Source organism: Falco biarmicus, chromosome 11, assembly GCF_023638135.1.
Source record: "Falco biarmicus isolate bFalBia1 chromosome 11, bFalBia1.pri, whole genome shotgun sequence".
NCBI classification, from domain to species: Eukaryota; Metazoa; Chordata; class Aves; order Falconiformes; family Falconidae; genus Falco; species Falco biarmicus.
In genome coordinates this window covers 8482048-8745713 of record NC_079298.1, presented here as the reverse complement: position 1 = coordinate 8745713, position 263666 = coordinate 8482048, and the positions used below count along the sequence as shown (strand labels likewise).

The 263666-nt window shown below is 49.9% G+C and overlaps 18 protein-coding genes and 3 long non-coding RNA genes across 35 annotated transcripts; 8 read left to right on the top strand and 13 right to left on the bottom strand.

Moving 5' to 3' along the window:
* Positions 1 to 4898: 4898 nt before the first annotated feature.
* On the bottom strand, positions 4899 to 22529 carry NDC1 (NDC1 transmembrane nucleoporin). The gene is made up of 18 exons (XM_056356086.1): positions 22377 to 22529; positions 22188 to 22308; positions 20918 to 21019; positions 20391 to 20565; positions 19756 to 19894; positions 18271 to 18379; positions 16757 to 16808; positions 16006 to 16138; positions 13693 to 13785; positions 12328 to 12409; positions 11294 to 11449; positions 10002 to 10256; positions 9773 to 9891; positions 9480 to 9530; positions 8393 to 8456; positions 7133 to 7233; positions 6026 to 6186; positions 4899 to 5154 (listed from the first exon to the last, which is right to left on the bottom strand). The coding sequence occupies exons 1-18, from the start codon at positions 22416 to 22418 to the stop codon at positions 5091 to 5093; spliced, it is 2019 nt and encodes a 672-aa protein (XP_056212061.1). The 5' UTR covers positions 22419 to 22529; the 3' UTR covers positions 4899 to 5090.
* A 1054-nt stretch (positions 22530 to 23583) lies between these two features.
* On the bottom strand, positions 23584 to 30082 carry YIPF1 (Yip1 domain family member 1). 2 transcript variants are annotated; one of them, XM_056356089.1, is made up of 9 exons: positions 29875 to 30082; positions 29057 to 29190; positions 28342 to 28422; positions 28143 to 28230; positions 27898 to 28014; positions 26680 to 26846; positions 25986 to 26168; positions 24872 to 24966; positions 23584 to 23866 (listed from the first exon to the last, which is right to left on the bottom strand). In XM_056356089.1, exons 1-8 carry the CDS (start codon positions 29903 to 29905, stop codon positions 24877 to 24879), a joined length of 891 nt encoding a protein of 296 aa, XP_056212064.1. In that variant the 5' UTR covers positions 29906 to 30082; the 3' UTR covers positions 23584 to 23866; positions 24872 to 24876. The 2 variants fall into 2 exon arrangements, with proteins under 2 accessions (XP_056212064.1, XP_056212063.1); XM_056356088.1 differs by having other exon boundaries at positions 29057 to 29220; positions 29875 to 30081.
* A 1016-nt stretch (positions 30083 to 31098) lies between these two features.
* Positions 31099 to 35209, top strand: DIO1 (iodothyronine deiodinase 1). Its single transcript, XM_056356058.1, has 4 exons — positions 31099 to 31484; positions 33118 to 33261; positions 34436 to 34635; positions 35107 to 35209. The coding sequence occupies exons 1-4, from the start codon at positions 31154 to 31156 to the stop codon at positions 35170 to 35172; spliced, it is 741 nt and encodes a 246-aa protein (XP_056212033.1). The 5' UTR covers positions 31099 to 31153; the 3' UTR covers positions 35173 to 35209.
* Positions 35210 to 36263: 1054 nt separating this feature from the next.
* Positions 36264 to 39028, bottom strand: IFT25 (intraflagellar transport 25). Its single transcript, XM_056356059.1, has 5 exons — positions 38804 to 39028; positions 38316 to 38422; positions 37616 to 37684; positions 36975 to 37018; positions 36264 to 36485 (listed from the first exon to the last, which is right to left on the bottom strand). Exons 1-5 carry the CDS (start codon positions 38899 to 38901, stop codon positions 36378 to 36380), a joined length of 426 nt encoding a protein of 141 aa, XP_056212034.1. The 5' UTR covers positions 38902 to 39028; the 3' UTR covers positions 36264 to 36377.
* Positions 39029 to 39189: 161 nt separating this feature from the next.
* Positions 39190 to 45946, top strand: LRRC42 (leucine rich repeat containing 42). 2 transcript variants are annotated; one of them, XM_056356056.1, is made up of 8 exons: positions 39190 to 39334; positions 40195 to 40682; positions 42808 to 42939; positions 44016 to 44134; positions 44554 to 44642; positions 44726 to 44839; positions 44993 to 45077; positions 45464 to 45946. In XM_056356056.1, exons 2-8 carry the CDS (start codon positions 40210 to 40212, stop codon positions 45718 to 45720), a joined length of 1269 nt encoding a protein of 422 aa, XP_056212031.1. In that variant the 5' UTR covers positions 39190 to 39334; positions 40195 to 40209; the 3' UTR covers positions 45721 to 45946. The 2 variants fall into 2 exon arrangements, with proteins under 2 accessions (XP_056212031.1, XP_056212032.1); XM_056356057.1 differs by lacking the exon at positions 42808 to 42939 and having other exon boundaries at positions 39215 to 39334.
* A 4683-nt stretch (positions 45947 to 50629) lies between these two features.
* LDLRAD1 (low density lipoprotein receptor class A domain containing 1) lies at positions 50630 to 57305 on the bottom strand. The gene is made up of 6 exons (XM_056356117.1): positions 55105 to 57305; positions 54640 to 54700; positions 52910 to 53041; positions 52353 to 52490; positions 51662 to 51790; positions 50630 to 50846 (listed from the first exon to the last, which is right to left on the bottom strand). Exons 1-6 carry the CDS (start codon positions 55297 to 55299, stop codon positions 50701 to 50703), a joined length of 801 nt encoding a protein of 266 aa, XP_056212092.1. The 5' UTR covers positions 55300 to 57305; the 3' UTR covers positions 50630 to 50700.
* Positions 57306 to 58964: 1659 nt separating this feature from the next.
* Positions 58965 to 67830, bottom strand: TMEM59 (transmembrane protein 59). 2 transcript variants are annotated; one of them, XM_056356215.1, is made up of 8 exons: positions 67606 to 67830; positions 64924 to 65029; positions 62674 to 62768; positions 62321 to 62473; positions 61956 to 62040; positions 61558 to 61642; positions 60677 to 60785; positions 58965 to 59932 (listed from the first exon to the last, which is right to left on the bottom strand). In XM_056356215.1, exons 1-8 carry the CDS (start codon positions 67795 to 67797, stop codon positions 59777 to 59779), a joined length of 981 nt encoding a protein of 326 aa, XP_056212190.1. In that variant the 5' UTR covers positions 67798 to 67830; the 3' UTR covers positions 58965 to 59776. The 2 variants fall into 2 exon arrangements, with proteins under 2 accessions (XP_056212190.1, XP_056212191.1); XM_056356216.1 differs by having other exon boundaries at positions 61558 to 61639.
* Positions 67831 to 67984: 154 nt separating this feature from the next.
* Positions 67985 to 74105, top strand: TCEANC2 (transcription elongation factor A N-terminal and central domain containing 2). 2 transcript variants are annotated; one of them, XM_056355599.1, is made up of 4 exons: positions 67985 to 68119; positions 69470 to 69611; positions 70936 to 71129; positions 72991 to 74105. In XM_056355599.1, exons 1-4 carry the CDS (start codon positions 68018 to 68020, stop codon positions 73177 to 73179), a joined length of 627 nt encoding a protein of 208 aa, XP_056211574.1. In that variant the 5' UTR covers positions 67985 to 68017; the 3' UTR covers positions 73180 to 74105. The 2 variants fall into 2 exon arrangements, with proteins under 2 accessions (XP_056211574.1, XP_056211575.1); XM_056355600.1 differs by having other exon boundaries at positions 67985 to 68123; positions 69474 to 69611.
* Positions 74106 to 83228: 9123 nt separating this feature from the next.
* On the bottom strand, positions 83229 to 99666 carry CDCP2 (CUB domain containing protein 2). 2 transcript variants are annotated; one of them, XM_056355592.1, is made up of 7 exons: positions 99557 to 99666; positions 94766 to 94899; positions 92663 to 93010; positions 92237 to 92581; positions 91388 to 91741; positions 88411 to 88589; positions 83229 to 88208 (listed from the first exon to the last, which is right to left on the bottom strand). In XM_056355592.1, the coding sequence occupies exons 2-7, from the start codon at positions 94839 to 94841 to the stop codon at positions 87894 to 87896; spliced, it is 1617 nt and encodes a 538-aa protein (XP_056211567.1). In that variant the 5' UTR covers positions 94842 to 94899; positions 99557 to 99666; the 3' UTR covers positions 83229 to 87893. The 2 variants fall into 2 exon arrangements, with proteins under 2 accessions (XP_056211567.1, XP_056211566.1); XM_056355591.1 differs by lacking the exon at positions 99557 to 99666 and adding an exon at positions 95247 to 98841.
* On the bottom strand, positions 98987 to 110684 carry LOC130156795 (NADH-cytochrome b5 reductase-like). 5 transcript variants are annotated; one of them, XM_056355597.1, is made up of 7 exons: positions 110597 to 110619; positions 109231 to 109410; positions 108150 to 108298; positions 106865 to 106946; positions 103612 to 103716; positions 101708 to 101911; positions 98987 to 100068 (listed from the first exon to the last, which is right to left on the bottom strand). In XM_056355597.1, the coding sequence occupies exons 1-7, from the start codon at positions 110600 to 110602 to the stop codon at positions 99865 to 99867; spliced, it is 930 nt and encodes a 309-aa protein (XP_056211572.1). In that variant the 5' UTR covers positions 110603 to 110619; the 3' UTR covers positions 98987 to 99864. The 5 variants fall into 5 exon arrangements, with proteins under 5 accessions (XP_056211572.1, XP_056211573.1, XP_056211568.1 ...); XM_056355598.1 differs by lacking the exon at positions 98987 to 100068 and having other exon boundaries at positions 101769 to 102008; positions 110597 to 110620; XM_056355593.1 differs by lacking the exons at positions 98987 to 100068; positions 101708 to 101911 and adding an exon at positions 102970 to 103504 and having other exon boundaries at positions 110597 to 110684.
* A 122-nt stretch (positions 110685 to 110806) lies between these two features.
* MRPL37 (mitochondrial ribosomal protein L37) lies at positions 110807 to 114977 on the top strand. Its single transcript, XM_056355419.1, has 7 exons — positions 110807 to 111219; positions 111424 to 111607; positions 112159 to 112274; positions 112802 to 112987; positions 113301 to 113458; positions 113985 to 114188; positions 114776 to 114977. The coding sequence occupies exons 1-7, from the start codon at positions 110826 to 110828 to the stop codon at positions 114851 to 114853; spliced, it is 1320 nt and encodes a 439-aa protein (XP_056211394.1). The 5' UTR covers positions 110807 to 110825; the 3' UTR covers positions 114854 to 114977.
* Positions 114978 to 119892: 4915 nt separating this feature from the next.
* Positions 119893 to 175930, bottom strand: SSBP3 (single stranded DNA binding protein 3). 2 transcript variants are annotated; one of them, XM_056355417.1, is made up of 18 exons: positions 175559 to 175928; positions 175353 to 175425; positions 175111 to 175172; positions 174463 to 174547; positions 138847 to 138936; positions 130680 to 130760; positions 129817 to 129876; positions 127608 to 127674; positions 127424 to 127500; positions 124413 to 124477; positions 124254 to 124302; positions 123897 to 123932; positions 123635 to 123689; positions 123088 to 123158; positions 122470 to 122548; positions 122206 to 122234; positions 121921 to 122022; positions 119893 to 121358 (listed from the first exon to the last, which is right to left on the bottom strand). In XM_056355417.1, the coding sequence occupies exons 1-18, from the start codon at positions 175612 to 175614 to the stop codon at positions 121329 to 121331; spliced, it is 1167 nt and encodes a 388-aa protein (XP_056211392.1). In that variant the 5' UTR covers positions 175615 to 175928; the 3' UTR covers positions 119893 to 121328. The 2 variants fall into 2 exon arrangements, with proteins under 2 accessions (XP_056211392.1, XP_056211393.1); XM_056355418.1 differs by lacking the exon at positions 130680 to 130760 and having other exon boundaries at positions 175559 to 175930.
* Positions 142340 to 145863, top strand: LOC130156718 (uncharacterized). Its single transcript, XR_008824574.1, has 3 exons — positions 142340 to 144023; positions 144104 to 144172; positions 144286 to 145863. It is a non-coding gene; the product is annotated as an uncharacterized LOC130156718 (long non-coding RNA).
* Positions 175931 to 184293: 8363 nt separating the features above from the next.
* Positions 184294 to 185386, bottom strand: LOC130156717 (uncharacterized). The gene is made up of 2 exons (XR_008824573.1): positions 185241 to 185386; positions 184294 to 184613 (listed from the first exon to the last, which is right to left on the bottom strand). It is a non-coding gene; the product is annotated as an uncharacterized LOC130156717 (long non-coding RNA).
* Positions 185387 to 191191: 5805 nt separating this feature from the next.
* Positions 191192 to 208576, top strand: ACOT11 (acyl-CoA thioesterase 11). Of its 5 annotated transcripts, XM_056356449.1 has the most exons (18): positions 191192 to 191317; positions 195724 to 195799; positions 197311 to 197509; positions 198441 to 198510; positions 200567 to 200617; positions 201848 to 201908; positions 202156 to 202257; positions 202681 to 202816; positions 203123 to 203279; positions 203645 to 203764; positions 203852 to 203996; positions 204941 to 204996; positions 205125 to 205191; positions 205266 to 205349; positions 205461 to 205594; positions 205896 to 206027; positions 206104 to 206230; positions 206334 to 208576. In XM_056356449.1, the coding sequence occupies exons 1-18, from the start codon at positions 191295 to 191297 to the stop codon at positions 206487 to 206489; spliced, it is 1896 nt and encodes a 631-aa protein (XP_056212424.1). In that variant the 5' UTR covers positions 191192 to 191294; the 3' UTR covers positions 206490 to 208576. The 5 variants fall into 5 exon arrangements, with proteins under 5 accessions (XP_056212424.1, XP_056212425.1, XP_056212428.1 ...); XM_056356450.1 differs by lacking the exon at positions 200567 to 200617; XM_056356453.1 differs by lacking the exons at positions 195724 to 195799; positions 200567 to 200617 and having other exon boundaries at positions 191203 to 191317.
* A 945-nt stretch (positions 208577 to 209521) lies between these two features.
* TMEM205 (transmembrane protein 205) lies at positions 209522 to 211310 on the top strand. Its single transcript, XM_056356247.1, has 3 exons — positions 209522 to 210404; positions 210506 to 210669; positions 210889 to 211310. Exons 1-3 carry the CDS (start codon positions 210305 to 210307, stop codon positions 211186 to 211188), a joined length of 564 nt encoding a protein of 187 aa, XP_056212222.1. The 5' UTR covers positions 209522 to 210304; the 3' UTR covers positions 211189 to 211310.
* Positions 211311 to 211710: 400 nt separating this feature from the next.
* Positions 211711 to 221854, bottom strand: TTC4 (tetratricopeptide repeat domain 4). Its single transcript, XM_056356246.1, has 10 exons — positions 221720 to 221854; positions 221531 to 221648; positions 221215 to 221376; positions 218211 to 218288; positions 217258 to 217382; positions 216879 to 216965; positions 215764 to 215978; positions 214507 to 214588; positions 213347 to 213429; positions 211711 to 212395 (listed from the first exon to the last, which is right to left on the bottom strand). The coding sequence occupies exons 1-10, from the start codon at positions 221789 to 221791 to the stop codon at positions 212296 to 212298; spliced, it is 1122 nt and encodes a 373-aa protein (XP_056212221.1). The 5' UTR covers positions 221792 to 221854; the 3' UTR covers positions 211711 to 212295.
* Positions 221855 to 223362: 1508 nt separating this feature from the next.
* On the bottom strand, positions 223363 to 225002 carry PARS2 (prolyl-tRNA synthetase 2, mitochondrial). The gene has a single exon (XM_056356511.1). The coding sequence runs from the start codon at positions 224776 to 224778 to the stop codon at positions 223369 to 223371; it is 1410 nt and encodes a 469-aa protein (XP_056212486.1). The 5' UTR covers positions 224779 to 225002; the 3' UTR covers positions 223363 to 223368.
* Positions 225003 to 226274: 1272 nt separating this feature from the next.
* On the bottom strand, positions 226275 to 229222 carry TTC22 (tetratricopeptide repeat domain 22). Its single transcript, XM_056356191.1, is given in 4 exon segments — positions 226275 to 226637; positions 226990 to 227253; positions 228360 to 228513; positions 229065 to 229222. Coding segments are annotated over 4 exon segments (939 nt in total).
* Positions 229223 to 232855: 3633 nt separating this feature from the next.
* Positions 232856 to 243457, bottom strand: DHCR24 (24-dehydrocholesterol reductase). The gene is made up of 9 exons (XM_056356255.1): positions 243137 to 243457; positions 241740 to 241895; positions 241186 to 241291; positions 240784 to 240902; positions 240430 to 240693; positions 239493 to 239636; positions 238348 to 238545; positions 237418 to 237596; positions 232856 to 235113 (listed from the first exon to the last, which is right to left on the bottom strand). The coding sequence occupies exons 1-9, from the start codon at positions 243365 to 243367 to the stop codon at positions 234960 to 234962; spliced, it is 1551 nt and encodes a 516-aa protein (XP_056212230.1). The 5' UTR covers positions 243368 to 243457; the 3' UTR covers positions 232856 to 234959.
* Positions 243458 to 243601: 144 nt separating this feature from the next.
* LOC130157108 (uncharacterized) lies at positions 243602 to 244548 on the top strand. The gene is made up of 2 exons (XR_008824699.1): positions 243602 to 243755; positions 244231 to 244548. It is a non-coding gene; the product is annotated as an uncharacterized LOC130157108 (long non-coding RNA).
* Positions 244549 to 263666: the final 19118 nt, after the last annotated feature.

Below are 263666 nucleotides of genomic sequence, written 5' to 3'. Positions count from 1 at the left end.
TCTGTTCTCTCTTTATTGGTGTCTGGACCACATATTGAATTATATTTACTGCACATCAACGAAACCCTGTGCAAAATACAGAACTGTTAGTTTACTCCAGGGCATTTCTTTGGTGTCCATCACTGCAGAGGCCTACCAATTTGCAAACAAATACTGTGTTACCCTCATCGGAGGTGAGGGAGGGTGGAGTTAGACTAAGCCCCTTTTTACAACGGACACCCACAAGCCAAAAGCTTCAGTCTGAGTGCTAAACTTGTGACAAAGACTGACTGCTTCCCTCACTCCAGGTTATTTAGCACTTCTCTTCATTGTATGTGGTAGAACACATTTCCAGTCCCACCAGTTAAACTCAACTCTTGGTCTCCCAAACAGCGCATGCAGAAACCAGGAGACTTGCAAAGAGTGGCCACCCGTGAAGAGCTGCACAGGATCTCTGTGATAGAGGCAAGGACAAACCCATTTCTCCCTGGCAGGGTTCAACTTGCACTATGAGACTGGGCTTTCTCTCCCTACAGCACTCGTTGTGGTTGCTGATGAAGCCTTCCCCAGACCTGACTGCCAGGGTCTGCAAAGGCAGCAGCTCCCTCCTGTATCTAACGGTGAGCTGCAGCCCTGTGCTCAAACTTTGTACCACCACTGACAACAAGATCCGCAGCCCAGCGCTTCCCCAAACCTGCTTTGAGCAGTGATCTCTGCTGGTAAACTGACAGGGAACCCAGTGGTTTACAGAGCTGTTACCCCATCTACCTGGTCCTCAAAGCTTGCCCTGGAGTAGGCACCCTGCCGGCCTCTTGATCCAAAACATCCAACATTTGCTCAGCAAGCTCCTGCTGTGGGCTTAGTAGAGTGGCGAATGATGCTTACACACAACCTGTAACAATCTTTGACTCACAGGCGGCTATATAGTCCCACTCCCCATTCCTTAAAAATTCACTCCAGGGCTCTTCACCATGCCTTTCCAGACAAGATGCAGTTAAATACAACAGCTTGCCCCATCACTGTGTTTTAATAGTCGGAATTAAAAGTTATTTAAGAAGCAAAGGGCAAAGCCTGTATTTTCTGTGTGTTTGGGGCAGGGGAGGGAGGCAAACTCACTATACGCTCAGCACTTGGTTCCCTTGATGAGTACACGTTTTAGGCCACAGTTTTCTCTGAAATTCTTCCTACATCAGGAGCTGAATCTTTAGGGGGATTAAAAAAAAAAACACAGAAAAAAGAGAGAGAACTCCTATGCCATCATCACCTATTAGAGGAATCAGCTAGCATATCCAGCAGGCCACCCAAGAAACTGCTCCCCCTCGAATTTGTGTTTTGATCTCATGGCAGGCTCCAGAGACACTATGTTCATTTTTCTACTGACTAACTAGCTCTTCTGTAGTCCCAAGATTTTAACAAGGGCAGAAAGGTGAGGTCTTCTCTAATTTATTTTTTTGTCTCCTGAAAACAGAGTATGGTGTAGGTTTTGCTCTCAGGCTGTTCTCTTGGACACAAGGGAGCTGCACGGTTTGTTTGTACTACAGGTTTGTCCAAAGCAGATATGCCAGATGCAATTCTCTACCATGAGTCTGCAGCAAGGGAAAGCAACAGTTCTGATGTGAGAACATCCTGTTAAAACACAAGAGCTTGGCAAACAACATTTCAGGTACATCCACAGCACCCAGATGCATTTGATCCACATAGCAAATAACATTAACACAGTACTGGTGATGGAAAATACCAAGACCATAGGGGAAAATGGGAGTATGGGTTGTGGGAGAGGGTCCTGGGCTTGCAGCATCTGTGATGATTCCACCCAGACCTTCACCTTTTTATTGCATCTTTGTAGAAAGGTGGTGTTGGGAGTGGTAGGAGCAAGGCTGCCATCAGCGTGCCAAGCCCTGCAGCTATGAAATGCTTGCCTGAACATGCAAGCACTGCAAGCTGCCACCACTTATCCCCTGGGGAATGCGCATAGCAAGAAGAGCCTCCGCAGCCAAGGGTGCTCCTAGGGCCACCTCACATGGACTCACATATACCCAACCCCCCACCCCCGCCCCCGGGCAGAGCATCAGGTCTCACACACAGCCAGTTCCAGCAGCTGGGGGGGGAGGTCTGGTGAGCCCATAGCCCACTGATTACACAACTTGCCTGTGACCGAACAGGTACCAGCAAATTCATCAGCAAGAGATTGATACTTCCATAGTTGCAGCTGGATGCATCTGCAGGGGTGCGTGCCTTGTCCTCAGAGCCGTACGTGTATCTCAGTAGGTGGGAAGATGGCTGCTGGAGGCCCGAAGACACCAAGTGCAATACACACAATACAGCCTCTGTTCAAAGTAAGCAGCAACAGAATCGAAACCACTTCATTTCAAGGGTGTATTCAAGCCCTGAGCTGTATTTGGCATCAAGACAATTCTCCAAAGTGGCAAAGTGCTCCTGCCCAGCTCCCTCGGGTACAGCAGTGTGCAGTAATTCCAAGGACCGGGGCCACTGCATTTGTCCACGCACAGCCCAAATTTTAAAAGTTACATCTCAGTATTAAGCAGGACAGGGTATTTTTTCTGTATTTACATATTTAAGAGTTAAAGCTTCTATTTCATTACTCCATTGCAACAGGAAAACAGACCTGAACCATCAACTGCACACCCTTCTGCAGCTGCAGTGGAAATCATTTCAGATAAGTCTTGACTACAGCTGACCTGTTGGGAGAGGCAGGTAGTTCACAAGGTTACCAGCACACTGTCAGCTTCACTTGTACATGTGATAGGCAATCCAGCAAGAAGATGCAGCTCAGCTTTGAGATGATTAAACAGATAAGAAATATTAATCAGGCTTGAGGGCTCAAATTTAACTGCAGTTACATAAAAACCAACTGTAAAAAGGCTTTATTTTTTCCCTCGCCCAGAATGCAGAAATGAACTTGACTCTTCCCATACCTCACTGAAGCTTCACAGACTGATTATTTTTATGTTAAGACAGAAGTACATAAGAGGACTTGAAACACCAGCAGTTTGCCAGAGGAATATAATTATTCCCAAAGCCAAAACTAGAATAAGATGGTATCCCTGTTTGAGTTGTGCACCGAGTTACCACATCTTCAGAGGGCACCCAACATACGCTTCATATTCTTGTAAACTTATATTCACCAGCACAAGACACACTTAAAGATGCACTTTTAAGTAAATGCTTAAAGTTTACAGCTCTTTAAGAATTGGAGCTTTTAAAGAAACCACAAAGCAATCAGCTTTGAAAGCTCTTCTGTCATGCACAGAGAATGCCATGAATCACACACACATTAGCAGATGTCATGTGCAAATCTCTACTGCAACACAAGGAGGACAGACCTCAAGCACTTAGGCATCAAAAAGAAGTCTACATTTTAAGCCTGCTGCTGACAGCCATAACACTGTTAATTACAACTTACAGCTTATAGTTGTGGCAGTGTTGCAGAAAATACCAGAGCAATAAAAAAAAATAACTGCACCTGTTTAAATGCATGAAAAATTTATTGGAAACTTTTGGCTGAATTACTTGGGTCAACAGTTACACCTGAGGTATTAGCTAAAGCACCATTTTAACTCCAGGTGGATATTGCAACACCAGAAAATCAGCAAATTAAATTATTTAATAAGGCAGGCAAGCAAGAGACTGACATAATAGTCAAACCTGTGGTAGAAGTTAAGCCTGGGGAAGCTTTAAAAGTCTTTGTGCTTAACCTTTAAACAGAATGAAAGGCTGTCCATCACCTTACACTGTTTGCTGTGAGCCATCTCAATGCAAAAGGAACAATATAGTTCAAATTTTCACTATAAAATCTAACACATGCAGTGTCTGCATTACAAGAAAATTACGTGGCTCTGGTACTGAGGAAAGCAAGATACAGGCCTCTGTAGATTTGGGGTTTTCTCTTTTACCCAAACCTCACAGGCCCCCTAGAGAATTATTACTATACAACCACTCACTGTCAGCTGATCATTTCATCACACCAACATAACTGGCACGCTGGTCATCTTCAGATCTTAGGTACTCTATCAAAAACAACCCAAAACCATAGGACTAACAACACTGAAGAGAATGGAAAGAAAATTATCCCAATTTTCTTTCCCCTTATGACAGTAAATTAATTTGCAAGACTACTTAGCATACTGTTCTTTCAAGGATATTACAGTAACATACTGCAGCTACATCTAAGCTCTTCATACTCCAATACATGTTTTCTAGTGTAGATACCACAATAACTGGAGTCAGTTTAAAAACAGAGTAGTTAATTTTCAAACAATTTAGACAGGTTTACTTCCAGATAAAGAGCTTTAAAAAAAATGCTTTAAAAAGTGTCATTTTTCACCAGAAGCTACAAATAATGTATATTATTTTAAATATGCTGCAAATATCCTTCCTATCCCCCTCAACAGAAAACTGTCGACCTAAACTTTTAATTAACGTCATTACTTGGGAGTTTTACTAAATGCAGTAATGTTTCCTATATGTTTCAGCACAGATTAGAACTTAGTTCCCTAGGTCACCTTAAAGATAAAATCCAAGCTGCTAGCTTTTCAAGCAGTATTTGTGTCTTAACAATGTCTTTCTGCACACCCATTCGACTCTGAAGGAGTACTTCCACCTTACAAGAAGAGTAGCATGTTTTATTCCTGGGCACATCTGTTTCTTACTCTTAAAGTACACACTTCATCTGCACTAAAAGTGTTATCAACTAAATTTATGAAACACTTAGGCACACTAAGTATCTATGTAAATCTCTCCTCACAGCCCTTTAACAGAAAGGGGTAGGGAAAGAATATGTGAAAAGCAGTGAAGGATCCGAATGGCAAAGTAACTCTGATAATCTCAAATGTCAGAGTCTTACGTAAAATAAGAACTGACACTTTCTCATTTGTAAGTGATATTAAAAGAAGGCAAGATGAATTTTTGAAAAAAGTTTTATTATACAAAAGATGATTCAAACCTGAAAGAGCTCTTCTACAGTTATAAGAGTTTTGTTCTGTAACTTGTACTTCCATATGCTTTTCCAAAAAAACAAGACAAAAAGGCTCATTAGTCCCACCTTCTTCTTACCAAGTGCTGGGAGAAAAAAAAGTAGTTGCATCAAAATCTTATTCTTTGTATTCCAAGAATTGCTGAAGTCTTTTCTTATGTTCTGTAGACACTTGCACTGCACTAAAAACAAATGCAGAACATAAGATTTTTACATGAAATGTAATATACCACAAAATAAAGCCTCATGCCAAAATTAAGTATACACTGAAATCAACAATTACCCTGAAGCTAAATTTTAGGGTTTTCATACAGCTGGGTTTTCTATGTTCCAAGACAAAAACGTATATTAACCCTTAAAACTGTCCATTCTTAAACTCAACAGCTTCCACTACTAAAAGGTACTTGTCCCATGAAACTGAGCCTATTTCCTTACCATCAAAACACATACAAACAACTGTTTAACTTGCAAGAATGATTTAGGTAAGAAAGAATCTCTTAAAATGATCTCTCCTATATATCGAGCACTTCTAAACTAAGTGACATTTCATCCCCACAGGGAGAGATGAGCAGATACCGCAGGAAGTTTCAGCCCCACATATTCAGTGGCCAAGTATGGAAGTCTGCCTGCTGTGACAGTAGCTGAGAAAGAGCCATCAGACAATCAAGAAGCAAGGGAATTTGAATATTTGGACTCTTCATAGGATTCTCAGGATTGTCTCCCCACAGGACAGACAAATTGTCTCTAGTCAATTTACTTTTTTTTCCAACAGCTAAGATTCACTAAACAAGTGGTATTCATGGACTGCTCCTAAAGAGTTCATGAAAAGTCACCAAGAAAAATTGCCCAGAAATCTATGAATAGTAAGTTTCCAAGGCGGACCATATATCCACACAAGAATTTTTTAAGGTTCCACAAATCAAAAAATACTAAAATACATGTTACAATAACAGCCTGAAGGGATTTTCGCCCAAACTTCCCTTTTCATAGGTCCTACAATAGTATTGATTAAAACTAAGTTTAGCAAGCAAGCAAGCATGAAAAAGTTCTTACTTTAAGTGTTCTCCAAAGACAGCAGTTATCCGGTATAGTGCCGTTTTCAGAGATGCCCTAAGTGCAAATCGTAGTGTTTTGTAGGATGTGTCTACCAGACTTCCTGAAATCCTGGGGGGCTTGCTAGAAACATGAGGCAGTTTGAAATGTCTGTCTACAACCTGATGGAGAAAAATGTAAGTCAACTTTTTTCATCTTTTAATTAGTTCATAGTGTAATTAACAACATCTTTATGTCAAATAACACCAAAAAAAAGTGAAAGTTCAGAAACTCCACTAAGACACACAAATGTAGTGGAGAATGAACTTGACCTTGCATTTCCTCACTTATCAATGTGAACAAAGAACCAAGTTCTGTCAAGTAAGATTCTCTGTTAATGAGTCTTAAATGCTAAGCACAGCACGATGGAGTAGAAAGACAATTCTGTCCTCTGTATTGTGACTTCTTTCTTTGAGAAACAAGAGTACTGGCTTCACACCCCCCACACCCCGCCCTGCCTGTTCTTGGATAAATTACTTGCACAGAAAAACTTTAACTCTAAATTCTTTTCAAGAATCTCCATCAAGGCAGTGTAAAATTATTGTGTCAATAGGACACACATAGCCTTGGAAACAAATCTTGATTTTTTTAAAAATACACATTACACAAACATCAGTAATTTGAGAGTAATGTGTTAGTATTAGTAGAGATATGTCACACAGATCTTATCTCCTGTGATTTGCAGTGTCTCAAAGTGCTCCACATTCCATGAGGAATTGTGTACAGCCAAATAAAGATTTAAGTCCTAACTATGCATAAAATATAATAACTGTTGCATCCCTGAAATAAGGTCTTTAACTAAGCACACAGTACCTTTTTTTAATTAAACGTTCCATTAAACAGATGCTTTCTACTTCTACATTTTAAAAACTGAACAGGTTTTTATTCAGCTGTTTCATAATGCACACAGTGGCAACTAGCTGTTTTGTTTAGATTAACTGCAGAAGAGCTGTTGCAATGGTAACAACCTGAATGTTATGAATGGTCAGCAAGGTCAAAATATAAAATTAGCAAAACTACTTCTCTTCTGCAGAACAAACTGAGTAAGAAAAAATTAACATTTTTTACCTCCTGAAGAGTCAGTAAAGTATTCAGAATAGCTGGCAGTGTAGTTTGGACAACTCCAAATTGGTCTTCAGTAAAAGAGGCTGCTACCAAATGAGACAAACCTTTTCAAAAAAAAAGTTTGCTATAAATTACTGAATTCTCAACATTAACAAAAATTTAAAAAAAATTCTCTGCATTAACAAAGATCATGGGTTTGTCTGAAGATTCTACTAGCGTGGAGGAATCCTTTACAACTTACAGCAGCCGGATGACTCTGAAGCAGCTTTGGCTTGCTTCAGAACTGGTCACCGATTTGGTGGGTATACAATAGTTTGTGGTTGATAAGCAAGAGAGATTATACACAAAAATTTTAAAAAAGCATTGGTCCTCCTTTCACTGCTCTGACCAGAGCCGCACCTGACATCAACCAAGAGTCAGGACCTATTTCACAATTCTAGCCATAAACAAACATTTCCAGATGACTTAACTTTCTTTGTTCAGCTTGTATGAGAACTCTCTACTACTCTGAGGGAAACTTTGATTTAGCTTTAAATCCCTTCTCAGTTTCAGCCTAGCCCTCTGCCCTTAGTTAAAACACAAATGGTGTCTCCTGCTTTTCTGCAAACTGCTGTGATTCCTGTCTCCTGACTCTATACATCTCAACTTATCACCCTCTCTAACACAGCATGGTGTACTTGCCCATAAAACATACAACCTAGGAAAAAGATCAACTTTTGCAGTCGAATCTAATAAAAGATTCTATCAATACTGGTATTTGCAAACAAAATCCCATAGTGCAACCACATACTGCCTTTGTTCTTTCAATTCTCTGCAGATCATCTTTTTCTATTTTACTACCCAAGTGCCTCCTTCCCTCAACTCTCCACAACTAACAAGAGCCTTTGGTCAGAAAAGCTGTTGTAAAAAGACATCATAGATCTGTTACAGGAAAGAACATAGAAGGGATACATGGGTTCACATGGGAGACAAGCAACAGACATCAAGTTTAGGAATGTCTTAACAAACCTCTACAGAATCTCTACCAAATCTCTCCAGAGCATAAACTAAGAGATCTCACATGGGATCTCAAAACTAACAAGTGAATTAGACCTTTATTCATGTTGGTATCTGAAGTGCAGTCAGGTTTTTGTCAAAAATTCAAAGATTTTTCTTCTATTACTTTTATAAGGCACAAGCCCCAGAAACCTGGAACCAGATCCTTTCAGTTGTTGTAGTTCATGAGCCAACAGAGCGGATCACCTGGGAACAGAAACCACTTACCTTCCAAAGCCCAGATGTGCATTTGGGCATCAGAGAAGACAGCTTGGATGGAGGTTTCTGGGTGCTGAGAAGAGATCAAAGCATTCTGAGTGCATTTTATAAATAATATCACCCAACAGTGCAGGTTTCAATTAAGGCATTATACATTTGATAAGGTCAGGTCCCTCCCCTCAGCCTGCAAGGCTGACAGATCTCAGGGAATACCCAGAAAAATCTGATCTTTTAAGAAACTAAAACTCTTTTTGGACAGGAACTGCCCACAAAACTATAATTGGCAGTTAAAAGAATATTAGCTAGCTAGTTTTCAAGGGCTAAATGGGCAATAAAATTCCCCCATGCCTATTTTCATGATCTTGCTTCCCTCCATCTCCACTCCGGCCTATAACTGACCAGAAAACACTGTGCATGTAAGCACATGCCATTATCACATACGCAGAAAAAACCTGCATATAAAAATATTATCTCTACTTGCAGGAAACATTTAAATCCTTAAAAAACAAAGATCTAAATTAGAGGAGGATGCTGACTTATTGTTCAATTAGGCTAAGAGAAATACCCAATTGTTTTGCTGTGTAAACACTATGCAAGTTTAGTTTAAATGTTCAAATTCACCTGAAAAGTAGTAGTAATATTAGTACCAGTATTTCATAAGCAGAAACTCCCAACAATCTAGATACTTCTTCCACAAAGGAACACTATCAAGAATTCATTTGGTATGTTGACCTAACAAAAAGCAGTTAACTGATTTTTTAAATTAACTAGAAGCTGTGTCATCTTAACAATTAGTATACAGAGACAATTGCATTTAAGTTCTCAGTTGTGTTTTACTGGAACATGATGCTTTAAGCAAAATGCAGTTTATAATCATATGAGTTTAAACAAGTGTTATTATTCTTTTTTATGCAGGTATGAGATAATGCTGCTATGAAACTCACAGTAAGTGGAAAGTTGTACTCAATGGAAAACCTTAGGTTAAAAGGTTTTAGAAGCGTTACTACATTGAAAAGGTACATAGTGCCACAGCAGAACCCATATGTGCACACATTTCTAGTCCATGCCACTCAGTCACAAAACATAAGATGATTACCTTGCTGAAGAAATACATTATCAGCACTCGTTTTGACAAGAAGGTTTTTATCTGAAAAGAAACAACGGATTACAAATATCATTTGTGTTTATCTAAGTTATGCACAGTTGGCCCTCGTCAACTCTGTCATTTTCTCACAGTATAAAGGGATTGGGGGTGGGGGGAAGGATTTTTACTACGTAAGCTAACTGGAGAGGGAAGTATTCATTCAAAAAATTGGAAAGTTATTGCAGAAGGGAGAACACCTAAGCTGCACTGGCTGTAACCTATTGGTACTGCAACTTCTACTCTACCTGTTCTTGCTTGTTCTGAAGCCATGTGTAAATAAATCTTGGCTGTACTGCCTCACTGCCAACTCTTGCAGCAGAGAGCACTGGGAAGGATTCTTGGTGGGAGCCGTTCATCTGCAGATCTACAAGAGAAATACAGTATCTTCAGAAAAAGCAGTTGGCTGTCACTTTAATCCTTAAGGTACAGATCTCTATCGACAGGTTAAAAACAGTGCTGTGGAAAAATCTCTACCTGAAACTGATGTCCACAGCTTTGGTCCCCTTCTCATAACATTAGGACTTTGAACTGATCCGTGCCAAGGGGAGTTTACATCCAGAATTCCTGTCTTGCAATTTAAAGCAGGTGAGCTGAAAGGCGAGCCAACATTAGACCCAGGTGATGTCTTTAAAGGCATTAGGGACGATTTAGCCAGCGAAGACATGGAGGGTCTGGGCACAATATTAGACCTCTCTGACTGGAAAGACATGTCTTCTGTACCAACAGCTCCTAACGACAAAGAATACACTGCATGAAGAGAAGCAGGCTGGTGCTTACAAAATACAAGATGGGTTTGTTATTCGACTGCTATTTCAACAACTTCTGTATTGTCAAAGCTTTTATTAAAGGACACTGTTTCCACTGCAGTTCTGCAAAAAGTACACGTCGAGTATGGAGTAATGAGAAAGAGTCTTGTGGATCTATTTATTTTTTTCCTTTTACTAGCCATCATTACTATGCCCTGGTATATATCTGCATAAAGTGTGCTTGTAGGCTTAAGTACCAGAAAAAAGGCTACGTAAAGAAGAATGGCAATTTTTTCTGATTCTGCTTGGCATGCAAGAAAAGACATGTCAGTCCCAAAATCCAACGAAAAGCAGCACCAGAAGAAATTAAACTCTGACATACAGTTCCCCGCTGTTCCCAGGACACTGGTATCCTAGGCACTGACTGCCAAGGGATTCAATTCCCTGGCACCCCTTGCGCTAACACAACTCTGCTGCCAGGAATGATGCCTAAGTCTGGCATGTAAAACACCAGAAATGCTTGCAGGCTGCACACAGCTCAGGAGTCAAGACTGGCTTTTCTTATTCTACAGTGGTATTAGTGAATCACACAAACATATTCAAAGTCCCCACAACAACAAAACAAAAAATAATTCTACCACCTTAAACTAATCATAAGAGCAGCTATGCAAATTACAAAGCATCTCTTGGCAAGACTTAAGTTCTCCCTCTACTAAGTTGAACCGTTTACTAGTAGACTTTCTTTATTCATACAAGTGTGGAAAAAATACTGTATTGAACATAACATCATGCAAAGTAAACAAACTGAGCAAACATGATCTTTCCAAGTTTTCTAGTTATTTTGGGATTACTTCAACAAGAATACCCAAAATGAAATTGGGAGGGAGACTATTTTAGTTTGGATTTATTTACAGAAACTCCTGTGACTCATTTTCCCCATACAACTTGAGACTAACGTACCTATGTAATCTACTGGTACTTTCATGCTTTACAAGCTATTACGAGCGTTTCCTCACATACCTGGAGTCTGTGGAGATACTTTCATCTCTCCTGCTGGCTGCTTTGCTCTCCCATTTGCTGCTGCAGCTTCCTGCTGTGTGATCAGCCTCTGGGTCAGATCACTCAGAAGACTCAAACACTCCCTTGATATTGCTGTCCAGTTGTGCGGGTGTCCACCTAGCAGCACGCACACAAAAAGAAAGTGCAGTAGGTGTGTTTAACCCAGATTCTCACCCTTCTGTCTATTTTGACAGTGCCCATATTATGCTCTCAGCATAAGCTTCAAAGTTATACTTCCACTCCATTTCTAACACGACAGCGTATTTTCACTGCGACAGTTTATTTGTACTGAAAAGAAGATAAAAACATGGACAGATTCTGCCCTTCTGTCAATGCATAACTCTAAAAAGACTTGGGTGAAACCTGCTAAGCAAGCAGGAAACAAGCAGTTCGGCCCATCAGATCTGAAATCACTAAACAATGAAAATGAACAAATACCAATGGTGACGGTAAACAGTTTTGAAGTAGTACAAACACTAGAATTCCTGATAAGGTGTAACAAAAAGTTCCTGAAGGCTTCTAAGCAGTTTTACTTGACCTTCTCTGCCATATCTTTGTATATAGCAAGAGTCCTGCGTACTAACTGAAATTATAGCCATTGTTTGCTTTCACAGCTCTAGCTCTCCTTTGTGCTTGATTTCACCTCACTCACACCTCAACCGTAGGTTTTCATACGCATCTCTTAGATTATTCAGTTTGGACTGTTTGACTGGTGGTGTCAAAAGGACCCTGCTTTCAATGTCCTAAGACCCGTGTTTCCTCACGGCTGTCATTTAAATCAAACAGGCACCAGAATTTTTTTTGAGTTTAGTAGATGAAACTGTATGAATATAGATAACTAAGCATCCTTTTGGAAAAGGCACCATAGGGATGAGGCCTCCTGGCTTATGTAGCATGACTCACAGCAATAAATCACTTCTAAAAGCATTTGACTAACACTTAAAAAAAAAAAAGAAAGAATTAACATGAAATAATTTTTTAATTTTTATAATTACCTGGCTGACTAAGGCTAAAGACTTCCTGTCGTCGAACAGGAGAATACTGGGAAAGTAACGTCAAGTCTTGTAAGGCTAAAAACTACAAAGAAAGGAAAATGTTTTAGAGCACGCAAAATCCAATGTACTTCCTTCAAAAATGTAGTTAATCATACAAAAGCAATCCCTAACAGAATGAGTTCATGCAGACTAAACCCAGCCATGTAACAGAAAAAGAAAAGAGGCAAATGACTGCACACATCCCTAGAACCACTCTGGATGGGGCTGCCAAAGTAAGCTCTTAGTAAGAGCTTCAGAGGACTTCACTGATAGTGTTAAGATAAAAAATTACATCTTCTTTAACAGCTAACAGCTCAGACTGAAAGAGCCTAAGAGGCAAAAAAGTTTAAGGCAAGAACTGTTTTTGCAAGCCAGAGCTCGACTACAGTGTGCCATACCATAAAGGACCTAATTCTGCTTTTTCATGTGATTAAGTAATTAAAGTAGCAAACCAAAAATAACCAGATTTCTCACACTATGCAAGACCCAATTATAAATTAGACACTCTAGTAACAGCTGAGATTATAAATTAGACTTCCTCTCCCTTTAACTGTGCTATGCTCGATCCTTCCCCATTCATCCTTCAATAATGCAGCAAAGCTTAAAAAATCCATTTAAATGGATTGCAGTCTATAATATCGCCAGTTTTATGAGATATCTGTAAAATCAGTAAATGTGGATTTTGCAAGTGCAGGAGAATAGCATTACCTTTATTTAGATAATACTTCTCATAGAATGTCTCAAAATTCTCAGTATTATAATCAGTAAATCCCATTAACGATTACCATAGCCAGACCAAAATTACTCTCCTTCACTTACAGATTTGAGGTAGCTTATCAGTCTTGTCTTTTTTTTAAAAAAAAAAAAAAAACACAACATAAATATGGACATAATTTTTTAATTTAAAGGAGGACCCACACGTAAGACCTCAAATATAAGTAGCAGAGGTAAAGTGGTAAGAGGGTACAAAGGTTTGACAAAACCCCTGTTCATCTGACAAGACTCAAAGTTGAAAGAGTTAAAGAAAACTGTTCTTTTTGCATAAGTACACACTAATATACTTATGCTGCAGACAAACAGATCTTAGTTCTAAATAAATGAGCCTGTCTTCAGCTTAAAGTAACACTGTTGTGAGCACCAGTAGATGTCACTACTAAACTAATTTTCACCTTTAGGTGTAACTGCCTCCTTGAGCATTCTGAGGCAGCCTTCTAAAGAACTAGCACCTCAATTCAAACACCTGGTACCTAGAAGGTCCGATTGCATGCTTTGAGAAACACCTCCTCAGCACCCGTCTAGCTGGGAACATGGTGGGAATTCAGTTACCTTTATAATGAGGGGAGGATTGCTATTTAAGATTTTAGGCAGGCACTGGTCTGTCTCCTCAGCAAAAGTTGGCTGGACAGGAAAATGATGCGTCTAAATAAAAACATCAGAGGTTGTGTTATACAGAGCAAGACACAAGAAAACCTTGTGAAAGACCACAGCTGAGTTGTTACTTGTCAGATGAACGACGAACTACAAAAGCACACACCCCATTGCTTCAACTTACTGTAAACTAGCCTGAAATGCCCAAGACAAACAAGACTACTTTACTCCTTATGCTTAAAATAGAGAAGTCTTAGAAAATCCATTTATCTTTATCTTCAAATGCCTTCCATGTACCCATATAATTCATAGCTGGGGCATTATACCATTCCGAAAATAAATGCCTCTAACCATATACCTGGGAAGAAACTAGTGACACCATATTCAGAAACAAGACTGAAATCTTCACTGTAATGTCCATCTTTAACAGTGTAACCACTCTGGTTAAGAACCAAGAGTTCTTCTACCAAATAGTAAAAGATGGTTTTATTCTTCTTTTGCACTATTTCACTGATGAACTAACAAATTGCTTTTTTTATCATCATGATATTCACCTTTGTGTTTTAATAGAATTTCTGTTCTTGCGGCTACAACATTTAAGATTTAAACAGCAGTGCTTAAATCATATCAAACATTGCATCTTTTTAACTCTAACGTGGATGACTTTGGGCACAAAGCTGACATAATTGTGTTACTGTACTCATTTTACACATCATAGTTTTAGCCTCCTCTGTTTCCAACTGCAAAACTGAGATCTGAGGTAGCAACTACTTTCAAAACATTAATAAAGTGACTTCACGTGGACTACATTTACAATTTCTTTCCTGACTTTTCAGTTAACACTGCAAATATTTACCAACCGTTTTGGAAGTTTTTTAGCTCATTAAAAAAAATAAACAATGTGGAAAAACAGATCTTTTGTTCAACAGTCAAAAGGGCAAGGTCCATTTTATACCTTCACAGCTGGACGTTTCTTTTGTCTTCCATAGTTTTAAGCAATACAATAATTACAGACACCACAGCATCCACTGGCACTTCAACTATTATCCTTTGGAATAGGTTGTTTACACCTCAGAGCTGTTGGAGCCGATTCTGGCACATCATTACATCAGTTCAGATTAACTCATTGTTAATCTTTTTTCCATGCAGTCACAACAACTAGATCTTTTTAAATCCATGTTAACACTCCAACAAGCACTGTATGCCATTTCATTCCATAGGAGTGCTTTGCACCAAGTCATTGATCCAGGGTTTAAACCTTGCGGTTTTTTCCTCCTAAAGATCTGCAGACTAGTAATGTTTTTTTAAAAAAAATTAAGTCAGATGAATAATTTTTTTCCTCTATTCTTACAAAGAAATATCTGGATTTGTCAACAAAGATCAAGCCTTCTCCAATTCTTTGTTGGCATGACTTTTTTTCCTCTCTTCAATCATAGTCTCACATTTATTCTAATACGATTCATTACATATTTAAACGATCTTTTTTTAGCCACATTAATTTGTAACTTTATGATTGAATGAAAAAGCACAAGTGTCTTAATTCCCAAGACTGCTTGAACTCTACTTTAATACTGCAGCCTGAATTAGATTAACATGTCTCTGCTCTGGAAAACAGTATACTTTGATGGTTTGCCTGAATTTGAGATTTCTAGAGCCTAGCTCACAGAAATTTGGCAGCATTTTGTTCTCTCTTCTGTTGTAAAATTTGAGACCTATAGTTTCTGGCTATTATCCTCCCTTGTAACCTGTAGCTGTTTGTCGCAAGTCTTCAGCTAGTCTCATACTCAAATACAAAATCATTGCATGGAAACACATGCAGAGATCAAGCTAGTGAAGTACACTCTGCCAGACACCTATCGGCCATGCACTGGCTCATCTGCCTTCACACCTAAAAAGCGCGGTGCAGACTCTACGAAGCACAAAGTGGTTCTTTGTTAGGGTGGCCCCAATAGCATCTGCACAGATTTAACATCAGTTCCGAACAGGAGAAGGGGGACATGGAAACAGAAGTAGATGAGCAAGAAGATGTGGCAGCAATAACAATGCATTAATTTTGTAAACAGCGCAGACTTCTCTTGCTATAAAGAGAGAAAGGGAAAGTCAGTTAATGCCCGGGCCTCTCTCAACTGCTCAGTTATCAGATACTACCTGTAGTGCTGCCTTGAAAATGCAAGAATTCAAAACAAGTTACTTCCTAGTGAAGCTGCTTTTGAAAAGCATTATCTGTTAAACACCAATGTTACACCTTTAGCACCACCACTAAGTACTAACCTCTGTAGCGTAGATTTTGAAGAGTAACCATGCAGTGTACCAGGTAATCAGAAGAAATACACCACATAGCCAGCCATGGTAAAACAAGGAGAGATCCAATAAGCCAGTCAGAGTGTCAAGAGGATGCAGTTTGCTGCAGATAAAACAACCAAGAAGATACAAGTATTTTTATTATGGAAGATGTCTACAGTAAGCTGTTAACAGTAGCAACAATTGCAAGAATAAAGTTGTTTTTTTGTTTTTTTTTTTTGCAAAAAAACCCCGGTTTCTTAAAGATGCTTGAGATACCAGTTACTGAATTTTTCAATAACTGTGATGAAACTAAGAAAAAGAAATATGAAATAATAATGATTACTGGTTTAGTCAATTAAGGTATCAAGACTTCAGCTTCCCTATTTTAAAACAAATGGCAGCCATTTAAAGATGCACCACCCCCAAAAAAACCCCCGACAGAAAAGCAGATAAAACACATATGCAATTTGGAGTATTATTTTTAATACTTTAAACACTTACAGAGATGAAGGAAATAGAGAAGATTCCTTAACGACTATCTACAAGATGGTTCCTACATGGGGATGTTGGTTCCTTTTGGATCCATTTCAGAAGTACCCAATGCTCCCCACATTCTGTGTGGGAAGGGAAGGAACCAAGTCTGACTACACACAGAGCCAGTTGCTATGCTGGATTTCTTCAGCAAAGGGAGCTGTCAGCAATATTCTCCAGCAAGTTTTCAGCACAACATACTACTGACCTGTCTATATGAAGATCCATTGTTGTACTTATCCACATCTTTGGGATGTAACCTAGGGGGTCAAAAAAGAAACAGTGAAACAAATACGACACTGCAAAGCATATACACAATGGGCCAAAAAGATGACAGAAGTAGAACGCACATACAAGACCAGTCTCTTGTCTCTATAACATGCCTGCACCAGGAAACAGTCTGCCTTTGGGGTTTGGGGATTGTTTGGGTTTGTTTGTTTTGCAAAGAAATAGAAGAGAAAAGGCTTCAGGCCAGCAACTATACATTAAGAGATGCAGACCTTAGCTTTTATTGCTAGCTTCTCAGCATTGAATTGTGTTTCCTCACTAACAAAAGCAGGTTAACAGTAATTTAATATTAATTTTCACTACAGCACAGGCAGCAGCAAAGTGCTTTTAAAGACTTAATGGAAACTGATATAGGACCACCATACCTCTAATTTATCCCCTAATGTAAAAGTTTAAATAATTCTAGCATATTTTGACATCACTTAGGAGGATAATTACAACCATAATATAAAAAAATCCTGGGTTTTAGAAAGTTCAGTGCAACCACCTTCATCAGCACAGATTTTTTTTACCATAGTTTTAAAGACCAAACTTAATTTTCATATAGGAGGGAGCCATACTGCCTTTGTCTCCCCAGCTTCCCCCAAATAATATAAAGTACACTTGAAAATAAAGCCAAAGTGCTAGTTTTTACTTTAAAAATAGTGACAATATAGCAACAAGTCATGCCCACTGCTGGTATATCAGGTTCAGCTCTGTGATGCTACATTTCCAATACCAGGCAATGGAAGGAGCAGTCCAAGGCATGGAGATGTTTATCCATGTTAAAAAATAATTGGGAATATTTGAAGAAAAAAGGGAATATAAATTACAGACTAAAACAATTATTATTTTTTTTAAAAGCGCACTGATTTTAGATTTAGAATCTTTTTGCCACAAATCAGGACAGGTATGTAAACAGTGGCCCAATACATCAGGTTTTAAAATACACACTTGTGAACCACCAGCCAATTAGAGTTTGGTAGTTGCTTTTACATGCAAGTTATTTCACAGCTGCCTGCAACAAGATCTCCTGCACAGAAAAGATCACCAGAGGCAGTAGCCTGTGTTTTAGTATAGTGACCAAACACATACCTCAGGTTAGAAAACTATTGTTCTCCACTCCTTTCTCATTAAAATACTGTCATGTTCTTTTTATTGTCTTGCTGATAACACCTTATGGAAGGTATTACTCTCTTTGGAGAAGAACCACTTCTCTTATGCTAAACAACCTTCTGTGAGACTGTAAGAATTGCTATCATACAGATACTGCTGTAAAAACCCTCTGCCTTTTTTTACTGTTTTAATGAGGTATTAGATTCTCTTTATTTGTTTAAACAAGTCTATGTGCCTTCACCAAGTTACCTGGGAAGGCTGAAAAATAATATAACAGGCCTGACTGATTAAAAATACCATTAAAAAAAAAAAAAAAGAAAGAATATCAGGAATCCTTACCAAAAAAGTAATATGCGACAGAGAAGTTTCTAACAAAATATAGCGATTGCACACAACTGTGTTTAACAAGGAGAGGCAAAGATCTTCTGAAACGTAAATACTTGTATTGCTAAAAACAAACAAAAAAATAGTTTAGTATTCTGCATTCAGAACAAATCAATGAAACTGTTTAAAAAAAAAAAGGCAGTTGAAAACCTGAAGACTAGATGAATTAAAAAAATTAGTTTAACACAATTCCAGGTGTTACACATACTATTTACTCTCTTGATGTCTTTCTGCCATTTTATAACCACCTCTAGTTCTCCTCCCTCTTCCTACCTGTAGCAGTATGAAAATGGAGGATGGGGTAAATTGACTATACACAGGGGAGCAAACTAGAAAAACGCCAACACAAAATAAACAAAAACCCAAAGAAGACATATTTAACATACTAGATTTCATTTAGATTAGAAGTGTGCCATTCAAATACAGGGCAAATTCGGACTAGAAAGTGTTAGAGAGTCAGTAATCCTCCAAGCAGTGAGAGCAATGTAATACTGACACCTTTCTCCATACAAATGATATGTCTTATCTTAACAACTAAAGCAACCCGTCTGACATTATATGCAAATGAAATCCAAGTAATTTAATTTTTTACTTGGCTAAGATGCATTAAAAAAGACAGAATTAATATTCAAATAATGTAATTTTTAGAAATACTGAACTACAGCATTGCCACAACAATGCTTGGTTTGGCGATAAACTGAATGGTCATGACTTAAATGTTTTCCACTAACACAACCAACCTCCTTTAAAGATACCTTTTACCAAATTGGTTGGACTTTGTAAATCCGGGAATCGTGCAAAGTTAATGGATGCTATGAGGCTACAGTAACAGAAGAAATATTTTTATAAGGTGTTGTTTCACAAGCCGATTCTCACACTCGCACGGATTTCTGTAGAACTGCTAGAGCCCCCTCCAGAGGAATTAATGGGATTCAGTTTCCATAGCACTACACAGACGAACACGCTCTGCACGTTTGAGCTTTAAGCAAGATCTAATGTGCTATTAAGGTTTTAAGTGACCTGGTACCCAGTTACAACTGATAATACGGGGGGGTTTCTCACTCGCAAAATTTTCAGCTTTTAGGTGACCCCTGCTGTCAGTTCCAGGCGTTAATAGTCAGTTTGTGTGTATCACCTCTTTTCTGTAGTTCACTTTCTGCAATGGTCCACCTCAGCCAGCTTTTAATGTGCATCACAGGAGTGTAAATTTTATAGTCACAGCATCCCAGATTTCTACGTTCACTCAAAAGGATTTGAGCAGGAAGGAGGAAGATTGACTCTACGAGCGTTTAAAGCTAATTGAGCATACACTTCACCTATTAGTGAAAGCATACCAAGAGACAGCTGCTACTGCCGTATTCAAAACTATAAACAATCAAAGTTTTTTTATCACTGTTTTACTTAGACATGTCTTTTGGTAAAGGTGTTTAAACATCTTACCTGTATGATTGGAAATGGCAAATAATTCATATTGTTAATAAGATAAAAAAGACTGTAACTGTATCCCATGAAAGCTCCAGAAAGTAGAAAAAAAAGGTGATACTCATTTAGGCACATCTCAGGAACAGCATCATCTAAGCTAAAACAGAAAACCTAGAATTAATTCTCAGTTCAATTAAAAAATACTCATTCTAGCCTTAGCAAGTTAAAATGAAAAGTTTGATTTTACTTTCCTGATCTGTACATATGATGATCTCAGTTAAGTTTTTTCTAAAGCAGGAATGCCACCACCTGCTTTTGTAGTTTACACACAGGGATTCTTCTGGTATTTAAGAAGTATGTCACATTAACCAACAGACCAAGACTTATTAGTTCAAGTAACAACCACTTTGTCATCATTCAATTTTCCATTAAGAATCCTGGCAACGCACATTTTCTGGCCCAATTATTCTTCTGTCCATTGTAACATTTGCAAATTAGGGTATTTTCTATCCTCTAATAAAGGATATCAACATATAATTGCTTATTTTTCATACTACTAAAATTTTAGTGTTTTGTTTGAAAGACTACATCAGTAAATACATTTTAAAATAAAAGTTCTTTGCATAACTTAACACACACACACAAATAATTACCTTTCTGAAGGCATGCAGGGCACAGCAAGGAACTGGAACTTCCCTTTTGTCATAACTGCAGCACACCAAGCAACCACCATTCCCATTATGGCATGAACAACCGAATGGATAACTTGCTGAGGGTGAATAATTTTTCCTATCAGTGCTAATCGAGAGCATGGTATTGATGGCACAACTGTAAATAAAAGTCAAAAGTGACTTCTCATTTCTTACTAATAAAACCCTTCCTTAAAAAAACAAACACACACACAAAAAACCCAAAACCAACCCATTGCCACCAAAGAACTTTTCACAGCTGGAAATGGCCACTAAATGATAAAGAAATCAATGAAGTGGCTCAGCTAAGAGTGTCTCAGCCATGAGGTAAGCAGGAATCTGGGATGATTTACTTAAAATAAAAGCTTTGCATATTGTCTGTATTAAAAGGAATCTACAAAAGTTAAGTACATCAAATTTAAATACATATCTCTTGAAAAGGTCACTCTAAGTCAGGTATCACAGACAGTTCAACAATTTACATAACCCACCTGCATAAAATTCAACGTTGAAGATGCTTATGACTAGTACCACCACAGACATAAGGAGGATACAAAAGATGACATACGAAGTATATAAATCATTGAAAGAATCTAAAATTTAAAAAAAGATCATTGCTCAGAAGATTGCAGTAACACAACAGCGACACACACTTCAGCAGTTGGCAATAATCCACTAAGCGCATAAAGGGGAATAATGTTCAACGGACTCTCCAACCTCACATGTGATCTGTCCAGCTGTACATTTCTGCATAAAAGCATATTTAAATTTAACAGAAATTATTTTATACCCTTATAATTGGTTTTCTCCTAAGTGAGCACTCAGAATGTTGTTTAAAAAAAAAAACAAGCCATCAAAAACTTTCAAAATTAATTAAACAATGGGTCAACTAACACAGCTTCTCTCCTCTTAATAAAAGCTGCAACCATACAGCTACACTTACAAGGTAAGAAATTCCTTACAGAGCTAATTACTTTTGATTAGTTATTTTAGGCTTTTGTGTTTTCAAAGAGGGAAAGAAATCAAATCTTTCAGCCTGGAGCAGATAAATGACTACAGGTATCAAGCTTCCATCTAAACATCTCTCATTTTCCTGTGTGCACTCTGGGGAAAGTTATTCTCACCGTGCAGAGTGACTACTTCAGGATATTTCAACCTGTGATTCAACACACTTTAGTTAGAGGAACCTGAAGCTCTTTATGCAAGCACCAGCTGCACAGGGCAGAAAGGGGAAGTGTGTCCAAGTACTTAGAACAGATAATTAAGTCACTTCACTTAATTTTTTTTTTACATGACCTTGCAACAGTTATTTTTATCTAGGGAGGATTATGGCTGTTGTGGCTGTTAAGTATCACCGAAACTTACATTTCGGAGCCTAAAGACCATTCAGAAACCAAGCAGCCACGTCACACAAAGCCACCGCCAGTTCCCACCATCTGAGGCAACAGGTGGGGGGCAGGGGAAACCCGCATACACAAACACTTGACTGTAAAAATACAAAAGCGTCAAAGGGCAACTTGTCCAGTATGGCAGATTTTATTTTATAAACGGGGTTAAAATATTAATATCGAGTTACTTTAAGTAACGAAGCACTCCAGCAGCCACTGCTACGGTGACAAGTGGATCCGAAAGGCAGACGAAGGCCCGTGCCCAGGCCCTCTAGGCTCTGCAGACACACAGACACACGCCCCTCCCTTACGAGAGCCCCCAGCCCTCCCCCCGAGCGGCTCCCGCCCCACAGCAGGAGGGCAAAGCACCTACTGGAGATCCAGCACACCGGGTGGAAGGGGTCCAGGCCACTGAGGACGATGAAGGCCGCGGTGCAGACGGGCAGCAGCAGCACGGACCAGGCGACGGCGGCCGCCACCCTCCAGCCCAGCACCTGAGGGAAGCACAGCGTGAGGGGCCGCGGGGTACAAGGGCCGCCCACATCCCAGGCCCCGCACTCACCTGGCGGAGCAGCGCTCGCTGCCGGCCCGCCCCCGCCTCCATGGCTGCGGCCCGGCCGCCCGCTCCGCCGTTCAAAGTCTCCGCCGTTCCACGGCCACCCCCGCACGCCACTTCCGCCGCACGCCGGGAGGGCGGCCGGCCGGCGGCCAATGGGAGGCGCGAAGAGCTACGTTCCCCGCCCCCTGAGCGGAGGTGACGTCCCGGGTAGCGCCAGGGGACTGCAAGTCCCGGCGTGCCCCGCGCGGGGCCGGCAGGCCCAGGCCTGGGGGAGGCGCGTGGGTCCCGCGGCCGGCCCCACCCGGGCACAGCGCCGCTCCCTGGGCCCTGAGCGGCGGCGGCGGCCCGGCGGGGAAAGCCGCACGGCCCCTCGGCGGGGCAGGGCGTGGCTGAGGGGGCAGGCGGCCAGCGGCAGCCTGGCCTGTGTTCGAAACGGTGCAGGCCGCAGGCCCGGGGGTGAGGCTGCGCTTCGAATCCTGTGTTCAGGGTTGGGCCCCTCACTTCGAGAGGGATGTTGAGGGGCTGGAGCGTGTCCAGGGAAGGGCAACAAGGCTGGCGTAGGGGCTGGAGCACGAAGCTGATGAGGAGCGGCTGAGGGAACTCAGGGTGTTTAGCCTGGAGAAAAAGGAGGCTCCAGGGGAGACCACCTCGCTCTCTACAGCTCCCTGAAAGGAGGGCTGTAGGCAGGTGGGTCTCTTTTCCCCAGATAACTAGCAACAGGGCAAGAGGAAACAGCCTCAAAATACACCAGGGGAGGTTTAGGCAGGATATTAGCAAATATTTCTTTACTGAAAGTACAGCAATGCATTGGAACAGGCTGCCCAGGGAGGCTGTGGAGTCAGTGTCCCTGAAGGTGTGTAAAAAAAAAAAAAATGCATCCAGGCAGCACCTAGCAACATGGTTTAGTGATGGACTAGATAATCCTGGGTTTGCAGTTGGACTTGCTCTCAAAAGCCTTTTCCCAACCTAAATGATGCTATGAAAGAATGCAGCTAGGCCCAGGAGAGCAGGGACAGTGTAAACCATGTTCAGGTGGCGTTTGCTGCTAAAAGGACTCAGTGGCTGCATAGGGGTACCTCAAGGTGGTTCCACAGCAACACAGCAAAACCCTGTCTCACTGCCACCCCACCTTCACATTTATTACCAAATCCTCACAATGGCTTTTGAGGGGGCATACTGGGCAATTCATCCACAAAATAAGAATCTCCAATCACCTTCAGAACACTTTATTCAGAGGCAAAATAGTGCGGTGAGTGTAGATAGCATTAAAAAAAAAAAAAAAAGAAACTACTGTAAAGGATTAGGATCAAGCACTCTCCTCATGGAACCAGTCAGTCTCCAGTAAGCATGGAGATGTCCATAAGTCCATGGGACATCACTGTCCTTTCTTCTACTAAAAACACACCCCCTGTTCTTGCACTTTCCATGGTCTCCAGTGAAAAAAATAATCTAAAATAAAATTACTGTACAGATGGAGAAACAGGCATTGTAATCTGAAAGAGACAAATAACTCCTGTGAATATTACAGCTCCTCACAGGCACCAGAGGATGCAGTAAGGCACATATTGATATCCAAATACTAAAATTCATTACTATCATACTGAACCTTAATAGGCACCCGGAATGAGAAACTGATTTTGCAGAAGGAGAGCTTCTGAAATTGGTCTGCATGATTAGATTGTGTCACAGCTGGTCATTTTTTATGAACATTTTTGCTAGGCGTATTTGGCCATTTAGTAATATATTTTTTTTAATCTAAGACAGCTTCTAGTCAGTAAATGCTCCGATTTCTACATACACACTTGTGGCTGGTGTACTTGCAGAGGCCTGGCCTCTGCATGTCTATCAGCCTTTTCCTGGACCTGCTCCATGTCTCATGTCTCCAACAGAACTCAAAATGTCATCTGCCGCTGGCAGTACTCCCAGCTACCAGGAAGCAAAACCCTAACCCATCCCACACCAGGAATGCAGTCCGTAGGGATGGAGTCAGCCCTGCTCAGAGGCTACACGGATGTCCCCATATACAGAGCTGTTCTGAAACATGTCACAAACACTGACGGGATAAAAATTCAGTTTACTTTTTAATGTTAAAAGGAGAAGAAAATAGGAGTACAGTAGTTTATTGCTTAGGTTTTACCTGTGCAGTGAAAATTCTAACACACACTTTTGGGCTTGTTTAGGGGACTGAGGGGGAAAAAAACCCAACACCCATCTTTTATGTGACCTATGGGACTGGAGCAGGTTATTTAAATATGCGTTTCTTTGCCAAGAGTAAACTTCAAAGAAAAGAAAGATAACACGTCTCTGTTCCTCAAGAGTCTTAAGTATAGCCATAAAAATGTAAAAAAACTGGAAAAAAGTTAATAAATGGTATTTATATACAGGCACCATTTGGCAAAATTGGTCCGTTAAACCCTTTTCCACTCAACTGTAGTAATGGGGAAAAGTTTTAAGATGTCTGTGGTGATTACAGAAGAAAGTTTAGAATGGATTCTTACCTTATTTATTGACTTTTTGTTACGACTGTTGTTCCATTGTGAACAGGGATAATAGGTGCAGGAAAATCCAGTTCAGGGGCATCAAAGAAGTATGCCTACATTATTACAGAGGAGAAAAAGACTGTTTAGAGAGAAACAAACAGTTCTGCTTCATCCCAGCTCTTTCTTTCCACACCCATTGTTCACAACATACAAACACAGCACTGAAATAAAAACAGAAAAGATCCACATTTGCTATCAGATTAGCAACTAAAATGGTGCTCTAAACTATACTTTTACACATAACAGCAGCTAAGGCCTTTGAAGAAGGCCTGTGAAGGAAAGGATTGAATCACAGTATTTATTTGACTGTTTGCTGTTTTAACTGATGATGCTCCAGGCAGGCTCCAGTGACAGGAACCCCACCGAAGTTAGCTGCAAGTCTCCTGGTAATGCAAGAGTTGTATTATTTTTTTTTTGCCTCCCTGCATGCTGAGCTGCGAGGGAACCAAATCTGGAAGCTGGGGGAACAGAACTGAAGCCTGGATGATAATATTCTGCCTGCTGCAACAAAGAAACAACAAATAATTTAAGCACTATTCATTATGTATTTCAGTAGCATAGGGTCTTCCATTTTCATAACACCAATACTTTACTAAGTTCTAGCAGGTTTATGTTTTCATACATAAAACTCCCAAGTACACACTTAATATTGAACATTTACTCATTTTAAAGGACTAAGCATAGTACTCACTGGAATAAACTGCAACTGGATACTATAAAGATTAATGCTTTGCTGATATTATGATGAATTCCAGATAAATTTAAGACTGTTCTGTGAGTGATTTTGTGGGAGTTGGACTTGATGACCCTTATGAGCCCCTTCCAACTTGAAATATTCTATGATTCTGTAATTTGTTATTGAGTTTGTTACTAGCACTGTCAAAATCAGATTGGCATTAATTTTTGCTACATTTAAAATAATTGGAAATTTTACTTTAGAAGATTTTCAGAAGTACTGTTTCTTTTTTCATTAAAAAATATTTTCCAGCAATGAGCCAACCCCTTCTTCCCTGCACCACAACGTGTCACCAGTCACAGGAATTAAGAGATTAAAGGAAAGGCAGTGTCATACCAAACAGCCAACAGCCAGTAGGGCATGAAGCAAAACAATGGCTCCCACAGTTGCCAGTGCAATCCTCCGGTTGTCATCTCGCACAGCGGGCCAAAAGGTCATCACCAAAACAGACCCCGAAAGGCACAGGGAGAACATCATCAGGACCCAGCGCACCACTTTTTGTGGAATGATCCACAAAATCTGCAAAAGGGAGGAAAATTATTGTTAAAGAGACTCTGTGAAACAGGGATTCATTTATTTAATGCATTGTTCTATGCCATTTCATCGCTTCCAGCCAATTTGTGCACAAATTAACTTCTGCCGTATCTGATAGTCTCTGTTATTTGAGGAAAGAGTAACAACAGCTTTGCTCCTGGATAAGACAAGCATATGTCCCCTGAGTTCGGGGACCCCCTCCAAGGTCTGCTCCTTGCCAGAGTGGCCCAGAATGGTTCCTGAAGTTGCCTCAGGCTGCCTGCCAGGCTCACCAGCAGCACCCTTGCTTGGCTTTTCCCTGACCCACGACAATTCTTTACACTACACAACTTTCAACAAAAAGCTTTATTCTAGGCCAAGCAAAAGGAGCCAATTATTTGCCCAGTCCCCAAGATTTTGACCAATACAAACAATATTACAAGAAATAGCGAATTTTCTAAAGCAGGACCTTTTTGCAGGGCATCTAATAGAGGTGCACTCTTAAGGCTGTACGTACCGCTGTGGGAATGTAAACGAAGAGGGAGTAGCCATATACACACACTATCTCCAGGAACGAGTAGGAGACAATGTTCATAACTTTACTGTTCCTCCACATCAGGAATCCCCACAGAGCAAGGGGAACAAGCCAAGCGTATGCATAAATCGTTGTTGCTGCTATGGATACTGGAAATACGACAAAAGGTTAAATGTTCTACTTAGAATACTAGCCAAAAATCCAACATGTAGAAGCTTTTAGCCTTAAAACTACAAAGCTACCTTTGTAGTTACTTTCAAAATATAAAGTTTTAATTATTAATAAACTGAGAACTTTGCATTTACATCCATTTTACACCCACTACTTTGCCAGCACTTCAAGTTAGTTTAAAAGTAAAGACTCCAGAAAGTATTCTCTTGATATCTGCAATTTCTTTATTACAGTTGTGTACAAAGTGCCATTGGTTTCAGTGTAAAAGGAAGAGCATGGAGGAAAGAAAAACTTAGTTAAAAATAGAAATTCTGCTACTAGCAGCTACTGAAAAATGAGAATAGAATGCAGACATGCTTAAAAAATTGAAAGAGAACATAGACATGAGCGTTAAATCTGATATCAAAGTGACTGGATTCCCAAGTGGCAGCATTCTTCTGAGTATGCTGTGGATTTTGGAAACAAACAAAACCATGTTCCTCTGCAGGGACAGCAGCCTCCTTCATACTACAAAGACAGGTATAGACAACTGGCTCCACTCGCGAGTTCTCTGGAGCATGTTATCGGTTGAGCATCTTTTGCTTATTTTTGAGTTTGCTGGAAGGCAACGACTTCCAACCCTCAGTAGGTGATACACGTAATTTAGTAATTTTCTGTCCGAGGCCTGCAGGTTCCTAGGAGGCCACAGATCCAGAAAGGCACCTCCAAAAGCACCACAGTGACCATTGCTGGGCTTTCACTCTCTGTACAAGGGGGCATTCACTAAGGCTAGAAAATAGCGCTAATTATTCCTGCTTGCTCTACTAAAACCCTGTAATCACTTTATGCTCTGGAGGAGTAGGGCTCTGCCAGTTATAACCCACCTTAAGGACTCACTTCACATCCCTCTAAATTTAAAGAGAGCAACCAATCAGAAGACTGCTAAATCAGAGCTGTGACCCCTTTTTGTATTACTTCATTAGTGCCTTGGAAAAAAACAAATTAAAGAAAGAAACCCACAAACTCAGGACTTATCGACTACTTACAAACCTTTTCTGAACTCGGGCACATAGTGGTACGTTGGTTTGCCCAGATGGATGAAGAAATTGGAGAGATTGCCACTGACAGCAATGGTAAAGACAAGTGTGGCACATATCCAAAATGGACCTTAAAAGGAAACAAAAAAGTTCAATAACAATTCCTCTGTCCTCTTGTTTTTTAAGTTTAGCGAGTAAAAATAAAGACAAACTCAAAACATTTAGCACAGAAGAGAACCTCTCACACCTCATACTTACCATAAAGGTCAGGATTGCTGCGGATATACAGCCTTACAAAATTCTTCCCTGGTACTGGGAAAACCGAACCTTTGATTCTGTCCAAGACCTATGAAAACATACAGATTTTTCTGTGTGAAAATCCAAGAAGGAAAAAAACCTCAATGCCTGGATAAGACAGAGGTCTGACAATAGTTCTCATCTGGAGTGGAGTATTAACCTGGTATGTGTCCACATCGAAGAATGTCTGGTAGTACTCAAATGTCCAGAAAGGGGCACTTTTCTTCTGTCCTGCAAGCAGCTGTATGGTGGGAAAGGCAACATGGAAAATGTTACAAATATTACACTATTACTTCATTTACACAATAGTTAAGTGATTTCTGTACCCGGACATAAAACAAACTTAACAGGGTGCTGCTAATTATGAATTATTTAACAGTTTCCCTTTCCCCCCCCCTTAATATTTATTAGCAGCAGCTGCCACTGCCTTCTGCCACATCATTTATAATACACGCCATCATTGGCATCACAGGTTCCTCTGGCATTGTTGATGGCTGCATTACCTCAACCCTTCAGACAAGACCTGGCTGTTTCAAAGTCTCCTGCTCTCCTGCCAGTCGCCAAGCCCACAGCAGAACCAACAGAAACAAACAGTGCTAGGTTTTCATCTGCTGCTGCATTCATCTGGCTTATTTGCTTAGTTACATCACCACCATTTCAGTACAATTTCCTAGGCCGTAAACCACAACAGCTGAAGAGCCAACGCGCATTTGCTTCTGCCAGCTCCACTATTGAGAAAGTAACTCGTGACAGAGAAGAAGCAAGAGTTTTAAGTCACCCAGCATGAATCCCTGATGTCCTCTAGAAATCTCTCAGTGTTGCTGGCACCACCTATATGTGTGCCAGTGGAGACACTGCAGATGTAAGAGCATTACCTCTGTTTTATCGGTGTCATCGGTCCCCAGTAATTCATCATCCTCTTCTCTCCCTGGCTCCTGCACACGGCCGTGCTGATTCTTGGGGATCTCAACTGGCTCATCAATGCTTATTGTGGTAGCATCAGGATTTGCTGCAAGCAAATTAGCTGCATCGTCAAATTCTGTAAATAAGTACATTACAAGACAGGTGATGATGATCAAGCTACCAAAATTTTTGTTCTTGTGGCTCAAAAAACTACATTAAGACCCATATGCAGCCCAAGAAAAGAGACAACACCAGCTTCAGCATGTCAGGTGCAACCTGTTTTGTACAGCCCAAGCTGGCTTGGGTCAAGCTGAACGTTTACTTAGTTAATGAAGCTTGAGGCTGTCTTTTCTGCTAATTTGCCTGCATGGTGACGAACCAGCAGCACCAAAGCCCACCTCTCCTTCCCACCATCAGCCCCAGCCCAAGCACCAGCACGTCCCTGCAAGGACAGGGGGAGACTGCCTCTCTGGAGAGGCTTTAGAAATGGGGAAATTTAATATATTCTCCAAAAACTAGTCTTTCCAGACCCGAATTTATTTTCCGAAAATTCAGTCAGCCTGAAACCACACACCATTCCGCATCGCCCGCTGCCCGCCTTCAGCTGCCACCACAGCGGGTGTCACCCACAGCACAATTCCCCCTCGGGAACCGGGAGGCAGCCCTGGCGCTCCGGGCAGCGCTCCAGGGAAGCCGTTACCCAGGGACGGCCCAGAAGGCTCCCGAGGCTCGGCACGTCCCACCGCTCCCTCAGCCGGGCCGCGCTCACACCTGCCATATCCGCCTTTACCTTGGAACTTGAGGTCATCCGCCGCCGCCATTCACCCGCCTGGCCGAGGAGCAGCTCCCCACGGCCTCGGCCTTCCCGGAAGGCAGCGCCGACCCAACCCAACCCAACCGCCCCCCACCAGGGCAGGCCGCGGCCCCGCTGTAACACCGGGGCAACTGCCTCAGCTCCACGACCCCACCGCTCCCAGCAGCAGCCGCTCCGCTCCCTTAAAGGGGCAGCGGACGCTGCGCCGCGGCAGCCAATCGGACGCTCCGCTGCTCCCCGCTCCCCCCCGCCTCTCGGCCTCGGCACACACGCACCGCGCACGCTCGCCGCGCCGGCCAATCGGAGCCGCTTCCGCTTTCCCCCCCGCCCGTCCCCTTAAAGGGCCCGCGGTACGCAGGGCAGGCCCGGGCCGCGCCGCCTCTCTGGGCAGCGGCTGCTGTAATTGCCAATGCTATATACAGACATAGGTTACATAGTTACATGTTTATATATTCTCTTATAAATGTATCTTACATCTTCTGATAATTTGTATTTTTATATATTATCCCTATCTTTTGGGGGTATACCCTATTTTTTACATGGATCTACCCCTATATAATACCCTATATAGCTACATGTTTATATGTTCTATTATATATGTATCTTACATCTTCTGGTAATTTATAATTTTTATATATTATTCCTATATTTTTGGGGTATACCCTACTTTTATATATATATATATATATACCCCCCTATATAATACCCTGTATTTTTGGGGCATCCTTCCAACCCCAAGCGATGAGTACCATCGGCATGCAGCAGAGCACCAGAGGCGGCAGAGCAGTAGGAACAGGGCACCGTTGGCACAGCACATGCAGAATGCAAGTTGGCTGTATCAACCCGGGACTCCCAGCGCCAGCATCGATGGCACCGAGCGTGCAAGCACCGAGTCCCACACATGGGGGGTCAGACCCTCAGGTACTGCTGATGTAACTCTCAGTCTGTGGTTCTGGGAAAATCCTGGTTCAGCTCCTCCAATTAGTAAAAAACATATTTGTGAATAAGCCTTGTAACGAAGCGGTTAGCACTAAAACTCTGCCGCCGCTGTAATTAACATCTTTGGTGTAGATGGAGATAGCGTGGCTGGCAGGCACCTCACGCAGATGCTGAAGTCCACGAAGAGGTGACAGCCTGCAGGGCAAGGCAGAAATGTGGCCAAACACGTGAACATTTTTCCTTCCCCTCACCCTCTACCTTTGCCCCGCTGTCACGGTGTGTTCCCATCAGAAGCAGTCAGACCTTGCCCACCACAATGTTTGGCATCAGGGCATTCCTACAAAAAATCCTGATTCTTCTGCATGTTACTATGTGTGTTGTTGTTGGCAAAACACTGATGATACTGTTCCCCAATGCCATGAAAAGATACATCCTAAAACTGGGTGAAAAAAGCAGAATGAATGAGAACCCGAAGTTCAGCTACGAAAACTGGGGTCCGACTTTTTTCAGCTTCAAGTATTTGCTCTTTGTGCTGAAGGTAAAGTGGAAGAGGCTGGAGGATGAAGCCCTTGAGGGACATCCTGCTCCCAACACACCGGTGGTGACTTTAAGCGGGGAAGTTTGTCGCCTCTTCGACTTCATGCAAGGTCAGTAAATCAGCTGTGTAGACGGGTTTGGTTTGCTAAGACAATAACTGAGAAGAGGGACAGGCAGCTGGCATGAGAGTGCACAACACGGCAAACCAGACTCAGCATTCCCTTGATGGAAAAGATGCAGCACAGTCACTCCAGCTGTCTGCCTCTTGATTTTCAAAAATAACCCACATTTATCACCCCGGCTACAATATCCCTTCATGCCAGTACGTTTAGGAACCTCTCGCAAATGCTGGCTCTGTCTGGAAATACCATGTCACTGAAAACCAAGATAATTATTTGTTTTAGGGAGAGAAGACCTGGAACCAGAACCATGTGCAGGGATTCAAGAATATTGGCTGTCATTCCCTGTACATAAAGTCCACACCAGCTCCCTTAGCCAGCTTAAAGCCTGGAAAGCACACAGTGGGTTTTTTTCCAGATTCAAAGTGGCTAGAAATAATGCAGGAGAAAAAGTAGCTGCTGTGTACTTTGTCCACTGCCTCCCACTGAGATCTCTGTAGAACATGGAATTAATCATTAAGCTGCAGTCTTGATCCCCACGGGAGGAATGGCATCCTTCTCTAACTCTGCTTTCCTAATTATATATAGATACAGATACATATATTTATGTAGAAAATAGGATGCAAATTTGGAAAAGAGATACACAACATCTACAGGGAGATACCCTCTTTATTAGCTTCTTCAGGATATGGATCTATGTTAGCAGCAGTTTTTGAAGTTAAACCTGGCCAGAAGGAAAATCTGAACAAATTTCAGATAATTTAGCATAACCATAGACTAAAAGAGGTGCTTTAAGATCCTGCAAATTCTTTCACATTGAGGCCTTGCAAACAGATGCTAACACCTGTGGGCATACGCTGTGTTAATTTGTAAGCAACTGCACAGACACTCTTGCCAGTGGCTTGTGTAACATTAGTTTAATAAATAATATATAACCAGAGTTCTGTTTGGACAGGAAATTGCAGAAATACATTGAAAGCATGAAAGCCTGTGATGCATGACTGAAAAGTCTGCAGCTTTCACTCAGCTCAGCTAGAACCGATGCCTCTGAAAAAAATCAAGACATGTCCTGTCAGCTCATTAAAAGGCGTCAGGACTGTGTACTTGTATCTCGATCCCTGAGCTGCTGTCCTTTGAAAAACCTTGCAGATGATGATGATGTTTAGTGTTTTTTCATTTCCTTTGTACTAAGGATCTCGGGGAGGCTGTGATGTGCTGCATGCTGTATATCCATTTCAGATCAGTTCCCTATCCCAAAATGTGGCTAATTTGCGAATCGGCTCTCCTGATGAGGACACGAGAGAAGCCACATGACTGCACCAGCCCTCCTGTATTCACTGGGCTTTACCAAGGAAAGGGTCCCCCTCCATTAAGCTCATTGCTGGATCTGGCACAGGTCAGAGCCGCACCAGGGAAAAGCAAGCGCCTTTATGCCTGTTCTGTTTAGATGCAGATGTTCTGCTGCCAATTTTAATGTCCTAAGGAGAAAGTTATGGGATAGCTGACTTAGCCTACCATTGCCCTGGAAACTCTGTGGCAGAGGCTGAATTCAGTACACATACTCAGTTCTGTCCTTCCTCCCTCCACTATTTTAACCACCAGCTGTCCTGGTTTTTTTTTCCAGATAATAGACCTTTAATCTTGAATTTTGGAAGCTGCACCTGACCTTCATTTATGTTAAAATTTGATGAGTTCAACAAGCTCATCAAAGATTTCAGCTCAATAGCAGATTTCCTTATCATCTACATCGAAGAAGCTCACGCAGTAGGTACAGTACAAACATCACAGTAATGCCTACCAAAACTTCAGACACCTATCATTCCCTTTAGGAAGTCTGTTAGCAAAGGAGGTAACTGCAAATGGAGAAGAAACCTTCCTCACATCAAAAGTTGCAACACCAAATCTAGGCACCAGTTTGTATCCCTAATTCTCCAAAGATACTAGTCACACATCTGACTTTACACCAAGGTACTCCTGCTGAAGACACTCATCTCTGTGAAGGTGGAACACATAGTTCTATCTTTACAAACTTCCTCTCAGTGTTGGTACAGCTCCTTTTGGAAGGATAAAAAAAAAAGTAATAAAAAAGCAGTTCATAGAACAAAGGTTAAGTGTACAATGTCATCATGTGTTTTTAAAAAAATAATCCATTTTTAACATGTTTCAGGAACAGGATGCAGACTCTAATTTGAAAAATTTAGGAAACAGACTATACATGCTCCTTTATCTACACTGGACTCTAAGTAACACATTGGCACTGATTTTATCCCAGGGTTAAGGCAGTTGTCTAAAATGTAACATTTACAGTTTTCAAGTTTTCTAACAGTACATCACTCCCAGTAGCTGAGAAGCAGGTAATAGTCATCAAAACCTTTTACTAGTTTCTGCTTTACTAGGAAGAGTTGTATGCGAATGTGCGTTTGCATACTCCTGCAAAAGGAAGGGGCGCTTTGGCTCAAATGTTTCACTTCTCACAGATCTGGAAGTATGTTTTATTGGCTTAACTAGCAGGGTCAAGCAGAACGAACAGACACCAGCTCATAGCACTACTTACCATTATAAAATCCTCCCTGTGCCAATAATTTTAACAAACTGTACCCAAATAGGATGTATGTCCCCCCCCGATACCTTTCTAGGGTTGATTTATGTGGGAAAATTTCAGCTAAAATACATCAAATATTTCCAAATCCAGGGCAGGGGAAAAATACAGTTTACTGAAATTAAAGAAAAATAAAATAAATCTTGAGACCATTTATTTCAAAAGCGGTAGAGCTCTCATACTCTGAGGGGGGGCGGGGCTTTCATTTCACAGCAAGTTTTGGCATTAGGAGTAAACTGCAGTATTCTTGTAACACAGTTTTTTGGGATATGACAGAGTACATTCCCACCCTCAACAGATATTCAAAGTGTTCCTTGCTAAATCCCTTTCTCATTTGTTTTAGATGGATGGGCTTTTAAAAACAATGTTGTTATTAAAAATCACAGAAGCCTCGAAGATCGAAAAATTGCAGCACAATTTCTTCAGAAAAATAATCCTTTATGTCCAGTGGTTTTAGACACTATGGAAAACCTGAGCAGTTCAAAATATGCTGCATTGCCAGAACGACTGTATCTACTTCAAGGAGGGAAAGTCATCTACAAGGTAAAAAATAATAACAAGCACAATATATTGAGATTTTTTTAATTCAAAATAATTTGAGGATGGTTTACATTTAACAGCATTTCGTTCTTTTCAGGAGCTAAAAATTTCACAATTCACTGTAACAGTGGAGAGAAAAGGACTTGCAGCAAAACCAGTCCGGGCCTTTATAATGTACATATTTTATGTACACTTCAGTCTTGCTCAAATATTTATCTTTTTGCTCATTAGGAAACCTAAGTACATCTAAGCTGTGAGATCCAAGAATGCTTTCCAACTCCAGGATCCAGTTACACTGCCCTGTCCCAGTTACACAGCAGGGTATATAACCCGTGCATACACCATCTCCCATTCAATGGCTGCCATGCAAAGGAAGCCCATGCACACCCGCACACAGTTCTGTGCAACAGCCAAGCTCTAAGGGACTTCTGCTTTGACTGCTTGAGCATCACTATGATTTTATTGCCTTTGCAGGGAGGAGTGGGGCCTTGGAATTATCACCCCCAGGAAATACGTGCCATCCTGGAAAAAATGAAATAGAAAAAGAAAAGGACTTCAGAGTAAAGATGGTCTGGATAAAAAAACCTCAATTAATAAGTTTTCATAGACATGAGTGTAAGGAAGAATTTAAAAATAATATATTGAGACAACAAGAAAAAGAATACTATGTGTACATCTAAAGAACACCTATAATGTGGTTCATCATCTCTTTACCTAGGTTTTCAAGTCTCACCACAACCCCAGCTACTGCACTGTAGTATCTTACTATGCTTACACAACATGCAGTGATGAATAGTAGTTGGGTCCATTGAGCTGTCAGGACTGGATACCAACGCTTACATTTGTAAGGAATATTGTGCAGGATGAACTTCAGCGTGGTAGCATTTGCAAAAGTCGACTGGCATGCAAAACAACTGATTTCACGTTATTAAGGTTCTCTTTCTCTTGTATACGTACAATTTTCCTAAATAGTCACTTCCACTGACTTCAGAAGGCTTCTGAATAAGACAATCTCTATTTACATTTGTTTCTATTGATATTTGTTATGACAGTCATAGCATAAAGCACAGGCGGCTGTGACCCGATTGTAGAAAATATTTGTAGAAACAAGAAAAATAATCTGCAATTATTAAAAATCTATCAGAGCATTTCATACAGCTTTCGATTATTTACCCCCACCCCTCTCCTTCCTTGGGTTATTTCTAAGCGTTAGTAGATGTTTATATTCATCCTATTAATCTCCTAAGTTTGCGTTGATGAGAAAGTTGCCAATTTAAGAACTTTTGAAGGATTTGTTTGACAGTAGGAAGTAATACCCCCCACCCTTTAAGTATTTCACACTTTTTTTTTCTTTCTATTTAACTCAGAGTGCAAGGGAAATTTTTACAGAACATCAAGTTTTAATTCATACATTTTGAAAGCCTGATATAAACATACTAATTTAAACAGACTCAGTTATGCTGAAGTGTTCTAGGGTAATGGTCTAGATTATAAAACTAGAAAGCTGTCACTACAATTAACAATAGTACTACACTTAGGTCAGACTCTATGATCTTTAAAGTGTTTTCCAACCTATGTGATTGCATTCTGTTACATACATTAAAGTAGTGGGGGAATACATACTACATCCATACCTTCAAAAAACACTTTAATACAAGGTTTTAATAATAAATATTCTCTGCACTACAGATAAAAAAATGTAACTTCTTTATAAAAAAAACCTGATGTACAAATTTAAGTGGAACTTAAGTGTTTTCTGCTGTGCCCTCTGCCATCACCCGGTGCACTGACACAAAATGATCAAAGGCTGATTTGATAATGAAACGCAAGTAAGTGGCTTGGCAATCAGGAAGCTGTAGAAGGAAAAAAAATGTTATTGCATTCTCTGCAGTAACACAACAATCAAACAACTTCTGCAGAAGTTTTTTAGACAGAAGGATCTAGATATTTCTGCATCTGTTTTCAAATTACACATAAATCAAGCCCTTTCAATACCACTAGCCAGCTTTGGAGTTTATTTAGATGACAGCAATTCAAAAAATTCCCTTCCCTCCTGAATACTGCAGCCTTAAAGGCAACAATTGAAGGAGGAAAGATTGCCACACTTCTGAAAAGAGCTCTCTCACATAGTTAGGAGCACTAGGCAGGTGCAATTTCATACCCTAATCTACAAAGGAGCAGTCAGGAAGTGCAATTTCATATCATGACCTACAAATTCCTGTATCTAACATCAACCTAGCAATAATAACTGCCAATAAAAACATGTTTTGGTTTTTCACGATTTCTCCCCAGTTAGTCTAGACATCCCATTTCATGAACCGCTACTGACTGTAAATACTCACTGGAAATTCTTCCATTTGAAGCTGTCCTTCTGTGTGTTGCAAATCTGGAAAATGTATTTTAAAGCAAATAATGAAGAACAACGTGCAATGCTGTGAGAAGTTTCCACTGGACTTCAGAGTCTGAGAGAGTTTAAGAACCATGAACTTACACTGCATACAAAAATTCTTCTTTTTTTAAACAAGGTGATTTAAGAGAACAAAAGAACAAATACTTTTTGTAATATCCCAGTGTGTATATATCCCACTCATTACACTGTTTTATAAAATGTCACCCAAGAGGCATTAAAAAAACCCAAAACAAACAAACCAAACAATGCAGGAAACGGCTATTATATAAAAATGGCTATATACAGGAAACTCTATTAGACTATGTAAGTCTGTTTTTAATTTTTGGAACATAAAAGCAAATGCACAAGTAGTGCTTTTAGCCCTTATACAGCATTTTACATCTCCAAACTGCTACAGAGACCAGCAGTGTTCACAAACTTCATTTAAATGTGCCTATTAAGTTAATATCTAACAAAATAATCATCAAGCCACACCTGACTACTCAGCAAGTAGACAGGGGGTTAAAATGACTCACTGGAAAAGATCAACATTATTCCCACAAATTCCCTGCTGCTTCAGATTCACAATCTTACCTTTTTCAATGCACTGTTCAAAATCTACTGGGTCTTCAGATATGCTTCTTTCAATCCTTAAGGTCCGCACTAAAATACATATGAAGCATCAATACAAATTCTGATTCTCTTATTGACAATTATATTTAATCCATCACTTTTCATCTACAAAGCACTTTAAAAGCACTAATTAATCCATTCTTCCTCTAATTTCTGGGTCAGGTAATACAACCACCACCCTCGTGTTCCAGGTTGGACAAACAGTAAATTTTCAGGACTTTTATGTAGCCTTTGCTCATGCTCTGACCTTGTAACAGTCCTTTCTGTTTTTGAGCTCACGTTTTCCAAAAAAGACTAAGAGAGATCTGTCATACGAAATTATAAAAATCAATATTAAAAAAAAATCATTAAAAGAGTAAGTATTGTAGTCCTGTCCATTAAATTAGAACTGCCATCACTGTGCAATAAAGCAGTTAACTATAAGCTCAATACAAGGTGTTAGAAGAACAACTAAGTGCTGGTGGGGTAGATTTTGTATTTTTTTATTTATTTATGAACAACTTTGGACATGAAGGACAATTACTTTTGTCAAGTTTCACCTTTATGAACCTGGTAAAAGCAGCTCCTTACAGATTATGACATTACTGTGAGAATGTACATGTAGGCACAGACACCCACCTTAACAAGTACATATTACCTACTGCGGCACATGAAATCTTACCCAAGTAACACTGGATCGTGACTTTGCTGATTTTTACACATTTAGGAAAACCAACAATGAATTCCTGTGGGAACATGCCTGTCGTCGTCCAAAACGTTTCTGAACTTCTGTGGAGAGACAGGACAAAACCCCTGCATCATTTCCATCTACAACCATCCTGATGAAACATTGTCCTCAAACAAACAAAAAATAAAGCTGCAGAGCCGTTTTTACTGGGGGTACTTTAAGCAAAGCCCGGTAAGCACGGGGGAAGCTCTCCGCAGGTATCAATGCTTTGACGTTCAGGCTCCGTTCCCGAGCAGCACCTCAGGAGGACTCGGAACCTGCGGGGGTCCCACAGGTTTAAAATAAATACGTAAAAGTTCAACCGTGCTGCAGCAGCAGCGGGCAGGCACAGGCCAGGGCGCGGCGGGGAGGGCGGCACCGTGAGGGACCCCGGGGGCAGCGGCCGCCTCCCGCCGGGCCCGCGCCCCCTCCGGGCCCCTCACCCGTCCAGGACGCTGCCGGCGGGGTGCTGCTCGTCGCTGGAGGTGGCCAGGACCAGGGCAGCCCCCGCCGAGCTCAGGCACCAGTCGGCGGCCCTCATCCCCGGGCGGCGCGGAGGGGAAGGCCGGGCCGGGCGCTGCCAGGCAACGGCGGCGGAGCCGCCCCGCCGGCGGGAGTGCGCGGTGCCTGCCGCGGGGTCCCGCCGCCTCACAGGCGCGGGGCAGCCAGAGCCCCGCCCGGCGCCCCCGGGAGCCGCCCGGCCCGTGCCCCGCGCGGAGGGCTGCGGTGCGGCGGGGGCGGGAGGCCGGGCAGCTAGCAGCTCGCCCCGCCAAAGGCCGGCGGCGGGCGGACAGGACCCCGGCGCACCCCGCGCCCCTCCGCCGCCGCTCCCGGCATGCCCCGCGCCGCCCCGGCCCCGCTCCCCGCCCCCGGCGCGGCTCCGCCCGCCGCCCGCGGGCGCTGCGGGATGGGCGGCGGGAGCGCCGAGCCGTGGCCCGGCTGACGGCGAGTCGGGGCGGCCTCTCACGGGGCAGGTAGGTGGGGGCCGTGGGCTGCGGGCAGCGGGGCCGCTCGGTTACCTGCCCCACGGCGGGCGGGCGGGCTGGGGCGGGGACCCTTCCCCTTGCGCCCCTCGGGGCTGCGCCCGGGCAGGGCCGATCCACTCACAGACCCCCCGCGCAGGGCCCGGCCCCTCCGGGCTGGGCCCGATCCCCTCGGTTCCCTTCCCCCCGCGCAGGGCCCGAGACCCTCAGCACCCCCAGCCCTCCCTCAGGCAGGGCCCGACCTCCTCCCGCCCGGCAGGACCGAGCCCCGGCCCCTCATGGCAGGCGCCGGCAGGACCCCGTCACTCCCCTGCCCCCTGCCATGGCCCTCCGCCAGGACCCCTGCGCATGAGCCAGACCCCCCCGGCACCGGCTAGGCTGGCCTGGGGAAGGGGCGACAGGGAGCTCCCCGCCCTCCCAGGGAGGGCCATTCACCAGCAGGCTCCGTTGCCCTGCTGCAGTCAGCCATTTGCCCTCCTCCATCCCTGGCCTGCAGCAGAGCTGTGGGGGTCGCTTCCCACACAGCCCCAGACCCCCTCCCGCTGCCCGTGCAGGGCCTGGGCCCAGCCCTGGGCCTCTGACGGGCACCAAGCACAGAGAGGCAGGGCCCTGCCAGAGCAGAGGCCCTTCACCTCGCTGCCAGCCCTGGGTTCAGTTCCACTCGTCTGGTGTTTGCGGTTTGATGGCAGACGGCACGCAGCCCTCTTCCACACTGCCTGCCCTTCCGTGTGCTGCAGGGTTACGTGACCCTGCTTGGGGCACTGGGGAGAGCAGCCAGGGTTTGGGGGTCTTTCCTGATGAGTGTTTTCTTCTGTGGCTGTTCTTTACCTGTCTGCCGTTTGTTTTTGCAGAACTGGTCCAGGGGAATGTCTTACTGTCTCCACTCAGAAAGCCACTTGGATACTGGGCCAATATACGTGCGCGAAAATGGGAAGCTGCACATGGTAAATCAGGATGCAGGTGGCATACAGAATGTCACTCCCAAACCGAGACCTTTTAGGCTATTTTCCAGAGGATTTTCGGTGGAGCTTTGTATGAACAGGGAGGATGATAGGGCGAGGAGACAGAGGACTGATCATTTCATCTTCACGTACACTAAGGAGGGGAACCTCCGGTACTCGGCCAAGTCTCTCTTCAGCCTAGTGCTGGGTTACATTTCTGACAACGTTGATCACATTGACTCGTTGATTGGTTTCCCAGAGCAGATTGCTGAAAAGCTCTTTTCAGCTGCAGAAGCAAGACAAAAGTTCACAGAACCGGTAACGGGACTGAGAGCTCTACAGAAGTTTACTGAAGCATATGGCAATTTGGTGCTATGTTCATTATGCTTACGGAATAGGTAAGTGTGTTCAGTAACAAGTATTGTCATCTGCTACAGCTTTTGCTAGCATGCTTAAAGCTTCCCTTAAATTATTCTCTCTCAAAATAATAATTAAAAAAAATAATAATCTCTCAGGCTTGTGACACCACCACCACTTAATGAAATAACCGGAGCCTTATCTGACTGTTCTGCTCACTTCCTTTTGTCCCATTCCTTTCCTACAAGCGTAGGTGTTGGTTTCATTCTAAGTTACAAATCATAATACAGGTAACAGATTACATCAACTAACAGGGGATTTTATGTGAAGGATTAAACCTGCAACTGTTTTTTTAACAATAATAATCGGCACTTCCTTAGCAGTCTCTGTTTAATGCCTTCTCATGTATTTCATGGGATGACTTTGTAATTGCTGTTTATAAGCATTTCAACATACTTAGCTGACAGTACAGATAAAATACACCCTTGCAAATTGGATTTCTTTACTATAAGCTTGCCACCCTGATTAATTTTGGGGGCTTGGAAGATACACACTCGTAGGGAAGTTACATACTTTGAAGTCAGGCAGGTTTTACCTTAGTTTATTGCGGTTCCCATCCCCATATTGAATATGCTTCAACAAGGTTCTGATTAGAGTCTAGCACCAGTTTTTCCATCTTCTCAATGTTGTCCATGCTGTCTTTCACTAAAAGAGACTCCTATCAAGTTTAAAACTGGAATATGTTTTTGCTCCTGCTGAAGTCTTTCCCAGTAATATAACCAGTCTATCTTCCATCTGTACACTTGAAAAAGGGACGGTTTATCCAGTTTAATATCAAAGTACAGGCGTATTCATCTCAAGTGCCAAGGGTGTTCTGAGCACAGTAGGAATGTTTGAGCAGAGGTCAATTATCCTTTGTTTTATCCTTTAAACCTACTCCCTTTTTATCTCTACTACAGATACTTTTTATGGGCTTAAATCAGAAATGAAGTTACTTCTGGCATCTTTTGCCATTACAGAAAGCTGAGTTAAGTGTCGAGTCTTTGAAATCCAGGAAGTAAGGTATTAAGGCATTTTCTGATGAATCTTATTTCTAAAAGAGCCCGCTCTTCTCTTCACAGCTCTGCTAGTGGTATCTCTCAAGAATTGGCTTGTGCTCTGACTATATGTACTGCCTTCCACATAGCTGAATTGCATGGCAAAGGGATTTGGTGGGGTAGTTTGATAGGTGTACTTGTAGTGGGAGGATATTAAGGTCCACTTATCTGCATGGCCAAAGAGATGTTCCTTGAGGGATCACGTTAGTAAGTGCCCCTCATTTCAGCAGCAAAGATGCTGACCTGAGGGTTTGTCTTGCCATGGGGAATAAAAGGTAAATTCAGAAGAGATTAGTGAATTTGGGGCTTGTCTTGCCGTGGGGACAGTAAGAGGTAAATGCAGAGGAGGTTGGTGAGGTAGTGACTGCTACGTGCTGATTACTGCATACTCATGCATGCCATTCTTTAGTGGTTTGTTCCAATCTCTAAACCTCCTACTGAATAGTTCCAGCACAGATGTTTGCATGGCTGTGGAGTGAATCAGATCAGGGAACCAACACAGCTAAAAAAATAACCCACTGAGTAACCTGCCTGGGGTGTAGTCACAGCTCTAGCTGGAATCCTGCAGGTGTCCAGTAGGACTTTAATCTCTAGTGAAGTATTTTATTTATGTATATAAAAAGTAAAATTTTGCGATTTGACAAACTATCCTGATAGATTTGAAGTAGATTTTAAACCTGGATGAACATGGGTTTGTCCGCACACTTCTTAGATACTGAGGAAAAACAGTCTGTGAAGTTGGTTTATGGTAAATCAGAATATATATTTTGCATTATTCAGAAATAATACAATAATAATCTGTAAAGAGGTCCCTAATTGAGATGCTTGCAGGTTGAAGTCTTAATTGATTGTCCAGTATTTTGAATCAAAGCAAAACCTTGACATTCGTTCAAGGAAAAGCCTGGGAATTCAGGTATGTTGTGTGCAGACCGCACATGAAAAGGTAGTTAGGACAGCTGGCTAATTTCTGTCAATTTTCACATAGGTTCACATAAGAAACAACTGTATTATAGGTATCATCTTAAGTGCCTGAACACTGATAGTTTGGGTTTTTTTCCCCTCTTTGCAGATACCTGGTTATCTCTGAAAAGCTAGAAGAAATTAAGTCTTTCCGGGAGCTGACATGTTTAGATCTCTCCTGTTGTAAACTGGGAGATGAACATGAACTGCTGGAGCACCTCACCAAAGAGGCTCTGTCTAGGTATTGATTTCTTGACACATAGCTAAAAATGACACCTTCTTTTCCTATTACTAAGGAGTTCAAAGAATCAGACTGTGACTTTAAAGGCAAGTAGCAATGTATATAGGTTTGAAGGTTTTTGTTGTTCATAAAACCAGTTCTTGAGGTAAACAAAATACAGAATTTATTGTACACAAAGCACGTGATCCATCCGGAGCACATACTGAATCATAAAAGGTCCTACAAATGTCCAAGATAATTAACTGTCTCATGTTTTTAAATGAACTTTTTTATAATTTCCATTGGCCAGGTAAAAACTGCATCTTAAGCATTTGGAACAGTTTTACATTTTTATTTTCTTTTTTAAGAAGGAACTTTATCGGCCACATTTTTAACCAAACCAGTGTTCCAGATACAGATTTCTGCGAGGAGGAGGTTGAATATTTAGTTAAACATTTCAAAATAATAAATTTTGTAATTCTGTTTGACACTAAAGATTGAAAACCAGAAAAATTTGGAAATCCATAGGCAGGTTGACTGCTAATTAGGGGACTGCTAATTTTGGTGCGTTTTGCATCAAGGTTTTGTCTTGAAGCGCTCTGGAGAATATTTTAGTGTTATGTTTTCCCCTTGAGATTTGTTCATCTGTGTTACAATACCTTACTGCTTACTTAAAATCATTACCATATCTCTTACCAAATTTGTCCTTTCCCATTTGCCAAGCAAAAATGCAAAAAAACCCCTCTTTTTAGTTTAGTGTGGATTGAAATTGGCAGCCTTGGTTTAAAGAATTTCAGTGTATAAAGAGCCTTATTGTCTCTGTTAGCAAATGCTTGTGCTCTAGGATTGGTTTGTGACTGGAGCTCTGGGAATAGCTGGTCAAGTAAGTGCTTCTGTTGAGCTAGCAGAGGCAATAGAAAAATATTTTTTAGTCCTACTAACCCAGGCTTCTTGCTTACTGCTTTTTAGTAACGTTAACAAAGTAGGCTGAAGGGTTGGCACTGGAAGACCCTAGCCTTCTGACACAGGTTTAGGACATTTTGCAAAACTGTCTAAAATAGTGACTATAAGCTATGTGCTTGTGTCTCTCCTCCCAGCGTAAAACGGCTTCTCCTGAAAGACAACTCTTTATCAGATGCAGGCCTTCGCAGAATGACGGCACCAGTACGAGTACTGAAAAAGGGACTTGAGAATCTTTTGGTATTAGACTTGTCCTGTAAGTTCTTCATGGTTTAACATTAGAACCAACCTGTATCCTTTCTGGTAAAGAATTTAGCCTCCTTAATACTGAAGGAATGCAATTAAACTGATGATTCCTATGAGCCAAGTACTCAACCCCAAATGTCACCAACAACTTTCCAGAAGGCACAGGTCATACCTGTAGTCTCAGTCACTTGCTACTAACATAAATATTTTTAATAGTTTGTGAGCTGTTATTGTAAATATTTGTATTCTGATCATTAGAGGGGGAAAAAAATCAGTTTTGACTCACTTTCAAAACACGAAGCATACTACAAAAAAAAAAAGGCCAAACCCCCTTGTTCCAATATCAGCTTTTGGAACGAATACATTCTTGGTATTCTGATCATCTTTCTCTGCATCTTGCAAGTTAGTTAATTATACTTGGTCTTACAGGTAACCCTAAAATCACAGATGTGGGAATTGGATACCTTCTTTCCTTCAAGAAATTGAATTGTTTGGACATTTCTGGGACAAGTCTCAAGGTAAAAAAGCATCTGCCTAAACATACTGGACAAGTGTAATCAAACGTTCTTCCCCTCTGACTGCTTTTTTCCCTTTTCACTAGGACGTTAATGCCGTCATCAAGCGGATCCAAATACAGATTGGCCTCGTTCACTCAAAAGTGCCCCTGAAAGAATTTGATCATAGTAACTGCAAAACAGAGGGCTGGGCAGAACAGGTATGGGGTTTTAAGTCTGTTCTGCTCTCTAGAAATTGTCCTTATGGAGTACTAAAGCACTGAATAGGAAAGAATAAGGGCTAAGAGTTGTTTCAGGTGATATTTCTGTAAATATTACAAGAAACGTTCTAATCCCTTCAAATGTTATTTCAGACAGTTTTGCAGTGGGAGCAGGCAGTTATGGAGGCCATCAAGCCACAAGACAACTTGAGATCCAGGACAGCAGCTCTGCACTTCTGTACGTAACTGCATAGAGACCACGTAGTTTATTTGTTTTCTTTTCTACAAGGAATATTTTCATACTTTTGGGTTTGTTTTTTTTTAGTACAAATAGCATCTCAGGTGTGTAATTTCAACCATTTGTGTAACTGCATTACAATGTGTTTGAATCTTTTCATTTGTTAGACTGCTGGATAACTTTTGAAGTATAGCATGGCAGCATGCTTAGGGCAACATAAAACGACTGGGTTTTCTCCTTAACATAAACGTTATTTTTCTCTCTGTACATTTTGGCAAAGCAGTCAGTATGCCAGGCTTGGTCAAAACACTTGCAACACAAATATGCATTTTACAGCGTAATTCTGGTTTTCCCAAAATCTAAACTTGATTTTTCTTTCCCTGTAGATGGCAAGACACACAGAATAGAGGAAGTAGTCAAATGCAAGCTGGCAGAGGCAGAAACAAAAGCATCTGGAAATTTGCAGTTTTATAAGGAAAAAGTTCAAAATTGCCATTTACCTTTGAAAAAGGAGGTTGCAGGCAGCCATGAATTAAAGAAAAATAAAAAAAGAGTTTTGGCTGAACAAGAGAGAGAAAGGACTTCCAAACAGAAGCATCTGTGCCTCACTGTGGAGGACTGGGATTTGTTAAATACCTACTGAGTCACAAAGAAGTGGGTCTTTTGTTTGTTGTTTTCTTGCTGATGACAGGATTTAGACATACTGAGAGGGAGTAACAAAGGAGACCAGTATTGTTAAATCTGGTTGCTGTGATATGCTTGTGGGTTAACATATGCTTGGGGAGGGACAGGGTCGAGAAGGCTGACTGTACTACTGTATATTTTCAATACACAATTTTTTCAAATAAAGTTTTTGTTGTCATCCTTAACTAATTCTTCTGACGCAGGTATTATTCACAGAAATAGCTGGTCCTATCCCTCCTCCTCTCTTGCCTCCTGAGGGGCAGGAGGCTAATCCCTGCAGCTCATCTGAAATGAAGCAGCATTGTGCTTGTCAGGTGCCCTGGGACATCAATAGTGCTGGTAGAACATAAACCTCAGCCTGTAAGCACCAGGCTGTGCTGACAGAGCTCTGACAAAGAGGAAGCAAAGAGGGTAAGCACAGGCCCCAGGGGAGGCAGAGAGACAGTAACCCCTCGGTAACAGTTACTGCAGAAACCCAAGTTAGAACTCCTCTATCTCTCTCATTTTAGCCCAGGAAATGAAAGCTGAAACCAGGTTACTGTAGAGATCAGACTCTCCAGTTGTAATATATTCTCCTTTATAAGCAAATTCAGTGCATTTGGGAGCATTCTGTGGTTTAAAACCCACCCTCAGTTTGTGTGCATGCCTGCAACATATTAAGTACTATCCCGTTTAAAACCATCCAGAGAAGTTTATAATTCAAATATGAATTGCACATACTTGCTGTAAAAAACCTAGATACTCATTCTGTATTTGTCTGAAGCCAGGAGTACAGCTGTAATGCTGCAGGTGCGTTCGTCACTGAATTCCTGCCCTGAGAGTTTCCATCAAAATTGGCTGAGGTGCACAGTGCCTGTGGGCTGGGCACTGCAACTATCACTGTGCCCGTACGCCTATAAGACCAAGAATTTACTACAGGTTTCCTCTACTAGTACTTATTTAGAGGATATCTCCCTTTTACGCTGTCGTTTGCCGTAATTCAGCAACAAGAAAAGCAACACGTCCTCGGAAATCATAAAGAGGCCCAAGAAAACGAACTTCACCTCAAAAATGCATAAAAAGCGGAACCCCTTTCTCTCTTTGTTCACTTATTGCTGAGTTTTCCTCGGAAAAGGACTACACACAAACAGAACAAGCATACTTGCATTCAAGCCCTACGGTTTTTTCCCCAGAAACTCAAGGCTATTAATAGCTTCCACTGACGAAGCTTCAGCGCTCTGCTGAGACAAATAACGGCACAAATAGTGACTTAGCAAAACAGCGTCTCAACAGGGAGGGAGGTGACTGTAGTGCTCACGTATAACCCCCCCCCCCTCCTGCAGCTGGCTTCTGGTTCAGCAGCCACCACGGATTTCTTTTGCCAGCTCTGCCACCGCTGTGGAGATCTGCTCGTCTGACCGCGGAGAGATGCGTGTCTCGGAGAATTGCATACTCCGTTTCACATCAGCAAAGCAGCTGGGAGCTGACGCCTTGAGCCGGAAAATAGGCACATTGTGATTTGACATGAACGGTCTGCCCAGGTCACAGGCTTGTCAGTAAAATAGCACAGTACATCTTTCCTTTTCGGAAGAGGTGTTTTAGAGCACTGTTTCTTATGTTCTTCGTTCCTGGTACAATTACTCCTTTTCTGAGGTTTCTTGCTAACCAGCAGTCTTCCTCTTTTAAACACACCACTGTGTAAATTTTGTCCTAGGAAGACTTGGACACACTTACCGCTATGTCCTCAACCCACTAATCTCTCTTTATTGCTCTCTGTGAGGCGCACAGCCTCCGATGACCAGGAACAAGGCAGTAAAAAAAAATTACAGGAGGCGGCTCGTTCTGAAATCGATAGGCTCAGCCAGGTGCCTGCTTAAACTGCCTGCTGCGTCCCTGGCTGTTTCCAGGCTGGCTTCTGAGTCTTGCTGCCCACGGACCGCTGTGTTTCGTGTCTTCTCTTGGCTAGTTCTCTTCACAGGTGTAAATCCAGGGCAGGATGAGTCCCCTGTTCCTCTCTCCTAACCTGAGGCCGTTAATTGCAGCTTTGGCCTCCCAGGAGCACTCACCGTGAAGTGATACAGGGACACCAGCCAGACAGCAACCCTGGGGCTCTACCCTGCAGGCACCAGGTGGGTCAGCTTCCCTGACACCAGTAAACCTTTACGGGCTAGCTTAGGTGCAGAGATCACATTCCTGACCCCATTTCTTTGTGGTTCAGCTCAATTACAAAGCTGAGAGATGGCAGAGAGGAAGACTGCATTTGGTTTCCTCTTTGCAGCCAGGGATACCTTTCACGTCCCCTAAGCCTGTCTGTTCCCTCAGCCTCCTGCTGAAGGAGAAAGAAGGTGGCACAGTAATCTTTCCTGCCTTAAGCCAGGCATTTACCTTCTTTATCATGTCTCACAGTAAAGTTAAGAATTCCCAGATCTCAACACTGTCCCCATCTAGCCAAGGCAAGCCACCATTTGAACTCTGCTGCAGTGGAGAAGCATCCCTCCACACAGCAAGCACAAACATCCAACTCCCCACGCTCACACGTTGCGTGCCCCGACTCTTTCCTCTTCACCCTTGGGAGCATCTTAAAACTTGGCAGAGGTAAGCTGTGGCAATGATCAACAAATATTGGACTGGGAGAATACAGCAGCTGCCACATGGGTCAGTCTAATCGGCATCCTCTTCCCAACCACAGCAAACATCAGAGGCTCCAGAAAGTCATGGCTGTCCCAGTATCCTTGATATAGAGCAAAGTGGGTTTTTACCAACCACATCAGCCGGACCCTATGCTGAGCGTCTCCATATTTTTTTAACAGCTGATTAGTTCAGTCGTTACCAGCTACAGTTATTCTGTTATCCACACACAGTTCCCATCACAAGGGATAAGATTCTTCTTCCTCTCCTCTCCCACCTTCCTTTGACCACTGCCCCGCAGAAGCACACAGCAGTTATAGCCCACCTGCCTGCTCCCAATGCAGTGAGTTTTCCGTGCATCTTCCCACTTCAAAGCCAAAGAACAGGCAAGGAGCCCATGGCTGAACCCCACCAGAATCAGAAGAAAGCTCTTCTTCCCCAGGAAGGAGAGGCTGACCCAGTACCGCTGCCTCCGAGTCCCTCCTCCTTCAGCTCCTCTTAAGAAATGCTGCAAGACTTCCTCACTGGTCATCCCAGAACATACTTTGGGGTAACATGAGGAACAACAGCAACTACAATTAGCCAGGCTTTGTTTGCCAACGCAGCCTTGTTGAGGCGTTAGATGTCTGTGATTCTCCTGCAAAAGCGTGCATCTCTGTTTCAGGCTTTGACTGAAGCTAGAAGCTTGCAAATGAGAAACGTTTACCTAGAAAACTCCTAACACCTCTCTTTGGAGCTGCAGCGCTGAATGCACCACGCTAACATTTTACAGGCACAGAGAAAGCAAGCTATCCATCCTAGCCAGGCATGGAGAAGGACAGGTTATTAAATGCAGCTTTAGAAGTTTCCCGTAGTACCTGTTCCGTTACACAGAGTTTTGCCATCTCATTCCAAGTGAAGTATGAGTCAGTGTACTGTAAAGCTGTTTTAAAAAGATTTCTCAGATCTACAGCTGTATCCCAGCCACAAGTTAGAAAAAACATTCTTTGCTGATACAAGTCATGGTGACATGCAGAGTTGCAGATCACAGGGCAGAGACAAAATGAGTGAATGGGGTTTTATTTTTAAAGATTTGTGACCTGGGATGGTGGTGGGAAAAAGACCACCTGACATTTATTCTGGGACTAGAACCATAAGCGCACTCACTGTAAATGCAGGTTTTTCTTAGAGATGGTGCTTTAGACACAGGTGAGATTTTTCAAGGAGTGGAGACAGAGCGCATCTTCCTTAAATTTCAGGGGCATGTCCATATCTACATCCTGAGGACGGCTTTGAAGGTTTGGCTGTCTGATCCTGCTTTGCTGGCAGAGGAAACGAGCCATGAACAGATCCCCTGTCATCCCACGCTGCCCCAGGAGCAGCACTCTGTTTTCTGCTGCTCTCTGCTCTGAGGCTGCGACTTTTTTTCCCCTCCTTTCTTTGCCAACTTCAGTGAAAACACATCCCAGCCCCACGGCTGTTCTCAGCCTGCTAAGCTGCTGCTCCAAAACTGCACATCCCCAAGAGAAGTACATTTTATACACATGCTGGTTCCCTGCCCTGAATTGCAAGGACAGCTACACAGTCACAGGAACACGGTGATTTATCTCCACAAATGCTGAAACCTCTCCAGTTTTTCCTTGCCATTACGCTCTCTGTGTTGGCCTCCATGGTTTGAGAGCACAGAGGTGGCCTGTGCAGCAGCTCCCCAAGGTGCCATCCTCAGCACAGCATTCCCAAGGAAGCATCCTGGCAGCATCAATGCAACGGCCTTCAAAGCCGCTGCTGAAGCCATCTGTGGACGTGCTTTGAACACAAACACTCCACCTGCCCGTGAGGCTCAGGAGTGTGAGGAGGTGTGTCGGAGGGAAATGCTAACCCAAGGACTAGGAAGGCTCACCTCACTCAGCTCCTGCTCTTCAGGGCAGGACTCAATGTACCTTCACCTGGCTGCCGGCAAGGCACCAGTATGTCCATACAGGAGATAGCCCTCACCGCAGCTGGCCAGGCACAGTACCTGTGTGGGCAGCAGCCGGTGAACGGGCTCCAGCAGCCATTGCACAGCCCGTCACACCAGTGCTGCGAGGCAGCGCTCTGCCCGCCTGAAAGCGCCTCAGCCTCACGAGACAGGAGAGAGAACCCCCGAAGGTGTCCCACTGCCAGGGTCTGACCTGCCGCGTGGGCTGCCCCGTGGGTTTCGTCCCCATCTCTGTGCCGGCCAGTGCGCTGCTGCTGAGGATGTACTTGGGTTGGAGCTCCCCAAGGAGGCTGGCAGAGCGGGAAGATGCCAAGGCTTAAAGGTGACAATGCAGCAAGCACCTTGTTGCCATCAGCGCTGCTGGGTGCCAAGACTTCACGGCCTGCAGATATACTCGTCGGACCAGCTGAGGCAGTGCTGGATGCTGTCCCGGCACAGCCTCCTGGGGATGCAGGAGCAGTACTCGTAGAGCACAGGGCTGCAGTTCCACCACTCTGACCCACACGGGGGGCAGGCGGCCACTGGGAGGGATGGAAAACAGAGAACAGAAATGCTTCTGCTCCACTGACCTCTTACATCCTTTCTTATGTGGGTAGAGACCCTTCCACCCCCCGGCACCTACGGGAAAGCCACTGGTGATGGTCCTGCGTCTGTGAACCCACTGAGGAGGACGCTCGCTTGGTGCTACTTGTGGGAGACAACCACAGAATGTGACGTTGTGATGACCTTCATAGCAGATGTGCCATCTCAGGAGGAACAGCTAGCCATAAGTTATTTGTTTGGGGGATGGGTTTTTTTTCTTTTAAACAAGCTACTCTAGAGAAAGCTGCTGATACAGGCAGGTCCTGCCCCAGGTTCAAAACCAGGGGGGTGACAGGAACGAACCTGCTGCTCATTTTGCAAGAGATTTAACAAGATGGCTTTGAAGCTGCTGAGGCATGCTTATTCCCCCCAGCCCTGAGACGTACTCGCCTCCTGGCCAACAACCAAAGGCCAGCCTGAATGATCGTTGCTGCCTACAGCTACGCATCATGATGAAACCGCTCCACACTCAGCCAGCCACAGAGGAAAAGCGACTTTTGGGGCTGGAAGCAAAGCACAGAGCCTTTCCCCTCACAGTTGCCACCAGTCTTTGACACAGAGCCCTTGGCAGCTGACGGGATGGACCTTGCATGGTTCATACTCATGTCCTATCCCAGCTATTTTGTGTTTTAGTGACGGATGCCAGCCTCCAGGCATTGCCAGGAGCATTGATGAGCACCATACCTGTACAACCTAGCTCAGTCCATCAGCAGAAAAGATCTTTTGCCCAGCAGTAGCCAGAAGAGAGACTTACAGCTCCCTAGCTCGTCAGAGCAGTCTCCACAGTCGTTCATCCCGTTACACCTCTGATCGGCATAGACCCAGTACGCAGGGTTACTGCAGCGGAAAACCAGGAATCCTGGAAGGCTGTGGGGCAAGTCACCTGCAAGGGTGGACACACGGCACATGAGCTCCATGCACCAAGCACAGATGCACTGGCTGAAACGGGGGTGGCAGCTACCAAAGGCTGCTGTCATGGAGGGGTCGGTCGGTCCTTCCCCATGTGGTGTCAGGGTGTGAAGGATGCAATGGATGGGGAAGCTGCGGTTGGGGAGGGAAAGGGATGCTCGTGGCTGAGCCAGCAGCAGCAGTTTGGGTGCCCCAGGAGGCCTCTGCTTTAATGAGTTTTTTCCCCAGGGTAACGGGACAATAAATTAAATACATAAGGATACAGGTTGACTAACGGAGGAAAACTGCATCGTGGTTTTAAAAAACCCCCAACACATCCAAATAACAAACTGTAGGAAGGTCAGAGGAGCTTGGAGTCTTTGATTCCTGGTTCTGGGCAGTGCCATCTCTAAGTATGTACCCTACAAAGGATCTGCTGGGCTCATCTCCTCATGTACACAGCCAGAAGCACAGAGCGGGATTAGAGGGACACGGGCTGCTCTATCTCACAGCAGGAAGATGAACCCAGGGAGGACGGTCACAACAAAATCACTCACTGCACAGTTTCTCCTGCTCATCCTCTCCATTCCTGCAGTTGCTGACTCTATCACAGACCTGGCTGGCCAGGATGCAGGTCACCTTGTCATCACACAAGAAGCCTGTCTGGTTATTGGAGGCTGCACAGAAGCGGTTCACTGAAGGCAAAGCAAGAAACACTTCATTTTCCAACATTTTCATGGTAAGAAGAACAGATCAAAGGAAAGAAAGGAGGATTTCTGAAATTCATTTGTTGTTCTGGAAATAACCAAGGGCCAGGATTAACCTCTGGTAGGTTCATGGCACAGTCTGAAAACTATACCAGTACTCTGAAGCACGATGGTGCTACCCAGAGCAACCACAGACCTACGGAGCAGGACACCGGAGCCAAGGAACAGCCAGTGGTGACTCTGGCTGTGCAAGGCTGGCATAGCCCCACACTGCCCTGCTGGTCCCGCTCCTTCCTCCCGGCCTCCGCCAGGAACAACCACCCCACGCACGGTGATCGACACCAAGGCTCTTCTCATTTGTTTTCTGCCTCCCTTACCGAAACAGTAACGACTCTTGAGATAACAACCTGGTGCCTGCGGCAGGAGTCCCAGTGCCAGTGCCAAGCCCACAGCACCGGCGAGGGCAAGCAGTACCACAGCAGGGATGCAGACGTGCCTCTGTGTGCAGCCCCAGCAGGCACGGCGTGGCTGGCGGCGCGCTGATGGGAGGCAAGAGCGAGAGGTGAGGGGCTGGGGAAGGGTCTGGCAGGGCTGAGTGGTGTCGGGGTGTTTCGGAGGGGAACGGCACAGAGCCACCGGGGTGATGTTTTGGGGGCTCTGCATATGGGACTGGCAGGGGGCTGCTGCTGGGGTGTAGGTCTTGGTAGTTGAGATTTAATATCTAACTACAAGATTAAACACTGCCTCATAGGGAATTTCACTGCTTGCAATGTGGAAGAGCCTGTACCGCTGTTATGGAGCGCTGGGACCAAAAAGCACAGGCAGCACATCTCCATCTGAGCTCACCCAGAGCAACCGGATGCAGAAGGATGGGGGAGGCCAAGCCCCTGCCTGACCGGTGGGACAGCCATGCCCTTTTCACAGCAAAAGCAGCCAAAACACAGGGCAGGTCGGTGTAAGGCTGGGACAGGTGCCCCCCCAGAGTTCACGGCAAAACTCCTCAAGGGGTAAAATTTCATTTTACAGCGCTTTGGTCTTTCTGCCCCAACCAGGACTTCAACGCTCCCACAGAACAATGCTGAATTATTAGCTCAAAACTGTGAGAACAGGCTGAAGAGCAGCCCGTTCCCTCCCCAAAGACATCTCCAGGGTACAAAGGGCAGCGACCTTCCAGAGACTCCAACTTTCTGAAAGTCACGTACATCAGAGACCAAATCTGGAAGCTAAAGGCCAAACCCACAGTCATTGCAACACAGCAGCAGCGCACGCAGGAGTGACGCTGATCCACCGCCCTCATCTCAGCAATCTGCAGCACCACTGCTTTGCCTCTAAACCAACACTGTGTTTTCTTGCATTCCTTCCTATTTCCAGACTGACAGGAAAAAAAATAAAATTAGTGTGGTCATCTGAGAAACACATTAACTGGTCACTGAAGACAACTGCGTGTGTAATTGGATTTTGGTGTTTCTGAACTTAAAGAGCTTTGATTGAAAAGTCAGGATTTGCCTTAGCTGTGCTTCGTATTTACTCAGTTGTTGTGTTACACAAAGGCAAGTGAAGGCATGGCCGTTGCTCGATAACAAAGAGATCCCGGCTGCAGCCAGCAGCCACCCTCTCCGTCACGCCTGAGGAAGGATCAAACACACAACATTTCAGCTTAACAGCAGAGCGGGGAGTCACAGCACGCCTGTGTCTGCAAGACATCACCTTTCACCAGAAAGCACCACAGTTGCAAACAGACAGCGTATAAAGTAATGGCAGCGATGAACTGTTGTTGCAACCCCATCTACAGGTTTGCTATTGATTCTGTTAGACCTCACCTTCTCCTCCAATGGACAACATTTGCTCAAGTGAGTTTGGCTATTAAAACATATAGAAAGCCTATAGCAAACTCAATATGAGCCTGTGACAGACAAGGATTACCTATCGTGCTACTATACCATACGACTGCCAACTCCAGGCCAACAAAGACCAGCTTAAGTTCATTAATTTTATAGTCTGCGTGGTTTACTACACAGAAAGGGAAAAAAAAATTGAATCAGTCTCAACAGACCACAAATACTGGTTGTATTTTACATGACACAGTTTCAATTGATTTATACTTTAATAATAAAAATCTTAAGCTCTGCAATTTAACCATTACCTCTTTCTTCAGAGAAGGACTTTGTTGAATCAAAAGTAGCTACATCACCGTTTCGCTAGAAGGAAAAGGATGAAAGACTGTTTACCCAAGCAGCACACAGGAACCACGCAAGGTATGTGCCTTTCTAGTTCTCATACCCTCTTACCCAGGAACACAGAATGTATTCCTTTACTTTTACACTCAAGCAAAAGCTGCCTCTGTGGAAACGTGGCCCAGATATAATTCACAAAGCCATCAATCAGATCACCTTTTAAATTTTAGTTACCTATTTGTAAAACAAACATGAATGTAAGTCTAGCACTCGATATCAATACTTCCCTTTTGTATTCAATTAGGTTAAGTAGAAATTACTCGAAATCTCCAGTGGGAAAAAAGGTCAGACAAACACCACTCCCAAGAACACATGTACTTTAGGTGACAGCTACATGTGAGATTCTTCCCTGAAGAGAAGGGCCATACCTGGGGGTGAGTTTTGTTCATGCCTCCTGGAGCTAAAGCCCTCGCAGCAGCTCGAAGGACTGCAGGGAGCTTTCTGCACCTTAACACGAGTGATGTTACCAGGATACAAACCCCAACAGAGGTAGGAAAGCAAGGAGCGTGCTGCTGCCCGGGCACGCAGGTGGGAGAGGATGGGGAGGGCAGTGCCAAGCCCATGATCCAGCTCCAGTTGGAAGCAGGTTCCTGGTTTGCTTCTCATTCCTCCTGGCTCTATCCTGGTTTCACAACAGGGCAGATTTTGGATGCTCAGAACCCCATCGCTACGCCTGATGCCAGTTGGGAAGATGAATGCTTACTTCTAGCTGATGCTGACTGCATTTACCCCGTGCTGGTCAGGGAGAACCCCCCCTTTGTGATAAAGGAGAAGAGAGTCTGATCATCTCCGTGTGAGCCTCCTTTCTCCCCACCTCCTCCCCAAGGCAGAGCCGACGTGCCGACCTTGTAGCAGCATCAGCCCAGACTCCTGCAAGACGATCAGACCTCAGCAGAGCTGTGCAGGATACAACCACCTGGAATAGCTTCCCTGCTTGGGCAAGGAGCACAGCCATTAGCAAATCCTCCAGGGTCCTCTCTTTTACTTGCAGACTTGAATTTCCAGGCCTGCAGTAAGTCTTAGCAGCTCAGCCTGTAGCAAACATGAACTTACAAATAGATTGCAGCCTTCTAAATGGGCTGCAGGTCTCAGCACCGCACATGCGGAGCGGAGTTTTGCAGCTTCAAGGATAAAACATGACGAGCAGGCAGCTTTGCCACAGGGGTAGGGGGGAGGAAAAAGCACCGACATGAAGCATTCCAGGAGTTCATGTTGTTCTTGGTTGCAGGAGGGTTCAGAAGCACTTGAGTCCTGTGGATTGTTGCCACCTCACAGACCAGGATTCCTCCCCAAGCACCAGCAAAACTTGCTTACTGGGGCTGCGGGGGAGAAGCTGGCAGCTACATTGCCTACAAGCTGGCCCTGAGACAGTTTCCTCAAATTGATTCAAAGCGCCAAATAACACCCGACATGGAAGAACATTTACAGCAGCTTCCTTCTCCATCCCCACACACCCCTCGCTCTCCATTACGTTAACACCGAGCCGATATACGCTGCCGGCAAGGGCATCCACCAGCCCTGCACTCCTCTGCTCACAGACCAGCCAGGATTAAACACAGCCTTTCAGGAGTGCCTCCTTCCGCACGACCACAGCAATTTGTCCAAAGCAGAAGCTTCCCGCAGGAATACCTCACTGTTCAACTTGGTGCTAAGTAGTTCTCTTCCAAGGAGGATTTGGGGTGCAAACACCAAATGCCAAGTAGTGAACAGCCTGCAGGGTCTGGGCACCTGCCACACAATGGAAGAATGACAGATTAAGGGTTAAAACCTCGTGTATCTCAAATTGCAGATGTTTCACTTTAAAGAGCAATTTTTCATTTCTAACCAGACCTGATACAGGACTATTTTGAGCCTTCAGAAAGCTTATCAGGTGACCATGGAGCCTGCCAAGAGCCCCACATAAGAGCCAGGTCAAGCAGGCTAGCTATGCACACCCCACAAAACTACCTATGATGGAAATGTTTAAAATGTGGAGTAAACCCACTCTTAAGAGGCAAATGTCTGCAAGACCTGAAACCTACCACCACCTATTTCCTACGCCAAGATCATAAAGCTCAGCTGTAGCCAGCCCAGCAGTTGGATTTCAGACCCATTACCCCACAACAAGGACTGCTCATAGTTCAGAACACTGAGTTCATCGGAACAAGGTAAAAAAACCCACCCGAACACAACAAACCCCGAAATCTTTGCTAAAGATAGAGAAGCTGAAGAGCGAACACAGATCAAGATAACCGGTATGATAGGAGGCCACTGTTAATTCCAGCAGCTGGAAAAAAAGCCCATGAAAGCAATGAACCGCAGACACTTGAGAAGATTGCCTTATTTGTGTCAAGATGATTCCATTTAGAATCTGATACAAGTTCAGTTGAACACATGCCTGAGGAGTATATAAAATGCTTTCCTCCTGCAATTTCAATAATTTAAGCTCCTTCATTTCAGTGGTCTCAAGCAGAGATCAAACCCAAATTGCTGCCTCTGAAACCAAAGATGTCAGTAAGTCAAATGTTTAACAAAAAACCGAGTAGGACAAGAAAAGTCAAATGCCAAGATAGCTTAAACGGTCCATTTAGATTAGAAATCTTGAAAAATAGTTCAATCACTGCAGCCTAGCTAGTATCTGATTTTACTGGGGGAAGATCCTTTGACAAGAGCTTACAAGTACAACACTTAAATTCTTCAGAGTCTGGCTCCTCTGGAAACAGTAGTGCTAAGTGACAGACTGCCACAGGCACAGAGTTTCCTGACCTAACAGCACTTCACTGAATCACGGGCTTCAGTACACAGATCACTTAGCTGAAGTGTCATTAAAACAGCAAACAAAAGACAAAAGCCGTAAAATTTGGGCGGAGATTTCTCCCTTTGTTGCAGGCCAATACAACGCCAAATGAAATCAGAAGTTGTTTGTTTAACTCAGACCGAGGAACCTAAGCAATATTTTGGAAGAGAAAGTTTTGGGTAATCAAGTCATCAACATAACAGAGGTTGTACAGTACACATTTGAAACAGGCAAATAGCCAAGTTTTCATTGAAGCTGTAACACTCCCTCTGCAGCTACACGTAATAGTAAAGGAAAACATTTTAACAGACTCAAAAACATTTCCATGATAGTTATTCAGTTAGAAAAACCTGGGATTGCTGAAGTCTGTTCTGGAAAGGCAATCCCAAACACAGTGATAAACCACCAGGCAATAATGGCTGAATTAAAGCCCATATTTACAAAGTCATTTCTGACCACCCGTTGCACGCATCACGTTTGATACTGCTCCAAGCGGAACGCTGGCATCCTGCACCAAACCAGCGCTGTATACTGAGGTCTGCACCGCGCGAGCGAACATTTCGGCTGAATCACTACTGCAGAGGGATTTCCCACCCCTGCTATCATGCAAGTGGACAGAGTTCCAAAAACATCACACCATCGATTTTCACAAGTCATGCCCAAGGCCTCTGCAGTAATGCCACCCACACACAAAGGCGCCTGGCGATGGCTGCTGGCACCCAAATTTCTGGGCTACCATGTTGTCCCACTGAAGAATTTAGCATGAAGAGGCACCACTAATTTAAGACTTCAAACTGCAATTTCTGCCCGCTGCTAAAACGCTGCTTAACGCTCTTAAACCTCCCTGACAGAAAAACTGCTTAGAGTGCTTCTAGGCTAGATTTTTGGCAGCACTGTATAGGCCACTTAATGCACATTCCTGCTTAACGATTGCCCTTGCAAGGTTCCATCAGCTGTAGTTACACAACCACCAGCGTTATAGCCCAATTAGGAGCGACTATTGAACCAGTTTCACCAGCAGCAGCGAGGGAACACATCACTGTATCCTCCAGAATCTCCACAGTTCTCACCAGAACGCAGAACCTGAAGAAGTGTTTGTTTGGGTTTTTTAAACCCTCAAGGGAGTTTTGTATAAGCAACAAAACATGACCTTGAGTTGGAGACCATGCATTCTAGCCAGCTTTCGAACACTTACAGAAACCTTAAAATAAATCCCATATACCCCCCCAACTTGCCAACGCTACAGGAACCAGCATATAGAGATCTCCTCAAAGAAAAAAACCACAAAGAATATATTAGAAATATGAGAGACATTGTTAGTTGCTGTTGTGTTAATGAATCATACATCAAAATCAGGTCATATTGCCCACGAGAGGAATGCTACAGACAGGCTTTCATACTGAGTATGTTGTGGTCAATAATCAGCCACAGCAAAAAGCTATATAGTCAACATTTTCTACACAGTCAATTTTATTTGTCTGTTCTCATTTCTCAGGAATCAACTTGTTTCTGTAAATGAAGTTACAAGACTAGAATAGTTAATCAAGAACAGAAAGTAGAATTTCTCCAGAACACACAGGTGCTAACTTTACAAGCATTTAGGACTTAAAGGGTAAAGTTTGACAAAATAATTGACCATGTTATGTCCTGCGTGTGAAGGGATATGTCCGTACGTTTTAACAAAGTTTCCATCTTCCACAACCCAAGTTCTGGCCTACAGTACCTCCCAAATGCTTTCCATCTTGGGTATTGCCATGCTGTAGAAAAAATATATTTCTATTAGTGGAGACAGGGTTTGTTTGTGCATGAACATTAACAAGTACAAAAATTCAGCAGATAATTTTATAGTATTTTCTCTTAACTACAACAGAAAGTGCAACACTAAAAAGGCATCTCCTGCCTACTTAAAACTTCTTATACCTTTACAAAGCTAACTCTGAATGTACACATTACATCCTAGAACACACAAATAAGTTTGAAAGTGTCGTGGCAGAAGTATGGAAAGCATGCTTACAGCTTTTGTAAGCAAAAAGACACATAGCAAACACCAGTGAAAAGTGATTATGTCTGGAACAAACATAAATTCAAGATGTCTGAATCTTCACTACTTGGTTGAAAACAAAATCCCATGACATTTGTTGATTCTGTAACTTTATTTGCATTTAAAGACTGGCTGCTAAGCTTCTTATCTGAAGAACCACCACAAACAATCAGGAGTTGCTAGCTCTGTTAGAATGAGTCTATTGGATCCAATGGAGACTTGTTTAAATTGCTGACTGAGCCAGATTGACTTTTGTAGGAAGTGGTCCTGCTTCTTCATGTTCCTCAGTCTTGCATCTAACCACAACAAGTGCAGAGGATGGATATCTGTTCAGGTTTTGTTCATTCATGTATTCCAAATCTCCATAGATGCTCAGCTTCTGAAATATTTAAACAATTTACTTTAAGACAAAGACTCTCCATAGTGTGAATAAAATGCATTTCATTATGCAGCTACATTCCTGGCTCTGATGGCTGCAGCCCTTCAACCCAAGTTAACCCAGGCTTTCTGTAACGTCCCAAGTTCATGGCTAGGACTAGACCGGAGTGCAAAAGAGATGCACTAAATCTGCCAGAACAACAGTAGATGCAGTGCTTGCGTAACAGCCCCTTCGGTTTGAAAATACTGTAAGCCTTGCTTATCTCAGAAGTGCAGGACTCTCCAGGCACTAAGAGAGCGCCAGTTCCCCTCCGCTCAGACCCTCTGTGCTCACCAATATATTGTCACTTATGTTCTCACTACAGATCATCTGGGATTAAATCCATATTGGGTGCCATACATACCATCCAACACTCAGCATAGCTTCATTCCCAGAGAAATTACAAGCAGCCTCCGTTTGGTTCAGAGTAATCTGAAGGCTGTTGAGAGGAGACTGCTACAAACCAAAAGACACCGTACCTGGGCTGCACGAGTAAGATTCAGAGCACCTACCAGCCACAGGAATGGTCGAGAATTGCTCAGCTGTAAAATCATCATTTAAATAACGAAACTGGTTTGCTAACCACATCCACAAAATAAAAAACTCTTTCTAGTTGAACCTCCCCAAATGTTTCTTAGTCTCTAGACTGCTGTAAGATAAATAATATGAATACATTAAAAATATTATGTTATAAAATAGCAGTACCTCAGATGGAACATACTGCTCTACAGCTGTAGCTACAGTTGCGCAACAAATCCAGAGCAGCACCAACACTGACAGTACAAGTGTAGTGGTTAAAATCCAACTGGAATTTCTGAAATGAAAAGAACATTACTAGATTTCTTATACTGAATACAAGACAATGGTCCCTCTAGAAAGTTTGGCTCAATTTTGACTGCATTTCCTGCTGTTTCATTAGTCTCTAGTTCTTCCAGTTACATAGCCCACCTCAGACTCCTGGGTACTGTAATGCCTGTTTAGCATCTGACTTGAAAGCTGGATTCTGTTCATTGGACCCTAGCATCCTCCCATTTACAGTTCTAAAAACAGATTTTTCTGTTACATATTTGGGGTGCAATTCACTGGCCCCTCATGCGTAAACTTTTAAGGAGAAAGTAATCAGAGCAAAGGAAAGCAGAACCAATACACTGATCTCTAGCAAAGCTTTAATAAAGATATACCAGATATTTTCAGCCTGGAAATGAGACATAACAGTGTCTTTCATATCAAGACAATCCCAAAACAAAATACAAAACAAATGCTTTTCCCCCAAAGGTATCCAGAGCTAAAGAAGAGGCAAAGCATAGTATTGATTAAACAGTTCACAGAACACAGTCACACAAAAGGTAGGAATTTATCAATACGATGTTCACTTGAAACGGAAAGAAGAATCAAAGTTGGCAGAACAGCCTGGAAGTAACCTGGGGCTAGCACACAAAAGCAGCAAAATCGTCAGATACACAATTCTAACTGCTACACACCCTGAACCTAACAGCCTTTTGGGATGTTGCAACAGCGGCCCCATACACACAGAGGAAAGGCCATTCTCCTCCCTACTAGGTACAGACATTCTAGAATATACATACATGGAAAGACACTTGAAAAAGCTGTCATTAGCTCGTTCTTCAAAAAGTCCTCGGTATGCCTGCGAACTTCCTGGACGTAGGTCTGCTGAAATACAACAGCAGATACAGTGGTCAGGGAAGCCATAAAAAAGAGGACCCAAACGCCACACAGTTTGTCTATACAGCGAGCATAAAAGGAAGCTTTTAAATGGCCCTAGCTTGCACGTTTCTATTTCCAGCAGAGCTTGGTTTCTACCACAGACTTTGCTAAGTGTACATAGTGCAGTCTACACAGCAAACAATTATATTTCAGCTTTCTAAAAATTTTCTTTCATGTGCCACCTGCAACCTCTCCCCCCGCTCCCCTCGTGACAGGGAACATTTGCATTTGCTCTTCCAAAGCACAAAGAACAACTTACAGGCTGTTTTACTCAGCGACAAGGATCCTCTTGTATCTCCAGTTTCCTGATCAAGCTGTGGAACATACTGTACTTCTGGCTTTGACTAAAACAAAATAAGGAGTTATGAGATCCTGCTAGCAAGCTTCCACTGATCTTGATAATTTACAATTTCAGAACTAAGGTGGAAATTAACCTTAAGATGTGCACCATTCACCTAAGTTTTGTTTTCCCACCCCCACCTCCCCACTGGCCCTACAAGCAGTGAAATACTAGCAAAAACTAAACACTCTGATAGTGCTTTATAGTCTTTTCTGTGACTGGAAGGAGCAGAGTTAAACATTTAGCAGCCAGGACACATTAATCTCAATGAAAAAGGCAAGCACCTGGAATATGACAATTTTGCCATCATCTGCTTGAAGGTAGAAAGTCCATGAGGATGTTATGAAGCTCTGAGCTGAATCCATCATGTCACTCCAGAATGACCTCACCAGTGTCAGAGGAAAGAGGAGATGAATTCTTGGCATCAGGGACATTAACTGCAAGCACAACATTAACTGGTTTTCCATTTGCTTTTATATGAAAAAGCCAGAAGTCATGTTCTCGCTCACTCCTCACCTCACGTCTAGATTTCAGTCCTGAGGAAGATTTATTTTGCATTTGAAGAGATTTAAAGAAGAGAAGACACACTGAACAGAAAACAAGTAGGTGGTATTTGAAAAACATGTCATCTACTTACTTGCTCTTGCCTTAACTCAGCAAATGGCAACTGGTTCTGGCATCCAAGATGGCAAGCATATTGTTCATCAGATTGGGAGTATGCTTCAGTACAGGCTGCAAGGAAGAAGTTCCCCAAATGAGAAGATAAATTCTGCATTTTAGTTAAGAAAACATTTTCAGTATAAGTTGGATCAGAAACAAAAGCAGCAGCTCAAGACTGAAAATCCCATTTGCAGGGAAAGACATGGCAATCACTCCAAGGGTAGCATTTGCTCTCAAGTCTAATGAAGGTTAGGGAATCAGAACTTAGCCAAACAAGGTAGTTAAAATTTGAACACAATCACAGCAACTGATCGGAAATGTTACCCTGGCCACACTCAGGGATGCAAGTTTTCATTGATCCTCCCGCTGCTACTATGTTTTTTCCTCTATATGTCATGTAAAACATTAGGGTTTACCTCAGAGAACAGAGATGGAATCCTAAAAAGAACTGAGGGACCATCAGTCCACTAAATCCCTTTGAGGTAACAACAGAAGTCAGGGTATCACAGGAAAATCGAAGGTGCATTTTCCTGCTAGTGCAATGAGTACAGAAACTGCATTGAAAGTAGCATAGAATAATTTTTAATGAAAACTGAAGCCAACTGTTTTAAAGATAGCTTCTACTAATAGTTGACTAGAGATCATAAAGACCAAGAAATCTAAATGATTCAGAGAGAATAATTGTGATTATTCTGCCAACTGGAGAAATCAGGCAGACAATGCATGGGCATAGCTTTTCCCCAAAACTCTAAAGCTTAGGTGGACAACGTTGCAGTTCTACCTGAACTAAAGAATCAAACCAAGCAACAACACAGAGGAGCAGCTCTCCCAGTCTTCTGCAGGAAGAAATGGACCATCATATAGACTAGGAAGCTGGCAGAAAGCATGGCAACAGCAGCTAAACATTTCAGCGTTCAGCTCATAGCACCTGAGCAGCAATTCCACAGTAAAACTGCCACTAAACTAGTATTTGTAGGCATAAAGAAGCGTCAGAAGACAGAATTGAGCAGATCAGCCAAGACATATCTTGCCAAGCACAGAATACTTAGTCATGGCACCAACCAACAGATTATACGACATAAGCCAGCAAAAGACAACAGCCTCAGGAGGGAGAGTTAAACCAGAAAGTAAGCAACTGTTCAGTTACCTCTACATGTGGTCTATTCCTACATTACCCTTTTTTATGGCACTCTTTCATGTGTGGTTTGACAACTAGACTGACATGCTGTATCACAGCTATACACAGTGTATGACAGACTAGAGCATTAGCCCATTCCTGGAGTATTTGATGCAGTTTTGTGTCACATTAGCATCTTTGCATGTCAGGCTTTCTACTTCCCTATCTTCCATCAGCTCCCTGAGCTGGCCGCTACCCCTCTTGGTTTTATGGGCTACTGAGAGGATAAAAGCCTCCTTTGAGTGCTGGCTTGGTGTTTTATTGTATTGGAAATGCAGACTGAGAACTCCTACCTTTCCTGCTTTGGGTGGCTGTGTCCCACCTTATCTCTGAATATAAAACTGCGACTCAGCTGCCTCAATATTACTGGATGAAAGTGTGTCCAATTCCAAACACAGTATTAACTGGCTTACAGCACACCTATTTCATCTTCACTGTGAAATTTTTGTTCTAACACAGATATCTGAGAGAATTAGTCTCCCTCATCCAGTATTTAATGGCCTATTTCAAACAAAACACATACCTCATTCCCAAGAGTTTAGCTGTAGGTAAACCTCACGATGTAGCCTAGACCAAAAGTTACGAGGCAGACAGCACATTAAGATCTATGTTCTTATTGCACCTGAACAATTCACTTTGACACACAAGTTTGTCAGGAATGGTAAATGAGACTGATTGTTCCATGGAATTACTAAAGAAAGTGTTAATTTGGCTGGATTTTTCCCCCCCAGCCATTCTGTGTTTTCTATGACAAACTGTTTATAGTAAAATGAGGTATTCCTAATTTATTTAGAGATTAATGATACTGAAGAAATTCAGGAAAATAGCAACACTAAGGATCAGGTAAGGAGAAACTTACAAAGAACAGACAACCTTTTTCCAAGATTATTTTTTTTTAATATCCTGAACATAAACTTTAAAAAGTTGTTGAACAAAACCAGAAAGCAACTGAAGTAATCCTACCAATGTAACAACACCCTTTTAGACATTCCTGCTCTTCCCTGTCATGCCTCAACATTTCAGGATGTTGAAGGAGTACTGAAGTCTTACCAGAGTCGCATTCCTGTTTGGTTCGATTCAAATCAATGCCATCGTCCACAAACTGACAAATGGAAAACAGTCTGCAGCCTCGCTGGCACGCATACAGCTCCTCTTCCTGGGAAGGCAAAAGAAAAGGCTTGCATCCCTCCATTCAAGAACAAATTGTCAGAAAACAATTTTTTTTTTTTTTGGAAGTGCTATAAAAAGCCACCCACCACAGCACCATCCTCCTTCCCTCCACTAGACCTAGAAGCCAGCTAAACACGACACTCTGGATGATCTGAAATAAAACCAAGCCACAGCTCTTTAACACTAACATACCTATCGATTCATTTCAAACACAGCTCTTCATTCTGTGGTGGGCCAAACCTGGAACTGCAAATTCCATTTTGTGATTCCAGTCCTACAATTCACAAGCAAAGCTGCGCTGCATTTTTTTAAAAAAGAAGTGTTTGGTTTAAAAACAAGAGATACTGCTTTAAGAGATTTACTGATGTTTAATCTTAGAAAGAGTAGATAGTCTTATCTCAGAACTTAAAACAGTAGAGCTCAACAGAAGAGGAAAAAAAAAGACTAATTTTGACAGTGTATTACAATGTATCTACCAGACTCTAGTCAGAACTAGAACAGAATAGAACGTCAAAATAAGAGATTATCTTCTGCTGTACTATACCAGTACTCTCTTAACTGCCTACTTGCCGAACAAGTTCCACAAACACACATTTATTGTATTGAACTGAAGGGGAAAAGTTCTTCCTCACTGCAGCTATTAAAAATATGCAAATATAGAAACCCTACACCCAGTATTTCTTCTGCCCACAATACCGAAGGGATGGATGTACACTCTCTGCATATAGTGCTCTCCGCATTGCAAAACTAAAGACAGCCTCTATTACATGGGCGCTCACACCCTACCGTGAGTCAGGCCCATCAAAGCCACTAACCACGGAACTACTCAAATGACTGCAGTCAGCTGCTGTACAGGTGGAAAACAGACCCTTAATTAATTTAACAAAAAGCAAACATACCACACCTTACTGTATGACCCATTGTAAATTAACCGGCCATTGTTTGACTCCTCAGAGCACAAGTTCACATGCTTTAAAGGCACAAAAGCAGAAAACTGTGAATGTAAATTAAAACTTAACTCTTAACAACACTGACAAGGTGGCTAAGATAGTTATGCTGTTGCAGAAAACACGTTTTGTAATTTAATATCCAGACAGAATTAGCTTCAGCAGACAGATTACTACGACAGTCTTCCATGGAAGTCTCAATGAAGTTTATCTTACTTTCCAATGACAACTAAAACAAGTTCCTTCAATTCAACTGGTAGTTTTGTGACAAACAGAACAAAGACTAAACATGAAGGGAGAGAGGAGTGTATTATCTGACTCCAACAACATGCAACAAAGAATTCAAAAGTACAGTAAAAGTCACAGAAATAGCAGCCTTCCTTAAACTTGAAAGAGTCCGATAAGAGAAAGAAGAGCATTGCGTCAAAACAGCATGGAAATATATTAGGATAACATTTAGTCCTAATTTTTAAGGTTTAGTTCTTTCTCCTCACTATCATCACATGCAGGCACCAAAACACGCCGCAAGTACAGATGGAAGTTTACTTGTATGCCACACAACTCCCTGTTACTTGCCTCTGTGGGGATACCAGCAGCAGCTAGAGAGTCACAAAATCCGATTTAAGTTCCACGTGAAAGCAGGCAGAGCCCTATTACCTACACTGTCACTGCTGCCACCTGCATGCTGCCCTCACGTGAAATCTCAAAGATTAGGTAAGAGCTCCCACCATTTAGTTCATCCTGTTACACAGCTGCAGCTAGCGAAGTACAGTGCCAGGAACGAACCAGGGCAGATGAGATTTTTGGTGCTAGATTTTCCAAATTCAAGCCAGTAACTCAAAGCCGTACAAAGCTTGAACCCACAGCAAACTCCAGAATAAGCAATTAGATTCCCATTAGACACCATTTTGGTATTTTGTCATGAAAAATCCATGCAAATGAATCAATACAGAGGTTGAAGGTTCTGGCAAGCTACTCATTCATCACCATTTACATTTCATCCTTCAACATCTAAGTGCACATTGTCACCCTGACACAGGATTTCTGGCCTGTTGTGGACACGGCGCTGTTTTAATGCCCCAAAATATGGAACAGCCTAAGTCAAATTACAGCTGCCTCTTTAGAAGCAGGAGGAAAAAAAGCAGCAAATCCCCCCAAATCCACAAAAGTACCCAGCGAGAACAAGGCTATACTTTGAAAGTGGCATTTCTATGGCAAGCCGCAGCCCAACCATCTATTTTTGAAACGAAGTATCTATCTTTAGAGAAGCCACTGCATTCCCTGCTTGGAGGGGCCAAAAAACTAAGCCAGACGAGACAGACCACGGAAAAACCGACCTGCCCGCACCTCAGCACTGCCAGCATCAGCTTCCTTCGTGTTTAGATCTACGTAAGGACAGGCCCAACACTGCCTGAGAAAACCTGCCCGGGGCCGTGCCTCGCAAAGGGCTGCTGCCCGAGGACACCCGGGCACGTCCTGCCACCCCTGGAGCGCAACGGGACGGAGCTGCGGCGGGAGAGCGGCAAGCGGCGGGCCGGGGAGGCGAAGGGGCGCGGGGCTGAGGCCGGCAGGGCCCGCCCGCCGCGGGGAGCCGTGAGGCAGGGCCCGCCCGTACCTTGGGGTAGGTGTGCAGGGAGTAGGTCAGCCGGCAGGCCCGGTGACACGACGCCGTGTTGCCCAGCACGGAGTCAAAAGCCTCGGACGAGGCGGCAGGCAAGGGCCCGGCCGCCCGAGCGCCGCTGCCGCCGCCCGCCAGGAGCGCCAGGGCCAGAGGCAGGCAGAAGACGCCGCCCTGCCGCGCCGCCATCTTCCCCCTCCGGCAGGCTGGCGCCGCGCCGCTCTCGCGAGATTAACACCCGCTGCCCCGCCGCGCGGGGCCTGCTGGGAGCTGTAGTCCGTGCGGCGGGGAGGCCCCTGCCGTGCCGTAGGGCCTTCCCTGCGGCGGGAACTACCGGGCGGAAGGGGCGGGGCAGCGGCTTCCGGGAGGGCGGGCAGCGGGCACCGCCCCCGGGTGGCGGGGTAGGAGGATGGACCGATTCCTGGTGCGCAGGGCTCGCTGCCCGGAGAGCCCCCGCCGGGCCCGGCCGGCCCCCCGCGCCTACCGGCAGGCCACCCTCGAGTCCCTTAAGGCAGGTCACCGGCACTGGGGGTGGACAGGAGGGGTCGCCCGGCTCCCCCCGGCTTCCCGGGCCTGAGGAGAGGCCCTCACCTCGTGGGCGCCTGCCGCGGGGCCGCTGCCTTCGAGGGCAGAGGCGAGGCCTGCCCCCGCGCCAGGGCCGGGCCGCTGCCCCGCGGCTGCCTGCAGGGGTGGTGGAGCAGCCCGCGGGGGCCAGGCCGGCCTTGAGGCGCCGCGGACGGGAGAAGGGGTGTCGGGAGGGGCGTCAGGCCTTCGCCGGGCTGCCCTCCGCCTCACGGGGAGCTGGGCAGCGGGGGGTGGCGGCAGGAGGAACGTTTTCTAAACCGCCTTGTGATTTACCAGTTCTTCACCGAAATCTCTGCAGTGGTGAGGTGGCACCGTCCCAGAGAGCGGCGGAGCGCAGTTAGAAAGGTGCAGAGGGATCTGTTGCATTGAAAGGCGTTTCTGAAACCAACATGGGTTATAGTTCAGCTCTTTCCAGCCCGTTTGGTGTGGTGCGGGGTCAGGCTGGGCACACAGCGTTAGCACGGCCAGGTGACACCACCAGCTTCAGTGTTGCCCACTGGCTCACTTTTCTCCCCAGCAAGGAGAGCCCTTCAGTTGGTTGCATGGTGGTGTCCTGCGCGAGACCTGCATAAGAGCCAAGCCCCTTTTCACCACCTGTTTGTAGAAACACAACAGGAAAATGTTTGCTGCACCAAAGAGCTTATTAATGTAAGGCAGAAAGCAAAAGAATGGTGCGTAAAGCACCCCAGCTGTCTCACCGCTGTTGAATCTTTGTAAGATGCCTCACATCTGAAATATGAGATTTGCACTGTTCGCAGTCTGTTCTGTCTAAGGTCTGTGGCAAAAATGGTGAAAAACACCACAGATGTCTAGTGTACTTGGAGTTTGCATTCATGTCCCCTAATGCTTTGTTTCTTTCCCTGCTGGCATTATTTTAAATTTAAAGCCAACCTGAGAAGGATTCAAATTCTGCCAGGCTGCTAAAGATCATTAGCTGCTTCCCTCTTAATCCTTTATTAAGAGACATTTATAAAATGGACTCCTTAAAATGAAAACACTTGTGCTCTAACAGACATTTGCTGTTATGTGCCCTAAGTTTGGCAGACCAAGGTGAAGCATCTCACTTTGCTTTCTGGTTACTTCAGTCTTGACTTGCAGTAGGCTGCTAATCACAAGTAATTACCCATCATCCCAGGCTGTCATGTATTCTGTGCTCTGGTTCATGCCATGATCAATAATTCATGTGTTGATAACAGCCCCATTAGCTGAGATGAAGCCAGTGTCCTTATCTATAATAAGAATATTCTGCTTTCCTAATGGCTTTTCTCTTTTCCAGAGAGTTGTGGTTGTGGAAGACATAAAACGATGGAAGTCTATGCTTGAGCTTCCTGGGCAACCAAAAGAGAATCTGATTGAAGCTTTGGAGGAGCTGAAGAAGAAAATACCTTCCAAGGAAGTGTTACTTTCAACGAAAATAGGTACATCTTGTCTGATCTAGACTCTGGATATTAGGCTGTCTTGTGTCTACTTGGCTTGTCAGTACAAAACAGACTAGCTTGCAAGCTTGTTAAGGAAGGAGTGTAGCTGCCAATAAAAAGCTGTTGGTGTCCAGCCTGTAGTTTTCAGAGCTTGTACTGAAAAAGTCAGCTATCCTCTTAATTCCTCCCAGACTGTCTGCTTATTACCAAATACTGCATCACTTCTGTGGTCAAATTTTTGAAGAGCTTTTCTTGGGCACCTGTGTGTCTTATTCCTTCTGCTGTTAGGGGCGTGGCAGAAGCGCTCTCTTGCCATCCGAGACATGGCTCATCTGTTTGACCTGGTTGAATTCTCTGGATATGCGAGAAATTCTCCTTAGGCTGGCCCAGAACTGCCAGCAGGCGGTTACACTGCATCCTTACACTGAGAAATCCATAGCAGATGGGCAGCTCCATGCAAATGACACAGCCTGATGCCTGGCGCTTTTCCATGGGTCTTGGGGGAGGGATAACGTGAGACCACATGGTCCCTGCCTTTCCTGTCTATGGAGAGCATCCTGGCATGAGAGACAGTCGTGCTGGCCTTTGTTTGCCATTTTAGAGAAGCTGGATCTCTATTCAAAGAGCCACCCTCTGCCATAGAAAAGGAGGTGCGATCAGCCCCTTTCCCCATACTTCTGAATTCAGGCTTTTCCCGAGATTTTTCCCAGTGCCTGCCTGAATGGGGCTGGGCTGCAAGAACCACCGAAGCCTAACAGTGACATCTCCTGGCCAACAGCGCTAGTGGTCAGAGAGAAATACCCCGCTGGAAGAAGGTCTCTTTTGTCTCCTGTCAGAGGAAAGCCTGTTTTGCACTGGCAGGCCCTGTCGGTTTGAAAGATTCTGCCTGGAGTCACCGTGGTGTTTGTGTGTTAAAGTGCTGTAGCCATCACTAGCAACATCTGTGTCCTTAAAGGGGTTTCCAGTTTGAAAACAGCATTCTGTGTAGGGCAGCCATGCAAGCTTTCAGCAGATCTGGCACCTGCGTATAAAATTAACGTAGCCCTGTATTACGTAAGCGTTGCTCCACACTTTGTGACTTGGGAATGTAATTCTCACATGTATAGGTCAACTCCTTGCTAATTGCTCCGGCAAAAATCACTGCAGAAGTGAAGGAGTGAGAACTTCAGGCTTAAATTTTATATTTGTGTCAATGCTCTGGTTGTTTTGCTGATGCTGCTTGAATTAAAAATGTGTGTGGCTGCCTTAGCACTGATATGATTTGACTGGTGTCCATTATATTTTGTCCACCTACCAAAATGAAGGAGCTGTTACTATTTTCCAGGTCACACAGTGAATAAGATGCGCAAACATTCAGATCACGATGTGGCCAGCCTCGCCAAAGATATTTACACGGAGTGGCGAACTTTCATCAAAGACCATTCAAACAAGCCCTCAATAGAGGTCAGGAGTGATCCCAAGACCGAGGCTTTCAGAAAGAACGCACGGAAGCTGCTTTGTGAAGCCCTGGATCTAGAGGTAGTGTTCAGATCCATTTGTCTTTGGCTCAAAGAGTTACTTCTCATAGGAACAAGTTAAACAAACCTTTCTCAGCTATAGCTACTGCAAAGCTGGTCCTTCCTGCAGAGTGGGGGTAAGACCAGATGATCTGTTTCTTTTTTTATAGTGATTCACTGCACATCCCTATTTATAAATAGCTTTGTTTTCAAGGTAGATAATTTTTGTTGTTGTTGTTAACCAAGTAAACATGCTAATTGTAAATGAGATGTATTTACTCTCATTTACATAACCGGGAAACAGAGCAGTTGTGTATCTGCTGCGGTTGGGCTGTACAAGAGAAGGAGGAAGTTCATAGAATATAAGTTTTTCCTACTGCTTAACAATTGTGAAGGCAACACTGGGACCTTTTGGTTGTTTCATGTTTAAGTAATTAAACATTTGTAAATTTAAATCTATTGCAAAAACAGAGAGGCAAGGTTGACAGTATGTAAAGTGGTGATAAATACCAGATCCCTCAGGTATCTTTAAGTAAATGAACAGAGCTTTGCTGTAAGGCTTAATGACTAGTTTGCTTGGTCTACGAAATGCCATAATAATTATCCTTTTTAATTTAATCATTAATTATCCTTTAAATGGCAAGTCAAGTAAGCACTCAAGAGTTTCAAAGCTATGGGTTTGCTAGCTATGAGAACAGCCTCTCCAACTTCCAGTCCATCTGGACTGAGGCAGCACAAGAGGATGGTTTGCTGTAGGAATGCCTCAGAAAGGTGGGAGCTCGCCTTTGCTGGGCTGCTGGGTCAAGCCTAGTTCTTGGAAAGCACATCTATGCGTGGTGGTAAGGCTGGTAGTAAGCCTGAACCTATGGGACACAAAGTCAGTGGTACCACCCTAGAAAGAGTGGTATCGGGTAAAGCAGAATTGCCTCTGAACAGGATTCACCTAAAAGCACAGCAAGGAAAAATACCCTTCTAGCTTGCAGCTACCACCATATGTGCAAGTAGAGCTTACGGCAGCAGATGAACAGCAGATATAGGCAGGGGAGCCACAGGGGTCCAGCAAATGGGGAGCAGGGACACCTGGGAGGCTGGCAAAAAGGAGGAGGGAAGGTGAGGTTGAATGGATCCAAGGGGGTTTCCAGTGCTGCCCAGCAGAGCAGTAATTTAGTGATGGGTACCCAAAACAGAGTGGGCAAAGGACTTGAAGGAATACTACCCGCATGCTGGAATCTCCTGCATGCAAAGCATGGGAGATTCCCCACCACAGAAGGCAGAAGTGAAACGAAAACCATTTTTTGATGGGTGGGGGATTTTTTCCTAAGTTATGCTAAATTACAGGTTTTGGCACATGTTGAAGCAATAACTACATAATTAACATTTAGCAAATCCCTTTCTGCATTCTTAATTACACCTTCTTCTACACACAGAGAGCCTACATTTCCCTTTATAGCACCAGGCAGAGTTGCCAAGTGTTTGGCACGTCTTAGAGTTGCTGTTGGAATCAAGGTTAAAATAGTATCCAAGGTACCTTATATCAGCAAGATCAAAAGTGAAGCTTTATGGAGACAGTACAATGTACCTTGTAATTGCAGTTGAGCTTGATACCCAAAGGTAGTTGCAGATTAGTTTCCTGTTGTGATGGCAAAGTACTGCCACCCAGCTGGAGATGTGGATATGTTCCCTGCTACTGACTACGTTGCCTTGTTCCTTAATTGCTAGGGTGGAATTAAATTGCTCTTCCTGTTACACTTGTGATGGGAAGTAGATTTCCTTGAATCTAAGCTGATTAATGAAGAAACACTGAAAAGTGCCAAACTCCAATTTCAATCAGTTGGTCTCCTTATTAAATGTAAAGATCTAATTTTATACTTCGCTGTTTTCAGATTGATCACCCACTGGCTGAAAATATTGAGCGAGAAGCTTTTCATCTCTCTTCCCGTCTCATTAGCGCACCATATCGCAGAATGGTGCGAGCTCTTGTCTTCTCATTAAAGCACAAACCTGAAATCCGAGCAGAAGTCAAGGCTGGCACGCTCACTGTCCCTGCGTTTGTACAGAGCCATAAAAAGTGAAGTGTTGTGCTTGATCCTGAGTGAGAACTTCCTGTGCCTACATCTCTGTGGAACTGGGAGCCCTTTCTGTCGTGAGGGGAGTGCAGAAGTGCTGACAATGTGACTCACTTGGCACCACTCTATGAACCGGGCTGCTGAAGACAAGAGGTACTAACGATGAAAGTGGTGCTGTAAATCTGACTTGGTAGAAATCTATGTGGGCTTGTTGCAAGAAAAGTTTCTTCTACTCTGCTGTATATTTTCCTGCTACAAAACCATCCGTGCTGATTCACCTGTTTTTCACTTCTGCCCGTTTGTCATACCTCAGTTTAGCTCCATCCCTGATGTGGATCTTCAGGTGTAATCAGCTGAAAAACATAAAGGAACAGCTCTGTGCTGTGCTGGTAGGAAATACTGGGAATTCAGGGTAATTGGTCCATGGGAGGACATTCCTAGTGGGTAACTGCAAACTCTAGCTAACCCTGAATCAGCCACGTCTGCTGCAGGTGGGCCCTGCCTGTGGCAAGAGCTAGCTGGTTTTGCCAAGCCGGTGATTTCCCTTTGCTGCATTCCAGAGCTGGCTGCAAAATGGGTTCCAGTAACTTGCAATCTGTTATTCCATAGGCTCGGTCATCCTGGAGTTGTGGGCATTTTCTAAGTCCCTGGGGTGGGCATCAAAATGCCCTGGAGTATAGGTGCTATTTAATGCTTCTGCTGGTTAATGGGCTCAGACTTTCATACCTCCCTCATGATTTAAACATGGTGCTTCTTCTTACTGTAACGTGAAAAAAAACTTGAAATGAATTTTCTAAATCAGGTCATAAGGAAAATACTCCTTTTAAAGGCTTTTTTCCTCCAAAAGGAGCATGATTCAGAATGACTGTGTGAACAAATTTAAGCAACAAATTGTTTAAATTCCTTCTAGTTATTAAAACCTGGAAATCTCACCTCTCATATTTGCTCTGATTTCTTTAGTGCCACAAGTCATCTTGTTCTCCATAAGCCATTATTAAGGCTGTGACAGGCACAGTGTTTCTCTACTGTTAGGTAATAAAGCGCTCTCCGTTCTCTGCGTGTGTGTGCATGCACAAGGGACCGGTCACAAACCTTTTTTCGGTGTTCTCAGGGTAGGCAGAACCAAATACGGACATGAGTGGTCTTCACAGTCACGGGAATTGAAGTCTTGATATGCCACAAGGAAGTGCCTTCTGATCAGTTGTGGTCAGCACTCCTATTTCAGAAGAGTCACTTAAGGACAAATAATGCAATGGGAAGACTATGAATTATTTTTTATTCATATCTTCACCCTAAAACGTGACTGACTGTCACTGTGTGGGCAGTACAAGCTGAAGAAACACCCAAGACTTACCCGAGATGTTGAACTCCATAAATTTAATTAGATAATTACAGGTTCTCTTAAAAACATCTTAACCCCGTCTTGTTTGTTTGAGCCGGTGCAAGACCATTTTTTTCTGTACCCGTTGTGAAGGTACCTTCAAACAGCTGGCTTTTCTGAAAACAGCGATGCTCTGGCATACAGACGTTTCATTTGTAGAAAGTTAGAGTTAGTGTGTTGGAGACAATGTGAGACAGGAACTGGCAGATGTGGCGGCTATACAGGTGATATGCCAGTGAAGACTTAACACTTGTTGACCAGGCTGTAGCAAGAGATGTAAAGACCCTCAACTTATTTCTTACACTTAATCAGCTCTGTTTCCCACTAAATAATTTCAGACTGCACAGCTGTAATGGAATTCATGTATCCTGGACCATCACGGAAAGGGTTCAGGAAAACGAAGGACCTAGCTTTTACTTCCAGAGCTGCAGTATTTATTTTCAGCTTTCTGTTCCTGGTGCTGGGCTGTGTTTTCTCAATTTAGGTTAACATGCGAGAAGCAGAAATCCTGAAAATGAGGAACTTCTGTTCTAATGGAAGCCAGGCTAGAGAAGTTTCCCACACAGGTCAGATACAGTTGGAGAACTTTGGCTTGTCTGAACACACAGCCAATCTACTGTGTCCTGTGTGTTAGTTTGCGAGACAGGTCTAGAAATCACCCAAATGTGACGTACAGTGTGGGTAAAAACTGAGGACAATTGCTGCCTGCAAGTAAACTGCTCTATAGCAATGGCAGTTCTACTGTGAGAACAGCAACTTGGCAAGATTCACTTCTGGTTTTACTGTTTGGCCCTGGGAACAAACTAATGATGTGGATGATTCTTTCCCCTCTTACTGGTAAACAGTCCTGGGGAAGGGATGCCAATCATGACACAGCACTGTAAAATTTAAAAGCAAGAGCAGCACAGATACAAACAAAGACCTGCCATGGTCCTGGTCCAGAGGACCCCTGTGTTGTTTGTAATGTGTGGAGGAATGGGAAGATGGTGGGGAATGCCTGCCTTGTCCTCAAGGTTTATTTAGAAAAAAAGCAAAACTACAACCTGACTGCACGTCCTCCTTTGTGCATCCCTTCCGAAGTGGTGCCAGCCAGGAGAGAGAGCAGCCGCTGTCAGCAGGGCTGTCCGAGACCTCTTTGCTGTACTCTGCAGGCTGTCCAGCCATCACTGGGGTTAGCAAGGGACAGCCGCTGCCTCCCCAAGTCCGCAGGCAGCGTGGAGCAACTCAGAGGTGCACGTCAGCTCTTCTGCTCTGCGAACTACAGCTCAGTCTATCTTACGCCATCAGACTCCGTTTTGGGACATAAGCAAAGCTCTGCCAGGCCCATCTCTTTCAGGTGACTTTTTCCATGGCCTCTCCTGTCCCTGACACCTTCCTTTTCTAAGCAGCCTTCAGGGAAGAGAAATTTTTCTTTTCTTTTTTGTTTTTGATCTATTTTGGGTACCTTCAGCTCCTCAGGGCTTGCATTGCAGAATTTTTATTTTTTTTTTTTACTTCATTCTCAATATGTGCCAAATATTTTTCATTTGGGAGTTAACTTCAGGGATGCGGTTACTGCACACAAGGACAAAATTCTCCTATAAATTTCCTCTATTTAATGGCTACTATATTTGCCCAACTTGTTTTTGAAGGGACCTAAGTGTATAGCTCTGGGTCCAGCTCTTCTATCCTGATGTTAAAGCTGGCAGTAACGTTTGGCCTGGAGGTTCACAGGCTCAGCTTTGCATAAAACTGACTGTCTGGAGGAACTAGAAAAGATTCCCAAGGGTTGGACTCCAGACCCATAGGACAGGATGTATGGAGAGAACAAGGGAACGCTCTAAGGGCAAAACCAGAAAGGAAGGTGGGGAAGGAACAAAAACAGAGATAAAAAAAACAATAGGCCAGAAAGGGCTTAATTTTCCCACAGGGTGATGCTGAATGTGACAACAGGATACTTGATACCTGACAGTAATCAAGTTTTTAATTACTCTATAATGACCAGGTTCCCCCCTTGGAGCAATTTCACCTGCACAACTGCATTTATTTATGCCTTAGGTTACCTATTGCATCAGTTTGCTACTCCTCAGCTCCTTCCCACAGTGGGGGATGCAGCCAGCGGGGAGACTGGAGCCGTGCGGCTCGCAGATAAAGTGGGAGGCCGGGGACAGATGGTTCCCAGCGCTGTGATCCGTTTGCTGGCTGTAGTTCATGTGACCTCTGGAAATCCCTGGAAATAGAAGGTCTGGAAGGGCACAGGCACCTGAACGCTGCAGAGCGCGGCGCTCCCGAGGCCGGCCTGGCTCTGCAACGTCTGAGCTGCTGTGGTTTGCATGTGGCAAACCCACTCCCTGGGGGTCCTGCAGGACCCTCAGTAGATAGGGTTCCCATGCCACACGGGTTACACATCAGGCTGGAGGAAGAAGGAGCCCCTTACGCATGCTAAAATTTGGCCTCGCTGGCCCAGGCATACATTTCTCCTAAATTCTGCTCTTTCTCCAGTTTCCCTTGGCAGCTGCTGTGCGGTGTGGACCAGCCCCAGGGTACTAGTAAGACACAAAGTCAGGGCCTCTCCACAAGCTCTTGTTTTCATGCTGGGGAAGCCCTTTTAGATTGAAAGGGAGGATGAAAGGGCTGAGTGGTGGCTCCCTTGTGCTAGGTTTCTCCAGCATGGTGCCTTTGAAATAGCTGGTTCCCTTTTCACAGGGGAAACATTAGATGAAGGAGGCACCCAATCTGGAGACTTCTTCTTTTTTCCTTTTTTTTTTTTTTTTTTTTTTACCAGATTAAGCCCAGCCCAAAAATTCCTTTCAGCAAAAGAACACATAAAGCTGACAGACCTATGAGATGTGCTGCACCTAGCAAAGAGAGGAGGGAAGCACCTTTTGGAAGTATCACCTCCTGCTGGGGAATGCAGGGTGGGCTCAGGGCAGCACCGGGGTGGATGGAAGGGGAATTCACCCTGCCAGAGCTGACTTCTGACAAGCAAATTTGGGAAGGCACCAGGCAACAGCTTGCTCTGTTCCCCATCAGCGGGCACAGTTCAGGAGAGCTTTGTCCTGCTGCAAATTACTTGGGCGAAAGAAGACAAGACCTGTCCTTCAGAAAAGAAAGCGCGCAGCGGCTCACCATTTTTCATCTTTTAAGTGACTCTTCAAAGGTTTCTCCACAAAGAACCCAAACTTTTAGATCTCATTTGCTTCCCTGGCAGCTCTGTAATACGAAGGGTTTGCTAGGCTGGCTCTGGATGAAGAGATGTTAAGGCAAGGAGCTGCCACAGATACCTTTTGGAGCCCTGAACATTTTGAAGGAGGCTCCAGGAACTTCCCTCCCAGGTTACATTAGCACACTGCGGGAGCAGGAGCATAGGACAGAACAGAAATTGTGGGCTGGGGCAGAGGAGGGACGCAGGGAAGCGCATCAGGGAGTTCCCCTGCCTGGCTGGCTGCAGCCAGCAAACTCCTGCTCCTCCACGCAGGCACAGCACCAGCAGCACTGAGCATCCCTTGCTGCTTTAAATGGCTGCAGCACTTTTGACGCATTTTAATGCTAGTGAGTGAGCCCTCCCATAGCAGAGATTATGCTGGGGAGGATAGCACAAGGCCTGGAGAGCCCTTCTGCATTTGTTTAAACACCCGTCTGCACAGGTGTAGATATTGCAGGATAAATTGCCCCATTCAGGTAGATGAACTGGCACCTCACAGGAGGGGAAACTGAGGCGCAAAGGGACTTTGACATGCCACAGGATGCAAAAAAAGGGGAAGCCAGTGCCAGGGTTACACTGCAATTAACGATGCTCTAATTCTTCTGCTGGCAGTCCACTGAACAACACCCATGGTGTCTGTCAATTAGACTAGATTATGGGATGATCCTTGCTAATTATATATTATTATCTAGCAAGCAGTTATCTCCCTATAAAGGGTGCTCCTATAACGGACAAACGCTGTTCCTCTAGCACAGCCATCCCTGATGGCAATAACAAAGCCAAAACCATTTCTGCTGTAGCCAATATTTTGCCTAAGCTGAAATTTTCACATTGCAAACACTGCACTGCTGTCCCAGATGGAGGGAGGAGGAGGAGAAGGAGGAGAAGGAGGAGGGCTGCGACTTGCAAACCCAGCCAGAGAGGGGAGGTGGGGTCAAATCTGCACCCCTAAACCTGCTGCAGAGGCACGACCGTAAGCACAACATCCAGCAGTAAACTCTCCCATCCATCATGGAGCAAATGCCCCATTCAGCTTCCACATCCCAAAACCCCTGCAAGCAGGGGAGAAGGACCTCGTGGTCCCTGGGGCTGCGACAATCGGAAAGCAGGGTTTAAAATAAGCTGGGAAAACAACTCCTGGTAAACGCTGTCATTGCATTTTTAATTATCCATATGCTTGATCCATTATGTTTCCCCAGATGGCAGGGCTGCTTGACTACTGCCTCCTCATCTGTGCTGCCACGGCTGGGGTCTCCGGCAGGTACCTGGATCCCCAAGGCAGAGACACCCCTGCAGCAGGCTGGCATCACCCACCCGAGCAGGCAGGGTTGGCTGCTTCCCTGCAGAGAGGGGCTTTGCTCTGCCAGGGAGGGGGGCTCTGCCTGCGGCCGAGGCCAAAGGGGTTGGAGGGTCCTGTCTCCCTTATTGCTGGTCTGCATTGCCCGGCTTCAGTCCGTGCAGGGACGCTGTTGAGAGACTGGATGGCAGCCACTGATGGGGAAGGGAAGAATCCCAGGAGCAAGGTCTGAAAGCCACATGGCTCAAGAAAATAACATTTAAATAAATTAAATATAAATTTAGGGCTTTCTACTACTCCCTAGTCCCAGCTCTCCAAAACTCCTTTGCCATTTTACATACTTAGGTGCACGCAAAAGCACCCTGTGCAAACCATGGGCTCGGCCAGAACAGAGAAGTACCTGGAGTCCTACTTGTGCTTTGGCTTTTATATGCTCCCATGTGGGAAAAAAAAAAATAAAATCAATACTTCCTCCAGATCTAGGAACAGATAACCCCTTTTTGGGGAGCCAAAAAAAGTCCTGGTTTTTGCACCCCCTGCAAGCAGGGCTGGAGGCACTCATACCCAGCCGGCAGGCTTTGCTGGGACAGCTGCCACAGTTTCTGTCCCACTCTGACCCTTTTGCAGATGTTAACATCCCCATCCTGGGGACAGGGGGAAGACAGGGACCTGCTCCTGGTGGCCATGCCACTGCTCACACCGCTACCCCAGCCAGCGAAATCTGCTGGCTCCAAACTGGTTACGCCTCCTTTCTCCCACTGGGTGCAGAGGATAGCCAGGCAGCCTGGGCAACTGGGACCAGTAAGCATCTTGCTGCATCCCAGTCTGCAGGTGCTCCCTGCCCTGACTGGCACAGGACAGTGAAAGCCATGGAGAGATGAGGGAGTGAGCTCCATCTGAGACCCATCTCTCTTTAGGTAGGGTCCTGCCTTGTCTTTGGGGCACAGGGCTGGGAGCTGCTGGGGGCTGTCACCCACCCTGCGCTCAGCACCGTAACACAATGCTACAGAGGGGGCCGACAGTCCTCCCTTCCCTGTCCCCTGCATCCCCACAGGGCTGCCCAGCCACATCCTGCTCTACCCCAAGCACATGTGGTGCCGCTGGTCCCTGCAGGACAGAGCCCTGGCCAACACCTCCCTCCAACTCCAGTACAGGTGAGGGAAATCCTGGAAACCTTATCCTGGCTGTGAAACACCAGCCGCCATGAGCGGGAGCAGCCGAGGGGAGGGATGGTGTGGCTCAACCCATGGTGTGGTGTGTTTTCCCTTCTCCCCTGGGAATCGGGGGGTACCACAATGCTTTTCCACCCACAAATAGAACAGGCTGCAGGGGTGGCTTCGTGCTGGGGAGCAGCTCCGGGGTACGGAGCAGCACCACCTCCATGGGGCTGCTCACCTCATACTCGCTGTGTTTTTGGGGCGCTGGGGGCACTGGCTGGCCCCAGGGCATGCTAAGGGAGGGGGCTGCTGGCATCCTCACCACCTCCTCAGGGTACAGGGGAGCCCCAGGAGTGGAGGAGTGCAAAGACTAGATCGGTGCTGGCCCCAACTCCTGCAGCTTCAGCTGGGAAAACTTCTGCATCTACCTGACACAGGAGATTGGGTGGAAGCAGGGGGCTGGACATCTGCAAGGCTGGTGGAGAACACGGGGGACACTGGCAAGTCCATCACTGCGCTGCGAGGGAAGAGGAGGAGCAGGCGCGTGAAGCCAGCGGGACCTAATGGTGTGGGCTAGGTAAGGGGTCTCCCTCCCCCACACAAAGCCCCGTCCTCAGTCCATCACCAACAGCTCAGAGAAGCTGCCAAGGAGCCCCTTGCTGCCCACAGCTCATACCAACCCTGTGGTTTTGTTCCCCCAAACAGAGCAGTCGAGATGGACCCCCCCCCCAGCTGTGACAGTGGCCAGGGCACCCACCCGTCAGTGGACTGACAGCACCCACTGGGCATCACCCCCTCCTACTCCCCACTGCTGTTCCAGCTGCGGTACTGGGAGCTGGGCAGCAACGCGTGGGTGGTGGGTCCTCCATCCTTCCCAGCAGAGACCCCCTCTTGGTGCAACACCTGCTAACCCGTCTGTGCCAAGGTCCTGGGGAGCCGTGACTGTTGCAAACCCACAAACCACCCCGGCCATCGCCCCAGGGCCAGTCGCTGTTAGATTAACTGTAAAGGCCCATTTGAGGAGGGGACACAGGTCTGAACTAGGAGAATGGATTACAGGAGCTCAGCCAGCCTCATTCCCAGGGAAAGGGAAAAATAAGGTAAAGAGCCAAAGCAGGACTGAAGCGGCACTTCCTGGCTAGGTGGCCATCAGCCGTGCCCCAGCATGGGATGCAGGCTGACCAGGCAGCGCTGCTGAGGGGCATGCTCGTGCCAGGGATGCCAGTGGTGCCAACCCGGGTGTCCAGAGCCATCCAGCACGTGTCCTGCACGGGGAGCCAGGAGCTCGCAAGCAGCTCTCCGCTGGCTGGTGACCAGCCACTCCCCAGGTCTTCACACCACCACTTTAGGAGCTGGGGGATTTTGGGGAGGATGGAGGACGCAGGGCATGCTCCCAGACACAGGGTACATTTGGGAAGAGGGAAAAAACAATCCCAAACTATTCACTGAAGCAGCAGGGTTCATGGCCACGGAGGGAGTGCAATGCTGCATGGCTCAGAGACATGGGGTTCAGCTCCAGCACTGGCTCCTGGGGTGTCACAAGCGTGCCAGTTCTTGGCACCCCAGTCCAAGACAGTGAGACTTGAGTATAAAACCTGAAAATAAACAGAAAAACCCTCTGACCAGAGGAATACGGGGAAAGGGAAGAAATTACTGGAGGAGAGCTGTGAGAGTCATTTAAATACACTTCCCCTCCTCTTTGCCAGCACAAGCCTGGCATGGGAGAGCAGCCCAGCTACCACATCTACAACATGAGGCCGGACACCACCTATGTCCTGACGGTTTGCTGCAAGAGTGTGGAAGGGAACAGCTTCACCACAGAAAACTCCTGAGTATTCCACAGAACAAACCACCCAAGGGTAGTTGCCTGGTAAGGGGTGAGCACCCAGCTGGTGCTCGGGAAGCTTCTCTCTTTCTTACTACAGCCACCAAGGTAACGCACTGGCCATTTTATTTCCATTTTAAGAGAAAGAGCGTAAGAGTCAGCAGAACCTCACTGTGCCCCTCAGGCCACATAAATCTCAAGCCAGCAGAGTGTGTGACACTTCTGCTTAAGAAAGCATCGGAACATCCTTTGTTTTTTCCAAGTGTGGACTGGGGTCTATAAAGCATTCCTGGAAGGAGAGGGACCCAAGCTACCCATCACAGTTAAAGTGTCGCTTTAGAAGGGAGAAGCCCCCCTGACAGCCAGCTCCCACAGGGCCACCCCCAGGGCTGAGTTTGCAGCCCCTGAGCTGCAGCATCCACCTGCCTGCGGGAGCAGGGCCAGACCTGAGCGCTGAGCCCGATGGGGCGTGCAGCCAGGCAGCTGCGCACCAGCAACCCGAGAGCCCCAAGCTCTGCCCTGCACCACAAGGGGTGGACCCAGATCCTGGGGGGCTCCAGCACAGCCACCAAGGGGTCACCCAGCCCTCAGCGATCCGCAGAACTCACCCTGCTGCAGTGCCACTTGCCTCCCTCCTGCCGGGTGGCTCCAGGGGACTGGAAAGTGATGATGCCAGCTCAGACAAAGCTGGCACCCTGCCCGCACCGCGCTCCTTCCCAGCCCCACGGTGCCCTGCCTGCCTGCCTGCCTGCTCTGGGGGCACCGGAGGGACTCTGAGCAAGACCAGGTTCAGCTGCAGGGATTTTGCACCCTGGGCAGAGCCCTCCCACCCTGAGGCTCCTCCAGGCTGCTCATGGCCATCATGGCATGACCGGCTGCACCTGAATGGGGCTGCTCCGGGTGTGGTGGGATTTTCTGAGGCTGCCAGACCCTTGCGTTATGGATTGTAACACCACGCGCTTGCTGGGAGCCCCAGTGGGACACCCCATCCTGCCCAGTGCCCCAGGGCTGGCCCTGTGCCTCTGGGCAAGGGGAACAGGGTCTTGTGCCAGTAGCAGTGCCCATTTGGGGGCACTTCCACCATCCCAGCACTTGTCCAGTGCAGCAGCACAAAAGCACAGTGCCCATCAGCACACCCCCACCAGCACATCCCCCCAGTGCGACACATTAGGAGAACCTTCCTGGTAAATAAAGAAAATGCAGAGAGCATGACTTGGATTTTCAGGATATTTTAGCCCAGCTTCAATCCGGTAGGAGCAATTCCCCTAGGGAGGGAGAGGAATAAACCAGCCTATCTCCTGGGGGCTCTTCCAGTCCTGTTTTCTATGATCTATGATTTTCACCAGCCGTTCTTCACCAGAGCCGCATCCAGACGTTTACAGAGAGATAGCGGAGGCTCTCCCTCCCGCACTACAGCAAAGCCTTTGTCTGCTCCAGAGACACACGACTCCACATCCATAAGCAGCCAGGAAATGGGGTGGCTGCATTCAGCCCGGCGCAATCAAATCATCAGTCTTTAAATAAATCATCAGATGAGTAATGGGAGCGCTGCCTATGCCCGCTGCTCTCCCTGCCTGCTCGGGAAGCACCAGGCAAATGCTAAGGAGGGAAACTGAGGTCTGATGCGTGAGGACCGCAGGCGTGGTGGAGGGAAGGAGCGCTGGTGATGGATTCCTGGTATCTGTTGGCAACTCATCTGAGCAGCTTTTCCATGAGCGAAAGGGTTTGTTTCACAAACTGACCCAAGCAGTCCTGCTGTCCGGGCTGTGTGCTTGCACTGCCCCCCTCCCCTGATGGGGTCCATCCCCAGCACGGGGCAGTGCCCAGCCAAGGGACTTTGCACCTGCTCACCATGATCTTCTCCCCTCCTGGCTGTCTCCATGTGACTCCCTGTGCTGCTAGGGTCTTCACCCACAGGGACAAGGACGGACATGCTTGCTGAAGGAGAAATGCTACGGGTGCCACTTTGGTCCATGCCACAGCCATGCTCAGCAGCAGCACAAGTGGCGGCAGGGAAATCCTCCAGGCCACAGAGGTGTCCTTTGATCCACTTTTGGGGAGCTTTGGTTGCATGGAGGTGGAGGAAATCAGATGAACACAGATTTCTCACTGGAATGAATTTGCAAGGCCAGAATAGCTCCAGCCCCTGGTTATGCCTCTCTTCTCCTGGTCCCTTTCTGTTAGCTCTCGCTGCAGCTCCTACTCATATTGCACTGCATCACTTATCATGGTGACAAATGAGCCGGCACCTTCCCAACCCCTGCTCCATGCCAGGTGTCCCTGTCACACCTGGCTGCAGGCAGGGGCCAGCCAGGCCATGGGAAAGGCAAGGTAAAGCTCCAGGAGAGCCCAGGGAGCCCTGGCCCTGGAGGGGAAAGTACAACCACTCCCCATCACGCTCCTTCAGGAGCTGGGCGAGCAGGAATCGCCCTGTGCACAGAGCCCCATTGATGGGGAAAGGCTGCCCGAGGCTGGTGGCTACAAGGGGCTTTTGTCCTGGGTGTGATGGGGACAAGGATGGGGATGTGCCATTGGTGCTGCCAGGTCTTTCTGTGTGCTGGTGTGGGACGCTGGGGCCATCGCGCTCTGGGACCATGTCTCAGCCAGCAGCATCACGCTCCTGGGCTGCCTGCACCCCCTGGGAAAGGGGTGCTGGGGAGGGGGCTCCCTGACATAGTGCAGGGAAGGAGTTGGGGAAGCTGTCGGGTGATCTGGGGAGCAGGGGGGCAGAAGCAAGTGGGATAAATCGGCTGGGAGCATGTTTGAGCTGGAAACCCGGTGGGGGTTATCACCAGCGGTGCAGGGGTCTGGGGGGCCTCTGCAAAGCCACAGGCTTCGTGGCCCATTTGGCTGTTGCTGGTTTGGACGGAAAACAATCCTGCATTCACTGGGGAGAGGCTGGTGCTCCCATGTCCTGTCCACCAAGCTGGGAGTACAGCCAGAGCCTCAAGCGTCACCTCTGTCCTCATGATGTCCCCTTTGCCCCATGCTGCTGGCATGACACTTACTGGGCTCCTCAAGCTCGTTGTTATCGAGTATCTGAAAGCACAGAGGACTCTGGGCAGCACTGGTGGTGACACCTCCAGGTTTTTTGAAGCAGCAGCTTCCCAGGATGTCAAATTTGGAACAGAAAGGGAGGGCCCTGCATATCAGGGAAAAGCCGGGTTAACAGGGGACATCAGTGAGCAAAATCCTGCAGGGCAAGGAGAGACTGGATGCCAAAACTTAATGGAGGAAATGAGAGGCTGAGACACACTGGAGCATGACTGAAGGCTGAGGAGGGCTGATGCTCGGGGAGCACGGCAGGCCTTCCTCACTCCGAGGGGGATGACTGGCTTGAGTGGCCCACTGCCAGCGGCAGCCACAGATGCAGCTGTGAACACATCCAAGAACAAGCCAGGAAAGGGCTTTTGTAAGCCTTCAGGTTGCATTAATTGCCTTGGCTGTGAGCCCCTGGGTAACGCCCTGTGGGGCCAGGGGTGCTGGGGAGCCCCTTGGTTCAGGGGAGTGGAGCTGCTCCCACAGCACCAGTCCTGCATCCATTGGGATGCATGAAGGCGAGTGCCGCACCCGGGGATGTTTGGGTGGCTTTGAACCACAGCCAGAGCTGGAAGCCCTCTCCAGGGCGACCACGACAGCAGTCCATTTTGCTGTTGGACTCTGGGGCCAGATCCAGCTCCTTATTTCAGTGCAACACCAACAGCTACCTTACCCAGAGAAGCCTTTTTCTCTGCAAATCACAGGGTGCCGCAGGCTCCAGCCGGGTGAGGAGGTACCTGTCCTGCGGCCGAGGGGCCAGATGCTGCTGGGTGCTGCGAGCTCCTCGCCAGGCACAAGCAGCTGCAGTGTTCACCTGTCTCAGCAAAATCTGGGCCACCAAGAAGGTTAATTATATCTTTAAATTTCTTCAGTTGTCAAATCTCATAACTATCGTCTCAAGCTGACAGTTATATACCTAGCAATTAACTGGCAGCAAGGCTTTGCAGGCAGCAGGGGGGTCTGGCCTTGTTTCCCGTCTATGTACACAACACGCTCTCAAAACGTTGCCTTAATGGAGCTTAACAGTGCTGGCAAATATTTCACTCAGCAATCTCGCATTTGCCGACATGTTGCACCAACAAACGCCAAATCAATCCGGGCTCCGATAACGAAGGCTCCTCATTAGGAGGCATGCGTGGATTTGTGCCTTCTTCCCTCCCCAGACACCCTCTTAGGCATCCGTGGGCTCGGAGGAAAAGCTGCTTGATCATCATCCTTTTCCTTTACTGCTGCTTCCCCCGATTCCTGATGTACAGACCCGTCCCAGTGGGCGCGGGAAGCAGGACAACCATCAGAAAAGCCTTTCACCTACGGGACACTGGTCAGGGAAGCCTTTCACCTATGGGACTGTCCTGTTGGCCCCTGCTAATAATCCCACCGGTGGATTCAGCAGCAAGAGGGGCTTGCTGTGCTGTGCCGTGCTTTACAGGAATAGCCGGTACGCTCCTTAGGATGGATTCACATTTAGTGCTATCAAAAAAATGGCTCCTGGATTACTCGCTGCCCTCAAGCTCAATTTTTTGCCTTTGCATGATGACGTTTGGACATTTTAAGATCTCTCCCAGCACCACAGTGTGTTTTATACAGGCTGGGGGGAGGTGGTCCCTACGCCAGGCTCCCAGGGCTGCACTCACCCTGCTTCTGCAGCGAGATTTCACACTGGCTTCCCTGCTGCCTGGCTCTGACTCGTGCCAGGACAACCACAGGCTGCTCCGTGACAGCCGCCCCTGTGCAACGCTGAAAGGGAATGTCCTTTGCAGGGGTTATTTGGTGAGTAGCATGAGGGTTCTCATCAGTGAGTAGCATGAGGGTTCTCAGGGAGCAACCCAAGTTTTCTGGAGGTGCTGGTGACCACGGGACTCCTATTTTTGTGCTCTCAGCTGCTGAGCTCACCTTCTTCAGGGACCAAGGGTGGAGGTCCGGTGTCAGTGAGGTCTCAGGAGCAGCCCCTCCCGCCAAGGCTTCCTTTACATGGTTACCAAAATGCCCACACTCCAACATCTCCCCAGGCTCCATGGCACCACAGGCTGCCAAGCCCACGCAGTATTTGCCCACGGTCTTGGACTCCAAGAGCAATGCTGGTACAGAGTTCACAGCGGTGGACACCTGAAAGTGCTGGAAAGGAGGAAAACACAGAGAAGAGATCATTCTCCTTCCCTCCAGCTGCTGGTGGCTGAAGTACTCGGGTGAGTCCTGCGAGAAAAGGGTGCGTTAGATGACATTCGAAGATCAAACGAGGAGCTCCAGGGCACGGCGAATGTGTCTCATCACATTGCCCACAGACATCCAGAAGCACCGCCTGGGAGCATCTACATGAGCTGCATCTGTATGTGCCAAGTGGAGATACCTATAACACAGCTCCATGGTACCCCACCCTGAGCATGGGCAGGAGCATGGAAAATATTTGTTGGGAATATCACTATATTTGAAAATGGTTTGTACTTTCAAGAATTCAGCTAGAAATAATTGACGGGATGATTTGCAGCCATCGGCAAACAACGTTAACTCTCCTCAAAGTAGCAGCACCAGAGGGAAAACAAATTGAAGCAGGTGTGGGAAGAGTTAGGAAGCACAAGAATTGCATTCCCGAGCCAAATGGACAGATTGAGACAGAGGAAAACAAATTGGGAAGGAAAACGGCTGCCTATTGCCCAGATTTTTCAGGCGCTGGGAAGAGGTGGAGGTTGGGCTCAGGCTCTGTTTCAGGGCCTGGGAGCTGCGTCTCTGTTTGAGGAGCTACGTTAGTGCTCAGCCTGGGGCAAGGGTGGATTTTGGGGTGCTTTTCCACCCTGGCCAGTGCTGGGATTGCAAGACCTAGAGATCTGGGGAGCAGCATCCTACAGAAGCACCAGTCCCACCACTGCAATGACCATGAGGAGCCCAGCCAGGATGCAGATGCTGATGAAGACGATGTCGCTGGTGTCCTGGCTCTTGATTTCACGGGTGTCCGTTGCTCCCCCTTCCCGCTGCTGGGCATCCACCAGGTTTTCTGCCTGGCTGAGCCTGGATGGGTCGGGGCCAGCGATGAGTGTCACCGAGGCTTCCTTCCTCTTTGGTTCACATTGCACCTCATACTGGTGGATGTCCTCCTGCTTGCCTGCTGAAAAATCGATGTACAGGGTGCTGACAATGACGGATGTGTTGTTGCGTTTCTGCAAGACAAGGGTTGTGGTTCGTCAGGGCTTTGTGCAGCTTATTTTCACAGGGGTTTGGAGGGCTTGGCCATGAAGCAGACCAGTATCTTATTGGGAAGATGGAAGAGGGACTGGGAATGCCTCTCTGCAGCTGGTATGACCAGCACAAGGCTAACCATCTACTCAGCTGGCTTTAAAGGAAGGTTTGCCGACTACTTGCCTGGGATTCGGTGCCGCAGGTGTCGAACCTGGTGTGTATTTTAAAGTTCCTGCCGACCACCTGGGCTGCACAGGAGGGGGTCCCCAGGTAAATCCTATTCCTCTCCAGCTGGGCCAGGGACTGCACTGGGATCTGTATGTGGAAGTCCGTCCGGGTGCAGCTGACATTTATGGGCACAACTGTCGGGTCAGAAAACAAGGTACAGGCGAAGGTCTGTCAGGAGAGGATTGCCCCAGGCTGCAGCGACTGCAGTAGCTCCGTGCAGAGCCACAGCCATTTTCAAAGGTCGCCGTCCCCATCACACATGAAGCAGGCAACCGATGGTGCCAGAAGCAGCAGGGACAGCGGCCTCGTAAGTTTGCCATGCATCTCACAGTAGCTGGTGGTGCTGCTGTAGGACACATGTGATGAGTTTTCAGGAAAACAGGAGCTACACCCAAAATGCAGACAGCGATGTAAGTATCTTAGCCCTGTCCTGTGCCAAGGTCAGACACAGCTGGCTTCCAGGCACTGCCTGGCCTTCTGCCCCAGGGAGAGGCCCTGCCACCAACCCTCTTGAACCTCATCCTCCTTCCCAGCTCCCTGAGTGACACCTCAATGCCATCACAGGCAACACCATCATCCTGTCACTGCCATAAGCAAGGAAAGATTTACCCTGTGAAAGCAGCTGCTCTCCATCATTGCAAAGCCAGTGAAACGTTGGAGTTGTTGCCCAGGATTAGATGACGAGAGCTTTGCTGATGGCTTGCCATGGGCACAGAACACCCCTGCACACTACAACACCCCTGCAAGAGACACTCTCACAGATGAAATGGAGGAGATGAATCTTGGGGGGACTGCACGCCTGCCTACCCTGGAGCAATGCAGCTGTGTGGCTGCCACATGGCCCACGGGGAAGGGTGAGCCAGGTCCTTGGCCCCAGGCCATCCTCCCCGGGGGACAGCACAGCCCAGGTCCTGTCCCTCATCAGCCCTCCACCACCTCCAGAATGTTATTTTTGAGAGGGAGCTGCTGAACAGTGCGTAGAGGGAGCTGCTGTTGAGCTGTCTATGAATGCTGAGACGAAGAGCCAGCTGATGGGAAACCCAGCCCCTCTCCATCACTCTCCCTCTGGCACTCTGTTTGGCCCCTCTGGATGCAGAAAGCATCCATGCAGGGAAAGAAGCAGGGAGGAAAAATGTCCCCCTTTTGTAAGTTAATCTTTGCTCAGCCTGAACCAGCCACATGGGCAGTATGAATTATTGAATTATTCCAGCTCCCTCTGAATCCTGGCCTTATGAAACTGGCAAGATGCAATAAAATCAATATGAAAAAATAGTGTCACTTTGCTTCACTTAGTGCATTATAAAACCATTAGAAGATTTACCAAATAACTAAAGTGCATTAGATCAGGAGGGGGAGAAAATGGATCCTCTCTCCTGGTGTGAAGGCTTTCATTCAAATGGCCACAAATCATACACGCCCGGCCCAAGTCATGCTCTTTCCTGGGCCCAAAAGGAAAGTATCTGCGTGACTGAAGAGCTGTGGATGTGGACGTGGAGGCTGAGGTGCCCCTCTGCCACCGTGGGCTCCTGAGGAAGCCGGTGGCGGGGAGAGGCCGGCATCTCCCGCTGGGAGCAGCCGCTCTCCTGGCAGGGGGCTGGCGGTTGGATGTGCCACGCAGGCTGCTAATTGCAAGCAGATGCCCAAATCGCTGGGCAGACACAACAGGCAGCTTAGCTTTATGGAGGGAGGCTCGGATTCGTGTCCAAGCTTTTGTCTTCCCCCAACATGCATCCCGCAGCATGTACCAGGGGATGCAGGAGGCCTGGGCAGTTGGGAGAAGTCACGTTGCTCTCCGTGACAGGGCTTCCCCCTGCTCTTTAGCTACCATCCCATCTATCTGTCTGCAAGCTCCTCCAGCGGGAATGGGGTTTCTCCATGACCAGAGGCCAAGATTTCTCTCCCTGCACACTGCTGTAAAACAGTAACAAATAAGCAGGACAAGGACAGGGTCAGACCTGCTGTGCACGCTAAAGCCCTACTGGATGTCTGGTACAACCGCTCTCCAGAGGCTGCAGAGGCTCAGGACAAAACTCCATCCCATCTCTTACTCCTGGAGCCACATGCCCCCAGATTCCTACTGCTACGCTGGAAATGAAGAATGATTTTGCTGCTGACGGATGAAAACTTGTAAACCCAGGGCCAGCCATCTCCAGCTCCTGCGCCGCCGGTCCAGCAGCCCAGCTCTGGCTCCAGCCTGCCAGCGAGGCTGCCCCTGTCTGAATCATCCCTGACACACAGGTCAGCTCAGATGTAATTATCTTGAAATACAACGAACACCATCAATTTGCTGGCTTTTGAGGTGCAAAGGTTGGCAAAGACATGAGGAAGGTTACACACTGCTCCTCCCACCAGCTGCGGATGCAGGGTCTGGGACATTGGCACGCCGGCAGTGGGGAGCAGGGACGTGCCGGCAGGGCTGACTGGGCAGATTTGGGAATGCCATACCCCGGGGGTCCTGTCCCCCCACCCCCCCACCCCCAGTGCTGCTACCGGTGGAGGAGAGCACATGCTTTACGTCTGCCTACTCAGCCATGTGCTGGCAGGGCTGGAGCATCCTGGGAAGCAGGGAACAGGGTTGTGATGTTTGAGCTGGTCACCTCCCCTGGGGCTTTGGTCCCCTAAAAACCCCTTGGGTTTTTCTCTCCTTCACATCCTAAGGGAGGAGCAGGAACATGGCAGAAGCAGAGATGTGGGGAGAAGCTGGAAAGCATCTCCTGAATACTAAACATGACATGGAGCAAGTGCATCTCGCACTCTGCAAGAACTGGAACTCACCCACCGCATCTCCTCCACCCCATCCCTAAAAAGCCACATGCTCTGCCCCTGCAGACAGGTATCTTCACAGCACGGTCCTTCTGGCAATTACATGGTCTCAGGCATGTCCCAACAGAAATAACGCACTGAGGAGCACCCAAGTGAGATGAGACTTTACCTCCCACGTAGGCGATGGAGAAGCCCCTCTTGGCTGTGTTGCGGTCAGTGTGGAGGACCAGCAGCAGCTGGTTGCTGCGGGAGGTGACGGGTGCCAGGCTCTCCCGCCCGCACCACCGCCCCAACAGGGACCCGTTCTCGGCACCACCATCGAAGGCAGCCAGGTGGTCATAGTCACAGCTGCCCGTCAGGCTGCTCCGGCCCTCCAGCTCCATGTCCAAGAAGAAGACCTTGACACGGTAGCCTGGGGGCAGCTGGATGCTCCACTGGCACTTGAGATTGTTGGGGTAGGAGTTTGGGTACCGAGGGCTGGAGAAATTCCCTTTGACAGTGGTGAACACCTCCTGGCACTCGCCTGCTCAGGGAAAAAGGGGAAAGGAATAAAATGAAAGCAAACCTGAAGCCCCCGGGTCTGGATGAGCTGGCAGATGAGTGATCACTTGTTTTAGCCCTAAAGGATGCTCTTCCCTTCGCCTCAGTGCTCCCCAGCCTTCCGTGTGGCTGATGGACACCCATCAGTTTTGCAGGACGGCAATGCCCAAGGGGGCCAAAGTCCTACAAAAGCAGATGGGGAAACCCCATATTCACAGGGAATGGCATGAGCAAGGGAGAAGGGCAGCTCTTGCTCAGGAGAAAGGCAATCCAGGGCCTGGTGCAGCCACGGCAAGGCCATTTGCATTGCGTGGTGGTTTTTAACTTCCACTATCATCCCACGAGCTCAGCCCAAAGGGCTCCCCTCCACTATCATCTCCTATTGCTGCCACGGGAGGGAGAGCATCACCACCGCCACCACCATGGGGACCTGTCCCCACATCCTTCCCACTGCCCCACCACCCTGAGACCCCCGCACCTGAGTAGAAATGGGCCTTGAAGCCCCTGCCGCCGATGTTGAAGTCTGACTTGAAGAGGATGAAGAGGTGCGGGGCAGAGGAGATGGTGCGGGGCGGGCGGGCGCTGCCGCAGTAGCGTCCCAGATGGGGAGCGGTGGCAGTGGGGCCGTCAAAAAGGGCCACATAGTCAAAGCCACAGCCGTGCCCCCCCTCCAGCTGGAAGTCGGCAAACACCAGGGTGAGGGGGCCACTGCCACCAGCCCCCCCGATGCTCCAGCGGCACTCAGCGTTGTTGGGGTAACTCTCGGGGTAGCGAGGGCTGGTGATCTCTCCCGACAGTCCCGTCAGCTGCCCGCCACAGGCATCTGCAAGGGGGTACGGATGATGAGGACGGTGGGGGAGGACGGATGGACGGACGCCCCACCACTGCCATCCCTCCCCACTACCTTTCCGGTAGGCAGCAGCGAAGCCGCGCTTGGCCACGTGGCGGTCAGAGCGGAAGACGACGGCCATGACGTGCCAGGCAGAGGAGAAGGGTGGCGGGGGACTGCGGCCACAGAAGGTGCCCAGGAGGTTGCCCCGGTCCCGGGCAGCCCCATTGTAGACTTGGAGGTAGTCGTAGGCGCAGGCGGCGTGGTACTCCAGCTCAAAGTGGCTGAAGGAGAGCAGGACGGAGGAGCCCTCGGCCACTACGATCAGCCACGTGCACTCCGTCTCATAGGGGTATGGCCCTGGGAAGTTGGGGCTGGAGAAATTGCCAGAGGGTGCTGAAAGCACACCCCCGCATTTGATGCCTGGGGGACACAGAGGTGAATGTGATGTCCCCTTTCCAGGGGAAGCCTAAAAGAATGGAGATGGGGCGCACAGCACCTGCTCCATCCCGCCACTGGTACTACTGAACCATCAGCGCCCTGCAGACCTCTGCTGGGCTTGGCCACCCCTTCGCCCTGGAGGACACACGTTGCTCCCATCACCTTTCATCCCTCCACATAACCCCCTTCTCCCCGCACTGCTCCCATGCTGGCCCATGGCGTGGCTGCAGCAGGGCTCGGCCATGCCCTTGAGCTTGTCCTGCCAGCGACAGCATGGCATCCCCTTCTATTTACTGCTGGGAAAAAGAAAATAGGGAGTGAGTTTTAAAGGCTCAGAGGTTCCAGGCTCACCAGTGCCCCCGCTGCCCAGCCCATCAGCTTTGTGCCTCCCACCAACGATGCTCCCTCCATATAATGCCGGTATCAGTGAATTCAAGCTGGGAGAAATAGGGGTGAAGGGCTCATGTGCTCAACAATGAGTTATGCATGTTGAGATCGATTTTCTAATTAAATCTTTATACTGAGACATGGTTATTATAAAATAAGACCGGGGGGGGGGGGGGGGGAGGAGGAGGGGGAAGGGGGAGGGCAGCTGCCACCTGCCCCTGGGTCTGATTAGGGTTGGGGTGAAGAGGCTGATATAGCGGGCACATACATCATGTCTGGGATGGACACAGACCCTGTGTAGCCCCCGGGAGACGTGTGGGTTCCCAAGCAAGGCTGGGCACTCACTGCCATCAATCTGGGCCAAGTATATTGCAAATCAATAGTCAGCCAGCACACATTGCTTTTCATCACACTCACTGCTGCGGTGACCTCCCGGTGAGGGGGGGCCCTGCGGATGTGTGTGATGCAGCACCATAGCAAATGGGTAAGAGGTGTGGGTGTGTTTCTACAAGCAGCAAAGCTGGCCAGATCTAAAATTGCCTTGCTAATTACTGAGGATAGGCAATAAAGTAATATGAGGCTGGTACTAAAGGAATAATCTTATTGAAATAAATATCCAAGAGGGGAGCCCACGGGAGGGGCGAGCACCCACGGTGCAGGCGGGCTGATGGATTAAGGGCTGGGTGGCTGGGGGTGCTCCGGAAAGCCCAGGTGGGTGCAGGCAGTGGGGTGAACTGGCAGCACCAGGTAGTGAGGTGGCTACTTGCTCCTCATGAGCCCCTTCTGTGAGAAAGGCCCTGCCATTTTCTGGGAGGGGTATTGCTCATTAGCCGAGTTACCGGGCTGACCTGACCCACCCTACGCCCCAAATTACTGTGTGGTGTGCTAACACTGCCCTGCTCCCCACAGGTGTTTTATCCAGGTGACAGGTTTATTATGTACACAGATACACAAACATACATTCACACACACATATATATGCGCATACCTCTGTGTGTGCGTATATATATTTACACAGGCATATGCAACTCCAAAAGTTAACAAACCTTTCAGCAAAGCACCTGTACACCCCAACAGGACAACCCCGACTTGCAATCTTCAGTAAAATAAGGGCGAAGCAGAAAACCAAGCAAAAGCAGTGTCCCACACTTGCTGCCACACACTGCAACTGCAGACCCCAGCTCCTTTCCCCAGGCCAAGGGAGCCCCTCTGCCTGCACGGGCTGACAGCTGGGACCTGCTTGCACCCCAGAGCCACTGCAGCACCCACAAACAGCCCCCTCCTCCCTGGGGACCATGGATGCCCATCTGGCCCTAGGGTCATCTCTGGGAGCTGGGACTGGGCTCTTACCTCTGCCGGCAGCATCCCCAAGAGCCCCGCACAGCATGACCAGTACTGTCAGGCAGCCCGGCCCTGTGCACCCCATCCTCTGGCAGGCAAATGTCCCCTCACCGGTGCCCGAGCATCCTTTCAGAGCTGTCTATCTGGGAGGAAAAAAATACATAAAGAGAGAAATAAATAAAAAGCAGGAGGACTGCAGAATTAATAGCGGAATGAATAATTCATCGCTTGTTTGAATTAAGAGCGGCAAGGTAACTTGATCTATTCCTCCCTTCCTTCACTCAGTTTTAATGATCTGGATCAAATGTCCCAAGGATTTACACTATACCAGATACCTTGTCAATACACTGTATTTAGAGGAGATATTAATGTTTCAGATATGGTGTATAACAGCAGTAACTCTGGGCTGACAATATGCCCTTAAGGGGCTATGAAAATAATTTAGTTTGCCAGGCAAGCCAGTGAACCAAAATGGGAATTTCAGACTTACCGTGGAAAAGCACCTCAGGAATTAACATGATTTATACTGCGGCACCCACTGCACAAAGCCAACCGGTGGTAAAGGCTAGAGAAACAGGCGTCTCCACGTTGGCTGCCAGGTCAGCATCCCTGCAGCAAGCACCCAGGCTCAGTGGGATGCTCAGCCTGGGAAAGCGGCAGTCGTGAACACTAAAGATAGCAAATCCCACCTCCCCCAAGGAAGATTAGAGATGAATTGTGACTCATGGGCAAAAAACATTGACTATTATAGAACCTGCTAAAGCCTTGGAGAATTACCACGTTCTTCCATGCCAGCTCACACTCCCTCTTGCCCAGGCTCTTGGATGCATTCGGCTGCAGGTACTCGAGCCTTTGCGTTCGGTGGGAAAGATGTGCTCCTGTGCTGTGCCACATTAGCTGGAGAAACCCCAAATCCAGCAGTGGTTCAGTTCCTTCCCTCCCGCCCAGGAGAGAAAAGGCTTTCCTGCTGCCATAGCCCACACCCAGATGAATGCCAGGAAACAAAAACCCACAAGGGCCTCCTGGCGTGAGGGACCTGTGCTAAAAGTCACCTTCAAGGCAGCAGGGAAAGAAGCAGCAAGTATCGCTAAATCTCAGGCAGGGAGACAAGTTGCATTTATTAATTAAGCAATGAGGATCGATGCCTGAGACATTTCCTGTGGATTAATGATGGGCTGGGAGGAGCTGATGGCCCAAGGTGCAGCTAAGGACCATTAACGCCAACTGGTCATGAATCGCCAGGAAACGCTCCATGCCAAGGTCGTTAAGTGCCTGCATATATTTATGGGTAATAATAACAACAATAATATTTGTTCAGACTCTCTCCCCACTGCCCGGCCTCGCTGGAGCCATGCTGAGGGCTGCTGGGGCATCCCAGCCAGTAGCCCTCCATCTTGAGCCCAGCTGAGGTGGGGGACATCGGGGTGTCTGTCCTTGGGGCACTGGACACCACGTCACCCCACGAGACCAGGAGTAAGCACACATTCAAACGAGGAGGAGTAAGGCAGCACTCCCTGTCCCCAGGCACTGTGCAAAGCTCCTGCTCCAGTGCAAGCTCTGGGAGACTGCTGTGATGCTGGCGCATTTCCTACCGACCTCCCAGGGACACTTCTGAGCTTAATTAGCTGCTTCCCTAACAGGCTTGGAGAGGAGGTCTGTCCCCCTGCCTTGTAAAACACACGCAGGGCCAGAGCCCACAGCGAAGAGGCAGGGGAGGTCTGGCACCATGGCCCGCGGTGCAGGGGCCTCTCCAGGACATTTCCATAACCGGTCCTGGCTCAGGTAGGAGTGCTCAGCCCTCCTGGCCACATCACTGCACGATGGAGCAGCATCTCCAGCAACAACCATCCTCCAGCCTTTCCAGCACCAGCCTCAGCGCTGAGGCACATCGCAGCACGGAGCCAGTGACTGGGACACCGGTACCTACGTGACCACTCTTTTCCAACCCTCCAGCTGCGCTCTGCATTGGCGATACCCCCAGGAGATGGGGGGCCGGGGCTGTGGAGCACAGCAGCTGTGCTCCCCCTCCCAGGAGACAGCATCCAGGGACTGCCGGCACATCCACCCTTCTCCTGACCTGGGGATGGCCATTCCCTGGCTGGGCCTGAGCCCAGGCAATGCCGCTTGTCAGCCAGCAGAGCCGGGCAGGAGGGCAGAGGGAGGCAGGGGGAGGACGAGATGCAGCAGGGAAGCGGGCTGAGGAGCCAGGCACAGAAGTCTGGCTGGAGGTGCTCTGGATCAGCCCAGGGCACTTTGGCTCCAACCAGCGACTTGGTGGGTGATTTTGAGGTGTGCAGTACCAGAGCTGCCTCTATTCCTCTGTGGGCAAATCTAGAAATCATGAGTCAAAAAGACATTTGATTCATTTAAATAGAAAGGATGTGATCAGGACTGTGAGACTTCAGAGAAGATCAAAGGTTTAAATACAGTCCCCAGGAGAAATGGGAATTATTTCGGCAGAAAATAATGAGATAAAATTAAGAAGGTATTTAGGCTGCACATGAGGAAGAAGAAAGGAAGCAAAGCGAAGCCCCTCTCCCCAGCACAGTGCCGCACAGGCGGTGGGGGCTTCCTGGGGGGCAGCCAGAGCACCCTGCCAGCACTCCCCTGCCCCAGCAGGGTGCGAGCCCCCACCCAGGCCCGGCAGTGGCCACCCACCACTGCAGGGAGCTCATGCACATCCAGCTCCTCAACCCCCCTGATAACTGACAGCATCACCACCATTTCCCTACGAAATTGCCACCACTCCTGCCTTTCCATCCCATGTCCCTGCCTTTGCAGAAGCACCACACAAGCCTCTGAAAGGGGCTCTCCCCATGGGGATAGGTTGGGAAGAGGGGACTCATGCGACAGCCAGCCTGAGAAATGACAAAAAGGCAGGAGGGGGAAGGGAGAGAAGGGCAGAAAATCGAGAACAAAGTGCCTACGGGTAGTTTAAAGGTGCCTTCGAGTTCATACTACCAGGGACATAGTCTCCCCCATGGAGAATGTCTCACAAAGACCCCCATCCCCTCTGGCACCTCAAGCCGGGCTGCCGGCTCAGCATGCATCACCTCCTCCCGCTCTGCCTGCAGCCTGCCTTTGCAGGATTGCAACCCGCAGCATTCACAGCTTGCTCCGTCTCTCACCACCCTCCCTTTTAGCCACGAACAAAGACGGGAGGCTTCTCGGCAGAACGGCCAGACCAGCTGGGTAGGGTTTAACCATCCTGGCCCATATGTGCTGAAATACCCAGACATATTGGGGTTGCATTTAAAGGAACAGTCCCAGCTTTCACACAGAAAGTCGTCGCTTTTCTGAAGCGAGCGTGAAGTTTTACCTCGAGCTTCTGCAAAAAGGCTGGGTGGATTTTAAGTGAAATCTCAGAAAGGCAGAATATTTAAAGCAAGAGGTATGTAAGTAAGTAATACTCTGAAAACCTATCTGAGGAAAATATTTTCTCCATGCTCCTAGCTAAGACCAAAGTAGTGAGAGCAACCAGAGAAAGAAACTCCTTGTTTTACCAGCCCCATGCCATGCAGAAGCACCTCCACTACACAGTGGCTTATAGTGGCTGAAGCACAGTTTGAATGGGAGTTGAGAGCTTGCCCTGGACCTACTGTGCACAACTTCCCTAGATGTCTCTGCATTAAAAGCCAGAACCCTATTCTGGGTTATGAAGATGGCTTTCGTGTCAGCCCTTGCCCTGATAAAGGCTGAGACCACACTGGATTAAGTCCAGGCATTTGGTAACTGGAGATAAATCTCACTGATGCGAGGGGAACCTACGCTTCCTCCCGGCACGTGAATCAGAGCCATCATTTTAGTGCACACTGCTTATGTTGAGCAACTCTTAAACTACATCTCCTTTGTGCAAGGTGTACCATTTGATACAGGTAAAAAATGAGGCATAACATCATCTGTCACAGCTGGGCATGAACAGAAAAACAGGTGTGCAGAAAGGCTTCATTTTTGCAGGTGTAGTTAGTAAACACAGTCTTCTAAGAAGGTGAAAGAGTGGACAACAGATACCTCTGGGGAAAGGCAGCACCACCTTGGACTGAAAGGGGAAGAAGGGGCTGGGGTGCCTAGGCTGGGTGCTATCCCAGGGCAGGTCTTTGGCTCTGCCCCACCGGGGAGCACGCCAGCAAAGCCCTGTGAAGCTTTCACTCCTCAGGTGGTGTTCTTGTGTGCTTAGGGAACCCCCCTTGGGCACCTGCGAGAGTCCTGTGACAAAAAGAAACAGCTGTCTATTTGAAAAGAGGTTCAATTTAATGAACCAGGGCTATTACACAACACTTAGGGGACATGGAAAGCAAACAACCATCCTCCCTGACAGATAGCAGCTACAACCCAGACACTTTCTTTCAGTTTTAGGACATGCTCTTTCTCTCCCCAGGCAGTATTTCAAGGTTTAAGGACCAGGGTAGGTAATGCAGGCTGTGCTAGGACAGGAGGACAGCCTGCCTAAGTCCTCACTGGGCATCATGTATAATTCCATCCTTATGCATAGGTTCTTTTCAGAGAATATCAGTGCCGCCTTCTCTGTATTAGTGTACAATGGGGCAACTGAGGCACTGAGAGGTTGAAGTGACTCACCTGGCACCACCCAGCAAGACAATGACACAATCAAAATGAACTCCAGCTACTTCAGAGTGCTGGGCCAGTGCTCTGCTATTCCCTCGGCCAGGCAGGCTTCTCCCTGAGGATGAAGTCTCTCCTCTAGACACCTCACAGGGCACAGTACCACTGCAACTAACATGGACTGTGAAGCACATCACCTATCTTCATACTACACATATACACAACAAAGCTGTGTACCTGGATGCTTCTCGGTACCCTTATGAGATGTCTTTCAAAATGTCCTGTGAAGACTTCCATTAAAATTACCACGCTGTTCCCTGAGGTATGAGAGGCATACCACATGGCAGCCACTCTGGAATGGCACCCGTTCCTTAAAACACTCAAGAGTGAAAGTCATACTGGAGGAAAATATTTGATCCAAAGACCTAAAAAAGTATATGCACAAGGAACTCAGTCTGTTGAGATGACTGATTTTGAGCAATGTCTGCAGAGAAACAAGGATGTCTAAGCCTTGGCCTAAGGTTCCTCAGGTCAGGAATATCTTGCTAAAAGACAAAACAGGAATTTTCTTCAATTCCCACAGCCTTCAAGTATCTACTCATATCTTCACTGAATGCAGAAGAGCCACAGATTAATACAAATGGTCTTCTTCGACAGGAATTTATTATCGTCTTCATCAAGTCTTCATTGAGACGACCAGTGAATGTGTTTTCCTGATAGCTCCAAGGAAGTTTTTCCAGTGAAGTTTCCTGAAAAGGCAAAAGGTTTGCAGTGGGCCAAGTTAAAGAGGACAATTGATTGCTTATAGCCGAATCTCCCTCCTCCCCTCAGAGTACTGCACAGGAGGTTTTTCCACCCTTGTGACACCATCTGGGTAGAACTGACCCTTCCTGAGAGCTGCCTTCCTCTTCCAAAGCCCACATCCAATCCTTCCCTGCCATGGGACCTGGCCACTCAGTCTCAGAGGGGACTGAACAAAACCAGAGCATAACTATCACTAACAAACGCTGCAGAACCTCCTCCTTTGAGAGCCACTTCCCAGCGCACCTTTTCTATTCCCAAGTCCTAAGTCCCAGGTCTATTCCTCTCTATTGCCTCTCCCCTTCCCCAAGTCTCTTTCAGTCCCATCTCCCTCGACCAAAACTGAAAGAAACCAGCCCTGCCGCAAACACAGCTCTGATCCCATGAGAAATGTTAGATCCCATGGCATCAGATCCAGTGGGGACTCCCCTACTGCTATTAATTAGAAGCAGAGGGTCCTCAGATGTGGTGGTGACAGGCAGCAGAGTGAAATACTGAGACAGATATATAATCCTAAAAGGGAGGATGCTCGAATCAGCGTTGGACTACAACAAACCTGCTAAAAGAAGAAAGGGAGAGATGTACATGTGGGGCAGACAGTACTGACAGGGGTCAGGTAGGTTTCTTGCCCTTCACTGATTGAATTTCAAGACCTCCTCATGCTCTTGAGACAGCACTGTCCTGAAAAGGGTATTTAAGCTATGTCACCAGAGACAATTACCAGTTACACTCCTACAGAGCAGCTGAGGGGGTGCTTAAGTCACAAGTACTTTTCCCTATACCCAATCTCAACTTGTCGAGGCCATATGTGGAACATAATGTATGAGGCAGATCCACTATGAGAGATACATAAAATGATTCATCTGAGAAACTAAAAAGGCAATGGGATTCATTCCCTTAGCATTAATAATTCTTTCTATATCATGCCTGCAATGAATCCTCATTTCTGAGGGAAATAATTTTCAACCACCAAACCCATGCAGAACACAGGCAACTTTGGGACCAAATGGAAATGAAAAAGACTGCTCAAAACGTAAGACCACTGAGAGGTATGCCCTCATCCCATGGATTTGGCAGAAAAAATAATTTTACAGAGCAGGAAACAAGTTTAAAAAGTTTAAAAATGGGTCAGCTGGGAAAAAAAATTGCTGGGGAATTGGTGCTAGCATACCAGAAGAAGAGAGCTCTAGCCATGTGCCATGAACGGAGGGTAAGGACAGATTAAGGCACTGGTATTATGAAAGAAGAAAGAGCTTATTTGCTGTGAGTCTAAACAGATGTTTAGGTGCAGCAACAACCACCTGAAGTGGTGGGGGGCAATCAACAGTAACTACGAATCAGCAGGTCCATCCCAACAGAACAGTTACCAAGGAGGTAAAGAGGGACAAGCAGCGACAGTCACTTCCCTGAAATTCTCCAGACTAGTAGCAGTGTGAGAATATGTAGCAGATTTAAGAACAGCGGCTACTTGATCACAAAATAGCCTCGATGACTGTGAAAGAATTAAGATCATGCTCATGGAAAAGCGGAGGAGGCAGAGGCTCATCCAGCACACAGAGCCCTCACATGAACGTGCCATTTATTTACCTGGCTTAGGACGTAAAATATTCTGATGTTCCAGTATCGAGCCAGATCCTGGAGAAGTGGTTTCAAATAAATTTTGTCAAAGGTACGGAAGCAACCAACAAGAGTCACAAAGGTTTCATCCTCTTCATCATCTGTTATAGACTGGAGGATGGGAAGCATTGGTGCGAGGCCAGTACCAGATGCCAGCATGAGGAGTTCTCCATGCTAACAACAAAACAGAGAATTTCAAATGAGCTGTGGTGACTGGAGACGGATGCGCTCATGGTCAGTTCCTCCTTGCTGCCACACTGATGAAGTGTCCCTTGAGAGAGAACATATCAGAAGGTCATGAGCTGGTAAATTCAAATCTCAGAATGTATTTTTCTGCAAAAGATTACAGATAGCATTTCCAGGGTTTATATACCAATCTAAAGAAACTGGATTTTACCCAAATATAATAATTTCTCCTAACTTTAGCCTTGATTTCAATTAATTTATATTTCAGTTTCAATTTTGCTGCACTGTTGACCCACTGTGTGTTGTTCTCCCACTGGAAATGCTCCCTGTGTTTACCTTGGATGCTGCAAAATACAATCCTGAACGTTCTCTGGAGGAAATGGTTTCTTTTCCATCCTAATTCACATATCTTCCCGGTGCATTATCTCACTTTTCTCAAAGAGATACCAGCAACACATAGTGCTTCCCACCTGCATCAGGGGACAGTCACTCTACCCGTGACAGGGATGTTCAGGCAGTAAGGTGCTGTGTGTAGGAGGGCAGACAGTTCCTAGCGCTTTCCTCAGCTGGCAGCCAGCGCAGCAGTGCCAGAACTGGGACTTAAACCCCTATTAAACCCTCAGAGGCTACTGTGAATGGATCTGATCTACCTGAATCTGAGTCCCATTCTACTGCCAGCAAAGACATAAAAGAAAAATTTACTACAAAACTAATATTCAAGACCTACGTTATAATTCCTAAATAATAAACAGTTCTTCTACAGCAAGTTGTTTTAAAGATTGTTCAGGTGCTTTGCAAACTGCATGTACACAGATGACCCAGACAGCCCCTGAAGACAGCCACTTCTAGGCATGACAGTCATGTTCTGTCCCAAATGATTATCTGGAAACTTTTAAGAAGAGAAGGGAACAGTAGCCTAAAACAGCAGGGAGAGTATTTCAGAAAGCAGAACACAATTGCTCTGCATGGAGCGTGGCCACTGGGATTTTACAGCCTTTTTTCTTCTCTCTCTCTCTCTTTTTTTTTTTTTTTTTTTGGGGGGGGGGGGGGGGAGAGAAAAAACCAAGGCTTTAGGATCAAACATAATGACCAGTGTTTCAATTTTGCTCCTCATTTGAAAGGTCAGAATTAAGTAACCAAATTAGTATGTGTGAGAAGCCTTCCCCTGAAACTGGATCTGCTTTTTTTTGCAGCGAGCCTGGTATCAGCAGGTGGGATCAACATTTGCAGAGTGGCTGGGTGACGTGACACCTTACTGGAGCTGCTACAGTTCAGGGAATACCCAAGAGAGAAAAAGATCAACAACTCCCCTTCAGGCTTGCGCTCAGTCACAAAAAAGCAGTGTGGTTCAAACAAGGCAAAAACCGATCCACACTCATGGCTGCTGCAAAGTACATTCCATTTGTTACAGGCACCAGGAACTTCTAATGCAAGTGAAGAACAGAGCACCCTGCTAGTATTTTCCAGTCTCCTGTCTACTTCCCTCTCCTCTTCCTTCTTAAATATTCTGCAGTTCAGTAATGTGTATTTTCTGCAGTTGACTGCTAATGTGGTAGCACTGTACAGTAACCCAGGAAGCACCTAAAATAATCATGAAAACAGTAATCAGATTGATGTCTTCCCTTTAGAGTATTAAACAAAGCTAGCTGCCACAAGTGGAAACATCCTATGTCTCTTAGGGAACTAACCTTATTAGGTCGATACGGGAACCCTCCAAACGGCCCACGCCAAAAGACCATGTCTCCTTTTTTCCACGTTTTTATGTATTGTGACATTAACCCAGCTTCATAGCACTAATAAAAAACATTGCGCAAAAGAAAAGAATAATTACACTCTGTTGGAAAGTTTCCCAGCTTAAAGTCAATTATAAAGTTATCTACATCTAAAACAAGAAGGGGACAAAAAAAACCATTTCATGCATTTAAAAAGAAAGAAAGATCATTCTGTTTGAAAAATAACTCAAAGTTATACCCAAAACAAAGACATTTAAATTAAATCATATTGGATCCATTCCAGCTTGACTACAATGTAAACACAACCCACTCTTATGCAGTCTGAATTTCCAAAACTGGAAAAAGCTTATCGGAGTTCTTGCTTACAAAGCACACAGAGAAGAGTGTCTTGCATGCAAAGCACAGTCCAAGCCTTCAACTGTTCTCCAGATCTCTGGGTACGGGGTCTGGAAATGCCCTCTGGCTACTGATAGTTATATAAACACTGAATAGTTCTTGCTTTATTTCAGTCTCTCAGATGCTGTGTTGATACAATTAGTGACCCAAAGTCAGGTTTCTCATTTATAAAACTCTTGTTTTCAGAACAGATCATCTGGATGCTAAGGGATGCCTTCACACTTTCAAAAAGATATGCTAATGTGGGCCTCATGGAAGAAAAAACGTTAGCAAAAAGCTGCCTTACTTTCTACCAGGCACAAACAATATTATCTATGCTTTTGCCTGCAGGAATGCTAACCTCATCATGACTGATGAGAAATGGTCAGTGCTTGCTAGAAACAGAGAAGCAAGGAGAGGCTGGAAAATGAAGGGCTTATCCAAGCAGTCTTGTTGCTATGTGCTGTATGTATATCTAAGCCACCTATGTATAACCACTTTATGGTTAACGAGAACAAATGTCAGCAGAAGAATAGCCACAGACCATGGGATCTGACCAGAGAATAAGGGCTAGTCCAAAGAGCAAGAGCAGATAAGCCCAACAGCTGTGGCAGACAGCTGGTCCCGCACAGAGGTGATGCCATCGATAAGCCTGAGAAAAAGCAACACAACCAGAGGTCAAAAGATGGGATGTGATTTAAGCCTTCGAAGACTCTAACCCATACAAAGGAAGTGTGTTTTGGGGTATTTTCTGCACACACATTGGACAGAAGCCCAGCTGCACACCCCAGTGCCTTGGCTGGCCACCAAGCTGCACTGCAGGCAAACAAAATTGGTGAACCACAACGAAGCCAAGAAAAAGTGAGTGATCATGCTTGCAAGCAATGTCAGCTAATAAAGAGTGCAGATGCTCCTCCCCTCCTAACAACTGCACTTAAGTAAGATACCTGAAGTATGAAGAACTATTAGCACCAGTTGTTACACTCACAAGCTAAATGTGTAACATACACACATCCAGGCTCTGAGTTACTGTCAGAAACATGTTCAGAGGGCTCTGGGCAGGTACCAAGTCTCACGCAAAGAGTATGCAGTTGCATCAAAGGAGCAGTATTTTATACGTACTTTCTTCAAATATATACAGAAACCCAACGCAAAAGCAGAAAATTCCGCCCCACTTACTACCTATTCCCAATGGACCAAAGTAATGGAAACTAAAACAATCCTTCTTTGACCAAAATTACTTCCAAAAATTGAAGTGAGAAGTGATTGAGTGGGTTTAAAATGAATTTTTCTAAATAAAAAGAAAAAAATAATTATCTCCTAGGGGAAAACTTCTACACCCAGTCTTACATAGAGAGAAACCCTAACATTATAAAATCACTCAAAAAGAGGGTTATGGTCTGTAAATGGCAACTCCCTCACTCTTAACTGTAGTATCACAAATGCAATGCTATAATAACAAGACACAGAAGGGTCTGAACAGTGCTTGGATTGCATAGTAATAATAATAATAATACAGTACTTTCCAAAATTGCCTGAATAGTGTGAAATATACCACAACCTACAGAGTGAGTTATAAAAATGGCTGCTTTGCACTGGGTGTTACCAACCGCTTTTGTCACTGCCAGAGAATAACTATAGCTCCCTTTGGGATGAAAGGTTCTATATAAAGGAAAGGTATCATTACAATCATTACTATTATTATTGAAATGCAAAACCTGTGAGTAATAAGCAAGTATACGTGAAATTTCACAGTCATCCTGTGAACGTATCCTATTAACACAACTCAAATGCAGCATTTCTCTCCCCTACCACACACCAATTGCCACAAGAATGGTGAAATGACCCTCCCACAGGTGTCCTATAGAAGCTGTATGCTTTTCTAAAGAACAGCATTTGTGTTTGAACATATAATGCATAATAAACCCCAAAAATGTGAAATCCTGGAAGACAGGTGGATGACAAGCAGTCATTCTCTGCAAGCCACCTGGGATACCCAGCCCTCTGAATTTCACACCTATACTGAAGTCTGTGTCTGCCCTGAGGCATCACTAGTGACATACTAACGCAGTATCGGAAAAATTTTCTTCAAATCGATATTCACCAAAGTAATCACTTATGAGGGCCTTGCAGACTTTCTTCAGACAAATTTCTAGTCAAGTTCTCCTATAAAACTCTTTTGAATTCAACCAGTATTTTGTGGTGGCCTCCAGAAGGGCCAGAACATCCATACAAAATGGGACTCTGTCACCCCAAGAAGTGCAGCCTGTGCCTGTGGGTCACCTCTCTGCCATGGGGACCCTCTCAGACTCAGGCAGCTCCAGACCCCTGCCCACAAACCGGAAACAGCTGCCTAGCGTATATCAACATTTTTAACTAAACTGGCTTTTTTTTCTGAGGTGCATTCTTAAAGTAAAATACAGGGGGGAGGGTAAGGGTTGAGCAAAGACTTCCCAAAATCAGTGCTTCAACTGGGCTGACAACTGGGTGAGACTTCAAAGAGACTGAAAAGACAAAATGAAATCAGGGAAGTTGAATGGGCACCTCTTTCTGCACTGGTGACTGCTGGGCTCCCAAGAGGCTCTCCCAAGCGCTTAACAGGGAGGGCTTATGCCACAAAGCACTTGTTTGTGTGTCACTTTCCTCTGCTTTCAGTTTTGTGGGGAAAACTACAATTTTTATCAGCAAAGCACAACTGCTTCAAAACAACACGGGAACAGTCCATGAGGGATTTGAGAGAGTCTCACTTGAAGTGCTGACAGCGTGCCTGGTTCCAGAAGAAAACAGTCCCTGGCACCTTAGACTCTAATCCATACTGTACAGGCTTACTTACTTTCATTAAAACTTCAAAGTAACCTTCTGCATTCCTAATCGGAGTATAGGCTCGCTGGACCTCCAAACCATTCACCACTCCTCTGAGAAGAGAAATACAGGAACCCACTGTGACTTGGGTCATTGACGGGTATTACCAAACTTCTGCAGTTCTCTGGGGAGATGAGGGAGGCAGCAGGTCTCTTCCCAGTGGCCCAGCCTGTGCACAGATGCAAAACATTTCCCTTCCAGAGGTAAAAATCCAGAGGGAACATAAACGCTAAATGCACCTTTTGTTTTCCTGGTGGTGGCCCCAGCTGTACCACGATTCAGCTCTTGGACACACCCCTAGAAGGATGTTTGAGCTGTTTTGTGAGAAACGGCCAACACACAAGAGTGGCAAAGGGGAGAGAAAATGCTTTCACAATTAAGTTTGCTACCCCTTTTGGGCTGGGATCTACTTTCTGTTTCTGTGTTCAGACAGCATCTCCTAATTCAATAATGAAAGCTAGGGGACAGCCTTGACCTGAGGTTTTGTCAATATACACTGTATTTTCCTGTAAGTCGTCTCTCTCCATAGCATACATCCACCCCACTCTTTACTACTGACTATGGTAATTGATTGAAGTGACCGAACCTTTTCCTCTGCTGCATTATGAGAGATGGCTGAAGGGAGAAGCGTGTATTTTCAGTAGCCAGCCAGCCGTATACATCAGCTGTTAACGTACAAATAACGTCAACAGATACAGATCAATGGCATCATAACATGACTTTTTCTATGCGGCAATGATCACCACAGATGGCTGACAGAGACATAAACTTTTCCCAAGTGGCCTGTTTTGGGCAAGCAATAAACTACACAGGAGGGTTGTTTTGCCAGAAATCAGTCAGGAAATGCCTGGACACTCGGGGCTACACCCCCAGGGCTGAGTTACCCCAAAATACAGGGCATAAAATATCAAGCACTGGGGTAAGTGCAGCTCATTGTCTTCATTCCAACATGCTGGAGTAAATCATCTGTTGTAGCATCTATTCTTTGAGTCTTTCTTTCTGCAAATGGATTTTCTTAATCACACCTAGTTCTTTCTGACCCACCGACGCAAGGATAATGCTGAATAAAAATACAGCTTTGGAATGGCTTTTACCATAAAATTAGTAGAGCTAGCAAGCTCACAAGTTCTTTCATCTGTGTCACTGCGGAGGTATAGAAATTATGATTTGCCTGGTATGAAGCCTTTGTCTATTGACGAAAACCTACGTATTAGGTTACATAATGCAGACTGTTTAACTAGCACAGAGAACAATACCTTAACACGATATGTTGTCCTAAACTCAATCGCAGACTGCTATTTCCCGGTAATTCAAATTTGTACTGGTAGGTGTCCTCTGTTAGCTGCTCCACCGAGCTTATGCTGAATGCAGTAAATGTATCTGGATTCAGTTCTGAATTATTGCTCTGCAAGAACAACAATAAATAATTACTTGGTTAGATGGTGCCTTTTATTATTTCATTTTTCTTTGGAAGCAAACGTGTGTGCTCATTTAGTGCCAGAGATACTCAGGACTCCAGAAGAACGTGTATTAAATACTGGGGCCCAGCGCAAATTTCAGCTCTCTGCTGATTCATTATCATGTTCCACGGCACACACTTTGGGATCCTGCATTTCCCCCCTTGCTCCCCTTTTTTAAATTACAATTTTTACACCTCAGAACAAGGTCATCCTATTATGACTCATTGCAATCATCTTCTCACGTTTGGAAACAAACAGAGATAATGCTCCTAAAAGAGCTGAGCGCTGCTCTGGGGGCAACTTTCAAACCTACTGATGACCACTGTGAATAGGAAATATTGTTAGCTGTTTCAACACCGATCATTTTTGCTTGACCCGGCATAGTTAATCCTATGTAAAAGGGCACCGACAAGCTTAAAAATTATGCTCTGAAGACAACTACTCCACCACGCACAATGCAGCTTTTTTCATCCTCAGCGTAAGAGTGTAACAATCAGGAAAAAACCTGAAAAAGGTCAGGAAAACACAGCTTCTCCAAGGAAACTGTCAGAGAAAATTGTGATTCTTTGTACCTTTCACCTATTCCCACTTTCCAGAGAGGCTGGCTGGGGTACCCCAGGCAAGGAGAAGCTGCATACCCAGGGCTGTAATGCGACACCAGGGCGAACTCGACACTTGGAAAATAACATTACAGCAGGGAGAGAGCGGGCAAGGGGGAGGGTGGCTGCGAAGGCAGAGTTTGGGGAATTGCGTTTACAGCCTTCTCTTAAGGCACCACTTTAATCTATTGCTGCTTCCCTCGCCCATCACCACAACCCCACACGCTAACAAGTACGATCAAAGCACAGGCTCTAGGATGCGATAAAGATAAATTGACCTGCTCCTTCTTTTCTATGAGAAGGCTTTTGTCTTGCTTTGCTTTGGCCCTCTCCCATTGTGCAAGCTCCTTCTCATACACATCATAGATGCAGGGTTTGCAGCCGCTGCCGCAGCACTGGGATGGAGAAGGTTCCTGGGGTTTGAGAGCCAGCCAGTCGTGCTCATTTCCACTCATTGTCTGCAAAACATAAGCCCCGCATCAAAAACAGTACAATGAAGAGCAGCACGTGCTCATCAGCTGAGCATTATTTGGAGAAGGACTAAGAAAATCTCTCTCAAGCATCTTGCATGTGTATCTCTGGGAACTGGGAAAAACTGAAAACCTGTGAGCAGATCTGGTGCCTCCAACACTCCATTTTTGCTCAAGTGTTCAATGCCTCTGCGTTGCCTGGCACAGGAATGCCAGACGTCGCAGCCCAGAGCTCCACAGCAGACCCCAGCCCAATCTCAGGCAGGCTGCCCAGCCAAAGCCACCTCCAGCAGCAGCAGCAGGCGCACCCTCATGCTGCTCGTTCTGCTGCGGTGATTTCCTACAAAAGCGCAGCTTGGTCACGCGGAGCAGAAACATCTTATAAATCTGCTGCTCGGCCCGTGAGAAGGAGTGACAGAACCCAACGGAGATGCGGCCTGACAGAGCACAGCTTTAAAATGGAGGGAGGGCGGCAAGCTCAAGGTGGGCTTCAGAGCCGAGCCTACAGGCAAACACACGCTCCCGTTATGAGGGGATTTGAGTCTGGCTTTAAACACAGACACACAAAAGAGGGCATGAAACACTAGCAGTGCCATTTTTATCCTTTACACCCCTTCCTTTTGAGTTGTACCTACCGAACACCCCCCAAACCCCCACCATGACACACACTTCTGGTGGCTTTGCTATTCCTACACGAGGCTTAACGCTGTTCCCCACGCGGTTGCACAAAAGGCGGTTCAGAGGAAATTACAAGCCACGGCTGACAAAGCTGAGGAAGAGAACACTTAGCACTTAGAGCAGCTTCATTTTCAAGGTGAATTAATTAACTGACCTTCACCCCCGCAACACAAGCGTGTTCTAACCGCGGCAGGGGGAGAAGGGAACCAGGAGGCGGCGGCCCGGCCTTCCACAGTGGGGGAGCCAGTGGGATAGGCGGCCCCGGCTCCGGGCCCCGAGCCCCCTCAGCTCCTCCGCAGGCGACACAGAGGGACCCCCGGCCCCCCCGGCTCGGGGCTGACCACACTCACGGAGTTTCGAGCGCTCACTGCGCGTACACGGGCCCAGCCCCACACAGCGGCCAGCGGCCCCTCAGCCGCCCGCCAAGGGCCGGTCTCTCAACTACCCCCACCCCTGCGGGAGCGGAGCTGCTTTCCCCGCCCGCCTCCTGACTTACCAACATGACACCTGCCCTTCACCCACCGCCCCGCCCCACCCGGCAAGACACCGCCGCCGGGCAATTTGCCGACCCTCCCTGACGGCGGGGGTGCCGACTCGCCATTGGTCGCCGTCGCCGTCAGTCACCCGGGAGGGGAGGGGGCAGGGAGGCGTGAGCTACCCCGCCGCGCTCCCGCCGTGCCGCGCGCGCCAAGATGGCGGCGGGCGGGTGCTGAAGGGGCGGCAGGATGGCGGCGGGGCTCGTGGTGCTGAGGCGGGTGGCGGCGGCGGCGGCGGCGGCGCGGGGCCGCGGCGCCCTCACCCGCGGCATCCTCACCCGTGCCGCGCCGCGCCGCCACCGCGGGCCGCTGCCGCGGACGCCCTGGACCACCCGCGGGCCGCCGCCGGAGGTGCTGGCCCAGCGGGTGGAGCGGCGGCCGGTGCGGGAGCAGGTGGAGCTGGACACTATCACGTACGCGGGGCGGCAGCACTTCATGCCCGGCCTGGCCCGGCCGCGCTTCCCACGCTGGGACCGCGGCTGGCATGACCGCTGGCACTCGCGGGGGCCGCGCTACGAGGACATGCCGCTCTACAAGGAGCGCAGCTGCTACATCTGCCACCAGCGCGCCCGCCTGCTGGAAGGTACCGGCCGGCCTGCCCCGGCCCCGGCCCGGGCCCCCTGCCCCAGCGCGGCCTGTGCAAGCACCTGCCCTCCTCCGCCAGCCAGGGCTTCTCCTTACACAGCCCATAAACCCGGCCGGGGAACGGCCTGCCCCGCCTAAGGGCGCTGCCGGCCCGCTGCCCCCCGGGCTCCCTAACACCTCTGCTCTTGGGTTTTGTTTCAAGGAGTGCGGCAAGCGCAGTGGCTCACCAAGACGAAGCTGGTGGAAGGTTTGCCACCATCGGTGCTGAGCATCCTTGACAACCCGGCTCACCAGCTGGAGGACTATGAGGAGGGGGTAAAGCGTGCAGTCTCACATGCACGGCTCTGGCACACGACAGAAGTTGTTCCCAGGAGAGAGTATTATTGGTAAGTCCTCAGTCACAGGGAAGACCATTCTGCTGCGTGGTTATGGCTTTAGGATAAGCCGGTCGTCAAGCAGGTGACTTAAGAACCAGGGATTTTAGCACTGCAAAGAAGATTCATACTTAAAGTCTATTGTTGAGGAGAGATTCAACTGCTGCAGGCTTTGTATCAGGTTGTCAACTTGTAAAACAAACAACAGGAACACGAAAAACCAAGCCCCGGTTCTGAGTATTGATACTAGGACCAATGTAAACACATACTCTTCGTTAAAGCTCCTCACAGGCCGCAGTCTGTTTCAGCTTGAGGTCTACTTCTAACTGATGTGCAATGTCAGTTTTTTAAATAACTAATGGTAAGCATTACCTCTGCCAACTTGGAAAAGGATTGGTGTGTGGGATATTAATCCAAAATCTGTGTTAACTGTTTGGAAACATTATGCTATTGTATGTTTTGCATACAGTAACATTAGAGCATTCATGTCCCAGAAGCATCTGCCTGCCATTATGATTGTGGTTTTTATATAACTTGGTTTTTTTTCTCTCCTCATTTTAAAGCCCAGTACTGTTTGAAGACTTGGTGCATTTATGTCGGTTAATGTCTGCGAAGTACCCTTCTCTAACTAAAAGAATGTTGGCTAGAAACTACAAGGTAGCAGCTATGTGGGAAAGAGGTTAGTTGCTTCTGTGGTGGAAGGGTTTATCTGTTTTCATTAATATGAGGGGTAACAAAGCTGCTAGCTTTAAGGCTGAGGACTTAGAGCAAATGAAACAATTTCTGGAACCAAGTAATTCTTTCAGTTTAAAGTAGTGCTGTAAGCATGGGCAGCCTTGGATGATGGCAGGATACTTGCCCCGAGGACATTATTAGGGTGTTAAACAATATCGACAAGATGGTGGGAGAAGAGAACCGGTTCTTAGAACTGATTGGTTTGGGTTTGGGGTTTTTTATGTCCAAAATCCGTACTGATCTTTTTCTGAGTATATTTAGTTAAGAAACTAACATCAGTAATTAACATTGGTATTTTAGAAGAAGAACCTGCAGCTGAGCTACTATTTAAGATGAGTTTGAAGGTGAGAGGAAGAGAGCGAGCCTTGCAGGACAATGACTTGCTAGAATGCTGCTGCCCAAAAGGAAACATATGTCTTTCCCTGATCTTATTTCAGCAGTGTTTGATTGTAGCCTAATTTCCCTCCCCAGGATCCACTCTCCTTCAGGTCCGCGGCCTGAATGGAATACTTATGAACTCTATGACCCCAATACCACCAGTAGCCTCCAAGGAGGAGATAGTGGCCACTGCAGAACACGTTCTGGAGACTTTTTATCCCATCTCTCCTACAATTGATCTTCAGGAAGTGCATGTGTACAAAGAGCTCAACGATACAGGTAAATCTCGCCATAGATAATAATTTTCTGTCAGACTTAAGTGTTCAGGTTAACCTGGAGTCCTTCCCCTTCTGTGAGACACCTGTGTGGGTAGCGAGTGTATGGGAATGAGGGGAAGAGGAGCCTGGCACAGGGTCTGCAGTGCAAGCACGCCAGACCTGTGGCGGGTGAGTATGTTGTGGCTGAAGTAGGACTGTGGAGGAGAACTTAAATCCCAGCAAATTACTTTTAACCGTTCCTGAAGGTATGGGAGAAAACATGGGTTGTGCAGTCTCTCACTGAGCGATTTCTGACATGATTATCTGCCATTTAGGTTTTAGAGATGGTTATCCGTACCCTCATCCTCACACTCTGTTCTTCCTGGAATCGGCCAACATTCGTACTAACAGGTTCAGACCAGAACAACTTCGTGCTAAAATGCTGATGTTTGCTTTTGGCAATGCGCTGGCAAAGGCTAAGGTGCTGTACGGGGTACGTATTGGAGGCTGCTGCTGACTTGCTCGGCCTTTGTTCTTTCTCTAGTGCTGCAGCTAGTGGAAAGAGTCGTGAAGTTCCCTTGCTGTGGCATGTTACAGTAGTTTTCAGATCTGAGCTTCCCGGTCCAGAGGTCTAACTCTAACCTTCAGGTATGGTTACTGATGTCTGCTGATCCAGAAAACCGTCGCTCAGCAATGAGCGTGTTCGTGATGTGACATGCACTGGAGTGGTAATGGGTAGGAACTGGGGAGCAAGTTCAACTGTAAAACTCTTAACCCATCCCACAGTTCAGTATGTAAATTGATTCTTCATTGCTGGCTGAAGGAAGAATTTTAATTAAAATACAAAATCTACATTCAAAACTTGTTTGACTAGAGTAATTTTCTGGGCAAGGTAACAATACGTTTATTAAAATCTTGGCTTTAAACCGAGTAGAAGATGCAGAATCAGCAAGTACTCATACAATTTCTGTAGTAGCTGCCTTCTTAAACATTTTCCCCCCCTCCACCTTCTTTCCTAGAATGATCCCAAGGTTTTGGAGCAGCCAGTAGTGGTGCAAAGCATTGGCACAGATGGCCAGCAATTCCAGTTCATGGTGTTCCAGTTAAATACAACAGACCTTGTCTCTAATGATGGTATAAAAAATCTAGTCTGGATTGACTCTGATCAGAATCTGTATGAAAAAGCCCAGTGTATCCCAGAAGTCAAGAAGAGAGTTGTTGTGGTAAGCAGAATTTGGGAAATGGTGCTGGAAATGCTGCCCTTTCACCTCTGCTGGAGGTTTGAGAGCTGCCGTAGAGCTGCAGCTCAGGTTTTAAACCAGCTGAAGGGACCTGACACAGGCACTGGCCTCATTCTTACTTAAGCAGGTGTTCCTGACAGGGAGTGTTTGTTGTGCCGATGTACCACGTAGCATGCAAACCGCATGCCGGGTTTAATATGAACTCCTGCATGAAGATAGCCCCATCTGTAATCTACCGTCTCATGATATGCTTGTTTAAAATCAGCTCGTGCTCTGATGAAGGAAGTGCTTACATGCAACTGTCAGCTTTGCTGTGGAGTAAATAGAGCACAGTGCTGTCAGCCCCGGTAACGCTGGGAGGGCGTCTTCAGTTTGATGGGCAAAGGGTTTCTGCCGGCTGAGGTTTATATATACCAGTGGAAGTACCCGCACACACACCGATCTGGGGAGGGAGAGCGCAATTTGGAAGCTACCGCGTCTGAAGTCTTGTTTAAGCATATTTAAAGCCGTTGTTTGTCTACATTAATCACTTCACTGCAAACTGAGCATCCATGTCTTTTTCTCTGCAGAAGCCCGCTGGAATATATGGCTTTCAGCCAGACACATTCAAGAAGTTTCTGGCACTGTATCTGCATGGAGCTGTGTGAAATTCAGCTCAAATGAAAATACTTCACCAACTGTACCTGCTGCTTCTCTTTGCCAGAACCATCACATAATTAAAGGTGGATTTATTTACTTTCAAAAATAAATTATATTGTTACTGAAAGTAAAGTTGTGTGTGTGTTTGTTTTTTTTTAAAACCAAATTGTGCATGAAGAAACTCTTTCATTTTAGGGGCTTACCTCTGGATTCAGGTTAGAGAGTGTCATCAAATGCATCCTCCTGCACTCTTCCACCATTGCCTAGAAAGAACATAAGCCAGTCATTATTCCTCTGCGCAGGTTCTGCTCTCGGTGTGCTTTTGCACAGAGCTAGACTCAAGCCTATTTTCCGAGGTTGCTTTGAGTACTTCTGAATGCAGTGTATGTGGAAGAGACTTACAAAGCTTCAAGGGGAGAGCCTGAGACACGAGCCTTTTTCATTCTGCCTGGCTTTTACTTTGTTTTACTCCTGGCTGCTTTGGGATGTGTCGTGCTGCCCTGCGCTTAGTTCCCAAAGCGCTTAATCGGTGAGATTGCTTTGTTGGATCTATAGAACTGCAGTTCTTTCATCCCCCAATTGGGGATCAAGAGACCTAGCCATTTTGGGAAAGTGTTGTAGAATGTAGCGTGAAACTTTGGTGCCTGGTAGCTAGTATTTGCTGCTAAAAATACAAAGGAAGAATTTCTTCCTGCCACACAGAGTTAACTGAGCAGGAAGTGTATTCTTTTTAAGATGGGGGGGGGGATTAGTGTGTTTTTTGTAAAATGAAAGCTAAATTAGCTTCAGTCAAATGTAGAATGTTTTGCAGTTCTGCACTGATACCCTCCAGCACATGGGAAGGAATAGGACAGCCTGTGCTATTTTAAGGTGTAGAAGAGCGTATTTCCAAGAAATTCATCTCGCTTCAGCGTCTTGTGTCAGAGGCTGGTCTGTGTTTTGTGATCTTCTCTGACCATCTGGATGAACACTCCAGTTGTGCGTTGCAGCCTCAATCCATCAGACAGCTCTACTCCACAGGTTTTGGAAAACAGATTTTCACTAGTCAAATTCAAGATCAACAGTTCACCAAGAAAATTGGGATGCATTTGCTGTAAGTTAAATTAACAAATCCCTCAATAGTTAGGAGAAAATGCTTGAAAAGTAAATAATCTAGTAAGCATTGCATTGATCTAAATCATGTTAATTCTGCCTTCTCAAGGGATGCCTAATTCAGCTCATCAATTTATGTCTGCTCAGATCTGTATTTTGCACCCAGTTATTTAGGAATATATTTTAATACTTGCACTCTGTGGAGACTGTGCCAGTAGGTGTTTCTCAGCTGTTGGCTCTGCTTTGTCACACGGACCCTGCCAAACAGCCCTAGGCAACAGCCCTTGGACTACTGACGTGCCCTCACCTTTCCAGCTTTGGGTCATTACTGGTCTTAAGGAGGAAACCCTGCAGGGCAGCCAGCCGCCGTGCTGACATGCCCGAGCAGAGCGGTTTTGCTAAGGAAGCCCGGGAGAAGAGTGGCTGCGGTGGAGAAGGGGGTGGGTGGGTGGAGAAATTAAATGCCTCGCATGCTTCTAGTAGATGTGGGAATGCGTGAAGATGGTCTGCACGGGAAAGAGCCAAAGGCCCTTTAGATGCTTTTACCTCTCAACAAAGACATCTCTGTTAGGACAGGCAGTAGGAGAGGAGAAAGTGAAGCTGGAGTGCTGCTGTCTTCAAGACTGAGCAGAGAGAAAGCATCAGCATAGGGAGAGATGGATGAAGGCAGAATGAAGGCAATTTTGACAAATGACAGAAGCAGTAAGATGTGGGGTAGTCAGCAGGGGAATAAGGCTTCAGCACGTTACAAGAGGCATCAGGAAGCCACTTGAGATGAGGGGATTGTGCGCAAGCGTGCAAGATCGTGTCCCTGGTTTGCTCAGGGCACAGCTGATCTCACCTGCAGTGCGGGGAGCAGCAGTACTCGCATGTTGCTAGAAGGAGCAGCTGATCCTTGTGCTGAGTAAGCTCCTCTGAGGTCTAGGAGGGGAACTTGAGGGCAGAGCAGGGCTCCCAGCTTGGCATCTGAGATGAGCTCTCAGGCTGGTCCATCATGATGCCGGTGTGAGGTCCGTGAAGCAGGCAGCCCCTTGCTACGGACAGCCGTGCACACGTGCGTGGTGTCCCACTGGTCTTTCCAAGTGCACTGCACGTGGTTCGGTTCACCCACTCGTTCCTCCAGTGTGACCTGATGGAATTGGCCCAGCTGAGGGAGGTGGGACCAAGGGCAGGACAATGGGTCACACAGGCACATCTGGGTTGGCATCAATAAGTTATAAAGGCTCGTCAGCAGATGAATGGCATTACCTCAGCACAGACCAAGAGCCAGGCATTAACTTTTAATGAACACCAGGCGAGGAAGCAGAACAGGCAAGAACCGAGCGGCGGGATTCAAGAGATGAAGACCCGGCAGTGCCTGGCTGCCCAGGGGAGAGCTCTGCAGCCACTGGGGCAGAACCGGGCTGCCAGCCTGCCCTGGGGACGATGCACGGTGTGCCATCGGGCTCTGCCACTCCACGCTACCTTCCCCTGAACTGCCCCCAGTGCAAAATCCGACTCCACGGGCTGCACTCATCATGCCAGCAAGTACACGCTGTGCGCAGACTGGAGCCCCTGGTTGTTCAGATCCTCCTCCTGCATTTAATTTAATGAAAACTAATGGGGGAGACAATTATGCTTAAGGTTGGGCTCAGGAGGCGTTTAGAGGAGGGAACTTGGCAGTTTCTCATGGCGGTGTTTAATAAAATTAGCCTGTAACCCAGTAAGAACCAAGGGGAAGGGCTTTTCTATGCCCCGCAATGAAACCACAACAGGCAGCATCACTGCCTGTTGCTCCGGGCAGCCAAGTGGGGCCTGGGTGGCCAGCATGGGCGGGAATGGCCCCAGGGAGCTGGGAGGGCAGGGGGTCTTCATCACCATCCACTAATTACCCTCAGGGGTCATGTTTCCAAATGATGGGACAATGCTTGCACACTACTTTCTGCAAAGCACAGAGGGATGTGATTGCCTGGACCAAAACCCACACTGGGGCACAGCTGCGCAACCCGCGCAAGGGCGCCTGTGGTGTTAACCCAGAGGCACACCTGTGCAGCTAGCAAAGGGTGCAAACACAACCCACGCTGTGGCCCTGCCATTAATTATATGCTAACGGGCTCTGCAGGCACGATGGTTTTTCTGGGTGGTTCCTAAACCCAGCAGACAACCAACGTGTTGCCCCCCTTGCCTGTGACCACAGCGTGCTCACTCCTGGAATTGCAGCAGTGAGGTGGCTGTGGGTGCCAGGGCTGGGTGGGAGCAGCCCCCAGGAGCAGCCCCCAGGACCAGCCGAGCTCCAGGATGGTCCCGAGCCTGCAGCTCCCCCTGAACATTCCCGCAAGGAGGGAGAGAAGCTGCACAGTTGCAGCCAGCCGCATCCTGCCTGAACTAGTCAAAGGCAGAGAACAAGTCTCAGGCAGCAGCTCCCGGAAGCGTTTCAAGCACCTGGCACTTGCAACTACCCACCTAAACACCCAAAAAGCCCCAATCTCTCCCCAAACGCTGCAGCAGCCCCGATGCTGCCCGCTGGGGAGCTGGGGCAGCCTCGCCCACATTTCTCCATCTCCAGCAGCTGGTTCAGAGCCTGGAGCTGAGTTTGATCCTGCAACGGTGCACACACTCGCCCTGCACCGCAGCCAACCATTGCCCAAGCAGGGGGTCAGCAGACCCCATTGCAAGCCTAGATATACCCATATCTATATCTGTATCTATACCTATAGCTATATCTTATGGGTTTTTTTTAAGGTGACACTCGCATCCCTTCCCCTCCCTTGCTTACCTCCCAGCAGTGCAAGACTCCAGCAACGGGAGCAATCAGGACCCAGCTCCTCTCCCAAGATATCCCCGATCCGTAACCTGTGGCATGGGACACCAGCCTCCATCGCTACACCGGCATCCCAACTCCTCCAGCCTCTAACGAGGAAACTCTGGGGAGACAGGGTAAAAAAAAATAATAATCACACCCCACACCCCCCACACCCCCCCCTTTTTAGCCCCAGAAAGCCCCCCTCTGCCTGCAGCCATGAGCAAGCACATCCTCAGCCTGGTGCAGGCAAGAATGACCATTTTCCTTGGCTAAAACCTAAATTTTCAAAATGGTTAAAAAAATAAAAAAGAAAGAACATAACCCCCAAAACCACAAGCGAGCATCATTAAACCAAACCTCTCCCAGTCCCCTGGGTCCTGCACTGCAGCAGAATCCCCATCCACCCCCTGAGCCTCAGCCAGCCCCCCCCAGTGCCAGCCCCCACTTGGTTCTGCATCACCTCCACTCCTGCATCCCAAACCTGGGGTCTCATTCAGCCTCCAAAAAGAAAGGTCAGAAAAAAAATGCTTCCCCCGCCCCCCCCCCCCCCCCCCCAGTCTGGCAGCAATCACCAGGAACAAACTGCAGAGCACCAAAATCAAATGTTTATGTTGATATTTATTACAGCATGGGGGGGGGAGGGGGGGAGGGGGGAGAAGGAGGGAGAACCATTTCATTCAAAAAACCATCCCATACCAATGAAGACAATAATTTAGCTATTCATTTTAAAATACATTAAAACCGGTCCTTTCATTTCCTCATGTCAGAACAAAAAAAAAAAAAAAAAAAGAAAAAAAAAGAAAAAAACCCCCAAACCCTGAACAAGATGTAAAGCGGAAAAGGGAAAAAAAATGACCCCCTTGGGGAGTCCCCAGGTATATTTGCGATGCAACAAATCTGCGTTCGGTTATTTCTCGGCATTACTTGGAAAATATTAACCTGACTGTAACTATGAGACTGACACCCTCAGACCCACCCTGTCCCACCCACCCCTCCCTCCCCAGCGACTTTCTACAGGTAAAGCACAATTAAAATGCCTAGGAAAAAGAAGGCAAACATTAAAAAAAAATATTCGTATTACACGCTAAAAAAAAAAAAATTGTCATCTCATGTCTTGCAGTCAGAATAATAAAAACAAGCCAAATGTTCCCCGAAAACATTTCAATGAAGGGGTGCGGAAAAAAGACATCCCTTTAATAAAACATTATCAACAAATATCGTACACAAACTACAATGTATAATAATTATTTTTTTTTCCCCTCTCGGTAATTTTCGAACCAGACTACAAGGTAAGAAAAAACACTGAAACAAGATACAATGCTTTCAATAATCCGCACAAAGGTCAAATCCAAGGGAGAGAATATTTTACAGAATATGATATACATGGAGCAGAAATGGGAGCTGGAGAAAAACAAAGACCAAACTACAGGGTAGTGTCATGTACAGAGATCCCAACCCGCCGCCTTGGCTCGTCCCTTCCTCTCCCACCAGAAGGAAGGGCCTTCGATGCTTGCCATTAATTTTTATTTTCTTATTACAGAGCGAGCCTACAGAATAGCAAGGTTACATTTTAACAACAAGAATTCCTTAAAAAATATCTCCATCCAGTTCCAAATCATAGAGTGAAACCCTGACAAGAGCACATCTCTAAAGAAAAGAACCCCCCCAAAATACCCCCAAAGCAAATAAAAAAACCCCCCAAAACCCCAAAGTTAGCTGGAGATCACAGTTTCAAAGTCCCAGGTCAGATTAACCCTTTCTTTCAGTGGATTGAAAAAAAAAGAAATTGGAAAAAAAATCGGTTTTTGCAGTGAACCAGCTGAAGGACTCTGGGGAAGGGAGGGACAGAGATTTCTTCTTGTACTCAGAGAGGGGGGGAAAGACTAACACGGTGCATGCCACAGTCACAGAGAGCAAGATCACGATTCATTCGAGGATGTGATCCTAGAAGGGGTCACCTGCGTTAACAAGTTTATAACGAGGTGGTGGAGTCTCTTCCCCAAAGCAGATCTTGTTAACTGGAGGAGGAAGCGTTGTGCTGCAAACAAACCAAAAAAACCCAAAAATAGAAGGGAAAAAAACCCCCAAAACAAAACAAAACAGAACAAAAAAAAAAAATCAACCAAAACAACCAGTCCTTCTGAACAAAAACCACCATTGTAAACTGTCCAGTTTATTTTAAAAAAATGACTACAACAGAGACAACATGAGATTTCATATCTAGACTAGCTTCCTGGTGTCGCACGGCACAAACATACAACAGGTTCGGTTTCTGTCTTTATTTAAAAGAACAAAGCAAAGAGATCGGAGTTGGGTGCTAGAGGCTTCTGTTTGTTTCCAAAAAGAAGTGTCATGTACATATATAAACCCTTCTGCACAAAGAAGGGTCTTGTCATGTCTTGAAATATTTTAAGTTTTGTCCTTCATGTTTTATGGAATAAAAAGTTCAGCCTTTTTATTGCATGAAACTAAACCTGGGGTTTTGGCCCCCGCCACACGTGTCCCTGCCCATACACCTAGCTTCTTCTTCTTCTTCTTGCATAATTTGTTGAGATCCTCCGAACGGCAGCTGACTCTCTTGATCCTGGAGAGGAGGAGGGGGAGGGAAATCACACACTCATCGTCATGCTGGGGGAATACTGGAAGAGAGACAGAGCCAAGGTGAGAAACCAGGCGGGCCAGACCCCCAGGCACCCAAGGGGGCTGGAGGCTGGTGACAACTACACAGCAACCTAATTGGATCAGGAGGATAGAATACACTGGAGACTCGAATTTATCAGGGTGTAATCTGCTCTGTAGCTTGCTTTTCCAGGGAGAGAATCAGCAGAACAGTATGGGGTGAGATGCAATTTAAAACAATTAACATGCACGCGTCTATATGCTGATAATAGAGGAAGAAGAGGAGGGGTGTCTGCAGCCACGCACAGTGCCTTGGATCGGCCAGGCCAGCACAGCTGGCTGCATCTGCACCGGCTCCTCTCCATCCTGCGGGATCCTCTCCCCTCCGTCGGCACAGCCCTGTCCCGCCAAGCACCCAAGCCTGCACCCACCAGCATATTCCCTCCTCCCCATGTTCTGTCCCGGAGCAGCTCACACACAGCACAACCCAGCTCCAAAAGGCACCCACCACCAAGCCCACCCAGCCCCATGCCAGGACCCCCCCGTCCCGTCCCCCCTGGCCCCAGGGAGGCACGCACTCACATTGTCATTTTGGAAGGAATGAAGAAAGTTGCCTCCCAGCTCCCCGTCGTCTCTTGGAGTGCCCGGGGGATTGCTAATGCCACTTATGTTGTTTGGAGAATTCTGTGGGAGATGGGGGGAGGCAGTGAGCAGGTCCCTGAGCCCCCTAAAATGCCGTGGGGGCGGGACACAGCCCTGCCTGCCCCGGTCACATTCCCCCAACGTGTCCCCATCCATTGGGGTCACACCGGCACCCCAGTGCCAAGACAAGGGGGGGCCCGCACACCTGCTCTGCAACTCACTTACTTTTGGAAGTCCATCTATGTCTCCTGACCCTGCACAGGGGGGGACACAAAAGGAGAACAGCCTTACTGAGCACGCAGCGACGGCCCCGCGCCCCCCTGCCCCGCTCCCCCCAGACCCCCCTTTCTATTTCCAGCCAGAGGCTCTGCTGTGAGCACTGGTCCAAATTGGGGATGGGAGCAGGCACTGGGATGCTCTGCCAGTGTCCCCAGGAAGTGAAGGCATGGTGGGGCTCCCCAAGCCACAGTCCCCCATGCAGGCACTCACCTAACGATCCGTTCATGTGATGGGGCTCCATGCCACCCATGCCACCCATGGGGCCGTCAGAGCCGGGGCCCATCGGGAACTGCGTAAGGAAAAGGCGACAAAACCAAAATCAGCCACAAAATCACCCCGCACGTCTGCCACAGCCCCAGCGGCTCCTGGGGACCATCCCCTCCCCAGGCATCCCTCCGGAGCTGGGCGCAAGGAGGGATGCATCCACCCCCAGGACTGCAGGGCATGTCTGGGGGCTCGTGGGTCTCTGGGTGCAGCTATAAAATTCGGCCAGACAGGTGCAGGCAGACCCAGACCCCTGGCAGCGCAGGGGGCTCCCTCCAACCAGCAGTTAGCGAGATGTAAGCCTGCCTGCATCCCGCAGCACACAGCGTCTCGCTGGGCACGCAGCTGCCACCATCCTGGCCGGAGCAGCAGGACCGCCGCTCTCTTAATAAGCATAAAAAATTAACAAAGTCGCTGAAGAGTTAATCGCTTTTTGATGGTTTGTTTTATTTCTGTTTTGTAACAAATGGCTGAAATCAATTAAACTGCTTTACTCTCAACTGATGAAGTTAATTATGATTTGTTATGGTATCTGATATGTAAATTATTAGAAAGCAGACTTACATTCGATCGACTGCCTGCGGGCGGTACTGGATTAATCATTGTGTAGATGTTGTCACTTGAATTTGTTGAATCTGTGGAACAGTGAAGCCCAGTAAGTCGGGTGATTAATTCATTTCTTAATTAAAACAAACTCGTGCCACTTGAACTCATTCTTTTGTATTTTATCACCTAAAATTCCCTCTAAGTACCACCATTTTCTGGCTAATTTGTATTTAATGAAGATCCACAAAGTTTTTAATCACAGAAATTCAACTGTGAAAAATAATTCAACTCCTGGCTGGGAAGCGCGGGGAGGTAATTCCCGAGCCCCACAGCACACACATCCATAGGGGGATATAGGAACATCCCCAAAGGCCACCCCAAAGCCAAGCAGCCCACGCTGCTCCCTTCCCAGAAAGGCAAAGGCTACATAAATTGGCTGTCACTGGTTGGGCTGTGGTCACCTGTGCTCGGCGGCACAGCCCCATGGATGGGGTCTCCTGGCCTGGGAAGAGGCAAGAGCTTAAGAGGGCTGGCCCTGGAGAGGGGGGTCTCGGGGGGCTCATACCTGCGGGACTGGGCATGATGGGTGTCCCCGGAGGACCACCGCCGCCGGGCGGGCCCTGCAGAGAAACAAAGAGGGGGTCAGCTGCGTGAATATGAACATCACCCACCTCCCCACGTTTTCAAACGCCTCCCCCGAGGCAGACCTCACACCCCCAAACCCAGCCTGGCCGCTCTCCCCGGCACCATTCCCCCCAAACCACACGAGCTCCCTGGGGCGTAACATCCCTGCACCCCCGCGACAGGAGAGAAGGAGCAGGACTCACCACGTATGTACCAGGCGATGAAGAAGAGTATGGGATCTACAGAGAGAAGAGAGCCAGTTCAGCCGCGGGGTGCACTGGGGGTCCCGTGGGCTGGACCCCAGCTGTGCACAGCCGAGAGCCCCTGCCGCCCCCCAAGCCTGGCCAGGATGGGGGTCCCAGCCCCGGCCAGCCCCCACCGCTGCACCTCGCCACAGGGAGAGCAGCACAGGAGCAGGGCTCCAGCTTTAGATGCAGCGCCTGCATGAGAGGCTGGGGAACCCCCTCGTTAGCAGGATTCAGCTAACGGGGAATGGCCTCATCTGCGGGACGGCTCCCAGAGCAGCTCCGCTCTTGCTTCGAGGACCATGAGATACTCACTGAGTTAGCACTGCTGGGGTTCGGCCACGGTCTACCAGCTCCTGGCCCCCTGGGGTCAAAATTAAAACAGGGGAAAAAAGAAAAGTTGTGGTTTTAGCCATACGGTCCCGCAAATCCCGAACTGGCGGCCAAACGCCCCCGGCGCAGGGTTTGCCTTACATGTTAATTCCAGGCATGCCGGGACCTAGGGAGTTGGGTGGAGGTCTCATGCCGCTGCCGTAGTTCTGCAACGATAACCAAGGGTCAGTCTGCTGCAACAGGAAGGGAAACCAGAGGAGACAAGAAAAGGGAAAAAAAGCTCCAACAAAACAAACAAAAACCCCAAGAGGGTTAGTTTGCAAAAATGAGCTTTAAAAAAAAAAAAAAAATAAAAAAAATTAGATGATGATGATGACGAACGTCGAGGCAATTAGCAATCATGTTTATAAAAAACCCAGGCAGCTGAGTATGGAAGGGAGCCAAGCTGAGCCCTGAAGTCGTGTCCCCCTCCCCCGGTCTCTGATGCCAGGGTGGTGGAGGGAAAACAGCCCCCTCCCAGCTCCGGGAGACAACTCTGCTCACAGCCCCCGGGTGCCAGCAGCAGCCCTTTGGGTTTCTCTTTTTGTGCAGGAGAAAACAGGGGCAGGAGGAGGGAGGAAGGCGTCGCTTGGAAGGTTATTGCTGCAGTGTAAGGACAGGAAAAGGCTGCACGAGCTTCCCCCGGAGATTAAGCATCCCCTGCTCCCAGGATGACAGCTGGAATAAGGAAAACCAAGCCAGGCTTGTTTTCCTGTTGCTTCCCAGCTCTCTGCGACATCCCCCGGAGCAGGTCTGCAGCCCTGGGGAGCGGGCGAGGGCAGGCAGCCCCTCGAGGCTCATCTCCTGGCTCCTTCCACCCTGGCTTAGCCTCCAGCTGGGACTGGGAGCCTCAGATCTGCGTCCCTCGTCTCCTGAAACCAGCTCTAGTACAAAGCCAAGCCCAAGGCAGCGAGGGAAGAGGAATCCCCTGAATGCCGCGCTCCATTTGGTCTGCGCTTTGCTCCCTGTGCCCTCTGGGCAACATGTAGTTGGATTTAGGTCGCGCTGCCAACTCCTCCCCCGCCCGCTGCGATGCATCTTTTTGGGCTGTATTTCTGCCATTTAGAGAAAAAAACCATGCTAGGGCAGGAGGAGGGATGGCTGGCCATTTCCTATCTTACAGCCCCTCTAGAGCGCTCCAAGCTGGATTTGAAGTACAGTACTTCAGTGCCGTGGATTTTTCCGTGGATTTAAGGATTCACCGGAGCACGGTGCTCATGCCAAAGTTTGTTTTGAAGAAGCAGAAAAGGGTTTTCCCCAAACAAATTACTGGCAAGTCCTTAATTGATCAAAATTCCAGCCATTTAGACTGAATAGCAGCATCAAACCCCTTGTTTGGGGGAGAAAAAAAAAAAAAAAAAAAAAAAAAGCTCAGCGTTTTTAATTGGAGCTGAAAGGCTGGAAAACGAAGCCAGCTGAAAGATGCTTGGGGAGGGTGGGGAGGGAACACAGCTGTGCCGAGCGACCTGGATGCTGGGCTCCCACAAGACACTGCTGAAACCCAGCGAGCTAAAAACCCTCTTCACAGAGGCAGTGGCAAACCTAATTCTGGCTTCTGCAGAGCTAAAACTGTGACTATAAAGGGAAAAAAAGGCAGCGGTGATGGGCTGCAAGGGATGATTCATTGTTGGTGCATAATAAGTGGCTGTTGTCTGGATGCCGGGATGTCCTGGCTGGATGCTGGGATGTCCTGGCTGGATGCTCTGCAGCCCTTTGGAATAATTTAAGCAGTACTTGGGAAGGTCCTGATGCAAAGCCTCAAGAAAAAAAAACCCTGGGCATGCAAGGTGTGAGGGGCTGCTGGGTTTGGTTCGGCATTTTTCGTGGTTGCCCGCACAGGCGCCGGTCCCTGGGTGGCTGCGGGGAGGCAGCACCCCGTGGGTGCCAGATTGGGAAGCCCAGCGCTTCTCCAGGGGAAGGCTGCCTTTCAAAAATCCTCTTCGTAATGTAGGTACACAGGGAACGGCAGAGTCAAAAATAAAGCTCTGAACATTTCACAACTCCTGCCGGCTCCCAGAGCTGCCGCCATCCCACGCGGCGCTCAACGCGCGCTCGCCGCTTCCAAGTTTCATGGCGAGCTTCGCAGGTGGGAAGCGAGCAGCCTCCCCCAGGCAAACCGCCGCCACTCGCCTTGGCGCAGGACACGCTAACAAATGCTGGGTTTTTTGGGTGCAATCCTCCAGGAAAGGAGGATTTTAAGCAGAGCGGCGGCGCTGTTGGAGGGCTTGTCTGTGAAATGACGCTTGTGCAAGTTTTTTTATCCCTTGCCCTAGGACGGATCCGGGTGCCTGCGGAGATGGCTGGGCATCCCTGAGCAGCATCCTCAGGCTGGTGTTAAAAAGAGATGACACAACTCCCTCTTTACACAATATTCACTTATCTCAACAGTCTCTGGGGGAAAAACAAAACAAAACTCCAGCGCGCCCGCTTGTCTCTTGACAGACTCTGATCCTCGCGCTACAAACTCGACGTAGGCGATGATGCAGAGAGGATAAACCTCCAACCAAAATATGGTAATCTGGTGTTGAAGTCTCGTAGAAGGAACAAACAGCAGTGAGTCAACAACAAGCCACTCCATAAAGTGAATCAAGGGAAAGACAGCATATATTAACCCAGATCTGCTTAATTCCACGAGTGTACTCCCCCCCCCTTCCTGAGATGGAGAGCTTAAGCAGGCAGCAGGAGGGGCAGGTGGATGGGAACCTCGCAAAGGCAAGCCTTATTCCCCTGCTGAAGGGATCTTTGCCATTTCTTTTTATTTATTTATTTTTAATGCAGGCCTCCTTTCCCTTTCCTCCTGTTAGGGTCGTAACTATTTCCCAGGCAGGCAGCGTAATGCACTCACGGGCTGCTCCGGCACGGCGCTAAGTGCCATCCCCTTTCACAGAAGGGCAGGAGGGAGGCTGCAATACCCTTAATGAGCTCTGAAGACCTCACTCATGTGAAAAGGAGGGATTCCCAGATGCGAGACTAATGCAAAACGCATTAACACTAATGGGGGGACGTGGCAGTGGTGTGGGGGGGGGACTCCCAGCCCTTTGAGCCCCCGGAGGTTGTTTCGATGGCGCGTGGAGTTTGCCGAGCTGTAAGATGCTCTTTGGCGCGGGGCTTACCTGTGGACCGGGACCCATGGGGCCCATCCCTCGCGGGGGATTCATCCTTTGCATGGGGCCGCCCATGTTAGGGTGCCCTGTTGGGAGGAAAGCAGGGGCGTTACACAGTGCAGCAGCCACTTCGGGTCCCAAATGAAGATCTAACGAGAAACGTTCACGTTCAAACCTCCTTCACTGCGTTTACCTTGCTGTCGCGTGGGATCCATTGAATTGGGCAGCAATGGCTGTGTACCGGGAACGGCACCCGGGGGCTGTGAAAACAAGGGGAGGAAGATTAAAAAATAATAATAATGGCTACAATGCAGCCCCACAGACACAGATTTGGGTCGAGGCTTTAGGCTTTCAGTGGGCTCCTCAGTGGGCTCCCTGGGATGCCTGCTGCTGCCCGAGCATCCTGCATCCTGCTGCATCCCACATCCCAGCCATCTTCCTACAGCCTCTGGGTGTTTGCCTCCCCTTTCATTTCGCAAACACTCTCTAAAAACCAAACAAGGCACCCGTGTTTCCTCCCCTCCCCACAGACCGCACAACATCAGGCTGCCGTATTTTTAGGGAGTGGGGGAAAGCCTGGGCTGCGTGGGGCAGAGGTGTCAAAGCTGGCAGGGAAAGGAGACCGGCAGCTTGGCTCTCCGGTATTTACACAGTGGCAGGGCCAAACTGTACAGGTTGCAGCGATTCACCAGCTGCCAGCAGGGAGATGCTCTGTTTGCAGCAGCCCAGGGTTGGACCTGTCCCCATGCAGGCAGAGGGGAAGGCGGATGCTCCCCCTCCCCAAATCCACGCTCTGCTCAGGCAGCGTGGCTAAAAGTTCAAAGGCTGCTCCAAACAGATAAAGGGGGAGAAAAACGCAGATACCATCTGCTTGGGGGAAGCAAACTGTAAACAGTTTTGCTACAGTGCTGCCTTTCATTTGAATGCTGACACACGACGGATCCCACTGCTGGAGGCTCTGGGTGTGCACGGCCGCACTGAGGCACAATCTGCCCAGCCCCAATTTTTTGCAGCCTGGAAGCTGGCAGCAGGAGGAAGATAAACCAGGGGGGGTTGTAGAGACGGATATTTACACTTCTGCTGCCTGACCTTCCCACCTGCCTATTTATTCCTCTTGTCCCTCTGGATGCGACTGTAACCTCGCCGAGCGTAGGCTTACCCAGCAGAGGTTAACCTACCTCTGTGTAGGTACAAACTGTTTTATACATGGTGTTGGGGGGAAAACAAATTAAATCCTTCCAATTAACTGTACCCAATCCTGGCTACTTGACCCTGCTGCAAAAGCAGCCTCCCCAAACTGGTCCCCTGCCTGCCCCAGCTCACTGTGCTCACCCCTCCAGCAGTGCCTGGGATGAGCTGGGGACCACAGCAGGACAGGGTCCTGTTAAAGTGTCCCGTGAGGAGGTGCAGTCCATCAACACCTTGCTAAAACAGCCACCAGTGCTGTGGGTGCGGGGCTCTTCCAGCTCAACCGAGGGTCCTACACCAGTCCCCCCTGCCCCCGAGTCTTCCTCAGCAACGTCTCAGCTGTCTCACCATCATTTAGCAAGTTCCAGCAACTCAGGTCTCAAATCCAACAAGCAGAAACACAAAGCAAGCTGCTATGTCCTATCTCCTGACTACCCTGCTCTTTCTGCTAGTAAAAGCTATATGTAGTATATAATAATATATATATATATAATATATATATATGTATGTATATATAAAATAATGTCGTTAGCCCAAAACCAAGCTCCCCAAGATAATTTTTGCACAGTCACCTTTGTAACTCAAAGGAATGACAGGTTTCCTTTAATTTCCCTTTAATGACAAATAACCTCTGACTCGGTCGTTACCCCACGGATCTGCATGGCATCATTGGGAACCAGGCGAATTCCTCAAGCAAAGGCCATGAATTCAGGCAGCGCGTGGGGTGGAAGCCTCCATCCACAAGGCCAGAAACAAACTGCCCTTGTTTAAGCTGGGATAAGAGGATAAACCCAACCCAAAAAATTCAGCAGTGACCTGCCCCGCTTGACCCCGCTGCTGATCTAAGCGCTCGGTCAACCCAGCAGCAGGATTATCTCCATCACTTTAATTTTCTGTGATTGCAGGGAAAATCCAGCCAGGCAGTGAACACACGGCACAGTACGGCCGTGCTGCAAACACCAGCAATAAAAAGCAGCACGTTCTCCACCACCATTTACACCCTGGATGCACCCAAACCTCAAAATAAAATGAAAATAAACCAGTTATGTGACGTTTGATGCTCCAGCACCAACAAAACGGAGGATGCCCGAGGGAGGTGATGCTCTGCCATCCCAACCCATGGAGCATCTGCGGGACACCTGGCCCTTGTCCCCCTCCCTGGATAAAAGCCACCCTCAGGAAAGCTGCTGGTGCGGAGCCCGAGAGCACAGTACCTGGTTGCCCATCCTGATGGGGGGCCGGGGACCTCCAGCGTAGCGCGGCGACATGAACGGCTGCAGGGACACAAAAGGGAGGTCAGGGCCGAGCTGCGGGGGGCAGCACGCTCCCCACGCACGCCGGTTAGACTGTACACACTGTTTTTGGTGTTTTGTTTTGTTTTGTTTTTTTCTGGAGACATCCTTTTCAAAAAAGTTAAGTTTCAAAAGGGAAAAAAAAAAAAAAAAAAAAAAAAAAAAAAAGGTGTCCGGAGTCCGTTTTTTAAACATTTTCTCTGTAGACTTAATGTTTGAGAGCGTTTGACATCAGCAATACTAGGTGAGGCTGTTAAAATTAGTGCATGGGAAACCCTGAGTGTTAGATACTGTTCAAGTTTAAATATATAGAGATATATATTAAAAAAAGTGGCAAATAAGCACATACAGACACGCACACACAAAAAATCCCCCAATGCTAAGTACTGAAAAAAAAAAGAAGACTTAAAGTTACTTTTTCTTTCACAATTGCTGCTACTAACAGAAGCTTAAAAACCCACATCAAGTTAAATTTCTGAGGCTACCTTGGGAAGGTAAAACAGTCTGATACCCATGATTGACTTCTCAGTCCATTGACAACTTCACATCCAAAAAAAAAAAAAAAAAGAAAAAAAGAAAAAAAGAAAAAAAGGAAAAAAAAAGGGAAAAAACCACCATTTTGCTTTGGAGCTGGGGTGCCCGGGGGGATGCTCCCCGGGGGAGCGGGTATCCACTGCCCAGCATGTTTATAGAGGGGAAAAAAAAAGAAAAAAAGAAAAAAAAAAAAAAAGGCAAATCGAGCGCACGTCCCGGTTCACAGCCCTACCCATCACTAGTGTCTTTACCTGACTGTGGGGTCCCATCATGCTGTTAGGATTGTGGGGTGGAGGCTGTGCGTGTGGCGAGGGCTGTGACCCAGGCGGTCCCTGTGAGGTCAGACAGTAGAAGGAGGTTATAGATTAGCACATGAAAGCGCAGAAAGAGCTAAAAAAAGGATTGACGGGTGGACCTGTTTTGTCCGGGAGTCACTTATCCCATTTTTATTTTTTTCCTTTTTTTTTTTTTCCTCTTTTTAATTGAATTTCTATTAATTTGTAGCTGAACAATGAATAATGATATATGCAAAAAAAAAAATTAAAAATTAAAAATCAGAACATCTGTCAAAATACAGCAGCCACATTGACAGTAAACGGTCCGGTAGTTCAACCAAGTCTGCAATGATAAACACACAGGGAAACACTTTGCAAGGTCGTGCAACGAGGAAGAAAAAATATGCAGGAGAGGACCAGAGAGGTTGGGGGAAATACAAAAAACACCCCCAAACCAAAAAAAAATATCATTTTTTCCTCTCCCATCACAAAGGTTGCAAACACCTCCGGGGTTTATGGCTTGTTTTATTTTTTGACTGTGGTTCACTGGAGGTGCTGGAGCGAGCGCAGAGGACAAGGAGCACGTCCCGGCTCGCGCCTGGGCAGCGTTTGGCCGGCACAACCCGGGCTGCATCGCCAGACCGTATGGATGCAACATCCTTCCTCGAGGTGGATTCCCTAAGGATGCGAGTAAAATGGCTTGCGAGCAAAGAAAGGATGTCTAGGGGAAAAAAGGAGAGATTAGTCGGTGCAGGTTTAAGGCTGCAGTGTAGCAGCCGCTGACATTTTGGGCTTGAACGCCCACTTTTTTTTTTTTTTTTTTTTTTTTTTTTAATTTCCCTTAAAAGCCCAAAATGAAAATTTGCTTGGAAAAACCGTGAGCTTGGTGCAAGAATATACCGGTGCGTGTTAACGAAAGGGAAAAGAAAAAAAAAAAAAAGTATTTTTTGAGTCAAAGGAGGTGTAATTGGTAGAGAAAGCAAACGAGCTTTGTCAGGAGGTGATGGGAAGCGACGGCAGGCTCCAGGACCGGCGCCGGAGCAGATGTTCTCTACCTGCCTTGTTACTAATTTCAACAAGTGTTCGCCTTCTAGCTGCTGCCAGCAATGGCATGGTTTGTTACCATGAGCAATTTTCTTAATTAACAGACATTAATTAGCCATTTAGCAATTTTGCAAGCATTTGTTTAGCAGCTTTCCTAAACATGAATACCACTGTGATAATGGTACTGATTAGAGGGTCCCCTAATTAACAGTACAGGGAAGGAAAATTGAAATCACATAAATTAAAAAGGGAGGGGAAGTTAATGAAGGCAGGACATATTTGCACCTGCAAATCTTTTGTACGGCAGAAACTTGAGTGCAATGTAAATAAAGTAAGAGGGTGGGTTTTTTCCCTCTTTTTTTTTTTTTTTTTTGTTAATTTATTTGAACGGTTCGGCAGCAAGACGCAGCCAAGCAGATTTAAACCAACAGCCTCCTGCCAGCCTCTCTGCTCCAGCCATGCTGCACCCGGGAAATGCAGTCCCAGCATTTACACCACTATTTATCCTCCAGGAGCTGAAGGCAACCAGCCCCTGCCCCTGCTGCCTGGCAAACCTGGGCTGGAAGAAGGTACAACAGCTCAGGACAACCCTCTGGTGCCAACAAAACTGTCTTCTCCATCCACCTCCCACCAAAGTGGAGAAGACAAACCTCTCTGGTCCCAGTTGTAGCATCAACCTCCTTTAGCAGAAGACCTCTGCAAGAAACTTGACTTATTTTTGCTTCTGCGGCAGCTAACTCTGCGCGACGCAAAGCACACCAGGAGCAGCGGCCACCTCCCACCATGGGTTCATGGAGGACAGCATCTCCCAACGAGGGCTGGCCACCACCAAAGCCTTTCCTACGCATCACAGCTGCAGGATTTGGGATAGGCAAGATGGGCAGAGGTGAACGAGTGAGGAAACCCAGCAGAAGGGAAAATCCAGGACTCGCAGAGGCCAACCCTCAAGTGCCATCAATGCAAGGGTCAACAGGTCCTGCACAGCGCCTGCCTTGCTGCGCTGCGAGGGGGAGGTCACTGTTATCCAGATACTGGGCAGGCACGCAGAACCCCACGTGAAATTACCAAAGCCGTGGTTAAACCCCTGACATCCTCCCTCTCATATTCCCCTGGCATGTGAAGGTGTGGAGTTAACAGGTATCAAATGCATGGGGGATGTGGCCACCTACAGGCACCCCAGCTGGACCTGGAGGTGATGCTCTGGGTCTGCATTCAGAGCTTCAGAGCAGGTAGCCGTTGGTAGCTGTAGAAAAAGCATCTGTAAGACACCGCAGCATCTTCACCAGAGAAAAATCCCCCGCAGCAACTGGATGTGGAGAGCATCAGTTGTTTGTGCCGCTGAATCCTTCCCCTGCTGCGTGGTACTGCCCTGTCGCCCCAAGGCTGCTCCCTGGGATGCTCCAGGCTCGGCACCGCTGCATCCTCGCAGCTGCATTATCCCATGTGGTACCGCTCCCGGTGGAGACTTCTGGATAACGTGACTGCAGACACCCAGCTCATGCAAATGTCTCGGCAGGCAGGGAGGAGCCGACAGGGACTTTTTTTCTTTTTCTTTTTCTCCTTCTTTTCTTGCTTTTTCAAAACAGCAACGAGCAGCAGCATCTGAAACGCTTGCTCCGGGCTGCAAGCGCTGCGGCCCCCTCCCAGCACGGCTGCTCTGCTCCATCAGAAAGGCAGACCCTCTGGATATTGTTATCTCCATAAATACTTGCAGATGTTTCAGGGCCGGGACCCACGTTTGGCTGGGAACGCCCGCCCGATCGGTTGCTTTTTTGCCTAGGTTTCCCTCGCTGCAGAGGAAGTGGCAGATGATCCCGATGGATCACGGCGGTTGAGACAAGTGTTTTGCAGAGATGACATGTGGGCTCCAACCAATAGAACAACCCTTTTTTCTTAAAAAACGTGTATTTAGCAGTTATTAACTAGTGATGTTAAAGGAGGAAGCTGAACACACACAGTCCTGCTTCCTTTGCATCTCAAATGCCCTGGAGCCGCATCCCCTCCGCAGAGCTCCATCGGACACCCCATGTCAAGCGAGCAGGACCTGCCCTGCAGTTAATTCACTCTCTTCTCAAGACCACTGCTCTCCTCAACCAGAGAAACCACATCATCTCTCAAGTTTTCTTTTTTTTCCTTCATTTTTTCTTTCTTTTCCAGAACTGGATGCCTGGCACAGGGGGTTATTTTCCCCATCCTGTAGCTGCCTCAGAAAAAACCCAACACACAACTCCAAACAGCTAAAATGGCATTCGAGGAAACCGTTTCCAACAGCTCTCCGTGCCCCAACCTCCTCCCTGCTTCATTTCTCCCCCCCCTCTACACTATGGTGACTTTAGAAGTCCAACCTGGCCCACCAGACGACCAAAGTTTGCTGCCACTGCTGCCTTCCACAGGGAGTTTCCAGGCGATCAGGTTATTTCCACTCTGTCTTTCATGAGCTCGACTCCTCAAACTTCTTGTAAAATATTAAAGATGGAAAATGGCACCAGCGATCATAGCTCTGCGTGTGTCAATTTATGTTTCCAGCGTAATTCACCACAAATGGATCATGTTTTATGGGCTACATACTTTCAGCTAATGGGGGAGTTTTTCTATTTAAAAACATTTCCAAGCACCTCTGGGGGCGGCAGACCGATGCAGGATGGTACGAGGAGGCAAAGCATCGCTGCCACAAGACACCAACGATTTTAAGAGTTCGCAATAGGAAGGCACCTTAGTGTTTTAACATACCTGCCCCTACCTACTGGTTTTGACATTAGAACATACTAAAATAAATTAGATGGATATTAATTAAAGATGCGCCTGCGTTTATTGGACAGGAGCTCTAGTTCTACCGAAGGAGAGGGAAGTTTTGCAAGTTGTCAATGAAAAAATAAGACCTCTGAAGAAGCCTTTAGGAGAGATGCTCCAGGTGCCTTCAAAGAGGAAGACCATGGTCACCTTCCAGTGCATGGTGCCGGGTGAGGACCAACTGCACCTTCCCAAGAGAGGACAAGGCAAGGCAAGGCAAGGCAAGGCAAAACAAGGCAAAGCAAGGCAAGGTGAGGCAAGGCGAGGCAAGGCAAGGCGAGGCAAGGCAAGGCAAGACGAGGCAAGGCAAGGTGAGGCAAGGAGAGGCGAGGCAAAGCAATGCAAGGCAAGGCGGGCCAAGTTCCCCCGCAGACAGCGGAAGGCAGCCGTGGGCAGGAGCTCTGCCTTGCCTGCAGCTGGGGCTCCCAACTGCAGAAGCCTGGTTTTAAGGAATATGTTTAACACAAGCTCTTCAGGAAACAAACCCATGTCAGCCGGAGCCAAGAACAGTCACCTCCATCTGGCTGGAGCACCCAAGAGAAAGTTGACTGCAAATCCCACCATATGCTCCAGACGCTCGGTACAAAAGCCTCGGGCATCCTACTAAACTTCCAGAAAAAAAAAAACCCAACTTTCTCCGATGCTTGCTTTTGCTTTCCTTCGGCTCGTCAGCCACCTTCCTTCAAACCCTGCCTGGTGCAAGGCTGAGGCTGAGTTCTGCCCCAGGGTTTTGGGAAAGGCAGCCTGGTTTTGTGGTCCTCGTGCCGCCTTGCCGGAGCTGGTTGACCACAGCTGGTGGCACCCGTGGAGCAGTGGCAAATCCCACCGAGACGTCAGGACAGCTGAGCAGGGGGAAAATGGTGGCATCCAAGGAGGGAGCAGGACAACATGGACCCCTTCCTATTGCCCCTGGCTTTACCATCCTCACCTGCGGTGGGCGACCTCACCCAAAGAGATGCACCCCAGGATGCAGGGAGGAGAGGCGGGGAGGGCAGGGGATGTTGGGGGGCGGGGGGAGACCCTGGGCTCCAGAGCCCCCCCGTCCTCCCTGGCTCCCGAGGTCTGTCTGCATTAGGGGGCAGTGTGGGAACACCGAGCAGCCGGCGCTTTGTTTTGGTGCATCTCGGCGCCGAGCCGCTGATGCATAGCTAACGCAGCCGCCGACATTGATTTATGGTCAACTTTCCATTTCATCAGCGTGCGGGGTAAGGGGCGGTGCGGGGACTTCGCACTGGGGAGAAGAGGCACGGCCACAGTGTGGGGGCTGCTGACTGCCCCCTGCCCCGCCCCCGCCCCCCCGCACATTTATTTAGTGTTCAGAAGGTGTGGTATTAATTGGTTGCAATTTTTAATTCTCCTTCCTACATTTCCCTGGCACCCCCCTGCCCGTCCTTTGAGGGATCTGCACCCCGGCATCTATCCAGCTTTCAAAACAAAAGCAGGAACGCCTCCGATGACCTTTAGGAGGATGAGCAGAGGGTTTGTTTGCTTATCTCAATGGGACAAAGAGAGAGATTTAAATAAAAGCATCTACCCACGCTGGTCGGTCATCAACCCAGCCACCTTTTGTCCACCTTTTGTCCGGAGCACAGCCCAATGCCGTGCCATGGGCTGGCACCAAGCAATGCCCTGGCAACCCAAGGGTGTCCAGGGCCTCTCCCTTCCCATCCATTTGGGAAGGTTTTGGGAGACTCTGCAGGCTGCGTTTCCCTTGGCACCCAGCCCAAAGGCCGCTGCTGAGCCCGGCACGGGGAAGGGACTCTCCCTGCAAGACGGCGGACGGGCACTGCAGCCTGGACTCCTCCTCTCTTCTCCCCTTCCCGGCACGTCACTTCTCTTCCAAGCTTACTCCCACGGGTTTTTGAGCCACTAGCTCCCAGGAATGATCCATATGATTTTTTCCTTTTGCCAAACAGTGGTGCACATCTGAATGTGTGGGGCCTGGGGGGGTGGGGTCACGCACCCCCAGGGCAGCAGCACAGGGCTTCTGCAACCTGAGCTTTGCTAGTGACTCCCCCCTCGGCTCCCGGTGTGATGCCCCACCATGCCAGGACAGGATCAGGCCCTCTAAACCCTCTCAAAACCTGTCTACCCATGCCTGCCACCCTCAGGGATATCCCTTTCAGGTCCCTGGTGCCTGCACTATGGTGCAGAAGAGTGAGATGCTGAAACCCCATGAGCCCTCTCCATCTTCTGGTCTCCTGGCACGAGGAGGGCACCGGCCAAGGTGGTACCTCCAGGAACCTCACTCACTCCCAGGGTTAGCACACCAAGGGTCAGGGAGAAGTCCTTTGCATCTCCTGTGACCTTTTTGGTTTTGCCCTCTGAAGTTCAGCACTTTAATTTCCTACAGAGATAGGAAATTGCCCCCAAGCTGCAACCGGCTCGCTGCCGAGCCTCCAGCCCACCTCTGCAAAAGCTGGTCTCCAGCATCTCCTGAAGCTGGAATGAGCTCCAGCACCTGCAATAAATCAGACAGGCTTTCATGGAGGCGATGTTCAGACTGTGTTAAAAGGTGGGATTTTTCTTCTCCCCTCCGTCCCCAGGGCTGGGAGGAGAAACCAGATGTTGAAGGGCTTTCAGGAAAGACAGGCTCTTGAGATGTCACATGCAAGCCATATGCATCAGCGCCCGTCCTCCCTTCCCTCTGGCAGCGCTGGGTATGGGCAGCATCCTTGCGCACGACACCTGCGCTGGTGCCATTACTTCTGCTGGGGTTTTTAGGACCCTCCCCACCAACAGACCTAAGAAAGCTGGGCTGCTTTTGAGCCCCCCTCCCCAGCGGCTCCTGGTCCAGCCGCATGAGAGGTAGGGAACTAGGATGGGTTGTTTGCTCCTGAATCAGACCCTCAGTGCAAAAATGGTAGGGGAGGGCAGAAAGGAAAGCAGCAGGGACAGCTTGGAGGCTGTCAACGGGAACAGTTGAGACGGGAGCATGCACAGCATGTCTGGGGAGATGTGACTCCTCTTCCTCACCTTCCCCTCTCAGGGAAAGCCAACCCATACTCTTGAAGCCTTGCCCTAACTTCGTGCCAGTTTTGCAGCCCTCGCAGCTCTGTGTGAAGCAGGAGCCCCAAAGGACAGTCAGCTCCACCGCGGGGCGAGATCAGGACTTTTGGAGACACATTTGTTGGAAGCAGCAGCTTGGCACTCGAATTGCTGGCAGCAGCTATGACCTGCAAGATAGCATCTCTGCTGTTGGCTTCACCCTGTGCCGCCGAGCACTGCTACAAGATTCGCCTGTTTTAGGGTTCCCGATCTGTATCGGATATTCTTACTTTGTCAGAAGCATGTTCAGGAAATGGGATCTCTCTTAAAAAAAACCCAAAACCAACAACAGACAGGATCCTCCTTCCCCCTTCCCATCCACGCGCAAATGGCGATATCAGGCTCAGATATCGCCACAATAAATCACCAGCGCCTTATCGAGTCCGCCTGTCTACTGTCCGAGAAGTTCTCCCATATACAAATCACAAGCCCAGATAAAAAAAAAAAACCCCAAAAAAAACAACCAAACCAGCTTGCCAAAACAAATATTCCTTTCAACTCTTATCCCATTTGTTACATGAACAAGTGTTTCTTCCTCAAGATGGAATATTGTAACGTACCGAGAGCTTATGCCGCTGCAAACCATGCCGTGCAGAGATCCCAGAGAAACCCAACCCCCCCAGACAGTTCAAGTATTAAAAACTCCTTTTCTGTGCGCTTGTTGAGATCCTTTCCACCAGCGTCACTCCAAACATACGTTACCCCCTCCTCGGTCAGAGTGCAGGAGAAGGAAGGAGCAAGGGGACTGCACTAGGTATTTGCTTACAAGGTGCCTCCACGGCATTTGGGGACTTGGCTGGAGCCCGCTCCTGCCTGCAGCCGCAGCCAGCATTTGTTAATGCTTTCAGTGATTGCATTTGGAAAAAATCAAGCGGTTAACCAGAGGAGGGGGAAAAAGTTTCAGGAATCAAAATCCAGAATGTTTTCAATTATGCACGTCTGTTAGGACTGGAGAACAAATACAATCCCAACCCAAACACAAACCAAGCAGCTTTGGAAAAAAACCATTGGTTGTAAATACACAGTAACCTCTTCGAGCAAGAAAGAAATTTGCTTTAAGGCCACAAAAAATAGAAAGCAAACGTGGAAGGACAGCAGAACACGAGTTATTCCTAGACAGGTCAGCTACGTGGGCATGCTGCTTCCCTAGCATCTCCTTGGAAAAAAAAAAAAAAACACAGGCATGACAGTGCTGACACCCAGAGCGTAAGCAAACACGTGCGCGGTGTAGAGGCGAGCATCGGGAGGAGCGGCAGCCTACCTGGAAGAAACCGGGCGGGATGGGGCCCCCGGGCATCCCGTCATTCGGGGGAATGTTTCCAAGCACGGGACTTGGGGCGGCAGCTGCGCTCTGCGGGGAACAAAACCAGGACAAACATGGTGGGTTTGAGTCGGAGTTAGGAAAAAAAACACATTACAAAAGCCGTCTCTCCTGCCACACCACACTGAGTCAGTTTGCCCGCTACCTCCAGAGCCCCCAGCTTTGCTCCCCGTGCCCTGAGCATCTTCCCCCCAGGGGGGAACAAGCAGAGGATGCTCACAGCCGGAGGGGCTGGTGCCTCTGCGATTCACCCACGGAGAAGATGGCCGCACAAAACCCAGGGATAATTCTGGGGCTTATTTATTCATTTACCCAGGCATTTGGTCTTGCTAATCCAGCGAGAAGCCTCATCCAACGTGTCACTTCAGGCAGAAGCTGTTTTGAGGCTTCTTAAATGTTCCTCTTACCCCACCTCCCCCTGCAAACTCGCTAGTTCAGTTCTGTCCTCCAAAAACCAGGCTTCCCTGACCCCAACAGGATGCCAAGGCTTTATTATGGATTTCCACATCCATTGTGTGCGATCTGCGGGGTCACTCTCCCCCTCGGCTCTCCCCAGGACGAGCCACCCGAGTGGCTTCAGCCCTGACGAGGAGGGACGGGGCGGACTTGGGGTACCCAGACACCTTGCTTGGCCCTGCTCATCATCTCTATTTTGTATTTACTCCCCTGCCGTGCTGCCGTGCTGGCGGTGCTGGGAAAGCACCAGCGTGATGGAAGGCTCCTACCCAGAAGGAAAATGTAAGAAAAAGATCTTTCCCTGAAGACCGCTGCTGGCAACCCATCCCTGCTGGGCTGGGGCGGTACCTGTGCCGCTAAGTGCACTCTTGTTTACCCATCACCAAACACAGCCCCATTCCCAGGGCAGATACAAGGCAGCCTCAATGACACAAACTGGATCTAGATCACTGAACTAGTCCTTCCGCAAATTTTTGCAATGGACTTACCCACCTAAAACCACGTGGCAGAGCCGAGGAAAATCGCCCACCATGAAAAAAAATGGGTGGAAAAATTTTCCACTGAGGAAACCTCATGAGCAGATGGGGTACATGTGAGCCTGTTCAGCCTTGGTTTTATCCCAGAGCTTGGAGCACCCTGACCCCACCAAATCCCGTATCCCAACAGCAACCAAGCCAACCCTGGCCCCCGACCGCAGCCGATGCACTGACAGCCACAAGATGTGAGCAGAGCGAGGAAGCTGGGCTGTCAGGACCTGGGGCAGCCCAGAAAATGAAGGATTGTTATTAAGGACTGTTATTGCCAAGGTGGGATCCCCATGTTTGTTTGGGAATCTATTTGGTGCTTAGGGACACAGTTCAGTGATGCACTTGGCGGTCCTGGGTTAATGGTTGGACTTGATGATCTTAAAAGGTGTTCCTACCAAAATGATTCTATGGTTCTATTCTGGACCAGAAAGCCTTGCAGAGGCAGGAAAGCATGAGGCTAACTGCTGCCCTGTGCCTTCCTGGGGGCCATACCTTGTGCCCCCTCCATCTCCCTCCAGTAGGAGCCGGTGTGCAGGATGCGGGATGAAGGCCAGGACCATGCCAGATGAGCTCTTCCTACCCCAGCACCTCTGAGCCACAAGTGCCAGAGACAACAGACCAGGCTGATTCCCCAAAAAGAGACCCCCTTTGCCAAGTAACCGGGGTCCCCCCCATGGCTACAGGGTCCTGCGCCCCCAAGCACAGCCCATGCTACATTCCCCCCATGCCCCTGAACAAGGAATCCCGAGCAGCCTTCCCCACAACAACGGCCAGATCTGAGTGTTTTTACAGCTAATAAAAAAAAGTCCTGGCAGGAAAAATAACCCTGCCCATTCCAGGCTCTTTTTATACATCAGACGGCAGCAAAAATAGACGGGAGAGGGAGTGAACCCAGTTCTCCCCCTCCCTCCATCCCCCCAAGTGGGTCAGCTATAAAAGTAAAACCAAATCTTAATCCAAGGCCATGAACATATTGCAGTTTCTCTGCAAAGCAGATGACGGCTCTTAATGCAAAAATATATAAGACCGAGCCCCAAACTGCAGCGAGCCCATTTGGAATTTCCTTTATTAAACCCTCTATCACGCAAAATGCTTCTCTCCCAAGGCGGCGAGCACTGCAATAAAGCTGCCAAGGTGATATTTTATGGTTTCAAGAGATTTCCAGCACACCATAATCCTTTGCTGGAGGAATCTCCCAAAGCGAAATGGATCCCAAAGTGGTGGAAAGCGCGGACGGACACGTTATTTGGGGATCCAGGGGGAAAGTGCACTGCCTTCCTCCCTCCCTCTGCAACTGGGAGCAGAGGGAAAAGGGCAAAGCAGCCAAAGAAAATCTTGAAGCAAATGCCCATTTTTCCACAAAACCGCAGAGTATTTTTCCGCGTTAAACACCCCGAAACCTCACCTATGCCTTCGCGGCGTAAACAGGGATTTAAAGTTCCTCACACATGTGGCGCTTGGCAGAACTCGGTAATTAAAAACCCGCAAGTGCCCTGAGCACATTGTAGGATGGGAGCCAAATTGGTCAGCCCTTGATGAATGATTTACAAGGCTGCGAAGTGACATTTTATTTCTTTTTTATTCCCCTCCCCATCACCGCTGCTAAGGTAAACACTGAGGCACCTTTAGCCCTGCTGAAGCGATGGGAGCACAGCTGCAGCTGCAGAGCTCTGCAAAACCCTTGGGATATGGCACAAAAGGAAAGGAAGAAAAAGGGGGAGAAAAAGACAGCAGAAACAATTTTCCCAGACTTTAAGGGTCCTCACGTAAACCCCAAGGGCTTTCCAGCACCCGCTCCCAGTAAACCAGGAGTTTTTTTGCCCTCCGAGCTCCCCCCACCTGGCTTATTTTTACTATTTTGGCTCAGAAACTCTTTTAAGGGACTTGGGAGATTTCGGCTGCAGTTTGCCTGCCAAGCCCCTTTCACTGGAATATCTAAAAGCCCCCAACCCGCCCAGCACAGGCAGAGGCAAGGTGGAGGTGCCACAGCAGCCAGCTTCGGATGGGCAGTGGTGCAGGAGCACGAAGCCTGCCGTGCCACCATGTCCAAGCTGGTGCTGAACCAAAAGCACGTCCCGCCGCACGAAGGCCCCTGTTGGCATGCACTGTCCCAAATTTCCTTCCACCAAAGCACGCCAGAGACCACTGCCAGAGATGAGCAAGGACAGCTCTGGCACAGCCGGCATGCCAGCTCGTTTGCCTTTTATTAGATGGTAAATTTGCTCCATGCTGGAAATAAATATACATGTGTTCCTGGGGCACACATATATAGCTATACATACACACACACACATTATATATATATATATATATGTATGTAAAAAAAAAAATTTCCCACATATGTTGGATTTTTTCCCCCTTTTTGGTGGAAGCCAGCGGAGCAATGACAATCTGGATTGCTGCATTTCGCTTCCAAACCGAAGCTCTCAGTTAACACACCGGCTCGGTACGCCAGCAGATGCCGTTTAAGCCTTTAAATCGCACACTAATTGCACTAATTGAGCTAACAGTCTCTGTTTCGTCTCCCTACCCTGAGTCAACCAGCGTCTTCTGGTACTGCTGTAGAGATCCAAGCTGTTGACTGTAGTGTTATTTTGTCAGCCATTAAACGATTCATCAGAGTCATTAATTGATTTATTACTGCTGCCTGCGAGTATAGCTTTGCAAATAAAGAAGGATGGAGGTCAGGAGGCAATGGAAATCGGACAAAACAGCACAGCCAGGGGCTGGGCACTTGAATTATCAGTAGAAGCCTGCTTGCGCAGGACCGCTGGCATCAGGTTATGGGGGAAAAACAGGGCAAAAAAAGAAAAAGAAAAGACGCGCTGTTTGGCTGCACTGCCAAACCAGTTAGTTTTTTCAGCTAAATTCTACGTAGGATGTAAAAGGGCTATTAACAATCTTGTTTTCTTAACCTAATCCTTAGGAAGAATCCAGGTTATTCCACTGTATTAATTGCATTTAAGAGCGGCAGGGAAGAGGCACCGGTGCGGCTGCCCCGGAGCATCCCCGGCATCCCCAGCCACAACACCAGCATTTTGGTGCCACTTGTTCCAGGCTGGCTGAGCCGGGAACACAACTCATCCCTGCTCGTCCCACAACCCTGGGAGGAGCTGCGGACCGGGGCTTTTATTTATTTACTTTCTTTAACGCAGAGTTTAGGTCTTTGCTAGGCGTGCAGGTTTGCCGAGCGCAGGGTGCGGCGAGCCGCTTCCTGCCCCCCGCCCTGTGGCAGGCTCGACCCGAGTGGAGCCGTGAGGCACCATCGAGGCCAAGAGGGTTTTGGGGGCTGAGTTTAAAAACCAGAGCTGCCAACGCACAGCTGGTGGGCTGAAACTGCCTCCAGCCCCGGGGTACCCCCGATAATAAGAGGCAGCAGCCAACAAGGGAAGGTTTGGGAAGCTGGGGAGCTTTCTGGATGCACTGCTGCATGACAGCCCTTGGGATGCTGCAACGGGATTCTTCTTCCTCATCCCCATTGCTGGGCAAGCCTGAGCTGCCTCCAGGAGCATCCCCAAGGTGGGCTACGGTGCTGCACCCCGCCCTGTTAGGCTCCCAGTAAGGTGATACCCTGCGGGGTGGCAGGGCATCAGCCCAGCCCCAGCTCGCCACCCGCCCAAACCCGTCATTGCCTCACCAACAGAAGCGATGGTTTCTATTAACTACGAAAACCAGGTTCCCATCGGCAGTGTTTACTCTGCTGTTAAATGCAAGCCCGTGTCCCCACCGCACGCTCCGGGCAAGCAGCTTTGGGTTGCACAGGCAGCTGCTCAGCAGCTTTCACTAAACGTTGGGGTTTTTTTAGAAATAAAAATAACCTCCAAACAGTGGTGCAGAGCGCTGGCAGGCAGCAGAGAGGATGCTCCTTCGGTGCGAAGCACCACCAGCACCGGCCACTCTGCCAGCCCCAGCCTCCACCAACCCAGCAGCGAGATGGGGGGGTGGGGGGCAAAATTACCTTCATGGCACAGACCTAAAACCAAACTAAGGATGGCTGGACATTTGCTTTTTGGCTCAAGATGGTTTTGCCCTTGCTCGCCTCTTGAGAAGAGTGGACCAGGAGATTTTGGCTGCATCTCACACCTTGCAGACACAGCAGAAGCGGCACAAGGCACTCGAGGGCAGCTGCCTCCAGTAGGAGCGTGCGGGGATGCTTGGGACATGTAGGTGATCTGTTATCTGTCCGTTTCCTTTGATTTTATTTTTTCGCCTAGAGCACAGGCTTTAGAGCCTAAGGAAAAAATCAGCGTGTGGGTCAGGACTTAAGCAGGCTGCGTAAACAGGTAATACGGAATTTAATTGGACTCCAGTTAAGCCTTTTCATCTTGTTAAAGCTGCCTTCATCTTACATAGCCAGGTTTTAAATTTAATAATAGAACCCTCCCACACCTCGCAGTAACCCGATTAACACCAAGGAGGATGGCACGCCGACCGCTTCCTCTGGACCCAGCCCGCAGATGCTCTCCTACATCAGTCCCCTCCACAGGTCGATGCCAGCATCTGTGTTGCATCAACGTGCATGAAAATAAATAAAACACCAGCCTGCTGTAGCTCATGTGAGTGTGACTGCCAGCCCACGTACCAGCCATGGGCATCCACTGCAAACCCACAGTGCTCACAGAGCCCCTCGGGTGGGCTCGGGGTGGTGGTGGGGCTGTGCACCCCAGCCCGGGTACGCCCGAGACCGTCCTGCTTCCTCTGGTGCAAGCCACTTGGCTGGATGCTCCAGGAGACAAAACAAACCGGTTTTAGCTTATCTTGGGGTAAGATAAGGTAAAAGGAGACCGGGATGAAGCTTTGTTTATCGGCAAAAGGAAGGTATAAAAAAAACGCACCCCACGTTAAATGGGCTTGTAGCAGTATCACCGAGCCACCCAAACACCATCACCGTGCTCCCGTGGGGCACATGCTGTGCATACAAGTTCAGATTAATTATACTTCTATGATAGCACAAGTTTTTTGTGCTGATTTTAAACACACCACCGGTGAGCCGCCCGGCACGGGAAGCCCCAGCACACAAAGCCCCAGCGTACACCCGGCCGGGAACAGCCATGCTCATCCACTTTTCTTCTCCTCCTTTGAAAAGAAAGAAACAATCCCCAGCCCTATATTTTCCTTGAGCTTTAAACATTAAAAAAAAAAAAAAAAAAAAAAAGGGCACAACAGTTGAATGGTGTTTCAAGCTAATACAGGGCATTTTCCCCCCGCCCTTGTAAAGGATAATCTGAGACAGCAGCTCCAGCCACGAAACAATAGGATTTTAATCTCTTAAATCCGCGTCCCCCTTATCCCCGGGAAGGAAACCCCTTCAGTCATTTACAAGTTTGTAAATAAGGCTCTTGGTAGCATCTCGTGGACATCTGCTCCACCAGCCCGACAGCGTTCCTGCTAACATTTACAAACATCCTTACGCAAACACCCAGCGCGCTCTGCTGAGCTGGCTTTCTCTAAATATATCCCAAGGAAATAACTTGGCAGGGCTGCAAAAATTTCACAGCAACTGAATTAAAGGGCGGGGGGTGGGGTGGGATAAGGATGGGAGGTGTAAACCAGACTAAATGCAATTAGGCTCGATTTTGCACGCGCGTGTGTACAGAAAGTTTTACAAAGGGAAACTTCTGGGAAGTTAAGCCAGGCTTGCTGGTAGTGCTTCCCCTGACGCAGGAAGGGCTTTGCAGAGACATGCTGTGGTGCTTCACACCGCGTGGTCGGCTGCGCCCCATCAGCCCTGGTGTTTAGGGATGCTTTGCCACAGGCATCCCTGAGTCCCCCCATCCCCAGCGCAGAGAGAAGGTGAAGCCGCAAGTCCCATCTCTCCCACTGCTGGCATCTTCCCCAGCACAAGACCCATGTCCAAGCCCACACCTCAAAACCAGTGTACGAACCCTCCCCACTGCCAAATAGCTCAAATGGGTCCCGTGCAATTAGCAGCCTGGAAAATGCTGTAAATACACAGGTATTAATTACTATCAATTCTCCTCTAATAATTCCAGCAACAGACAGGCCAGGCTCTTTTCCAGCAATCAATACCATCCATTTCAGGGTCCACCTGCCAAAAAAGTTATATAAAATAATTATATAAAATTTTCATTAGATCATGCAATTGCTTAGGACTATTAATCTACCGCTCATCTATCAGCGCAGGATGCTCAGCTCTACCTAGGGCCACCCAGCTCCTTGCACTGCCGACCTGTATTTTCTCCTGTACCGGACACTTGGCGGTTCCCCCTGGATTTGCTCCTGATGCACCTACACAAGCTTTATGCAAAGCGTAGTGGTTAATTTCAGATTTTAAAATATATTACTCTTTTTAGAACCCAAAGGAAAATAGCCCCCACAAGCAAAGCTGCCAGGAGAGGTCATTTGCTGGAGTTTTAGGCAAAGTTGTGATAGTTAAAGCAGATGGGAGCTTACTCCCCGTGCTGCCCCTCACTTTGCGCTGCTGCTGTCGGGGTATAATTATGTGGGGTTGCATGGCTGGGTGCTTGTCAGCACGTGCACCGGCTCGCCTTCTGTCCTTGCCTTAAGCACCGCAGCTGAAAGCAAGTCCTCTCCTTTACCGGCCTTTGAAAAGCTCAGATTAAAGAAAAATACTGCCTCCCTCTCGAAAAAACAGTACTAATTTGGCGATGAGGTGCAAGGGAGGCTGCTGGTGTTGGCAGCCAGACTTCTGCTTCCCTGTGCCTGTACAGATCCACCACTCCTCTGCCTTCCTCCAGACAGAAATTGCCAAAGAAATTTTGGAAGGGGTTATGAGGAAAGCTAGGTTTAAATTGTTAATCTAATTTAGAAGAGGAAAAAAAGATATAATCCGTGGCTTTAGAAAAACACCGCACCATTGCACCACGTGCATTTGAAAACACATAGTCGTATCTTGTCCAAAGGATTTACTAACAACTAACGAGGATATTGCCAATCCCATCGGCTAGCCGGCGCACCGCAGAACACCCCGAAGGCACCAAGCGCCTGGCAGCGATTTCCCCATTAAAGATGGGCATAGATTAGTAATATTTTTTTTTTCCATTTTTTTTTTTTTTCTGGTCACCTTGTATTTCAGCTAGCCGATCTCATTACGTGCTGTTTGCAATCAAAAATAATACAAAATAAGCTGTGAGTTTGCACGGGGAGCCAGTGATGCCCAGTACCTAACCATCATCCAGACCCAGGGAAGGGGGTGAGACACCCCCCCACTGGCACCTGCCTTTGCCATACAGTGGGGAACACCATGACCTCCCCAGAAAAATCTCCATTTCACTGTTCAGGCACTGGGATGCTGTGGGATGGAGCACGGACACACTAGCACGGCACCCAGCACTTCCCACCCCCAGTCCAGCCGCAAAACAACAGGACCCGTCTCCACCCCGCAGGAAAAAATCCCGGTTTTCTCCATCCTCTCCCGCCGCGGGGAAAGAGAGGAGGGAATTAATGCAAATACTCCCATTCTTGTCATGCACTTGAATGCCAAAATATCCCATTTGCTTAAGCCTATTTTACTGCTAGCAGCTGCCCTGGTATTATTCCCCGACACCAAAGGCAAAGGGCAAAAGAAGTTGGTCCAGAGCAGGTGAACGCCATCTGCCCGTCCCTGACAAGATGCTGATGGCCACCATCTTCGTGTAATTACACAAAGCCCGTTTGAACGCCTGTGAAAAAGCTTGAAAAGCGCCGCCGTAACCTTTCGCAGGCGTTCAAACGGGTTTTGTGTACCTACAGAGGTGGCCGAGCAGCCGGCCCCGCTTGCAGCGGCCCCTGATGGATTTGCCTGCTGATCTGTGAAAAGTGAAGTTTTTCCACAACGAGCCTTATACATATATATATATATATATATATGTGTGTGTAATAAAAAAAATCAAATCCCCTTCTCTAACAAAGCGGCAGGTTAACAAAAAAAAATATCATTTTTAACAAAAGTGGCTTTGATGATGTTTGAAGATGCTTTGTAGCACCTCCTCTGCACAGCATCTTCTACTAAATACACTAGTGGAGGGATGTCAATGCCTTAAATTGAGGCAGAGGGGGCAGCTGACTTAAATAAGGGCTGTGACTTGCTGCGTGGGTACAAAGTCCAGCACCTCCTACAAACCCTGGCGAGGCAGATGGGGAGCAAGGCAGTGGACTTTGCACGGGAGCAGCTGGCACCACTGCCACCAGACCCAGGGCGGCCTGTCAGAGCCCTAAATTAACCAGGATGGATGGACTTACTGCAAATTTTGAGAACTGCTGTACTTGGTAGCAATGATGGCTATGGGCTTGTGTCCTCCCCATCACCCAATCGCACCCATCCTATAGGACCCACCCTACAGCACCCACCCTCCTGGGAGCATTGGCATGATGAGCCCACCAGGTTTCTGCACCCTTGATGCATCCCAAGAAGCAAGTATGGGTTGGAATGCCTTCATGAACCTGCGGTCGTGCTTTGAGACCCAGCCCAGCCCTCAATGGGCTGTTGCTGGGACAGCAACACTGGGGTGCCACAAGGAAAGCTGTTGGTAAACCCCAATCCCAAGCAAGATGGGTTTTGCAACCGAGTGACGCCCTTACCGGTGTGCATGGAGACAAGCCATCATGCCTCAGCACAATACCTGAAATTCCCAGGGTGATGCTTTAAAAATGATAAAAATACTCTGCCTTCCATGCAGTGCTTTACACTGAAGTGCTGCCTAGGAAAGGAGCCACAAAGCATCCTGCACCTTGGCATCCATGCAGTGTTTTGCTGCGGAGCTATGGAGCTGCAGTGCATCCTGCATCCCTGCAGTGTTTTACTGCCTAGGTATGGAGCTGCAGAGCATCCTGCATCCCAGCATCTCACAGCAGCGCTGCTGACCCTCCCTGAGCCCCGGATGGCCACCTGTAAGGTCACAACACATGCGATCTCCTGAGTGCCACATCCCAGGCTCACTGCTCCCTGGTCCCTGGTGCCTGGGGAGCGGGTCTGTCCCAGCAGCATGGCGTGGCACTCTCTCTGGGCAAACTTAAAGCTTGAGCAAACAGCTCAGGTTTGAAATGCACCAAGCTCAAGGGAAGACGCAACACGTGGGTGCGAGGTGGTGGCACGAGGAAAATCCCAGCTTTTCTCATCACCCGCCAGCACAGGATCCCGCCTCAGGCCATGGCCATCACTCTCCTCGGCAGCACAGAGACCGGGGCCGTGACTCCAGGGGCACAGCCAAAACCAGAGCAGCGCTAATCGCCCCCAGAAATCATCCCTGCGCATCTGCCGGGCGTCAGAGATGAGGCTTTTTGGGGAAGGCGGGATTGCAGCAACTTTCCCCTCCTCTCCGCTCATCTAATCCTCCGGGCTAATCCCTTGCAGCCATATGGAGCCCTCACATCCCAAACCTGCCCCCAGAAAGCACCCGCGGCCGCCCCTCTGCACCCCGTATCCCCCCCAGAAGCAGCGCTCTGGACCTCAAAATGGGTGAGGAAAGGGTGCACGATCCCCCGCAGCTGCCCAGGAGATGCTCCCAACTGCTGCGCACACGTGGTTTCTGATGGAAATTCACACTAAAATCCTCCTTAAACCCAGGCGAGCACAGCTCCCATGCCTGTTCCCCCACAGCTTTTTTAAAAGCAGGGTTTATTGCAGCTGTTTGTGGGTGCTGCCCCCCAAAAATACTGTTTCCCAGGTGTGGTAATTGCTTGAGGCATTTGAAAATTAATGGAGCAGCTAGAGCAAAGGACAGGAGGAGTAAATCTGATGTAAGCCAGCATGTAATTCAGTGCTGTTCCCAAGAACTGGTGGCTTTCTCCACAGCTGAAAAAAGCCAGGGGCTAAGCCATCTTGAAGGGGGCACAGATCTTCCCTGGTAGGCTGGGATTTTTTGGGAGGAGGAGGGTGAATTGGAACAGTTTAATTTCCAGAGCATTGTAACCATTTGGGTATGTTCTGGAGGAGAAGAGGTGCATCACCATGGGACAGGAGGGAATCCACTGTACCACCCTGCCTCCAGCCCTGCTTTCTCTCACCTACCCCTACCGAGGAAACACCGCTCCTAAGTGGCCCCACATTTTATTTACCTTAACACCAGCTCCCCACATTGCTTCAGCACCAGGGGCAGCCGCGTTCTGGGCACCCCAGAGCTGCTGGGCTTCCCTGCCGAAAAGTCCCCCCTGGGCTGTATAACTGACATGGTGCACATCAGGCTAGGGGAGGATTTCTGATTAAAAATGTTGGTTTTCTTAAATTAGGCTCTTTTTTCTGGCATGCTCACGGAGTGGTTTGGTTAGATGAAAGTCCGAGCTATGTTACCCTTAAAGCTTACAAAACATTAATTATTTCACTTCTAAGAGCATCTCTCCCTGTCAAAACGAGGAGGTTAATACAAACCCCCCATTTATGAACTGGAAGCTTTTTGAAGCCAGCTCTGGAGGGACCCTATAAAACCAGCATGCAAACCCCTGCCCCCTGACCCAGCAATAAACTAGTACGTGAGGCAGGAAAACTTAAAGTCTTGAGAGCAAGAGGGGGAAAAAAAAATTAGCCCCAGGCTTTCAGACAGCAGAGAGGGGGAGGGCGCAATGTGAGCACTGAGCATCACTGCAAGATCTTGTTTAGACTGGCAGCACGGGGGAAAACTCGGTGACAGTGGGTAGGCAGAGTCCAAGGGGTGAAGGAGGGAGGATGAGCGGAGGGAGGGGACGGGCATGGTGGTCATGGCCATGAACTGCTGATAAAAACTTCCCGATGCGCTTTTTTCTTTCTTTTTTTCACACCCACCATTTGATAGCCATAGGTAAGAGCAGCTCCTCTGCTCCCCGCAGCCAGAGCCGCCCTCGCAACACCCCGCTGCAAGCCCAGGCACACCGCCGGCGGGTCTGCACCGCTGGCACGGCCCTCACAGCACCCTCCTCCCCACAGAGACATGCCCACAGGCGCCAGGATGTGGCCCCATCCCAGAGGCAAACCCTCCCCAGTCCCTGAAGCTGAGCATCCCGCAGCCTCCTGGCTCTGTGCCCGCTGCCCCCTGCCTCCCTGGCAGCAGAACACCCCCAAACTCCACGGGGAGCCGCAGGCAGACCCCGGGCTCCCCAAAAGGCAGAGGATGCCCCGTGGCACTCCAGTTAAGTTTTTCTAAGCCTCAGTACAAGCTGGAGAGGACACTCCCTGTGCAACCCTCCCGGGGTACCCAGCAGATGCCCGAGCTGTGCTGGCAAAGCTCCGGTGGGCTGCAGGGTTTCTCCTTGCCCTGTCCCAGCAGGATGGGGTGCCAACCACAGCAGCCCCCTGCACCCACCGGCGTTTTGGTGGGCAACGGCCCCTCCTGGGAAAACTTTTTCTGGCTGCAGCATGGCAGTGACGAGAGGCTTTTGTGCAGGCAGCACCCTGCTAAGCCACACAAAGCTGGGGGGGGGGCCCAGTGTTTCAAAGGCTCCCGGTGCAAGGAAGGGCCCCCTCCATCTTCCCCCCTCCCCAGGCACCAGCTTTTGTATTGCCTTGGCCGGATTCGTTAACTCCTCTCCCGGAGCTGGGGCCTCCTCTGCCTGCAATCCCTGTGGATTTTACCTCCAGGCAAGAGCAAGGCAGGGAAAATGGGGGGGGGGGGGCAGCCCAGAGCCATAAAAGAGCCTGGTAAAAACAACAGACTGTGGTTGGGGGATAGATACACGATGGCTTTAAAAAAGCGCACCGCTGAGGAGAGTTTGATGGCTGTGCCAAAAGGAAAGAAGTGTCTTCCCACTTGCAAACAAGAGTTAATTATAGAAAAAAAGGCCCAGGAAAGTGTTAAAACCATCTGTGCCACGAGGAAGAGGCTGGGGCCGGGCAGGCGCAGGCAGCAGCGCTGACAGCTGCTGTGTACAGGCAGCCTGGACCGTGTGCTGTGCCATGCCACCCCCCTGTCCTGCCAGGCCTGCCCTGCAATCCTTATCGTGACACCTCCCACCCTGCCAGCCCTGCTGTGCCGTCCCTGCCATGTCACCCTGGCAATGCCACCGTCCCGAGCCAGTGGCATTAGCACTGCCATCCTTGCCACACCATCGCTGCCATGTTATCCTGGCTGTGCCATCCTTCCAAGCCAGTGGCATTAACACTGCCACCCTGGCTACGCCATCCCTGCCAAGTTATCCTTGCTGTGCCATCCACCCAAGCCAGTGACGTTAGCAAGCCACAGTGCTACAAGGTCCCACCTGCCCCAGCATGTGCTGTGGGTCCCCAGCGGGACCCCCTTAACAGCCACCCCCCGCAGTGGTGCACAGGGCAGGAGCTCCCGTTTCAGCACACAAGGCCACCACTACCCTGGGTGGCACAGAAGGGACGTCCCTGGGACGCACAGCACAGCCTCACGGGGAGACTTGTCCTAAATACGTCCCACTGAAGCATCACACAGATACGTCCCAAGGGACAGACCTCTAGACACCCATTTGTACCGCAGACCCTAGGGAAATGAGACCTGGGCAATGATGCCAAGCACTCTGCACTGCCTGTGTCTTCTGGGCAGGGCTGAGGATGGACGTGCCTCCTGCTGGGGGAAGGATGGGGGCCACCAGAGGCCAGAGCCCAGCCTGCACGGCATCACCCGCCCTCGCAGCCAGATCCAGCTGCTTCACAAATATTTACCTAGCTGGTTTTTTAAACAAACCCGAAATGCCGGAGAGTTTAAAGTCCATGTCCCAAACAGCTCCTGTCTTGCTCCTGCCTGCCCTCAGGTCCCCAGCTGCCTGCCCGGGAGCCTCCGGGCTCCTGCACCCTGCCCCGACCCCCTGATGTTAAAGAAACTGCAGGCAGGCAGGCAGGCAGGCAGGCAGGCAGGCAGGCTCCTGCCTAGTCAGGCAGCCGGGCCAGCGGCAACACTTCTGCCTCTTACTTTATTAGGGACATTCAGGCTGGATGATGCCTGAACACGCAACTGGTGCATTTCAGAGGAGACCTCATGCTGATGAGCTTGCATATAGATTCACCGCAGAAAATAATTAGCCGTAATTAAGGGCTTCTGGTTTATGGCTCCAACAATTGTTTAAACAGCAGAGCCCTCTTCAAATTAAGTTCAGGACTTGCCAATAAATATTTCTTTATCATGATACGGTTTAGTTTCAAACTCCTGCTCTGAGCAGCCAGCCTGGGCTTCTCAGATTGGGGTCCAGAGCTGCTTCTCCTGCGAGCAGACGCAGAAGCTGCACAGCTGGACCCAACCCCAAAATTTTTCTCTTTTGGAGCAAAAAAGTGTTGGGGATAAGAGAAGGGAAGGAGGAATGGCAGGAGAGCTCTCCTGCCAGGAGCTGGAGAAGACATGAGTGTATGAAGAGCAAGGAGGTGCCACTGGTGGGTAGATGGCTCTGGTGTGATACGGGTACCAATGCCTGTGGCACAAGTGGATCGGCTGGCAGTTCAGCTCACCATATCATAGGAGCAGTCTGAGGCTCTTCTACGTTGCATCTACCCACCGGGCTGGCCCCCGCCCCACCTGCGGCGCTCCCTCCCTCCCTATGGACAACATATGGCATGTCTCACCTCATTAGAGACATAACTAGCAGAAATAATAAGCAAGTCTTAACACAAAATCTAAACTAATGCACTAGAACAAGCTCTTCAGCTGGGAGGTATTTTGGTGTCCCCCCAAAACCCTGCTCCCCGAGCCAGCCGTGGTCCAGCAGCATGCTTGTGCTCCACCACACCAGCCTCGGCAGCATAACATCAACGGGGCAAAGCAGAGTCAAAATGTGAAGATCAGTATTCACATCGAGGCAGCTTCTAAGAGGTTTCAGTTGGTTAAGTAGCCTTGAGATTTTGGCCATGAAAGACGGTGCTGCCAATGTGGCTGCACGCTGCCCAGATGCACTCGTGGGTCCTCTATACAGCTGCCATTACCGGAGCAAGGAGGCGATGAGTGGGAGTCCCAGGCTGCTGGGGTAGGACACGGGACCCATGGGTGGGTGGAAACTTGCAAGCAGCTCTGCAAGACATACGCTGCAAGTTTACATCTTCCCACTTTTTAATTAACACCAGCCCTCCATTAGCACTGGCTAAGAGGGAACCCATCGGTGTGTCACCATCCACCACGAGGCACCATGCTGTGAGGCAGTCCCACCACACCGGACTAGGTAAAAAACAAGAGAAGAGGAGCCCATGTGACAGCCTGCATGGGAGCTCTGCCCCCAGCATGGTGGGGATGCCACACAAGGATGCTGGCCCTCACACTGGGTAGGTTCTCCTCTCTGAGACAGGTCCTGAAGCCACCTCAGGGCCACCAGGTGTGGAAAGCTCAGATGTTGCGTAAATCAGTGGAAGTCTTTCCGCTGTTTTCTTTGAGGAAAAGGGATGCTTTTCCCTGTGACTGCTTCTTCCAGTAGAAAAAAACTCAGAAAGTCCTGGAAGCAAAACCCCAATGCTGCTCTGCCACCCAAAAGGGCATCTTCACATGTCTGGTGCCTCCCCAGAGGGACAAGCCGGGAGCACCACTGGCTCCTGCCAACTGCAGGGTTTTTCCGAGTATGATCTAGGAGCACCGTGGGAAGCACACAGGGAAAATGGCCATATCATAAACCAACTCAACTTTATGACCTGAACATTTTAAGACATAGCAGGAGCCTTTGTACTGTGGCCATAACTGCAATATATCAGTTAGCCATCGCTTCCACCACTAGATCTAGCGCTCTAGATTTTGCAGCAAACGCTGACTTAAAGACCCATATCAAATACATTATGATACCACTGTTTCCCGTTACCCACGCTGATGATTCAATTAATTTAAAAACAGCAGTGAAATTTAATTTTGCCATTAACCCTGCAATCCCCAGCAACAGCCAGCTGGGAAGTCAGCAGCCACCTGCCCAAGTGTGGATGGACTGGAGGGTGGGAGGAGAGCGAAGGGACGAAAGATGAGGAGATACAGATGCGAGCGGAGTAAGATAGCAAGGCGGGATCTTTTCTAAGCCCTTTGCAGGGGTAGAAAGTGTAGGCAAGTCCGCAGGAGAGACGGGACAGGGAGCAGCCGACAGGTCGCAGAACAGCACCCGCTAAAGGCTTTATTCAGAAGAGGCTCCTGCGGGAAAGGCTTGCTCAACTCGTTCCACCTCCCTCCACCCGTGCGGCTCAAATTCACATGGTCTTGCACAACTCCAAAGCCAAACACAACGCAAAGCGTACGACAAGCCGGCAGCTGTCCTGTGGAAGGGTAACCCCCACAGCCTGCCTGGGTCTGGCCTTGGCTCCATCAGTAGGGGCAAGGGTTAACAGGAACCGCTAAATGGAGTGTGAACTCCATACAGGCAAGCTGTTCTTTCGCGGGGGTAAAAGGTTACCCTTTGGAGATCTGCAGTGATGGTCTGCACGTAGGCTCAGGCCTTGGGTCAAGCAGGGCTCACCCATGGCTTCATCAGGCAGCCCAGCTCACCGTGGAGGAATAGCACAGAAGGGACACAGCCACCCGACCAGCCTTCCTCCCCGACACGTGGCCAGAGAAGAATAGTTAGCCCAAGCAGAGCTCTCCCATCTGCTTTTGTTTTCCAGTCTTCAGTCCTGGGCTCCACTAAAGCCCCTGAAGTCACCGGGCATCTGTTCTCCTCCACCCATCGCAATCTGCCAGCCACTGCCGCTCTGACAGCCATCCATCACGCTGTAACACGCTGACCACGAGACCCAGTGGGACATCATTTTCAAGTCAAATGCAGCAGTTAGCATAAAATAAAGCATCGTCCTGGTTTGTTGTGTTTTTTTGGTTTGGGTTTTTTTTTTTTTTTTTGACAATTCTGCAGCTGCAGCTAGGGACTCGGCAGGCAACAAAAGTGAGGGGGGAAAAAAAGGCACAGGAAAATGGCAATTCTACTCTTCTGAGTCATAACAATTATGACGTTGTGATAAGAAACGTTTTCTATGAATTTTTAAGTACCAGTAATCCTGTTTTGCAATTGTCCCCTGGGAACAAGGCGACAGATTGAATGGGGCTGACAGTTATTTCCATCCTGACGAACGCGGCTCCGACGTGCCACCTCCTCCCTCCAAACTTGCCGGCCCAGTGTTCAGCCCACCGCTCCGGCCTTCTTTGGTGCAAGCAAAGCTGAGCTGGCTCAGCTGCTGGTGTGATAACCCTGTAAAACCCACCCTGTTGGCCCCAAACCCCCAGCATGTATGTATTCGTGTGCCCGTAAAGCAGAGCTGCCCTCCAACAGCATGCACGGGGAGAAAATGCACCTGATAAAGTCCCTTTTTCCTGCACATGCAGCTATCCCCTCGGGAAACCTATCTCCTCGGGAAACCTTCAGCTGTGAGCTACGAGGCAAGCTGAGCATCTTGGTGTGTCCCCCGGTCCAGCCACAGCAAACACCCTCACAGGTCCCGGGAAGACGGGGATCAACAGGGAAGAGCATGGTTCGACCTTTCACTATTTGAGACTCCAAAATTTCCACCACCATCCTAAAACTCTGCAGATTTATCTCGCTGAGGGAACAGGCTGCGGGAGAAGGCAGCAGGGACACGCACCTTTTTGCTAGACTGGGAACAAAACCCATTCCTTTTACCTCTTTTGTAAAATGAGCACCGTCACCAGAATCAGTGCTGAGGAGTGAATATGTTTTGCAGAGGATCAAATAAATAATGGATGACGAAGGAAAGCTGCCACAGCGAGACTGCTCGTGAGATGCTCTGTTCTACACAGCCTTTCCCAATACGCTCATTCTTACAGCTCCTCACGCTGGCACCAGCTCCAGCCACATCGATGCTCCCCAAACCCAGGTACCAAGGGGCACACCAGCCAAAGTGACATGCTCCAGGACAGTGGCGCCTTATGGCTGTTACCCCTGGCATCCCGCACTTGTGACAGGGATGTGTTTTAATTGCCAGTGGGCAAGAAGAGAGATGTGGGATGCACTCCTGCAAACCCAGGGCATTGCACCGGCCCCAGGGCACCAGCAGCCTGGCACAGAGCAGCATTCCCAGAGGGAAGCCCAGCTCGTTGTCCTCTGGCGCGAGCCATCCTCAGCCCCCAGCTTGTCAATAAGTCTCAATCCTTTCAGTAATATGTTAAAAAAAAAAAGGCAAAACTAAGTTTCTGCTTCCCTGTGAGCAGTCACCCCATGCCTCTCCACCTCCGCCCTGGGACTGCCCCATGCCACCATGCCAGCGCTCAGCACCCTGCCAGAGCGGGGACAATGTCCCATCCTCACATACGAGGGAAGCCTAGAGCCAACATACATTAAAACCAGCCTGTCAATATAGATGGCAAGATTTATTCTACATATGACATAGGGCTTAAAAAAGAAGGTGCGACGGATGCTGTTTGCTTCTGCTAAGGCTGTTGTGATTTGGCTCCCAAGGGCGTTGTAAGGGCGTTTGGGATGGGGGAGCCTGAGGGATGGATGGCTGCTGGGATGCAGAGGCTTTTACCTCTGGATCAGACCCTGGCTGAAACCCGTAACAACCCAAAGCCCTCAGCCTGAAGGCTGGGCAAGCTGCTGCCATCAGAAAGGTGCCAGCACAGCAGCACGCCCACTGCCACTGCCTCTTCTGCACCTCTTCCCAGCAAGTCCTCCTTGGTACGATGCCGCCAAGGCCGGCATCCTTTGTTTTCTGCTTTGTTTTCCTTCCCTGAGCCCAGGCAGCCCTCCTCCCCTCCGTCCCCACCACCACCGCCCCGGGCACAGGCTGCGGCTCGGCAGGTCCCGGGGGTGGTTTCTCAGAAAGCGTAACCGTTTCTGCAGAAAGTTTGGCAGCTCGGGCCAATGGCGGGAGTTTCTTTAATCAACTCAAATTGCATTTTCTGCAGATAAGTCTCCCACTCTCGGCCGCCAAGAAAAAGCCAGCCGGACGGCAGCAAAAAAAAAAAACCCAAAACCAATACAACTCCCCCCTCCACGGAGGCTGCAAAGTCACCGCACAAGCTCACGGGGCGATTATTTATAGCCTTTCCCTCCGCAAAAGCCAAAAATAATTGTTCCAGCCCAATTACCGAATTTCTGAATGCTTGGCTCAGGGGTAGCCGCCAAAGTGCCGTGCCTTGAGCCAGTCGCGATGTACTGGCTTTGAGCGGCAAGGCTGGGGGGTACGGGGGTGGCTGGGGGGGGCGGCTGTGGGGAGCTGCCCCCGTGCCCGATGCAGCCGGTGCCGCCGGCTCCCAGCCGGACCCACCGCTGCCGGGCGGCCCCGAGCCGAGTCTGCTTTGGCCGTGACGGCACCTGCTGAGCCTCCCTCCCCCTCCTCATCGCCACCCATGAGCCTCTCCGTGTGCTTTCTCCCTGGCCCAGCTGAGGAGGGGGGTGACGGAGCGGCTTTGGCGGGCACCTGGGCTCCAGCCAGGGTCAGCCCCCCACAGGCAATTAGCACCTGATGAGGTGGGATGGCTAACGGCGGCGGGCATCTCCAGAGAGATGGCATGCTGCTGGCATGGCGGCGCCTGCTGGGTGCTGGGCTTTGGTGAGGAGGATGCTGTCTTATGAAGGTAACCTCCATGGGGTTGAGCTGTGGCTCCAAAGAGGTTGCCCAATAAAGTGTTGGGCTCTAACGAGGTTTTGCTGTAGCCTGGGCTGAACCTGAGAAACCCCAGTAAAGGTCTGCCCATGCACACCAGCCAGGAACACACACGGGAGACCACTGAGTTGTGCTCCTTCCACCCTGTCCTGAAGCTCAGCAAGACCAAAAGCCTTCTGCAGCCCCTTGCTCAGACACCTTCCACAGCTGTTTCAGTCTTCCCTTGGCTTCCCATCCCTCCTTACCAGCTCTCTGGTTTCGTTTGGAGAGTGTTTTTCCTTCTCCCTCGGCTCAACCCACCCACACCGCCGCTGCCTTTTCAATCGGCGGCAAAGGCAGGCGGAGAGGAGCGACTGCATTTCGCATGGGACGAAGGGGAAAACACCAGGTGCCTGCTCCGAGTCCTCTCCCTCTGCTCACCTTCCCCAACACAGAAATAAATAATTACATATGTACACCAAAAACAGTGGTGGTGGAGCCAAGCAAGGGGCGATTCAGGGCTGTACAGTTGCCGTGCTCCCAGTCAAAACTCATCTCCCACACTGGGTTTCACACATTTTGGGGATGTTCATCTCTTGACAACTTTAATTTAAAGAGCAACCCAACCAGCCGCAACCCAGCATGAGCCCCCCGGGCAAGCGGAAAGCCCCCAGCACAGCTGCCAAGGACAGGCAGCAACCACTGCTGCCTTCAGAGGGAGAAAGCGCTGGGTCCCTTCACCCCACTTCTGCACCTGCTAGGTTGACCTGTTGGGCTGTCTAAAAAACATACCAGTTTTGTAGAAAGCAAGTAAAGCAGAGGGAAATCCAGCTGCTCCAGTGGCTCCAGCCGAAGAGACAGCAGGAGCCTGGCAGAGGAGGAACCTGTGTGGGAACCCAGAGATGGTCCCATAGCAAATCCACAAATAAACGCATTTCTTTCTTTTTAGAGATAGCCTGAAATTATTCCTTACTGGGGAGGGGCGTTTTCCTTTTCTGTCTCCTTTGGGAGGACCAGATGTGTTGTGCTGAGCTGCTCTCATGACACCGATCGCCTGGGGTCCCCACGAGATGCACCCTACGCTGCACAGCACCCAGCTGCCAGCACGTGCTTCCAACTCAGGCAGCCAGCGAAGCTGCAAACACCTAAAAAATCCCCCAGACCTGCCCATTCCCTTCCACATGACTCACCTCACCCCACGACCGCCTTCATCCCAGAGATGACCCACAAAGCTCTTCCTCCCAGGTACAGAGGAGGGGGCTGCAGACCCTCGTGGGAACCCACCTCCACACCTCCAACCAGAACCAGCTGCAGCTCAAGCGTGCCAGCTTGGGCTTCAAACCTACACAGAGAACCACCGAGTCCCTAGCTGGGGGGCATATGTGGTGGGGGGACCCCATCTTTACCCCGGCAAGCGCTGCCCCCCCCCTCCCCATGAGGCTGTGCCGGCTCCAGCCGCTCCCGCGATCCAAGCGGAGCAGATGGCACGCACAACACTTACGGCTTCGCTTTCCAGCCGCCATCGCAGAGCTGCTTCTCAGCAGGGCGGAGGCGGGGGGGTAGGGGGGAGATGGCTTTTTTTTTTTATTTTATTTTCCCTGGGAATTTTGATTCTCTTTAAAAAAAAAAAAAAAAAATTATAATCCTGCACTTAAGACCTGGGAGCCCCGGGCAGGCAGAGCGCAGTGCTCTGTGCAAAGACGGTGCATGCCGGCTGATCGGCAGTCTGTCCGTCTGTCCGTGCCTGGGGACCCAGCTGACCGCCCAAAATCCCCGTCAAGAGGGACAAATCCTGGAAAGCCTCACACAGCAGAGATGGAGCGGCAGGGGGAAGGGATGAAGCGATCACAAAAATGGCTTTCTAGGGATTCTGCCGGCTTGCCTGGATTTCCTCCCTTTTGATGGCTCACGCCCTGCTCACCGAGGGGCAGCTTCTGCCTCTGCCACCCTGCAGAGCAGGCAGAGGGGGTTGGAGTAGCGTGCCCTGAATGAAGGAGATCCGGAGGGAAAGCCAAGCCGTGTTTCAACTCTCTGGGACATTGGTCCTCCTGCCTCCCCAGCTAAGATGGAGCAAGGGAGAATCTGTCCCACCTGGGGTGATGACCGGCTCCAGGGATATCCACCAGCTTGGGGACCAGACTTGCCTGGGTCTGATGCCACAGCCATGGTCCTCTAGTCCTACACCAATGGCTCAAACCAGGCTTTTTGCTTCCCAGTTGGAAGCCAACACCTAGAATGAGGCAGGGAAACCATAAATCTGGGCATCGCAGACACCAGATTGCTTTCAGCAGCCACACTCTGCACAGAGCTCGGTGATAAGTAACAAAAAGTCTGTGCTTTGCGCTGCTGATTTCTTGTCTGGGGATGCATAAAACCTGGGAAATGACAGATCGGCACCTCGATCCAAGAGCATCCCCGCACTCGCTCTGCCGGAGAGGCGGATAAACAAAGGCAGCTCTCCCCTGCGTCCACAGGCAGCTGCCACCGCCGCCCTGCGATAGCAGGAGGGGGGAAAAACAAAAGAGGTCTGCACCGCTGGGATCCGCGGGAATGGGATGCTCCCGGCGCTATCCCAGCCCTTTTATTCCATCGGTACCCACAGGGAGCTTGGCCCCAGCCGCTTGGCCATCTCCCTTCCCCGGGGGTCTCCTTGCCCAGCCGCCACGGCTGGATGCCAAGAGAAGCACCATACACCATAACCAACCCGGCATCGCACGGCAAGGTGGAAAACGTCCTGGTTTTGGGAACAGAGTGGCTCGGCCATCCCAGCAAAGAGCTCAGCGATGATTTGGACCAGGCTGCAGTGGTTTTGTGCCAATGGGCGCTGTCGGGTGTGATAGATGCTCACCCAAATCCCATGTGGAGGGAGAAGAGCTTGAGCACCCGTCTGACAGCACCCAGAGATTCAGTGAGCTCAAATATTTGGCAGGGAAGTTTCCTGATGTGGTTTCTTAATTTAAACACCCTCACCGCTGGCAAGCACCGGTGGGTGCTCACCATTGCTTTGCACGGGATGGTCCAAGCAACCAACCGCCTTGGGGTGGTCACGACAGCAAGGGAAAAGGCAGCATGTTGGGAAATGCCAACTTGAGGCTGTTTCCAAGAAAAAGAAAAAAAGAAAAGAGAAGGCAGCTACAGCTGTGGCACCGAAACGCCCAGGTCTCGGTCCATCCATATGTGGGCACGTGCTGGTTGTGCTTGCCTGGCCTCAGGAGCTCAGGGCAGTCTAAAGCTGCTGAAATAATGCTGCCATGCTCCTCCCAAACCCACCCTCTGTCCCCAGAACGCTGGCTGGAGCCCTGCATCTCGCCTCCATCACCTTTTCCAACCCCTGTGGACCTGCGCTGCCCCACTGGTGCCCCAGCAGTTTGTTGCTCCAGCCCCAGCCCCTCGCCCGAGAGCCCCACTGCTGCGTTTCACCCCAACAGAGCAGCACACACCTCAAAATCTGGGTTATGGAAGCACCAAGGAAGAGCATCCCTAGCTCCAGGGGGCCACATGGATTATTCCACCAGGCCACCACAGCGAGCCCTCTGGAAGGAGGGAAGGCAAGGCAGGAAACCATCTCCGCAACCCCGAAGTTGAATAATTATCACCTGGGCTGTGGGAAGCCCTCTCCCCCTCCCCAGCCCACCAGTGCCCGGGGAATGGACCAGGGAGGGGACTGCATCGCTGCACCCCCCACCCCCCCCCGCCCCGGGGGGCTTTGCCGAGGAATGCCGGGGGCGGCGGCGGGGGGAGCAGCCACGGTGGCGGCGCTGGGAAGGGAACCAGCTGGAGAGCCGCAGCCTCATGAAATAATGAAATGCCAAACCAACCCCTGCATCTTCCACAGTCTCTCAGGTCACCTACCAGATTAGGAGGCCTGTTGCTAAGGCAACCATATCTTGCAAGTGCTAGCTGAACTTCCCCATCGTTTTTAACCCTTTAAGGAGCACAAAAAAATAATAAAAAAAAGAAATACGTAAAAAAAAATGGGGGGGACACAACACGGGGAAAGGTAACACCAACCATGCAAGCCGCGGGAGACCAGCAGAGGCAAAGAGGGGGGTGGCTGGGAAAGGGAAATAAAAGAAAAGGCGCCCCAGCAGCCACCTCCCGCGCGATGCATGCCACGCTGGCTCCCTTCCAGGCAGCTAATAAAATTATTCGGCATCCACGCACGCACGCGAGACCCAGCAAACTTTCGATGCGCCTGGCACAGCAGCGGAGGGGGGTGGGGGGGTGGGGAAAAGCAATGAAAAGTCAGGTTACGCATATGAAATGGGGGCAAACAAAGCAAAATGGAACTTTTTTCTTTTTTTAAAAAAAAAAATAAATACAAGCCCTCATGGCCTTGCAGACGCTGGGCAAGCCCTGCTGCCACGACAAGCAGCCGGCAGGCCGGCGCCACACGGGAGGGGACAGATGGCCAGCGCTGCGCCCGGCAGCGACGTCGGGATGGAGGCGATGGGCGCCTGCGGCCACCCCACCAGTTCTGCTGCAACCAAGGGCCAGGAGCATCCGTAACAGGGACACACAGCCTGTGCTCTGCGACGATAAAATAACAATCATAATCAAAAGAAGCCAGCCCCTTCACCAACCCAGGGATCACGTCCCAGCGGGGTGATGGGGACCACAGTCCCCTCCTCTGGGAGGATAAAACCCCATTTTGAATGCACACAAGCAGGGAGCCCCAAATATTGCAGCTTGCTGGGATAATGAGGAGGCCTGCGAGCAATAAGAAAAAGAAAAGGAGCAAGGCGACACACAGGCAGCACAAGAGGGAGGGGAAAAAAAAAAAAAAAAGGAAAAGAAAAAGGAGGGAGGGCAGAAAGAGGCATGGAAACGAGGAGAAAATGTGGAGCGGCATAAATCAGGCGCGCGGGGGGAGCTGGGGAGGCACGGCAGCACGTGCTGCGTTCCAGGCGTGCAGGCAGCGCACGCGGCTGGCTCCTGCCTGGCGGGGCGAGCACCAGGCAGCAAACAGCCCTGTGCCCCAGGGAAAGGGGCTCCCACCCCCCCGGGGGCTAGCTCGGTACAGGGTACCGGCTCTGCCACCCAGCACACCATCGTTCCCCTGTTAGAAAATCTCTTTAGGAAAGAAAATGCCTCCACCGGCACCGTCGCGAAAGATGCTCAATGGCAAAAACCAAGGGGATCCCCCTTTTTCAAGCCCCCTTCCCGCCCTCGGGTCAGGGTGGGGACAGCAATTGTGAAATTCCTGCTGAATTCCCCTGAAATAAGGGGCAGCAAGATGGAAACCTGCTCCCAAAGCCATCTTCTTCCCACCAGCCTGCTCTTAAATCATAATAAAGAGAGGCGTGAGGGTCTGTGCAAACCCAGCCCCACTTTGCTCTGGGGCTGTGCCGAGACAGGTTCGTGGCCGGGCCACCACACCAAAGGGCTGCCAGCCCTGACACCCGGCTCTGGTCCTGCCCTCCAACCTTGCCCCCGCACCCACACCCCTGCACCTTGCCAACTGGCTGGCGGGAGAAACTTAATTAGCCATGTCCATCAACCCCAAACATCTGTAACCAGCAAAATTTACAACCAGAAATAAAGAGGAGTGACCTTCGCGGTGTTGAAAGACAGTTGGGTTCTTGTATTACAACGGCGGGGACAGGCAAAATTCATTATCTCTAATAGCCATCCTTATAACCAGATTAAACACAAAGGCAGCAATTCCATATTCCCTGACCCGCCACCATCCCCAGCCCAAGCGAGGGGAGCTCCCCTCTGCTGCCGCGCTGCTCACAGAAACCCCACTGCCACAAATTCAGCTGATGTTTATGCATGTGGTGATCTCCATCCCTCCTACACAGGAAAGACAACACCCCAGCTCATCCCACCCCACCAGGCTGGGGACACCCAGCTGGGGTCACATCCCTCCCAGTCCTTCTTTGGCCAGTACCAGGGAGATGCTAGGCTGCCCTGCAAGCATCCCAGGGCGGGTACCAGCGGTGAGGTGCCCCCACACCAGGGGTGCTGTGGTGGTACCCAGAGCTGTGCTGCAGACGTTTGCCACGGGATCCAAGGGAAAACCACCCGGTTTCCAGCACACAACCGACCAGAGCCCAACCCTCCGCAAATAACCATCGTCATCTCCTGATGCACGGATGTTCCTGAGCACAAGGGCTTTTGTCCTGAAGATGCAGCCAAGGCTTTCACCTCTGGCTGGGAGATGCACGCGGTGCCAATCACAGGCCGGGGAGCCAGCGCCTGTTATTTTCATCAGAGGATGTTCTCTGTGGGGAACTTCAGCTGCCAGCCAGGAGAAACAAGCCACTGGAGGAAACTCGAGCCTCCTAATGGCTTTCTCTTCACCAGCTCCGGCCCTGGCAGCGGCACGAGGGCAGCTCCTTCTCCAGAAGATGAGAACCAGTGGGACCAGCTGGTTTCTCCCGTGTTCAGCAGCAACAAGTCAAACTGCTTAGAAAACACTTAAGGAAGCAGGGGGAAGCTTCAAATGGACCAGGCGGACGGTGCACCGCACTGGAGCAACGGTAAAAGTTAAAATTAATTAGCTGGCAGGATGACAAAGAAGCCATTGTGCAGCACGGTGGAGCAATCCAAGTACAAAGGCTTTATATAAGTCATGTTGAAAACTCCTTGATGACTGCAGGTAAGGACAGACAAGCTGTCAGGACATGCCACAACACCCTGAAGGGCTCCAGGACAAGCAAGCAAATGTGCTTTTAATGATGAAATGAGCCCTGGGAGCCCCAGTCTGGACCTTCTCTCCAGAGGAGACTGGCAGAGGCATGAAGCACCTGGGCGTTATCGGTACTGCGGTGCCCAGGATAACACAAAACCAGCTGCTTTGAGTTTCTCCATGGAAAATTGCACTTCAGCTGGGCTGACAATGCCCATGCACACTGCAGATCAGCGTTTGCTTCCTTGTGAGCTCCCACCTCCATCGGCAACCATACCCACCAAGCACACCCCTGCCAAAAGCCCCCCTGATGAGACCAAGCGTTCCAAAGCGTGGCTGCCCCTGCCTCAAACCAGACCCCAACGGGGTCTTGCAAAACCAGACCAACCTCCTGGTTCATGCCGTGCAGAGAAAGACCCCAACAGCCAATGGGTCTCATCACCCCCAGGCAGACCCAGGTTCTGCTTCCCAGGAGGAGCAGGCACCCTCCCACAGCCACCAGGGACACAGGAGGGGGACAAGCTGTGATGGAGAGCCACCCCAATGCTGCTACTAGCCACAACCCCCCTCACTGCCTTCACCCCCCTGCCCAGCAGGCAGATGGGCAGCAGTAGGGGGGGGGGGGGTTGTGATTTACACCCCACCAGCTGCACAGCTCTCCCACAGAAAGGAGCTGAGAGGGAGGGAAGCACCTCTCCCTCCTCCTCCTCCTCCTCCTCGCTGCAAGCACCGCTCCCAGGCGAGGGGATGTGGGGTCTCAAGCAGCCCCTGCACCCCACAGGCTGCACATATCCCAGTGGGACACCCCCCAAAAACGGGGGCACCCAGCAAGGGCCAGGCAGAACAGGAAGGCGAGGAGGATGCTCTGCCGGGTTTCAGCAGGGGAGCAGAGCCAAGCACCATGCCGCAGCCTTATCTGCCCACCCCAAGCCAGGGCGCGCTGCGAGGAAGCACCCTGCCCCCTTCCTCACCATGCCCTGCCTTTCTTTCATTTAAAAAAAAAAAAAAAAAAAAGACAAAAAACCACAGGCCCAACAAACCAAGCTCCCAACTCCTCCCCAGCCCCAGTCACTTAGCTGCAAAGCACTGCTTGGGGCAGTAGAGCTGGGGGCTGCTAGCTGCCCACAGGGGTGACACAGGGGCACATCCCCCCTAACAACTGGCAGAAATGAATAAATAAGTGAAGGCAAGGCATGGGGCACCCCCGCTGCAAGCCCATTTTGGAAGGAAGGGGATGCCAGCCAGCCACTCACCTTGGTGGGCACCCATCCGTGCTGGGCCAGGCACCCCAGGTGCGATAGTAACCAAGGTGGTTACCAAGATAGTAACCAAGGTGGGAGCTGGGGCACGGGGGTGGGGGGGGGGTGGGCACAGAAGAAAGCCCAGGTCAGGTAGGAGGGACCAGTTCTGGGCTGGCATGGCCACTGGGAATGCTGTGGGATGCCAGCACCCCAGCTGTGCAGGGCAGGTCATGCTCGTCAAGCGAGTCAGAGCCGCTGCAGTGCATCCTATGCTTTGGTTTGTAGCTGAAAAATCCCAATTATAGGTGGGAGCTCAGCCCTGTGAGGCTGTAAAAAGCAGCCCAAAGCCAGGGGAAACGGGAGGGAAACCCCCCCACCCCAGACCCTGCTTGCTCGAGGTGGGCGGGAGGGGTGGCGAGAGCTCATTTTCACTACAAAAAGCTGCCGCACCCCGGGAGGAGAGGCACCAGATCAAATGTTCAAGGGTTGATGCAGAAACATTAAGGAAAAAAAAATTAAAAGAAAATGTTAGCTTAAGACACAGCCAGAGGTCTTCCTTTGGACTTTATCTCGAGGCGGCAGGCTGCAGCAGCGCTGCCTCGCGTGCGGATGGAGAGGCAGACCCTGTAGCTGCCCGCCCAGCCCAGGGAACGTGGAGGTGGAAACCACCTTGCTAAAAGCCACCAGCCGTGGTGGCGATGGCCACGGTGGCAATGGCCATGGTGAAGGAAGAGCAGGGCAACTGGGGGAAGCACTTAATGGCTGGATGTGAAGTGCTGCTCTGCCCTGCTGCCCCAGCCACACACCAAATATACAGGCACATGCATGTGTATCCACATGTGTATCTTAATTCTGTATATTGCATAGATATAATTGCATATATACCCACACGTATGTATTTTTTGCTTAATTCCGATATTAACGGCCTTCATGCACACAGCATTAAACTCGGGCAGGACAGCGGGCATTCCTCCTCCAAAAAAATATACAATTTAAATGCACAAACCTGAGAAAACAGAAGAGCTGGCCTTACCACAGGGGACCCGCACCCCATCCATACCCAAACTTCACCTGACACCCCCCGCCCCCGGGTGCCCTTCTCGGCTCGGCCAGGCACAGGGGAGGGGTTTCACTGCCGCAGGATGCAGGGATGGGAGCAGGGCGGTGGTAGTGGGTGGAGGGGGAGCACCAAGCGTGGGAAGCAGCACCCACAAGCAGCTGCCCCGTATTTTGGAAATCCCCCCCTTGACTGCGCAGCTGTAGCTTTGAACTCAGCTCCTGGCACTTGTGGCCATGAGCCGAGAGTTTTGAGAGAAGAAAAAAAAAAACACTAAAAACCCAAACCAAGGCAGAGGCGAGGTATTTATTTACATGCAAAGAGCTGGTTTTGCTCCCTGCCAGCCCCGAGGAAAGCACTGCTTCTGCGCTGCTGAGCCCGTCAGCCCTGGGGGGGGGTCTCCCCCCAGGGATCTGCAGGGTCAGGACCCAAGAAGGGCAGAAGCTGCTGGGAAATAAGGGGGAAACGTGCCCGTGGGCTGAGCAGAAGCCTCAAGGGGAGTCCCACAACCTGACCCTCAACTGGAATGCTGGTGAGGCGGCCGTGTGATACTCACAGGGATAAATCCCGCTCCATAGTACCCATGGGCAGAGCGGGGTGGACTGCTGGCACCGGCCAGGCTGGGATGCACCAGGGTAGCCAGAGCTGCTCCAGATGCCTCACCGCTCTCCCTCTGCCACCCCCTCTGCTCATAAGGAAAACCAGGACCAAATGCTACTCCAGCTCCCCCCGCACCCCTCTAAAGTATCCCCCATGGGCCAGGGTTTGGCACAGCCGAGTGCCATTTACGTGGTGCCAGCTCTGCCACGGGGCCACCCAGGGTGGAAGAGGAGAAAGAGCCGAAGCCCCCTGCCCTGCTCCCCAGGACCAGCTCTGGCAGCTGTTTCCAATAGATCCAGGGACGGCTTTACAAGAGAAAAAATAGGGAACAAAAGGTAGGAGAAAATCCAAGTTTCCAAGGTAAGGAAGGAAATGATCAGGAGAACAGGAAAGCCTCACTCGTACCCAATACACGGCGTCCTGACCTAACAAACCTCCCCACTGCCCGCTGCACAGGGAGCCCCCCCCTGTGCCGGACTGCCGGCCAGCCTCCCTGGCATGGCACGGCACAGCACGGCACGGCATGGCAGCTCCCGGCCCCTCGCCCTCTTTGTTCCTCTGCAGGGACCCCCGAAAGCAGGGGAGGGCAGGGCTGCGAGCTTTGTGCTCGCCCAAGCCGAGCATCTGCCGGGGGCGGCCGCTCGTGCAGCCCACCGTGCCGCGGGTCCCCTCGCCGGCCTCACCGCGCTCGCCCACGTGGCCGCGGCGCTGCCGGGGCAAACAATGGGATGGCGCGAGCTGCCGAGCGAGCCACGCAAGGCCTTCCTCCTCCTCCCCGCCGCGGGCTTCGCCAGCCGCCGGGAGCTGGCCCCTCTCGAGCACCAGGGTGGGGGGATTGGGAAAAAAAAAAAATATTACAAAAAAGCCCCACAGAAATTAAAAAAAACATAACACATTCAACCCCGCCTGGCTGCTGCACATGGGTTCGTGCAAGGCGAGGGCATGCTAACCCACGCACACCACGGCAGGCGACGTGGACAGCAGAGCAGGACCGCCCCGGGCAGCACCCAGACACCCACCCCAGCACCCACTGCGTAGGGGGTCCCTGCCCATGGCGCAAACCCCCACCTGCCCTCCCGCTGTCAGCCAGGATTGCAGAAATCCTCCCTCTCCTCCCATCCCACCCCCAGCTTTTCCGGAGAAACCCCTCCCGGATTGGAGCCGGAGAAACTTTGCATCTTCACACCATTTGTTGACACAAAATCCATCCCCTGCCTTACTTTTGCAGAGGCACTCAGGGTGGGGTGGAGGGGGGGAACGTCTGTTTCCATTTGAAACTGTCAAAATTAGCATTCAGTAATTAAAAATCACACCCTTTCTCTTAATAACCTAACCAGCATGATACAATCAGGTTGTGCCAACTCTTTAATCTAATTGACTAATTACAGATTTTAATTTAGTCAGTTACTGAACAACTGTTGACAATTTGTTTTCATTAGGGACAGAACAGGATAAATATTTAGGCTCCCCAGTCAAAGACTAAGACATAAGCTCTGGGCTCTGACCTCCGGTTTCACGCCGGCAGCTTCTCCATCGGCATCACCCACGGAAAGGTGCCACTCTGAGACGCCCCGGTCCCCCCTCCGAAAGCGGGAAGCGTGGCAGCGGAGGCTGCTCCATCGCCAACAGCTGATCTTGTTTAAAATATAAAATTGAATAATCCAGCTTTGCGTGCCATTCTACCAAAAGCGGGGTTTCAGGGACAGTCAGGCTCACAGGCGGGATGGGCACACCAGTACCCTAAACCCCGGGGGGAAGGCTGAGCCCAGTGCACTGCCAGGACAGGGAATGGCTGTATTTATTTATTTATTTATTTTTTAAAAAAAGTGATGTGGAGTTTTGCAGCTGCTCCTGGCAGCCTGCCACTCCTGAAGGAAACTCCTCTCTCCGGTTACCTACCGGGGAACCCTGTCCCTGCAGAGCGGAGCTGGATGGAGCCCAGATGGAGCGCGGTCCCGTGTGGAGATGGGACAGAGCTGCACGTGCCGCTGGCTGAGCCCTGTGCCCAGGCCATGCCCATGGGGGCTCCCAGGGACCACACACAGCTCTTCCTAACCCCTGCCTCTGCACTGTGCCAAACCTGCCCCAAAAACACCTGCTCTCCTACGCAAGAGGTTTCTAATACGCTCGCTGCAAAGGGCACACTGCAGAAGCACTCACAGACCACCACCCCCACTGCAGAAACACCCACGGATCACCACCACCATCACCAATGCAGAAGAACTCATGGACCACCATCACCACAGCAGAAGCACCCACAGACCACCACCACTGCAGAAGCACCTATGGACCACCAATGCCACCACTACTGCAGAAGCACCCATGGACCACCACCACCACACTTGCTGGTCTCACACCCACCCCACACAGCCATGGGCACTTGGAGCATGAGACTCACAGCCTTCGTGGGTCCTGGAGCAAGACAACAGCCTGGCACGGGAGAGGTGACAATCACACCAAACCCCTCATGCATGTAGAACATCTCCCAGGAGGGGTCCCACACAGCCACCTCACCTGCTAAGGTGCCACATCAGCAGGTGGCTATGCAGACCCCAGGGAGCAGAAGATGCCGTGACAACAAGGAGATGCCCCCCAGGGCACCGGTCCAGCAGCCAGCAAGGGTGCAATGGGCAGACCCAGCAGAAAAGGACCACCTCCCATCCCTCATCTCCAAAGTGTGGCTGGGAGGGCACCTACAGCGGGGGCAATGGCTGGGTTTGGGGTTCAAACTCCCGTTTGAAGGCCAAAACCCTTCCAGTCCCTTGGGTTTTACCTCTTCCCCCACTGAGCTGTGCTGCACACTAACACCAGCAAGCCTGGATGCTACGTCTACCCATCTCCAGGGGCTTCAGAAACCTGCTCACCAAGATCTCAATTTAAGGGGAAACGTTTCAAGATGGGGGGTAAAAAAATGGAGGAGCTCTGGTTGTCCCCAACCAGGATGGGAGGACATAAGCCCCAAGCACACCATCTTTTCCCAGACCAGCCACCACCCTTCCAGCAGCAACTGCCCCCGCTGCAGCAGAGCATCGTTCCAAACCCAAGCGAGAAAGAACTGCAGCAGCCTTCCAAAGTTAAAAAAAAAAAATAGTATTCGCATTAATGGCAAGTTGAAGCCACCGCTCCGTAGATCTTACACTGCAAAGAAAACAGTATTTCAAATGCTCCCCAAGTGTGGGTCCTTCTCAGGGGGGAACAGGGGAGGGGGAGGATGAAGTGATGAAGTCAAAGTCTCCAGCAGCCAAAGGCTATCCTGGTTTTTCCCTCCTGCACACTGATGCCCTGAGCTGGCTGTGCAGGCAGAGCAATACCACAAAAAGTATGTAGCAACAGTCAACTAGATTTAAGTTCATTTTCTGTAGCTCGAGGCCAAAATCGACTGAAGTGGTTCTGGTGATCAAGTTTTCTGCAATTCCCCTTTCTATGTATTAGCTCTTTGACAGAAATTCACTGCGGTATTTAAACTGGCAGTCATCACCGCTAACTCAAATTGTATTGGCTTTCATGGCGTTGAAATGCTCAACTGCGACCAGCCATCGGCCAATTCCCAGATAACGCGGCGGCTGAAATCCCCTGTCATGCCGAGCGATCCCATTGCAAGCTTGCGGGCTCTGGGAGCGCTCCGTAGTGCCGGTGCACTTGCCACAGGGCTCTGCCCAGCAGAGCAGCCCAAACCAACGGCTATGGGCCGAGTTTCAGGGGATAACGGGCGTGCGTGGTGCTGTTAACTCAGATAAACTCTTTTGATACAGGTGGGAGAGGCTGACTAATAACCCTTGGACCAGCACAGCTTGTTAGGTGTGTTAACAAGCAGTGCCGGAGATGGGAAGAAAGAGAAGTGCCGCCTTCCTCCTGCCTGCGCCAGGTGAATCCGTGCTCCCACCACCCCTCTCCCGACAAGCACCTTCCTACCAAGTCCCAGCAGACTTTTGTCCCAGCTTAGGAGAAAAACCTTGGGGAAAAGGTAAAAAGCAATATTCCTAAGCCGCCCCAAGAGCCCATGGCTTTCAAGAGTCCCCCACATAAGAAGGGTGGGATTTCTCTTTTTTTTCTTTTCCCTCGCTTTTCCCTCGTTTCGAGTTAAACATTAAAAAACAGAGGGGGAAACTGGCAGTTTGTTCCACTGCTCCTAATAGTTTTCAAACTGTTACACTGGGAGATGAAGTGGAAGCGATACAGCATGCAAATCCCCCCGTTAGCATCCCGCCAACGAGGCACTCCACTCACTCTCCTAAAGACGCAACTCCTGGGCGAGCACCCCTCCGGCACTGGCTACGGGAGGGCAGTGTGCCAAGCCCCAGCTGGCCCAGCACCACCGCACTGCTCCCCGAGCATCCCTCTGTTTTGTCCTTGGAGCAGCACAGTAAATACATTGTCCTTGGGTAAATATACCAGATTTGGGGCGAACACTGAGCTGGCCGCACCGAGGTTGCCCATTGTTGGCCAATTATAAATACGATGCTCTACCAGTCTGGGGCAAGACTTGTATCGGGATATTTTTAGCCACAACTACTGTACGAAGCGATTCATGACTCACTGCACCAGCCCCGTTCAGGGTTCGTACTCCGTTCTAGATGCCACGTGCCACTGATGGGTTGTTGGGTTTGGTGCTCGATAAAAACCTGCATTCCAGCCCCGGCACCCATTGGCGAGGCTGGCCACCGCGCTCACCGGTACTGGCAGCCCGCTCCAACACAGAGGCTGGCAAGAAATAAGGCACTATTCACACTCCTCCAGCTATCATTCGGTTCTTTGGTCAATATTTGAGTTCTGGCCGGGTAGGTCCCTCGCCCTGTAAAGTACACGCCGTGCCAGGAAAACACGTTTCCCGTACCGGGAACACATGGAAAGGGACTGTGCCGTGAGCATCTGTCACCAGCCATGCCGGGGAGGAGAAGCACAACGCCTGTTTCGAGGCCAAAACACACCCAGGGAAACCAAACCAGTGCCACCAAGCCGAGGCACAGGGGAATGAAAATCTTCTTACGAGTTTTTGTGGTAAAACCCAAAAGGTAAAAGCACTTGGGGCTGTTACAAAACTGCATTACACCGAGAATTAAAAACAATCAGGGTTGTGTCTATTTACTGTAAGCTTAAAGCAACGTGTATTAAAGAAGTTTATGCGAATCATCTAATGCACTCAGGCCTATTGTTAGAATTATTACCAAGCTAAAAAAAAGATTATTTTCTCTAAATACACTAAATCCTCAGACACGATAAGGAGACTGTTGTGAATGGAGCATTACCATGTCTTGGTTGCTAATGTCATCTTCACCTGTGGCTCTGCTGCCCAAAGATCTACCTTTGCCTTGCTCCCGGTGAGCCTGCTTCCCAACCGGGCTCCAAAAAAGCCAGAATTTGGCACAGAACGCCCAGGAAGCAAGCAGCCGCCCGCGCCGAGCCCGGCACTGGTGGGTGTACCACCGGCTGTCAGCTCTGACCCTTGGTTCAGGAGTTCATCATCTTAATCCGCCCCAGTAAAAACAAGCGATGCAGAAAACAGCCGCCGGGAGGGACAGACAGAGGGACAACCCCCCACCTAGCAAACACCCAGACCCATTCCCCTCCACCCCAGCGGGACGGGCATCCTTCCACCCCGGGCATTGAGGAGAGGTGGCTCAGCAGCCAACCGAGGCTCTCTAGAAGCCCGGTGCTGCCCGCGCCCCAGGGTGACCGCTGCGTCCAGCGCCAGCATGCAGGAGCACTGCCGAGGTCGCCGAGACGCTCGCCTGGCGCTGCTCGCTGGCAAAGCCTCGCGCATCCCAACCCAGGCATGTCGAGGCAACGAGAAACTCGGGAAGAGAGGAAAAATGGTTTCCATACCATAGGCTCCCCAGAGCAGACAAAACCAGCTCCTGCTACAGGGTTTGAACTCACTTGACTGGGGTCCAAGCCCACAGCCAGGTGACTAATCCTTTGATGCAAATTCCTCCCAACGCTGCGGATGCAGGGGACACATGTGGGATGGGAGCGGGCAGCCCACCCGTTGCCCACCAGACCGCGCACCCTCACCAAGAGGTGTCTTTTTGGAGGCACCTCAGCCCCGGCATCCTGCCCTGCAAGCCTCATCCCAGCGTCGTGCTAACACCTCTGCAAAGAACAACCCGAAATCCTGACAGACGAGATGCACACCATCAGCCAAGAGGGGTCTGCAACACCACCCTCAAGGAGCAAACACCTCCACCTCTCTGGTCTCCAGGGAGGACTCAGACAACCAAGGAAGCCCCCAGCCGTGCCAAAGGCAGGGAGACATGAATCGGGGCATCCAGGGGAATCCCCCCAGCTCCTCCCCAACTGCAACCCAACCCCTGCCCACCCTGCGAGGAGCCCTCAGCATGAAGTATCTCACCATTGATCCTCTAGTCAAGCTTTGTTGTCCATCACTATGCAAAACTGCCTAATTCTACCAGTAGCCTGAATGCCTTTAAGTGCTTAAGATAAGTATCTCAGCTCATTTACATAATTGCGACATTATGAAATACTGTTCAGTCAAATCAGAACGTTGTTGGTTAAAAAAAAAAACAACAAGAAAACACCCCCCCAAAAAAACGAACAACCCAACACCCATGGTTTTGCCAGTCGGGGAGGTTGGCTCCCAGTGCGCTGGAGGAGCCCGAGCTCCCCAACACCGTAATTACCGCGAGGATTAGAAACTTGTTACTCACGTAGTCATGAAAGGCTTTCGCTTCGCTCGAATGTTCACAAGTGTCTCGCCTTTCGGGAGCTGCGCAGTAAAGGTCCCAAAACACGCTGCGTGGCGGAGAAAGTCAAGAGAGGCGGCAGTTACTCATCCGGGCGGGCGCCCCGGGCCGGGGGTCAGCGGAGGTGAGAGCATCCCACCCCCGGCGCCACGACTGGGGGGACCGTGGCCGGCCCCAGCGCGCATCCCAGCTCCGCACCACCGGGATCTTGGGAAGCGCCCGCCGGGGCACTGGGCCCCCGCGGCGGGTGATGCTGGGGTGTTTGAAGAGGTAAAAGTAGCGTTTAAGGGGTAACGACCCTGGCACCTCGGGGGCTCCACCGGGCAGCGTGGCCGCCCCAAGGGCCCTGCCACAGCTGCGCCCCCCCCCCCCGCCGCCGCGGGGCCCCCGCCGCGCCTCGGCACCCCGGGGGCGGCCCGGGGCTCGGCCGGCGGCTGCTGACTCACGCCGGCACCGGGGCTTCACCCCGTGGGGGCCCCACGCTCCACCGGGGCGACACCCTCCCCCCCCGCCCGCCTCTGCCGGGGGCGGGGGGCTGCCGGGCAGCCTGGCCGCTCCCACCCGCGACGGGGCAACCGCGGGGCGCTCCCCCCCGCCCCCCCCCGCACTTACCACCACCAGGAGTGCAGAAAGCCGGGGGGCTCGCCCAGCGTGATGTTCTTCTCCCACCGGATCTGCGGGCGAGAGGAAGGCGGGGGTGTGCGGGGGGGGGGTAGGGGGGGTGGGGGGTGGTCACGAGTGGGCGTGGGCCCCCACGCGCGGCGACCCCCCGGCGCCGCCGCCGCCCCGCGCAAGATGGAGGGCGGGCGTGCGTGCGGCGGCGCACAAAGGGCGCGGGGGGCGGCGGGGCTCACCTCGGACAGGAAGGTCTGCGCCGACTTCTGGGCGCCGACGTGCAGCAGGTACTCGTAGACGTACAGCGCCAGCCTGCAACAGCCGAGCGGCGGGTCGGCGGCGGGGGGGAAGGAGGAGGAGCCCCCCCTCGCCCGCCCGCCCGCCCCACACAAAGCCGCCCCACCGCCGCCCCGCTCCCCCCCGCGCCTCCCGCCGCCGCGCTTACTTCTCCCGCGCCTGCCCGTCCGAGGGCACCGCCGAGCCCTTCCCTTTGGCGAACATGGTCCGCGCCGAGGAGGGGGGCGGCCGCAGCCGCCGCCGGGAGCCGCTGTGCCCGCCGCCGAGGGAGCGCCGGGGGCTGTCAGAGCGCCGGCCGCCGCCGCGCCCCCATCGCCCCGCGCCCGCCGCCGCTCGCTGCGCCCGCCGCGCCGCTGGCCGCGTACCCGAACGTGGCCGCGCCGGGCACCGCCCCCCCCCGCCGACGGGCGCTCGCTGCCGCCAATCACCAGCGAGCGGGGGCGGGGCCGACCCGCGGCACGCCCTCCTCCGGAGGCGGCGGGCGGCCTCCCGCGGCGGGGAAGGAGGGAGGGCGAGCGGCGCCGCGCGGTCCTAGCGTCCCCCCCGGCTCGGCCCGCCGGCGGCACAGCCGCCTCGGCGCGCTGCCGCGCCGTGGTCCTTTAAGGCGCCGGGCCGCGGCGCGCAGCGCCCGCTGATTGGCCGGCGCCGCGGAGACCTCGGAAGGGGGGCCTTGAAACTGCCCGCCGGGCGGCTGAGGGGAGGGGGGAGCGCGTCGGTGCGCCCGGGTGGGTGCTGCCTCTGGTCGCGGCGCCGGGCGGGACCCGCCGGGGCCGGGCCCTTCCACTGCCTCCGGCCCGGCCCCCGCCTTCCACCGGCCCGGCCCCGGCGGGTCCCGCCTGGCGCCGCGCACCCCAGCCCCGCGCCGCGGGCGGCTGCCTGGGGGCGGGCGGCCTGGCTGCGAGAGCGCCGAGGGGAGCCCGCGGCCGGCCTTCCCCGGCCGCCAGCTTCAGCGCCTTCGAGTCACGGGGCGAGGCCGGCGGTGGGGCCCTGCCGCCCGTAGGAATGGGGGAGGGGAGGCGCCCCGGCGGGGCTGGGCCCTGCGCCGGCCTGGAGGGGGCCCCGGCCCTGCGGCCGTGCTGGGTCCCTCGGGGGCGGGCCTCCTGCGTCTCACCGGCCCCAGGATCGGGGGGAGGGCTGGGCCGCCGCGCAGGGCACCCGGCTTTGGGAGGCCAGGCCTCGTCGGCGGGACCCCGGCGGCCTACCCAGTGCTGCTGGTGGCTGGTGGTGGCAGCTGCCACAGGAGCAGATGTTGGAGCAGCACAAAAATTCGGGCTTCAAAGGGCCCTTCTCCCTGCCCCGGCCTCACCTCTGCCTCCAGAACGGCTCGGGTGGGGGCTGCGTGAGGAGGCTACGCGCCACGAGCCTCGTCCTGCAAAGCACTGAGGAGCTTCAGGGGCCTGAGCAGGGCCCTGTGTGCCCGGGCACCCCCTGCGAGGGCAGGCAGGCCTGGGGCGGCGTGGGCAGCCGCGGGGTGTACGAGTAACTCCTCCGGCAGTGGGAAGTGCTGCTGCGCCCGTGGGAATGCTCACGGCCAGCGGGGCCTGCCTGAGCAGAGCCAAACTTGCTTTAAAGGAAAGTTTAAAACAAACGGGGAGGGGGGGGGAGGAGGAAAAAAAAGAAAAAAGCTCCTTGCGATGCGGTAGGTCGAAAAGGATCAAAACTTGAAGGCATCCGAGATCCTCTCTTTGGAAAGAGTAAACCTGGTGCTTTGCGCATGTAGGTGTGAGCCGGGGTAACGGTGGGGGCGACGGGACGGGCGACAGGGGCTCTGCTCTGCACGCCTCAGCAGCACGGGCTGGAGGGCCAGGCCTGACAAATCCCAGACTTTGTATCTCCTGAGCCTTTACATCCCTCCGCTGCTCAAATGGGCTCAAAAATAACCCGGGACCTCCCCTGGGACTGAGGCTATGGGATATATTTGACCCTCCAGTGGCACGTGAGATGTTCGCTAAATATCCCTCGTTAAAAATAATACCCTCCTATCCTGTACCTTCTGTGTGGAGGTGGAAAGCAGGAATGCCACTGGCATGAGCGGTGCTGTGCCCTCGGCAGCTAAAGGGCCTCTCTGTGCCCAGAACACTGCCCTTCCCCGCTTCGGTTCATCAGGAGCTTGCTTTCTTTTAACTCATTGATGTTTCTGGGATGGGCGAGTAGACAAAACCCAGCCACCTCCTCTCCTTGGTTCCTGGGGTTGTTCGGGACATGAAGCTAGCCCAGGGAAATGCCGCGGGAGCTGGATCTCTGCCTCCTTAGGTGCCTTCAGCGGCCTGATGGCAGGTCTCTAGTCAGGAGAGGAGGACACATCCAAGACGCTCAGAGGAGAGAGCAGCCCAGGGAGGCCACGAAGCTGCCTCTGCTCTCCCTCCTCTCCTCTGGACCAGCTCTAGTTCTCGGCTGTTGCTAGGGGAGATGGAGAAGAGCAGTTGATGGAAAGCTTCCTGTGAGTGGCACCAAAAGAAAGTATCGATATTGCCATGCCAGGGTGGCAGAACCCAACCTGCCAGCCACCAAACGCTGGCACGGTGAGGGCGGAAGCTCCCAGCCCGTGTGAATTCTCTGGGTACCAGCCCTGCCTTCGCATCTTCCATGACCTGATGATTACAGCAAATTATAAGCTGGAGCTGTGGACCAACTTAGCTAAAGATCAGAAGGGAGTCTAATTTCATATCATCACCACCGCAGAAGGCAATTAAATGGCTCTGCAAAGTTTTAACACAAGTTATGACAGGAAATTTAGGAAAAAAAGAAATCCCCACACCTGAAGCCAGCGGCTGTCTGGCCAAGTCACGGGAGGATGCAACAAGGCTACCAAGCACTCCCGAGGCTCAGGGGGCGACCTGTGGGCTACCTTACTCAGCCAGGTTTTCTCTTCATCAGGAGTTTTTCTCGGGTTGCAGCAATTAAGGCACCAGAACCCATTAAAAAACCCAAACCAAGAGCCCAGCTGGTTGTTCTAACCACCTGCCTGTGGATTTCTCCCAGCCGTCAGGATGCCTGCTTTGCCAAGGCCACATCGCACAGCACCCACCCGGCAGGCACACGGCAGACCCTGCTCTGCCGAGCCCGAGGGTGGGAGAAGGTGCTGGGTGCCGGGGGGGAAAGGCAGTGTCCCCCGGGGCACAGCGGGGGGAAGGTGAGAACACGCCGGGCACTGCCAGCGGCTCAGCTGGGGCTGCTGTGGGATCCCCGTGGGCAGGCTCCCAGTGGGCAGGGATGTGCAGCAGGAAGGACAGGTTTGGGAAGGAGTAGCTGTGGGAAGAGTGGCCTCTCCACGTTGCATATTAATGTTCTGCGTGCTTTAATTGCGGTGGGACCTATCGCGCGGAGCCATTAGCATGCAATGCGGAGAAACACGTATTTTTGGGATGCCTGCCTGGCTCACAGACTCTCAGCCATGGGGAGGGGGTGGGCCGTGGGATGCAGGGAGAGGTGTCTCGTCCCCTCCCCAGGGACGCCGCTGGAGTCGCAGCTCCTTCCTCGAGCCCCTGAATCATCCCCGCTGCCATCTGCTGCACCCTCGCTCTTCCCCACAGATGTCCTTCTTCCTTCCCCAGAAGGAGATGAGAACCGAGGACGAGGTGCCAAATGCGTCTTCAAACAGCATCTAATAAAACACGGGATTAATTTCTTCTGACTGGTGTTCAATGGCTCTGATTAAGCAGAGCAGGATTTAATTAGCTTGTTTGGACTGCCTCGAAACCCATGCCAAAGGTGGGGGAGTCTCAGCAGCTGGGTCCTCCCGGGTGCTGGCCGTGAGCCGATGGGGGCCTGACGGACCTTCCTCCTGCAGAGCAGAGCCCACTGCCTGCCCCGCCAGCCTGGCAGCTCTTGTGGCATCCCCTGACTGCCCTTTGCCACCTGGGATGGGTGCCCTTGGCTGTGCTTCATCCCAGTGGCGCCCACAGAGCAGGCACAGGGGGTCGGGGAGGAGCGGGATGGCGGCTGGTGGGGACACAGGTTGGTGGCCCTGCCAAGGGGATACTTCTGTCTTCCCAAACTGTGTCTCATCCTCTAAACCCCGTGCCTCTCGGCATAAACCAAACTCGCCCTGCCACTGAGTCCTTGAATTTAAAGTAACCCTGTTCTCTCCCTGATTTACTACCAGTTGCTGGCTCCTCTCCTCTCCCTCCGCCTGTCTCCTTTAACCCATTTCATTATCTATGCTAGCTTAGGCTTGTCTACGTGGGAACATCATGGTGAAGTTATTGCAAAATAGATGGGCTGTGAATGTAAAGCGCGGCAGCTATTCCCCAGCAGCTCCCTGCGTGGTGGCTCGGATTCCTTACCCGAAATACCTGCATTAACCTCGGCTGCAGGCAGGCACTGCAAGGAGCCAGGCGGGAGCACCCATGTGGGACACGGCTCCCAGGCTTTCTCCAGCTGCAGGGAAGGCTGCATTCCCAGAGCTGGCACTCCTGGGATTTTAATTCTGCAGGTTCCTGTCATTGCAGAGGAGACAAATAGAGGTAGAAGGCTCGAAGGGAGAAAGCACCAAAGATAACAGCTGGGGAGCAGGACTTCCCCATCGGCTGAGCAGGGACAACTTGCGAGCCCCAAACCCATGCTCCGGGGTGTGGTTGGACTCCTGAGGAATGGGGTGAGCTGCACAAAGGCACAACCCAAAATGTCAGACCCCGGTCATGCCGTGGCCCTGACGAAGTGGCATCTCTGCCCACCTCCTGCAGGTGCCCGCTGCACCAGGTGAGTCTGGTCCTCCTGGCCTCCACCTCCGTTGCTGCTAGCCTACATCTCCCTGCAAGGGACATTTTGCAATGAAATAGCCCCTCCCCAGGAAAACCAGCATGCAGGAGCTGTGGTCTGCACCCTACATGGTGGCATGGCAGTAACCCCCAGCCTGGCTCCTACCAGTGATGGTGGCACTGCCATGCTGCACGTCGTCTCACCCGGCTCATTCCCCACGGCTGGGCTCCAGCAGCAGCTTCGTGGGGCCACGCAGGGCACTGGCATGGGGTGAGGGTGCTACAGGCGGTTACATATAAGTGACCTGCCTGTAGGTCTCCTATGTCAATGGTATAGCAGAGACCCTCCCAGGGGGTCCCAGAGAGTTGTGTGTGCCTGCAGACCCTGCAGCCGGTGGGATGGTGCCTGCCTTGGGGTTTCCTCGATCATCCCACAGGGATGACCTCTGAGCTGCACTACCCGCCACCCATCATCAGCTGTCCTGAAGCCTTGCTGGGGTGGCAGCGGTTGCCAGCTGCCTCAGGAGCCAGGTAGAAACCCCATTGCACCAAGTATCTGCAGTTTAACATCAGTGGTTTCCTTAACTCCCTGCCCCCAGCGAGGAGGGGTTTAGGTGGGGAGCAGGCGCCCAGCCGGCACTACGGGATCTAAATCCAGCTCTGCTGGGTCTGGTCTCAAGCCTCCTCGCTCTGCCGGGGCAGGGCCTTTGGGTCCTATCACTCCTGTTTCTTCTTTGGGCTGAGTCCCTTATCTGTCACCTCTTCCATCTGTCCCCGCCTGATATGTGCTTCCAGCACTGCCCCGAGCCAGCCACCCCTGCCAGCACCCTGCAACAGGCAGGAGTGTCTCTTTGGCTCTGCTTTCCTGGGATGTTTTACCGAGCCAGCCAGAAGGTGACCTTGAGTTTTGGAGCAGATGTCCCCCCTGCTGCCACCAGCCCTGTGGGTGCTCGCGCACTGGGGTGGATGGGTGCCGGCTGCGCATGTGGAGCTGTAAATATGCTGTGAGCACGGTAGCAGAACATGTATTTTAACAGCCTTATTTTAGAGAAAAAGCTGCTGCAGGATGAGCTGTGGTCTGACGGGCTTTGCTGCCCACAAGGGTTTCCTCTGCCTCTCCCAGGAGCTTTTTCGGACAAAGGGGGACTTCAGGAGCTGGAGGAGAGGCTTCCCAGGCAGCCTGCCATCAGAGCCACCGTCCTCCAGGACACTTGCCTCTATAGCATCCTCCGAGGTTTCAAAACCAGCTCTTGCTGCTGGGAGGCCTTGCCCTGGCTCTGCTGGCACACCCAGCCACAGGAGGCCACCTCTCTTTCCCATAGGCAGCAAGGGGACCTGGCCATCACTCACCCATCCCCTTGGCTGCAGGATGCTGCATGCATCAGGCTCACCCCCGGGGCCATGGACCATGCACCCTTCCCTGCTCCCACACCGCATGGAACACCCCTTTTCCTAACTCAAAAGAAAGGAAAAAAAAAAAAAAGAAAAAGCAGCAAGCCTTTTCATTGAGCCCATACTTTCCTGGCTTGCACCTTTGCTTTGTCATATGGAAATGCTGTAACCAGCTCTCCCCCTCTGACCTTCAGGCAGGGAGACACTTCCCCCGCCTGCTTTCACCTTACTGTTTTAAGTGCGGTCTCTTCCTTCTCTGAGCGCTCATCCTTCGCATCTAGCCTGTGCAACTTGCTGACCCAGCACTTCTGCCCGCTCCTCCATCCGTTTTGCCTCCACGCGTAATGTGCCTCCATAATCATCCCTAGGAAGGATGTGCAGAGCAGGGTCACGGTGCCGTGACCGCGCAGGGGTCCCCATGCATCAGCCTGTACACTGCCAAGGGTCCCGCAACTGCATTTTCCTCGCTGTCCACCCTGGTACTTGGCCCAGATACCTCCAGGGATGTGAAAAACTCCAAAATATCTAATTGGGGGGCTGCCCGCAGGACAGCAATGCTAGCCTGTGATGCCCCTGGCTGTGCTGGCTGGCTCGCTGGCCCTGAGCCCCTTTGTGCTGAGCCAGGCTCAGCGCTCCGGCTGCCGGCAGCTGCCTCCTCGCCTCCTTGCCCTGGCTGCTGCCAGATGGGTGAGGAGGAGGCAGGGGCTTGCGCCTGCCTGCAACAACAGCCTGGGGGGAACAACAGCCCAGATGTGAACAACAGCCCAGATGTGAACAGCTGCCCAGATGTGTACAACAGCCCAGATGGGAGCCATAGCCCAGCTCTGCCCATGTCACAAGCCGAGGGATGCTTCATGCCAGGGCCGCTGCCCCAACAGCCCCCTCTGCCCCCAGATCCCATCCTGCTGCTAGCAGAGCCTCTGGGGCTCTGCGGTACCCTTTGTGTGCCCCCGGCCACCGCCACCATCCCATCCCACCCGGTGACAGACACCAGAGCCATCGCACGAGACCCAGCCAAAGCCTCTCCTGTTTTGATCGGCGGAGGCGTGGGCTGCTAACTGCAGGGCCTCGTTAGCTTAATGAATGAATTGCCAGGCTGGGCTTTCGGATGAGTTTTGGGCATACAGCAAACTCTTTGGGAATGCCAGGCTAGGACACGGTCTCGGCGTCTCTTGAAAAACCTCACCTTCTGGTTTCTGAGTGAAATAATAACCAAACCAGGAGATTCTCATAAAGGAAATCAGCAAAGACAACTACTTTTATATATGCACTTAAGTATTTAGGTCAGTATTTTTAGAATAAATAGCTGTGGGTTGGTTCCTATCTTTTCACTTTCATTTTTCACACTTCAGCTTCATTTTCCTGAATCTGGTTATACTGAAGCAGCAATTGGGTTTTTCAAAGCGCTCACACCTACCAGCGCGCTGACCTCGCCGGCTCCCATTTCCCCACCAGCTCCTCTGGCTTTTTCTTCTCCCCTGAGCTATTAGCACAATTAGGGGCTGATCCTGGCCCCCTCTGCCTTAAAGATTTCCTCGAGAGCGGGCAAGGGAAGGGAGGTACAGGCTGCAGGGGGGGTCGGCTCTGCAATGGGGTGAGGAGCTCTGTTGGTCTGAACTGGGATGGGGGCGCAGGCGGTGCGTGGCCGTGCCCCACGTGGCTCCGCGCACGGCTCCGATCCCGCACCCAATGCCACCCGGTCCCTTCCCGCACCAGGGAGAGCCCCGGCCGCGAGCTGGGCGTTGCACCCTGCAGCCTGCTATTAAAAGCAAACCATCTAGAAGAGTCCTTCGGAGTGAAAGCAGCTTTTAAAGGAAACATTGGCAGTCTCGTTTGGCTGCAACAGCGCCTGCTTTGCTAACAGCCTCCAAAATTAGAAGAGGCTCAGAAACTTAGGATGGATGTTACTGCAGCAGAGCAGGGAGGGGGGACGAGGGGGAGGCTCAAGCCTGCTCAGCCTCAGCTGTGCTTCCCCAGAAATTGGGATGCTGCTCCGTAGCCCATTGATCCAACCTTTTTTTTTTTTTTTTTTTTTTTTTTTTTTGGTTGGGGGAAGATAAGATCGCTGTGGGAATGGAGCATGGGGAGCAATGCCCGGCCAGCATGGAAATCCCGGGCACGCACGTGCGGCTGGAAAAAGCAGCGATCTCTGCTGTGCTAAACATGCTCCACGGGAGCGACGGAGATGTGCCAAAGCCTCTTCATGACTTAGCTCCTAATAAACACACTGCGGATGGGAAATGAGCCTTCGGCTTTCCCCAGTGCGGGCGAACAGGGAGCTCACCCTGGCGATGCTCCATCCCCACGAGCTGGGGGGGCCGGAGAGCGAGGGGCATGTCCCTGCCAGTCCCTGGAACTGGGCTCCTGCCCACCTTGCATCACTCCTGGGGCAGTTTATCCCGAAATAAAGCCCTCCTCCTCCCCGGCTCAACGGCTGCTTCACCTCCAAGAGTTATTCACAGATAAACTCCATAAATTTGGGGGACAGCCATTTTATCATTCCTGGCAGCTCTGTGCATTGCCTGCCACAAGGTGAAGCCAAGGCAGCTGGGAAGGGATGGAAAACCAGCTCCCGGGAGAGCCAGAGCATCAGAGTGCCCGGCCAGGACCGGCTCGGTGCTGGGGCAGCCGGGGCAGCGGAGGGCTGTACCCCCGTACCCTGCCCCGGCTCTCGCTGCCCACCCAGGGTTTCTGAGGCTTTGTTGGATGCAGGGAGGCGTGAGAACAGAAAACCTCCTCCTCTCTGCCTTGCCTCCATGGATGATTTATTTCAACACACGACTCCAGCCTGTTTTGCTGCATCACTCCAGGCGCTTTATTGCCTCTGGCCTGGGCTGGTGACATCCCCATGCCCCGGCCCCGCTGCCTGGGAGTGGAATCCTCAGCCCCTGCGACCGGGGCTTGTGACGGTACCAAAATGCTCCCAAACTTGGGTGGTTAGTTTGGCCTTCCCCGACCTCCTAGAGCAGCTCCCCTTCTCCCAAGCCCTTCTCCACACTGCTGGTCCATCGCTGCCCGTCAGCTCCCACCTGGGGCCGTTTAGGGTGCCCATCGCTGGGGGAAGGTGCCCGTGCTTGCCAGTGCACTGGGACCATTCTGCTGGACCGTCGCCTGTAAAAATAAACATGTTTTAAAAACCCCCACCATTCTTAATTCTGCCCTGCACTTACAAAGATACATGCTATTCATTAGCTGACAGCCCGGCACGGACCTGCGCAGGCTGCATGCCGGTGTGGCACGCTGCCATCCTGGGACCGTCCTGCCACCAGGCACTCCTGCCGCAGCTGGCGGTTTGGGTTTCCCATTTCAATTTCGACCCAACTAGAGAATTTTTTTATTTCCAGCTCGCCGCCAGCCTAGTATTCCCTTTTCCCATGGGAAAGCCAAACCCCAGGCCAAGATGACTGCTGGTGATGGTGGAGGCAGGATGGGAGAGGGGCTCCCTGGAGCATCACACACCCCCTGTATCCCCCTGAAAATAACTCTGCCATTTCACAGCCTTCCTGGTGCTCAGAGCAGCCGTCCAGAGGGGATGGATTTGGTGTCTTAAAAATGTCCAGTTGTCTAATAAGGCTTTTTTTTTTCTTCCCCCCCCAGCCCAGCTAGCAGGAAGAAGCTTCTCCTCGGCTGGGCGAGCTCTCCACACCTCGGTGGCGGTGGCGAGTGCCCTGCATGGCTCGCATTCAAATGAACTTGGCACGGGCAAGCAAGGCGACGGCAGTGGGTGCTGCCACCCACCTCCTCTCCCACCCCGGCCCCTCGCCGGGGGCCGGGGGCGTTTGCTGGCAGGAGCCGCCGTGCCGCTGCGGGGTTGGGGTTGTGAGTCCCGCCGGAGCCCTGGCCTTGGGGTTTCCTGTTTACCGGCGCAGCTGTGCTGGCGGTTGGGTGCTGGCGGTTGGGTGCTGGCAGTTGGGTGCCGGTGGGCGCACGTTACCCGCCAGGCCGAAACATCGCTGCTGCCACCGCCGACTCCTCGGCCAGAGCTCAAGGCCTTCTCTGACGCTGGCGCCAGGCTTGTAACGAGGGAAAGTGGTAGCAGCGAGCTGCTGGTAGATGCTGGATGCGCATAATTAATTAAATTGCATAATTAATAACAGTGCATTATTTATAAAGGGCTGGGGGGGGGATGTCCTCGCCATAAGCGCGGGGTGAGTGCCACGCCGGCCCGGCAGCTCAGCGCGGAGACGCGGGCAGGGGGAGGCTGGAGCGCAGCCCCCGCACCCCCCGGGCACGGTCACGCGTGGAAGCGCACGCCCTCGGGGCACACTGCATCCCCCTGCTCCCCCCCCCCGCGCTGGGCTGGCGCCGGGGCCCGCTGGCGTGGGCAGGACGCGGGCAGGGTGCGGGCAGGACGCGGGCAGGGTGCGGGCAGGGTGCGGGCAGGGCGCACAGCAGGGCTGCCCCCCCCCCCCCGGCCGCCTCCCCCTCCCGGGGCCGCCCCCCCCGCCGAGCAGCGCGGCGCCGCGCGGGGCGGGGCGGGGCGCGGAAGGGGCCTCTTGAAACCGCCGCGCGCTGATTGGGCGAGCGCTCGCTCCGCCCCGCCCCCTCCTCCTCTCCCCCCTTCTCCCTCGCCCCTCCCGTCGGGGTCCGGGGGAGCCAGGGGTGCCGGAGGGCTCCGGCCCCCCGCCCTGCCCGCCCCCGCCCCCGGCCCCGTCGCGGGCAGGCCGCAGCCGCCGGAAGGCCGCGCCTGTGCGCCCGGGCGGGCGGGGCGGGGCGGGGCGGGGCGCGGGGCCGGGGCGGCCGCGGGGCCCGGCGGGGGGGCGGTGGGGGGGGGCGGCGGCGCGGAGGGGGCAGGGGGCGCAGCGCGGGCTGCGCAGCAACGGCGCCCCCTGGCGGCTCGCGGCGGCGCGGCCGGCGCCGGTACCGCACGGCCCCCCCGGGTCCTGTGCCCCTGTGCTCACGGGGGTCCTGTGCCCCCCCCGGGTCCTGTGCCCCTGTGCCTACGGGGGTCCTGTGCCCCCAGGGTCTTGTGCCCCTGTGCCCACGGATGTCCTGTGCCCCCCCCGCCGGGTCCCGTGCCCCCGTGCCCACGGGGGTCCTGTGCCCCTCCGGGGTCCTGTGCCCACGGGTGTCCTGTGTCCTTCCGGGGTCTTGTGCCCCTGTGCTCATGGGTGTCCAGTGCCACCTCTGTGCTCCTGTGCCCATGGGTGTCCTGTGGCCCCCCCCGGGTCCTGTGCCTACGGGTGTCCTGTGCTCCCACGGGATTCTGTGCCCCTGTGCCCCCCCCAGGGTTCTGTGCCTCTGCGCCCACAGATCTCCTGTGCCCCCGCACCCACAGGTGACCCCTGTGCCACTGCCATGCCCCTGTGCCCACAGGTGTCCTGTGCTCCCATGGGGTTCTGCGCCCTTGCGTCCCCCCGGGGTCCTGTGCCCCTGTGCCCATGGGTGTCCGGTGCCCCCCGGGGTCCTGTGGCCCCAGGGGTCCTGTGCCTGTGCACCCCCCAGGATGTCCCAGCACTCACAGACCCCTGGAGTGTCCCTGTCCCCACGGCCCCCAGGACTCTCCCTGCCCTTGTGGACCCCCACAGCTGTCCCTGTCCCCACGGACCCCCCTGGGCAGCCTGTGCCCACCCGGGCCACCGGCAGCACAGGCCTGTTCCTTGGTGGCTCCCAAACCTTCTCCAGAAGGTCCTGCTCCCACTGCCCTTTCCTCACTTGCCGGAGAGCCCCCAGTGCCCCTGTGCCCCACGTCACACGCCGCCCCGCTCGCCCACCAGCCTGCAAGCCAGCCGCTGTGGCTCTGGGCTTTCGTGGTTTGAATTAAAACCAAAATAAACCCCGCAGCGAGACAGAGCCCAGCTTAGCCCAACAGCACGCAGCCGCCCGCCTCCCCTCCGTCGCGGGGCGGGCGAGCCGGCCTTAGGAAATTAAGTAAATACCAATGGAGGAGTTGAAAAATAGGTTACCTTGTAATTGAATTTTTTTTTGCCGGCAGCTAAAGAAAAATTAGCCTTCCTGCTATCTTGTGCAGCCTGTGTGTTTGAGAACTTACCGGGGTGTGTAATAGCTGAAGGGGTGGCGTGACGGCTCCTTGGCCCAGCCTTGCCAGCCGCCTTACTCTGGAGCTCTGCTGGGGTTTTTTCCTCCCTCTCCCCTGCCTTTAAACTCCAAGAGCTGCCAGGGAAATCTAGAGCTCTGACGGCTCGGAGCAGCCAAGATCAGGGCTCCTGGCAGAGCCATGTGGCCCCGATCCCGTGCCAGGAGCCGGGGGGAGCCCCTCTCTGTGGGAGACCCCAGCTCACAGGTGCCGTCACCCCATCCCATCACGCATCCCACAAGCGGGTGCTGCTGCCGTGGGGTAGCACAGGCTGCCGGGGGGGGGGGGGAGGGTGGTTCAAGGCAGAGCACCCCAAGTGCTGGTCCCCGAGCGGCTGGGGGGGGCGTTGCCCCCTGCTCAGGGGGATGCTGGACCCCCAGCACAGATGGGCAGTGCAGCTGTGGCGTGGCTCTCCTCCCCGGTGCCTGCCGCAGCTCCTGATGGAGCAAGACGACATGAGGGTTTGATTTATGAAGCTGGTGCGTTAGTATCATTTCCCCCCCCCCCTTTTCCACAACGAGCCGTTTGCATAGTGGGTCCTGCCATGCTGCCCTCCCTTCTTCCCATTGGCACCCAGGTTTTGGGGAGCATATCCCAGGGAAAGGAGACCCGCAGCCCAATGTGGGTACCGCACCATCATCCTGCAGAGAGGGAGATGTGCTTGGTCCCCCCAGAGCCAGGGATGGCTCGAGCACTGGGCTCCCACCCCTGCTACCCGCTTAGGGTGCAGGATCACCTGCGCAAACCTTGCCAGGGGCTGTGCCTCTAGATGCTGTGGGTTCTGAGTGTGGGTGGCCGGGGGCTCGTGGGTGATGGGTGCACCCCGTGCTGCGGAGCGGGGTCCCAGCTAGAGGCACACGGAGCAGTCTGGGGCACCCCGAAAGCATCTCCAAGTGCCCAGCATCGTGATTTCCATCCCCAGCAGCAAGTCGAGGGCTGGGGGTGTCGCTCCTGGGTGCTTGGCTTAGCCCCAGCCCTGGTGTGGGGTCTCACTTCTGGCCTCATGGGGCTGGGGGGTCAGCAGGGGCTGCACAGGTACCACGGTGGTGCTGGCCAGCACCCCCGAAATAGCTGAGAAAAATCTATATTTCACCAGGGATTGGACTTACACTGCAGCCCCTTTCTCCCGCTGCCAAGCCCCTGAGCAATTTATCCTTCCAGCTACTCCAAGAAGCGATAAAACCCATAGGTCACTTTTTTTTTTTTTTTTTTTTTTCTCAGCAGTAATTAATGGTTTAATTAACACTCGCGACATCCAATTCCCATTGCTTTGCACGAGCAGCCTCCGCTGCCGGGGCCTCAATGCAAACTCTCCGGTAACGGGGAAGGCGGGGAAAGGGTTAGCTGGGGAGCCGGTGGGAGCTGCCGGCTGGAGGCCACCCATCTGGCCGAGATTTCTCCTGAAGCTGGAAACTTCTCCTCCTCCTGAGCAGCAGCGTCCTTTCCAACACGTTTCACAGCCTGCTTTGCTTCTGCATGGGCTTGTTTACGGTGCGGCGGCTTTTACGACTGAGGGAAGAAACCGGGCGCCATGAGCACGCGCTACGCACGGCCCTCGTTATTTACTCCTAACAATTTTCCAGTATTTTAACACCAGTCCCCGAGAAATTTTAGTTGTCCCAAGGAGAATAGCTACTTGTAACCGGTTGCTAATTACAAGTATGAATGTCAATTAATTCATTTAGCTAATTATCCACTCTCTGAGCATCACGCACCAAAGAACTGTAAAAGACGGGCATATGGTGAAGGATGGGAAGGAAGAGGCTGGTGCCTGCGTGCGCTGGCTGGGCGGCGGGGGCCGGGGGCGCGCTCGCCGGGTGTGCCGGCGCGCCGGGGTGGAGGGATGCCGGCAGCGCGAGAGCTGGGGGAATACAGCCGCGCAAGCCATAATTACAGCATTATGCTAATTGGGCCTGGAAAACATCAACCCTCTCCTTCCAACTTCTGTTTGGAGGCTTGAGCGCGGGTCAAGCATCTAAAGTGTTTCTAATTGTGCTGTTCCCTCTGACTCGGAGGAGGGGAAGGAATAATTTTCCCCGTGTGGAGCAAACCTCTTGATCTTAGTCGCTGGCTGCAGAAAAAAACAGTCCTAAGGAGGGAGGGAGAGATCCCTGAAGAGCTTCCTGGCAAGGGGCCTCCGTGCTAAAGGTGGGGAGATCCGCTGGAGGGTGCTTGTTGCAATCTGGCTCTTTGGGGCACCTGGGCTGCTGCAAGCGGGTAGGAAACCATCCTGCTGAAAAATAATCTTATCTGCTCTTCCAAAAAAGGAAAATGTCTTAAAGGAAAAGTTCTTTTCCGAACCGGTCGGAGTTAATCGCATCTGGGTGTGCAGCGTTACCTGTGGGACACAGAACAGGTTGTGCGGGGCAGAGCGGATGCCCCCTCCCTGCTCTCAGGAAGCCGATGAAGAATTGCAGGTTTTATGCCAGGAGCTGAGCAGCAAATGCTCCGTGGGGTTCGAGTCCTTGGGCAAAGTGGGGCAACAATCTTCAGGGGGGAATCTCCATCGCCATGCTGGGATCAATCACTCGGTGCAGTGCTGCCTCCTCCACCCCCCAAAGGCTCCCAACCCTTGGTGGGCAAGCACCGTCCTGGGCTGGGCCACCAGCTCCATCCCCATACAGGGGTACCGAGGTGTCCTGCCTCACTGCACTCTGTGAGTGATCTCACACTGATCAGCTCTGATCAGCATTTCCCACGTCCAGCCTAAAATTGGGGTCACTGAAGCCCCAGTGCTGCAGGGGCAGCACCCGCCACATCAGGTAGTGATGCTCAGTGCCCGCTGCCAGTGCTTCTGTTCCAGTGCTTAATTTACCAAAAGAAAAAAGGCCTTATGACCTGTTGAATTTGTTTAAGTATTTCACTGCTGGCTTTCCAACGGCAGTGTTTGTGCTGCCTGTGCCTGCAAGGAGCTTTGATCAAACTCTTGTACGTCGATTACCAAGATTCACTTATAAAAGCACGTAAATCTAATACAAATGGAACAACATCTTCGTCAAACCCAAGAGGCTGTATCATTAATGCAGTGACACGGCAATTTGCATTTTGTTTCTTTGTTATTAAAAAAAAATATTTTTATAAGCTCTGTTAGAAGGCAGCAGGTCAGGGAGCAGCTGCATGGATTGGAGTGGCTCCGGAGAAGTTTGTGGAAGCTTTCCCAGCCAGTGAGCCCAGTGTCAGCACCATGGCTCTGCGGAAAAAAACAAATATTTTCAGGCAGGTTTAACTGGGGAGGGGAAGACCCCAGTGCTGATGCGGTGCTGTCAGTGCTGAGTGGGCTGGGGGAGCAGCCGGGCACCCCCGTGCCCATGGCTGGTCTGATGGGAGGAGAAGAGGGGGTGATGTGTGGGGCTGTGGAGGGGACCCAGGACACCATCTCAGGGGCTGCTCGCTGGGCAGAGATGGGAGGGAAGCGGCAGCACCCTGCTCCGCAGAGCGGTTGGCAACGTGCCGGTGCCTCCCACCGTGCTCCCCGGCTTTGCCGCCGGCCCGGTATGTTCGCTCCTGTCGGAGCATCCAGAGCAAACCTCCGGAGTGCCGGCTATTTTCCAGGCAAAAAGCACATTTGCTCAAGCGCTACCTTAAGAAAAGTTATGCATGACTATATTTCAGGAAGCGGGAGGGGGTGTGTGCTGGCCCTGTCCCAGGCCTCTGTGCCAGCCCTGGCCTTGACGCCCGCGCCCGGTGCCGGCCGCGCACGCAGGTGTCCGGACTCTTCTCCTCCAAGCCAGCCGCCGCCTCGCCGCTGCCTGCAAATGCTCAGCTTCTTCTGGCTGAGGTGAGGGCTGGGGGGGAGCTGGGGATGATGGGGACAAGGCGGGGGGACCGCAGGGCTGGGTGAGCGGGAGCCAGCATCTGGCACTGCGGTGGAGACTTGGCGGTGGAGCAGTGGCTTGTCCTGGCTTGCGTTGGCGTCGGGCAGCTCTGCCGGGGGGAGGATGTGGGGTGACAGCCCCTTGTGCCCCCCCGGCTGGCCTGGGTGATGCCCTCCTGCCCTTGGAGTTTGCAGTGGCACCATCAGGGTCAGCACTGGTGGCTCACCGAGGGGGATGTGGCACCCTCCGACTGCAATGGGGACAGCAGGCGAGAGCAGCCAATGTCAGCCCTGCCCCAGGTCTTTCTGGGGGTGCCGGGAGGGGTGCCAGGGGGGGTGGCTTGAATCAACCTTTTCTCACTTAAAAGCGGGGTAAGATATTTGGGAAGCGTGGGTACAGGGCTGCCGGGAATGCCAGCACCATCGGGAGGACAGAGGGATGCGCCAGGGCTGGCTGGGGCAGCGTGGGTGGCCAGATGGTGTGGGTGGCACGATACTGTGGTGGTCTCTACGGTGGTGGTCTCGACTGAGGTAGTCTCAGCTGTGGTGACCGCTGTGGTTGAGACCACCAGGGTGGAGACTATTGCACCACTATGCTGTCCACTTTGGTGGTCTCCACCCTGGTGGTCTCAACCGCGGTGGTCACCATAGTTGAGACCACTGCAGTTGAGACCACCAAGGTGGAGACCATTGCACCATCGTGGTCTCCACTGTGGTGGCCTCCACCATGATGGTGTGAACCACGGTGGTCTCAACCACAGCGATATCCACTATGGTGGTCTCCAACTTGGTGGGCTCAACCATGGCGGTCTCAACCATGCTGGTCTCGATGATATGGCATTCTCCTCCTCGGGAAAGCCGTGGGTGGTAGGGCAAAGGTGCCTGGGCTGGGCCATGCTGTTGGTTGTCCCCACACTTGTGAATTTTGGCCCTGGTGGTGTTTGCAGCTGTAACAGGGGGATGCTTGGGCTTCGCTCTCCCCCTGGGCTGAAGACAGCAGTGCCAGGGCAACTTTTCCCCTTGGGACACTCCCTGGGAGGACTTTGCCCCCATGCCGGCAAACTGGCACCAGCCTTCCCGGGAGTGTCCCAGGAGCCCCGGAGAGCAGCTGGGCATGGATGGGGTTGTGGGCTGTGGGCAGGGCCAGGTCTGGGGATGCTTCACCCAGCATTGAACCAACCTGCGGAGAGGGACATGAGGGGGCTGGAGGAGTCCTCCCTGCACTCACCCTGCGTGAAGGTTTCCCATGGGTGGTGGGTCTAAAAGAGTTGGCCTCTTGTAAGGGGAGTCATCCTTGCACCACCCCACACTGCCTTTGGCCCTCAGTTTGCACTTTCCTGGCCCTATGCCTCGCTTTGCTCCGTGAAACCTTAGGGAAAGCATGATGTGTCATCCCAAAAATATCCCCCCGCCCTCCTGGGGTCCCACTGAGACCTGCCATGGGGAGCTGCCACATTTTCTCACCATGCCAGGACCCGGCGGTTCAGTCCCTCTTGTCTCAGCGGGGCCACCATCCTGATGGCCCTGCAAAGGAGCCGGCACCCTGTACCCTGCACCCAGGCAAGTGTCATGGGTCTTGTCCTGGGGACCCTGCTCCATCCTGGCAGGCGTGGGGTGATGGAGCTGAGCCATGTCAGGCATCTCTCCTGCCGCTCGCCAGTGGGGGTCCTGCTGGAAGGGACATCTCCCCTTGCATGAAACCTGCCTGTCCCATCCCCGGGAGCACCGGGGCTTTGCCGCTGCAGGCATTGGGACTGGTGGGCCGGGTCTCGGGGGAAGGAGAGCCCTCACTGCCCTGTTGAGATGGCAGAATTTCTCAAAGTAGGTCAGGTTAATTTTTTAATGTGTGCAGATTTGCTTGTTACCATGGATATTGCTCAATTATACACCAATAATCCCCCATGAGAACTTCATTGTCGCTGCTTTCCTCTCCCCATCTACCCCCTTTTTTTCTTTATATATTCCCAGGGAGGGGTAAGGATGCACTGAGGAGCTGGGGTAGGGGTAGGAGACCAGAGACAGGTGATGGAAAACGCAGGTTAGGCATTCGGGAAGTGGCACTGGGATGGTGGGAGAGCTCTGGAGGGCAGGCGGGGGCAGCTTAAGGCATGGGGCTGCCCCACTCTTCTCAGAGCCCCCCACAGCCGGACCCTTGCCCTGGCTTCACCTTCATCCCTCCCTCCCATCCGCTGCGTGTGGATGGTTAAAGCAAACACGTGGTCTCAAGGGTCTAGGGGAACTACCGCTCTCCTGCATCCCCACCCAGCATCACCCCTGGGGGCTGTGGGACCTGAGGGGGTTTTGCCATGGCGGTTTCCTGGTGATTTCCCAAGAGGCCAGCACCCGCTTCAGCGGCAGAGAGCATCCCTGGAGTTTGTGGGTGCTTGAATGCTGCGGGACAGCTCCTCGCCAGGGTATAGGAGAGCAGTGGGGTGCCACAGGGTTCCTCTCCCCCAGTATCTGTGGAGCTGCTGGGGTGTCCCCCCGCTCTGCACCACTCCCCCAGTTTGCTCTGTAGGCTCCTTATGCCTTCGGCAGTGCAGGAAGTGAGCGTGGCAGGAGGCAAGAAAAATAATCTGCTGGAAGGGTGTTTTTTCCTAATGCAAACTTTTTTTTTTTTTTGGTAGAAGTGGGTCACTCGAGGGGTGACAGAGTAAGAGCATCATCGCCTGGGTACTGCATCCCGTTGCCATGGTGACCCGAGGGCTGCATCAGTCAACAGCTTTAAAAATGTGACAGTTGAGTGAGGCTGAAGATTTTAATGAGGACAGACACTTGCTTGCTTAGTTTAGATAACTGAATACTCTATAAATACCCACCAGCTGAATGGTTCTGGGTCTCTGGAGCGCGTTGGCGACGCGTGGCCAGGGTGCTCCCCTTCCCCAGGCAGAGCCCTGCACTCCAGGGTGGGAGCGTGGGCTGGGGCTGCCTCAGAAATAGCAGCAGGGATGGATGCAAGGCAGACGGCTCTTTTTTTTTTTCCCCTCCTGCTAACCCAGGGCAGAGGACAAGGTGACATGTCTGCAGAGCCATGAGCAGGTTTGGGTTGCCAAGGTATGGCCCCAGCCACGTGCCCTCCAGCGTTGGCTGCTGCGGCTGTGGGGTGCGACAAGGCCACCTCCTGCCACTGCCACAGCATTGTGCCCACACTAAAGCAAACCCGGGGAGCAAACCTGTCTTGCTCAACAGGAGACTAACTTGTGGCATGGGTGGGTGAGCCATAAGCAACCTCCCAAGCCTCAACAGCAAGTCTGGAGAGGTGGAGGAGCTGAGGAAAGCAAAGCCCGGTGCCTCTGAGGAAGGGAATGGGAGGCTTTGAAAGGCTCAGCAGTGCCACTTGCATCCATTGCTGCTCCAAGCACCTCACTTTGTAACGGGCACAATGGACACGTGCCATGAGGTGCCCCAAGGCCAGCTCCTGTGAAGGGCTGATGGTGCAGGAGGCAAATCTGCAGCTTGCACTTTTTAGACCCTGTGCCAAAATCGGTCAGTCCTGCGCCTTGGGGAGTGAGCTGCCACCTCTGGCAGCCCAGCCGGACCCATGTGGGAGAGGTATGTTTGCTGGGACAGCTGGGGGCACACCAACAGCCCATCAGTGTAGTGCTTAAAAGCAAACTGTAGGTATAAAGCCTCTTCCACTTGTTTTTGCTGCAGCTGTCACACTGCCTTTTCTTATGATGCCACCGCCGTGTCCAGCCGGGACCCGGTTACACTGCCTGTGGCCGGGGAGCCCGTGGGCACCCAAGGGCACATGGTGCCCTTGGGGGATGCCAGGGCTTCACAGGCAGAGGGGCCAGAGCAGGGCACGGCGGCGTTGCCGGCAACAGGCGCTTCCCATTTGCTGGCCCCGGTACCACCTGCACAGAGTGTGAGTCCTGCCTGCTCCAAAAATATGCTCCCGGCTGTCTTGTGACCACGGCAGTATCACCGTGCCAGCCAGGGGAGCTTCAAGACACAGCCCTCTGTCACATGTAGCACCACGGAAAGTATTGACGCAGCATCACTGACCGAGGGATGAGCCATGGCACTGTGCCCAAGGTTTGGTCCAGCACCCCAGAATAGCTGGGACTCTTTCCATTACAGCCGGCGAGCACCGTACCTGACCCCCGAGGAATGGCAGGCACAGCCCTGGCTCTGCCCTTCTCTGTGTCGGCTCCGGCAGCCCCTTGGATAGGTGCTGGCAAGGGGCCGGTGGCCGGGGATAGGACGTCAGTGTGGGGTGTGGGGACAGTGCAGGTGACTACAGCAGACGGCAGTGCCCCGGCAACTGCCACGCACGCTGCCTCGTCTGTCAGGAGTCAGCCGCGGGCATCCTGTGCCCCCGGCTCTGCCCGTCCTGCTGTAACCGGAGCCACTCTTCTCCTTTCCAGGTGTCTTTTAAAAATGGTCAAGGAGAATATTGTAGTCCCTGAAGAGATCTTGAGCTTCTGTTGCAATGGCCTCCAGGTACCCCCCTATGCTGTGCAACTAACCCCGGGGATCCCCGTTGTGCCGGTGGCCACTAATCAAGGCTGTGCCAGCAGATGCCACCCCATGCCGGGAGCTGCTCACAGCCCCGCACTGGCTCCGGTGCCATGTGCTCCCCAGGCGTTCCCCACCAACATCCCTGGCCTCTTGCTGGCTACCGTGGGGTCAGAGCTGTTCCCACAGGGTGCCGGCTTTTCCCCTGAAATTTAGAAACAGCGAGCACCGTGAAAACGACCAGCGGGAGCTCCGACCAGGCTGGCTGCTCGCTTTGCAGCAGGCGGCTTTGGAGCTCTTTGCATTGCTGGCTCGTACCCCAGAGCCTGCTGGCTTCCCGAAATAGCTCCCTGGTACTTGTGTAGGCACCTCGGCACACTGGGAAACATCCCGGGAGGTTTGCGAAGGGCTTTGGAGCCTGCTGGAGGGGCTCCGGTGGCTGGGGGTCTGCATCGCTGTGGGATGGGGGGCCCCTGGCCGTAGGCTTGGCTTGCCACGTTTGCCGCCTTCTCTGCTAAGCCAAGGTTTGTGCCGTTCCAGGGATGTCGTGTACCAGTAGCTATGGAAACAGAGGTTAGACCTGCTAGAGAAAAATGCTATTCTGAGAGGCGGTGAGCTCAGGGTAGTCGGGAAAGCTTCCCTTTCAGCATAAACCCATCTTTAAAAGAAGCTGGGCAATCCGAAGGGCAAAGAAGCTGCTGCAACGGGGCTCTCGCAATAAGTGCTGCGAACAGGAGCCACAGGGGGAGCAGAAAGAGGAAGGAAGGGCTGTAACGAAGCCCAGACAGCTCCTCGTGTCTCCTCAATTACTCACCAGGCTAACTGAGTTCAGCCCTTGTGTAACGCGGCTCACTTGACATCTAATCAGCTATTTTTCTTGCCGACACAGTCACAATACCAGCCCCTGTCTCCCAACTCGCCTCCCACCGGGGTGACAGGCAGGAGCAGCTCTGTGCCCAGCAACCTGCAAAGCCAGCAAGGAGCGTACCTGATTGTGTGAACAACCCCAAACCAAGGATGCTTCCCCCTCCCTCTGCTTGTACCAGACAGGAAAAACTACTTCTGGTGTTTCTTTGGCAAAGGCGAATGTTGTTGGAAGGTGTGGAGCATTGCTGCGTGCCCAGCCCTGGGCGCACAAAAACACCCTTTGCTGCAGTACCCTAAAAATGAAGCTGTCAGGGGAGCAAAATTCCTCCCCATAGAATTGATTGACTTCAGGAGAGGTTTTGCATGGTTTTCAGGGGAAAGCAGTGGGGCCGTAAGGAATGGAAATTGCCTGGAAACCTGCAGCAATCATCCATGGAGCTCTTTTTAGAGTTTTTTTTTCTTCCTTTTGGCTGCAGGCATCATGTCTTTGGTGAGGGCTGGGTGGGATTTAGTGGTGCCTGCGGCTGAGGTTCGCCCTGGCTCTGCTTAGGGAGGGGGCTGCATGGGTCACTGTTTTCTCAGAGGATTTTCCTCCCGTTTGGGTGAAACAGAGCTTTTGTCTCCTGCAGGGCTCGACCTCTCTGCTGCGTGCCCGGGAGCCAGGGGAGCAGGAGGAGGTGCCGGGGGCCATGGCGAGCCCCTCGCCTGCCCGCAACCCCACCGAGGTGCAGATGAGCCAGCTGGTGCTGCCCTGCCACACCAACCACCGTGGCGAGCTCAGCATCGGCCAGCTGCTCAAGTGGATCGACACGGCTGCCTGCCTCTCCGGTAAGCCATCCCCTCCCACCGGAGCCATCGTCCTGCCAGGCCGGGAGGGAAGGGACCTGGCAGTGTCCCCAGGAGCTAGCTCATCAGCAGTGTGCTGGGCGGTCCAGCATCGTCCCTGGGAGCTGACGCCAGCTGGGGACCTGCGTCATGCCATTTTGCTGAGTAATTAGAGAGCAAACGGGAGCAGGACGAGAGGGGGAGGAGACGTGTGCTGCAGCATGCACGCTTGCTTGGGCACAGATCAAAATCAACACCTGCTTTTCCCAAAATGCTGCCCTTTTCCTTGCCTGGAGCACAGGGCATGGCAAGACCAGGCTAGTGACATCCCCAGTACCCCAGCAGCGGCTGGGGAGCTCTGATGGACCGGGCTGAGCTCTGCTCGGCAAGAAATGATGGAGCTCACCAGATCTCCAAGCGTGCCATGCAGCCCTACCAAGCAGGCCACCAGCTGCTGGGCACGGGGAGGTTACGGCAGGGAAACAGGTGCGATTTTGCAGTTTGATGAGGTTCCCAGGGCAATTTTGCAGTTTGAGGTTGCTGGACTCCCAAGGGAAAGCCGGTCTGGCAGGGCAGCTTTAAAATATTTGCTGTATATAGGGAGATGGTATCAGCTGCCTGTGCATCCCCGCAGCGGCCAAAAGCACTGCAGGAAGGCAAACAGCAGGGCAGCGTGCCTCCTGGTTATAACATACCCTCCAACCCTTAGAACATCTGCAAGCCCACACTGCTACGGGGTGGAGAAACCCCAAACCCCCCTCTTGTCCCCTGCAAACATGGCAGGCTGGCACAAGCAGGGAAGGGGATGCCAGCCTGGGTTTCATTGGTGCCACCAGCCCCACGGCAGCAGCGGTGGGGCAGAGGCATGAGTGTGCCCCTCGCATGCTCAGCGTGTTGCTGCAGGTTGCTGATGCAGTTTGTTTTTCCTTTCCAGCCGAGAGGCATGCCGGCTGCCCATGCGTCACGGCTTCCATGGATGATATCTATTTTGAGCATACCATTAGGTAAATACTCCGCTCTTCAGCGCGGCATGGGGGGGGGGGGGAGGGTGGGTTTGTTCCAGTCTGCCGAGTGCAACGTGGACGGTGGGGCTGGGGCTGGGGCAGGGAGCAGCATGCTGGGGAGGGGAGGAGATGCGGTGACAGTGCCAGGCTTGCAGGGCAGCCGGGGGCTGAGGCTCTGGCTCCGCTGCAGGGCTGCGGACCGACTGTCTGCTCTGATTTATCCGCTGTCTGGTCGCCTGGGGAGCCCCTACTGGGTTGGCTTCCCGGTATTTCCCCTGACCCCAGCTCCTCCCTGGCTTTGTTCAAGAAACAGCTCTGACTTAGTGCTCTGGAAAACTTGAATCTTGCAAATCGTGCCTCTGTAGCGGCAGTGTGGGTGGCTGGCGTGTGGTGGGGCACAGCCAGCCAGCCACCCACCGGCTGCTGGGGGAGGTGGGACCTCCCTGCCCATCGCTTTGTGAGATGCTCCAAGCTGAACTTCACCCGGCCAAAATCCCCTCCCAAGCTTGTCGTGGCACCCTCTGGGTGCTGCCCCTGCAGAGGTGCCCACCCTGATGCACACAGCCCCTTGGGCTGCCACATGGCAGGGGACAACGTCTCTCCTGACCTGCAGCTGTTGTGGTACAGAGGGCCAGGCACCCTCCCAGGGGTCTGCCCTCGTTTGCCGCATGCTCCCGGTATTGAGACCATTCCCACCAGGCGTAGGTCTTACATGCCCTTGCCAGCCCCTGTGAGCCCTGGTGCTGGCACCCACCTTTCCTCAGCTCTCGGAGCCTCCATAACCCCCATCTGCTCACCCCTGGGTGCCATCTCAGGGGGCTCCATGCGTCTTTTGGTGCACTGATGAATGTCCCCACAGGGCCTGATGGCAGAAGTGCCAGCCTGCTGGTGGAGGGGTTTTGGGCACCCCTGTGCCCTGGGGACCTGCTGGCCAGAGGTTGTCCTGGTCAAGCAAGCCGTGCCGTGTAGGATCCATGCTGCCTGGCAGCTCCCTATGGTGCAGGTCTGGGGCAGAGACCAGCGTGGGCGCCCAGGGCTGGTGCTGGGGTCCCAGGCTGTCGGCCAGTTTGTTTGGTGCCGGGAAGTCTGACTCACTCCTGAGTTTCACCGTCAACCCCAGGAAATGCTGAACTCCCACTTTCACCATCTCACGTCGTGGTACTGGTGGGTTGGCGAGGTTGGGAGGGCTGCCCACTGCTCTGTGGCTCAGCTGCGTGCCCAAACCGTGGCGTGGGGATGCGGTGCATCCCCATGTGGCACTGGCAATGGTGGCGCCATTGGGATCGATGCCCTGTGCCAGGCGGACTCAGTGGGTGCCGTCTGTGCCTGGTGCCACGTGGCTCCAGCTCCCAGGGAAGCGCTGCCTGGGAAGCTTTTCCCTGTGGGTTTCAGGAGTGGGAGAACAGACCCAAGCCCTGCTCCAGAGCATTAAATCGAGCCCCGCAAGGCGTTTGTCCCTCCTCGGAGTGAGGAGTTGGGCACTGCTCCAAGGGGTCAGGGAATTTGCGCTGCTCCTGGCTCAGATCCCACTTGCTGTGGTCCAGCTTAATGCTCTGAGCAAGGGGCAGGGATTTCCCACAGAGCTGTCTGAAGGCAGAGGAGCCTTGAGCAGCATTTGCTGTCTGTTCTCCTCCTTGCCTGGCTGTTTGTGCTTTCTGCCACCCTCCCACGGTGAGGGAGAGGCAGGGAGGAGCTATAGGTGCTTGGGGGAACAGAGAAGGCCCCAGAACATCACTGACTTAAAAACTCACCAGCTGGGCATCAGATGCTCTGCATCTCTCAGCCCTGCCACGTGGAAGTGCAGCCTCCCGGGAGGACTGCACATACCCTTGAGCCAGGGTATTTGTGGCCTTTATGGCACTGGCTTGTACCGCTTGGTAAGGAGAGAGAAGATAAAGTGGGTTTGGGGCTGTAACATAGACAGACGGGGCTCACATGCCTGCCTGGACTCCTGCCCTTGCACAGCCCTCACTGCAAACCCAGCCAGAGCATCCGTGCGACCGCTTCCATCCCCTCTAACCCTCTCCCCCCATTTTGCTTTTTCTTTTCGCACCAGCCAGCCCTATATAAACCCTCCTGGGCAGCGGGACGGGAAGAGCGGTGTCTGGTACGGATGTGTGCAGCCCTAGAGCAGCCAGCCTAACGCAGCGCTGCCGTGAGTTGGGAGCATTAACCCCACTGACGTGGCACGGCCGGGGGTGACCGGAGGCTGCGCATGTAACCCCGCTAACATTTCAGCATGCTGCGGTGGGCACCGGGCTGCCCCTGGCCGTGGGGGCCGCGGCGGGGGACGGCTGGAGGCACCGTCCCAGCCTCATGCCACCCCTGCTCCAGCCAGAGCCAACGTGCAAAGCGTGTCAAGCAGCTGAGATGATCGTGGTCGTTTGAAGCCAGACGTCATGTGCGGGAGCAAGGGGGAAGTTACAGCGCCGAAGCACGTGCTGACTCTTCCTCACTTCTGGTTTTGAGCCCTCCCTGGTGCAAAGCTGCAGTGGCAGCTATAGGGTTTATTTTTCCAGAGTTTTCTGGCATTGGTCTCTTTCAGGGGAGAAGAATATTCCTGATTTAATAAAGCATTCAGTAAAGACTGTTTGCTGTCGGTGTTGCCAATAAGCTGCTCATTTGGTCAGTACCAGTCTGGAGCAGGTTAGGCTGCAGAGCTGAAGCTGTCTGTGTGTTTACTCTGAAGCCTACTGAAGGCACAGAGGAGAGCTCCTGGGCTCTGTGAGCAGCAGTTTGCTGTCAGATGTTTCATGTAAGAGATGGTGCAAAATGATCCTGGGTGGATCCTGGCTCCTGCCATCTCCCAGTATCCCAAGGTGTCTGTCACTGGGAGGCCCTGGAGAGGAGTTGGGATGAGAGCAACCAAGGTGCCTGCAGCCGTGGGGCTGCTGCTGCCACCGGCCAAGGGCCTGTGAGTCAGCCCCGTGGGTGCCCTTGTTGTGCAGGACAGCGCATGTGAGACTGGAGAAGCCGTTTGCTCTGGCAGAAGCATGCATGCCCGCATGGCAGGGGGTGCCAAACAGGCCCCGGGCACCTCTGCACGCCTCAGGTGTCCTGACAGCACTGCAGACCTGGGGACCTGTTTGCACATGGCTGCTTGGGGGTGACATCTCACCACTGAGCTGGACACCTGTGGGCTCCCACGTCTTGCAGGTGGCTGTCCCTATGTCCTGCTGGCCATCCCAGCACGTCCCCACTGTCCCTGAGGCAGCTGCTACTGCAGCGGGCAATGGGCCATAATGCCATGGCACCTCGGTGGGGAGCTGCTTGGTGCCAGTACGTGTGATGGATAACCACAGTGACCCCCACATGCTTTCTCCTTTCTGTTTTTCAGTGTCGGGCAAGTTGTCAACATCAAAGCCAAAGTGAACCGAGCTTTTAACTCCAGCATGGAGGTTGGTGTGCCACCCCCTGCCTTCTCCCCCTGCCCCTGCCCCGATCCCCCTCACTGTGCACCCGTCCCTGCGAGCCACGCATGCCTGTTCACCACTGCCAAACGCAAAATCCCTGAATCCTTTTGCGGTTCTCAGCTTTGAACCCACATGTCAATCCCCTCCCGCTGGGTCCGGCAAGGGGTGCGTGGTGGGATGCGGGTCCCCGGGGAGCAGAGCCGGCTCTCAGGGGTGCTCTGCCCTCTCCCAGGTGGGCATCCAAGTGAGCTACGAAGACCTGTGCAGTGGGAAGCACTGCAGCATCTGCAAGGCGTACGCCACCTTCGTGGCATGCGGCCCCTCCGGCAGCAAGGTGAGTGGCAGCTGGGGGCTGTGGGGGCTTGGCTTTCCATCAGGGCACGTGCCATCGCTTTGTGGCTATCAGCACATGGTAAGGTCAGTGATCCCTTATCCTGTGCTTGCGGGGTGCCAGGCTCTCAGCTCAGCTCTGGGCACAGAGGGCACCCCCCCCCCCCCCCCCCCCCCCCCCCCGGCACTGCGGGATGGCTCCTTAGCATCGGTGTCCACCCCAGCTCTGTGACACCTTCCGGGGGGTCTCTATCTGTCTGAGGAGCCCTTTGGCCCCTCCAGGAGCAGCTATAACCCAGGAGGAGCACAGCTGGCTCTGTCGCACATACGATGGGATGTATAGAGCCACAGGAGTGCGTACCGGCGCCCGAAGGAGCCCTGCCTTCTCCCGCGGTGGGACTGCACCCTGTCCATGTCTCCTTTGCAGGTAAAGCTGAAGCCACTGACCCCGCAGACGGAGGAGGAGAAGATAGAGCACAGCATTGCTGCCGAGCGCCGCCGTATGCGCCTGGTCCACAAGGACACCCTCAAGGACCTCCTCACCCGCAGCCCCCGTGAAACCGGTACCGTGTCCTGCAGCCTGGGCTTCCAGCCCCAAAATAGCCCTGACACACACCGGTGACATCCTCCTCCCTCAGTGGGATGTGGGGGAAGAGTGGTGATCCCCGTGGAGGTTTGGGAATGCCCTGGCCATGGAGGGGTAGGGATCAGCCCCACCATCCTGGACCCTGAGACAGGAGGTAGCGGGGGTTGATACAGTGGGAGGGAGGGTGGCCATGGGGAGAGGAGGCGAGAACTGGTGGGGTGCCAGAAGCAGGGGTCGCAGTGGCTGGCTGGCACGCTGATTCCTGTCCCCCCTACTGCGGCAGAGCTGGAGACGCGGGACGGCAGCGCAGCAGTGCCAGCAGAGAAGACACGGGTGGAGAGCGTGGAGCTGGTGCTGCCCCCACATGCCAACCATCAGGGCAACACCTTCGGCGGGCAGATCATGGCCTGGATGGAGAACGTGGCCACCATCGCAGCCAGGTGACCCCACGGGGATTTGGGGGAGGGGGATGGCATGCCCAGAGTGGGGACACAGCTGGGGCAAGCTCTGGCTGGGTCAGGCCACAGCCAGGTTGTAGGGACCCTCCAGGGGGATGATCTCCAGCACAGCACCCTTGGGCGATGCCATACAGGGAGTCCCATGGGTGCATCGTGCTGGAGAACCCCAGGGCGAGGGTTCGTGCTCAGCACAGCCTGCATATTGTCCCTTCTCCTGGCTGGTTTTAGCAGTTGAAATCCAGGGCTGATATTTTTTAGGGTCTCTTCAGATCTGGGTGGCTTGGGGAGGGTGCGTGGGGCTGCCGGGCTGTGTGGCCACGGCCGGGGTGTAACTCCTGTCCCCCCAGCCGGCTGTGCCATGCCCACCCCACGCTGCGCGCCATCGAGATGTTCCACTTTCGGGGACCATCACAGGTGGGAGACCGGCTGGTGCTCAAAGCCATCGTCAACAATGCCTTCAAAAACAGGTGGGTGCCAGCGACGGGGGGTCCACATCCCACCCTCCCAGTGGCTCTCCACACCCTCACCCCTTCTTCTTCGCTCCCTCCCCCCAGCATGGAGGTGGGGGTCTGCGCCGAGGCATATGGCCAGGAGATGTCCGTCAGCCGGAGGCACATCAACAGCGCCTTCATGACCTTTGTGGTGCTGGACCAGGAGGGCCGGCCCCGCACCCTGCCGATGGTGGCACCTGAGCCTGGGGTAAGGATGGGCTGGGCTGGCATGGGACCCCTGGGACCCCCGGGAATCCCGCTTAGCCCTGAAAGGTTCTCAGATTCACAGCAAAATTAATGCAGTTTTGTGATGACGGAAATGAAATTGCTCAGTAGCAAGTGAATTAAATTGATTGCTCGGTATAACTAATAATAAAATAAACCACTTGCCTGTGCAGAGATGGAGACATATTAGCCATGCAAGGCTTAACAGAATATTGCCTGCAAGTTCGAGCTCATCTTTTATGTAATTCAGGGGAAAGAATGCCAACCTCTTCAGTTGTTTTTACCCTCCAAAGCATCCTAGTCCACAGTTTGCTCGGATCCAAGGATTTAAGAAAATCTGTCACACGGGCATAGCAGGGAAGCAAATATATGTGCACCTCAGGGTACGCAGTAGCAAGAGCAAGTGATGGCATCACCCTCCCCTTGGCTGATCCATGCCCACCTACCTGATTTTTCTGATGCCTTAAAAACTATGACTCTTCTCCTACCCTCCAGGAGAGCGTTTCAGGGCTAGAGCCGGGCTCCCTGAAACTCCTCTCTGCCTGCTTTAAAACACTGCACTGGCGCTTTCTTTGAAATAAGCTGCTTTTTGGGGGGTTTTATTTCCCCGGGAGGGGACATTTGCACATGCTAGGGAATGCAATTTGTGTTTCAGTGGCTGTTTGCAGCTCTGCAGCTGCACTGAGGGTTGTTTCCTAATGTGCCAGTGCCCATCGCTTGATCACAGCGTGGTGGCAATGCTGAAATAGCTCACGGTTAATCACTAACCACCACTGCCAGCGTAGCTGGGACGGCAGCCGGAGAGCAAGGGATTTCACCTTCCAGCCCTTCCCTGCTGGATGTTTTGCCCACTCCCAAAAAGACACGTGGGGTTTTTTCCCCCCCCTCCTTTTCCTATTAACCTAATGTGTTTTTCTGGTTTATCAGGATGGAGAGAGGAGGTACAGAGAAGCCAGTGCTAGGAAAAAAATTCGGCTTGACCGGTGAGCAGAAAAACCAAGCGGGATGTGAGGATGGAGGAGGGAAGAGAGGGGAGCTTGGCACTGGGGTGCAGGGACAGCCTGTGGGTGATTTGTGTCCCACCGTAAGGGAAACTGTGCCTTTCTTGCAGAAAATACCTCGTCTCCTGCAAACAGACCGAGGTGCCGCTCTCCGTGCCCTGGGACCAAAGCAACAAGGTAGGGTGCTGCCCCAGGGGGGTCGCTGCCTCCCACCCCTCCTTCCTGCCCCTCACTTGCTGCCCCTGCCCCAGGTTTATCTGAGCTACAACAACGTCTCTGCACTGAAGATGCTCGTAGCCAAAGCGAACTGGGTACTCGCCAGAGAAAAGGAGAAGGTACTAAACCCTTTCCCTTCCCCCCGAGCCGCTTCTTGCCTCCCAAGGGTGGGCAACCGGGGGGCTCGGCGGTGGTGAATGTGTCCCAGCCCGTGCCCTGTACTCCCCAAGGTGCGGATGTACACGCTGGAGGAGGACAAGTTCCTCTCCTTCCGCATTGAGATGTCGGTCCACATCGCCGCCAGCCGAGCCTTCTCCCTGCTCTCTGACCTGCGGCGCCGGCACGAGTGGGACAGCCACTACGCGTGAGTGCTGCGGGGCTTCCTGGGGCACCTGGCCCTTTCCAAAAATCACATCTTAAATTTATGTCTTGTTGACAAACATCCCTTTGAGCTTTCCTGGAAGCAAGAGTGTTGCCCTGGAGCCATGACCGCTCCTAGACACCTTTACCCATCCTGGCTCCACCTGGGCTGCTCTTTGCTGCAAAAAACCATCTATTTTGGGTCCCTCAAAATATTTTGGGTGTGGCGGTGGGCTGTACATGTGTAAGCCCCAGGCTGGGGGCCACAGAGGGGTTTCTCTGACCAGTCCCCTCCTGCCTCGCAGGAGCGCTGTGCTTGTCCAGCAAGTAGACAACGATGACATGATCTACCACGTGGTGAGCCAGACGCTCAGCCATGAGAACAAGCCACAGGACTTTGTCATCCTTGCGTCCCGACGGAAACCCTGCAGCAAGGGGTAACTGTGCCCAGCCCTGACCCCCTGGTCCCCCCTGGCTGGGCTGTGCCGGCTCACTGGGCTCTCTCCTCCTCAGGGACCCCTACGTGGTGGCCTTTCGGTCGGTGACGCTGCCCACGCACCCTGCCAGCCCTGGCTTCACGCGTGGGGAGACGCTCTGCTCTGGTTTCTGCATTTGGCCAGAGTCAGAGGAGACGAGCAAGGTGGGATGCTGCGGCTGTGCCATGGAGCTGTGCCACCCACACCCCATTGGGGAGGCTCTCCCCGCCGCACGTGCCCCTGCTAACCATCTCCTGTACCTCGCAGGTAGCTTACTACAACCAGGCTACGCCGGGGTACCTCAACTATGTCACCACCAACGTGTCGGGACTGTCCTCCAACTTCTGCGCCACCTTTGAAGCCTGTGAGAAGTTCCTGCTGAAGAACAAGGAGGACCTGATCGTGCGGCTGCAGGACCTCTAGCGCCGTGGCACCCCTGCTGATGGATGGACAGGCAGATGAGGTGGCACCACTGTGGTGGGAAGGGACTTGGGTTGGTGGCGCCCAGACCCTGCTTCCTGGGAGGCTTTGGCCTGAGCGAGGCCCCAGTGGCTGGTGTGGAGGGGCATCACCGTACCACCTTGCCCCTTGCGCTGATGTGTCATGCCTTTTCTTCTTCCTTCTTTTTCTATTTAGAAATTTTATAAGCTGACATGCAGGACTTGGTTTTCTAGTTCACTTAACACTACTTGAATCTTTATACGATACAAAGTCTTCCTAAAACAGTTTGTTTGTTTTTTACTATTTCTTTATGGGGGAAACTGGTTCCCTTTGAGGCAGCAAAGGGAGAGAGGGGACAGTGATATGGGCAGGGTGACGTACCCCTCCTCGGTGCAGGGGTGGCCAGCGGAGCATCCCACTCCCCCCACAGCTGCCCAGTGCTGCTCCTCTTCCTGGCAGGGCTGGCAGACAGCCCCTGCTCCCACTGGGCTGAAATCCTACCCCATGGGGCTGTGGAAGGAGTGGCAATAAAAGTGCATTAAAAGGAAAAAAATATTTGTATGTGCTCTGGGTGAGCGTCTGCTCCAGGGGTTTGCTGCGTGGCTGGTGAGTGTGGAGTGGAGGTCCATATCCCTGTCCCTGGGTGAGGAGGGTGACAGGGCTGCTCAGGGTCACCTGCCCCAAGAGCTGCTGCCTGGGGCTCAGGTGGAAGCAGGGGGTGTCAGCCAGTGCTCTGTGCGAGTGGTTTTTGGGGACTGCCTGGAGGCATTACCACCACAGCAGGGGCAGCGCAGGCTGGTGGGGACCCAGGGGCTGCCTCTCATCCCTGTCCACTGGGTGCACCAACACCTTGAGACCTAAACCCCAAACTGCCTCAGGGGCACTGAAAAAGCAAAAAAAATGCCAAAGCCAAACCTTGTTTCCCTAAGTCTGAGCAAGGCTGCCAAGGACACAGGGAATAGGTGCAGGCAGATACTGAAACCCTGAGCCTCAAAGGCTTTGATATACCCATCCCTAATTGCCCTGAGCACTAATGACTTGAGTGCCTCCAGGGGTGTTTCCCTACCCCAGCTGCTCTGATGGCAGCACAGAGCTGTTTTGATATCCACAGCAGCATCCACAGCAGCAGGGGATGGAGTTATGACCATTGCAAAGACCTTGCTGCCAGCCCGCTTCACCCTGAGATGATCCAGGAAAGCCACCAAAATGCGGCACAGGTGACGGTGGAAGTGCTGTTCATCAGTCACACCCCAGGGGACATCTGCCCTCTGCCACAGGCGTGCTGAGAGCCCCCTCCCAGGCTTTCCTGTGTCACATAGCCAGAGGTTTTCTGATGGCATTGAGGTTTCTGAAAGGCTTGCTGCCTGCTGGGAAGGGAACGAGCCCAAGCCCGGGAGCCCTTGGGCTTGCAGAGCTTCGGGCACAGCAGATTTAACGTGGCCCCAGGACAGCGGCCATGCCCTCGCCTTTGCTAGCAGAGTCCTGGTACGCTTAACCCGGAGTGAGGGGTTTTGCAGAGTTTAACCATGATAAGCAAGCAATGGTGATGCTGTGCTCGGGGTAAGATGAGGCTGTGGGGTACCAGAAATGAGCACAGGGTTTTTTTCCAGGCACCACAGGGTGTTTTCGCCCTCTCTGCAGCACCCAGCCTCTAGAAAGGTGCTTCGCCACCCAAATTCCCCACTCGGTTTATAAGCAGAAGGAGCTGCCTGCCCCTCTACCGCAGGCGCCGGTCAGTGGCTCCCCTTCCCGGAGCTGGCTGCAGCCATAAACCCCTAATCTCTGCCATATCTCTGATCATAAACATCTCCATGCAAGGCCTGGCACGGCGCTGCCCCGACCTCCCCCTGCTGCACTATCACCACGAGATAAAGCTGTCTCAAGCTGAACATGGTACAAAACATTCAATTTTTATGGAGCCCTCTTATCTCCCGAAACTCAGAGCAATCCTGCCTTTTTATCACCGGGATGCGAGCCATCCTTTCTACTTATCGTTAGAAATTGCTGCTGCTTGATTAAGTGGAGGGAATGATGTATTCGCCTGAACATTAAACTTTAACTGACCTCTCCTTCTCCTGAAGTATTGTGCTTTTTCCCGCTGTGAGGCCACAGTCAGCCCTTGCCCTGGCCTGGCTGGGTCCCTGGAGGCGCCGGGTGATGGAGCAGGAGCGACCTGGGGGCACGACAGAGAGCTGCAACGGTGGGAAGCAGCTTGTGGTTTATGTACATTTGGGAGACAACTGCAGTCCTGCGGATCCGCTGGCCCTCCGGCACAGGGGAGCGTGGACAGCAGGACGGGGCGGCTCGGAGCATCCGTGCAGCACCCATCTCCAACTGCCTCATCCCACAGCTGGCTCCCAGGGGAGGAGGGATCCACTGGCAGGTGCATTGGAGCCTGCTGGGAGCAGCCTGCCCTTACCAGCCTTTCCCAGAGCCCCCCTGTTTGCCCTCCCCACCAAATGCACCGCCTGAGGGCCAATTTAGCAATCAAACCCTATTCTTCTTTTTCCCTTAAAAATCAGAAAACCCTGCAGGGTGTCACCCCCTGCTCTGAACAATCCTCCCAACTGTGGCTTTTTTGTACAAAAACACCCAGCTGCCTTGCTGCTCTCGGTTGCTAATTCCTGCACGGAGGCAAACGATTTGGAGAGGCAGATCTGGGACCCTGGCGAGACAGGGCTCCGTGCCGGCTGCCCGCAGTGCCCATCGCTACCTTCCTGCACAGGGGGGTGCGAGGAACAAAGCCCCACCACAGGACCACGGCTGCCTTCCCTGGGCCCCTGCCATCACGCAGCGGACAGAGCTGCCAGGGGATGGAGTGGGGAAGCATCCCAGAAATGCCAAGCTTTCGGCAAAGAAAAGGCCACAAAGACAGCTGGGGATTTACAGACCAGCACTCCAGGTGGGACCCGAGCACCTTCTCCAGTACATGATGCTACCATCATGAAAAGGTTTCGAAGACCTGATTTTATAGATGCCTAAATAAATACATGGAATTGATATATAAAAACACAGCGTGTATTTATCTGTTTTGCAGAGGCAGAGGGATGTAATTAGATGGCAGCGTCTCTTTCAAGGCTATCCCTGCTGTAATTCATGCCCCGAGGTGGCTGGCCAAGGGGAGGAGGAAGAATAAAGCAAGGGGCAGAATTGATGGGCTGCTCCCAGATGCTTTGTTTTAATTGATTTCCAAAGCGCTCCTTGCAGCGGAGCAGGCAGCTCCTTCAAAGCCTCCTTCCACCCACTGCTGCTTGTGCCAGCGTGAGGTCTGGGGCAGCGGGGTGAGCCCGGCAGCCAGCCCTGCTCCTTCCAGCCCCCAGGCTTGGCTCTTTGGTTAAAGTGTGCAGAAGCTGTCGCTGTTTTCAAACAGGGGGACTTCTCCCTGGCCAGGAGGCCTCTTTTGATGGCCACAGCATGGGCAGGCATGTTTTTCAGGGCTTTTCCTTTCCCCCTTTTTATTGACTTTTTGCATGTTCCTGCTGCCAGGGGTCAGCTGGGGCTTTGGCTGGACTTTGCTGAAAGTCCACCCAAAACGGCTGGTTACCGGGTGCTGACGCAGTGCCCTGCCCCTCAGATAGAAGGGGTTTGAGAACGGGGTTTGCAGCCGGGTCAGGTGTGTGATGGTGGGGCTGGGAAGGGGCTGTGCCAGCTCCCAAGCTCTTCCCAAATAAGTGGGCTCAGGAAGCCAAACTGCATTTGGCCTGCATCCATCAAGGTGACAGCAGTAGCAGCAGCTCAGTGCTGAATCTGGGGGTGGCTCGGCTGACCTGAAGGGACCTGTCCCCAGCCAGGACACCATGCTGACCGACACAGAGCCCTCCAACACCATCAAACTGCTGCACCTGCTTTTCCTCTCCACCTCCTGGGGAATGCAGATCTGGGTGACCTTCGTGGCTGGTAGGTTGCGGTCCGTGCGTGCCGCTGTAGCTCTCTGCCTGGATGGGAGGCTCAGGGGAGGGGGCTTTCCTCCAGGACCTACCCGCTCTCCCCCCTTGCAGGGTTTGTGATGGGCAGCCACCTCCCTCGCCACACCTATGGTTTCATCCAGCGCAAGCTCTTCCCCTACTACTTCCACATTGGCTCCACTTGTGCCTTCCTCAACCTGACTCTGTTTGCCATGTACCACCCCAGCGAGCTGCTCAGCGATGAACAAACGACCCAGGTAGCCTCCCGCTTGACAAGGCAAGCTGGCCATAGGCCAGATCCTTTCCTCTGCTCCACTGAGACTGGTTTGTAAATGATGATGAGGTCCCACGCACAGCTCTAGTTAAAAGAAACGGGTTAACATCCAGATTGCAGCAAGCCTGGTGTGTGAAGGGCTGGGGTAGACGTGTAATCCACCACGTGTGAGATGCTCACAGCGGGCCTTGCTCCCCTGCAGATCATCGCCTTCTTCGTTTGCGTCGCTGCTTCAGTGCTGAACACGCAGTGGTTTGGGCAGGTCACCTCCGACATCGCGGCAGACATGCACCTTGTTGAGCGCCGGCACGGCCTCGGCCAGGAGGTCGGGCTGTTTACCAGCGAGTCCTGCAGGCAGCTGCGCACCTCCAACCCCAGCTACCGGCAGCTGTCCCAGCAGTTCACCCTCTACCACGCTCTGTCCTCCCTCTGCAACCTCTGCTGCATCGTGTGCAACGGTTTGAGCTTGTACTACGTGGCTGCCCACCTCTCCGCTCTGTGAGAGCGGGATACCGGGAGGCAAGGCTGGCTGGCCAGAGCCAACACTCTGGGAAAAGGAAGCCATCCTGCTGCCTTGCTGTAAAGTAACTCTGAGCTCTGGAGATTAAAATTTCAGCATCCTCAGATGGAGATACTTTCACTGTATTTGTGCATGCTGTGGAAATTTAGGAATAGCAAAATGGAAATGCTAGCTGTCTGGGGCTAGCCTCCACGATCTAAGTAGGAGTGTCTATGGTTGAACAGCTTTCTAATGCCCTGTGCACTAGATGTGTCTAAAACTGCAGCATAGCTCTGCAGTCACGGAGAGATTGCAGAAGAGAAAGAAATGAGAGATTTAGAATTACTTTTAATTAAGTGCTGAAAGCTAATACAGAAGTCCAGAAGACCCTGTATGTTGACTGTACTGGTTAGTGTAATGGATAAGGTTGTTATGTTTGGGTTTAGAATTACTGTTTGTCATTCCCTTGTAGTATTTCATGAGGTGAGAAAAATTATTGTCTCATTTATTAGGCAGAAGTCAGTCTACTTAAAATAGACATGTTTATTTCCAGGTTGTATAGGATAATCAGTAAAGGTAGCAAAAAGGGTCAGTAAAACATACTGCTCTGAACAAAGAGCTCTGCTTTACCCTGGCCAGCAGCAGAGCCAAGTGGTGAAAAAAGAGCAGCTGCTTAATCCCAGGCAGGAATCTGACTGCATCCATCCTGCTGCAACAGGCAGGTATCTCCCCAGACCACTGCTGTTAAACCCCAGCAACTACAGCCCACCTCCAAGGAAATCAGTGATTTTTCACAGGTAAGTACATTCCCAGCTGCTGCTGCTTCAACTGCAGCCAGTCTTTGGCACTGCTTCAGGTTTATTTCAAAACCACATGCAGCCTATCATAGAGGAGACCTTCTGCAAGCCAGCTGGATTTCTTTTTAAACAAATAATCTCCTCTTGTAAACCCTTCATTCTCCTATGCTGCCTTCCTGGAAGTTTCCCCATGTGCCAGGATTATTTCTCCCCTGAAGTGTGCAAGGTATTTTTGTTCAAGCAGAAGTTTGCAGTCTGTAGCTGAGATAACCAGCAGCCTCTTGCACAGGATTCCTCGTTTGGTTTTTGCTCATTATAGTCGATGCACTTTCTTGCCAGAGAAGTACTTCTTAGAGAAAGGAGAAGACTTTACAAATGCCAAAACTGTTGGAGTCCCAGCTTTTACAAAATACCTGCAAAGATTAAAAGGAATCCTTTGGCTTCCCTGTAGCTGGTCAAGTGTCATGCAAAGTGAGTGACTTCTGCCCAGCTCCACAGAGACTGACTGACCTCCCAGAGGCCAGTGACAAGCTTTTTTGCTGATTAGCAGAGCCTTTTGGAGCCAGGGCTACACACATCCGAAGAGGAGCGTTTTATGAATCAACTCTTCTCCCAACAGCTACTTCTAATTAAAACAGCTGTTATTCTCCCTCTGGAAGGAGGTTTCTTTTGCAACTGCCCTTACAGCCTGAAATCTGAGGGCTTATGCACGCTGCTGAGTTTTATGGAGTGACAGTTCAGACACAGCCCGCAGCAGTGGACCTAGAGCTCTGCCCCCACTGTCACAGACCAAGCCACCAGCACTGTGCAGCAGGCTTTCTCCAGCTAGCTACAACATGGTGCAAGTTAACAGCACAGGCTTTACAGTAACATTTTGGCTTCACAAACAGCAAATTCTTCTCTCTAAATAACTGCACAACACTTTAAAGTCAGTTTCAGAGTGAAACTATGCTGCATGCTGTGTTGGGGGCTGCTCATGCGGCATTATTAACAGTGAGAGCATTGTTAACCTTCAACATGCTTGCTTTATATGCTGCTGCTTTTTTTTAAAAAAAAAAGTAGTACTGTGTAGATGGGATCTGAAACAGCCCTTTTGTGCTGCTGTTTGTGTGTAGCCCAACTCCCCTCCCCATCTCCATCCAGTCTTGGAAAGAGTTATTCATTTTTTTGGGGAAAAAAATACATGTCACTAAAACCAGGCACAAAATCCATGCAGTCTGACTGCTTTACACCTTCAAGAGTTAGGACTATTAAACCAGAGAAGAGTTAGGACTATGAAATCAGAAAACAAACTGCACTTAAAGCCCAAAGCTCATACTTTTTGCCTTCGTGTTCTCTCTGGACATGAACAGGTATAGCCTTACCTTTCGTGCTGCAGCACTTGTAGCAACGTGTGTTCTGGGTTCAGCTGGTACATTGCTGCTCTTTCTTCATCTTCAAAATAGAGCTGAAAAAAATTCTGGAGGGTTATTAAACACCTAAAAGGTACATGAAAGCCAACTACTGAGCTGTTGAAAGCCCCGTAACAGCACACTATATATCAACTAGGCGTTTATCAAACTTCTGTAGCTTGACCCGACTGTGTCAGCTGCTAGCTTCAGCAATGTAGAAACTGTTTTGTGTAAATTCCAAGTTTGTCCCTGTACAAACCAGCTTAGCTTCTCATGTCAGTGGCAGCAGGAAGGCAAAATACACTGGCTGCTCTTCTGCCTTACAGAGAAGCAATCCAAATCTACAGGCTGCTTTTTACGAGGTGAAACGCAGTAATGGTATCAGCTAAACTGAGTTGGTTTAAAGATACCTGAACAAAACAGAGTAGATCTAACAGATTCATATCCAGCAACTGTGTTAGACTGTACATACACACAGAGCTATAATCTCAGTTTTTAATCTGGTAAAGTACACAGCCACTGTCCTTTTGGACCTATCTTCTCACTGCACTAAGGGTTGTGCTGTCACCTGGCACATGCGACACTGAAGTGGAAAATGAAAAATAAACATCTATATCCCTCCACGTACAATTTCTGAAAAATTCTCAACCTACTGCAGCCACAGCCAACTTGCATCCCACCTTCGCTAAAGCCTTAACGGACATATATTGTCTTGATGGGATTAGGTGCTTAAGTACCTCCAGTAAGTTCTGAAAATCACCTATTTTTTAGTAATGTTTTCTCGTTCGTATTGAGCAACTTCACAATGCAGTTAAAAAAGCAGGCAGCCTACCAGCTTGATGGTCTAAATCTCAATTACCATTACAAAGATGAGAATCTAAGCTATATCTATAAATACCTGCTATCAGATACAACGTAAGTGGAAGACAAAAGAACTTTCATTTCATTAATGAATTCTGTGTCCATGTCAGCACATCTGGAAAATGTTTGAGTTTATTAGTGAATGTAGCTCTCCAGATCCTTATTTCACATCCAAGTATGGTAAACAGGTAACGATGCCATTGTTTGCATACACTCACTCAAGAAAAAAACCCACAACAACCCTGAAATAGAAGGAAAGTCAAACTTCTCACCTCAAGATCACAGGGAAGGTATTTTCTTTCTAAGTCCCAAGGAGGTAACTCAGCAAACATCACCATTAAATGATCAATAAACCTAAAAGCCAAAATACACTCAGTTAGCTTACACAAAGTGTTCAGTTTCAATAATTCGTACAGTTGCATTTGAACGATGGTAAAAATACATCAGCAAATTAGCCAACAGACTTAAAAATAAGTTTTGATCACTAATAGCTTCTTTCTTTCAAACTCATTGCTTTCGCAATCAGACCAAGGCCCTGTTGTAGCTCATGCTATTGGTTTCAAACTTCAGCAGTGCAACAGCAGATTAACTTTTCATTTTCACACTGAAAAAGATGTCAAAATAAACACCCTACATATTGTCTAAAATTTTGCTTCTGCACAGTCCCATTAGCACTACACTTCACCAGATCAGAGTGCTGAGAATATGCTTGTGTGTCAGAGCCTTGATTATTTTGGTACCTCAGGAGTGTTGGTGGCCAGCCTGTTCTAAGAACCCTCCTTTGGTCATGAAAAGGCGTAGTGAACACTATCTCATAAGAACCACAATCTGCTTGTGCTGTGATTTTCAGTCTTAAACTTATTAGCAGGTCTGAGAAACAGGTATCTCCACACAAAAAAACCCTTACAAATTCCAAGTTTGTTCAACATTACAAGAACGGAAACTGTAGTTAACATCAAGAAAAGTGGAATCCCCACCTCGCCAGACACTTGCTTATAGTCTGACAAGTCTGCAGCACTTCAGTCCGGCCTGCTGTAAGCCCTAAGGAAACCTATGGGGTCACTGGTGGTTACGAGAGGTCTCTTTTGGGAGCTTATTATAATTTTTAAGTTTAATCTTCTCTCTGAGACCATATATTTCGAGGGTTTCAAAACAGCACCTTAATGAACCTCCAAAATCTATGCATGCAGAATAGGTCCCAGGTATTGCTGGCTACTGGTCTAAGCTTGCACTGCAAGCCCCTTTAATCACACTGGCTGAATATGATGTGTTTCTCTGTGCTATAAATTTATGTAACATCAAAATTTTGGCCCTCATATTTTAAAGCAGCATTCGCAAATCACAGAACAATTTAGGTTGGAAAGGACGTCAGGAGGTCATTTAGTGCAACCTCCTGCGCAAAAGCAGGGTCAGCTATAAGATGACAAATCTGCAACTACTTCATTAGCATGGAAGTGCTTCACTTGCTGTCTGTTCTCATCTACTCAAGCATCTCCCTTATGCAAGAATTCTGCTGACACTGCATTTACCTGGAGTTCTCATGAAAAGCCACAATGAAATCTGTTTGCTCGTGCTCAGGGTACAGAAAGAGGACAGGCCAGTTCAAGTTACCATCAGCATCTAAGTGCACCTTTGCCTCTGTGGCATTGTCAGAGTGGAAACCATCTAAAGATATCTCAGCCAAGCCACCTGATATTTCCTCTTCTTCATTTGAAGGCTTGAGAGCCAGCTTGATATTTCTTTCCTGGAGGAGAGGAAGAAAAAAAACCCCAAAGAAACCAAAAAATAAACAGGCATGGTGGGGAGAATAAGAGCAAAAAATTAGCAGTTAGTAAAAGGTCAAATAGTGTCATTCTTATTAATGAATCAGATCTTAAATATGCCATCAAAAGCCTTCCTGCAGTATCAGGTTCAGGTGACTTGTCTAGCCAGTAGAATCCAGAACCTCAGTCAGACACCCAGACTCCTCATAAAATGGTTGAGGAGAGACGGGAAACCAGTGGAGCCTGCATGCTGAGAGAAGAGACTGCGAGCATGCGGGGAAAGGGATGCATCTGAAATCCAGTTCTTTGGGACCTAGCAGGCATAACTTCAGGGTGCAACTATGTGCACCAGTTCCTGAGAACATTCACTTTTTCAGAGAACTGAAGAAAGCTCACTCTTGTTCTTCGGAAAGACAATGGCAGAAGAGGAGATCCGACTTTACTTAATAGCCCAACATATTTTAATGTAGCCCAAACATTTGCCAAAGAAGGAGAGGATCCAGGATTGATTCCCTTCTCTACCCTACTGGGTGGTGTCCTTCTATCCTTCCACTGAAGTAATGCCCATCGGCAGCAAAGAAAGCAATGTTCACTGGGCCAGTGTGATGCTACAGCCCAGCAGCCAGAGCACTCTCTTGGATGCTGAGTCCTTCTCCTAACTCTGGGTTTGTATTTTGCATTGGTTGTTACCTGGAATATGCAAACCTGGGAGCTGGGGCTAGAGCCATGCAGATAAGGAGAACCATGATTTTAAGTCAGTATTTTGGCTCTAGCCCTCAAAAGCCTGCATATGAGAACAACCTCTGAGACAGAAACTAGAAAGCTCTTAAAAAACACCACCAAAATAAACCACACAAAACCAAACCCCCTCACTGACCTACCTTTATTGCTGCAAGCAGAATTCCCTTTTGACACTGTTCCTTCTTCTCCATCACCTTTGCTTTCCTTGCATCCCGCTCCTCAGCTCGCTACATGTAAGAAAAGGTTGCACCATGGTCACACACAGCAAGTCAATGCCCACCACTGCTCTACCCTGCCAGCGAGTGGAGAAATCAGTTCAGATCTCCAGAAGGGTCCCTCCAGCCTTTTCCCCTACACATCAACAACACACATGACACAGAACCACCACTCAGTTCTGTTTAGGGATATTCTACTACACAGAAACTTGCACGGAGCACTCTTCAACCAAGGATCCCGAAGTGCTTCTTGACACAAAGCAGGCAACAAGCATTGCAGATGCTAGAATGCCTTCATATTTACCTTTAATTTGTCAGCTTTAGCTCTCACTTCCACAAGCTTTTTCTCTTTTGAATCTATTTGCAAGCCCTCCTCACACCATGCTATTGCTTCTGAGAAATTCTTTAGCTCCATGTGACAGAGAGCTCCTGGAAGGATTAAGATTTTAAGTTTCTAGTATTAGAGTCAGGATACAACTACTGCACAAGGTGGTGGTTATAAAGACAGAATTAGCCCTACTGCTTTCAAGAGGCACACACACAGGCACAAGCTATTGTCTGGCATGGTCACATTCATTTGTAGACTTCCAGCAGGTCAGCTGAGAATAAAATCTAAAATATTTCAGCAGTTCTTGTATCATTTGCTCATCTAGTCACAGAAATCAGCAGAATGATGCTAGAAGTGCCTGTTACAAGCAAAAATTTATCATTATAATTACCATTTCAGTACTTGTCTTGTAAGGAAAAATAAAGCGGTGAGTTTCATGGAGTGAGAAATGCTGGGGGGAAAAAAAACCAAAAACAACAACCCCCAAAAACCAGTACTGTGGAAAATAGCAAAAGTTATGCTGCTCTGTACAGAAACCGGTCCTATGCCTCTTTGACAGATACAGAACCTGAGGAACAAAGAGCAAGAGGATAGTGTTTTGACTGAAAATCCAAAGGAAAATGCAGAGCTCTGTTTTGGGAAGAAACAGCAATAACAAAACAAGGGAAAAGAACTCTTACAGTAACGGCTTTACTTTTCTGAAACAAATGTTGCCCAAAACCAAAAGTATGATGCCACTCACATTAATTTAAGGTTTATAAACACTGTTATTTAACACACAGAAATATCCAGCGAAACAAAGCAACATCTAACAACAGTCTGTTCCAGGGCCTGTAACAATAACAGCAGAAGTAAAGCTAACATGTGCAAAGCTGTTTTGAAACAATGTTCCTTGTATTCCATACAGTAACATGTGCTTTAACTCTCACCTCTTACGATTGCTTTGAGATGAGTGGGCTTTAGCTTTTTTGCTTGGATGGCATCATTGAGGGCAGAACGGTAGTTACCTATAAAGCAAGCAGAACTGCTCAGAACCTTTCACTTACATTTAAAATCCAACCAGACCCCAAGGTGACAAAACAGCTTACATGGAGACTCTATAATTCACTGTTTCTACGGTCACTGTGAGGCAAGTGGAGGAAGAAAGGGCAAACTAAGAGCAAGAAGTGAAAGGACAGGAATCAACCATACAGGAGAGTAACATGACTGTGAGCAAACCATCTCCCAGCTGCAAAACACAAAGGCATTAAAAGGCCAAGAACAACCCCCCTGCTGTGCAGGTGCTGTTGGTGGAATGGGTGGTAGCTTGAGGAGGACATGGCCAGGAAAGTGATAAAATGTGTTGCTTCAACAGATTTTTGAGCTCAGGGCATCCCCCTGTACTTCCAGTCACACTATGAATTTGTTCAGCATCAGCCCTACCAAAGGGAGTGCGATACCGGACCTGTTGGTCACCAAGGCAAGTGCGCTAATTGGTGACGTGGATTGGAGGCAGCCTGGGCTGCAGTATTCATGCACTGGTGGAGTTTGCAGTCCTGAGGAATATGGGTCAGGCAAAGAGTGAATTCAGGACCCTGAATTTTAGGAAAGCAAAATTCCAGTTTTTCAAGGAGTTAGTCAATAGGATCCCCTGGGAAACTGACCGCAGTGACAACAGCGCAAAACAGAGCTGGCAGATCTTTAAGGATGCTTTCCATAAGCACAAGAGCTCTCGGTCCCCAGGTGTAAGAAATCAGGAAAGGAAGGCAAAAGACTGGCATGGATGAGTTGAGACCTGCTGGTCAAACTAAAGGGCAAGAAGAAAATGCACAGGCAGTGGAAGCAGGGACAGGATCCTGGGAAGAGTATAGGGATGCTACCTGATTGTGTGGAGATGGGGTCAGGAAGGCCTAGGCACGTATGGAGCTGAACTTGGCAAGGGATGCAAAGAAAACTAACAAGAGGGGCTTCTACAGGTATGTCAGCCAGAAAAGGAAGGTCAGGGAAAGTGTACTGCCCTCCTACCCCGCCATGAGCAAGACTGACAAACTGGTAACAACAGATGAGGAGAAGGCTAAGGTACAACACAACTTTTTTGCCTCAGTCTCCACTGGCAATCTCTCTTCCCACACCTCTCGAGTGGATGGACCACAAAGCAGGGACTGGGGGAGCAAAGTCCCTCCCACTGTAAGAGAAGATCATATTTGTGACCACTTGAGGAACATGAACATACGTAAGTCTATGGGACCTTGCATCCCAGAGTCCCGAAGGAATTGGCTGACATAGCTGCCAAGCCACTCTCCATGGTATTTGAAAAGTCATGGCAGTCAGGTGAAGTCCCTGGTGAAAAAGGGAAACATTGCACTCATCTTTAAAAAGGGTAGAAAGGAGGACCCTGGAAACTTCTGCCCTGTCAGCCTCACCTCTGTGTCTAGGAAGATCATGGAACAGATCCTCCTAGAAGCTACGCTAAGATATATGGAGGATGGGGAGGTGATTCAAGACAGCCAGCATATATTCATCAAGGGCAAGTCCTGCCTGAGCAGCCTAGTGGCCTTCTATGATGGAGTAACTACATCAGTGGACAAGGGAAGAGCTATGGATGGCACCTATCTGAACTTCTGACACGGCATCTATCGTGGCTTTTAACACAGTACCCGACAACATCCTTCTCCCTAAACTGGAGAGATACAGATTTGGTGGGTGGACTATTCAGTGGATGAGGAACTGGTTGGATGGACACATCCCGATGGTAGTGGTCAATAGCTCAGTGTCCACTGTTTGATATCTTCATCAGTGGCACAGACAGTGGGATCGAGTGCACCCTCAGCAAGTTCATAGACGACACCAAGCTGAGTGGTGCAGCTGACACACGCCTCAGGGACCTAGACAAGCTCCAGAAGTGGGCCCGTGTGAACCTCATAATGATCAAGAAGGCCAAGGCCAGGGTCCTGCACCTGGTTAGGGTCAACCCCTAATATCAGTACAGGCTGGGAGATGAAGGGACTGAGAGCAGCCCTGCCGAGAAGGGCTTGGGGGTACTGGTGGATGAAAAGCTGGATGAGCAATGTGTGCTCGCAGCCCAGAAGGCCAATTGTATCCCGGGCTGCATCAAAAGCAGCGTGGCCAGCAGGGCGAGGGAGATGATTCTGCCCCTCTGCTCCGCTCTGGCCAGACTCCACCTGGAGCGCTGCATCCAGTCTGGAGCACTCAGCACAGGAAAGACACTGACCTGTTGGAGCAGGCCCAGAGGAGGCCACAAAAATGATCAGGGGGCCATAGTACTTCTCCTGTGAGAAAAGGCTGAGAGTTGCGGTTATTTAGCCTGGAGAAGAGAAGGCATTGGGGAGACCTTACCGCAGCCCTTCAGCTTAAAGGAAGCTTATAAGAAAGATGGGGACAAACTTTTTATCAGGGCCTGTTGTGATAGAACAAACCATTGTTTTAAACTAAAAGAGGGTAGATTTAGACTAGATACAAATTTTTTTACAATGAGGGTGGTGAAACACTGGCACAGGTTGCCCAGAGAGGTGGTAGATGTTCCAACCTTGGAAACATTCAAGGCCAGGTCGGATGGGGCTCTGAGCAACCTGATCTAGTTGAAGATGTCCCTGCTCATTACAGGGGGGTTGCGTTAGATGGCCTTCAAAGGTCCCTTTAACCCAAACTATTCTGTGATTCTAAAAAAAAAGTTTTGCCCTCTTCTGGAGCCAAGGCTTGAGCAGCAGGTAACAGGTGCAGCGAACAAACCACAAACCCTGTGTGCAGCCCTGCTCTGAAGTGAGCCAGGCCTTCAGAGTTCAAGGTGTCTTTTTCTCATGCATAAGCCATTAGTATGCTGTATCACAAAAAAAGTTAAGAAAAAGAAAACCCAAAACGGGGAGAAAAAGCAATTCTGGGTGGCAGAGCCCCCCTTCCCAGCTCTGTCTGAGGCAGGATGGTGCAGGTTGTTACCCAGGTAGAAATGTGCAGCCCCTCGGTTTGTGTGCAGCACGGCATTCAGCTCTGGGTCCTCACACTTCTTCTTCAGCCCCTCGGTGTAGGCGATGACGGCTCTCCTGTAGTCCCTCTCCCTGAAGTACTCGTTCCCTTCGTTTTTGTACATCCTGGCCAGCTCTGCAGGGGACGGAAAGGGAGGACAGGGCATGAGCGGGAGGGGGGGGGGGGGGGCACAGCTCCCCGGTGCCCCACGGCCACCTCAAGCTCTCTCCCCGGCCGGGCCGGGGGGCGCAACCCGGCAGCCCCCCCCCGCCCAGCCCCGGCTGCCCACCTGCGGGGCCCTGATCCTCGTCGAAGAGGAGGGACTGCAGACAGGCCAGCTCCGGCTGCCGCGCCGCGTCGATCTCTGCCGGGCACCGCTTCATGAACATGGGGATGGCCTCCAGCTCCTGCGGGGGAGCACACACCGTCCTCAGCCCTGCCCGACCGGCCCCCCGCACCCCCGGCCCCGCCGCCTCACCTGCTCCCACGTGTCGGGCTGGAGAGCGCCCCGGTACCTCGGCGTTCCGCCGCCCGGCCCGGCCTCCGCCATGCCGCCCCGCCGGTCTTCCTCCCGACCGCCCCGCCTCAGGCCCGGCCCCAGCGCCCCCAGGCCCGGCCCCAGCGCTCCCAGGCCCGGCCCCCCCCCTCAGGCCCGGCCCCACCGCTCCCAGGCCCGGCCCCCGCCTCAGGCCCGGCCCCACCGCTCCCAGGCCCGGCCCCCGCGCCCCCAGGCCCGGCCCCCGCCTCAGGCCCGGCCCCCGCCTCAGGCCCGGCCCCCGCGCTCCCAGGCCCGGCCCCCGCCTCAGGCCCGGCCCCACCGCCCCCAGGCCCGGCCCCCGCGCCCCCAGGCCCGGCCCCCGCCTCAGGCCCGGCCCCAGCGCTCCCAGGCCCGGCCCCCGCCTCAGGCCCGGCCCCAGCGCCCCCAGGCCCGCTTTCCGCCTCAGGTTTCAGCCTCAGGTTTTGGTGGCACCTCCCATGGGGATGGCAAATGGGACTGATCCTGCCTGGGACGGGGAGAAAGACTAGGTGGCCTCCTCTGGTCCAGGAGCATGTGGTGAGCGTGGGTCTGCCACAGAGCCCTACACGACTGGCACCACTGCTGCTCGTGTTCGCCTCTCGGACCCAGGAGCTGGCACAGGGCTGGGCGACACCCTGCAAGGAGCTCCCTGTCCAGGGGACGCTTGTAGGGCGATGGCACCTGTCAGTGCCGCTGGGAAAGCGGCAAGCTGTTCCTCACAGGAGCCCCGGGCCCAGCCCGATGACCCCACACTGCAGCGGCACGTACAGGTGGGATGCCACCACCCTGTGGGGCAGGGTTACTTACAGCTTATAAGCAACAACATGGCCTGGACATTTTCACACCCAGGCTTTGCAGGTCCCCAGATTTCATGTTTCCTTGTTAAGTATTTTGCAAAGATTTTCTACCGCTCTGAGGCTGTGTCCCCAAAACCTGCGTCGCCACCCAAGGCCAGCAGATCCAGGCATCTCACCAGCTGCAGGAAGGGGGGGGAGGGTGCCCAACACCATTCTTCACCTCAGTTCCTGTAGATTTGCAGCACTGTGGCATTTTCAAGGTGAGCAAGGCTCTAGAGTTCAACATTTTGCTTTAATTAAGATGAACCTCTACCACGGAGCTTGGGTGTCTCCAAAGAGAAGATGCAAATAGAGAAAAGGCGCCTTCCTTTCTCTCCCTCTTAAAATTCCTCATGCTGAGAACTTAGCACCTGAAAAGGCTGAGGGAAGCCCTCCCATCCCTGCTCCTGCAGCCTAAGCTGTTGCATGTGCTTGACATAGACTGTCGCCAGCCTGTCTGCCCAAACTGGGCCATGAGGGGCTGATCCTGCCAGCGCTCCCACAGCTGCACGAGGCCACACACGCTGGTAAAAGCTGCTTGTAGGGGCTGGTAGCCAGAGGGATAAGAAGCCCCAGCTCTGTGGGAGAATGTGGACTGACCCCAGGTCAACCCCAGCACCCAGCGTGGTTGCAAGATACTGTGGCCAGCTCTGACATGAGCTGGATTCAGCTCCACTGACCCAGAACCGTTGCTGACAACCTGCACACCCTTGAAAAGGAACCAGGGCTGTTCAGATTAGTGCAGCAATCATGAGAGACTCAGAGATGGCAATTTTAAAGGACTTGCACTTTACTCAGCAACTCAATGACACCTTCCTTGGTGAGGAACAAAACCTCACTGGTGTTCTGATTCCAAACCTCAAAGACCGGGGGGTCCTCGCAAACCCTCTTCCCAGCTATGACCACATAGGGATAACCCAGCTTGTTGGCGTCCTTTAGCCTTTTGCCAATGGTCAGCTGTGTCCTATCATCCAGCACTGAGTCGCCAGTGAGGTGGGGCAGCACTTCAGCGAGGTCTTCGTACAGCCGCTCGAGCAGCATGGCTCCCTCCTCCTCTTCCTCGCTGCCTCTCTTAGGGGGAATGAAGCAGAGCTGGTAGGGTGTGATGAGGCTCGGCCAGCGGATGCTGTCGTCTGTAGAGAGCACCTCGATGGAGGCCGCCAGGATGCGAGTGACACCCAGGCCATAGCAACCCATTTCTGCCAGCTGGAGTTTGTTTTGGGGGGAGTAGAAGACAGCGTTGGAGACTGAGGAGTACTTGGTGCCCAGATAAAACGTATGCCCCACTTCGATCCCTCTGGTCTGGGTGAGTTTTTCCCCACATGTGGGGCAAGACGTTTGCTCCTTGTTTAACGTTTCCACATTGGCTGCAAAATGTCCGTCAGGGCACAACACCAGCCTGTCCTCACCGATGTCTGCTGGAAGCTGGAACTCGTGGGACACGGTGCCGCCAATGCTGCCCGTGGCCGCCTGCACTTTGACAAAGGGAAGGCCCAGGCGGTCGAAGAGCCTGCAGTAGGCGTCACACACCAGGTCATAGGTGTGCTGAGCTGCCTCTTTGGAGGCATCGAAGGTGTACATGTCCTTCATGTAAAACTCCCGGCTGCGCAGCAAGCCGAAGCGGGGCTTGGGCTCATCCCGAAACTTCCTGGTTACCTGGTAGAGACGCAGTGGGAGCTGCTTGTAGGACAGGTTGCTCTGAGCAGCCACCAGCTCCGTCACCGCCTCCTCGTGCGTCGGGCCCAGGCAGTAGCCCTTGCCATGCCTGTCCACCAGCCGGAAGAGCTCCGGTCCCATCTGCTCCCAGCGGCCGCTAGCTCGCCACAGCTCCGCCGAGCTCAGGCTGGGCACGTTCAGCTTCTGCCCCCCCACGGCCTGCATCTCCTCATCCATCACCTTGATGAGCTTCTCCATGGCGCGGACGGTGGGCGGCAGGTAGCAGTAGCAGCCGGGGCTGGCGGGGTGAATGAGCCCCGCTTGCAGCATCAGCTTCTGGCTCCGGCAGGTGGGCTCCCCGGGCCTGCCGTCCCACCCCGCCTCGCCGCCCGCCTGCAGGTTGCGGGGCTGGAACAGCTGCGAGAACAGCAGCCGCCTCGCCCTGCCCGAGGCGCCGTGCCGCAGCCTGCAGCCCTGCCGCCGGGCCCTCAGCGCCGGGAGCCCCCACCTCCGCAGCAGGGCCTCCATGGCGGTGCCGAGAGGGGGCCCGGGGCCCGCGGCGGGGCGGCGCAGGGGGGGAGCGCTGCCTGCGAGACGGGGGCTGCCCCTGCCCACCCGCGGCCGGCGGGGTGCGCCCACCCCCTGCGCGGGGCGGCCCCGGCGCCCCACGCGCGCCCTGCCCGCGCGCCCGGCCGTGCACGCCCCGGGACCTCACGGGGACCCCGCACACCGGCACCGCCGCGCGCCACCACCCGCACGCCCCGCCCCGCCGCCACCAGCCAATAGAAACCACCGCCTCCTGTCACGTGCGGGGCCTCCCCCGCCGCCCGCCGGAAGCCGGAAGTTGGTGCGGCGTGGCGCCGCCCGCGGGCGGGGCAGGCCGCGGCTCTATGGTTCCGCCGGCGGGGCAGCGCGGCCTGGCAGCAGCGGGGCCTGGCAGTAGCGGGGGCGTCGACGGGTTCCCGACTCGGGGCACCCGTGGGTGTGCCAGGCTCCAGCGGGTGGACGCGTGAGAGCGGGTGGGTGCCTGCGGGCGGGGCAGGGAGCGGGGCACACCGCTGGGCCCGCAGGCTGGTCCTGTCCCCGCGCTGCGGCCCTCTGCAGAGCGGCCCGTCGCGCACCGGTTGCCCGCAGTTCCCCTTGTTTGTACATTTCGGTACGCAAAAGCATCAGCCCCCTTGGTTACCAGCTGCATAATTCCCTCATCACTTAATATTGTTTGTCTGAATTCCTATTTGTCAAGTAACCCTCTCGCGGCTCACGTTACGTGCTCAGGCTCAGCTGCTTCTTGAGTCAGGGGGTGTCTTGAGTCGGGGGTCACAATCTCCCCCTGCCAGAATTACCTTTCCCCTAATTGGTGCCGCTTGTGGTGAACGGCCCCTTCAGCTCGTGGTGGGGCTTTTCAACAAAGAACCTGCTGCTGCTAAAGGAAACGCTTAGCAGGACATACAGAAATGCTTGTATCTTGAATTAACCATCAACAACTCATTCGTTCTTAAAAACTACTAACAATGCATCCAATTTTATTAATCACTTGCTATCAGGCTGGTCCAGTGGGATGCCACCTGCTGCAGTATTGCCAAAATCCAGCAGCCCTGCAGCAAGGGCAGGAGCAGCAGCCCTTTGCCTCACGGCGCTGCCAGCCTGGTGCTGGGGACGTGTTAGAAGCAGGGGACACCCCAGGCTCTCTGACACCTACCCAGGATGGGGGCTGGAGGTTCACAGGGACCTGAGCAGGCAGCTGGGCACAGGCAGGGGATGGCGGTGGGTGGCCACCAGTGCCAGGGACAGCAGCTCTACAGGGCTAACACCACAAGGGATTTGTCTCTTGCTTTTTTAATTAACAAGGTTTTAGAAAACTGAAAAGGTCCTGACAGCTCGTGAGACAGCCAGCCACTCCGCAGCACCTGCTGCCACCCCGGTGGCTCAGAGGGACAGTGACTGTTCATTCATCCTGCCCTTGGAAGAATCGACCTTCATAATCTCAAACAACAGTTTTACCAGCTCTGTCCTCCCCTGGGTGATCATGGCTGGATCACCTCCGGTGGGCGGTTGCAACAGACCGTCCTCAGCTCCTGCTGCAGGTGCTACCATGGGAATTTCTCCTCATCTTTCTTAACCCACCGCTCCACCTCCTGCATCAGCATTTCTGTCTTCAGCTTCATCTGACCAAAGAGCATAAGCAGTGGCTTCAGGAGGCACTGCAGGCTTTTGGTAGAGCCTGCATTTTTCAGTCTGATGGCCCGCTTGAAGCACTTGATGCTAGTGGAAGCACTCGATGGTGTTTCCTGGCTTTTAAGCCATAGGCATTTGCCACTGAAGAGCTGCAGTTCAGGAACGGTATCGCCCAAGTCAAACTCCATGGCTTTGTCCAGGAGTTTCATCTGCTAGGAAGTTCTTGCACAGCATCCACCCTCATGTAATAGTAAGAAATAGTAAATAGAGATGGGGCAGGACAGAATGGGGCTGTCAGGAGAAAAGAGCCCAACAGCTGCCTCCGAGGATGACATTCCCCATTGGGCTTTGTGGAGGGGAATAATGGAGGGGAGTGTGGCTGACATGTCTCAGCACCTTGTCCATAGCACCCACATGGGGATGGATTCCTGCTTCCATTCTTGTTTCTAGTGCCTCCTGGTAGCTCTTCACTCCTGTAAACTCTCAGAATTCCCTCCTAGCCAAGGCTGATGTGAACTGCAGCAACTCCCCTGTTCCCTGTTCCTGCTTTCAGCCCTGCTGCACCCCCTCATCTCCCTTGCATGTAATTAGAGCTGAGCCCAACAGGAGGGAGAGGCAGCTGAGGGCCAGTGCCCTCAGTCTTTGTGGTCTGACTTTAGGGCTGAGAGTTAATGAAAACATGGGGATGCTGCAAGGAGCTCCCTGGGATCTCAGGGGTATGATGTACCCATCCTCACCTGGTCCATGTCCAGGTTTGTCCTTAGGTACAGACAAACCTTGAGGACCAAGATCTTGTTCCAGATCTTGCAGACGCATCTTCATGTAGATCTAGAGACCAGAAGAAACTCATCAGCTTGTGCCCAGTTGCAGATTGATGATGATGAAATGATATGAGTACAAACCACTGGCATGCATCAGGTCAGCTCCTTGGCTGTGCCAAGCCAGGCCAGCTTGCCCAGCACCAGCATCCCAGTCTCCAAAGTGGGACCTCAGGCTGGCTCATGGAAAAGTGGTGCAAGCCACTGAGATGTTGCTTGTCCTCTTGACTTGGGCTGTGAATTTGGTTCTTGGTGATCATGGGGTCCTCGAAAGCAACCAGCCCATCCGCTCCCCCTTCCAGGCTCAGTCTCAGGACATGGGGGCAGCATGGCCTAACGTGTTCAGAGGTTGAACCGCTTGGCCGTAGGAGTGTGCCTGAAGAAGGGCTGAGAAATCAAAAGCCTTTTTCTTATGTCATTTCAGTTTCCTCCAGTCTAATCTGGCAGACAGACACCACCTGGCACCCAGTGACCACCTCCACACTGCACTTTTCAGCATCCTACCTCGAGCTCAAAGGAAGTTAAACATCTCTGAAGAGCAGTTGTAAGCACATACTGAAGTACTCCACTAGAGGAGGAAATTTCATTTCACTGAGCCTCATTTTATGAGGAGTTAAATAATCCTGTTTAAATATACGGAAGTAAGAATAAGTCCTTGTTTTATTTAAAAATGGGATTTGGGGTAAGTCTTCATGATTCTTCTTTAATGGGAAATACTCATTAATGTACACTCATGTTTACAGGGGGCTGGAAATGGGCAGAATCAAGGGATTAAAGAGCACATTTTCAATGCTCCTGAGCGATTTAGGAGCATTAAAGTCATTAAATGGTTCAGCCAGTTCTGCAAGGTGACTCAGCATCCTGTGAAAGGTTGCCCAGAGGGACCTGGGGAAGTCCCTCAGCACCTCAGTGCTGGAGCCGGATTTCCTGGCTGCCAGGTAGCAACTTCACTCTCAGACCAGCCTCCACTGTTTTTTTTCAGGCAGTTACTTCTCCCTGTGTGTCTCTCACCACAATTAAACAAGCGATGCAAACGCTGTCTGGGAGAAGCGCTGTGACTGTCTCGGAGGCTGGAGGAGTAGGACAGGTCACTGCAGGAGGGGGACCTGCCCATGCCTGTGCCTGGGTGCAGTATGCCTGGCAGAGCTGTGGGTTCTGCAGGACCTCCAGTGCCATGTGGCACATCCCTTTGGCCATCTCCTGCTTGCCCAGGAAGTGGGAGATATTTGCCAGGTGGTTCAGGACAGCAGGGTTGTCTTTCACTGTTTCTGTTGCCTGTTTGAGCCAGAGAAGTGAAACACGTTTCCATTAGTGACTTATTGCCTGCTGTGCTGATCAAAGGGACAAAACCATCTTGGATTGATTCACTGGGGCAAATTAACTGGGAGGATTTAAGGCTAGACAAGAGACATGGTTTGAGGGGAAAGCTGATATCTCATATTAAATCAGCAGACAGGACTGAATGTGGGGCTAAGCTCAGGGGTTATGTGCCTGAAAGCCTGTCTGTGTTCCTTATTTTTTCCAGCTGTGCCAGGGGAATCTAATAAAGGTACTGCTGTCCCTGCAGTCTTTCACCAGACTGTTCGCCTGATGCTTTGCTGGAGGCTGCTTTACGCCATCAGGGCCAAACACGTGGCCTGAGCGGGGTGTGTCCTGCATATGCCAGGACCGAGGGTCTTGGCTCTCTTCTAGGGCCTCCTCTCTTTGCCCTGGGGGATTTCCAGGAGCAAAAATGCTGAGCATGGGGGGAAGATGAATGAAGGACCAAGCAAGCAATGACAGCTGCCTCAAATCAGTCCCTGGCATGGCAGCGCTGGGGATAGCCCCTTGCCAAAGCGATTTAGAAGGTCAGTCTCAGAGAAGGCACAGTCCTAGATCCCCGTTGGGGTGGTGGGAAATGTTTCTTTCAGCAGCATCCCCAGGTAGCACCAGGCCAGGGCTAAGGAGGAGAAGTCAGGGCAGGTGGGAGACCAAGTCATTCAGTGGCCGAATTTGGATTTGCAGTTTGGGCTTGGGATCTTGGCACAGAGAGGTGGCACACTTCGTCTGACCCTGGCCATGCTCTTGCACAGCTTGTAGGGTCCGTGAGCCCATGGTGCTGGCTCACACACTTGGCTGACTAACTTTCCTGAGTACTTTCATTCCCTGCGGTGATGTTACTGTAACTGCACCACTGCAGGACAATGTTTTTATGCCCAGTGAAGTGAAAGTTGCAGGGCTTAGATTCATCCCTCGGGAAGTTACTGGGGGATATAAAATTACTGCACACGCCCTGCACCCTGGCATCTCCGTTACAACCAGGATCCCTGCCTTGACCCTGCTGTCTACCAGCCCTAACTGCTGCCAGGAGGGGACATTCCCTGGGCAACCGGGATGCTGGGTGCCACAGCGATGGCTGCCATGGCAAGGACTGCCACCATCCCTACAGCACTCAGGGACTAGAGCTGCCAGTGTGGGGCTGCAGGTGCTCCCTAGGGACATGGGCAGCCAGGTGAGGCCTCTGGCCAGCCTTGCCCCGATGTGTGGGGAGAGCTGGGCTTAGCGGTGTAGCTCTCCTCACCTCCCAGATTGTCTGTGCCTACTGGGAAGCAGCTTCTTGCATGGGGACTTTTTGCCCATGATGGTCCAGGACACCCAGGTCAGGCTGGGAGCACTCCAGGGTGGAACTGGCATCCCTGGTGGTGCAGCGGGTGCCCAGGGTGGGGATGCATTAGGCTCCAGGGGAACCGATGGATGAGTGGATGAATGGGTGGATGGATGGGCAGCTCTCCAATGTTGTGCAGCTCTTTTTATGAGCAAACTGAAACATAACATCTTTTCTTCTGCACAGTATGCAGTGGGGTTCTACAGGTTCCTACAGGGTCCTACAACGCAAAGCCTGCTGAGAAACCAGCCAACTTCCATTCTGGTCATCCACCAAGAGATTCAACAGAAAGTCCTACCGCTTCTTTACTGTGAACGAAGTGAGTGAACGGGCACAGCAGTGAGAGGGATGCGGGAACGGTCAGGCTCTGAGCTTCCTCCATGACCATTCCCAATGCATTACTGGCACCCCTGGGAGAGGACAAAAGTCTTTGGAGCCAAAGCAAGGGCAGGCAGTCCTCCTGAGCTTCAGGCAGCTGGTGAGTCTTCCGAATAGAGCAGCCCTTGGCAGAAATCCCACATCGGGTGGCTGGCTGTGATAGAAGGGCAGACTGACCTCAGGGGGTGCTTTTCTCTCCCCAGTGATTATCAAGGAAACTTGGGTGACTTGGCCAGACACCCATCTTTTATAGAGGAGGTAAGTCCTTCTCTGGGTGCTGCTGTTCTTGCCCAGAACAGGTTACTGAAGAGTGAATGGTGAATAAAGGCCCATGGCACCATGTCCTGCCAGGTCATGGGAAAGGTGCCCCCTGTGCACAGCAGCACCTGAGCACCTGCCGCTGAGCACGCACTGCCCCGAGGCGGCTGAGCTTGGCTGGTGCTCAGCAGAGGGGCAGGAGCTCAGCAACAACCACGTTATCTGCCTGCATCCTCAGGCCTTTGCCCTTTTCAAGGGATGCTCAGACAACCCTTCCTATTAGTTTTGCTCTGCATCAGCTGCAAGCAAGTGGATGCACTTCATGGATGAGGGCTGCTGGGTTTGAGTCCTTTCAGGTGCGAGGAGCTCCTTGTATCCTCCCGGGAAGTCATATTCTGCTGCTTGAAAGCCAGTTTTTACTTTAGCAGCATCAGCAGCACGTTGCAGAAGCAGTGCAGGTAGGAGCCCTTCCCTTAGTACCCATTCGTGGAGCTGTATTCATCTTGGCAGCTTCCCCACGGAGAACCAGAACAAAGCCTAAAGGGCTCAAAGCAGACAGGGAAAGCTTTAGTCTGAAACAGTCCACCTTGGCTAGGGATGAGGAGCAGGCTTCCACATGGCTTCTCTCCTTTATCCAGCCGAGTGGGGAACAGGCAACTTGACAGAGGTCAAACATGAAGATATCTTCGTAATTGCTGGGGAACTGGACAGTTTGCATTTCAGTGGGGAGGCTGTGACACGGCAGCCCTTCACTACAGCTAGCAGTGGGTGACTGGTGAGCGTGCTCAAGCCTGCAGAGCTCATCGAGTTCTTTATAGACCGCTGCGATGAGAAGAACTGCTTGTCCGGGCTAACACCGATTAGTGTCTCTTCTCCTCCCTCCCCTGCAATATAGGCTTGGTTTGGTTAAGACAAACTAAATACTGTTGTACCAGTCACCAAGGTGAGCAGCATGAGGCGGTGGAGTGCTCCAGCGCAGCGCACCGGGGGTTTCCCAAACTGGGGGAACCTCAGGGGAGCAGAGAGACCCACCAGGAGCCCTCAGCTCATGCAACGGTGGCTGACAAGCCACTGACAAGAACATACAGCTTCACTTGAATTAGCAGTGTGAATGTTTATAAGCAGCTGGAGAGAAACGGGGAATTTAGTGTCATCTTTCCAAATTTTGTAGGATATTAAAACATAGAGGCGATGGAGAAACTGAAATTAACAGAGCTGTGTCAGTGGTAACAAGGAATGGCCATAAAAATGTACTGGGAGTACACTGGTTCACTTAAGAATTAAGCTTTATGAAGTCTCATTCTAGTGTTTAGACCAGACTGGAATAATTAAATCTAGGTGTAATTACATGTTAGTTGTGGTTGATTAAGTATGCTAATTAATCTACAGTTATCCTTTGGTGGGGAAGATAATTGAACACAGGTAAAATTGCACTGATTTAAGGAAATCCTGATTATTGTTCTAGAAAGGCAAGCAAGGGAGGAGGTTAAGTCTCTGAAGGGAAAAGCCAGAGCAGTGACGGGGGCGAGGGCAGGCAGCAGGAACACCGCTGGGGTGACAGGCGAGGGCTGTGGTAAGCCAGGGCCAACACCAAACGTGATTAAAGGGCTGCAGGGCTTTGGCACCTGAGCTGCAGTTTCAGTGGGGCTGAGGCATTTGGCAGCCCAGATTTCAGGAGAAAGCCTGGGACTTCTCCCTGGGAAGAGAGCACTGGGAGAGGATGCACCAGCTGTGGCCAAGGGAGGGGCAGGCTTGCCTCTGACTAAGCCTACGGAGCTGCTGTGAAGGCATTTTCCAAGGAAACAGATGTAGGACTCCCTGAGCTGAAGAGCACAGAATCTTCACCCTCGCTTCTGTGGCTGCTCGTTCAAAGGGGGAAGGTGAGAAGAATGAAGTAGCTCTCTGCGTCAATGGCTACAGCACCCAAATCCAAAATGCGGTTTGTCTTTCTTGGACAAAATACCACAGGGAAAGAATGAGGTGAGAGGTGAAAAAAACCCCCAACCCACCAGGATAATTGGCATCATGAGGCCATGTGGAGTTAGTGGGGCATAACTGAAGGGTTAAGGCTCTGCTAGAGTGTTTGTTTTGTACAGGTGTGTCTCTGGGCAGAGGTAAGTGTAGTCTCACAAACTTCAAAGAGATTCCTTCAAAGCTGTCTGAGGTGCCAGGGCAGGGCCCTCATCTCCCAGCCACCTCACCATGCCTCTAGTCTCTCACCCAGGCAGCAGCACTTCCCAGTAATTGCCGACCATTTGTAACAACACAGTAAGCACCAGAAAGGGTAAACACAGCTGCTGAAAAGTAGGTAATCACCAGCCAAGGACACCACTTCGACGCTGGCTAGATCTTTATTTTAAACAGCCCGTACAACTGAAAATCAAGAGCAACAGCAATTATGCATGTGCATGACTGATACAGTTACAGTACCCAATCACGTCATACAAACTTTGCCAATAAATTAAAAAGTGAAAAAACAAATACAGTGCATACCTAAAGATCATCAGTACATAAGTGAGAGAAACACAGCCTAAGTAAAAGTATTTGCATATCCTCTAGCTGTTTAACATCACCCTTTAAAAGCTAACCAGACCCATTCTTGCTCTGTGCAGATTATCGTACAAGCCCTGGGCTGAATCATCGCCTAGCCCCAGGGACAAGGACACAGCTCTTGTGTCACCTCCCTCACAGGGGCAGGAAGGCTGGTTACACCCTGAGCATCAGCGTTTGCCTCCCTGTGTACCCCGAAGCCTGGAACAGCGTAGCAGACACTCCTGGATCACTGACGCACCTCCACCTCCCACCTGGCTCCGCGGCTTGGGCAGCACTGCAGGTGCTCTGCACCAGCTGCGTCTCCCCTTGGCGGGCTGCCCCTGCTACCAGTCCCCTGCGTGGCATTTTCAGGGGTACCTTATTTGCACACGATTTGCCCAGCATGCATCACTGAGTAAACAGGCCAAGCTTATTCTTGTTACTGCTTTATCATTGGTTTCATCTGGACCATAAACATCCATCTATCAATAAATAAAATCATTGGTTTAGCACGCATATAAAAACCACACCGCCTCCCACTGGTAACTGTTTAAAAAGTTCTTCATGTTACCCCCTACACAAGCCTCAATAAAAAGACTTTCTTTTCCCTCAAGCTCAGTAAAGTTTCAAGTTAACAGTTTTAAGTACTGCTTGGACAAGACATGGGCTTCGGTTCAAAACATTTCCACACTTCAACACTTGACTGCATGAAGTCCACGACTGTGCCATTTTCACCAGCAAGCAGCAGGAGGGGGAAGTGAACAGTACTTGCTGTTGATTTCCTCTCCAGGTGACTGAAACAGTCCTTTTACAAAGCCTATCAATCTAATCCAGCTAAAAACGAAAAGCAAAAATGTCACTTGAGTCAGAACCAAAGCCTGTGCGTATCAGGATTCACAAGAGTTCTTCTTATCCATGGCCACTTGCTTTAAAAAATATCGTATAAACAAAGCCTTGACTTCCTTCTCCTACTGGCCAGGACAGAAGGGTGTGAAACAACCCACGTCTTCCTCCAACTCAGTATTTATAAGGCACTAAAATCAAGCCACAAGCAAAACGCCCCCAAACCCCCAAAACCCAAAAAAATCCACATAAACTGACCCACAACGAGTAAAAACTGAAATTAAAGCTTGGCTATATGAAATAGCAGCATTCTTTTCAGTAGTCTACAAAGCCAGAACGTTGACATTTTGGGGCAAAAGCCCAATGCACTGTTAGCCAATGACAAAGGACCTAAAACCTACATCCACTTACCCTTTATAATCAAAATCATTACAAATCTGATAGGCACAAGTAAAAAGCATTTTCCTCACACCTCCATGCTTCGTTTTGAAACTGAAGCCGCTGTTAGGGAGTTTTAACTGCTCTGCTGCGGTTGCAGGACCGTGTAAACCAAGCAGCCTGGTTCCACACAACAGCCAAAGATGACAGTACCATGGCTAATCTGTTCTACTGCTTACTGACCGGAGGCAAATGTTTTTAACATCGTGATTCATTTGACAATGCGTTCAGCTTTGGCACCTATTTCTGAGTCCTCCCTATCATTTCCAAAAGTAATGTTAAATATCTATAGTACACAGCTGGTGTAACTCCGGTATCTTCATCCTTTCCAGTTATTTTGCTTCTGCTTGGAAATAGATGAATTCATCTATGTCACTACATTAGATACAAAGGCTAGCACTTAAAGAGTTCTTAAAAACAATCACTTTGAGTTTGGAAAATTGGTTTTAAAGCATACGAAGAAATACTAAACATAAATTTATAAAGCAGGAATTCATACCTTTAAACATCAACAAGAATAAGCTTATTTGGAGAGCAATAAAGCTTTTTTTTTTTAAAAGGATATACTGACTAGCTATAGGTAAATTAATCTTTCCCTGATTGCTTGATTAGATCATCCAGGCTCAGTGCCTCGCAGCTTTGCAGATTTTGTCATACACTTCTGGAAAGGCATCCTTGCAATTCATTTGCTCCCTCAGCTTGTGGTATAACGAACCATCAAACATATCCCAGAACTCCTCACGGGTCATATAGCAATCTGCATACAGCATCTGGAAACTGAAGAGGAGGGAAAAAAAAAAAAAAAAAAAATCAATAGAGACAGAGATTCAATACTAATTGCACCACAAGACTTGAAACAAAATATTTAAAAAAAACCAAACAAACAAAACAGGGCAAGGTATGAATAGCAAATATTCACCAAAAACCCCCACGAAAAATGCTTTATAAAACCAAGCAAACATAATTGCTCATGTGGGTTACGCTGGGACACTCAGCCAATTATTTTGTGGATTTAACTTTACTGTGATCTCTTTTCCAAGAGGAAGTAACATGTACCGGTGAAAACAGCAGAATGCTGCTACAGTCATTTTGGTGAAGGGGAAGATGGGGAAAGAAATCAATTAAAATAACTGTTGCTTTTAACATATGGTTCAGAACACTTCTTTAGCCACCAGTGTATTGATACTTTCATTAGTTTTGCTACTACAAAGAGAAAAGAAGGACTAAAAAATGTGTATAAAGCAGTGGTTCCTGTTTGGACATCCGAACCATGGGCAGCCAAATCTTCTGACAACTTGTATTCCAACAACTTGCGTTCACAGAAACACAAGTCTAGAGAGAACTTCAAAAGTTCCCCCAAACCAAGAGTCCCACCCCTTACACCAGAACCCACATATAACCTAAATCCTCCCTGACAAATACTTTTCTAACTGCTTTTGAAAGCCTGCTTTCCTTTTTCTCCCATTAAAAACCTTTTCATTCCAGCTTCCAAAAGTGAGAAGTATTTTTCCTGCACGCTTTCTCATGATCCATGGAGGTGCAGTCACGGCGTGTCACAGTAGCCTGTGTTACAACATGCATTCACGGCACATGTAGCAATATGTTCTTTGACTTTTTAACAGTTCCTTTGAACTGTACATTACAATATAACCAGGAAGGCAAAAGTCTGCCAGATCAGACCAGGCCAAGAAGATAAATTTGTAGTGCAAATGAAGCAAAGTGTAACAAAGGTCCGTTTACAAAAATAAATGAAATCCCTACTTAGCTGTTGACTCTCCCTTACATCCATACTGTGCTCTCCTAAAATGCAGCTGCATGACACTACAGCAGTAAAACAAACTGTTACATAAAAGCTCTATTGTTGTGTGTGATTACGGAAGTGTAAGATTAAGCATTTATCCATTGTTCATTTCTTTGTGACAGGCAGAGAAGAGACAAAACTTTGCTAGTAAAAAGGTTTAAATTATAAGCTTAATTTCAAGTTAATTAAAAAAAGCTTAAAGTTCACTTTTGGTTGCTTTGTTCTCTGGCAGATCCTTATTGCAGCTAAAAGTCATTTACACTCTCCAAGTCATCTTGAAGCAGATTCACTGCTGTTACTCAGCCACATGGGGTGTAATCAGTGTTAGACTGAGAAGCAGGTCAAAACAGAAATGTGGATAAACTACACTGATGGTGTAAAAATACCTTGTAGTTGGTTTTTGTTCCTGAGAAACAAGCCTGTAACTGCTTCTCCGCCGACACTACTACAGCAAACAAGGCTGGCAGGAGCCTGTGGCAGATGGTGGGTACATATCTCACGCCTACTGTGGTCCTATGTAAGAAGAATTGGGGCAGGGAAAAGGAAGCTATGGAAGCACAAGTTGTGAGGGAGGAAAGACTCCCACCACCGCACAGGGACTGCGGGGGAGAGTCAAGGCTGGCCTGGCTGTGCAAGGACACACCGGCACAAGGACGAGGCAGAGCTGCAGCACGATGCTGCAAGGACTGCAGGCACCACAGCAGTCCCAAGGGCAGGCAGGCAGGGAAGCTGTCCAAACTTTAACAGCCTGTGGGATTCCCGAAAGGACTGTGGCCAAAACAGCACTTGCTCTGAACCGGCCTGAAACAAGTCAGTATGCGAGCTCAGCGGCTGCCTTCCCGAGGGCTGGGCTAGCCAGCCTGGCTGAGAGTGGCCGCCAACCCACGCTGCCACCACCTCTGCACCGCAACTGGGTTATGCACAGACCTGCTGAGGTCTTTCCGCACCTGGGTGCATGGATGTATTTTGTTGCAGCAGAGGCTCGACTCCCAGAGCAGCCTGGAGCTGAAAGGATGCCTAGGTGACCTGAAGCTCCCAAACACATTGCAAGAACTTCACCACTGCACTCGTTCATTTGGTTGGTTTTGCAATCAAATAATAAAAGCGAAATCATAACTAAAAATTGTAACATCAAAATTAGTAATTAAAACTACTTTTCAATGATTGCGGTTGTTAAATTATTGTAACATTGAAGTGCCGTGGGATTAAGTAACTGGGATTAAACCACACGAGTGTAAATTACATGGCATTATTACTGTTCTAAGGAGTGGGACCCTTACCCATGCACACTTCTTACAAACTTCTCCATTTGCCTCATTGAAGCCCTGGCTTCAAATTGTTTCCTTTTGGGCTCTCCATAAGCTCCTATATCCACGTAGAGTTCTGTTTCATCCCCTTTCGGGTGGACCATGCCAGGATTATTGGGCAACATGAAAGGACATAACCAAAGAGGGTACACCTGCAGAAGTAAGAAAGTGCTTTATCACTTACTTTTAACAAAACAATCCTTTAAGATTTCTCTTAATAAAAGGTAACACAATGAAGAGTTAAGGGGACTTCTTCCCCATTTGCAACTGAAACCTACACAGCTCTTCCTTTCCAGCTGTCTTGTTGTGGTTCTTATCTGCACTTTCTAATGACCCTAAAACAAATAGATTGAAAGGCTCAGAAAATGCACTGTGTCCTGCTAGAATTACACCTCCTCCTGCTTAAATACCTGAAATGAAAAAAACCAACAAACCAAACCCATCCCTGATCCCTAAGCAACTGAACATATAATCTGAGTAAAAAGAGTTTTCTTTTCCAGGCCAGTCCAAAATGGAAATTGCCAAGTTTGTACTTCTTATACTAGCTAAAATAAAATCAGAAAAGCAAGAAAGGGAAATTAAGTCCTACAGTTGTGGTTTAGTGAGACCACTAGTCATTTCAGGTGAAAGAAAAATCAGTTTTAAGTTTTACCAAGTGATAAAAATCTTCTAGAAGTGTTGGCCTTCTACTGAAGTTTGAATCTAATTTTTTTAAATCTTTTTTTTTCCTAGAAAGCTGTGCTCACTTCTTCTACAGCCTTGCATCATAAACTCGCAAAGCACAGTACTCCCCAGGATACAACGACCTTTTACAGAAGCAGATTATTATGCCTTATGATCAACAGTCAGTTATTATTATACACAGTCCAAGATTCGCTGCATTTTAAAAACCTGTGTTCTTACGTTAAGGTCAGCGTGGAAGGTTTGGATAGATTTTTCAAGGCTCTTCATTGGCACCAACATGTCCTGTACAACATGGTGTTGCTCATACAGCTTTCGAATAGCTTCTCCTTGGGTGAGTTTCAACAAAGAGATTTTTGGAGGAACCATCCAGCCAAACAGGTAACGGAAAATGGGGTTATTGCCAAAAGGAATGATATCCTTTAAAAAGGAAAGAAGAAGTTTGACTTAAGATTGTGCAAGTGAACCAAAAGACAATACTTCAGAATTGTCAGAGCAATATTAAGCCAGATTTTCAATACATCTAACTGCTGATACTTTTGCTAAACTACTGTAATACAAATATGAACAAACAGGAGAGGCCTGGACTGAACTTAGGTACACAGCCCTGCCTAAACCTCCCTTAGTTACGACGACTGATTTTCAGTCATATGAATCACAACACACAGCCCCAAACACTTTTAGAGAATGAAGTTCAGAGAACAACAGGCTATTATCTTAAAACAGCTAAGGAAGGAGTGCATAAGAAGCTAAACTTACAGAACTCTTGCAAGAAGAAACGCATACAAGATCAGTTCTTCCAGGAATTTTAAAGCTGTAAAATTTAAAGTACTTCCTGCACAGCCAACTCCTGTTTAACTTCTCTGGGAACTGAAAGGATCCAGTATCTCACTCCAGACATTCAAAATGCAGCAATGGGTATCTTTTAGAATGCCAAATGAAGTCTTGCGTAAATGCACGTCACAAATACTTTTATGAAATTCAAATGACCTTACTGCATAATTACTATTCTGTGTTTAGGCAGGGTAAATTTTCAGCTGTAATTTCACATTCACGTTTTTTCCATCACCTGCCTTTGAAATTCACTTAGTAGGTCTAAAAGCTTAATGCTGAAATATGTACTTACGGTCTAAATTCAGAAAAGCACTAAGAATTTAGGAGGTTATGATACAATGCCTTATATATAAACAAGTGCCTTTGGATTTGTCTTGCCCAAATGCAGGGCTTACAAATTTGCCATGAACTTCACTGGTTTTTTCCGCCATGAAAGAAGTGTTGCTAAGGGGAGGCAGGTACATTGTACCTACAGTGCGAAAAAGCAGAGTACCTTCCTGCAGATTTTATTTTAATTTTGGAACTGGTCTTACCTGGAGCTCCCAGAAGATACTGCGTGTATGTCTATGGTAATAATGTCTAGCCGGGATGTATTCTACTCCGGTTGTGTCAGCTTTCAAATACTTCTCCACATGCTTAAAGAACCACGGCTTGTAGTAGTTGCCAATTCTGTTTATCTACAAGAAAACGTGCATTCACTAGTAAACACCAACACAGATAACAGTTACACCTTACTAGACAACATTAAGTATGTCCCCAAATTCCTTTACTGTGAAGAATCAATGTGACAGTCTGAGTAAGATTGTCACAAGAGATCAAGGGAGCCTTCATTTCTCCACATGCATGTCATCTTCTTACCTTTCTTGTCATTAAGGTTTAAATTAAAGAAGGCTTGCTAAGGCTTGCTTGTTACAAGCCAGCCAAGAGCCCATGAATGTGACAGAACTGGATTCCTAAAATACTGATCTCTCAAACCATCATTACTCCAAAGTCACATTATGACAGAGGAGAAACATCCAGGTTGAGGGTTGCAGTGAACAGTTAGTACGTCTCTCCTGTAAATGTCCCTCATGTGTTATACTAATATTAACTGTATTAAAAGCTTGCTGGGAAAGAGTTACTCTGAATTAACTGCGATTTAAAACAGCACTGTTCTGTACATGAGAAAAGATAATTCTCTTCCTCCTTAGGTGCTGGAATGAAAAGGCTGTAGACTAAATTATTTGCTAGAATAATGAAATCAGTGGGTCATTTCTTATCGATTGAAGAGATTTAGACTACAGACTGCATGATAGTAGCAAAGAGCTGCAGTCTAAAGTATTCTGATGGACAGATCTAACTTTTAGTCCCACATTAAGAGGCTGTTCCAATCTTATAATGATTCTGGTTTTATATTGGCATACAGTATAGCTTCAGTTAAACTTTGGGGGCATTTTTTTTTTACTTTGTGAGTAACTTCACTTTAGTTACCTTGCTTTGCTCAGCTTCATCAGTCAAGACTCCTGTCATGATGACTGCTTCTTCCAAAGAATACAGAAGTCCTTCCACAAAACTGTTCTCCTTTTTCTTAGATTCTTCAGTAAACTTTTCACAAATCTTCTGCAGTCCTCTCACAGGCTTATAATGTATTTTGACATATTTCTTGGCAGGAATCATTTGTATTTCTGCTGCAACCAGGAAACCCAGAGTACCACAAGACCAAGGCACTGCATAAAATAGGTCTGAATTTTCAGTCTGCAAAAAGTATGTCATACCAAATCATATATCCATACTGACAACTGTCAACGACATTGTAAATGATAGCAAAATAACATTTTGTCTTACTGGTGAACATCTCACAAGGCTTCCATCAGCAAGAACAAGTTCATAGGCCACACAGGTGTGTTGAAAAAGTCCATAGATATGAGACGAAGACTCAATGCCAGTTCCCATGATCAGGCCACCTTGCCAAGAGAGCACATAACAAATCTAATGAAACACACTCCAAAATGCAGGTGGTTTTATGAGAACAAAACCCCACTTTTAAGCTCTGGGCAAGACTTTCAAGACTATTTTAAAAAAAGAAAAAAAAAAAAAAAAGGGTTAAGTGCCTATAAATACCACAACAGAACATAAGGTTCAACAGAATATTTCTAAAGCCTTCAAAATAATGCAATGTTACTGCATAAAAAGCTAATGAAAATGCAGCAAAATCAGTGAGTCTCTCATCATCACAATGACCCTTACCTACTGTAAGATCATCAAGCTCTGGTACCACTGGAATAGTCCAGCCCATGGGATTCAGGTGTGCAGTCAACTGGCCCATGGTCACCAAAGGTTCTACACAAACAACCTGAAAAACAAAAACAAAAAACCCCCACCACCACCACCCCCAACCATAAATTAAGTGTTCACCATTAACAATGACAACATACGGCTAACTGGATTGTACTTCCATCTGTTATCAGAATTCAGAGACTTACTTTCCTAAGAGCGCTACTAAAAATAGTTGAAACTATTTAGTGATTCCTCCTCTGCCTCAACATCTTGTTGCTCAGTCCCCAGAACCATAAATCAATCTGGTCTTTTAGACTTCAGCACATAAAAGCTAAGCAATTCCATATGCTGGGTTTTTTTGATGGAATGATCCAAGCACACATTGTAAAACCTGAAATTTGACAGGTCTACTTGCTACAAAAATCCTTTGTTCTTTATGGAATCTAATTGCCTCTTCAGCTACAGATACAGTAGAAAAAGCTGTAAACTTCATTATTATAAAAGCTTTGTGATGACTTTGTTACCTGTCTTTCAGTGTCCACTTCCAGAACATCCATTAAGTTGATCATGATGTTCTTATGAATCTTCTTATACTTCCCAACACGAAGTGATACAGTCAACCAGCCAGGCCGGCCAGTGCACATGTATCTTTTGCTGCCTTCGTTTTTCCATTCCCGAACCTGCAAGAGGTAACAAGTGAACTGACACTGTCAGGTGCACATGTTGTCAGTAATATGTATCAGAAACACTCTTCCTTCACTGTGAAAAAACATTCAGAAATACTGTTACTCCTCTACATGCACGTTACCTGCAAGTAACAATGCCTGGATGTCTCTAAGTTGAGCAGCGACACTTTGGAAGTCTCTCTGCAGACCTCTGAACTTCTAAGTAAAATACCACCAGAGGAGTCTAGTTATATAACGGAAGCATTTCTAATACCTTGAGGCTTTTGGGGTTTTTTTGGAGACAGGATTCAGAAAACTAGCAAGAAACTAACAAGGAGTTTTAAAAATCCACAGGAAAAGCTATGTGCTAAGGGAGGTATTATCACCATCATAAATAATCTTAGTTCTGTGAAGGTTAATAAGCAATGCCTCCTCTGAAACACACAAAAAACAGTCTGAGCCTGCAAATGAACAGGCTAAGAGAGAAAAGTTGAGACTGAGAACGTGTAAGCCAAACACATGATCCCCTAATTTTGCAAAGCCGCAATGGTTAACATCTGGAGAACAAACCTCAATTATATAGCATTTTCTTCAAAGCTCAACCGCTACTACAGCTGGTGATAAAACCCCCAACCTCGAATCCTCAAAGAATAACTCCGTGCACATTAATATCCACCCGTATCTGCAACGGACACGAGAGTCACAGAAGAAAACAGAAGAAGACGTGACAGAACTGCCACAAATACCAGAGAGTGCAGCAACACGAAAGCCACCTGCGTTTCTGGGTGGAGGAGGAAAAGTTTTGGCTCCCCTTCGATCATCTCTCGGAACTAACAAGGCTGAGAAGCGGGATGTAAGGGGTATTAAAGGGCGGTACCGAGCCCACCGTTAGCAGACCAACATTTTCACGGTACAGACGGGCGCCCCGGCCATGCACAGCGCTCGCCACGGAGCAGCCTGCAGCCCAGCGGCCCCACAGCCGCTGCGGGGACCTGCCAGCGGTTGGCGCCGCAACTTGGAGCAGAGTTTCAACGGGAAACAACCAAACAAACCCCTGAAGGGCCGAGACCCCCGCCGGCTGGCAAACACCACCCCCCACCCCCGGCTCCGGCTGCCGCCCCGGGCTCAGGGCCGCGCCGCCAGGCCCCGGGCGGGCACGGCGGGGGGGGGGGGGGGGGGGGGGGGCGAGGGCCAGGCTCCCGCGGAGCCGCCCCCCGGCCCGGCGGTGGGGGTGCGGGGCTCCGGCCGGGCCTCACCTGCGCCTGGATGTGGCGGACGCGCTGGGCGTGCTGCCGCGGGGCGCTGTGCAGGCGCCAGACGGCCCAAGCGCGCAGCTGGTAGTAGACGTCGAAGAGGATGGAGAGCGGCAGGAGGAAGAGGCAGACGAAGACCCAGCGGTGGTGCACCAGCACGGCCTCCAGCCCCCGGTGCCTCACCCACAGCAGCAGCAGCAGCAGCCCCGCGCCCAGCGACCACACCGGCGACATGGCGCCTGCCGCCCGCACGCGCTCCCTCACGGCCGCCGGGACCCCGCCATGCCGCGCCCGCCGCTCGCGCCCTCGCCGCCCGGCCCCGCCCCGCCCCCCGCGCGCCCGCCCCCCATTGGCCGCGGCCGGCCGCCGCCGTGAGGCGACGGGCGGGGAGCGGCCAATAAGAGAGCTCCGGGGAGATCGGACCAGGCGCTGAGGGCGCCGATTGGCTGCGCGCAGCGGGCCCCGCGCTCCCCTCATCGCCGCGGCCGCTGGCCCCCCCGGCCCGCCGCCCCCGCCGTGAGCGGTGAGGTGTGCCCGTCGGGCGGCGGGGGGACCCCGGCCGGGAGGTGGCGTGCGGCAGGGTCAGGTCCCCGGTCAGGGCCGGGCCCCCCGCCGGGGCTGGGTACGGGTCATGAGGCAGGGGACAGGGCCCGAGGCAGGGCTTGAGGGGGGGTGTAGGGCAGGGAACACAGGGCCTGAAGGAGCGGGCATCCCCCAGTCAGGGCTGAGGGGTTATGCCGGGGGGGGCAGGCCCTTGGCAGTTGTGTGGTGGGGGTGCCGTGGTGGCCGGTGTCCCTCGACCAAGGGGCTTGCACCGGGTGCCTTCGCGTTGGGGGGCAGGAGCAGAACAGCTCCGCGTGCCCCTCTTGTGCGCCCCGGTGGTGGTGGCTGAGGTGCCAGGGGACCTGGCAGCGCGGGTGCCCCTGCGGAAAGTGCCGTGCAGCCTGCTTCCTGGGAGGAGGGAGGATACCCCCCTCCAAAACACAGCTTGCTCTCCAAAACCTGGCAGAAAGTTCCTCTCCACAACGGAAGCGCATGAGGGAAGATTATAAAGTCTGTGAGGAAGATAAAGCTTTTTTTTTTTTTTTTTTTTTTAGGTAAAATCCATGATGTCCCTGAAGAGGTGTGCTGTTTGAGAGGACAGTGGCCGAGGTGCCTTGCAGGCAGTGACCACCCCAGGAGATGCTGGCGCAGCGCAGAGCAGGGTCCCTGGTGCTGTCAGGGACCCTGCAGTGGCAGAGGGACCTTGCAGCAGCACTGCTGGGTTTAAGAGAGGAACGTGGTGTCGGTGTTTCGTGAGGACCCTGCCACAGTGAGGTAGCACACTGATGTGTCACATAGTGCCTCTTCCTCTTTGTCAGCAGGACAAATACCTTGTTACCGAAATCTGGGAATAAAGAACTTACCAACATCAATGTGATGCAGATAAGCAGACACTTCTTTATTAACAGCCGGGTGCGCGAGTGAGTGCTCTCACGATCAACGCACACCAAGTTTCAAAATCGTACACCTTATCTAGGACTTACTCATACATATTCATTAACTATCATGCATAAACATAGTATCTCCCGAAAATCGTTAACATACTCTCCTCCCATATCCGATTCTGCGCAGTAAAGGTTAGAAAGGTCTGGAAATGGGTCTGGGGTATTATTCGGGTAGGTGGTACATGAGTCTGTGGTCGCGTTGCCCCCTGCCGGAGTTACCTTTTACCTGCATTCGCTGTTTCTTGGCGGGTAACTACAAGTTGCTTCATTCCACTCTCCCCGGTTCCCATTAATTCTACATTCTGACATCTCAATACATTCTCCTAGGCTACACATAAACACTGCATCCAACCATGAAACTGTTATCTAAGTTCTAAACATTCCTACTAGGTGATTCTGACCAATCCCTTCGGCCTTGGTACGGGGCTGTACAGAGGTTTTCATAGTAGCTGTCGGTTGCTATACAAACACAAATTCCACTAAAATATTTCTTATAACTCTATATTCCTATTTAAAATCAAATATGGTTAATTAATTCAAACTAATAGCAGATATGTAACATTTCCCCCCTTTGAAAGTGTTGAAAATTATTTCAATACTTTCACATTATTTACATAGCATTTGTTTCAGCATATTTTGGTGGTGGACTGTATCCTCATGGAATAATTGGTACTTCTCTCATGATCATGCGATGAACTGCAATTCTGTTGGTAAGTTGTTTCTTCAGACAGGCATATAGCAGCATGATCATCAGAAAGACAATTAGTAACAGAAACAGAGTTTTGATTATCCAAGAGCTTACATTCCATCCTAATTTGCTAAAAATTTTTCTCAGCCAATCTCCTGACATATTTTCTCAAATTGATTCTGTTTCCTTTTCAGTTTTTCCTAGTAACTCCAGATCATGCTCCACATCTTGAGTGACATTTGGAATATGAATACAGCAGTAGTCCAATTTATCCTTGAGATATCCACATACCCCGTGCTCTTTAAGTAGGAGCATATCTAATGCCATTCTATTTTGTAAAGTCATCTTGGAAGTCGCCTGTAACTGTATATTCAATTCCTTAAACCCTTTCTTGGTGATGTTTATTAACTTTTCTACCTGACCTGTTAACTGATAAAGCCATTCTCTGTTTCTATACGAGGCTGTAAGATTCAAAAGTGATTCAAGAGCCCAGCCAATTTTTACTCCTGTTGATGGTTCGTTCCAAGTATTATCATTTGTATCAGACCTCTTGGTTCGTTTTAATTTTAAACTTTCCAAGGATCCTTTAAATGGTGATTTCTTCCAAATCGGGCACAATGTTGGCATGCCTAAAGTAATTTGTTTTACCTTACCATCTAATGGTAAATGAGTTGTCCAGGTTCCATCACTTAATGCCCAAACTAAATGTCCTGGACTTTGAATGGTAGATTTTCTGCAACTAAACAGAGTTCCTTTCCTGGGTGTAAATGTGCTGGATAAATTGAGAGTATTCTTAAGACCTCGGCAAAAACAACCATATTTTAAAGCAGCTGCCAAAGGAGGAATTCTTTGAATTATTAAGTCTGCATTGCTGCAATCGTACACCCTTTCACATTTCCACCATGGCACTATTTTATTCTCCTTCTCTCTAAATGAAGTTGCTTTATCATTGAGTGAGAGTAAAACTGCAAAATCTTTTCCATCACAGGTAAAACACCAAGGAGTTCTGGCCATGTACTGAAATTGAGAAAATATGGACATGGACCATATAGAGCCCCATTGTTCTACTAATTACGTACCTTGGCCATTTTTGTTACACTTCCATTCCATGATACTTTTGCTCACATTGGTTTTAAGTTGTTTGTCATATGAACACCATCCTACTGGGGATTTGGACCCCCAGGAAGAAGAACTTGAGCTATGGCACTAGGTCAGGATCCTGTTATAAAATCATAATTCAGTAGGTTTTTTACAATCTGTTTCTTTACCTGGCGACTTCCACTGTTTTTTGATAACCTTTACTTGTTCATACCATTGAGTTACTGGCCTTTGTTCACAATAAGTGGTCTCATTTTTATGTTCCAGATTGGTCAGATTCATAGTTAAAATTCCCTGTGGAATAGATTCACCTACTGTCCTTGGTATTGGTAAACAAGCAGTAATCTGCGTAACATTCTGCAAATTGGCAAATCCTTTAATCAATCCTAACATCAAGTATTTCTCAAATGTTTGTTTGGGAATGTTAATCACTTGTTCTGTTTCTAGTTGTCTTTTGTTTCTATCCACCAAGTCAGCCCATGATCCTACCAGCACTACTTTCCAGCATAAAATCCAAAGAACAATCAGAAGCTGATATGATAAATTAGACATGTTTCAGAGTCAGTTTTAAAGTCTTTGGGTCATGGTTAACAATCTTCCATGGAGTAGGTGCTTTCTTCACCTGAGTATAATTATCCAAGCATCTGATTCTGCAATCTTGATAGCTGTAAAGGTGGTTAACAGTATCTGGAAAGGTCCTCTCCAGCGCTCCTGCAAAGGTTCGGAGGTCCACGTTTTCAAATAAACATAGTCTCCTGGTTGAAAGTCATGCACTGAGTTTTCCAGGGATAAAGGTTTATTCCAAATTACTGCACTCTGAATTGCAGCCAAAGTTTTCCCTAGAGAAAGCAAATAGTTATACACATCTCGTTTTCCTTTTACATGTATGTTTGTATTTGGTTCTGGAGACTTATATGGTTTTCCATATAATAATTCATAAGGACTGACTGAGGTTCCACTCTTTGGCTGTACTCTAATTTGTAGTAATGTCAATGGAAGTGCTTGAGGCCATTTTAGATTAGTTTCTTGACAAATTTTACTTATTTGTCCTTTTAAAGTCTGATTCATCCTTTCTACCTTCCCACTAGATTGTGGCCTCCAGGACGCATGTAAATCCCAAGCAATACCCAATACTGTGCTAATACTTTGGACTATTTTGGCAACAAAGTGTGGACCTGTCAGAAGAAATTCCAATAGGAACTCCAATTCTTGGAATTACTTCTTGTAGTAACCACTTCACTACTTCTTTTGTTGTGTGGTGTGACAGGGAAGGGCTTCTGGCCATCCTGTAAAAGTATCAACCCCCACCAGGATGTACTGGTACCCATTTTGTCTAGGTAACTCTGAGAAATCTACTTGCCAATAATCTCCAGGTTCTGTACCAGATTTTAACCTACCCATTTAGACTCTTTTCTTAATCACTGGATTATTTTTCAAACATACTTCACATTTTGAAGTTATCATTTTAGCTAATCCTAACATTTTAACTGATACTACTTGTTTCTGTAAAGAAGTTACTAAGGCTTCTGCTCCCCGGTGACATTCCTGTTGTCTTGTTTGGATTACTTGTCTCATCAAAAGAGGTGGAATTATTACTTGTCCATTAGGAGTTACCCACCATCCAGCTAGGTTTTTCTTAGCATTTAATAACTGACCTAATTTGTCATCTTCTTAATATCTTGGCTTGTCCCTGGGAAGGGTTACTGTTTTAGAAGGAATTACTGCCATCTGTAACGTTTGTTTCTTTGCTACCTTTCTTGCCGTTTTATCGGCCAAATTATTTCCAGCAATTTCTTTTGTGTTCCCGATTGGATGTGCCTTACAGTGCATGATTGCTACTTGATCTGGTTTCTGAAGTGCTTGTAATAATTTTAAAATTTCCTTTTGATGCTTAATGTTTGATCCTTGAGAGGACAATAGCCCTCTTGCTTTCCACAAAGCCCAGAGAACATGCACTACCCCAAAGGCATATTTTGAGTCTGTCCAGATATTTACTTTCTTTCCTCTACTTAATTCTAAGGCTTGAATCAAAGCAGTAAGTTCTGCTTTCTGGGCTGAGGTGGTACGCACCAGTGCTCTTGTTTCTATAACAGTGGTATCCGTTGTTACCGCATATCCAGCGTATTGGACTCCTTGCTCCATAAAGCTGCTTCCATCTGTATATAATTCCCAGTCTGGTTGCTCCAATGGTAAATCCTTCAGATCTTCATGACTGGAATAAACATACTCGATAGTAGCCAAGCAGTCATGTTCCAGTTGTCCTTCTTCCTGTATGGAGCTTAAAAACACTGCAGGATTTATCAGGTTAGTTGTCTTTAGAATCACATCATCCTGTTCAGTCAGTACCATCTGGTACTTCATCATTCGGCTCGGAGACAGCCAATGTCCCCCCTTTTGTTCTAAAACAGTTATCACCATGTGTGGGACATAGACTGTTATTGTTCTTTGCAAGGTCAATTTCCGAGCTTCTTGTATGAGCATTACTGTTGCCGCCACTGCTCGAAGGCAGTTTGGCCACCCTCTACTCACTGTGTCCAGTTGTTTGGAGAAGTATCCGACTGGTCATTTCCAGTTTCCTGACTTCTGAGTTAACACACCCAGTGCAAGGCATTGTCTTTCATGAACAAACAACTGAAAATCTTTGGTTAAATCCAGAAGTCCCAAAGCAGATGCAGACATTAAGGCACGTTTTAACTCTACAAAAGCCCTTTGCTGTTGTGGGCCCCATACAAAGGGAGAATTCTTTTGGGCCTTATACAACAGTTTAGCTATTAGCCCATAGTTTGTAATCCAAAGGCGACACCACCCTGTCATTCCCAAAAACGCTCTGAGTTCATGAGTATTTCTCAGCTCAGGTATACTGCAAATGGTTTCTTTGTGATATTTTCCTAATTGTCGCTGCCCTTTTGAAATCTCGAAGCCCAGATATATCACAGTCTGGTGGGCTATTTGGGCTTTCTTCCTGGATACCTTGTACCCATTTAGTCCAAGAAAATTCAAGAGGTCAATAGTCACCTGTATACAAGTAAACCTTTCTTCTGTAGCAATCAGTATGTCATCCACATATTGTAAAAGTAAATGTCTGGGCCTTGATTTGTCCTGTTTCCAGATTTCAAGCTCCTTTGCCAGCTGGTTTCCAAAAATTGTTGGACTGTTTTAAATCCTTGGGGTAATCTTGTCCATGTTAACTGCATCTTTCGCCCAGTTTGTGGATTTTCCCATTCAAAAGCAAACAGTTTTCTGCTTCCCTTTTCCAAAGGTATACAAAAGAAAGCATCTTTCAAATCAAGCACTGTAAACCACTGATAAGTGTCCTTTGATGCTGTTAACAACGTATAAGGATTTGCTACTACAGGATAAATGTCCTTAACTATTCGATTTACTGCTCTCAGGTCTTGCACTAACCTATATTCACCCGAGGGTTTTCTGACTGGTAAAATAGGAGTATTATACTCAGATTCACATTCTTCCAAAATTTTGTACTCCAGAAATTTATCAATCAATTTCTTTAGTTCCTGTCCAACTTCTGGTTTGATTGGATATTGCTTAATTTTTACTGTCCCTGCTCCTTCCTTTAAGTTCATTTTGACAGGCTCTGCTAGTTTTGATTTACCAGGAATATCTGTTTCCCATACTGTAGGATCACTGCAGAATCCACCTCTGGTGGAATTTCCTGCTCCTTTACCTTTTCTTGTATCATCAAGATTTCTCCCGTTTTTGACTCAGGTATTTTCAAGAAAAATTCTCCTTCCTCAAAAACAATTTGTGCATTTAATTTGGATAACAAATCCCTTCCTAACAAGGGTACCGGACATTCTGGTACATACAAGAATTCATGTGTAATTATCTTATTTCCAAATTTCAAATCCAGGGGGTGCAGGAATGGCCTGTTTTCTTCTTTCCCTGTTGCTCCTATTATATTGGCTGTTTTTGCTCCAATTTTTCCTTTACAGGTATTTAATACCGAAAATGTCGCTCCTGTATCCACTAAAAATTTAACTTCTTTTTCTCCCAGCTTAATTATAACCAGAGGCTCAGCTGGGTTCCCCTCCGGTCCCCTTCAATCATCTAAAACCATTACTTTGGCTATCTCCTGCTGAACATTTCTATTTTTAGGACAATCCCTTTTCCAGTGTCCTTCCTCCCTACACAAGGCACACTGATTTATTCCTAAGGGGGTATTAAAATTCCGATTACCACAGTTCGTAAATCCTCCCCTTCCATTGAGCCCTTGTCCTTTTCCTCTGCCTCTTCCTCTGCCTGTCATCTCTGTCATTATGGCCAGTAATCTACTTTTCCTGATTTTTCTTTCTTTTTTTTCTCTGTTGTAATATACTTTCCATGCTGCCTCCAGCATTTTATTCAAACTTCTTGAATCTTCTCCCTCAAGTTTCTGGAGTTCCTTTCTTATATCTGGTGCTGATTGGCTCATAAAAATCAAAGCAAATTGTATCTGAGCTGCCTCTGTCTCCACTCTCAAATCAGTATATTTTCTGGCAGCTTCCTTCAGTCTCTCCAGGAATGTTGAGGGAGATTCATTCTTATCTTGTCTCACTTCATATAATTTAGACCAATTCAAAGATTTAGGCATGGCATGTTTAACTCCATATAAAATCCATTTCTGATACCGACTCAGTCTTTCTCTGTGCCCCACATTATTTGGATCCCACTGCGGATCCCCAGATGGGAAATTCTGCTCTAATGTTCCACCTGTTGTTCCACTCAACACAGCCACTTCTGCCTGTGCTTTGCCAGTCTTTAATACCATCTGCTTTTCTGTATCATCCAACAAATTATTCAGGATCACCTGTAAATCATTCCAGTCCCGGTTCTGCGTTCTGATTATAGTATCTACCACTCTGCCCACTCTTTCAGGATCTTCTCTATAAATTCCTGCTGCCTGTTTCCAAGCCATCAAGTCCATAACTGAAAAAGGCACTTTCACATACACTGGCCCATTATTACCAACTCTCTGTCGCAGGGGAGCTATTGTTTGTGCCTGTTGTCGAGTTCTTCGGGAAACAGGGTCCCGAATTGCAATCTCGGACAGTCCCTCCTCCACATCCTCTATTCCACTACTTTCTGGTTCCTCCACCTGTTCCTGTTCCCTATATTCTCGACCCAGATTCCTTTCTCTCCTAGGAGGGAATGTATCTAATTCTGGTCCTTCATCAGTTTCAGAGACAATTCTCTTCTTCAAACAATCCTTTCCAATCTCACAAGTTGAACAACATTTTTTCACTTTCTTATTATCAGAAGTTATAGCCATTATCAAATTATCTCCACTAGTTAGCTTGCATTCATTCTGCCAATCCCTTCTCTGTCTTAAGTAAAAGAACAAATCTACATATGGCATTTCACTCCATTTCCCCTGTCTTCTACAGAACAGCATTAACTGCAGAGTAGTGTTATAATTCAGTGTCCCATTCATGGGCCACTTTTCCTGATCATCCAGTGTATACAGAGGCCACCAATTATTACAATACTCAATCATCTCTTTCGCAGATCATCGTGTAAATCTCCCCAATGTGCCAATAAACATCCTAATGGAGAATTTTTTGGGATTTTGTCATTTGCAGCCAGATTACCCATACTTTTACTTTTAAACAAATGAGTTAACATAGATGCCATGGTATAATATAATCACTTTACAATACAATATACAATCACTCAAATCTGTCACTTCGATCCGCGGATCCGAACTCCACACTCGCTTTGTGCTCAATTGCACGTCTCACCACACTCACACTTTTCCACAATTGTTACCTTAAATAAAGGTATATAACACAATATTACACACTCCTTAATTCTTACTCGGTATACAATCAAAGAAAATTAAAAAAATTCCACAAAATAACACATGAAAAAGTTCTAACTTCTTGTTAGAGGTGCTACCTTTGAGAACACTATAGCATATAGCTTCTCTTGTCTCCGCAATCCACTATTGTCCAACCCTGCGCAGCTTTCGCCACGTCTGATAGGCAGACATATACAGTGGGACTCTAACCCACTTACTACAATTACACACAAGAAGTGTCATACCAAAATCCAGGGAACGTCGCAAAGAGCCTTACAGATCGGGGATTGATGGGTATCCCTGAGAAATCCTCAGTGCCGGCTGGAACCGATCAGGTCCCCGACTCCTCCGGTCTCTCTCAACGAAGTCCCATCTGGGTTGCCAGAAAGTGTTACCGAAATCTGGGAATAAAGAACTTATCAACATCAATGTGATGCAGATAAGCAGACACTTCTTTATTAATGGCCGGGTGCGCGAGTGAGTGCTCTCACGATCAACGCACACCAAGTTTCAAAATCGTACACCTTATCTAGGACTTACTCATACATATTCATTAACTATTCATGCATAAACATAGTATCTCCCGAAAATCGTTAACATACTCTCCTCCCATATCCGATTCTGCGCAGTAAAGGTTAGAAAGGTCTGGAAATGGGTCTGGGGTATTATTCGGGTAGGTGGTACATGAGTCTGTGGTCGCGTTGCCCCCTGCCGGAGTTACCTTTTACCTGCATTCGCTGTTTCTTGGCGGGTAACTACAAGTTGCTTCATTCCACTCTCCCCAGTTCCCATTAATTCTACATTCTGACATCTCAATACATTCTCCTAGGCTACACATAAACACTGCATCCAACCATGAAACTGTTATCTAAGTTCTAAACATTCCTACTAGGTGATTCTGACCAGTCCCTTCGGCCTTGGTACGGGGCTGTACAGAGGTTTTCATAGTAGCTGTCGGTTGCTATACAAACACAAATTCCACTAAAATATTTCTTATAACTCTATATTCCTATTTAAAATCAAATGTGGTTAATTAATTCAAACTAATAGCAGATAATGTAACAACCTTTTCCTTTAGCTGCCACAGGAGATACTTGGGAGCAGCAGGCTGGGAGGGGTTGCTGCATCAAGGTTCAGAGTTCAGCTGTGGCAGGCAGCCATAGATTAGAGCAGGGGTCCTCAAACTTTTTAACCAGGGGGCCGGCGTGCAGATGAAGTGGCAGGCAGTCATCTGCGGCTGCTTGGTTTCCCCCCCCAAACCCCTGGCGTGGAGGGGGCCAGGGGGGGTCTGTAAATACCAGGGGCCGGATTGAGGACCCTGGGGGGCCGTATCTGGCCCGTGGGCCGTAATTTGAGAATCCCTGGATTAGAGTCTCCTTCAGACAACTTCAGAGGCTTTGTTTTGAACCCTGTCCTTTTTTTTTTTTTTTTGTCCCACTGCTTTTATTGAAGACTAGTCTGAAACTTCACAGCTCTGATATTTGGAAATGGTCTCCTCATTCCCAGCCTAAATTTATTCATGGCCAAATTATATTTGTTGTGCTTGTGCCTAGTCTGCCCACTAGCTCTTTTCCTTCTTACATCCCAGTTGATGTTATCTGCTTTTATTTACCTATTTGTCTGCTGACTGAAATTATGCATGGAAAAGAAGTTTCCCGTGCCCTAAGACAGGTTATTTTAACCTCTCTGAAGGAGCTAAGTAATTATTCTTGATTTGAGTGTGATCAAGTGCAGGACTTGTTGGATAACAGCATCATTTATTCATAAGGGAAGATTTATACCTTCAGTGTAAATACTGTTTTGAAATTGGTTTTATGAAGACCTATTAAAAGCGTTTATGATGTTTTCCGTGTAAGGCCCTAGGCAGAAAGAAGGGAGTAGGTGAGCTCAATTGAGGTGTGAAACTGCTTTAAAACAAAAAGAGGAGTGAATAACCGTTTAGATTATGATGAAATTGCCTGTGTTGCAGTGCATACAGCAATGCTCAGCGTAGAAAATACAGGAATCAGAAGGGGATGAGGGAAGGGGAGACAGATATTTTAAATGCTGACGTTTTTCAATTTTAATTATTATAGGTGTGAGAAAACATCATCCAACAATCTGTGTAGGCTTAGGAAAACATCATCTGCAAATCTGGTTTGGAAGGCTAAGGTTCCCTTGGTATCTTTGTATGACTAAAATCCCCGGTCTCTTCAATTAAATTATCATTTTAAGTGTGTTTAAGCTGTTAGTGCTTCTTAAAAAAGCAGCCTTCTTCCTCTCCTCCCTCCCCCTCCTGCCATCCCATCCACCCACTCATGCTGTTCTGGGCACGCTGTGCAGTACAAATGCTTCTGCTGTCACTCAGTAAAGCAGGCTGGGGAACTGATCTGACTGAAGAAATGAACTGGGTTTTAAATCGATTTTTTTTTCTCCCTGGCTCAGCTCTCTGGTGAAGCTCACCCCACACACACTTGTGTAGGTGTGGTGCAGTGAGCAGAGCGGGGACCTCTCGTTGTCCCCGCCAAAGGTACCCATCTCCTTGGTGAGAGCGCATCACAGATTGCCCTGCCAATACTGTGCAGGACTGTTCATTACCAAGCAGGACTTAGTAATAACTGTGCAAAGACTTTTGGACAAAGAAAGAATGACAAGGTTTGTCTAAGGAGACAGCTAAAAAGGGCTTGATAATAACGCACAGAGCGTTTGAGCTACGGACAAATGTAGGCTGAAAACGTAAGAAAAGTATCAAGAGGCATTTCAGTGTGTTACAGATTTGCTAATGGTTAGAATTAATTAACTTCATTTGATTTTATAAAATAATTTTAATAGAAATATAGAGGAATAAGAAATATATTTTAATGAAACTAGTAGTTGCACAACAAAAGCTGCTATGAAATCCTCTGTACAGCCCTGTACCAAGGCCAAAAGAATGGGTCCGAATCATTGAATAAGAATGTTTAGAACTTAGATAACAGATTTGAGATTTTAGATATTAGTCAGTTAGAGATTTCTTTGTATTTGATTAGCCTTCTGTAGGTAGAAAGTGTATTGAGATGACAGAATACAGAATTAATGGGAACTGAGAGCAACCGAATGAAACAACTCGTAGTTACCTGCCAAGAAATCATGAACTTAAATAATTGATATGAATAAATTGTATGGAATAGGGGCAATAAGTTAAGTGTAAATATATTTACTCAAAGAATGTAGGTATAGTAATTAGGTCATGTAACCATATAGTTTGAAAGAAATAATTAATGAAATAACTAATGAAAGAAGGAGTCTGTTTTCTCTTTCTCTAACTTTCTCTAACAAGGGGCCTGTTTATAAGTTCTCTAGAGGGAGTGACTAAAAGAAACAAGAAGAAGAAACAGATGGTCAACAAGGACATAAATTAGCTCAGACCAATAAGAACACTGCAAACTTGCAAAACCATCACATTCCAGGCAAAGGGTGAGAAGTACACCATGAGGAAGACCTACGGCCTTCCTCCCAAAGACCACTGCCCACGTCCCGGAGACCCCTGCCCACAATTCTTGGAAGAATTTGCGCAAGCGCAAAGGACTGATAAGCTAATTAACATACGAAGCGAGAGTATGTTAATGATTTTGGGGAAATACTATGTTTATGCATGAATACTTAATGAATATGTATGAATAAGTTCTATATAAGGTGTATGATTTTGAAGCCTGGTGTGCGTTGATCGTGAGGAGACTCACTCACGCACCCGGCCGTCAATAAATAAGTGTCAGCTTATCTACATCGCCTTGGTGTTGATAAGTTTTTCATTCTGAGATTTCGGTAACAAGTGGAACCAAAGAAAGGCATTGAAAAGCATTAGAAAGCCCCTTTTTTCGTGCAAGCTCTCATAGCCCTGGTACTGACTGCCACAGAGCTGCTGTTGGGTGGTACCAGGACGTTGAAAGGATGAGCCTTTTAATAGTAATAGTTATGAAAAGTAATGAAGAATTTGGGAAGGCTGCAAGCCTTCTCAACTCAATAAACAAAACAACCCATGGTTACTAGGGATAGGAGCGCTTTTCCCTAATCACCCACCTTCAGGTTTCCTGCACTTTAGCTTGGCACTGGGCCGGTGCTGTCAGAAATGGGATGTGGTTTCAGAGGGCTGCAGGGAGATGGTGTTCAAACTGCTGTGTGAGAAGCTCCCTCTACCGAGAAACCCAAAGTACGTTTGGTTGCCTCAAAGGACAAGCCTGCTGGGGAACTGGAGTGGGGCTTTCTGTGCGACACTGGGCAGGTTGTCACGTGCTGTTCTGGAAATGGGCCGGGTGGATCTTGAGCGCTTTCGTACATCGAGTAATTGAAGAAAAATGTCAAAATAGAGGGAAATACTGTGAGCTGTTTTATAGACTGATGATATCTGAACAACTGGCAGAATATTCCAGAGGGATGACACATACTTATGTATTAGCTCTGAAAGAAAAAAGTCGTTTTGTGACATAGCAAGATTTAAAGCCACCCCGGTTTGGGGTCTGCTCTGTGCCTTTCTGAGGCAAAGCAGGTCTGTACCAGGCAGGAGAAGCACGAACCCCACTTAACACCTGATAGCTGTGTGCTGGGATTGGGGTACATTTCCAGGGAACGTGAGGAGGGGCAGCCAAACACTGCTAAATCCTTTTGATAGTGCAAACCTAAATGGAAAATAGCTGGTGTGACAGTCCTACCTGTCTGAAGAGCAGGGACTTAGGAACTGGAGTGGCTCCATGGGACCTTTCTCCACCTGGATGCACATTTGTGAGGCCCAGGAGATTTCAAAAGACAGCTGAGACATTTCTACTGATGGTTGATTCATCAAACCTGCATACTGTACCTTAGAAAACCTCTTCAGAGGGTGTATGGCAAGAATGGGGTTTACATTGTGTTGCTCAGTTGCCTGGCTTCCAGCATTTAACAGTAGAATATCCATGACCCAGGACCCGCTTCTCAGGTTTCACAAATATTTCACATGAGGGAGTAGAGATGCATGACAACTTGAGGAGGAGGAGGGCAGAGGCTTAGTACAACAGCTAGCTGTAGCTGTGGTGGCCGTTGGAGAATTGATCAAAAAGGGACCATGGGATTAGAAACTGCCAGGTAGCTATCAGGGAAAATGAAACACCATCTGAGGGCTTAGACAAAGATCTTTAGGATGATTAGGTTATTTTAGGTGTAGGTGGACCAAATCTAATGTGGAAGGATTTGTTTAACATCTGTGATAGGAAGGGGTCTCCAGGTGGCTGTAGCCCAGCCTGCCTAGCCCACCTGGTCCTCAGGGTGATGTTACTCTTTCTTCCTTGCCTTGCGCTTGTCCTCTCAAGGCTGCAGTCACCCTGTTTGCACTGGGAATGGCTTCACCAAGAGAAGGAATAATTGGTGCTGCAAGGCAGGACAAGGAACCAAAGATCCCTGGGCTGTACCCTGTGTGCTTGCATACTGGTTGTGTTGTGTGGCTCCGGTCCCCCAGCAATGAGTTATTTTGTAGATGGCTGGTGGGACCCCAGTAACCATCTTGGGAGCAGATCTAGTGTGTGAACTGCAATCTGGAATATCAGCGATGGCAGAATGGGGTCCATCCTTCGATGGCCATACACTGCATCAGGAGGCAAGGTCAATGCGTTCACAGAGCTGCCGAAAAAAAATGACTGTGCTGTAGAACACGTGAGAGCTTTTGTGTATTCTCTCTGACACGTATTAAATCCAGCTTTACAACTGCCTGTGAAAAGACACACTGTCTGGGATTTATAAAAAGAATCACTTGTCAAAACAGAGAGCCAGGCTGGGAAAGGATTTCAGCCCTCCCTTCATTGACACTGGGGCCAGTGTCCTCAGCAGCAAAAACGAAACAGCTGTGGCAAGGTAGCAGGCGTGATGGGCTGGTTACTGAAGGACCTGGGGTTCCAGCACTGAAACTACAAATGGAGGGAGGCCGCAATCCTTGTGGGTGAGCACTGGGGAAGAGCAAGCTTGTGGGCAGCCATCAGTTGGCTTCATAGTCCTGCCTGGGCGTGGGGCTGCCTGAGCACGAGGAGGGGCACCATTTGGAGAGGGTGGTCCCCTGTCTCCTTCCATCGGTGACACCCTGGGGACATTGACTGTGCCGGGCATCGGAAAGGAGCTGCAGGCACCGAAAGGCAATAAAGGTATTATTCTGGACTCGTGGTATAAAAGACACCTGTTCCAGTGGCCTCCAAGATGCTCAGAGTGAACTTTGTGGTGAAGGCCATTACGAACCACATTTGGCTATGAGTGACTCCAGGGTACCCTTGCCCATCACTCACCTCTGGCCTCCTCTTGCCTGCAGTGGTGGCACATGCTGTGGGAAAATGTGAAAAGCATTTGGGGCTAACAAGATGGTGAAGGCATGCCAGTGTCACCAGAGGAAAACACTGGAAGTTATTTTTCTGTACAGGCCACATTTTTCTCCCGTTTTCAGCTCCCAGCCAATCCGCATGTGTGTTTAGTCTCCCGGTACAAGATGCGCTTGCGGGCCCTTTTCCTCCAAATAAAGCTAAGACTTTTGCTGCCTTGGCCATCGCCATTCTCTCCATCCGGTGCTGTCACTCTGTCACCTGTCTGCTTTCATTTATGTCAACGTTTTAAAAATTTCATGGGCCCACTCCCAGATGATGTAAACTGATAAAACTCCAGGCCACGCTCCAAAAACATCAGTGTAACTGTAGGATCTAGCCCTTTGGGTTTACTTACCTATGCCAAAGAAAAGTAGAAAAGCTGAAAGCAAAGTAAAAAAAGGAAAAGACCAGCTGGAAAAAGAAGTTTAAAATGTTGGTTATATAAGAGTTGTATAGCTATTACAGTTACGTAGCATATCCTTTTCATAAGTGAAGCAATTTCAGCCAGATAAGTTAATAATTAAGGATGACAAAAATATACCATTGTTCTAATAATAAGGAACTGTATTAGTCTTATTGAAGATAAATGGAGGCGTATTTAATATGGTTCAGTGCTATGCTGATAGACTACAAATGTCCCTTTTTCCCTGGAAAGCTCAGTATAAAATCAGGTCAAGAGCTGATTGCTGGTATCTATTAAGCCATTTTACTTCCCTCTGAGTTGGTCACCTCCTTTTGATGGCAGTTGTGCCTCAGTGGCAATCCACATCGGGAACTGACTCCCACATGTATGGAGCTGAGCAGAAGGAAGCTGAAAGCTTCGAGAAGAGGTTCCTGCCTCTTTCTATCAAGAGTGACAAGACATGTCCCCACGTGTGGATCATTGCATGGAGGTACAGAACAATTATCAGTCTGAGGACTGAATAAATAGACTGGTTCTCACCCCTGCAAATAAGTGATTGGCAAAGGTGTCTGCACAGGAAGGTGACGAGGGTTTGATTGCTCAGTCTCCTTTAATATGAGAGATTCCTGTAAAATTCAGTTTGGCAGACTCGATTATAGCAATACCTAGTAAAACGAGACAGCAATTTCAGTACCTCCTGACACAATCAAAAAACAATTTTTTTTGTACCTCTGGCAAGTGCAGAAATGTGATGGCTGCAAAACTACACTGATGGGGAGCAGTGGCCTTTCTACACCCACACACAGAAATTCTGTGACTCCCAGATTAGGTCTGAGAATGGATAAGCGCACAGATCCGGTCTCCAGCTCACGTTAAAACCTAGGCATGCTTCTGCAGCCTCGCATGCTGAGCTGGAGATTTAGACAACAGCTTTCTCTCTCCTTCTGCCCTCTCCATCCTTGGCGAGGCCCATTTTTTTTTTTTTTTACAAAACGCTTAAGAAAAGCATCAGGACATCAGCCAGCAATAAACCATTGTCATCCCAGAGCGGTTAATTACCATTATCTCTTTTATCAGCCAAGAGCCTGTAATCAGCTCTGAACTTTTATCGCACTGAGGTGTCCGTTCCCATCCAGACTAATGCAGATTATAGGGCTGGGATGAGCTCTCCCTCATGCTGGAAGTGGCACAGTGAATCACTGAGGGAGGAGAGTTTCACCCCTCTGCGAGGCAAGGAGTCGCCCGCCAACAAGAGTTGACAGTTTTCTGGCACAGGAGCATTGACACCACCAGCGAAGTGAAACTACACTCTTTCAAATAAGATGAGTAGCCAGACTAGCTCCTAGCTAAGGAAAGGACAGGATACGGTTTTGGGGAGAAAGATTAACTCTCTGGGTTCTGGATGATTTCACAGGGAAGTTGAGCAGGGAAACTTACATTCTCCATCAGGGTTGGAAGGTCTCTATCTCAGAGGTGCTACTTACGGGTGCTTTCTCTGATGTCCGGCCACAGTCTGAGGTGCTGATGGTGTCATCTTGATATGGGAGATAGAGACCTTTTTTTTTGGTCTGAAGGTAAGTAATTTAGGTTATGTCTTCCATCTGTTTCATCATGTGCATAACATCTGTGACTCCTGTTCACATCCTTCTCTTTCTCCCAGGCTGGCAGAGGGTCTGTTTTTCTCTGATATGTTGAGGGAAGAGATAGAAACAACCTGCTCCTGCACCTCCAGAGGAGAAATCACCCACTCCTGATCTTTCTTTCAGGAGTAACTGAGGAGGATATGTTGGGAGGGGAGTCTGCACAAAGCCTCAAACTGAGAGCTAACCAGGGTGCGAGCCAGATTCACTGTTGAGGGAGCTGCTGCACTGTCCCTGGCTTCACTGGAGACAAGTGTTGATATCCTCAGTCAGCCTGGCTCTGGTGCTTTTAATGCTATTACAGAGGAGTTGCTGCCCTTTATTTCCCAAACTCACCTCCTGTCGTTTTGTGCAGAATTTCGGAATTGTCTCCAGTTACCTAGAGACTTGGGTAAGAATACGTAACTGTTCCAGGTTAAAAGCAAGGCGAAGCGTGCAGGCAGAAATCACAGCTTTTCCTAGGTCAATAGATGACATTGCAGACAAGCTTTGAAGAAACCAGACCAGCTTTTGGGCACAGCAGTACAGCCAGAGCCCTGTCACAGCTGCTGGAAGGAAGAAAGTGACAGTTGCTGTCTGAAATGGAGACCATGCTGTGTGAAAAAAGAGAACCGAGCTGAACCCACCTACCTCCAAGCTGGTGTGAGTAACACAGCACCTTTCCCACCACCTATAACCCTCAGACACCAGATGCTGCCCCAAATACTCTGAGCTGCAGAAGGGCTTTTGTGCTTGAAAGCGTGTTTTGATTTTTTCAGCTATGTATCCCTCGGCCTAATAAAAGGTGCTCCCTGTCCTTTCAGCCACACCTTGCCTATCTCCTCAGGCTGTCATGCTTTCAACAAAAGTTTTGCAAGGTTTGCTGCCAGTGTGATATCCCTCAGTGACCTCCCAGTGCAGCACACCGGTGTAAGCAAGTGCTTGTGGGCACTCTGATGCCAAGCCAGGCAAGTGACATAATGCAGGGGGCACTGGGAAAGGAAACCAGCTGCAGGGCATCGGGGACGGGGGGGGGGTGTTGGGCACCGAAGGCTTTCCTGTGGCTCCATGCATGGTGGCAACCAGAAGAGCTAGCTGGCTGCTCCATCCTTTTTTTAAAAATCATAATTAATGTCGCTTTTAAGCTTCTCTTCTACAGTTCTGTGCTGGGGAAAAAAAAAAGAAAAAAAAAAAAAAGCAGCCATTTCCTACTCCCTGGAGACCGCTGCAAATAGCGGAATGCAGCAGAGGCACAAAGACTGCTCGGGGTCTCGGGCATGTCAGGGTAGCTGTAGTTCATCCTGTGAGTTCGCTGGAAAGCGAATTTAGCCAGTTTTGTCTTTAATTGTGAGTGCTTGCTACTTTTTTGACCACCAGCATCTGCAATCGAGGATACACAGGAGCTTCAGATACGCAGTGTGCGGAGTAAAGCTAACTGCTGCCGTGTTTCAGCAGCCAGGGCAGATCTTTGATAGCTCTCTCTGCTCAGGTGTGACAGATGCGCTCACAACCAGGATCAGGCTTGACTGAGGAGCCTCCAGGGCTGAAAATCGATGTTTCTTCACCGCAAGCCAAATGGCAGCTCATGCTCTAGCAGAGCCGCAACATCTGCAGCATGTCAAACATGCTAGGTGGTGGGTTACACACGTGTTAGCGCAACGGTTGTGCCTCTTCCCGGAGAAAGAAGCTCACATCTGAAACACTCAGAGCACATGGGGCCTCCCTAAGGCAAAAATCTCCAGGAGCTCTAGAAAAGTTTTGCCTGACTAAAGACTGCGCAGAGATATCAGGATTTAACTCTTTCCTTCCCCACCCCTTTTTAGGCGAATTTGAAATTCTTTGCAGATTTTAGTGGAAAGCTCCTAGGAAGCTCTTACTGTCCCCATTTGCAACACAGAAATTTCCCTTGCAGGAACCCCACAGTTTTATCATGCCCATTTATCTACACAACAGCCTCAACAGGAGGTGGCACATCAGCCTGGTGCTCCTGCACTGACACAAGTCCCACATGAAGAGCAGAAAGAATCTGAGATCATTGCTCATCCATGAAGTGCTCTGTGGGTGAAGGTGTCAGTAATTCTCCCTTGTCAGGGCTTCCCACCCCAGCTGCGTTCCTCAGCATGGTGCAGCTTTTCAAACTGCTGGTTAGGACACTGTTACGGTCAGGTTAGGACACATATAAGCTTTAAAACTCTCAGAGGTTTTGGATCCAGAGGGTTGCTAGATGATGGACATAGTGCAGAAACCACTGATACTGAAGAAGTTATTGCGCTGAAAGTAGTTTATACGCTTCTTGTTCTTCTGTTATGATTCAAATCCAGTAAAAGCCATTGGAACTAAATAATAAGATATACTATGTACAAAATGGGCTTTTGGAGTCAGTGAGGTCTCCGGGCAAAAACCTAGTTGTCCACAGAAAGAGTACTACTTGGCGAACCTGGCCAAAACAAGCAAACACCACTTTGCAGTCATGGGGATGATCAACTTCCACACCCAAATGCTAGGCTTTTCCTGCTGGAGAGCGAGAATGAGGAGTTCCAAACCCTCCAGCTGCCCATACAGCAGAACCACCACAGAGAGATCTATGGCCAGCTGCAGGTTCAACCCCAAATAATCCTAAGGGCACTGGTGAACATTGCATAATTTGAAGATGTAGGACAAATATCTTCAATGTCTAGATTTACTGCCTGGATTAGGTAGGAGTGCCTGAGCCAGTATATCAACCCATGCAACTAATTAGACATTTTAAGAAGTTGTAAATTAAAGCAAAGTTAAAGAGCAGGAAGTTTCTCCCTTGCTTTAGGTGTGCCGGGTGCAGGAACTTCCCATCTGCACATCCTCATGGCTGCGTGCTGCAGCCCCTTATCAGCTGTGCCACACGGCCTGTGCTAAGGGAGAGCACGAGGTGTGCCAGCCCCTTGGGAATGGCTTCCCTATGGATCCAGGCAACGTGGGCACCTTATGCCTGCAGAGACACGTCCCCTAAAGCCTCATCGGTGGCTCTTTAGTGGCTCTGTTATGGACAGCAGCACCCTGGAGGCAGCTGGGCACAGGGAGAGTGGCCCAGGCACCAAATCACCGACGGAGACCTATGACCTGGCCCAGGGTG

Coding starts and splice junctions, on each gene's coding strand:
- NDC1 (XM_056356086.1), bottom strand. CDS start 22,418: ATGGAGGCGGGGGCGGGCCGGCAGCGAGCGCTGCTCCGCCAG. Junction 21,020..22,187: donor CCCGGTGTGCTGGATCTCCA/GTAGGTGCTTTG, acceptor TTTAAATTTTAG/ATTCTTTCAATGATTTATAT. Junction 13,786..16,005: donor TCAAAATCTACGCTACAGAG/GTTAGTACTTAG, acceptor GTTTTTATTTAG/ACGCATCATTTTCCTGTCCA.
- YIPF1 (XM_056356088.1), bottom strand. CDS start 29,905: ATGGCGGCGGCGGATGACCTCAAGTTCCAAG. Junction 26,847..27,897: donor TGTGCCCGAGTTCAGAAAAG/GTTTGTAAGTAG, acceptor TCGTATTTCCAG/TATCCATAGCAGCAACAACG. Junction 26,169..26,679: donor TCGTTTACATTCCCACAGCG/GTACGTACAGCC, acceptor TCCCTTTTGCAG/ATTTTGTGGATCATTCCACA.
- IFT25 (XM_056356059.1), bottom strand. CDS start 38,901: ATGAGGGCCGCCGACTGGTGCCTGAGCTCGGCGGGGGCTGCCCTGGTC. Junction 37,685..38,315: donor CACGATCCAGTGTTACTTGG/GTAAGATTTCAT, acceptor TATGTATTTTAG/TGCGGACCTTAAGGATTGAA. Junction 36,486..36,974: donor TTCAAATGGAAGAATTTCCA/GTGAGTATTTAC, acceptor TTCCTTCTACAG/CTTCCTGATTGCCAAGCCAC.
- LRRC42 (XM_056356056.1), top strand. CDS start 40,210: ATGTCTTACTGTCTCCACTCAGAAAGCCACTTGGATACTGGGCCAATA. Junction 40,683..42,807: donor TCATTATGCTTACGGAATAG/GTAAGTGTGTTC, acceptor CCCTCTTTGCAG/ATACCTGGTTATCTCTGAAA. Junction 44,840..44,992: donor CAGAGGGCTGGGCAGAACAG/GTATGGGGTTTT, acceptor ATGTTATTTCAG/ACAGTTTTGCAGTGGGAGCA.
- LDLRAD1 (XM_056356117.1), bottom strand. CDS start 55,299: ATGGGCTTGGCACTGCCCTCCCCATCCTCTCCCACCTGCGTGCCCGGG. Junction 53,042..54,639: donor CTCTGAAGAAAGAGGTAATG/GTTAAATTGCAG, acceptor GCCTCCCATCAG/CGCGCCGCCAGCCACGCCGT. Junction 50,847..51,661: donor CTCTGACGAGCTAGGGAGCT/GTAAGTCTCTCT, acceptor CATCCCTCCCAG/TGGCCGCCTGCCCCCCGTGT.
- TMEM59 (XM_056356215.1), bottom strand. CDS start 67,797: ATGGCGGCGCGGCAGGGCGGCGTCTTCTGCCTGCCTCTGGCCCTGGCG. Junction 65,030..67,605: donor CCCTGCACACCTACCCCAAG/GTACGGGCGGGC, acceptor TTGCCTTCCCAG/GAAGAGGAGCTGTATGCGTG. Junction 59,933..60,676: donor AGCAGTATGTTCCATCTGAG/GTACTGCTATTT, acceptor TAAATATTTCAG/AAGCTGAGCATCTATGGAGA.
- TCEANC2 (XM_056355599.1), top strand. CDS start 68,018: ATGGACCGATTCCTGGTGCGCAGGGCTCGCTGCCCGGAGAGCCCCCGC. Junction 68,120..69,469: donor CCACCCTCGAGTCCCTTAAG/GCAGGTCACCGG, acceptor TCTCTTTTCCAG/AGAGTTGTGGTTGTGGAAGA. Junction 69,612..70,935: donor GTTACTTTCAACGAAAATAG/GTACATCTTGTC, acceptor ACTATTTTCCAG/GTCACACAGTGAATAAGATG.
- CDCP2 (XM_056355592.1), bottom strand. CDS start 94,841: ATGGGGTGCACAGGGCCGGGCTGCCTGACAGTACTGGTCATGCTGTGC. Junction 92,582..92,662: donor CGCTGCTGCCTACCGGAAAG/GTAGTGGGGAGG, acceptor ACCCCCTTGCAG/ATGCCTGTGGCGGGCAGCTG. Junction 88,209..88,410: donor CCTGCGGCACCGAATCCCAG/GCAAGTAGTCGG, acceptor CTTGTCTTGCAG/AAACGCAACAACACATCCGT.
- LOC130156795 (XM_056355593.1), bottom strand. Junction 106,947..108,149: donor GGACAACATATCGTGTTAAG/GTATTGTTCTCT, acceptor TTCTCTTCTCAG/AGGAGTGGTGAATGGTTTGG. Junction 103,505..103,611: donor TCCCGTATCGACCTAATAAG/GTTAGTTCCCTA, acceptor TGATTATTTTAG/GTGCTTCCTGGGTTACTGTA.
- MRPL37 (XM_056355419.1), top strand. CDS start 110,826: ATGGCGGCGGGGCTCGTGGTGCTGAGGCGGGTGGCGGCGGCGGCGGCG. Junction 112,988..113,300: donor CAAAGAGCTCAACGATACAG/GTAAATCTCGCC, acceptor TCTGCCATTTAG/GTTTTAGAGATGGTTATCCG. Junction 114,189..114,775: donor TCAAGAAGAGAGTTGTTGTG/GTAAGCAGAATT, acceptor TTTTCTCTGCAG/AAGCCCGCTGGAATATATGG.
- SSBP3 (XM_056355417.1), bottom strand. CDS start 175,614: ATGTTCGCCAAAGGGAAGGGCTCGGCGGTGCCCTCGGACGGGCAGGCG. Junction 130,761..138,846: donor TCCCGCCCGGTTTCTTCCAG/GTAGGCTGCCGC, acceptor CTGACCTCACAG/GGACCGCCTGGGTCACAGCC. Junction 122,023..122,205: donor ACATAGATGGACTTCCAAAA/GTAAGTGAGTTG, acceptor CATCTCCCACAG/AATTCTCCAAACAACATAAG.
- ACOT11 (XM_056356449.1), top strand. CDS start 191,295: ATGCTCAGCTTCTTCTGGCTGAG. Junction 201,909..202,155: donor CTTTTAACTCCAGCATGGAG/GTTGGTGTGCCA, acceptor GCCCTCTCCCAG/GTGGGCATCCAAGTGAGCTA. Junction 205,350..205,460: donor TCGCCAGAGAAAAGGAGAAG/GTACTAAACCCT, acceptor GTACTCCCCAAG/GTGCGGATGTACACGCTGGA.
- TMEM205 (XM_056356247.1), top strand. CDS start 210,305: ATGCTGACCGACACAGAGCCCTCCAACACCATCAAACTGCTGCACCTG. Junction 210,405..210,505: donor CTGGGTGACCTTCGTGGCTG/GTAGGTTGCGGT, acceptor CCCCCCTTGCAG/GGTTTGTGATGGGCAGCCAC. Junction 210,670..210,888: donor GCGATGAACAAACGACCCAG/GTAGCCTCCCGC, acceptor GCTCCCCTGCAG/ATCATCGCCTTCTTCGTTTG.
- TTC4 (XM_056356246.1), bottom strand. CDS start 221,791: ATGGCGGAGGCCGGGCCGGGCGGCGGAACGCCGAGGTACCGGGGCGCT. Junction 218,289..221,214: donor GGCTGCACATTTCTACCTGG/GTAACAACCTGC, acceptor CTTGCTTTATAG/GTAACTACCGTTCTGCCCTC. Junction 216,966..217,257: donor CTAAAGCTGACAAATTAAAG/GTAAATATGAAG, acceptor TCTTACATGTAG/CGAGCTGAGGAGCGGGATGC.
- PARS2 (XM_056356511.1), bottom strand. CDS start 224,778: ATGGAGGCCCTGCTGCGGAGGTGGGGGCTCCCGGCGCTGAGGGCCCGG.
- DHCR24 (XM_056356255.1), bottom strand. CDS start 243,367: ATGTCGCCGGTGTGGTCGCTGGGCGCGGGGCTGCTGCTGCTGCTGCTG. Junction 241,896..243,136: donor TCCGCCACATCCAGGCGCAG/GTGAGGCCCGGC, acceptor TACCTCTTGCAG/GTTCGGGAATGGAAAAACGA. Junction 240,903..241,185: donor GCTTGATGATCTTACAGTAG/GTAAGGGTCATT, acceptor TCTCTTGGCAAG/GTGGCCTGATCATGGGAACT.